Source organism: Panthera leo, chromosome F3 (assembly GCF_018350215.1).
Source record: "Panthera leo isolate Ple1 chromosome F3, P.leo_Ple1_pat1.1, whole genome shotgun sequence".
NCBI classification, from domain to species: domain Eukaryota; kingdom Metazoa; phylum Chordata; class Mammalia; order Carnivora; family Felidae; genus Panthera; species Panthera leo.
Window position 1 is genome coordinate 1,419,845 of NC_056696.1, and position 285,246 is coordinate 1,705,090.

Here is a 285,246-nt window from a genome sequence, read left to right on the forward strand (position 1 = left end):
GCCAGACCCGGCTTCGCGCTCCGGGCCTCACCCTCACCCCGTTATTCACCCCTGCACCCCGCCCTGGGCCTCACCCTCACCCTGTGACACGCCCTCCATGCTCATCTTAGACGAAACCCCGTGTGGGCCGCAGGGGAGGCAGCTCGGATGCCTGAGGTCAGGAGTTCAGCTTGGCTTGAGGTCAACGGCCTCTCCAGGACCGCCTGGGGGCTCAGCCAGTTAAGTGTCTGACTTCCACTCAGGTCATGATCTCACGGGTTCGTGAGTTCGAGTCCTGCGTGGGGGTGGGGGGGACGCTGTCAGTGCAGAGCTCTCTTCGGATCCTCTGTCTCACTCTCTCTGCCCCTCCCCCCTCAAAAATAAAGAAACAAACAGACAGACAAAACAAAACCCGTCCAGCTCCTCGCAGGTGTGGGCAGAGAACTAGAGTCTGGAGGCAACTCCAGGAGAGTGGGGCGGGGCAGATGGCTCAGGAGTGACGTAGCGGGAGTGCACAGGGGAGGCGGGGGCCAGTGACACGGGCGTTGTCATGGGGTAGGAATCCTGAGGCGAGTGTCAGGGCAGACGGCGGGCAGGAGTCACAGACAAGGAGGGCAGCAACGCTCAGTGACATAGGACAGCACGCACAGATCCCGGAGACACGTGTTGTGCCGATACGTCGCTGGGTCCGATGAGTCCACTGCAATCACATCAGCCTGGGTCTCACCGGGGCAGCCACCGTCCCAAAGAAAGTTCGCTTCTTCCCACAGTGCTGGGTGCCTTCTCTGGATCGAGGTATGCAGATGTCACAGCGCAGCTGGGGCAGGAAGGTGATGTCACTCCCCTGCTGAGAGCGGGCATAAAAGGAGGAGCTTGTCCAGGGTGTGATGTGTGTGACCCATGGCTGGTGGGCGGATGTGCCTGTCCACCCCCAGGTCTGCAGAGGCACCTCTTGGTCAGTGAATGAGCCAGGAACCACATCCCTGCATGATGTCATTGGGAAAACCCCACTAATGATAAGTTCCGTGCCAGATCCTGAGAGGACAGCACGTTGCATCTTACTAAACCGTGCCAACACCCCTGTGAAATCGATGCAGTGATCGTCCCAGTTTGCAGACAGAGACACGGGGACTCAGAGACGCGAGTATCTCGTGCAGGTGAGAAGCTGTCCCCGCTGTGCACACTTTACCCGTTTAATCAGCGCCATTCAGGGCGTCGCACATCTTAAGCAGGAAGTTGTTTGGGTTTTGACAAATGCATAAACTCTCATAAACACCGGCAGGTCCACCACAGCCACATCCTACCCCTGCACACCGGTCAGCCCAGCATCTGCCAACCACCGATCCACTTCCTATACTAACAGGCTCTAGTGTCAGAGACATGAAACCCAACAGCATGAACGCTGCTGTGTCTTCCATGTCTGCAAACTTCTTTTGCTCAGCGTGATGTTGCTGAAATTCACGTTCCTGCTTCTATCGGTGACACTTTCTTGCTGCCGAGCACCACTCGTTGTCCAAACCTTCCCCTCACAGACATCTGGCTTGTTCCCTGGCCCCACTCCTACCAACGAGCCCACTGTGACCATTCACGCGGTGAAGTCTTTTTCCGAGTATGGATTTTCATTCTCTTTGGTAAATATCTAGAAACAGAACTGCTGGGTCATTTGGTTCATGTCTGTTTACGTTTCTAAAAAATTGCCAAACCATTCTCCAAAGTGGTTATACCGTTTCACGTTCCTGCCAGCCACGTACAGGAGCCCCAGGTGCTGCATACCTGGGAACGCCTGCATCGTCTCATGACTAATGAGGAGCTTCTTTTCGTGTGCTTTTGGGCCATTTGTATATTTTCTTTTGTGAAGCATCGAACCAAGTCTTCAGCCCATTTTAATTGTGTTGCTTGTCATATTACATTGGATTAAGAGGGAGCGTGAGCAGGGGCGGGGGGCGGCGCAGAGAGAGGGGGGACAGAGGACCTTAATGGTGTCTCTCAAAAAGTGAAATTCTAATGCAAAATTCAATTCATCACTTTTTTCTTTGTTTTGTGCTTTCTGTGCTTTTTGCTTAATGCAAGGTTTCAGAAGTTTTTCTTCCATATTTTTTATGTAAATTTTATGATTTTACCTTTTACATTTAAACCCGCAAGCTATTTTGGGTTACTTTGTGTGTGTATTATGAAATAAGGTCATAAGCTTTTTTTTTTCCCCGTATGGATCTCTGGTTTATTCTAGTGAAGTAGGCCATACTCTCCCCGTTTAATTATCTCTGCCCCTTTGTCAAAAATCAATTAACCACATACACGTGGGGTTACTTTTGAGCCGTCCATGCTGTCCCCTTGACCTCTATGTCCCACAGCATCCATGGCCCCCCACTGCCTCCTCTCCGGGCCCCTGCTCAGCCTTGGACTCAAGCCACACCAACAGCCTAAAACTCTGACCTCTGCCTCCCCAGCTCAGAGCCTGATGACACCAAGTCCAAAAGGAATCCCCAGACAGACTCAGGGCAAATGGGGCTGACCTCACGAGCTTCTTTTTCCTCAGGGACCACAGCCCTGGACTGTGCGTTGTTAAAGTGTCTGAAATAGAAATACTTGTTTCTGGCAGGAAGGCAGCTCGGGTCCCAATCACTCGGCCAGAAGTACAAGACGTGAAATTCATGCTTCTGGCCAGAAGTGAGTGGGTCTCTTGGAGCGAGGGGAGGCCTGGGGGTGGGGAACGCCTGAGCAGAGACAGCAACAACGGTAACTCTGTGGGTCCCCACAGGATCGCAATCACTTTTGCTGGTCGCTCGAGTGCACCCTTGGGGGGGGTTGATGCCCTAAAAACCCCCAAGAAGGGTTTCATCATCCCCTAGAAGCATGTGAGGACTGGAATCCGCTTATCTGGCTCTCTGTGTGGACACAAATGCACAGGTGTCCACTAACGAGCAGATTCTCCACCCCCGTTGAGGTCTACCAGAAGTCCCAGGCACCCACGAGAGGGTTATAAGCCACAGTGTCCCTCGGCAGGGCCTCAACAGTCCCGGCAGGGACACATGCGCATCCGGGGGGAGCCTCTCTGGGGGGGCTAACAGACTCGCTGAACCACATGACAGCCTGGCTGTTCCCCGGGGCGCAGGGGACCCAGAGCTGAGCCACACAGCTGCTCTCAGAAGCCACACGCACCGTGACTCCATCACCTCTAGGACGTGTGTCTTTGGAGAAGCAGCCTGTGATGCTGGGGACGTGGGCCGAATGTGACCAGTAGATGGGGCGGTCGGTCAGTCTGTGCCCCCAACACCGGCCGGGCCTCAGGACGGTGAGAGGCGTGCACAGATCCTGGTGGACGCGATCGGGTAACGCCAGCAACCTAAGTCAGGAATCTTCAGCCCGTCTGAGAATAAGTCTTTTTGAAAAGATACAGGGCAATAAAAAATCGAGGGAATTTTCAACAAGCCTGACTTCACCGGCCGAAGCCTGCCTCTAAAATAAAGCCTATTTGGAGTTTAAGAACTTCAGTCTTTGAGGGGCGCCTGGGTGGCCCTCAGTCAGTTGGGCGGCCGACTTCAGCTCGGGTCATGATCCCATGGTCCGTGGGTTTGAGCCCCGCGTCTGGCTCTGCGCTGACAGCTTGGAACCTGGAGCCTGCTTAGGATTCTGTGTCTCCCTCTCTCTCTGCCCCTCCCCTGCTTGCTCTCTGTCTCTCTGTCTCTCTCTGTCTCTCTCTCAAATAGTAAACATTAAACAAAAGGACTTCAGTCTCTGAAAAGTTATAAACCAGGGTGTCTAAAATCACAGACTCGGAGTCACACAGGACCCGGTGGGAAGCCGCACCGGCCACTTAAATAACCGTATGGCGTTGGACCGTTTGATTTCAGTCTCTGGAAACCTCAGTGTCCTCATCTGTAAAATGGCAAACGACACTTAGCTCTCAGGTTACGTACTGGTCATGACGCTACATGGACCTAATCCGGGCCCATGGGGCACCGCACCGGGACCCGGCAGCAAAGAGGCAGTTCAGGTGCGCCTCTTGGCGGTTTCTACGATGGCCCCAGGGACCAGCAGACTTCTGCTCACAGTCCGGGTGCCTCCAGGGGCTGAAGGGCCCAGGGAACGGCTTGCAGTTGTAAAAACGCTTTGCAAACGGTCTGATCGTACGAACAGTTCAGACTATAAGAAGTGGAATTAACAAGTTATAACTCAAAACGTTTGCAAAAATAAACTCTCATTGGATTAAAAATGACACATTCTCGTGTAATTGTGAACTCTGTACAGGGGCTGGATTTAAATTTTAACGTTGTTGTTGGGGTGAGTCTGAATAAAGTTTCTACCGTGGGTCAAAACACCTTCATCTGAGCCTCGTTCACAGTCACCGTACGTACAAGACGTGTCCCGTGGGCAACTTATGGCTATATTCCCGTCTTCTGAGTGTTTGAGTTTTTTTAAGTTTATTTATTTATTTTGAGAGAGAGAGTGTGAGAGCAGGGGGGGAAGAGAGGGAGGGAGAGAGAGAAAATCCCATGCAGGCTCCACGCTGTCAGCACAGAGTCTGACACGGGGCTCGATCCCACAAACTGTGAGTTCATGACCTGAGCCAAAACCAAGAGTCAGACGCTCAACCAACTGAGCCACCCAGGTGCCCCCTGGTGTGTGGTTTTTGTGGTGTGTTTTTTTTTTTTAATTTTTGAGACAGAGACAGAGCATGAGCAGGGGAGAGGCAGAGAGAGAGGGAGACACAGAATCAGAAGCAGGCTCCAGGCTCCGAGCTGTCAGCACAGAGCCAGATGCAGGGCTGGAACCCACGGACCATGAGATCACGACCTGAGCTAAAGTCAGAGGCCCAACCGACTGAGCCACCCAGGCGCCCCGCCCCTGGTGTTTTTTTTTAAAAAAAGGTCTTTCTACGGGAATCATTTCCCAGAAAAAAGGTCATATGCTCAACCAAACTGTCACTTAAGAGTAAGTGACTGGTCCCCTTCCCATACGGGCCTGAAGTGAACTCTGAAAATGGATTGCTGTCCCCTGGACCCAGAAACCCCCACAAAATCATGTAGATCTAGAGGTTCCAATCTTCATGTCCACTTTAGGAACACACGTGAAACTGCCCGGGTGTGTGCGAGTCTCCGAAGGACGGCGTCCTAGGGCGTAGCGCGTGCCCCTCGGTCGCCGTCCTGGAGTGTTGGCACTCACCTCCTCTCCCACGGGACTTCATTCCTGTCCTGGATCTGCGCTTTTTCTTTAACATTTTAAGATGTGCCCTTTATGAGCCTTTCCGTACTTAAATCTAGTACAAAACCAAAATACGTTGTGGCACAAAAGTACTCAGAGACGACGAGGAACCAGCACCGGGGAAGAGGAACGGTGGGTCAGTGAGGCCAGTGCCCTTATTCTCCGTGGGGAGGGGAGCATCACGGTGGCTCAGGGGGGGACACAGTGGCTTCACTATCGCGACGTCGAGGCTCAGAGGAAGGAGACAGCTCTCGCTGAGAGGGGCCGTAGAAGAACTCCTGGAGGACGGGTGCGGTGGCCGATTTCTAGGAGTGACCCCAGTGGCCCCCCACCCTTCGTAACCTCACGTCCTTTGAGCGTGGGTGGAACAGGACGGTCTTGCCTTCCTGCACAAGGGAGCTTGTCCCTGTGGCCCCGTCGAACCCCCGAGTCTTCTGTGGCAGAAGGAGGAGACGTGAGGTGTGGGGGCGTCTCAGCCGAGGGGCCCCTCTGTTTCTCTGTCTCAGCTCCCCCACTGAGAACAGGGACCTCCTTCCTACGACTGCAAGGAACTGAGGTCGGCCGGCCGCCTGGACGAGCTGGGGAGCAGAGTGGACCCCAGAGCCTCAGGGGGAAAGCCGGGAAAGGCCCCCAGAGGCCCCCCTGACCCCCGCCTGCTCAGCGGGCTCACTGCGGTGCGGTGCGTGAGGTCGGAAAGGGCTGTGGGGGGGGAGCGGCCAAGTGTATGGATTTGCACGCAGCAACGGAGGATTAATACAGGTGACCTGGGAGCTGTGCCCTGAGGGACAGGCAGGACTTTGGGTGGAGAGAAGAGAGGGGGGAGAGTGTGGCCACGCGTGGGCGTGGGAAGGTCTGGGCCACTCAGGGAGCCGTCGGGGCCCTGGCCGGGGCAGACTCCTTGCAAGGGGTTTGACATCAGCCCAAGCTGCTAGCCCCTTCTCCGGGATGTCGTGACCACATACCGGAGTCTTTCGAGCACAGGAGTCCCTGAGAAGAGCTGTTCCTTTATGTGGACGGTGGGCGGGAAGCAGAGGCGGGAGGACTGTTAGGAACCTGTCACAACCGCCCCGCTCACCAGACACCATGGCACCACGTCCTGTGCCCCGAGCCCCGCCCCCGAGATTGTGGGGGACAGGCCGTGGTCCTTCTGGGTCCGCCAGGCCCAGCAAGTGCCGGGTCCCCTCAGTGACAGGGACAGAAGCACTGGATAAATGTCTGCCTTCTGGAGGCATCTTTCCGCTCCCTCGGAGGTCCCCGTGGAGACCCATCTCTGTTGTTCAAAGCAACGTGGACCCTCGGTTATGATTTTCCTCCTTCCCTGTCCCTCTCCCCTCCCTGCACCTCAGATGAGGCTCTGCTGGGGGACAGTCCACGCTGAGGCAGCCGGGCCAAGAGCGTCCAGCCCAGGCTGGTCAAGAAGGAGACACGCACACCGCGTGGCGAGGCGGGCTGGAGACCCACCTCTGGGATGCGGGGGAGCCAGAGACCAGGCCGAGGCCTTACACCTGTGGCTCCGGGCAGGAAACGGCCCACGTGGGGCAGAAACGCACGCGGTGTGAGGTCCCGGAACCCACCTTTACACCAACGTCAACAACACGCACCCTCGTCGGTTTCACATTCTACATCCTTTGGCATAAACCGCTGAGTCAGAAATGCTGAATGTTATTTGTGTAAAGGGGTGGGGGGGCCGACGCAAGCCCCCGATGGGACCACCAGTCCTTAAAATAGCAAACACCCGCATGGGCCTGCTGGTGGCTTTGCCTGTGGCGGTCACGTCACCTCCCAGGCCCTGGCCCCTTGGGATCCTGCCCGACCGATGTTCCCAGCACCTGGCCGTTCACAACCTTCTAGAACCCACGAACAGCTTACCTCCCTGGGTGGAAAGATGCACGATTTTGTCTTCCTTTCACCTGCAAACAACGACAGAAAGTGTGTATTTTCTGAGCTTCCAGCAAAACCGTAGGTTTCTCCCATTTTTTAAAAAGTTCATTTATTTATTTTGAGAGAGGCAGAGAGAGCACAAGTGGAGGAGGGGCAGAGAGAGAGAGAGAGCTTCCCAAGCAGGGCTGCCCCACGGGGGGAGGGGGAGGGAGGTGGGGGGGTGGCTGAAGAGTGGCCTGCCACCCAGGATGGGACAGGCCGGGCACTACTTCCTCTGGGTCAACAACCCTTAACCTCATCCTTGTGATCACATGGGGTTTCCCATGTTTTTTTTCCCAGAAGAATAGAGGCCAGCGGTTTGCTAAGGCCCTGCGGATCAATACTGATAAGTCAGCCCCAAATGAGTGCTCGAGGTGTTACGTTTCCTGAGATGACTCACCCTGTGGCCCTCGCCCACACGTGGACCGGCCAACGACCCTGAAGACACTGGTTCTCTCTGAGCTGAGCCTCCCTCCACCCTCCAGGGTTTCCCCCTGGAGGTGGGGCTCCTCAGTACCCACCACTGCCGAGGAGGCATCCCCAGCAGGACAGAAATGGGATCCCCACCGTGTGATCGTCTAACATCCTCTTGGGGGGCGACAGTCACACATACCCAAGCCCACAACATCGCAGAGCGCCAGAAGCAGCCTCCAGAGCGGCGTCCCGGCTCACTCTTCCTACCAGAGCTACCTCCTCCCTCCGTGCACGAAGGGATTGCACATCAGTGCGGGGGGTACAGGATGTGTGGTAGGAGTTTGTGCAGCTTCTAGAATGTTCCATGTGTCCGGCTAACCCCCTCTTACCGGAGCTGTAGACGGGAATCGTCGACAACACAATTGCTTGTGTTGATCTCCCGACACAAATAACACGTTAGTCAACGTGCAGAAAATTCAGAGAAGCTGAACTCCTTCCCAAACTCTTATTAGATGAGATCGTAGTCCTTTCCTCAAATTCTGGGACGTCCGACCCGCGTCATCTGCCAGCAGAAATAGACCCTGATCGTGGCCTGAGTCAGCGAAACCAAAGCCCTCGAAAGACCCAAGTGTCAGAAAGGAGGTGAGTGCGGGAGAAAACATGGGTCCAGGGGGACAAAAGAGGCCAGAGGCATCTCTCTCTGTCCAAGACCCTGCGTGTCCCCCTGTCAGTGAAGAAGTATCCTCTGATGAGAAGAGGCTTGTCACCAGGAGAGTGGGTCAGGCACTCGCCACAGCTGTGTTTTCTCGTCTATGTTCTATGCTTCGGAAACCACCGTCTGACCCACGACGCAGCCACTGGGAGCCCTTCTACCACAGGTGAGGGCTGCTCTCCTCCTGCGGGCGTGGATCAGAGACCCAGGCGTTCTGGTCACTGGGCGGGGAAACCCCTCTTGCAAATCTTCTTGCTGGGATTATAATGATCATGAGCCTGTCGCTGGGTGGACGAAGAAAATCCAGGTGCTGGACCTAAAAATCCAAGGACTGAGCTGAGCCCTGAGCTCCGGGACCCCTCCAAGGTGTGTCTCAGGCCCCACTGGATTCCCATCGGTGAAACCCTCGCCCTCCCCTAAAAAACGCCCTTTACTCGTCAGGATGCTTAAAAGTCACACCGGAGTCATAAGGAACCATTTGTGGGGCGCAGTCAGTTAAGCGTCTGACTTTGGCTCATTTCATGATCTCACAGTTCATGAGTTCGAGCCCCGCATCGGGCTCTGTGCTGACAGCTTGGAGCTGCCTTCAGATCCTCTGTCTGTCTGTCTGTCTCTCTCTCTCTCCCTCTGGCCCTGCCCCACTAGCACGCATGCACACACACACTCTCTCTCAAAAAAAAAAAAAAAAGATTTTTTTTAATTAAAAAAATGAGGAATCATTTGTAAACATCTTGCTAGGAAATAATTTTTAGGTATTTGGTTGCCCGCAAAAGTATCTGATTGCTTCCCTTCCATCCACAAGGGACCGAGTACATGACACATGTTGGCACGTACGTACACGCCTATACGGCCCAGATCTGCCCTTAGAGGAATCTCACTGCCTTCAGAAAAAAGTGTCCAAAGCACCAGGCCTGGCGATCAAGGTCCTGCCACACCCATGCGCCACGCCTCTCGGTTCCCTCCGTGTCACTGTCACCCGGACAGAGCCACTGGCTGATCCCTAAATGGGTCCCGGGCAACCCCCGCTCACGTGACCCTTGCTTGGCTCACTCGTTCCCTCCCTCAAGCAGCCAGACAGCCTTTGGCACCTGAACCCCTTCTAGAATCTGCCTGCACCAAAGGGCAGCAGAGGACAGCAGCCACAAAAGCCCCAACAGCCCTGTTGTCCAGCATCTGGGGCCAGTGTGACCTCATCACCCTTCGACACACATACCGACTGTCTCCGGGCTCCTACCCATGAGCCCTCACGACACCGCTCTCCGAAAGCTTCGATTCTCACAGCTCGGGCCACCTCTGTCGTTTGCCTTCCCCTCGGCGCCTCTGCCTTTCGGCGACAGACCCTTTCAGCCGCCTCTGGAACCAGGAGCCGTGACAGGAGCCCCGTCCCCTCAATCCTGCGCGTGTGAGCCCTCCCCAGCCTTCCCGGGCCGGCCCAGACTTCCTCCATGAGTCCTTTCCGAGTCCTTCAGGCGGGAAGAAGCCGCCCCATCGGGACCCTGCACACCACATTCATCCCCCCACTGAGACACTCGTCACCGTAACTCTGCACGTTTCTGGGACTTGGCTGAACTCCTTTCTAGGGAGGAGAATCCAAGTTTGATAAACCTGGGTTTTATTTTTAATTTATCTGCGTTTCCCTCCCAGCCCGGAAGCCTAGGACACCGGCCACAACAAACGCTAAGTCTTTTGTTCCATCGAGGAATGATCTTCTCGCTCTGGAGCCGATTCTTGCCGGTCAGAGCCCGGCGTCCCAGCCTTTCAGGCTTTCGGCCAGTTGCTCAGCTCCAATTTTAGCCCCGAAACACAAGGCTATTTCTGTGAGGTGAGCACGTCAGAACGCGGTTAGCAGTCTTGCTTGGGATTTTGTGACCAGAATGGTAACGCAGACCCTCGCTTTTAACAGGTGTCAGTCGTCAGTAGCAAGACACGACCCACGTGAAATGCGTTGTTCGCATAAATACACACATTTTATACACCCCACAGGACAGACACGAAGTCAGGAGCCAGCGGCCGAGGGCCCGTCTCAGGGGTTTCCACCCCGGTCCGCAAAGAGCCACTACAGCTGATGTCTAAAATAAGGTTTGTGTGCAAAGGGCAAGGAATGGACGGGCAAACAGCATCTCCCAGCCGCCCGGCCGCCCAGAGGCCCCAGGCTGAGCCTGTCTTGCAGCCGTGCCGGGGTGGCAGGGATGGCTGGGCTGTCCCTCCCTCTGCTCGACGTGCTGGCTGCTTGTGACAGGCATCCTTTTAGTTGAAAATCGTTCATCGTTTTTTGTTTATGTGACAGCTTGATTGGAATTGCTACTTAGGCCTTCGCGGGACCCATAAACAGAAAAAGCGAATCCCTATGGCCTGGCGGGGGGCGGGGGGGTGGGTGGGTGCTGGGGAGACGAGATCTGATGTTAAACCCAGGGCAGAATTCCATAAAGCCGGGCCCGGAACCAGTCAGGAGGCTCCTCTGGTGGCCTAAATCAATTAACAAAAAGTGAGCAAGGAAGGCCCTAAGCTCTAAACCAGAGTAAAAAATGGTTTTGCCCCAGAACACTTAAAAAAAAAAAACTTTCCTGGGGCCCCTGGGGGGCTCAGTCGGTTAAGCCACCAACTCTTGGTTTCCGCTCAGGTCATGATCTCGCGGTTCGTGGGTTCGAGTCCCGTGTCGTGCTCTGTGCTCACAGCTCGGAGCCCGGAGCCTGCTTCGGATTCTGTGTCTCCCTCTCTCTCTGCCCCTCCCCTGCCCGCTCTCTCTCTCTCTCTCAAAAATAAACATTAAAAAAATTTTTAATTAAAAAAAAAGCAGGCAAGGTATTACAATGGTGTATATGTAGTTATTCTCAGTGCTTTAAAGCAAATATATAAATACAAAAACACGCACACGTTGTTTATACGATGAACAAATCCGGGGAATAATAAAAAACAACTAGTTGCTTCTGGGAAAGGAAGTTAGGAGACTTGATGGAGGCGGAGACTTCTTATGTTCTGTTGAGCTTTTTGGATTTTATTAACCTATTTAAGAGTATTTAATTTCAAAACAGCTTCTTCCCAAGAACAACGCAACGTAAAATTTTTAAGGGAAGATTAAAAATTGGGAACGTAAGTGTGAAAAACATAACCTAGCAACAAAACATTGAAAATGGATAAGGTTGGCGCTCATTTCCCCCTCCACGGGCGGTCACGGTTGCTGGTGAAGACGGACGGAGACACATAAACACAGACAGGTGATGGTTGTAGGGGAGACCGACCCGTCGCTAATGGAAGAAATGCAGGTTCAGGCAACACCAAAGATGAAAAACAGATAAAACAGGAGTTTATGAAATGGTTCTACGCGTTCAGATGCTGTCTGAGCCCTTTCCTGCAAACATCATCGATGTGCACCTGCTGAAAGGCACCGAGGGTCCCACCCCACCTGCCGTTTCAGAAGCAGCAAGGTCGCCTGCCAGCTGCCAACAAAGGAGGGAGTGAGGGGCACCTGGTGAGGGGAGAGCGGGGAGGAGGGACCGTTTGCAGCTCATCAGGGGCCAGCACCAGCAACTTATTTTTTGTTGGGAGTTGGAGCTTTAGGGAAAGTGGCAATTGGAAAAAAAAAATGTGGGTTTTTTTTCCCCCTGGAAAAAACTACCTGGTAAATAAAACTACCTGGTAAAACTACCTGGGAATATATAACGAGAATTTAAAACTGTTCTTTAATCCTTTATTTGTACTTTGGTGTCAAAAACCTCCATGTTCGTATCAATGCTATTCATAAAAATGGAAACATGAGAAATAGGTTGAAACTTTATTTTGCTTTCTCTAAAATATATGGAAACGGCTTCTAACGGGGTGTGCGCTAGGTTTGGGGCGAACGGCTGCTTCCGTCCTCAGAAACGAGCCTGTCCGTCCGGCAGGCGCTGTGTGACAGCACGAGGCAGAGCTGACGACACGGGAGCAGGTCGGCCCTGGCCGAGGAAGGAACGCAGAGGATAGGATCACCGGTGTCCCACCTTCGCACCCGGGCGGCCGGCCGGCCCACGGCGGGGACTGTGTGCCACACGCAGGAGGGTTGAAGGCCACCTGGTGGCTACATTAGAGAAGCACAGCCCTGAGTCCGGGGGTCAGGTGCACGCCCTGACCGCCACTTACCATGGGTCACGCACACGGAAGCATCTTAACGGGCTCCCGGTTCGTCATCACCAGTCCCCGCACGTCCTGTGACTTCCTCTCCGTCTTTGCCGAGGTTCTCGGTCATGCCTTCTCTCGGTCCCAGTCAAGAGAACCTCCTTCTTCCCCGTCTTTCCCCCGAATGCCACGTGCTGGGTATGTCCCCACTCCCCTCCCGGCAGGAAGACCATCGCTGTGCCTTAGCACACCCCTCCTCTTGTCCGGGAACACAGCCACGTATTTCATTGTTAAGCAATAAAAAAGTGGTGCTTGATTTACAAAGATAAATACATATTATGTTTCACTGTCTCTCTCTTTTTTTTAATGTCTTGTTCAGGGGCTCCTTGGGGGGCTCAGTCAGTTGAGCATCTGACTCTTGATTTTGGCTCAGGTTGTGATCCCGGGGTATGGGATCGAGCCCCAAAGAGATTGAGCCCCAACTTGGGCACCTCACTGAGCACGGAGCCTACTTGGGATTCTCTCTCTCTCTCTCTCTCTCTCTCTCTCTCAAAAAAAAAAAATAATAATAAATAGAGTTATTGGCTTTTTAAAAAAATAAAACACATAAATGTCTTGTTCATTCCATCATTCAGTCAACTCTTGGTTATCCTTTGGGACAGTTGGGGCAATTCACATAATTTAATCTCAGACAATTTTTGCTAGTTAAAAAAAAATTTTTTTAATGTTTTGAGAGAGAGAGAAACAGAGCACAACTGGGGGAGGGGCAGAGAGAGAGGGAGACACAGAATCCAAAGCAGGCTCCAGATTCTGAGCTGTCGGCACAGAGCCCGACGCGGGGCTCGAACCCGCAAATCACGAGATCGTGACCCGAGCCAAGATCAAGAGTCAGATACTTAACCGACTGAGTCCTCCAGGCACCCCTAAGTCATTTTTAAATACAAGGGCGTCAGGGAGGCTCAGTCGGTTAAGTGTCCGACTTTGGCTCAGGTCATGATCCCAAGGTTTGTAAGTTCGAGCCCTGCATCGGGCTCTGTGCTGACAGATCGGAGCCTGGAGCCTGCTTCGGAGTCTGTGTCTCCCTCTTCTTTCTTCCCATTCACACTCTGTCTCTCTCTCTCTCTCTCTCAAAAATAAACATTAAAAAATAAACATTAAAAACAAAAAGAATCAGGTCTCCCCCTTCTATGTTTTCACATGAGTGAGAGAGGAGGACGTTCACCTGCGTCTCGTGCGTGAGCCATGGTCGTGCGGCCATCTGGGTTCCATCATCTGTGTCCGTGGACCTGGTGAGGCCCGTCTCTTCTGAGAAAGAAGGCATCGGTTTGCCTTGGAGGGCATGGGGCAGGTCTGGGGGTCCCTCCTGGGAACCCGGCTCTCACAGCCCGAGGTGGAGAGGAGGGAGGGCCGTTCTCTGCTGTGTAGACAGAGGCCTTCTTTTTTTCAAACACTCTAATCCAAGGTGGTAGGTACATGACTCAAGAGACAAATTCGCTGACGTTCACCGGGAATCTAGTGCATCTAGTCAGTGCACTTACGTCCGCTAACTTTCATGGTCTGTTACGTAATTTTTTCCACAGCTCATATAGGTTTCTCCACTGTGAGCCATCTGGATTTCAATCTTTTGTTTTTGAAAAAGGCAGTTTTGCTTTTTAATCCAATTTCGTTTCGGCAAGAAGAATTATAGGGAATCATTCGGATGCTTGTACCAAGGGAAGAGAGTCCTGAAGGCTTTCGAAGCCAGCTCTGTTTTCCAGGAAGCTCGGAGGCAGGAGGCTTGGGAAGGACGAGACGCAGAGTGAGGCGGACTGGGGTTTAAACCTCATTCCAGCACAGAGCGTCTGATAGTCAATCTACCGAGACAACAAGAGCGGCTCCCGGGGCTTTCCGTCTGAAATGTGCGCTGAGCAGTGTCTTTGAACAGTGACTAGAAAGTCAACCTCGCGTTGTTATTCTTACTTTAAGGACAAGACTTTTTGATCATGATTTTTTTTTTTTTTTTTTTTTTTACCTCCAATAACGTGCTATGCAGAATGTGGACTAAGACACGAAGGAGAGAGACATTTCCGGACATCTGCTTTTCAAGGTTTTGACTCGTACAAAATTATACTGGTCAAGCAGAGACCCACGGGCTAAGATATAAAAAGGTAATGTGTGGCGACTACTTCAGATCTGAAAGGGAACCTGGGGGCCGTCCGTGAGAGGCTGCCACACAGACAGCGGGTACGTTCTCGCTCCCCAGAGAGCCCGCCGCCGTCTTTTCAGGAGGGCATTGAAGAGGTAGGCAGAGGAACGGGAGGTTATGGGCGAAGCAGTTCCCAAACCACCCAAACTCGGGCAGTTGGTATGGGACAACTCCACTGCTAGTCGATCCTTTTTTTTAATTGTTTCATTTCTTTGTTTATTAAGTAAACTCTCTACGCAACGTGGGCTCGAACTCACGTACCTGAGATCAAGAGCTGTCTGCTCTACTGACTGAGCCAGCCAGACGCCCCGCTACTTGATCATTTTTTAATATAATATGTACCTCATTTTATTTTATTTTAAATGTTTATTCGTTTATTTATTTTAAGAGAGAGTGAGTGTGTGTGAACAGGGGAGGAGCAGAGAGGGGGTGAGAGAGAGAGAGAGAGAGAGAGAGAGAGAGAGAGAATCCCAAGCAGGCTCTGCTCTGTCAGCAAAAGAGCCCAACGTGGGGTTTGATCTCACGAACCATGAGATCATGACCTGAGCTGAAATCAAGAGTCAGACACTTAACAGACTGAGCCCCCCCCACCTTTTTTTTTTTTTTTTACCTAATTTGTTCAAAATCAGTTACAAACCTTTCTCCTGAAAAACTCCCTGCAATGTACACGTTTTCCAGGCCACAGCACACGCCCAGCCTCCCTAGTCCCCACCAGCCCCACATCTTACCTTCTGACCCTGTGGACAGACGGGGGCTGAGGGCTGCCCTCGACTCATTTTCCACCTGCAAAAGCCACGACCTAGACGAATGGTCACCCAGGGAGGCCCCCATCCTTGGTGGTGAGCCGGAGTGCTCTGTGCCTTGGCTCCCTCGTCCGCACCCGCCATCCGGGCGGTGCAAATGTCCTGGAGCCAGTCTTGGAAGCGTCCCGCGAATATGCTGCGACCATATCCGAGTGAGAACTTGACTGGAGCTTGAGGGGCACAGCCCGCCCCTGCCCCCCCAGGAATGAACATCCCTGTGGATCATCTCCGACTGAAAGGGCTCCACGGGTCACCACTGGGCCTCACCCTTGACCCTGAGGGGTCCCAAAGCCCTTGTCTGAGTGTCTAACACGGTTTAACACGGTCACGAGACGTTCTTCCCCGGGGACTCTTCAAGACAAGAAGTCCGTTCCCGAAATAGGCTCTAAGTGAAGCTGTTACTCAGGAGTTAAATAACCTCTGAAAGGTTTTTCCAATTGCGTTTTGTTGGGGTTTTTTGGGTTTTTTTTGTTTTTTAATTCTCTTGGGCTTCCCTGCTCCCTGCTGCCTCCAAAGACAATAGGAGAGGCTCCCAGGGTAAGGTTATTACATTCAAGTCTTCCCAGAAAACGTAAGAAAAGGACTCCTGTTTGGTTGGATCAAAGGAGAAATCTTCCTAAAAATACACCGAGTCTGAGTGAAGAGAATAAGAAGGTTATTAGGGAGCACGGTCAGCAGTTCCTTTCTGTGTCCTTCGTCACCGAGCGATTTGCTTGAACAGCGGCGGCCCCGTGGCTCCGTGGCCTGGCTGTGGGCGACAGAGCATGTCATCTGCGGTCGCCCATCCTGCCCGAGCAGACGCTGACATGTGGTGGAGGCTCGCCATGCCCCGAGTATTACTCTCCCTGCGGCGTCCTGACCCTCGCCCGAGTGCGATGACTTCCCTACAGAGAAAGACCACCGAGAGCTGCCACAGGACCTCGCCAGGAGGCTGACGGCCGGTGGTCGGACGCGGGAAGCTGCCGGGAATCCTGCCCCATCAGTTCCTAAAAGCGTCGCCTAGGGATTGATAATCATAGCTGCCTCTTGGCTGTCCCCCGAGAACGAAATTGTCTCTGGTTGGATTTAAGGGAAGGAATGCATTGGTGTCCTCGGCCGCGTTCTCTGTAAAAGCAAAGTATTGTGTATCACCACACCGTGTTTCCCCCACACGGTCAGGTAGGAGGAAGCGCGATCTTCTGGAAGCTCTCCCTAGTTAGGTTAGCAGTACCCACCCCCCTCTCTGGAGTCCGATGCCCTCTCCGACCAGGTATAATCACAGGGACAAGTGGCTTTCAAGCTTACGCCCACCCCACGCGCTCTCAGATTGCTGATTCACCCCCCAAAGGAGGGTCACTAGACAGTGTTGTGAGTGCTGAGTTCTCTGTCTGCCTGGGGTTGGGGACTTGCCTGGCCCTTCGCCTCTGACGTGCCCCCTGGATTCCTGACCCATCCCCGACCTCTGGCATCACGTGCCCCCTCACACTGTACTACCACCCGATTAGCGATTCCGACTGCTGGGCTCCTGGGCCAGGCCAATCCTCGCCTGTGGAGGGTGGAGCCCTCTTGGATGGAAAGGCCCACGCCCGGGTTCAAGATCAAGGAGGATAGATCAGGCAAGGACTCAGGGTCCGTTCAAATGTCCAGACGTGACTTGCCGTAAGGCCTTAGATTTCACATATGACGTACACGGTTCATGCCCCTTCAGGACACTAACGAGGGACAGACTTGTCAAACCTAGGTCACAGCACAGCCAGCCTAGCCCTCAAAATGCTCACTGGAGCAAACGGCCAGAGATACGCGGGCCCAGAACAGCCTCTCCCGCCTGAGGACCACGAGCTGGGTGTCATCTCAGACCCTGTACCGAGAGGCCACACAGGGCGTGTTCATTCTGGGAAGGTCTTTGTCGTTTGCAAACACAAAGGCAGAGGATGTAAAATCCCTTCTGTTTCACAGAGAAGTTGTCATTTTAAATGTTCAAATCTGTCAGGGAACTTGAGGTGACAAGCGTGTGGATGAGAGGCTGGCGCGGAGGGCCAGGAGGACGCTCCCCCGCTCACACACTGTCTTTCAAAAGAAATAAATAAACCTTAAAAAAAAAAAAAAGTTACTTAATTCAAGCACTGACCCTTCAGGGGTTCAGAGGACAGTCTGTCCCAGACGGCCCACGCCTTCTCTGCGCAGCTCGTGTGGGAGAAGGGTCTTGATCTGAACTGCCAGCCTCCTCTCTACTTTCCACCATCGGTGCACATCCCAAGCTCCTGGACAACATGTCCAAATGACTCCGTCACCCACGTGGCTGCTCTTTCCTTCTCCCATGCCCCGTCCTCTGTCTCAGGCAGAACTTGGTTGGTTACTTCACATGTTCCTCAAATCTGGGGTCTCAGGGGCACCTGGGTGGCTCAGTCGGTTGAGCGTCTGACTTCGGCTCAGCCATGATCTCATGGCTGGTGAGTTCGAGCCCCGTGTCGGGCTCTGTGCTGAATGCTCAGAGCCTGGAGCCTGCTTCCGATTCTGTGTCTCCCTCTCTCTCTGCCCCTAACCCACTCACATTCTATCTCTGTCTGTCTCAAAAATAAATAAACGTTAAAAAAAAAAAATTTTTTTTTTAATTTTTTTTCAACGTTTTTTATTTATTTTTGGGACAGAGAGAGACAGAGCATGAACGGGGGAGGGGCAGAGAGAGAGGGAGACACAGAATCGGAAGCAGGCTCCAGGCTCCGAGCCATCAGCCCGGAGCCTGACGCGGGCTCGAACTCACAGACCGCGAGATCGTGACCTGGCTGAAGTCGGACGCTTAACCGACTGCGCCACCCAGGCGCCCAAAAAAAAAATTTTTTTTAAAACCTGGGGTCTCAAGTCCTGTCTGCTCCGTTCACTGTTGTCTGGTTCTGTTCTGTGCTGTCACCAGCCTTAAGGTGTAGGGGCAGGTGACAGGGCAGGGAGGGACATGGAGGAGAGAGGGAGCATCTGAAGGACAGTCACATCACATCGTCCAATTGCTTCGACCTCAGATCTCAGCCTTTCCACATACGTGGGCATTATTCAACACCTTTTACATTCTGTGTTGTTTAATTCGAATTTTCTTTTTTTCTTTTTTTAAGTAGGCTCCACACCCAGTGCAGAGCCCAACATGGGGCTTGAAATCATGACCCTGAGATGGAGACCTGAGCTGAGATCAAGAGTCAGACGCTCAACCAGCTGAGTCCCCTGGGCACCCCTGATTGGAGTTTTCATTTCAAGTATAGGACGTTAGCATTTGTCCCTGTTGGATTTCATCTTGCCGATGTTGGAAGAGCCCATAAGCAAAGCCCAAGGCAAAAGGGGATCGGGACTGGACCTTCAAGGAAGAGGGAATAAGAACTAGGCATGGAGAAGCAGAGACACACTCGGAAGCCTGGCTCGGGATGTGAAATGAAGAGGGCGGACCGAACTCTGCGTTTACTTTTGCTCTTCCTCAAGCCTCAGGAAATCAACATGATGGGGATTTTTTTTTTTTTTTTTTTTTTTTTAGTCATCAACTTACAAAGATCAAGAGGAAGGGGAGGCCATAGCAGCAATGAAATTTTGGAATCTGGAAAGCTGATGGACAAGTGGTTACGGACTTAGCCCATCTGAGAAAGCAGGTTTCTAACCAGCAGTGGGGAAAACCAAGGAACAGTTTGACGTGCGGCCCCGAGTCCTAAAAGGCTCAGAATTGACGGCTTGGGTTCTGTGGGCAGCGGAGAGCAGGGCAAAGATCAGATTGAGGGCATGAAGGTTGCTGTGAGGAGCCAGCAGATCCCCGAGCCCCACCCCCACCCCGCCAGGAGGAGGTACATCGTCCGGACAGCAGGGCTCTGTGGAGGCTTGGCATACTGTTCTCAGGGGACAGAAGGAAATATTTCCACTCAACCTCTTTCCTACTGGGAAAATATTACCGGATCCTTCTGTACAGACTCCAACCAGTGCAAAGAGGAAAGACCCAACACTCTAGACTGTATGGTTCCTCGGTGAAATGGCTCCACCTCCATCATCTGAGAAAGCCAACAAACGAGCCTTGTCCAGACCTCAGACTTTCCAGAGAGCCTGCAAGGGTGACCCTCTTTCAATATAAGTAGACATCGAAGGCTCACCAAGCAGCTGGGGAAAATCTCCAGCATGAAAAACAGATCACAACAAACACACAGAAAAAAGAAAGAAAGAAAGAAAAAAAACCCGACTTGGAGGACATGGAGACTGCAGAGATAGTAAGACATCACAAAACTACAATTAATAATCTCAGAAAGGTAAGAAGATACTGCATTCATGAAGAATATTTAGAGACCATTAGCAGAAATAAAACCCAGAAGTAAAAGGTTTGGAAGACAGAGTTGAAGAAATTTCCCAGGAAGTAGAGCAAAATGACAAAAGGTAGAAATAAGACTGTGGAGAAAAGAAAAGAAAAAGATCGTTCAAGAATGGCTAACATTGAACAGCACACAGGCAGGAACTTCTCTGACATTGGCCGGAGTAACTTCTTCCTAGATCTGTCTCCTGGGGCAAGAGAAACAAAAGTAAAAATGAACTACTGGGACCTCATCAAAACAAAAAGCTTCTGCACATTGAAGGAAACAATCAACAAAACTAAAAGACAACCTACAGAATTGGGAGAAGATATTTACAAATGACAAATCTGATAAAGGGATAGTATCCAAAATCTGCAAAGAACTTATACAGGGGCGCCTGGGTGGTTAAGTCGGTTGAGTGTCTGGCCTTGCTTTTGGGTCAGATCATGCTCCCAGGGTTGTGGAATCAAGCCCCACATTGGGCTGCACATTAAGCATGGAGTCTGCTTAAGATTCTCTCTCTCTCTCTCTCTGCCCCTCCCCTACTCATGCATTCATGCCCCCTCTCCCTCTAAAATTAAAATAAATAAATAAATAAATAAGAATAAAAAATAAAGAACATCTACAACTCAACACCCCCAAACCAAATAATCCAATTTAAAAATGGGCAGAAAACATGAACAGACATTTTCCCAAAGAAGACATCCAGATGGCCAACAGACACATGAAAAGATGCTCAACGTCACCATCATCAGGAAAATGCAAAACAAAACCACGATGAGACACCACCTCACACCTGTCAGAATGGCTCAAATCAAAAACACAAGAAACAATAGGTGTTGGAGAGGCTGCGGAGAAAAAGGAAACTCATGCACTGTTGGTGGGAACGCAAACTGGTACAGCCACTGTGGAAAACAGTATGGAGGTTCCTCAAAAAGTTAAAAATAGGAATACCCTACAATCCAGTAATTTCACTACTGGGTATTTACCCAAACCATATACAAAAACCGGTTCAAAGGGTTACCTGCCCCCGGTGTTTACCGCAGCACTATTTACAATGGACAAGATACGGAAACAGCCCAACTGTTCATCAACTACTGAATGGATAAAGAAGATGTGGTCTAGGGGCGCCTGGGTGGCTCAGTCGGTTGAGCGTCTGACTCTTGATTTCAGCTCAGGCCATGATCTCAGGGTGGTGAGATCGAGTCCCTCGTTGGGCTCTGGTCTGAGTGTGCAGCCCGCTTGAGATTCTCTCTCTCCCTCCGCCCCTCCCGCTGCTGACACTCTCTCTCATTCTCTCTCTCAAAAAATTAAAATAAAAAGAATTAAGGTCAGGATTTTATTTAAAAAATAAAAAATAAAAGCTGTCGCCTCTGAGGAAAGAAATAGAAAGCAGGGAAGAGCAAACATTTTCTAACAAGCCTTGCAGCATAATGACTCTTTAAACTAGGGGCATGAAAACTGCAATAAAAATGAAAACCGATGTGAAACACGGGCGAACAAAGGAGGTGAGAAAGCCATCCGGCTTTGCTAAGAAAATCTGCTGAGGGGCGCCTGGGTGGCTCAGGCAGTTGAGCACCCGACTTCGGCTCAGGTCATGATCTCACAGTTTGTGGGTTCGAGCCCGGTGTCGGACTCTGTGCCGACAGCTCAGAGCCTGGAGCCTGCTTCGGATTCTGTGTCTCCCTCTTTCTCTCTCTGCCCCTCCCCTGCTCACGCTCTGTCTCTCTCTCAAAAAAAAAAAAAAAAAAAAAAATCTGCTGATGGTGCGTGAAGAGAGGACAGAAGGCATCCGACATCTCAAAGCAGGTGGAAAGTTAGTAGAAATGGAGCAAAGGAACAAGGGTCTGTGGGAAAGAGGAGCCGTGGTCAGTGACCAGGGCCCCCAGACATGTGCTGACTTGGTGGCGGGGTCCCCGAGCACTCCCACTTCCCGGCTAGGGGCTGGCATTGTGCTCTGGGGCCACATCGGCCTCCCCGCCTCCAGCCTGGGCCCCTGCACCCCACACCCCACACCCCAGCCACCCGGCCCATTCTAGAACGAAGTCTGATCGTATCACCCCCCTGACAAAATGCTGTAATGGCTTTGGCTGCTCCCAGCACGAGACCAGGTACCATGACTGGACTCTGCGTGTTTGATCGGCCTCTCCACTCCCATTTGCGTCCACCTAACAGTATGGAAACAGGGCCTTCGTCCGGGCCGCCCCGCTCTCCTGCCGCTGAGCCCCTGCACTCCTGCCCTTGTCACCTGCCTCATTCCCGCACATCCTGGAGGGACACTGCCGGGCGTCCCCTGACCTCCTAAACCTGGATGGTTCCCTTCCGTGAGCCCCCATGACCACCCCCTCCCCGGGGCCCGCAGCTCATCCCTGTTTCTGGACTGCTCCCACCAGCCAGCGAGCTCTACCAGAGCTGAGCCGAGCTCTGTCTTGAGCCCCTCTTAGCCTTGATCCTCTGGTGACAATGACCGCCCTCCAGCTCCAACCAGCAAATGCAAATGGGAACTTATAGGCTGGCGTGTGTCTGCAGGGGAGACAGGTCGCAAACGTCGCTGGAGTCCTGGGCTCTGTTCCTTCCCCCTCTTACAGTCTGTCGGCCGGTCTTGCTCTCTCCCAGTGCAGACAGACTTTCCTACCAGCTCACTCCTTCCAACTTTGGGATCCAAATTAGGTAGGCGGTCTTGTCTGCGGGCTCCCGAGGAAAGTCCCGGAAACACTCTGGTTCTCCTTGCCTGGGTGAATGCCAGTCTTGAACGAAGACCAGAGCACCGTGGCCAGGCCCGAGGCCCCGTGGCCAAAGGGACTGGACGCTCCGCATGGCCATCCCCAAATATGGGGAGAATTAACAGTGTCCTCAGAACACCTGCCACGTCACCTCCGTGCTCAGCGCCCAGTAGACACATGGTCAATATTCAGCGAATGTTTGCAGAATGAACAGACTTTACGCGCTGAGTCCCGGATGCTGCGTCTGCTCTGTCTTCTGATAGCAGTTTAGTAAAAGCTTGTGATTTCTGCAGCCCTTTGATTGGAAGAAGTTGATGACGCAAGCACCTACAGAGCTCTTCGCATTCGAGGCATCGTTCTAAGAGCTTTGTGTACGTTCACTCTTTTAATCTTTAAATTTTTTAAATGTTTATTTATTTTTGAGAGACATAAATGTTTATTTATTTATTTATTTTGAGGGCGAGCAGGGGAGGGGCAGAGAGAGAGGGAGACACAGAACCCGAAGCAGGCTCCAGGCTCCGAGCTGGCAGCACAGAGCCCAATGCGGGGCTCGAACCCGCCGACCGTGAGATCATGACCTGAGCTGAAGTCGGACGCTTACCCGCGTGGGCCACCCAGGTGCCCCCCTTTTTTAAAAAAAAAATTTAATGTTTATTTTAACTTGTTTAATCTCTAAAAACAATTCTGTGAGGTAGATATTATTATTAACGGGATGAACCACGCCGTAAGAACAATTTCTTCCACCAACACCTTTGGCAGGGGAGCCCGTTCGACCCCAAATCGCGGTTTGAAGTTTGACTTTGCTCTGCAAGCTGTCTGCCGCCTTTGCCGAGAGCGGAACTCACCACCGCTTCCTGCCCGGCCGCCCGGCCCCACGACGCCCGTGGCTGTGGTTTCCTGGCCATCTGCTCAGAGGTCTCGACCGGAGATGTCCTGAAAACCCATCAGACGGGCGGCACATCGCGTCCTTACTGTGTCCTGAAAGCAGTTTCCCTGCTGACCTCACGTGCGGTCAGACCCCCGCAGCTCACGGTGCAGACTGCCAGCGTGTTCTGGGCTGCGTGACCCTCAGGACAGGTTCCAGGGCTCGGGCCACTGACCATGGTGCCGATCAAGAAGCTGAATCCACTTACTGCCAAAGGTCCGTAAACAATTAGTCTGAAGCTCCGTGCCCTTGCTTCCGTACTTTGTTTTCTAGCCTCTTGACATTCTGTGCTTCCTCCTTAATTTGATTTTCTAATAAAAAAAAAAAAAAACACAAAAAACAAAGCAGAAAAAACCAACGCATCACGTGTAGGAAATAAAGAGCTTTTACAATGTTCTGCCAGTTAAGATCTTTGCCTTCCAGAATTTTTGAGCCTACCGGACCCTTCCCATCCTCGGTGTTTTTCTGTCTCTGTGAAGGACCCCACGAGCTTCACGGACGCGCCTTGAGGGTCAGCTATTTATCGTAGCAACTACGGCTCACTCAGCGGCGAGGTCGGATCTTTCGAGAGCCTGGTGTCGGGAGAGACCAGCGCCTTCCCGGCCTGACCTTCGCAGGAGCTCGTTGCACGCCCTCAAACGGGACACCTACGCCCACGAAAGCTGACTGTCCTCGTCTGTAACATAAGTCGGTGAGACTAGATGACACAAAACCTGTCAAAACTCCACAGTCTATGATCTCGTGGGTACCTAATCAACGAGGATGTTCTTTTTTAAAAAATTGTTTTTAATGTTTATTTATTCTTGAGAGAGAGAGAAAGAGAGAGAGAGAGAGAGAGAGAGAGAGAGAGAGAGAACGAGCAGGGGAGGGAGGGAGCGGATCCCAAGCACAGGGCCGGACGTTGGGCTTGAACTGATGAACCGTGAGACCACAGCCTGAGCCCATATCCAGAGTCCGATGCTGAATGTACGGAGCCACGCAGGTGCCCCCAGTGAAGATGTTGGAAGACAAATCGCCATCCTCGTGAGCCGCCCCGACTGTGACCAAAAGCTTCCGACACGGCTGCGGCATTCTCTGCCTCCTGGCGCCCACGCCCTTGCGGTGTGGGCCAAGCCTTGGGACTCGCTTCTAACCCTGCACAGAGCATGGGTGGGAACGTCACTGCGGGTTGAGGCGTGATGCCACGCTGCCACCTGCCGTGGGCGCGGGCTGTGCACACCTAAGGCCACAACCCACCAGCACCCCCTCCCCCGCACCTCAGCTGCAGCCCCAGGTCTGGGGGCCCCGAGCCACCAGCTTGCACTTCATACCCAGGGGGCTCTCACTATGTCAGGGTCAGTGGTTCACTAGAGTGACTCACACAACTCAGAAGTACTGTACCTTTAATTACCGTTGTAAGGGTACATACACGTCGGGACAGGGCAAAGCTGGAGCAGGTCCCAGTGCGGACTCCCCGCGTCCTGTCCCCGTGGAGGAAGGACATGTTGCTGGGCTCCCCAGCCAGAGAGCTCACCTGAACTGTAGCGTCCAGAGATCTTGCCGGGGCTTCCTTCCATCAGTGTCTGGTGTGACTGGACTCCCTCTCCAGGCTGTTCTCACAGGAGTTCAAGTTCAAGCCAAAGTTGCCCCTCCCTGCCCCGGCCAGACTGTGTGCCCTGGGTCACCTCATCGGCAGAAACTCGAAGAAGTTTCGCTTCTACAGGGGTTTTGAAGGGGTTTCGAAGATTCAGAGGTCGTCTCCCAGGAGCAGGAGAAAGGACCGGAATCTCTACTGTGCCGCATCGGGCACGAGAGATCGCGGCCTTTGTGATGCTTGAGGAGCATCTCTCTTGCCAGTTTCAAGGGAGCAAACAGCACGGTGTGTCCAACAGCCCTTGCAGCACGGAATGGCATCAACCACACAAGGCTGGAGCCTGTCTTCCCCGGTGGAGCCTTCGGATGACACCGTTGCCGGCAGCCCGAACCAGACGACCCGGCGGGGCCCTTGCGGGTTCCTGACTTCCAGGGAATAGTCAACTATGAAATGATGTATGTGCACTCTTTGATTTGCTGGATTGGGGGATAATTGGTTACACAGCAATACGTGTAACAAACGCACGGACTCTCTCGGCACTAAAATTCAGGGTGGCGAAGGCAAATGCGTTTCCTGTAGTTACGTGAAGCAGGCGAAGAAATGGGATGGGTCATCGAGCAGCAAACGACCAGCAGGGAGATCAGGTGACGCGTCTTAGCTCAAATGGGAGGTGAGTGATAGACTGAAGACGTGACCCCCAGTGGCCAGAGTCCAGAGCCTACACGCTGCACGACGCGGCCGCTGGCGAAAACCGGGCCGCGAAGCCACAGGACACTTGCCCAAGGTCAGCCACTGCCAAAGACTTCGCCCCTGGAGTTTTTAACTGTTTATTCACGTGCCACTGTTTCCAAAGAGGATGTCAAGTGTCTCAACAATTCCAGAAAACACTGTAATGGAAATTAAAGGGAAATCAAGTGAGGCCATCGGCATGAAAAGAATACAGGTAAGAAGAACTGAAGGAAGCTGGGCGGGCTTATTCCCCGGGTAGAGACGGGAGCTACGGACCCTGAACTGAGAGTGGAAGGTTCCAGGGCAGAGGGAAGCGGGTTCGAGCCCAGGACGCACGGCGTGCTCTTGGGAGACTGACGAAGCTCTTCCTTGTTGAGACCAGAGAACGCCTTCGTCCACAGGCGCTCAGGAAGGAAATCCTGTGTCACGTAATCAGCGTAGTCAGCGACAGTCCCCAAAACATCTGCAGGGGCCCAAATGAGGGGGTTCAGCTTCCTGCTCGGGCCCAACGCACGCACGGATCCCAGACGAACCAGACAGATGGACCCAGCACCCAGCTGCTCTCTTTCTCTCTCAACGTGTTCCCTTCTCAGCATTTTAAAGATTTCTCCGGCCCTCTGACACCTGCTCTCTGGTGTTTTGAGCATTAGTGGAGAAGCTGTGGTGTCTTGGGCTGAAAATGAAGACCAAGTGTGACATCACTATGACCGTCCCCACTGTCACAAAGAGGGGGAGGGGCGAAAAGGAGGCTGTCACCCCCTGAGTATATCAACCGCTTCCTTCCCGTTGACAAACCGACCCTCCTCTGCAGACATGAGCCCACCTTCTGCCATCCCACTTGTCAAATGCAAACGCCGTCAGGACATGTCGATCCCAACACCGTTGTCTTCTCCTGCTGCAGCGACCAGGCGATGCGTTTCCATTTCTCCGCCATGCGATCTCAGCTCCACGACGCGGCCCTCAGTGGGCCCCCCGGGGATGTGCTGCCTCACGCGGCTCTTTCAAGTCTCTGCCCAACCCCTCTGGTGTCCTGGACCCCAATGACCTCATACATGACGCTATTACATGATTGTGGCAGAGCTATTAAAAATGTCAGGAAGCCAAGGGCTGTAAAACAAAGACATCAGTAATCGCCCGGGTCGTGACTGCTCCATGCTCGGGATCCGCGGTAGGCCAGGCTCCCAGGTGGGGGGGGGATGTGCCACTGTCCTGGGTCAGTGCCGATGGCTAGCATCCGAGGTCCTGCGATCGCTCCTGTAGGCAAGTGACTCTCAGGGGCAAGGACCATCCCCAGGACCTCTCGGACCCTGGAGACGTAAACAATATAAGCCAAAATCGCACTATAATGTGATGATGTGGTTGTACGTCGGGAAAAAGGAAATGACTATTTGTACTTTGTAATTTACATCCAAGTTAGTTAGCATCTAGTGCAATCATGACTTCAGGAGTAGATTCCAGGGATTCATCCCCTACCTACAACACCCAGTGCTCGTCCCAACAAGTGCCCTCTTTAACGCCCCATCACCCATTTAGCCCACCCCCCCACAACCGCTCCAGCAACCCTCAGTTTGTTCTCTGTATTTAAGAGGCTCTTCTGTCTTGTCCCCCTTGAAGTTTATTTATTGAAGTCATCTCTACACCCAACGTGAGGCTCAGACTCACAGCTCCCAGATCAAGGGCCACACGCTCCGCTGACCGAGCCAGCCGGGCGCCCCCATAAAGCCGGTTTTAAAAGGAAATCTAACACCTTCAAAGCGAAGCTCTTGGTCCCCTCCTTCAGACCTGCTCCTGTAAATCTTCCCCATCTCGGGAAATGTCTGCTCCCTTCCTCGTTTGCTCAGATCCTGCAGTCACGGACTCCTCTCCATATGGCATCTGTATTTTATTTTCATCTACGTGTGAAGGGTGCCCAAACTCTGGTCTCTCCCACCGCCTTCCACTCCTCTGGCCACCTTCCTCTCTTGCCTGACTCGGGAGCCTCCCGCTGGCCTCCCTGCTTCCGTCCTCGCTGCTCCTCTAACTGTTCCGTCCAGTGACCTGAGACATACATGTGATGTCTCTGCTCAAAACTCCCTACTGTTCCCTTTCTCACACAGTGTATACCCCAAAGTGCTTGTATGGCCTATAGGACCCCCCAGATCTGCCCCTACCCGCCCCCCCACACTCACATATTCTGCCTCAGGACATTTGACTTGTTGTTCCTTTGCTTTCAGTGACATGGGTTTTGCCCCAGATATCCCAGGGTCTCGCCAGAGGGGCCATCCTTATATAAACAGCATTCCCACCAAACAATTATGATACAAATAAAGGGAGATGGACTTTTAAATCTAAAGACTTGGAGAAAATACATTACAGGTTTGCAAGCATTTTTAAAATCTTTTTCTAATGTTTATTTTTGAGAGAGAGAGAGACAGACAGACAGACAGAGCACGAGCAGGGAAGGGGCAGAGAGAGAGGGAGACACAGAATCGGAAGCAGGCTCCAGGCCCTGAGCTGTCGGCACAGAGCCCGACGCGGAGCTCGAACCCACAAACTGTGAGATCACGGCCTGAGCTGAGGTCGGATGCTCAACCGACTGAGCCCCCCAGGTGCCCCACAGGTTTGCAAGCATTTTAAACGTGAAAGCAGTAAACCAGGGCACCGGGGTAGCTCAGCTGAGTGACTGTCCAACTTTTGATTTCGGCTCAAGTCATGATCTCAGGGCCGTGGAATCAAGCCCTGTGTCTGGCTCTGTGCTGACAGTGAGGACGCTGCTTGGGATTCTCTCTCTCTCCTCTCTCTGCCCCTCTCCCTGCTCTGTCTCTGTCTCTCGAAACAAATAAATACATAAACTTAAAAAAAAAAGTAGTTAACCAATTTCTACCAATGAGGAAATATTTTATGTTCCAATCTTACTCCCTTTGACTTCAAAATAGTCAAACTTGTTAATTCACTAATATCATTCCTGAAAAACTATTTTCAGAAATTTTAATTTTTTTAATGTTTAGTTTATTTTGAGAGAGAAAGAGACAGAGCGGGAGCAGGGGAGGGGCAGAGAGAGAGTGGGAGACACAGAATCCGAAGCAGGCTCCAGGCTCCGAGCTGTCGGCCCAGAGCCTGACACAGGGCTCGAACTCCCAAACTACCAGATTGTGACCTGAGCCAAAGCCGACGCTCAACCGACTGACCCACCCAGGCGCCCCACCATTTTCAAAAATTTTAAGGGTAAAACCTACACACACAAAGTGTTTATCATGTCGTGTGTACTGTAAACAAAAAACTAGCAACAACCAAAACATCCAATACTTTGTAAATAGGTAAATTACAGACATTTAACATTATAATCACCAACCTTATACAACATCAAGGAAAAGATGTTTCTGATAGGTTTTCTACACACAAAAGAAGCAGAATAAAACTTCCCGTGTTTTTACGCGTACAAGCACGTAACCCGTGCTTACAGCATCTGACAACCTGCAGCGAGGCGGACCCGCGGTATTCCAACAGCAGAAATAGAGTTCGGGTTTTCAAACTTCTCTTTAATGTTGATTCAGTACGGTTTTACAAGAACATTTTTATAAAAGCAGAATGAGGTACCCACGCTCGGGTCCCGCGAACGCCCGTGGCAGCACATTCCTGAAGACAGAGGATTCCAGACCGGGGGACCCGAGAAATCTGCCAAGTTCTTGTTCGTGAAGGTGCCCTGTGCCAGGTCCCCAGATCCGCACCTCCAGAGGACGTGCCCGGGGAGCCGTCTTTTTAACCAGCACCGATGACGAGGTAGCCACTAGAGCAGGGCAGAGACGGCATCCTCGTGACATACAAGATCCCAGGGTACTTTCCCGGCCACTAACTGCTTTCTTCCCATCTGTACGTATATGTGGCTCACTTTTCCTCAGCCCCTCTCGTTCAACAGCCTCAGAGAACCGTCTCAACAAGCCTCCCAAGCTACTTGTTCTTTTTTCTTTTTTTAATTTTTTTTTTAAACGTCTTATTTATTTTTGAGACAGGGAGAGACAGAGCATGAACGGGGGAGGGGCAGAGAGAGGGAGACACAGAATCCGAAACAGGCTCCAGGCTCTGAGCGGTCAGCCCAGAGCCCGACGCGGGGCTCGAAGTCACGGACCAAGAGATCGTGACCCGAGCCGAAGTCGGCCGCATAACTGACTGAGCCACCCAGGAGCCCCACTACTTGTTCTTTTTTTAAAATTTTTTAATGTTTGTTATTTTTGAGACAGAGAGAGAGCGCGCGCGTGAGCAAGTGGGGGAGGGGCAGAGAGAGAGGGGACGAGGGGTCCAAAGCGGGCTCCATGCTGACCGAGAACCGGACGCAGGGCTTGATCTCCCAAACCGCAAGATCATGACCCGAGCCGAAGTCAGACAACCCGCCGAGCCAGCCAGGCGCCCCTCCCCCCCCCCCCCCCCAAGCTACTCGTTCTATGAGCTCATGAGGCAGCAACTTTCTCAGGCAATAAGTGGTAACAGGAAAGAAAGGGAGCCTGACTTGGGTCACCCAGCAAATTATAGGTGGAGAGTAGACCAGACCTTGTTTATGCGATCTGGAGACAGAGAAAAGGAAGTTGTGTGTTTTGTGTTTTGAGGGGGTTTTCTTGCTTTATTCTGTTTTTCCATATGTGTGTTGTTTGTCAGTTTCTGTTTTAACTCGTTAGTTGGCCTACAGTGTATTATGAGTTTCAGATGCACAATCTGCAATTCAACGCTTCCTTCCATACATCACCCTGTGCTCCTCACAAGCCAGCGCCCTCCTTAATCCCCGTCCCCCACCACCTCCCCTCTGGGGCCCGACAGTGTGTCCTCTGCAGTTAAGAGTCTGTTTCTTGGTTCGTCTCCCTTTTATCCTTTGCTGCTTTCTCATGTCTTACATTCCGCACATCTGCGACATCATACGATATTTGTCTTTCTCTGGTTGACTTATTTCACTTAGCATCATACTCTTTATCTTTATCTTTATACACGTTGTTGCAAATGGCAAGATTTCATTCTGTCTGATGGCTGATCAGTGTTCCCCTGGGTATACATACGCTGCTTCTTTATCCGGTCATCGGTCCGAGGACACTTGGGCTGTTGCCGATGGTGCTACAGGAAACATCGGGGTGGGGAAGCTATGGTCTTCAGGAGCATTAAGGTGAGCGGGATGGCAGTGTAGGGGGAGGGGGAGGTGACGGAAGAAGGAACCGGATAGGAACACAGAGCCTCCTACGGTTGGAGGGGAAGGTACCCCGAGTCTTCGGTCCCTGCCCACCCTAAGCCCGGGGTAAGGGCAAGAGCCCCGCGTAGGCCCCTATCCAGGGACGCGGCCCAAGTTGTGCTAGGCTCGGTGCCGGGAGTAAGGTCCCAGGGGAGGTGGTGTTCGTGTATTCATGCCCGATGTGTGACCACAAGAGCCTGTCAGGTCAACAATGAGGATCTATACAGCAGGGGAGTCAAGAGAAAGAACAAAAGACAAACCAGGGGTGATGGCTCGAGGCCAGGTCCTCGAATGGAACGTACTCTCTTTTCCGGGCAACAGCCTCACCAGACGGTGAGGGCGGCAGGGTTCCTCAACGCCCCATCCGCACTGGACCCCACCTCGTCCTCCGCTCATCGTGTCCACCCAGCCCGTAAGAAAAGGTCCTTGCCTGCTTGCTTCGCCTTGAACTCTGCAAGTGCACACTGCGTCAGAGTCTGGCCCAGAAGGTTACTAGCTCAGCCACAGGGTCCAACACAGGACCGCCTCACACGAGCCCTCCCCGCCCGCCTCCTGTGCTGAGAGGATTTCTTAGAACCACCGTTCTGCCACATCCTGCCCCAACCCATGGGACAAAAACGTCCTCGGATAAGAATGTCACGGTTTGCCAAGCCCCTTTGGGATAACGGGCCGCTGGCGGCCCCATCCGAGGGGACGGTTTCTTTACCTCTGGTCCAACCTCGTGTCCTTCGTCCTAGCATCTCAGGACAGGGAATCCGAACGATGCTCAAGGACGGGAGCTACTACACTCACCTGGCATTTTGTAACACGGCCAAAGATCAAGGCACCTTCAAAGAGGTGACAGTTTCTGATTTCCTCCAGAGGCTCAGCACCTGAACAGGACAGGCATCTCGCTCTTCAGAAGCCCTTCTCTCTGCCCCCCATGTCCTGAGATGCATTTGAACCTAGTGGGGGGCGGGGGTCTGCATCGCAACTGCTAGTTCGGAAGGATCCCCGGGCACCCCGAGCCTGCAGCTCTCACCGCCTCGTCTTGGCCCCCACTCCGTGCCTCCGGTCCTGCGGTCCAGCCTCCGCTGCTGGGATCTTCTGTTTCGGCACGTGATCACTTGGCTTTGCGCCCTGACCCCCCTCGCTGCCTAACCTGACACCTGCTTCCACTACCAGTGCCCTAAAACATGCCCCCTTCTGTGGAGACGGGACCATGACCAGGGAACAACAAAGACATCCAAAACGCTGCGTGTCGTGCGTCTATACAAAGTTTGCGGGCGTTTCTTCTTTTGAAAGCTGCGGAACCATTCCGGCTCGTTGTTTGTGTATGGCTTAGGACTCCAAGCCAGGGTATCACATTAGATGAAGGCTAGAGAAACAGGAAGCGGTTATTAATGAGCCCCATCATCCGCAGAACCAGTATTTCCGCCAAAGACCCTAAGGCAGGAGTCTCTGGTTAGTCTGGAGTCAGAACCACTTTTGTCCCTAGAATATGGAGATCGGGATTGATTCGGGGGATGACCTCCCCCCCAGACCTGCCATGGCTCACGCTGCTGACGGCTCCACTAGGCACTGCTTGCTGCCTGCCCTGCGGACGGAGCGGTGATGCTGAGCCCTCCACAGTTGATGAGCTGCCCGCGCCCATCCAATGACTAATAAACAAACACCCCTCGCTCTGCATCATTATTACATAATCTAGTCCCTCGGACAGCTGTCAATGTGCCGTGCGAGGACTCAAGGCGTCCGGGGATCTAGGAGACAGGTTTTGTCTCGAAAAGAATCGCAGACGCAAATTTAGGAAGAAAATAAAAGTGGAAGTATTTATCCCCCAAAAGCTGGGTAACCCATTCCCCTCAAAGCTTTATGAGAATCACTAAAGTAGGGGCCAGCGCCCCAAAGTCAGGGGAAAATAAAGAAAAAGCGTTCTTGGTTAACCGACCAGAAAGTCCGAGTTCCAGAAGCACTATGAACTTGAGTCACGATCACGCAATCTGAAAGCCCAGCTCCTCACAAATTAGGGGGGTGGGAGAGTGGGATAAATACAGACGATCCAAACCCGTTCCCGAGAAATGGGTGTGGACACAAATAATAAGACGCCTAGGAATAAACCTACAAAGGGTTAGGGCTAGGGTTAGGGTTAATAAGGGTTGATAATAGGGTTAATAATAAGACACCTAGGGGTGGCGCCTGGGTGGCTCAGTCGGTTGGGCGTCTGACTTCGGCTCGGGTCATGATCTTGCGGTCCGTGAGTTCGAGCCTCGCGTTGGGCTCTGTGCTGACAGCTCAGAGCCTGTAGCCTGTATCAGATTCTGTGTTTCCCTCTCTCTCTGACCTTCCCCCATTCATGCTCTGTCTCTCTCTGTCTCAGAAATGAATAAACACTAAAAAAATTAAAAAAAAAAAAAAAAGACACCTAGGAATAAACCTACAAAGAGGTGAAAAGACCTGTATTCTGAGAACTGTAAAACACGGATGGAAGAAATTGAAGGCAACACAAAGAAATGGAAGACGTCTCATGCTCATGGACTGCAGGAGACACAATGCTGGTCCCCAGAGGGGAGGTGGTGGGGGGTGGGGATTGAGGAGGGCGCTTGCTGTGATGAGCACAGGGTGAGGCAGGGAAGTGCTGAATCACTAGACTGTGCACCTGAAACTAACATAGCGAACACTGTGTTCGCTATACTGGAATTAAAATAAAACACTCAAAAAAACAAAAACCCAAACAAACAAACAAAAAGAAATAGGTGTAGAACTTATTTACGATAAAGACCCTCAGAGCTTCCGATTTGGTGGCTCTCGGGTGGGAATCTTCGTTATTAACCAATGTTCCAGATGGTTCTGATCCAGGATCCTGACCAGCTTGGGGACGCGCTGAGCCAGGGCAACAGGCAGCAGGGCAGGCTGTGGGTAGCTTTGCCAGGACTCACTCGGAACCTTCAAATAGCAACCCGTCTTGCTGTCTTGCGCGTCAGCTCTCACCGCCCTGCACCGAAAGCTTCTGTCCAAGGGAGAGCAGCAAGCGGGGGACCCCGAGGCGCACGCTTCAGTTTGCTCTATGGTAGATCCGCCACGTGAGGAGGAGAACTATGGGAGCACCTATGGGGAAAACGACCGTGAGAGGGACAGGGTCGCAGGGGTACAAGAGGCCAGGGTGATGGCGTCCAGGAGTCAGGAGGAGACCGTCAACGGTGAGGTGACAGCTGTCCAGGGCCCACATTTGCCTTTGCAAGGACCTGGGTTTTCCCTGAGTGGGTGGACACAAGCGGAGGGCCGTGGTCGGCCTCAGGCTGGCGACGGCACTGTGGCTGCTGGTTAGGACACCCAGAAAGGACGCCGGGGAGCATGGGGGGACCCCCAGCTGAGAGGCTGTCTCAACAAGGCAGGAGGCGATGGGGCAGAGAGGCAGGATCTTCGGAACGGGCCTGCAGGTAGGGCCTATGGGGCTCGCTGACGGATTCGACGTGGGCCGTGAGAGAGAGGAGTCGGGAATGACTTCAACCAAGGGTGTGGGGTCTCTTTCTCGGGTGTCAGAAGTGCTCCGAGATTGACTGGTGACGGTTGCCCCACTCTGCGAATACCCTGAAAGCCACTTTATGTGGGGGAATCGTATGAAATTCAAACCGTATCGTAATAAAATTGTTTTTATTTTTTGAAAGGATGACTTCAAGTTCGGGGGCCTGAGTGACGGAAGGGTGAGACCACATTAATGCAGATGAGGACGTCTGTGGAAAGGTCTGGTGGGGCTCAGCGGGGGACACGGCAGTTTGGGGCTCAGGTGCCTGTTAGATGAGATGGAGACGTTCCTCAGGCTGTTGGATATTTGACTCTCAGATTCACAAGAGTGGACTGGGCTGGAGATACACTCGTTTTAAAGGCACTGGGTAAGATCAGCAAGCATAGACCATAAAGAGAGGAAGTCCAAGGACTGAGCCCAAGGAAGCCAATGTTAAGGGATCGGGGGACAAAGAGAGACTGGTGGGTCAGCGGAAACCCGGACGGCAGGTGACCTGAAGGCCGGTGCACAGAGTGTCCTCAAGAGAGCAGAACAATCAGCAGCCTCAAATGCTGCTGACGAGTCAGGTAAGACGAGGACTGAAAATTGGCGATTGGGTTCGGTGATGCGTAGGCCCCGAAGAACCTCAATAAGGCTGGAGTGAAATCCCGATTGGGGCAGGATCGAGAGAGAGCACGAGAAGCACAGCCACAGGCCCTTTGGAGACGTTTTGCCGGGAGGGGGTGGCGGGAGGGGGCAGTGGCTGGAAGGGTAGGTGAGGCCCAGAGTCGTCTTCTAGGGCGGGAAGAACGGTGCATGAGTGTGTCCGACACACCGGGCGAAGAGAGAAATTATGAACGTGAGACAGGACGCTTGCCAAGCGAGTGCTTGGGCACCGGAGACAAGGTGGGTGGAGCAGGTGCGAGGTCGGCCACGCTGGGAGCCCGCCACGCTCGGCCAAGGAGCAAAAGAGGGCAGGTGCTGGTCAGCACAGAGAGGACAGGAGCTGCTCAGAGGCCGGGGCACCACCAATTGGGGAGGGGCTAGGACAGGGCATTGAATGTCTGGGAACAGAAGGGAGGGTATGAAGTAATCACCCAGGAAGACGGAGGAGGGAGGAACCTGGGGACGCACGATGACTGCAGGTGCAGGGCATCGAGAACGAGATGTGGGAACGGTCAGGGGGCGCCCGGCCGGCTCAGCCAGTGGGGCGGGCGTGGGTTTGAGCCCCACGTTGGGGGTAGAGAGGACTTAAATAAATAAAACTTAAAAACAAAGCGAGACCAGTCAGCACAGTTGCTGGCAGCCAGGCTGGCCCTGTAATGCAGGGCGAGGGAAGCAGGGCGTTGGCGCTATGTGTTAACCACGTTTTAGCGAGAAGCTCCACAAAGCCTGAGAGTGGAGATGGGCTGCCGGGAGAAGCGGGGTGGGGGGGTGAGGCAGGAGGCTTCCAGAGCAGGACTTGGGGGGGGAGGGTCCTGGGGTCAGAAGATTGTCAGCATCCAGGTAAGAGACACAGCAAACCGCAAAGACGGAAAGAGGAGGCCAGAGACACGCTTGGGACATGTTTGAAGCACAAAGAGTTGCAGGCAGAGAAAGCGAGTGCCCGCGAGCAGCTAAGACCCAAGGGAGGCTCGTTGAGAGCGAAGCGACGTGAGGTCCTGTCCTTTGTTTCTGTGTCTTATGAAGCTTGGGGGGGGGGCTTCTCCAATCTGGGGGAGGGGCTTCCCCTCACAGGGTCAGCACAGTCCTAGAGAGGACTTTGGGACGCAGACCAGCCCATCCAGACTGCATCTGCACACTTTCGTCAGCACCCCCCCGCAGTTCGGAAGACTGTCCCCACGCCCCGAATCACCCCAGAGCCGGTCCTAGATGACTAGTCCGTCCTGTGACCCAGGGCCGCTGAGACTGTTCAAACTGTCCAATCCTACAACCAGCCCATCCTGCTTCACCTGTTCCTCCCCGTGAAGGCTCTGGGCCAGACTCTCTGCTCCCCTGCCCCCCACTCCCCCTGCCCCTCACTCCTCCTGCCCTGCCTCTACCTGGCGCACCCCTTCCTGCAGGTGTGGAGCCTTCCTCCCAGGGGTTGTCTCTGTGTCTGTTGTCCTACTCTACCTGATGAACACAAAATCCTGGGCACATTTAAAAACAGGATGCAGAGGGAATTAGGGCATCTGGAAAAGTCATCGGCCCGTGGTGACCATTCCATAAATTAGAGCTATTGTTACAATTCTCAGGATGCCTCAAATCAGACTCATTTTCTCTTCTCCCATCCCCAACCTGAGCCTCTCCCCGTAACCCTCGCCTCCCTCAATGACGTATCCGTCGTCCCGTTGCTGAGGGTGTGTGACAGTATTATCTTTAACTTCTCGGGTACCTTATTTCTAGCACCCAATCGTTAAGTACGGCCAGTTTGTTTCAGTCCGGTCAACTTGAACGATTTCTCTTTTCCACCTTGAAAATCATTGTTCTAATTCATATCCAAAATCTTATTTTTCCCTGACCACGATGCCGTCCTCCTAGCCGGCATCCTTTCCATACCAACCCTCTGCCTTCCAATCTGTCCCCAGAATTACTGCCCCAGACACACAACTGAGTGATTCCTCTACCTCTACGGGCTCCCGACGGCCCACAGCAATCACCCTCAAGTGTTTGCGGACTGGTGGTCAGAGACAGGCTGCTTCAGGGAACAAGAGGGGGCTGTGGGGGCCGTGGGGGGCTGTGGGAGCTGTGGGGGCAAGTCTTGGGCCTTCCCCCTGCTTTGCCGGGAAAGATCTGTTAGGCTGTATTGAGGTTCCCGAAAGATCTTCACTGTAAAAACAGGATTTCCCTACTGTATCAGTCTGAGTCCAACAAAGAGACAGAAGCCAACAGTAACTTGAACAGGGAGAGTCTAATACCCCTCCATGGAGGGAAGGTGTGTACAAAATGATCTCCAAAGGCAGGAGGAGCCATAAGACAGAATGAAAAGGCCGATCAATCCAGCTTGTGAACCTTTATTTATTTTTGAGAGAGAGACAGAGTGCAAGCAGGGGAAGGGCAGAGAGAGAGGGAGACACCGAATCCGAAGCAGGCTCCAGGCTCCAGGCTCCGAGCTGTCAGCACAGAGCCTGATGTGGGGCTCGAACCCACCAACCACGACCTCATGACTTGAGCTGAAGTCGGACGCTTAACCGGCGGAACCACCCAGGCGCCCCTGGAGAAATGGTTTATTAAGGGGACTTAAGTTTTGGGCAGTCACCAGTGAGTAGGTCTCCGTACCCCACCTCCCTCAGGACCTGCTTTTAGAGCTGGAGGCTGGGAGGACGCCGGGGGGCCACGGGAAGGGGTCGGGGGAGACGGTCACAGTCAGATCTCCAGGCCTCGAGGGTAGACGTAGGGGTGCGGGTGAACAAAAGGAAAGAGTGGGGGCAGGGGCCGGTGCTCTGGATGGTCGCGATCACCAGAGGGGATTTGTTCGAGGTGGCGTTAGTCCGGCTTACACAAACACCACGGCGGCAGATCGGAACAAGAAGAGACTGGCTAGCAAGCAGGAAAGAGAACTCTAAAGAATGCAGGAACACAAATGTAAGGAGCGGGCACAGCCCCTGAGCTAAGACACAGCCTCCGAGGAAGGGGCTCCCTCAGGGCTGCGCCCAGAGCTTGCTGGAGGGCACAGCTGTGGCTCAGGGGTCGCAGGGCATCGCCTGGGGGCTGTGCTGACAGGTGGACAGGACTTGCTAGAAATCTTCCTCGCTCTCCAGGATGCCAGGGAAGGCTGCTCTTGGGGAGCCCCCCGTCCCCAGCTACTTCCCTACAGACCATTCATGGGAGCAGGGGTGCAGGGGAGGCCGCTGACGGACCGGGCCCTGGAGTCGATATGGCTCCATTGCGTGTTCCAATGGCTCTCCAGAAAGGAAGGGTATTTAAAGGGCCTGAATCTGGGGCGCCTGGGTGGCTCAGTCAGTTGGGCGGCCGACTTCGGCTCAGGTCATGATCTCGCGGTCTGTGAGTTCGAGCCCCGCGTCGGGCTCTGTGCTGACAGCTCAGAGCCTGGAGCCTATTTCGGATTCCGTGTCTCCCTCTCTCTGACCCTCCCCTGTTCATGCTCTGTCTCTCTCTGTCTCAAAAATAAATAAACGTTAAAAAAAAAAAAAAAAAAAAAGGGCCTGAATCTGTCTTCACAAAGCAGGCGAAAAAAAAAAAAAAGTGATTTTGGAGCTCAGAGGCAATAAATTGAAAACTGGCACAAGGATTTTAAAAGAATTAAGAACTAAAGCAATCGCCACTGGTCTAGGGAATTAAAGCCCCAAATCCTGGGCACACGCGCAGGTACCTCCCTCATCTTCCAGCTGCTTACACAGTTCATGCCCTTTGCTCCTACTGTCCCTTTTTCTTGGAAACGTCCTCACATCCTCCTTCGCTTTTTCACTAACAAACCCCTGCGAGTTCCCCGACGCCGTCATCCTTCGAGGCCAGCTCAACCGCCACCGCTTCCGTGAAGCTCTCCCTGACGCTTCGGCTCAGAACTGACGACCGCTACTCACACGTTGTCGTCGGGTTTTGTCTGCACCCTTCACTAGTGGCTGGAGGGCGCAGCTAGCTGAATCACTGGGTCTCAAGAACAGAGAACAGTCTGGGAGACTCAACCTGTCTTTCCGAATGTGCGATGTTGGAAAGACGGTGTGTGAGGAGCCCCCTTCCGGCCTGCCGGGTCAGTGGGGCCGGTTCAGCGGATCCATGGGACCATCACCTCCGCAACCAGGTCACTTCCTCCTGAAGGCGGGCAGGGGGGACCCTATCTTGGTGTCTCCCCAGGGCCTTATCCATTTAGTAACCAATATCCACTTGCTGATTTGAACTTGGGTGGGCTATCTTTCCACAGCGGCAAAGCTTTAAATTAAAAAGAGTGCGTCTAATGACAGAATCCCGAGCGTTAGCCACGGCAGGAAACTTCCCACGTCATCACATAGTGGGTCTTAAAAAAGATACTTAAAGAAGAACAAAGTTGGAGGCTTCGCAATTCTTGATTTCAAAACGTATTACAAAACTATACTAACCGTGACACTGCAGGGTATGGTATTCACGTAAAGACAGACATACAGACCGAAGAAACAGAGACAGCCCAGAAATTAACCCTCACATATATGGTCAAATGATCTCTGCCAAGGGCACCAAGACTAACCACTGGACGGAGGGCAGGGTCTTCAGCAAATGGTTCTGGGAAAACCGGACAAACACGAGAACGACCCTGGACCCCCACCTCGCTTTGCTTACAAACATTAACTCAAAACAGATCAAACACCTAAATGAAAGATCTAAAACTATAACTCCTGAGAGAAAATCATGGAGGAAAGCTTCGTGACATTGGATGTGGCAATGATCTCTTGCGTACGACACCAAGAGCACAGGCAACAAAAGGAAAACTAGATAAATGGGACAACATCAAACTGTCAAACTTCTGTGCATCTAAGGACAGTCAACAGGGTGACAAGGTAACCCACAGAATGGGAGAAAAGATTCGCAAATCACATACCTGATGAGGGGCTAAGATCCAGAATATATAAAGAAGTCACACAACTCAACAACAACCGTGAAATACACAGACCAATTAAAAACTGGACAAAGTTCCGGAGATGATATACAAACGGCCAATAAACATCTGAGAAGACGCTCACCAACACAAACAGTTCAGGAAATGCACATCAAAACCACAAGGAGGTATTACCTCACGCTGACTAAAATGGCTACTGTCCAGAAAATTACAAGCGTTGGCAAGGATGGAGAGATACTGGAAACTTGTGCACTGCTGGTGGGAAAGTGAAATTAAAATAGTGTATCCGAGGGGTGTCTGGGTGGCTCAGTCGAGCTCTGCGCTGACCTTGCGGAGCCTGCTTGGGATCCTCTCTCTCTATGCCCCTCCCCCACGCGTGCTGTCCCTGTCTCTCTCAAAATAAATAAATATACTTTAGAAAATTATAAAAAGATAAATGGTAACGATGGTAAATTGTGTTATGTGACCTTTTACTATAATTAAAAAGGAGAGGGGCGCCTGGGTGGCTCAGTCCGGTAAGCATCGGACTTCGGCTCAGGTCATGATCTCGTGGTTGGTGATTTCGAGCCCCGCATCGGGTTCTGTGCTGACAGATCGGAGCCTGGGGCCTGCTTCGGATTCCAGATTCCGTGTCTCCCCATCTCTCTCTTTGCCCCTCCCCCACTCACGCTCTGTCACTCTCAAAAAATGAATAAACATTAAAAAAACGTTTTTAAAAGGAGAAAAAATAGTTAATTACAATCTACAGAAACACTCAAACCTCTTTCAAGTTAGTCTATGGGCTCACCCTTCTTTCTCCACATTATAAACCTGCTCAAACATAGGAAAAACAACATCTGGTTTTAGTTTCCTCTTTTTCACATATAAAGCCCTTCTCCCTGTGGAGGGGCCATCGTTTACCTCACCCGTCACCAAGACCCACTGCACCGGACCCAACACACCCTGACCAGGAAGGCAGACGGAAAAGGGAGGCCAAGAAAACGCCCGCTGTCTGCATTACAGTAAATTGACTCGACCATCTTTAATCTGAGGAATTCGAAACTCCACCCATTTGCTGTATCTGCTCATCCTCATACCTGAGACCACCGTCTTGCAAAGGTCCTCCAGTACTTTGCTGGCATAAAACCTCATTTAGAACCTCTAACTCCTACAAGTTCAAATATTTGTTTTAGTTACAAGTTATTTGTTTTGATTGGAGAGGATCTTCAAAGCGAGCATTGATTTCAATAATTGACACAAAAAAACCATATGTTTTGAAATTTTCTCTATTAAAAAAAATGTGGGTGGTTCAGTCTATCGAGCATCGGACTCTGTTTCCGCTCAGGTCACCATCTCAGGGTTCGTGAGTTTGAGCCCCGAGTCGGACTCCATGCCGACGGTGTGAAGCCTGCTTGGGATTCTGTCTCTGTCTCTCTCTGCCCCTTCCCCGTTCACACTCTCTCTCTCTCTCTCTCTCTAAAAATAAATTAACTTAAAAAAATGTATAGGGAATATAAGGCCACCAGATGCAATATACATAAACAGAGGACAGTTTGAATGAGCTTACTGGCAGAAAGTGTTAAATTGTTTGCAAAGTTTTATTGTGTTGTGCTCATCCGTGATCACCTGCCCCAGGTTAACCAGTTGGCCACAGGTGGAAAGGCAATAGAATGTTTTCGCACACCCCTTTCAAGCAAAACAAAACTGCATGCAGCTAGTGAATTTAAAAAACAGACAAATTAAATTAGGAAGTGATAATTCACTTTTTAAAGGATTTTCTATGCGTTTCCTTTATAATGAGAGTTCCCACAATGTATTTAAAGCATAATTCTATTTATAGGGGTCCAATTTCAATCCAATCTATTTTTTTAATGTTTACTTATTTTTGAGAGAGAGAGAGAGAGAGAGAGCACACACGCGAGCGAGCAGGGGAGTGGCAGAGAGAGACGGAGAGAGAGAATCCCAAGCAGACCCTGTGCTGTCAGTGCAGAGCCCGCCTCGGGGCCAATTCCATGAACTGGGAGATCATGACCCGAGCCAAGTCAGACACTTAACCCGGTGCCCCCCAAGCCAACCTATTAACAAAGTATCAAATTTTACTAAAACAGGGTAGAAAATAAATTTCAGACCAATTTGTAATTGGTTCTATGGAGAGCAATACGCTAGGCAGAAAGTGAAATTATAATCTATTAGGGGAGATGAAACAAACATCATAAATTTGTAAATGTATCAGAAACATTTTGGCATAAAGCATTCACTGACGCCACCGTGCCCTGGAGGTGGGGCGGGGTGGGGCAGAAAGAAAGAAAGAACTACAAAGGATTTCACAATCTGCAACAAGATAGGTGCCCAGAACGGGGAAAGTGCTTCAAGTCGGCCAGGCCAACCACCACCCCCTCCCGTTAATCTCCTTGCTTTAGTTGACCCCCTTTTCCAAAGCCTGTTTACTCACTTAGCTTTTCCTGCAGTTTCCGCATCTACTACGCAATAGTTAGATTCCAAACCAGAGCTGCAAAACAAAGAACATACTGGAGACTTTTGAGACCCAGAACTAAGATCAGAAAGCTTCAAAAATTCGTCATTTATGCACCCTTATCTTTGTTATAGGATGAGGATACAAAAGTATGGAAATATTAAGTGCTAACCTTAAAAATAGGAGTCAGTTACTTTACCAGTGAAAGTAACTGATTGTTACTACCAGTAAAGTAACTGACTGTTGTTATTTGGGAATAACAGAGAATTGCGGTTGGGGACAGGCCCGCTTTGGCAAAAACCATAGGCAAGTCCAACAAAGAGGAGAGGAACGTTATTTTATGGACAAGAAGGAGGAAGCTGGGAGGGGTTGTTTTGAACCAAAGTCCACTGGAGAAGCATCGGGGTTGAGGGTGGTGGTGGTTTCTCAGTGGCTGAGCTGTGTGTGTGTGGGGGGGGTGGGGGTCTCTTCTCCGAGATGCCCTCACATCTTCCCCGCACGTCTTCCCCCCACATCTTCCCCGTGGCGCCTGGAATTCAGGATGCTTTCCTGTTGGGTCTGTAATTGACAGTTCTTCCTGTGATTGACCTTGAGCGGTACAGCTCCCCCTTCCAGGCTCCCCTTCTGCATCCAGAATCCGCTTTAGGGACGTTTCCCTTTATTAATTTTCACACACACACACACACACACACACAACCTTTAAATTTTTTTTTTTATTTTGAAATAATTGCAAGGTAGTACAAGGAACTCTTGTAAACTCTTCATCCAGATTCGCCACTTGTTAACATTTATGGTATTTGCTTTGTTAATCTCCTCTATCTATTGAACCATTTGAGAGCAAGTTGAGATATGGCCCTCTACCCCTAAAACTTCAATGTGTATTTCCTAAGAAGAACATTTTCTTACGAGATCACAATTATCCAAATCAAAAAATGAAATATGATTACATTATCTAATACATAGCCCATATTCAAATTTTGCCAACTGTCACAATAATGTTCTTTAGAGCTATTTTTCCTAATCCAGGATCACCCGTTAATTTAGTTATTTTATCTCCTTAGTCCCTTTTAATCTGGCACAAATCCTTAGTCTTTGTCTTTCATGACAATACTGTTTTTACAGAGCACTGATCAATTATCCAGATTTGCCTACCTCAAATAAAGGTTATGCCTTTTTTTTCTTTTTTGCAGGAATGTTATGTTGTGTCACATCCTCAGGAGGTACATGCTGTCCATTCCTCCCATAACTCCTGATATTAATACTGATGATTTGGATACGATAGTGGCCACCGAATTTCTCTATTGTAAACTTCTTTTTTATCTTTGCGATGAACATGTAACTTGTGGGCAATTATTTTGAGACTACCTAAATATTAGATTCCACATCACACCTTTACTTTCTCAGCTTAGTATTTTTTTGATGATTCCTGCCTAAATCAACTTAAAATGTTTATTTATTTATTTTCAGAGACAGAGAGCAAGAGAATGCGTCCCAAGCAGCCTCCACCAACCCAGGGCTCCATCCCACCACCCTGAGACCATGACCTGAGTCAGAGGCTTAACGGATTGAGCCACTCAAGCCCCCCTAAATCAAGTTTTTAATTGAGATATAATTCATATATTCTAAAAATCACTTTAACATTTCAGGGTACTCACAAGGTTGTGCTCCCTCTATCTCAGACTCTGAAGCGCCTTCATCCCAGGCCCCACAGAACGCATCTTCCTCCCCTCTGCCCCCCAAGTCCCCGCTCCTCCGGCCCCGCTCCTTCTTCCTCACCCCAGCAGGACCCTGGCCGCAGCAGGAAGCAGCTCCCTCCCCCGCATCCCCCCCCCCCAGCCCTGCACACATCTCCCCCAGCCCATTACCCAGTAGGGCGGCCCCGCACCCCACCATCACCCAGCAGCACCCCGGCCTTGCACCCCGCCAGCAGCCAGCAGCACCCCGGCCTCGCACCCCGCCATCACCCAGCAGGACGGCCCCGCACTCCCCATCACCCAGCAGCACCCCGGCCCCGCACCCCGCCATCACCCAGCAGTAACCCGGCCCCACACCCCCAATCACCCAACAGGCCGGCCCTGCACCCGCCATCACCTAGCAGCAACCCGGCCCCACACCCCCCATCACCCAGCAGGACGGCCCCGTACCCGCCATCACCCAGCAGCACCTTGGCCCCGCACCCCCCCATCACCCAGCAGCACCCCGGCCCCGCACCCCGCCATCACTTAGCAGCAACCCGGCCCCACACCCCCCATCACCCAGCAGGACGGCCCCGTACCCGCCATCACCCAGCAGCACCTTGGCCCCGCACCCCCCCCATCACCCAGCAGCACCCCGGCCCCGCACCCTCCATCACCCAGCAGTACCCCGGCCCCATAGCCCCCATCACCCAACAGGACGGCCCCGCACCCGCCGTCACCCAGCAGCACCCCGGCCCCGCACCCCCCCCCCCCACATCACCCAGCAGCTCCCCAGCCCCACAGCAGGAAGCAGCTCCCTCTCCTGCATCCCCTCCCGCTTCCCCCTTCCCCGCCCCCTCCGCGCCACGGACTAGGCTGCAGACTTCCAGAAGAGTGTTGTCCCTTGGACCTGGTTTCTGTCATTTAGCTTGATGTCGTCAAGGTTCTTCCACTTGCTTATTGCAATCAGTACCTCACTCCTGTTACCTGCCTAAACGAATCACTCCTGGGTCCGCGGAAACCACGACTCTGAGCCGCGTCCCACCTGCACTCAGGCGACACTGTGGCCACCGTCCCGCGTCAGGGGGCGCGCCAAGAAACGCGCTCCGGCGGACAGCACTTCAACCGGCCGGGCTCCCTCGCGCTCCGGCCCTGGGCGTCTTCGGGTCGCCTTCCCGGGGCGGACACGGCCCGACCCCGCCTCCCCGCCGTGAAGACCTGCGACCTCCGCGGCGACCTCCGCGGCTCCCTCCGCGCGTCCCCGCGCAGGCTCCGCCCCTCCGGCGCCCCGCCCCGCCCCGCGCCCAGGCGGAAGTGACGCACCGGAAGCGCCCCTGGGCCCCTTGCAGTGGGGGGAAGGCATCAAACCCCCAAGATGGCGGCGGCGTCGGAGGAGCGGATGGCTGAGGAAGGAGGCGGCGGCCACGGCGACGGCGGCCCCTGTGCGGCCGCCGGCTCTGCCCAGCGCCTGCCGCCCCCGCCCCCGGCCCCGGCCCCGCAGCCGGGCTCCCAGGCGCCCCCGGCCCCGCCGCTGGCTCCCGACCAGCTGCCTCAGAACAACACGCTGGTGGCGCTGCCCATCGTAGCCATCGAGAACATCCTCAGCTTTATGTCCTACGACGAAATTAGCCAGCTCCGCCTGGTGAGGCCCCCGCGGGACCCCCGCCGCCCCCTCCGCCGGCCGCGGTCCGGGGAGGGGGCGGAGAGGCGAGCGCGTCCCCGGGGAGGGAGGCGCAGCCGGCTCCGGGACGCGGAGTCCGGGCGCCGGTCAGCGGGGTCGCCCCCCCTTCCCGCCGCGGGGTCGGGACGGCGGGGCCCGGGAAGCGGGGCGGGAGTTGGGCGTCCCGCCGCCGCCGCGCCCGAGCGCCGACCTCGCGGCTCCGGTCGCCGCCTTTTGTGCCCCACCTTCCAGCCCCCCGGCCGGGCCGGGCCGCGCCAGGTTCGGCTCGTCCGTGGGGATCACGCACTGTGCCCCCCTCCGCCCCCTAGGTTTCCCTGCTGGTCAGGCCTCCCCCACCCCGGTGGGCGCCCGGAGGGGCGGGAACGCGACCCGGCTGGCCGGTGACGGAGCCCGGCTGGGCCTCGCCCCGACCCTCCCCACCCCCGGGCCGCGCCGGGTCTCCCGGCCGTTTCCTAACTAGTGACCCCGGGCCCCCGGCCGCCGGCTCTGGGGGACGCCGTGCCCCCACCCCCCCCCGGAGCCGCGGAGGTTCCGCGATCTGTGCCGTCAGGACACTACCGCGCGCCGAGCTTCGGCCGAGGGCTTGACGAACGGCTCAGCTGAGGGAGAGGTTGTGCTTCCTGTCGGTGGGTTTGTCTCCAAGTGGGAAGGAGGTTGAAGGGGGTGGACATTTTGAAGGGACTGCAGGCCGGTTCTGTGTCGAAGCGAAATCCGGGCTCGGGGTGGCTTCTGAGAGGACAAAGACGGACTTCTGGATGCGCTGTGCGCGGCAGCTTCCCGTCGACCGGCCGCGTTCACACCTGCAGCTCCGGCTTGGCCATGACCGCGCTGTGGGAGGGAGACCAGGCTTCCGAAAGGAAAGTGGACGAATTGTGATTCAGACCGACGGCCGCTGTTCTTTCTCGCCATCCCGGGCTGCAGGGCGGGGAATTCTTCCGCCGGAAAGTGCCGTTTCAAAACTGGGTGTCCCCGAGTTCCCAGAGCATGGCACCCTGGAAGTCCCTGTGGAATCTCCAGCGTTCCGTCGGGTTGGTAAAGCACGGTGTCCGATCGGGCTTCCTGCCGTCCTGTCTTGCGTCTGCGGGTCGAGCCTCTGAGCCAGACAATGGCTCTGGAGAGCTTGGCGCGGTCACACTTCTGTAGGTGTGGAGGACACGGTTCCTTTCTCAGTCGTTCGCTTTTTCAGAAATTAAAAGCATTTTTAAAGGGGGGGAGCTGGCTTTTTTCGGGACAGAGTTAAAATGCACCCCAGTTTATTGATAAATGACATCCTTCCAGGGAAATACTGAGCTGCATTCTTAAGCGGTCACCTGTCCCAAGCTTTTAAGGATACGATTTGTGGTCTCAAACAAGGATTTTTCATGGGGAGTCCCTTACCATCCCCTGCCCCACCATCACCCCCCACCCCCAGCCCAAAAGGTTCTGCAGCCAATTGTATGTCTCAAAGAGGGGTGCTTTTTCCCTCTGGTTTAGGAATGAGGAAATTCCTCTGCTTACTTAAGATCGGTAGATGATTCTTAGATTAAGTGGGTAATCTTTTGTGGGGATTTGGAAACGTCTTTGGTTTCAGAGTCATTGGTTTGGTGTCCTAGGGCACAATTCAGGTAGCATTATGAAAGAAAGATGTTCTTTCTTGCCACTAGATGTCAGCATTAATTTAGTTGTGGTCTTTATGAAACTGGCAGTCTAGAAGCTGTGTGGCGGGTGCAGGGGGTGCCTGCCGTGCCCTTTCCGGCCAAGTGGCCGTTTGTACCTAAAGAACTGTTGGCCAGAAACTCCAGGAACTTCAGTGTGGGTGCTGCTATCTGGAGCATCAGTTTCTTAGCTCCTTTCATTTCTAAGTGTGTGGGGCTTGTTTGTTTGTTTGTTTGTTTGGTGGAATTAAGGCTGGATATCCTTTGAAGAGAGCGATATTAATTAAGAACAGAATTAGCTTCCGTAAAGCTAAATGTCAACTACCCAGCAGTTGATGTTGGGATATTTGGGGTTTTTCTTCCTTCCCAGGTTACTTGCCTTACTAGGACCTCAACTGTAACTGTTAGCACCTAAACTAGGTGCCCAACAGGCACAAAAGATTTGCTCTCAAAACGTTGAAATTGCTAAAATAACATTCTCTAATTCTCTGTGCACTTTGGTTGGTGTAGTCTTTGCTTCCTGTGACCACGAATAATTTAAATTTGACTCCGCAGTCTGGCTACTTCCAAGGGATTGTGCAAATAGCCTGTTGAATTGTTGGGGTTTCCCTGCCATTGACTGTTACTCCAAAAATATGCCCAGAGCCTGGAAATCCTGGTTACACAGAAATAGTTCTTTAAATATTTAACTCTTCCAACATACTTAAAATTATTTGGCCAAATAGAACTTTTGAAATGACAAAACTTGTACTTTGAGTTGTTTTTCCAGTAGATCAGACAGATTTGTGCTGATGCAGCTTTAGACCGTCACCTAGGCCCCCTTGACAAGTTTGAGAGTTTTTGAAACAAGTAGCAAAGGTTAAGAAGTGAGTTCCTGCCCTGTTAGGGAGCATGTCTAAGCCAGGCTTGAGCGCAGAGCTCCGACTGGTGAGCACGGTGTTCTCACTCACTGAATCATGAATGCGGCAGGCATTTTCAAAGATGTTTTAGCGAGATCCTAGGAGTTTCTTCCTGTGCGGTTTGAGCGTAGCTCCTGTAAATTTAATGGAACCCTATTAGCGGTTCAGGTCATAAGTACGACTAAAGGTTAAATTCAGAAGGCTTGCTCGTTATCTAGAAGGAAATCTTTCGGTAGGTAACCAAATGCAGACATACTTTATCCCAAGGTATTGCCTTAGACACTCTAGCTACTTAAATCTGTTCCCCGTTTATAGTTCCTTTTCCAGCTTGTGTTCAAATATGCTAGAAAACTGTAGTCACAGAGAAGGTTGATTGGTAGAAAATACAAAGGATAATGAGAAACAGTTATTCTTTATTTTTTAATAGCCAAGCTGTTTTCCTCATCTCTGTTGTTCTGTAACTTTTTTTTTTTTTTTTAAATCCGGGACATCTTTACACTCTTAAAAGTTATTGAGAACCTAAGAGCTTACCTTAGAAAATTCTAGAAGACACAGGAACACAGGAATAGACAGTACATACTTCATCAGCTGTCAAAAAATGTTATCACGTGTCCTGTTGCCTCTGGAAAAGTCCACTATATGTTATAAAAGAACGAGAGTAAAAGTGGCAAGTTACATCTTGGTATTAGGAAGATAGTTTGTCCTCACAGACTCTCAAAAGGATCTTGGGGATCCCAGGGGTCCCTAGAGCACACTTGGAGAAGCACTGCTCTTTGTTGCGGTGTTACAGAGAATATATTCTTTGTATTGCTGATTTGTGGCTCCCCCCTCCCCATCTCATCATTAGGTTATTTTTATTGCCAGGTACTTAAGTACAGGTACATGATTATAACGTGGGGGACACTTCATTATTCCTGAAGATTCTAGTCTGAAAGAGGGTTTCAGTCAGTAAGCCTGCCCGCAGGATCATGAAAACAGAAGGAGCATACTTACAAGGCGGCAGATAACAAGTGCAAAGATGATAAATACAAGAATGTTGACGTTATTCAGGAGAGGCTCCCTCAAGATGAGTTTTTGTCCAGTTAGTAACAGTGAAAGAACGTTCCTGGCGGAAACAAAAATGACATACGGTGTGACGAAGTGCTTGGAGCAGGGTGACTAATCAGAGCAGCGAGAGGATTGTGTGGCGTGTCATATGACCTACGGCAGTGGTCAGGCTCCCCCTCCCTTTGCCCTTTTTCATGTCACAGACCGGCCAGATTTAAGAAGCTGTTTTGAGAAGCTCCAGCGTGGACAACTTTTGGGAGGGGGGGTGGTCAGGTGAAGACATCAGGAAACAACCCGCACCCCTTCGTGTCATCATTTCCTGACCGGGGCCAGAGGCACCTGCGCGCCCCGCATGCAGGGTGTGCGGGTTCTCGCGGGGTGGGAGAAGGTGCTAGCTTCAAAGGATGGCCTGTGCGTACGGTCCAATCTCTTGACGTTTGAGACTAGGAGCAAAAGATCACCTTTGCAAGAGGTTTCTCCCGGGCACCTCCTTCCAGCGTCTGGCACGAAGGTTGATTGAAACCAGCATCGTCGAGCTGTTGGGTTTCCCAGATACCCCGGTCCTGCAAGCACGCCTCTTCTGTCCGCAGCCGCTCCTGCCTGTCTTCGGGGTACACCATCCTGTTAGCACCTCGGGAAAGCCTCTGGGATTCTTGCCTGAACTTGACCCCCTCCTGTTCCTCGGAGTTCCCCTACAACACTGCTGCTCTTGCGTGTTGTGTTGGAATTGTCTCCGGAAGGGCCGGTCGGGCACTGAATTTAGGCTCCTTATACCCTTTCATCGGGGATCCTTCATAGTCTGTGATTCTGTATCAGTATTCAGTATTTGTTGAATAAATGAAATCGTTTTCTCTCTCTCTCTCTCTTTGAAGTTTTTTACTTACTTTGAGAGAGAGGGAGGGAGAGAATCCCAAGCAGGCTCTGCACTGTCAGCAAAGGGCCCAATGCAGGGCTCGGCCTCACAAACTGTGAGATCATGACCTGGGCCAAAACCAAGAGTCAGACGCTTAACCAGCTGAGCCACGCAGGCGCCCCTGAATCGTTCTAAAAAGCGCTTCGCTGCCCTGTGTGATGAACACAACATAAATGTTGTTGTGAGGAGAATGTATTTTCTGTACAAATTATAGCAGAGCTGAAACGTGAGCTGCTTCGTATTTACCTCCAACAGACAAGATGAGAAAATGTTTTAATTTAGGAGCATTTTAAGAAGCTTGAGTGAAAATTGTCTTTTTTTTTTTTTTTTTTTTTAACATTTATTTATTTTTTAAAGAGAGAGAGTGCGTAAGCAGGGGAGGGCAGAGAGGGAGGGAGACGCAGAATCTGAAGCAGGCTCCAGGCTCCGAGCTGTCCACACAGAGCCCGATGCGGGGCTCGAACCCACAAACTGTGAGATCATGACCTGAGCAAAAGCCAGACACTTAACCCGCTGAGCCCCCCAGGCGCCCAGAAAAATACTCTTAATGATAACAAACATTGATAAGATGATATGAAGCTAGTGTATAGTTAGTGAGTAGCTGTCTGCAGGAGAACAAGAGAGCAAGACAGAGACAGAGTGAGCGGCAGAAGGGCAGAGAGGGAGGGAGAGACAGAATCCCAAGCAGGCTCTGCACTGTCAGCACAAACCCGACTCGGGGCTCGATCCCACAGACCTCGAGGTCATGACCTGAGCCAAAATCAACAATTGATTGCTGAACTGACTGAGCCACCCAGGCGCCCCAGAAGAGCTTTTCTCTTTGGCTTTTAGGAGGCATTATAGAAATCCTGGGAACAGGCTTTTCTTCCTGATTGTTTTGCTCAGTCTAATAGTAAATTTATATTTTCTTTCCAAGTGAACATCTACGGGGGATACCCAAAAAATGTAAAAGTTGTGATTCTAGTACATAATTAACTCTGTGTCTCTTTATATGGTATTGTATATTAGATAATCCATACCATGGAAGCACAATTTTTAAGTGATTTGTTACCCATCATTAACTTTTTGCCACATTTGCTTTATCTCTTTCAGTTGTCTGATCATTCTCTCCCTCTCTAAATCTACACACAGATTATTTATTTCACTAAACCATTTGAAAGTAAAATGCAAATAAAATGACATTTTTGTCCTTTTTGTGATCACACTATTATCACTTTCCAGGGATTTAAAATTACATTTTACATTTTAATTTCTCAATTGTCCCCAAAATGTCCCTATAGTGTTTTTTTGGTTTTTTGTTTTTTTTGGTGGATGATAAGTGCTTTGAATCTAATAAAACATTTGTCTCTTTAGAACATTCTCCCTACTTTTTTCATTCTTCCACGCAGTTGGCATTTTGAAGAATCAGGACAGATGGCTTATAAAATGTTTTACAGTGCAGATTTGTCTCATTGTTTTCTGGTTTTTGAACTTTGGAAGAATTCTAGAAAGATTTTGGTCTAGCGCCATCTCTCTAACTTCAGCACTGTGGGGAGAACGCCCACCGATGTCCTTGAGACCTCATGTTGCCTGCTCAAGAAGTCCTACTTGAGGCCGCTGCTGACAGTCCCTGCCGCAGGACAGTGTTAGTGAGACCGCAATCAGTTGAGAGTAATTAGGGTGATTATTTCCATCTCTATGCTGCCGATTGCTAAATTTAAGAAGATACTAATTAGAAGCCTGAATTCTTAATTTTCCTTTTGCCACTGAATGGTGTGGTGACTTTGTGCAAATTACATAATTTCTTAATGTCTCCATGTCCTCACTGAAGGTTCTGGTGTCTTAAGTTCCTTCCAGTTTGAGGGTTATTAGTAAGCAGCCTAATCTTTGGTAATAGCTTCTGGATTCATTGGAGAAAAACATCAAGTATTCAGTTCACTTGAGAATGTAGACCATGAAATAAGTACATGAAAAATGTGGTTCCATTACAATATTTCCTTGATTCTAAGATACAGCTTCAGATTTTAACATTTTTGAAATCAGAATGTGTCTTGATCAACTTATATGTAGATTTGTGTAGCAGTGCTTATGTCCCCCCCCCCCCCAGAAGAGCTTTTGTTAAATTGGTAGCATCTTAAAGTCTCTATAACATCTTAAACAAAATCAAAGTCCACCATTTTGTATTCCAAGGCATTCTAAGACATCTGAAGAAGAAATGCTGCCAGTTATAATTCTAGGACCATTTCCAATGTCAAATGTTAAAATATGCAAAAATGTGCATCTTAGAATCAGCCAAGATTTTGATATTAAGATCAGGTTTAACAGGGAAATTGTGGGTCGCACACATTGACGGCATACGTGTCTTGCATCGTCAAGGACCGTGGTGGCACAACATGTCAGAAAAGATTTCTAAACAGAGTGAAGAAAAATTTTCATTACTACTTATGTTAGAAAATGATGAAAAAGATACACACGGCATTTTAAATCTTGAAGTACTTAACAAGGAAAAACCACATCTGTTCTCTCAAAGCGGGACAGCAAGAGGGATCCAAGCCAAATGTCCCCATTAGAGGCTGATATTCCATCAGCTCCCTTCTATATTGATAGTGTAGGTTTTGGCTGACCTATAAATGTCATGGTAGTTTTTGACAGAGTCATCATCTTTGTATATTAGACTTCAGAATTGTATTTTACTGTCTTGGGCAAATGGCTGAATTGCTAGGATTTTTGTTTTCTTTTAATAAACCAGGGAAATAAATACTCTTCCCTTTAGCTTTGGGAAATTCTTAAACTACCCATATGTATAAAGCTATATTTTAAATGAGATAATTTTGCATTGCAAGCTAGCATACGTAATCAGGTATCGCAGGGGAAATTAGCATACAGTTGACCTTTGAACAACACAAGGGTTAGGGGCACCAACCACGATGGATTTGAAAATCCACATAGAACTTTTGACCCCCCCCCCACCCCCCCCCCCCCCCCCCCCCCCCCCCCCCCCCCCCCCCCCCCCCCGCAAAAGCTCAACTACTAAAAGCTTACTGCTGATCAGGAGCCTCACCGGTGACATAAGCAGTCCATTAACACATGTTTCAGGTGTTGCACATATCATATGCCTTATTCTTATGATAAAGTAAGCTAGAGAAAAGAAATTATTTACAGTTAAATAATCTTTAAAAAAAATCATAAGGAAGAGAACATACATTTACAGAGCTGTACTGAATTTATCCACAAAAAGAAAAAAGAAAAACGCATGTATAGGTGGCCCCGTGCACTTCAAATCTGTGTTGTTCGGGGCCCAACTGTTCAGAGGCCACTTTGCTTCTTTCTGAATTCTCCACAAAGATATATGATCCGTTGTATCTTTGTTTTTGTGCTACTGGTCAGTCCATGCTTATCAAACATCCAGGAAAGAAAGAATACCACTTTAAAGGCTGATCTTTTCCTACAGTATTGACTAATGCTTAAAATATTTTTGACTTCAGCTTTTTCGGTGCTGTTCCAATTTGTCTGTCTTTGTGACCTCCTGTTTTCTCTTTTTACCAGCTTTTTTTTTTTTCAAGTTTATTTATTTTGATAGGAACACCCTGGAGGGGAAGAGGGAGGAACGGAGAGAGAGAGAGAGAGAGAGAGAGAGAGAGAGAGAGAGAGAGAGAGAGAATGAATCCCAAGCAGGCTCCACACTGTCGGCATGGAGCCCAATGCGGGGCTCAAACTCACAAAGCATGAGATCATGACCTGAGCCGAAACCAAGAGGCAAGACGCTCAACCGATTGAGCTACCCAGATGCCCCATCTTTTTACCAGCTTTTAACATTAAATATTACTTGAGGGGCACCTGGGTGGCTCAGTCCGTTAAGCATCTGACTTCTGCCCAGGTCATGATCTCCCGGTTTGTGAGTTCATGCCCTGTGTTGGGATCTCTGCTGTTAGAGCAGAGCCCACTTCGTATCCTCTGTCCCCTTCTCTCTCTCTGCCCCTCCCCTGCTCATGCTCTCTCTCTCTCAAAAATAAACACTTTTTTAAAATGTTGAGACTCTGTATATAAGCCTTTATTTTCTTATCTTCCATTTCTTCCTTTGGGGGTTCATCTTCATGGATTTTCTGGACCCACATCTTTGGTCCTAATAGATTTTCTGCTTACAGAAAATGACCATTCTCCATACAAGATCTTTCCCAAAATGGGCAGTCTTTTTAAAGTTCTTTCTCATTACTGATTTCTCTGCTCCAAGTATTTCACTCAGCTTTGCCTGCACATCTGCTCTGTCGTCACTATTTGCTCAGTGGCGTATTCACTCCAGACCCTGTGCCTTCGCACGGGCCACACCTCTATCTTAGGCCCTTTGTCCTCTTGAATGGAGCACTGGTTCTTCAGGTTTAGTCCTGGGATCCCAAAGCGGTTCCCAAGACCCTTTGAAGGAGTCTGTAAGATCTAAAATATTTTCATTATACTACTAAGCTGTTCTTGCCCATTTTTCACTCGCCTTCTTTCACAAGTGGACAGAGCTTTCCAGTAGCTGTTGCGACATTAGATGATGTCAGCAAACCGAGAGTTCATGAAATGTATCCTTGTATATTATGATTTCTTTTTTTTTTTTTTTTTTTTTAAATTTTTTTTTTTTTTTTTTCAACATTTTTTTATTTATTTTTGGGACAGAGAGAGACAGAGCATGAACGGGGGAGGGGCAGAGAGAGAGGGAGACACAGAATCGGAAACAGGCTCCAGGCTCCGAGCCATCAGCTCAGAGCCTGACGCGGGGCTCGAACTCACGGACCGCGAGATCGTGACCTGGCTGAAGTCGGACGCTTAACCGACTGCGCCACCCAGGCGCCCCTGTATATTATGATTTCTAGAATTTTCCAAGGTAATATCTCAGTAGATTGAATACAGAAGCAGATATGATATTTTACTTCCTCTAAAGCCACATATCAAAGAGATTTGCAAAAATGGAACTCACTAGATACTTTTAGAAGAGTTATTTTTCCTTTAAAAGTTATTTATGTTGGGGCACCTGGCTCGCTCAGTCGGGGGAGCATGGGACTCTTGATCTCGGGATTGTGGGTTCAAGCCCCACGTTGGGTGTAGAGATTACAAAAAATAAACGTTAAAAGTTATCTTGATACATATTGTTTTTATTACTGTCATTTTCTTTAATAGACATTGAAGGTATGTTGACAGTTGGTTTATTTTAGTTAGAAACAGATCCCTCCAGGGCAGCTGGGTGGCTCAGTGGGTCAAGCATTAGACTTCAGCTCAGGTCATGATCTTGTGGTTTGTGAGTTCGAGCCCCACATCAGGTGAGCATGAGCCCCGCTTCTCTCTTCCTTCTCTCTATGCCCTTCGCTCACTTGTGCCCTCTTTCTACCAAAAAGGAAGGGGGGGGGGGTAGAATCCCACCATATTTTAAAATCCCATTTATTAAGAATTACTCAGTACTTAAAATTTGCTGTTCTTGTTTTCAAATTGAAAAGCAGTGTTTCTTAACACATTTCATCTGGCGTGTTGTGAATTAGGAAGCCCATAGTATTTAGTACTAGAGCAGTAAAGCCTTCATTGTCCAGGTTGCCAGAATTTGTGTGTCTGTGTTCTCAGGGGAAAACAGACACCAAGGATTTCATCAGCATTTCCGTTTCAACAAGGGTTTGTCCAGCGTTTGTGCTTGGGCACCACGAGAGATGGGAAGAAGCACATGACAAGCCCACCTGCTTGACTTGGCCTTGGTACAGATTTACCTGTGTCGTGCACTCTCAGTGTCCACACTATGCGGTGAGAGCTGGTGTTCAAGTTGATGGCGCTGAGTCACTGCCAAATTCTCAGGGATCAAAGAAGAAATGGATTTTGTGTAGCAGGTTGTGTTAGGATAACAAAGGTGCCGGGATGTCGCAGAAATCTAGCATCTATGGAACAAAGTTTTCAAATTAGTACTAAGTTCAACAAAGTTTATTTAATGCAATCTTTACATAGTACTTTAGAGTTTACCAAGTGATTTTAGCGTCTATTGTTTCATTTAATCCTAATGATCTCCCTGGGAGTTAGATGCTGCCCACCTTTTACACACGGTAGCTGACTTGCTCAAGAATGTGTAGAAGTCAGGGTCCACTTTAGATGTTCTGACTATGATTTTGTGCTTTTACTCTATAAAAAGCACAGTATTCCTCAAAGATTCAAACTATTCAGGATTCTGCTACATATGTTAAAATATGTCATGGAGACTATGGTAGTCTAGCAGAGACTAACTCTCTGTAGTTAACCCTGACTGGTAGAAATAAATAAGAATTCTCATTCTGATTATAGGTGATATAAACTTTATGAGAGGTTGGACTTAAGTTTGAATACACATTTTTAGCTAAAGGAGAATTTTCTTTTTTCAAACTTGGAAAAACCTTTTGAGAGGCGCCTGGGTGGCTCGGTCAGTTCAGTATCCAGCCTCGGCTCAAGTCACGATCTCACAGCTTGTGGGTTCGAGCCCCTCGTCGGGCTCTGTGCTGACAGCTCGGAGCCTGGAGCCTGCTTCGGATTCTGTGTCTCCCTCTCTCTCTCTCCCCCTTGCCCCTCTTGCGCGCTCTCTCAAAAACTTAAAAAAAAAAAAAGTTTAAAAACCTTTTGAATACGTTGATCTTCATGACTATAGTTCTGACCATAGTGGTGGGGATACATTCAGAACATTCAACAAATAGCTAAAGGTGAAATATTCCTTGTCTACACTAATATTAATTTCTTAACGTAATGTTGCAAGAGTTAGAAACTATGAGGCATTCGCCCGTATATACTGATTCAAAGATTCAGACGGCAAACGAGGGGGCAGCATCGGCACAGAGCACTTGCAGCTGACAGGAGTCTAGGTTAATTGTTATTTATTTGGTTTTTACTTTTTAAAATTCTTTCTCCTTCTTCCTTCCTGTAGGTTTGTAAAAGAATGGACTTGGTCTGCCAGAGAATGTTGAATCAGGGATTTCTAAAAGTGGAGAGATACCACAATCTATGTCAGAAACAAGTTAAAGCACAACTTCCAAGGTACGCTGTGGCTAGTGACGGCAGTAATTTACAAGTGGGGATTTTTGTTCGTTTCTTAGTTGTTTATGTTTTTGGAATTTATGTCATCTCTACACCCAACATGGGGCTCAAACGCATGATCCTGTGATCGGGAGTCACAGCCAGGCACTCCTGTTTATTTGGGGTTTTGTTTTTTAATCTGGGTAAGTTGACGTGTTACACGGTTTCCAGATTTTTGTAGGGAAGGGTACCCAGGTCACAGTAAGTGATTTTGACCCTCATTTGTCCACCATTTCTGTTCAACATTTTATTGGGGGTTGTAGCCAGGGCCGTCAGGCCAGAAGATGAAATAAGAGGCGTCCAGGTTGGAAGGGAAGAATTGATATTCTCTTTTCATAGGTGACATGATCTGACACGTATGTGATCGCGTACATAAGGAGTCCACTGATGGTTAGAGCTAATAAACACGTTCAGCAGGGCCACAAGATGTGAGATTGATACACAAAAAGGAGTTGTGTAATTGTATGTACTAGCAATAGATGATCCAAAAACCAAAGTAAAACCGTTCCAGGGTGCAGGGATGGACAGAGTGGATGAACAGGAATGGGGGATACAGACTTCTGGTTACGGAATGAGTAAGTCATGGGGATGAAAAGCACAGCACAGGGACTCTAGTCAAGGGTACTGTCACGGCGCTGTGTGGTGCCAGACGGCAGCTCCACTTGCCGCGAGTGTGGCATAAGGTACAGAGACATTGAATCACTACACTGTGCGCCTGAAGCGAATGTAGCACTGTGTGTCAGCTAGACTCAGAAAGGGGGGTGGCTCCCGGTGGGCTCAGTTGGTAGAACATGTGACTCTTGGTCTTGGGGTTGAGTTCCAGCCCCACATCGGGCGAGAGCTCACTTTAAAGAAAGGACCAATCCCAGGGGCACCTGGGTGACTCAGTCGGTTAAGCATCCAACTCTGGCTCACGTCATGATCTCGCGGTTTGTGGGTTTGAGCCCCCCCGTTGGGCTCTGTGCTGACAGCTCGGAGCCTGGGTCCTGCTTCGGATTCTGCGTCTCCCTCTCTCTTTCTCCGCCCCTCCCCCTCTCGTGCTCTGTCTCTGTCTCTCTCAGAAATAAATATATTTTTAAAAAGGCAGTTCCATTTACAGTACCATCAAAAAGCATAAGATGTATGTAATGCCTGTAACAAAAGATGACTTGTCCCCTGAAAACGAGAAGACATTGGTAAAGGGGATTCGAAGAGACTTGAAAGAGACATTTCACGGTCACAGACGGGAAGACTTCATACCGTGAAGACAGCAGTTCTCCCCAAGCTGGTCTGCACATTCACTGCAAATCCCGTCAAAATCCAAGTTGTCTTGTTTTGCAGAAAATGACCGGTTCGTCTTGCAATTCTTACTCCGAATAACCAAAGCAATCTTGAAAAGGAGGAACAAAGTTGGTAGAGTGCTACCTCTTCCCAGTATCAAAACTGACTGCAAAGCCACAGTAATCGAACCAGTGTGTTGCCGACACAAAGACAGACATATGGACCAACGGAGCAGAACTGAGAGTATGGAAAATAGATCCTGATACGTTTAGTCCGTTGATTTTCAACAAGGACGCAAGACCACTCAGTGGGGAAAGTGATGTTTTCCACAGATGACACCGGGACACTTGGGTGTCTGTGCGCCAAGGAATGAACTTGGACCCCTTCCCCACACCGTCTACGAAAATGAACTCCAAATAGATTACAGATCTAAGTGTGAGCGTCAGGGCTGGACGATAAACCCTTAGATGGAAACAGAGTCCTGACCTCCATAAACTTAGATTAGGCAGTGGTTTCTTTGCTAGGACACCAAAAGCACAAGTAACAGAAGAAAAAAGTCTGGACTTCATCAAAATTTTAAACTGTGCTGCAAAGGACAACATCAAAAAGTGAAAAAACTACCCACACGAGGGGAGAAAATATTTGCAGCTCATACATCTGATGAGGGACTTGTGTCCAGATTGCGCGAGGAACTCTTAGAGCTCAACAAGAAACATAATTGAGTTAATCCACTGACAAATAACCCAATTTAAATGTGGGCGAAGGGCTTTAGTAGGTATTTCTCCGGAGACGATAAACTGAAGGCCGGCACACACGTACGGGGGCTCAGCATCATCGGTCAGCAGGGCATTGCCCAGCGGAGCGCTGACATACCGCTGAACACCCACTGGGACGGCTGAGACAAAAAAGACAAAACGTCTTGGGAAGGATGTGGACAAACCGGAACCTTCACAAATTGCTGGTGAGATCATACACTGGTTCTGCCACTTGCGAAAACACTTCGTTCCTCAAAAGGTTAAACATAGAATTACCATGTGACCCAACGATTTCACTCCTAGGTATATAGTTAAAAGAAATGGAAGCATAACCACACAAAAAAATTGGGACACGAGCATTCAGTGCAGCATCATTCATAGTAGTCAGAAAGTGGAAACAACCCAAAAGTCATCAGCCGATGACCGGATAATCAAAGTGGTGGCGTGTCTATATGATAGAATATTAGTCGGCCACAGAAAGGAACGAAGCCCGGGTACACGCTACAACGCGGCCGAGCTGGGGGAAGCGTGCTGCGAGAAGGAAGATGCACACAAGATGCTGCAGGCGCTACCCCTCCGGATACCTGAAGTGTCCAGAATAGGCGGATCCAGAGAGACAGAAAGGAGACCAGCGGTTGCCAAGGGCTGGGGAGTAGGAGAGACTGATGACGGTTATGGGCCCTCTTTCTGTGGTGTGAGAACGTGGAGAAGTTAAATCGTGCTAATGGGGGCACAGCTCTGTGAATAGACTAAAAGGCATTAAATTATACACATTAAAAGCGAATTTTACATGTGAATTACTTCCCAGTGAAACTGTTTAAAAATTCAAGTGAGCTGATTTTACGGGTAAAAACATACAGTTCACTTGTCTCTGTGTCCCTTTGTAATTCTTTCCTTTATCTGATTTTTCTGATTCAAATGGCCATTCGGCTCGATATAGCCAAAACACAAAGAAACTAACATTTTTTTTCAAGTATTTCACCAGTGCGTACCGGTCTTCGGCAGGGATTTCTGGATATAGCGATTCATTGATCGTTGGTTACAGTTAAATGGTGACCCGACTGTAGAGATCTGAAGTAACATGTAAATGTTCAGACTATTTCAGTAAGGCTCTTTTTTTTTTTTTTTTTTTTTTTTTTTAACTCGAGTGAGAGAATCCTAAGCAGGCTCCACACTCAGTGCAGAGCCGAGCACAGGGCTCAGTCCCACAACCCTGGGATCAGGACCTGAACCGAAATCAAGAGTCTGATGCTCAACCGACTGAGCCCCCCAGGCGCCCCAAGGCATTTTCATTGCTTAACATTTTGGTCCACAGTACTTCGTTCATGGTGCTTTCCTTTATTACAGGAGGGAGTCAGAAAGAAGAAACCACTCGTTAGCTCGCCACGCAGACATTCTTGCCGCCGTCGAAACAAGGCTCTCACTGTTAAATATGACTTTCATGAAGTATGTGGATTCCAATCTCTGTTGCTTCATCCCAGGAAAGGTAAACTAGGATTGCTTACGTAGGACAGCTGGTCGCTCTGCTTAAGCTGAAATTACTAGAAAGCGATTGTTGAAGCGTCCGAGTTGTTCCTGCCTCTCTGGACTGAGTTTCTGTGAATGGATTTGTTTAGCTTCGGTGCCGTAACTGATATAAATACGTCCCGTATGTGATCTTCATGTTCAAGATTCACGTTAGGAAGCGAACAGCAGAAGCCCTGCTGTGCTCTCGAAGCTTGTTAGGAAGTTTATACTGCACCCCAGTTAATACACTGTTTCCGTAAATATGAAGGAAAAAAAGAGTTCGTGCTGAAGAACACATCTGTGAGCTTTGTACTCCTTGTTAAGAACAGCAGAGAACAAGATAGGTGTCTTCCCCGCCTTCAACTGTTCTAGTTTGGGGGTCGGGGGAGGGGGAGGGACAGGCTGATGTGGTCGTGTTTGAGAAGTGCTTCCTGAAGACGACTCAGAAACTTGCAGGTTTGGTAAGAATAGATGGTCACTGGATAGCGGCACACACAGGGCTGAGGAAGAGAGTTGTTTAACAGGTATAAGTCTCCTCTGGCATATTTACTGTCCCCAAGGTAGCTGCGACTCCAGCCCTCCATGTGCCACTCCTGCTGCTGCGGACAAGTACTGCAGCATATATAACTCCGGCGTAGCCTCTCGTTGCTGGAGTGGAGAGTAAATTCAGGCGCGGTCTGTATCTGTCGTGTGTGGAAGGCGTGGAGAGTGAATGATAGTAGCAAAAGATGCCCTTACTGTGGTTGGAACCTAGTAAAATTTAAAAAAAAAAAATTTTTTTTCTGTCATCTCCATGGGTCATGAACACTGGTAATATTTTCTGTATACTTTCTTCAGTTTCAATTTTCTGTGAGTTTATGGGAGGGATTCCATTTCTTATTTTATTTGAAATAGTCTTTTTTTTAATGTTTATTTATTTTGAGAGAGAGACTGAGTAAGTGGGGGGGGAGCAGCAGAGAGAGAGAATCCCAGGCAGGTTCCACGCCACCTGCACAGAGCCTGACGTGGGGCTCAATCTCACGAACCATGAGGTGACCTGAGCCAAACTCGAGAGTCGGATGCTTCACCGACTGAACCATCCAGGCACCCCTGGAATATTCTTCAGTATATCTCACTTCCCACATACTAGCTACAGATTCTTTTGTGGGGTACTTAACTGTAGAAGGTGACCAGTCGGAAACATCAGATTCTGATTCTTACGCCAGATTTTGTCCAGATCTGCTTTATAGGCCTTAACACTGAAGTGTTCTGGGAAGTCCATTGAACTAGCATAGGTTGTCCCCTACAGTCTCCTGGGTTTTTTTGCATGTCTCAATGTTAAGAATATGGATATTTAAGAAACATCTTACAGTTTTCATAACCTCAAAACCGATTCAGCCAATCGTCACCAGGCAGAGGGGAGTAGTTTGTGCTAAGTGCATGTGGCCTGCAGAGCCGAAGCTGGTCGGTGTCTGGCCTTTACCGATGTCTCCAGTCTTGGTTCTGAGTGACCAGGATCACAGAATTGGAGTGCTGGTCTTCGCTATCTGAATGAATAAGGTCAGATCCAGATGAGTCCTGCTGGTTTTGGCAAGTTTTTGTTGACTTTTCGCTCCGTTTCTGTAGCAGAACAGCAGCCGAGGCAGCCACGGCCGAGAAAGTGTGCGGTTTTCAGGTGCAGTAGGCCCTGGGCGCCTTTCTGCGCCCCCCGCGGGAGAGCAGGTGCGAAGGAGCCCGGTGCCCGGCTTCCCCTGGGGTCCAGCTGTCCGCCCGGCCCTGTCCCCAGCCGTTGCCCTCCTCTTACATTCGCGAACCACTTGGGATTCGCAGAGCGCTCGTCTGTGCCCGGACTCGTGTTCCGGTGGGAAGAGAACCACGGCCTGGCGAGCGTGCAGGGAGTGTGCAGGGTTTGACAAAAGCTACACTCGAGCCTTCTGATTTCCCGGTTGTGTTCTTTACCATTTTCTCCCATTTTTTCTTAGTAGTGCCCGTGTCCTCACAGAAACTCACCCTGACTACTACTCCTCCTGTAAACCTGACAGACAACCCCACCAGAAAACAGAAACGAGTTTTGTTATTATCGCGCTTAACTCATCTCGGGTTATTTTGTTTCTTAAAAGTGCCATCTTGGGGCGCCTGGGTGACTCTGTCGGTTCAGCGTCCGACTCTTGACCTCAGCTCAGGTCATGATCTCACGGTTTGTGGGTTTGATCCCCCCTGCTTGGGATTCTCTCCCTCTCTGCCCTTCCCCCACTTGCACTTTCTCTCTCAAAAATTAAAAATTTTAAAAAAAGTTCAGGAGTTTTCATACTCTATAAGGGAACTCATTTCTCTGGTTTGTATAGAACATATGCACTTTGTTAGAATTCAGGTCTGTAGTAAGCAGTTCATTCGCAAATTACTCTTTCATGAGCTACTTAAGTGAATCTGGGTCATATCAACGTTGTAGTTTAAATGAGAACACTTGATTTATATCAGAATTTTGGGATTTTACACTAACGGCTGGAAAAAAAGCTTTGTTAAAATTATTCTCGAAAGAGCAAATTTACTCTTTACGTCAGATGGTAGGTTCAGGATGGCAGACTGAATACATGTTTACCTCTGACCCGTCCCAAAGCTTGCTCAGATAGCGAAGGAGCTAATTTTAAAGAGGAAAAAAAGACCGAGACCCGTGAGAGCGAGGTCAGGAGAGCGGAGCACCAGAAGTCTGGGAGCTGGAAAGTACACGAACCAGTGGCAGCAGGCCTGGCAGAGCGGAGGAGTTTAAACCCTAGCTGGGCAGTGGGGAGCTGGGAGGCAGTGCCGTCTGCACAGCCAGCCTCTGGAAAGCTCCAGGCACCGGCGACAGTGGGGCTGACACAGGAGGCTGAGTTGCAAGTCTATATTTAAAAATGATTTAGGGGCTGCTGGGGGGCCTCAGTCGGTTAAGTGTCTGACTCTTGATCTCGGCTCAGGTCACGAGCTCAAATTAAGCCCCAGTCGGTCTCTGAGCTGACAGCATGGAACCAGCTTGGGATTCTCTCTCTCCCTCTCTGCCCCTCCCCCGCTCGCACACTCTTGCTCTCTCTCTCTAAAAAATAGAAGATAAAAATAAAAATGATTTCAGCCTACAGGTCCCTTCTCCAACTCCTCACAGCTAGGTCATTGCCTTTCTACTGAGCGAAAAACCAGGTCTGACGGAAGGGGGTTAAGATGGCGTCTCTGGACGGGGGCGATACTGGTAACGGCGTTAGGAGAAAATCTCTAAAGAGTTCAGAGCAGTTGGGAGTTTGCCACTGTCCTCCCTGGGGAGAGATCCCCAAAGTTTTCCTGTAAAAGGCCAGGCGGTACGTGTTTCTGGCTTTGCAGGCCACATGGTCTGTCACAGCTCCTCCTGTCTGGGGAACAGCCGTGTACGACACTCGGGGAGGACACGTGTGTGCTTGTGTTCCCGTGAGACCGCTGCGGGTCCACCAGGGCCGCAGCTGCCGACCCCAACCGCTCTGTTGGTTCTCCGTTCATCGTCTCTCAGAACTGAGAGCTTGCAGATACCGGGCTTACCCCCGCGTACGGTTTTCAAGCCTTCTGACCTGGAGGTCCCACTTCTTACAGTAAGTTCATGGTCCGTGTTGGCAGTTCACACATGCTGAGGCACACAAGTGAGCAGAGGCCAGCTAACCGTTCTGGGACATGGAAGGAGAAAGACAGGGACAAGTCCCTGTTCTTAAGCATTACTAGGGGCCCCGAAAACACTTCTGCTGAAACATGCTGGTTCCCCAAAGTCAGGATTTTCAGTGTAAGTGATGATGTGAGGTCATGAGTCTAGATTTCCCTCGAACAAACTTCAAATCTATGTATTAGGTTTTGTTGGTTTGTTTTTAGTGTTTTGGCCGGAGAGGCGGCGGGGGACTGGTGGGGTAGCATTTTTTAATCTCTTCTCATTTTGGCAACTTCTTGTCTCGATGCAGTTTCACATTCACACAGAAATTGCAGGAATCGCACACTGAGCTCTGTGTGTCTCTTTTCCACATCCAGCAATTGTTTACTGTTTGTCCGTCCCGTTTGTTTCACTCTCTCTCTGAATCTGGCTTTTTTTTCTGAAAATAGTGGAGATATTGTGATCCTTTATTCTGAAATATTTCCATGTATTTCCTGAGAAAGCACATCTCTCTTACTGAGCAGCACAGTCATCAAAATCAGGAAATGTAACTTTGATAAGGTAACACTTCCCCGACAGCCCACGTTCAGATTTCATCCCTGATCCAGCGATAACCCTCCCTGCTGCTTTTTCTCCATCCAGAACCCAGCCTGGGGTCACGCGTAGACTTTACCTCCTTAATGTCCCCCCTGGGACAGTAGTGTCCGCCCCCCCATGGGAGTAGTCCCCTGTGCTGCTTTTGTGTTGTCTCGATCTTCACCTTTTTTAAGAACACGGGTCCCTTATTTTGAGAAATAGCCTTTAATTTGAGTTTATCGAATGTTTCCAGAATGTTGTTTTTTTGTTTCTTTTATAATTGATTTTAACATGAAGACACTCTTAAAAATCAGTGTTATTTAGGAGCATTTCTTCCCTTTACTGTACTTGTCCCAAAATAAATATAAACAGTCCCCGAGCCTTTACATTGAAAAAAGAAGAGGGGGTGCCTGGTGGGCTCAGTCGGTTAAGGTCTGACTCTTGATTTTGGCTCAGGTCACGATCTCCCGGTTCGTGAGTTCAAGCCCTGTGTCAGGCTTTACGCTGTCAGTGCGGAGCCTATTTGGGATTCTGTCTCTCCCTCTCTCTCTGCCCCTCCCCTGCTCATGCTCTCTCAAAATAAATAAACTTTAAAAAAGAAAGAAAGAAAAAAAGAAGAATCAGTCTGTTCTCACGTTGACTTTTGTGGCCGCCCCACCCGCTGTCTTCGCTAACCAAGGGGTTCCTATGAGCCGTCTGTGTGCTCCGGTCTTAAATGGGAACAGAGAGTAAAGAATCACCAAACTGATACAAAACACAATAAAACAGGGAAAACACCTTTGAGGAAACCATACAAGAATATAAAACTTAAAGAAATTGTGACTAATACTTTTTTTTAATGTTTATTTTTGAGAGAGAGGGACAGAGCACAAGTGAGGAACGGGCAGAGAGAGAGAGGGAGACACAGAATCCGAAGCAGGCTCCAGGCTCTGAGCTGTCACCACAGATCCTGATGCGGGGCTCAAACCCACGACCTGAGCCAAAGTCGGACGCTTAACCGACTGAGCCCCCCAGGTGCCTCTGAAACTGACTAGTATTCTAAGAGAAATTTTAAAAGGATACAGTCAAACACATGCCACGTACAAATCTTCAGAAAATTTTAAATGCACTTCAGATTTTAAACTATGAACAAAAATGTTTGATTAAAGGGGTAGAAGGGAAAAAGATCTCAAGTACAAAAAGATGGAAAGTGAGAAAAAATGAGGACACAGGAGGTTCAGTTTTCTGATAGGAACTTTGCTGAACAGTGGATTAAACAAGATAGAAATTCTCCCTCCCTCACAAGAGTCTGAAGACTTAAATCGTATCCATAATATGTCATTTACTGCTGTGCCGGTGTAAACATGAGCATGACTGGATTCTCCCCAAACCAGTATTACGCTATATGTTAACTAGAATTTAAATAAAAATTTGAAAACAAATGAAATGAAGTAAACAGCACGACACAGTGAGCTGCATGTTCTAAAGATATGGTGGTCCCTCACCATATCTGGTATGTATCCTACTTTTAAAACATTTTCATTATTTTTATCATCTCACGCTCAGGTAGGACTCAGCGTGTGGCACATCTGAAAGCTGTAGAAACAGCCAGTAAGAGTTTAAGCGACCAGGGGCGCCTGGCTGGCTCAGTCAGTGGAGCACATGACTCTTAACTTCAGGGTCGTGAATTTGAGCCCCGCGTTGGGTGTAGAGATTACTAAAAAAAGAAAAAGAAGATTGAAGGAATGATCTGCTGAGAAGTAGAAAATCAAAAGTTACTAAAATAAGAGAGTTTAAGTGACCAACCTGTGGCCTGTGATCTCTCCAGGAGACCTCAAGACTCATTCCGCCATTACATTCTTGCTGCTAAAGTAATTAAACCCAATTAGAAAGTGAAATATTGTGAAAATTGGGTAAATACCGTGTTTTCTTAATAAGTGCCATTGCAGCCACTGGTAACCGAATGGGAGAAGCGTTGTGGGGCCAGCGTGCCATGGTCATTCCTCCTTCATCTTGTCCTTTGCATATAATTTTTGGAAAGAGAATGTTCTTAATTTTACTGAAAACATGAATTATCCCACTCGACTAAAATAATCTGTATGTAGTAAAAGTTAGAAATGTTACCTTTTTTAATGTATCTTTATTCACTTATTTTTTTTAATTTTTTAATATTTATTTTTGAGAGAGAACGAGTGGGGGAGGGGCAGGGAGAAAGAAAGAGAATCCGAAGCAGGCTCCACACTGTCGGCACAGAGCCTGACGTAGGGCTCGAGCTCACTTGTGAGATCATGACCTGAGCCGAAGTCAGATGCTTAACCGACTGAGCCCCTCAGGCACCCCCAGAGTTTACTTTCCCTAATGGAAGACTTGAGCAAATTGAAAGAGATAGCTCGTGTTCACAATATATTTAAAAGCCCACATACACTAAAGAGAATATGGTACGAATGAGTTGACAGGTGTGATTTATCAGTTCATTCTAGGGATGAAAGCTGAGGGTGGAAATGCAGGTTCAGCTACGGTTCCAGTAAGAGAATTGGGAGCCAGGGTGGTCGGAACGGTTTCTCCTCCGTGTTTGCCAGGCCTGTGTTTCCCCCACTGGCAATTCCCCGTGAAGGGAGGAGTCTCTTGCTACCCTTTGGGATGGCGGGAAAGTGGGGTCTGGGGACACCTCATTCCGGTCCACAGCCGGTCTTACAGAAACAGAACCCAGAGGATCGAGCCCCTGCCGACAGCGAGAGGAAAGGACTATGGGAGGCACTGGGGCCGGGGTGGGGGGTGGTCTGGGGCTGGAGCGAAGCGGCTCGGGGGAAATGCCTCCACCCTGGTCACGCATGGGACGCGCCGTCCCTCTCCGGTCCTCCGGTGGGTCCCGAGGCTCGTGCCCCACCCGTGTGTCGCCCGGTTTCACTGCGGTCTCCTTCAGAACAGGAACTGTATTTTATTCATGCTCGCTCGGCCCCAGCGCCTGATACGGAGGATCTGTAGAAACGTGTGCGAATGAAACGCGGGGAGCGTTAGAGCAAGCCCAGCCCTCTGGTCTCTGTGGGGACCGGAGGAGGGGCCGGCCCTTCTCTCCTTACTCGGCCATTGCCTTTTAAAAGCAAACTTGAAAGTGCTAAGGAGAACTCTTTACTTTAGGTGATCGACGAGATTTATCGTGTGTTGAGATACGTCAATTCTACCAGAGCCCCTCAGCGAGCCCACGAAGTGCTTCAAGAGTTAAGGGATATTTCCTCCATGGCAATGGAGTACTTCGATGAAAAGATCGTCCCAATTCTAAAGAGGAAATTACCAGGATCAGACGTCTCTGGAAGACTCATGGGCTCTCCTCCAGGTATCCTTGTTTATTATATGTTCGGTTTAAAGTAACACGCGGAGTTTTGTAACTCACTTTTTCCCCCCATTTAATCATATGTCTTGACCTTTTCTGTGTGTAAATGTGTATCTGTAACACGATCATTAATGATAGATTGATTAGAGACCGTAACTTGTATAACTGATCCACTACCGTTAAGTACATTTGTCTCTAGTTTTTCAGTATTTAAACTACACTTTGAAGAACAGTCTCGTGGCTAAATCTTTGTACATATCCATAGCTACTGACTCACAATACATTTGTTAGAATTTCTGGGTGAAGAGCTATAGATATAGGGAGTTTTTTGTTTTTTTGTTTGTTTCTGACTAGTTAATATCCATTATGCTAAAACAGAATTAAACATACGAGGAAAAAAAACCCAAATTCTTCATGGAATATTCAGGTAATTATTTCAGTCCCCAGGCTGTCTGGCTGCTACTTTAAAAGACAAGGTGCATAAAGCTATTTTAAACACTGTCACTTCTTCTGTGGTAGCTATTTTGCAAAAGTACATCATAGCCTAGAGATTTGTGCCTTTACTGAAAGACCAAATTGTTCAGAATATCTTCAACCCTTGCAAATACTTCAAATCAAGAAAAAACTTTCAGTAAGACATTTTGTTTTGTTTGGATTAGTTAGCTCCCTGGAGTACTCAGTGGGGTAATCGAGTGGCTCTCTGTAATTTAATAATAAAGCCTACAGCATCTCAGCGTTAATACGTCAGTTATTTATTGAGTACCTGTTATGCGCACAGCACTGTACTGTGTCCTGTGGAGACTAAAAGGAAGTGTAATACGTGGTGTCTGCTCTCGAGGATCTTACTATGTCCCCAGGTAAGATATATGCAGACTCAAAATGAAATTATCGCCGGCAAGAGAAATATTTTAAAGAAGTGTCCATTTAAATGCCAAACAATTAGGACAGACAGAATCTTAAGGAAGATAGAGTCGTTGTTGACTGGTCTGATTGAGAGTTCACAAGAGGTGAGGATTGATCGAAGCCTCGATGTGGTTCGTGGAAATCAGATAAAGGTAAGCAGAGAGAGGAGGAGGGATGTGTCAGTCGAGGAAAATATCCTGCTTATGTGTGTATACAGGAGAAAGTGAGATGAATGCAGGGTATGAATAGATCCACCATTCTTGTAGAAAACAAGAGGTAACTTTTTTTAAAGGTAGATTATAATAGTGGGTTGTTGTTTTTTTTTTAAGTTTATTTGTTTATTTTGAGAGAGAGGGACAGAGAGTGTGAGCAGGGATGGGGCCAAGAGAGAGGGAGAAAGAGACAGAAGGAGAGCCAGAGAGAGGGGAGAGAATCCTAGGCAGGCTCCTGTCAGTGTAGAACCCTATCTATGCTGGGCTCAAACTACTGAACTGAGATCATGACCTGAGCGGAAACCAAGAGTCACATGGTTAACAACTGAGCCATCCAGGTGCCCCGAGGATAGTGCTTTTTATGCCGATGTTACATTCTATTCCTAAAACAGAGTGATTCCAGATCCTTCCTGCATGTCAGAAATTCTTCATGATCATCACGTGTGATGTAGCGCCCCTTTTTTAATGGCATCTCTGTTTGGCTAAAGTTGAAGCTTTTACATCTAAGTGCACAGAGGACTTACGAACATGATAGGCCTTGGGGCGGGTGCCTGGGTGGTTCAGTCGGTTACGTGTCCGACTTCAGCTCAGGTCACGGTCTCATGACTCATGAGTTCGAGCCCCGCGTCAGGCTCTGTGCTGACAGCTCAGAGCCTGGAGCTTGCATCAGATTCTGTGTCTCCCTCTCTCTCTGTTCCTCCCCTGCTCATACTGTCTCTCTCAAAAATAAAGATTTTTAAAAAATGTTTTTAAAGAACATGATAGGCCTGTACTTCGAAGTCTAACGTTTGTATTTGCACGTGAGAAATAAGACAGAAAATAATCGTATTCTAATTTTACTACTTTTGTTTTCTTAGTAGGTCTTAAAACGTTTTATAATACTTAGGACAGGTTTATGTCAGTAAGTGCCCTTCTCCACGTGCTGGCGGTGTGCATCGTGTGGCAGGAACAGGAGGATCAGAAGTCAGATTCCGGTATTGTTAAGTTAACGCAGTAAACCGAGTGGGCTTTCAAGAGGCAATGGCGGGAGCCCTGCTACGATGATACCCCGCTTCAAAATAAGCCTCGTTACTGAAGTGTTGCCAGGAGTGAGACGTTTGAAGTGATTGACTGACCGCTTGAAACTCTCCCTCCACAGTTCCGGGACCTTCTGCGGCCCTCACGACCATGCAGCTCTTCTCCAAGCAAAACCCGTCGCGACAGGAGGTCACCAAGCTCCAGCAGCAGGTGAAGACCAACGGCGCGGGGGTGACTGTGCTCAGGCGGGAGGTGTCGGAGCTGCGCACTAAAGTGCAGGAGCAGCAGAAGCAGCTTCAGGACCAGGACCAGAAGCTGCTGGAACAGACGCAGATCATCGGCGAGCAGAGCGCGCGGCTGGCCGAGCTGGAGCACAAGCTGCGGGAGGTCATGGAGAGCGCCGTCGGGGACGCTGCGGCGTCGGGGCACGGCGAGGAGGCCCCCCGGAAGCGGAAAAAGGCTGCGGAGGCCACGGACTCTCTTAGGAAATCTAAGCGGCTCCGGAACCGGAAGTGAGGCGGGGCGTGCCTGGAGCTACAGAGGGGGACCAGGCCCGGCAGCGTTGGCGGTGACGACGGTGGCGGGAACGGTGACGCGGACCCAGACGCCCAGTTGGCTTCTCGGGCTTTCGGGACACCTTCCGCCGGAACCCTCCGGGCTGGGACGCCGCGTCCCCGCCTCCCGGTGGGACCGACGCACAGATTCTTTTTACTTTGCAATAGATTTGTACTAACCAGACCTGCTCTATCATGTTGAGGAGTTCACTTTTTTCTGTGCGGATGGTGTTTAAAGTCGGTTTATTTGTCCTGCGTATATGCACATTACAGAAGGACCTGAAACAAAGTCTGGACAGACTAGAAGTTAAGTCAAATACAGAAAACGTCCTGTTTCACTTGAAAGAAGAGACCTACTTTTTAAATGGACAGTATCTTGTTTAAAAAAAAAAAAAAAGCTGACCTTTTGTTATAAGTGACCTTTGTCTGGAATGTCTGAAAAGTAGTAAATGCTTTTTGGTATTGAAGTAATGGGTAACTAAGACGGACTTCCATAGCGTTGACTGTAGAAGGGGCCTCTACAGTATTGACTATCTATTTTTATAAACTACTGGCAAGGGACTTCTCCAGTTGTTAGATACATGTTTTCAGTTCTCTTTGGGGGCCATGTCCTACATTTGCATGGATGGATGCATGCATCGCCTAGTCAGCTCACTTAAACAGCTCTTGCACTGGTATTGATCTGGAACCTCTGTACTTCTCCACTTTTTAGAGCAGCAGCGGTTTCTTTCAGCGCTTCACGCCCTCCACCCCGGCAGCTCGCCTCTAGGGAGGAATCTGTTAGTCCATTTGCCCTCCGGTCTTACAGGAACGAGAGGGCTCTGAAGCCCATCGCTTTGTCTGTTCTCTGTAGGGTTCAGGTACACTGGCCAAGGCAGAAGCCCAAACTCCAAGACTCTATTGATGTCGGACTCTGGTGACTACAGGTATCCCTTACTCACCACCGTGTGTGCTCACGGAGCCGTGTGGCGATCACCACGGCGGTGAGTAGGGGACCTAGCTGTGGGATGCAGTTTTGCCATTGAAAGGAAGCTCATTGAAGAAAATCGTACAGCGAGAAAGCATTTTGATCATTTCGTTTCTGGGGGATGACCCGAGGGAAGCTTCTAAATATTAATTTCAAGCTTTCCTTATCCTACAACTTTAAACAAAAGCTTTAATTTTCGTTTGCACTCCTGTTTTGAGCGTGTAACTGGAAAAGCATGTCTTGCACTGTTCACCCTTCTAAGCGGTCACTTTAACAACCTCCAGATTGTGTGCGGTGGTTATTTCCCCCAGTTGTATATTTTTGAGACATTCACCTCTTACTGTCCTAGATTTATTTTAATGTACTAAATTATGTAGTTATTATTTGACTGGTGAGTTCTTTTAAACAACTGTTGCCGTGGGCTTCAGTTATTTAAAATAAGTTTAGGTGTAATATAGAAAACTGTCCCTTTCCAGGTGGGAGTCTGACACCTGCATAAAACCTAAGGATTTGGTAAGTCCCTTAGTTGAATAAAAGCACAAGGTTACCACCCCTTTTATCCGTCCAACACGACATGGTTATGCATCCTTTAACCTCACCAAATGGAACTTTTTCTTATCCATTTTTAATATTGTCCTTACATAATACTGTCCTTAGATTTTGGTCCATTCTATGTCTGACTTGGAAACTCCATTGACAATGTTGTGTGTTTGCAATGAAACACCATAACATCCAAGTGTTACATGGTTTGTTGGGAAGGTAATTTTAAAATAAAACAATTTCCAAAAAACATTTGTCAGCCAAGGTCATCCATAAAAGTCCCCGTCTGGAACTCATTTTCTCAGCAGGTCTCGTTTTTGTAATCCTAGGATTTAGCCATATTGTCCTAACTTTGGAGCAGGCCCACCGGAATACTCATGGCCTTTACTAGTCTGCTTTCCTGGTAATAGGAAGACTCTTTAAAGTAACATGTTTACAGGTTTACAAAGTCGGACCCTGATGCATCAAAGGATAGAACCTCAGATGATCAACAGTTGTTAATTGTTTCAACTTTTCCAGGTTCCTTTGTAAACCACATCTAGATCCCCTAAATGTATGTGTGGTCTTCCATTAGTTAACATGAGTGTGTGGCTTCCATAACAGGCATTCACACTATCAGAAGGTAGATTTTTCTGTTTCAAAATCCACATTTCCAGAGGACACGCTTATAATCACGTGTCACGAGGTCAGTGCCCGTAGCGGTCGGGGATGAAGCACAACACATTCATCAGCGGTTTGTTTAAGGCTTAAATCTGGCCGAAGATCTCTCGCTGAAAAGCACGTTAGGATAGCGCCTTGACCAATTTGGTGGCTGTTGTACTTGCTTTTGGATAGCGGTATTTAAGGTTCAGCAGATGACAAATTATTGGCATCAGCTAAAACTGGCACGTGGCGGCAGGAAAGGTGTAGATGATCCTCCCGCGCTGGAGCTGCCTCGCCCCGTGTCAGACGGCAGGCGCTTCGGTGCTGCGTGTGAGTTGTGTTGTCCTGGGACCGCCCTTCACGAATCCCCCTCGGCTGCTTTTCAGGGGAGGCTTCTCTATCATAATGGGTCGCGCCCACTTGTAAACTGGGTAAGGTGAGCGCCATAGACATAGACACGTGTGGAAAGGCGTAAGAAGGAAATGACGGGGACTTGCCCCTGCCTCACCCTAACGGAGCCATAATCTGAAAGACGGATTATTTCAGAACCCGAGGTTACAGAACCTGCTGCTTTTCAGTTCCTCTTTTACGTTCAGAGCCTGGAAATAATGAGGCAAACACAGTTGTGGTCAGAGTAATTAATCACACTGTTTTAAAAACTATTGGGTGCCATCTGGTCTAAAGCCACTGGTTTTGGAAGCAGCTTTTTTTTTTTTTTTTTTTTTTTTTTTTGGGTAAAACGTGTTTTTTGGAGTACTGAACTTTACAGGGGCTTGCCTTAATCTCTAGTAGTTTCAAGATGTATGCGCTGTTATTCTACTTGTTAAAATGTTAAAATGTTCTATGTAGCCCCGAAGGTGGGTAAAACAGTATAAGTAATGCCTAAATAAATAAGCTAAAGGTGTCACTACAGCTGAATTTTTTTTAGAAGAAATGGACACATGAACATAGGTTATGTGTAATAAACAAAAATTATGGCACCTGAAGATTGCACTATTTTATGCATTATTTTATATGCCACGTCATAGCCCGCACTTTAATCTCCAAAGAAACGATGTATGATGTCCCAGTTGTTCCTTATTACTAATAACCTTTTTCCTAAGACAGGGCACTTAACTCTATTTTCCTGAAATAGTTTCTTGGAGGTGGATTCTTTTCTTGAGTTCTCTATTTCCTTAGCCATAATATTTTCTAGGATCTAGGAACTCCCTATCTCGTCTATTTCCAACAGTATATAATTTTAATTTAATGTGATGTAAAATCTCATACTTGGTGATCAGCACACTCTTACGTCCTGCCCTAGCAGTGAGTACCCATTTGTTAGTATGTACCAAACCCTCTAAAAATACCATGCAAGTACGATTTGAAGCCAAGAATAAAGGCATTCTGAAAGGAACGTCCTCTATGATGCAGTCTCTTGGGAATGACGATTTCTAATCTATAATATAAAGTCCCAATTCGATAATGCCATCCAAGTTCTTGAGATCAGAGTCCCTTTAGTCCATGAAAGGTTAATTAGTAGGTTAAAACTCCTCTGAAATAACAAACATCTGTAGCCTGCCGTCTGAGGTCGAATCTTTTCAAAAAATGCTAACATAAAAAATGAAACTAGCAATTAGTTGACTGCTGCTTACCGTTTTATTTTTAATAGCAGTCCATTGTATTCGTGGTAAGTATGATAGGCTTAAGTAATGCCGGCCTTTTCCAGCTTCCTAAGAATCTGTTAAATTCCTAAAATTCAAAAGTTAAATCCAAATTTTTCCTGCTGTGTCTGAAGAGAATGATGAGATTTACACGCTTACTGGTGATTAGGTCCACTGCCAAAGTATACGGTCCATATTCAAAGCTATTACCAAAAGTTGAGAAGTGTTTAAAATTCCTTTATGTGGTACCATGTCTGTTTACTTATGCTCATGAGCAACAATAAATTACTAGTTTACCTTCTGGAATTTTAATTGTTATAACCGAATTCAATTATTGGAAGTGAAAAGCACCCCCCCGGTCACACAACAGGGTACGTAAATAAATGTGTTGTAACCAGTGCTACTTGTTTTCTTTGTATTTCATGCACAAAAGGTCGTGGAGCTCTGCTTCCAACAAGCTATATTCCTAGCTGTCGCGTCCAGAAGGACTGCGGTGTGTATGTTTTCCGTATGTTCCTACAGGCTTCACAACTGCCTTTGAAAGCAGGGTTTACTCTAGCTGCAGAAGCTAAACACAGGGTAGGCAGCATGTCTCCGGGATTATACGAGCAAGTGCCTGAGTGGGATTTGAACACAGACCTGCCTGCCTCCAAAGCTCAGATACTTCCTGCTACACTATACTACATTCTGAAGCAGCTGGGAGCTCTGAGACCCTAGAGTATGTTAACTCTTAAGTTTAATAATAAGTATATATAGATGAACATTCTATACGGCTACTAGAAGCAGCCAGTGGCAAAGTCACTAATGTTAAGAGTAACCTACGGAACTTACTATCTCAAAACAGCTGGGCTTGGAGAAGACAACTTTTGTCCTAAAGTTTTTTGGTAATGGGTTCACCCTAGATATACAGGCGAAACATTTTTAAGGCTTCTAGAACCTCTAGTCCTAAGAGGCAGTCCTAACAGTAGATGGGGTCTGAGGCCACTAACACAAGTCCGCAGTTGCCTTACTACATGTTGCCAAACAATTCAAAAGAGTGATCACCACCAGTTCATTTGCCCTGCCAGGGAAGAATATTCGTCCTCTTTTCAAAACTCCCTCCAGCTCTAAAACTACTCAGAATTTCAATGAAATGAACATATACAAATCACTTTCACAAATTGGATTTCATGAAAATTTACAAGTTTTGTGCATCAAAAGACCCTATCGACAGAATTAAAAGACAATCCACAAAATGGGACAAAATACTTGCAAGTCATAAGTGGTTAATATCCACAATATATAAAGAACTCCTAAACCCCAGTGATAAAAAACAAAATTAAAACCCTGTAAGGACTTGAATAGGCAGGTCTCCAAAGAATATGTACAAATGGCCAAGAAGCACATGTAAAGATGCTTATCGCCACCCATTAGGAAAATACAAATCAAAACAATGAGATACCACCTCACATCCACTATGATGGTTACTATATTTAAAAAACAAAAATCTGGGGCACCTGGGGGGCTCAGTCGGTTGAGCGTCCGACTTGGCTCAGGTCATGATCTCATGGTTCATGGGTTTGAGCCCTGTGTTGGGCTCTGTGCTGACAGCTTGGAGCCTGGAGCCTGCTTGGGATTCTGTGTCTTCCTCCATCTCTGCCCCTCCCCCACTCATCCTCTCTGGCTCTCTCTCTCTCTCAAAAATAAACATAAAAAAAATAAAATAGGGGCGCCTGGGTGGCGCAGTCGGTTAAGCGTCCGACTTCAGCCAGGTCACGATCTCGCGGTCCGTGAGTTCGAGCCCCGCGTCAGGCTCTGGGCTGATGGCTCGGAGCCTGGAGCCTGTTTCCGATTCTGTGTCTCCCTCTCTCTCTGCCCTTCCCCCGTTCATGCTCTGTCTCTCTCTCTGTCCCAAAAATAAAAAAAAAAAAAATAAAAAAAAATAAAATAAAATAAATGAAGGATGTCTGGGTGGCTCAGTCAATTAAGTGTCTGACTTCAGCTCAGGACATGATCTCACTGCTGGTGGGTTCGAGCCCCACATCGGGCTCTGTGCTGGCAGCTCAGAGCCTGGAGCCAGCTTCGGATTCTTTGTTTCCCCCTTTCTCTGCCCCTCCCCCCCCATTTCTCTCAAAAACAAACATTTAAAAAAATTAAAAACAAAGTATTGGCAAGGATGTAGAGAAATTGGAACTATCCTGTTTTGTTGGCAGTAATGTAAAATGACACAGCTGCTGTGGAAAACAGTGTGGTGAACCTGCAAAAAAATAAAAAATAGGAACTTCTGGATTGGTGACCATGTGGAGATGTGGAGAGGGTCATGTGCCCGGAGGGGGCACAGAATTCCAAGCCCTTGACCCATACCTCACCCTGTGCATCAATTCCATCTGGCTCTCGGTTCATATCCTTCGTCGCATCCTTTAATAAGTTGGCAAACATTAAAAAATTAAAAATAGAATTACCACGGGATCCAGCGATTCCAATTCTGGGCATATAAAAAGAATCGGAAAGCAGGGGCTTGAAAAGAGATTAGCACACCATGTTCATGGAAGCAATTCACAATAGCAAAAATGTGGAAGCAACCCAAGTGGCCGCTGACGGATGCCTAAGCAAAACGTGGTGCATGCACACAATGGAATACTATTCAGCCTTCAAAAGGAAGGAGACTCTGACGCCGGCTGCAACACGGATGAACCTCGAGGGCATCGTGCTGAGTGAAATAGCCAGTGACATAGGACAAATACTGTGATTCCACTTACGCAAGGTACTTGGATGAGTCAAAATCAGACACAGAAAATAGAATGATGGCTGCCAGAAGCCGGGGAGGGAGTTTCAGTTTTGCAAGATGGAAAGAAACAGTCCTGAAGTTTGGCAGGTGGTGATGGTTGCACAACACGAATGGACTTAATATCACTGAACTGTACACATAAACCATGGTTAAGGTAGGAAATTTATGTTGTGTGTATTTTACCACAGTAAAAAAAAAAATGAAATGTTGGGAATAAAAAAAGCATTGACAGCTATAGATCTCCCTCTAAGTACTGAGTTGCTGCGCCTCATCACGTTTGGTGTTCTGTGTCTTAATTTTCATTCAGTTCAAAGTTTTTTTCTAATTCTCCTTGCGACTGTGTCTTTGACCCAAGGGTTATTTAGGACTGTGTTGTTTAATTCCCACATATATGTGAATTCCCCAAATTTCTTTCTATTTTGACTTTCATTCCATTGCTCAGAAACATTGTATCATTGCAATCCTTTTTACTTTCCAAAGCTTAGTTTATGACCTAAGATGTGGTGTATCCAAGAGGATGTTCCATGTGCATCTGAAAAGAATACATATTCTGCAATTTTTGTATAGAGTGCTCTACAGATACTTTTTAGGTCTAGTGGGTTCATGGAGTTTTCAGGTCTTCTATTCCCGTGTGGATCACGTCTAGTTGTTCTCTCCATTATTCAAGTCTCCAGCTATTACTATTGAACTACTTGTCCCCTCACTTCTATCAGTTTTGCTAGCATTATAAAATGTCCTTTATGTTTCAAGTCTGTTATGTCTGATATTTGCAAAACCACTCCAGCTTTCTTGTGGTTGCTGTTTGCATGATATATCTTTTCCCATTATTTTATTTTCAAGTTATTTGTATCTGTGAATCAGATAGGTGCGTCTCTTGTAGTCACTATATACAGATAGTCCCCAACTTAAGATGGTTCGGCTCACGATTTTTCAATGTTATGATGGTGTGAAAGCAATATGCATTCAGTAGTGCTTTGAATTTTGAATTTTTATTTTTTTATTTATTTTTTAAGTTTATTTTGAGAGATACAGAGACAGAGTGAGTGGGGGAGGGGTAGAAAGAGAGGGAGAGAGAGAATCCCATGCAGGCTCCCCACCGTCAGCACAATAGCTGTCAGCACAACTGGACGTGGTACTCAAATCCATGAAACTGTGAGATCGTGACCTGAGCCAAAACGGAGAGGCAGACGTTTAACCAACTCAGCCACCCAGGCGCCCCTTGAATTTTTATTTTTTCCTGTGTGAGGCAACACTGTTTGGTGACGCTTGGAGGCAGCAGTGAGCCACAGCATCCAGGCAGCCACGTGATCGTGAGGGTAAACGACTGATACACTTAACCATTCTGCTTTTCACTTTCAGTACAGTATATTCAATAAGTTATGTGAGATATTCAACACTTTATTATAAAATAGGTTTTGTGTTAGGTGGTTTTGCCCAACTGTAGGCCAGTGTAAGTGTTCCGAGCACCTTTAAAGTATGCAAAGCTAAGCTATGATGTTCTGTAGGTTAGGTGTAACCTACAAAAATGTATTTTGACTTAGAGTTCATATTTTTAACTTACCGTGGGTTTATCAGGACACAACCCTATTGAAAGTCAAGGAAGATCTGTGGCTGGAGCTTATTTTTTTATCTAGTCTGTCAATCTCTGCCTTTTGATTTGATTCTTTAATACATTCACACTTAATCTTGTTACTGAGATAGCTAGATTTATCTTTACTATTTTTACTTTTTGTTTCTTATATGTCTCATGTCTTTTCCGCCCTCTATTCCTCCTCACCACTTTCTTTTGTATGTAGTGAATATTTTCTTGTGTAAAGTTTTAATTCCTTTAATGATTTTTTTTCACTACATGTTTCGGTTATGTTCATGGTGGTTGTGCTGGGGCTTACCATATACAACTTACTTATCAGAATATTTCAAGTTTACTGTAACCTAATTCCAGTGACATATAAATGTTACTCCTATATAGTTCCATTGCTTTTTCCTCCACTTTGTGCTATTATCGTTAAACATATTACATCTGTGTATGTTACAGGTCCCAAATACACCATTACAGTTGTTAGTTTATATGATTTTATGCCTCAGAAAGAAACTGAGAGGGGAGAAACTGTATATAGAGTGTGTTATACTAGCCTTCTTACTTACCATTTTCATTTCTCTTCATTGGTTTCTGTGGATTTGAGTTACCATCTGGTGTCACTTCCTTGATCCCAGGGAGCTTTGCTCCCATCACATCTTTTGTGCTGTTATTGTTAAATATTTTATATTTCTATATGCTATAGGGCCAACAATACAATAATATACATATTGCTTTATAGGATTGCTTTTTAAAAAACATTTTTATTTTACTTTTTTAAAGTTTATTTATTTTGAGAGAGAGAGAAAGAGAGAGCAAGCATGCAAGCGGGGGAGGAGCAAAGAGAAGGAGAGAGAATTCCAAGTACACACCGTTAGTGTGGATCCTGATGTGGGGCTAGAACTCATGGACCGTGAGATCAAGACCTGAGCCAAAACCAAGGGCCAGACGCTTAACCAACTGAGCCACCCAGGTGCTCCTACACAACTGCTTTTTAAGTCAGTTAAGAGAAGAAAGTAGAAGAAAAAAAGTGTTTATGCCGTCTTTTATATTACTTAGCTTTTCTGATGGTCTTTATTTTTTCACGTGGACTCAAGTTACATTCTGGGGTCACTTACTCTCAGCCTGAAGAACTTCCTTTAGTATTTCTTATCAAATGACTCTTTGAGCAACAAATTCTCTCAGTTTGTGTTTATCTGGAAATGTATTTTACCTTCATATTGGAAAGATAGTTTCGCCAGATGTAAGATTCTTAGTTGCCAGGGTGTTTTCCCCCAGTACTTTGAATATGCCATCCCACTGCCTTCTGGTCTCCACTGTTTCCGATGAAGAGTCAGCTGTTAATGCTGTGGAGTCTCCCTGAATGTATTGAGCCACCTCTCTCTTGCTCTTTCCAGATTTTCTCCTTGTCCTTCGGCATTTACCACGATGTGTCTGGGTGTTGATCTCCTGTTTTGTCCATTGAGCTCGTGAGCTTGGAGTCCATTGTGCTTCTTGGATGTAATAATGTTTTTCATCAAATGTGTGTAGTTTTCAACTATTCTTTACTTGAAAAATTTTCCTACATTCCCATTACATGTGTATAGATTATCTTAATGTTGTTGTCTCACACTTCTCTTAAGTCTCTATTCTTTATGTATATGTGTGTGTTAAAATGTACATAATTTACCATTTAACCATCTTTAAGTGTATAATTAAGTGGCATTAAGTATATTCACAATGTGGTACAACCATCGCCACTATCCATTTCCAGAACTTTTTTTTTATCACCCCAAACAGAAACTCTGAATCCATTAAATGATAGCTCCCCTTTCCCTTCTTCCTCCAGCCTTTGTTAATGTCTATTATTTTTTCTTTGTCTATGTCTGGCCAACTTTTATACTCTAACCACAGCAGCTCCCTTTTTATCAGGCTTTCAAGAAGTTGTGGGGGGGTGGGGTTGGGAGCAACTATTTAGCTTAAATATATCATTTGAAGAAAATTACTGCCTGGGGAAAAAATAGAAAAATATAAGCCAGGTGGGGATGAGAATGGTGATGAATTTCATTCAAAAGGATTTTTTGAGTAACTCTGTGGTTGGAAACTGTCCAAATTGAAATTTGATATTCAGAACCTGATAGGACAAAGAAGACATACATTCATGCCGATAGGCACATGAAAAGATGTTCAACAGGGGCGCCTGGGTGGCTCAGTAGGTTAAGCGTCCAACTCTTGGTTTCAGCTCAGGTCACAGTTTGTGGGTTTGAGCCCCACATCGGGCTCTGTGCTGACAGTGTGGAGCCTGCTTGGGATTCTCTCTCTCCCTCTCTCCCTGCCCCACCCACACTGTCTCTGTGTCTCTCAAAATAAATAAATAAACAAAGAAAGAAAGAAATAAAACCAAACACACACACACACACAAAGATGCTCAACATCACTCACCATCAGCAAAATGCAAATCAAATCTACAATGGAATAACACCTTACACCTGTCAGAATGGCTATTATTTAAAAAGCTGTTTTCTTGTTTTATTTTGATACTTTTGCAAAAGCATTCCTGCAAAATGCTTCATCTCCAAAGAGATTCATGGAAAGGACTCTGAAAAGTACAAGTTTCTGATAACTTTAAAATCATAAAACTGGGGCGCCTGCGTGGCTCAGTCGGTTAAGCGTCCGACTTTGGCTCAGGTCATGATCTCACGGTCCGTGAGTTCGAGCCCCGCGTCGGACTCTGTGCTGACAGCTCAGAACCTGGAGCCTGCTTCGAATTCTGTGTCTTCTTCTCTCTCTGCCCCTTCCCTGCTCATGCTGTGTCTCTGTCTCAAAAATAAAACATTAAAAAAAAAATAAAAGCCTCTGAGGCCAGGAAGCCAAGCCGAGGATTTTCATCACATGTTACCTGCAATACTTACAGTTTGGGTGAATTCCTGTCTTCTTGAGACCCCACCCCCCCCCCCAAAATGCCGAGGTTCCTGGTTCTACCAGGAAGTGACATTCCTAACTTACCTGGTAAGGCCGCCAAGAACCCTATGGACAAGGCTCCAGACCGACTTATCCAAGCAGTTCCCGAAAGCTGTGTGGTCATATCTGAGTTTATGCACCTCTCGCTCAAATATGACATTCCAGTCAAACCCTTGGTAAATAGCCAGTGTTTCCAGTTGTTTCCTGTTACGAAGAGAACAGATTCTTACTGAGCGTATGCAACTAATGAACTATATGGCATATGAAATCAATACTCAAGGGTTTCTGAATTCTGGAGGCATCAGGTATGGAGAAAAGGTAAATATTTCATCTTTATTTACAAAGGTATACTTTACCAAATTGCTGTTAATTCACAAATAGTTTAAGAGAATACATTTCCCTTAAGTCTAGAAAAACAAAACATTAAGGAAGCAGCAGTGTTTAAAACAAAAAGTCACAGAAAAATTACAATTATCTCCATGAGTTTATTCAATCCAATATAATTAGTTCTTGTTCTGCTTGAATCTAGTTTTTCTCTTCTGGAAATCTGTACCCAGTTTAGTTTTATGATTTTATTTAAAAAAAATTTTTTTTAACGTTTATTTATTTTTGAGACAGAGAGAGACAGAGCATGAACGGGGGAGGGTCACAGAGAGAAGGAGACACAGAATCTGAAACAGGCTCCAGGCTCTGAGCTGTCAGCACAGAGCCCGACGCGGGGCTCGGGCCCACGGACCGTGAGATCATGACCTGAGCCAAAGTCGGACGCTTAACCGACTGAGCCACCCAGGCGCCCCCTCAGAGGCTTTTAAAAGTTCAGTCTGAGATCCCTTATGAGAAGTTCAAGCCTTAAAAAGAGTTTATATGGCTCAGCCTTAGCGCCATCTTCTTGGAAAACTCTGCGCCATGAAGGCTAAGTGGAGGAAGAAGCAAATGCGCAGGCTGAAGCGTAAGAGAAGAAAGATGAGGCAGAGGTCCACGTAGACCAGTAGCGTGTGCACCCGGAAAGAAGGAAAGCCAGAGGCCAGAGACACTGCTACCAGTGGTTGGACTGCAAGCCTACTTTCCAGAGCTTGATTCAATGGATCTAGAACATCCATCACCATCTGATCGCAACCACCACCTTTGAGAGACTCCCTGGGCCTGTGACTTAAAGCACTGAATCTGTTTTCATTTGTGGCTGAACGTAACACGTGTATGATAAACCATCTCTTCTGCTGCCTTAGCTGAAGGAGAATAAATAAAAGAGTTTATATGGTCAATTGCTATTCTTGCTGCACTAGGCAGATAATCAGACCAAATTTCATAAAAAAAAAAAACCAAACCATTTGTTTACTGTGGTTATCTTGGTAGGAAAAAAAAAAGCGGGGGTGATTCTAGACAGGAAAACTATGTTTGCACCTGTGTAGACATTAGATTCTAGTCTTGCTGTCGTAGAGGATGTGTTATATGCCCGTAAACTGGACCGGTTCCTGAATGTTTCTAGCTCAAATATCTGGCTGTGACTGTCCAAATTAATGTTTCCAATTCTCTCCCACCCTTCTGATTTGCGATCACTAGGGACAAAGACTGCGCTTGAACCTCCTTGTAAGGGACCGGTCCTCAGCCACACTGCAGGGACCTGAACCTTGGGCACACATCCCACCGCAAAAGAAGGCTCCACCTGCCATCTGGTCCTGTGCAGACACTGGAGACCTCTGAAACAAACCGGCAAGGAAGGGAAGCCGCTGACGTCATCGATGGAGACTGCTTCTTCCCCAGATGCCAGATCAAGACGTCATACTTAAACATAAAACCCTCTCTCGTGTCTCTTGTCCTTTATTCTGGCATGGCCCGGAAAGGTAACACCTACGTCTGTGTCTCCCAGGCCATTGCTCAGTGGGGCGACCTTTCAGACTGCTGGCTTTGCCATCAAAAACTCCAGTCTGTCCACGATGCTAGAGATGGCTGGTCCTCCCCGTGACCAATTTCTCTTCTATTTCCAACGCATTCCCCCTCCCTCTTAGAACTCACTCGTAGAGTCCGATCTTCATGGCCACAGCACCCAGTGCCTTGCTTTTACCTTTCTCCAATGATAACTGCACTTGCCCAGTTAGACACAAACACCTACGCAAGTTACAGCACGTTCGCACCCCCACGTTCTCATGATTATCTAAACCGGATCTTACCAGTGGCAGGCATCTCTGCAAGGACAGAGTTGTTTCCGATGGCAGGACAGGCCTTGATCGTGTCTTGGTCGCACAAGGAGGCGTCCGTGCTGCGGCCACCACCACAGTATTAACGTTTCTGCCGAAGCTGAAACAGCCTCCTGAAATCACCGAACGAGCCACTTCACGTAGAAAGGTCACTCCCTCAACACGGTCTTTCTCTGGCTCGATTTCGGTTGGTTCGGGTCTCGGGGGCCGTGGCTCTGAAGCGCACTCCAGACGCCGGGGCCACCCTGAGCGGGACCACCGCGGTCTCGCCGGCCGGCTGGACTCTCAGAAGCTGCGGAGGCCCGTGTGCAGCGCTGACCACCGGGCGAATCGGCCCCCCGCGACTGGAACGCCAGGAGAGGAGCGAAGACGAGGAGCCACTTAAAAGGCGTGAGCCTCAAGTCGCGACCGCGGGGCGTCAGCACACGCTGCCGGGCCTGCAGAGCGCAAGCGGGGAGTGGCGCCCAGGCCTCCCATTTCTGGCGTCCTGAGGCAGGCCGAGGGGCGGGTCAGAAGAGGGGGCAGTTGTTCGGAAGGAGACAAGGCCCCAAACGGACTCACTCGGGCCGAGTCCCAGTCGGCAAACCGAGACGTTAACACCCAACCCAACTGCGGTCTCGGCCTCTCCCAGAAGGTGACCTTCATCCCGTCGACCTGGGACCCCCATCCCCACCAGCCAGGGGACCTCCTGACACGGGGAGGGGACCTCCTGGCACAGGGAGGGGACCACCTGACACCGGGAGGGGACCATCTGACACGGAGAGGGGACCGTCAGCCGTCGGCTTGGAACCCCCGGTCCCCACCAGCCAGGGGACCTCCTGACACGGGGAGGGGACCTCCTGGCACAGGGAGGGGACCATCTGACACGGGGAGGGGACCGTCAGCCGTCGGCTTGGAACCCCCCATCCCCACCAGCCAGGGGACCATCTGACATGGGGAGGGGACCGTCAGCCGTCAGCTTGGAACCCCCGGTCCCCACCAGCCAGAGGACCATCTGACATGGGGAGGGGACTGTCAGCTGTCGGCTTGGAACCCCCCATCCCCACCAGCCAGGGGACCATCTGACATGGGGAGGGGACCGTCAGCCGTTGGCTTGGAACCCCCGGTCCCCACCAGCCAGAGGACCATCTGACATGGGGAGGGGACTGTCAGCTGTCGGCTTGGAACCCCCGGTCCCCACCAGCCAGGGGACCTCCTGACACAGGGAGGGGACCTCCTGGCACAGGGAGGGGACCATCTGACACAGGGAGGGGACCGTCAGCCGTCGGCTTGGAACCCCCGGTCCCCACCAGCCAGGGGACCTCCTGACACAGGGAGGGGACCACCTGGCACGGGGAGGGGACCCTCACCCCAAGCCCGCCCACTCCTCGACGAGGCTGCAGGCCGCGCAGCTCTGAGCTCCTCTCTGACAGACGGGACGCGGGGTTAAATCGTGGTTTTTTTTTTTTGAACGTCATCTTCCTTTCTGCAGTTTCAGCCCAAGTTTCTTCTCGACAGGAGAGGTGGGAACGGGCTGTGTGACCGCCGTCCCTCCCAGGACAGGCCGTGGCGGCGACCGGCCCCGACGGCGGAGGCTGGACGGCGGGGGCAGGCAGGTCCTCGTCCCTTCCCTCTCCTTGCCGGCGGCGGCTTCTCGTCTCGTCGGCCCCCAGCGGCCGCGCACCCGCGTTCTCCTGCGGGCCCCGCTTCCCGCAGGGGCCGACAGGCGCCGCCGAGCGCCCGCGCGGCACAGCTCACCCGAGGTCTCGCGCCGTGGCGCCACCGGGCGGCGGGAGAGCCCGCCTTCCGCGTAGGCAGCCGGGAGGCGGCGGGGCGGGGCCAACGGAGCAGGCGGGGCCGTTGGGGCGGAGCCAAAAGGGCGGGACCAATGGGGCCGACGGGGCGAGACCGACGGGGGCGGGGCCAGAGGGAGGACCGCGGGGCCCCGCCCCGGCCTCTGTCTCCGCCGCTCCGCCCGCCGCCGGCTGACAAGAGCCGGGAGCCGCCGCCGCAGCCGCCTCACGGGAGCCGGGCCGGAAGCGAGAGCCGGAGCGGGGCCCGCCAGCCGCCGCCATGGGGAACCGCGTCGCGCGAGAGGATTTCGAGTGGGTCTACACTGACCAGCCCCACGCCAGCCGGCGCCAGGAGATCCTGGGTGAGGCCCGGCCCGCGCCCCGTTATGTGCGCGCGGCCTCCCGCCGCCGGGGCGCGCTCTGCGCTCGGCCTGCGCTCCCCGGCGCCCGTGGCCCGTTAAGGGCCCGGAGGGAGGGGTCCCTGCGGGGGAGGGGGTTCCGATGTGGAGCGGCCCCGGCGGCGGGGGGCGGGGAGGGAGGGGTCCCGGCGGTCGGCGCGGGGAGGCCCGGCTGCGGCCCCGGTGGCGGCACGGGCGTGGAGCGGCCCCGGCGGGCGGTTCGGCGGCTCGGAGACCCTCCCCCACGGCCCCCGGGGCGCTGCCGCGGGCGTGCGCGGAGCAGGGCGTAGTCCGGAGCGGGGGCGCGGGGAGGACGGACGCTCGGAGGAGCGCCGGCTGGTCCCCGCCGCAGACTCGGGGCCCTTCCCCGCCGGCGAGCTAGGCCCCGCTCGGCCCCGCGGATGGAGGCTTCTCGCGGTCTGCAGGGCCCCCCTCCCCGGAGGCCCCAGATGCTGGGCCCGGGCAGCGTGCTGCGTGGGCCACAGACGTGCCCCGGGGTAGGGCCTCGCAGTAACGAGGTGGCTGTTACCCCATGTTAAAGATGAGGAGTAGGTAAAGGGCGAGTGAGCCGTTCCAGGGGGAGTTCTGATCGCGGTCACGTTGCCTCCAAGGCGGGTGCTTTTAACTTCTTGGAAAAAATCAGAAAACTGATGGGTGCTGAGTGCAATAGGAGTAGTACTTAACTGGTTTTTATTTTTTGTCTCAGCACCAATTTGCCCAGTGAAAAGGGAGAGCAAGCTTTTTTTGCTGGGGTGTCTAAAGTTAGAAGTTTCACGCTTGTTTGCAAACAAGAGTTAGTAGGTCCACTTAAAATGCATTTAAAAAAATCGAATCAGTAAAGTGGTAGCTTGAACCTATACGGTTGCGTGTTTTCTTTCTTTTTTTTTTAAGTTTATTTATTATGAAAGAGAGAGCGAGCACGAGTGGGGGAGGGGCAGAGAGGGAAGGAGAGACTCCCAAGTAGGATCCAGGCTGTCCAGGCAGAGCCCCGCTGGGGACTGGACTTGGGACTCCAGCTTAACGAACTGAGATCGTGACCTGAGCGGCAACCAAGAGTCTGATGCTTAGCCGACTGAGCCACCGGGTGCCCTTGGATGTGTGCTTTTTAATTAAAGCAAATATGATGCAAATCACTTAGACGAAGAGATAGCATAATGATACTTTTTACTGATGACTTATCAACGTGCTACACAAGAATAAGCTGGTATCCACCTTGTAAAAACCCAACGCCTCAATACTGGAAGTTAGCCATCTATTTAATATTCAGAAAATCAAGGAAGTGGAAAGGTGCTTACTGATGCTTATCTCGGCAACGAGCCTTTTCCCACATACTTAACATCACTGAACCATTTCACTTGGAGAGTGACAAATGTCATTGATAAGTGTCTCCATGAAAATATAATCTTCAGCATAGGTGCAAATACTGCTCAATGTCCCATTTCAGGAGCGGAGATGGGAATAACCTCAGGAAAGGTAATACTTAAATGACAAGACATGTGTGTGAAAGTGTTGTGTTTTGGGCGGAGAAAAGCAGCGCCTGTGTTCATCAGTCTCTCTCACTCCTCAGCTCTGGGCAACCCCTGATCTACTTTCTGTCTCTCCAGATTTACCTCTTCTGGACATTTCTTATAAGCGAATTCATGCAGTCCTTGGTCTCTTGTGGCTGGCCTCTTTCCCTTAGCCTAACGTTCATCCATATTGTAGCATGTCAGCATTTTATTCCTTTTAGCGGCCAAGTAGTACTCCATTGTATGGATGGATGGTCCACGTTTCGCTTGTGCGTTCGCCAGCTGGTAGACTGTGGGGCTGTTTTCACCTTTTGACACCGACGAATAATGCTGCGGTGAACACTCACAGGCAAGTTATCAGATGGATGTGTTTTCATTCCTCTTGGGTAGCTAGCCAGGAGTGGAATTGCGGGGTCATTGGTAGCTCTGTGTTTAGCATTTCGAGGGGAGGGCCAGACCCTTCCAAACCAGCTGTGCTATTTGACATGGTCCCCAGCAACGCGCGTGGGTTCCAGTTTCTTCACATCCTTGTCATTGCCTGACTTTCGACATAGCCCTTCTAGCACATGTGAAATGGTAGCTCATTTTGGCTTCATAGTGACTAATAATGTTCAGCACCTTTTGTGTGCTTGTTGGCCATTTGTATATCTGCTTTGGGGAAAACTCTGTTCGGACTCTCTGCCCATTTTAAATTGGGTAACGAATGGTAAGAGCTTTAAGAGTTCATCCTGCATTCTAGGTTCAAGTCACTTATGAGGTAGGTGATTTGCAAACATTTCCTCCCATTCTGTGGGTTCGCTTTCTTGATGGTATCCTTTGCAACACCAACGTTTTTGGATGCTAGTGCAGTTTATCAGTTTTTTACTTTTGTTGCTTATGTTTTTGGTTATAGTATCTAAGCCATCTAAGGTTATGAAGATTTCCTTCTGTGTTCTTGTAAGAATTTTATAGTTTTCCTATATTGAGGTCTGTGATCTGTTTTGAGGTAATTTTTGTGTATGGTGTGAGGAAGGGGTCCAACTCCATCCTTTTGCATGTGGATAATCAGCTGTCGCAGCACCATTTGTTGAGAAAGCTCTTTCCCTGTTTACTCATATTGGTACCATCATAGCATAGACTTTACAGACTAAAATAAGCTTTTCAAGAATTTGGTACAGAATCGCTTGGGACAACTTGATTTGTCCTGGAGAACAATGCATAGGAGTTTCATCATTTTATCTTTTATTTTAAATGTTCGGTTAGAGAGCGTGAGCAGGGGAGGAGCAGGAAGAGAGGGAGAATTCCAAGCAGGCTCTGCCCTGTCAGTGCAGAGCAGGGACATGGGACTGGGGACGTGGGGTGGGGTGGGTTGTTGTCAGGAGATCATGACCTGAGCTGAAATCAAGATTCAGAGGCCTAAATGACTGAGCCCCCCACGTGCCCCTCCTGATTTTAGAATACTATAAAATGCGTATCGCCTTCTATGCTGTGGCAGACGTGTCCATTGAATCCTTATATAAGGTGAAAATACTGGAGCTCTGTCTAGACAGAAGTACATATTTTAGTACCAGTGAGTTACTGCTTATCCACCAATTAACTGAACAGTTGTTCTCCTGTGGTGGAAATTGCTCCCCAAATGCTCCTATTTTAACGAATGACTGAACAACTCTTCATTCATATGAGGAAAATTGGTTTTAAACTAATTCACGTCTAGGCCTGTAGGGTTACTTTTTTTGGTCTCTTGCCTACAACCTGATTAACATTTGATGAAATGAACTAAATCAACAAAGATTAGAGGGAGTGGAGAGAGAGAAGTGGGAGTTACTCACCGGGGGTTAGCGCCACCCCCATGTCTCATATATAAAACTGGCTGAAATTGCTTCCTGCCTTGTAGTTTAAGCTTTGGTTGAGTTCGTCATGTCACATGTAGGGAAAAGAGGGTGAAGCTGCACTTTTCCCTTCCGTATCTTTTCAAAAATATTCTGAGTGACCCGTCTCCAGAGAAAGGGCCTTTGGGGCGCCTGGAGGGCTCTGTCGGTTAAGCGTCCCGACTTCGGCTCAGGTCACAATCTTATGGTTCGTGGGTTCGAGCCCCACGTCTGGCTCTGTGCTGACAGCTCGGAGCCTGGAGCCTGCTTCAGATTCTGTGTCTCCCTCTCTCTCTCTCTCTGCACCTCCCCCACTCATGCTCCGTCTCTCTCTCTCTCTCTCTCAAAAATAAATATTAAGAAAAAAAAAAAATTAAAAGGTCTTTTGTTCTTATGCCGTCCTGGGTCAAACCTACTCAGCAGCACATAAAACCAAAGGTTCATCATGCCTGGGCTTCCCTCCACAGGCAGGCCGTGAGACCAGAGAAGAGTCAGCATTTGCCCTTGGGGGACACGTGCTGAGATGCAGAGTTTTTGCTATTGGTCTTTTTCCTCCTGCTTGGATATTTGTGCATGTGCTCAACAGAGAGAATAAGAACCCAACAAATTAGCAGTTATAACACAGAAATGAGCCCTTAGGAAAGTGGCATTGTAAATCAGCAGAATCCTTTCTGTATTATCCTGATGACTGTAAGAAGCCTACGCTGGCAAAAATATTAGAAATCTAAATGTCTACAAATAGGGAAGTGGGTAGAAGTTAAAACTGGCAACCAGAAGTGATTTAGTCACTGTAAAGGAAATTATGAAATCTCAGTACATACTGTCTGTAATATAGTATTTATATGTGCAAATAGATTGCATATGCATTATATATAAGTATATACATGTATTGTCATAAGTATATAATACATTCTGTCAGACACTAGGATAGATTTCTCAGACTATGATCACAACTTTGTAAAACTTATAAATTTTATATACAAAGAATTACTAGAGGTGAAAAGGGAATCGGATACCATGAAATCTTTACTCGTGTGACTTTCTTTCTGTTAGTATGGAGACTCTAGATTTTGAGGCTAATTTTTACTGCATACATTCTCAATTTGTGGCGACATGGTACTTTGTACCTTTACTATGAGAACATACCCCTCCCTCTAATAGAGGGCATTTAATGATTTGGAGAAAAAAATTAATTCATGGGTTAATTTAACGGTGTTGGCTTAATTAGAATCACAGAACTATTATGTACTCTGCTCAGTTCCTGATTGTTTGTTTTTTCTTCACAGCGAAGTATCCAGAGATAAAGTCCTTGATGAAACCCGATCCCAACTTGATCTGGATTATAGTGCTGATGGTTCTCACTCAGCTGGTTGCGTTTTACTTGGTGAAGGACCTGGATTGGAAGTGGGTCCTGTTCTGGGCGTACGCCTTCGGCAGCTGCATTAACCACTCCATGACCCTGGCCATCCATGAGGTCTCCCACAATAGCGCCTTCGGCAACAACCGAGCTCTGTGGAATCGTTGGTTCGGAATATTTGCTAATCTTCCCATTGGTGTTCCATACTCAGTTTCCTTCAAGAGGTATCACATGGACCATCATCGCTACCTTGGGGGTGACGGCATTGATGTGGACATTCCCACCGATTTCGAAGGCTGGTTTTTCTGTACCACTTTCAGAAAGTTCGTGTGGGTCATCCTTCAGCCTCTCTTTTATGCTTTTCGACCTCTGTTCATCAACCCCAAACCGATTTCTTACCTGGAAGTGATTAATACTGTGATCCAGATCACTTTCGACATTATAGTTTACTACGTTTTTGGAATTAGATCTTTAGTCTACATGTTGGCAGCATCCTTACTCGGTCTAGGTTTGCATCCGATTTCTGGACATTTTATAGCCGAACATTACATGTTCTTAAAGGGACACGAAACTTACTCGTATTATGGGCCTCTGAATCTACTCACCTTCAACGTGGGTTACCACAACGAACACCATGACTTCCCCAACGTTCCCGGGAAAAACCTCCCACTGGTAAGTAAAGGATTTGAAACATTCTAATTTCTGATGGTCATATGACCAAAATCAGTTGTACCTTGCCCATTTTATTTTTTTTAATTATTATTATTATTTTTTAATGTTTATAAGAAAGAGAGAGAGAATGAGCAGGGGAGGGGCAGAGAGAGAGGGAGACACGGAACCCCAAGCAGGCTCCAGGCTCCGAACTGTCAGCACAGAGCCCAACGCAGGGCTCAAACTCAAATGGTGAGATTGTGACTTGAGGCGAAATCAGACACTTAACTGACTGAGCCACGCAGGTGCCTGTAACTTGCCCGTTTTAAAAGGAATCTAATGTATTTTGTCCACCTGAGTTGCTCATCAAAGCAGACGACAAGTAGAGATCCCGAGTCCGCCCCCCCAGTGTTACAGGGTTTACTCTCCGAATCCCTAAGTCTGGGGGTGGCCCTTGGGGGTTAGGAGCTAAGGGTCTGCCAGCTTGCAAAGTATATCCGAGATCGAGCATTGCCTATGTAAAAGGAGCCGAAGCTGACGTTGCTTTATCACTGTCAGATCGATGGGCTCGGCTAAGATTTATGTGCTGGCTTGTTGGGAAATACACACGTCCTATGGAATTGGCCTGCACGGTCTGTGAACGATCCATTCCAGAGCTGCAAACGTCCCGCGGGCAGGGACTGTCTGTCTCCCTGCCCGTCAGACTTGCGTGTGTTGTTTGTGGAGCACATGAAGGAACACGCTTGGATTTCCCTGTAGGTTTTTAAATGCTGACTGATGACAGACACACATCACATGAACACTAAATGGGGACAAATCATTGTGGACTGGATTTGTGCTTGAGGAAGGAAAAATCGAGACAGAGGACTTTGGGTCCGTGGGGAGGCTTTCAACCTATACCGTGTAATAGCTAATACCGTGCGGATACTCACTTTCTTGAGTGTGAACATGGCTCCCATGGCTTTGTGGGAGAAGGTCTTTGTTCTTGGGGAATACTGAGGTGGAACGTGAGCGTAGGTTGTCACAGAATGTCTGCAACTTACTCTCAAAAGGCTCAGCAAAGAAAGCAAATCACGTGGTATGAATCTGTGCAGAGAGAGAGACTCACGGTTTCCCTTGGGGGGCCTGGGGAAAGGGCATGTGTCTGTTTTACTCTTCTCTCAACTTTTCTCTAAGCTTCACGTTTTTCAAAATAAAATGGAAACCACACAGCTGAAGACAACTTTGAAAGCATCTTAATGTGACACTGGCACAGCTACTTTGTGTCTTTCTGGCCGAGTACAGGCCTGAAGACAGTGTGCGGCCTGTGTTCACTTCTGCCCTGAGGAAGGGGACTTTTTACTTACTTTAAAAAATTTTTTTTAATGTTTATTTATTTTTGAGAGAGAAAGAGAGCGTGAGCAGTGGTGAAACAGAGAGAGAGGGAGACACAGAATCCGAAGCAGGCTCCAGGCTCTGAGCTGTCAGCACAGAGCCCGAGGTGGGGCTCGAACTCAGGAACTGTGAGATCATGACCTGAGCCGAAGTCGGACGCTTAACCGACGGAGCCACCCAGGCGCCCCTTTACTTACTTTTTAAAGAGGCTATAAAGGTGGTTGCCCTTTGGACAAAGTCATTTTTTCAACATTAACCATAGAGTTGATCCTTGAACAACACCGGGGTTGGGGTGCCAACTCCCCGCATGGCTGAAAATCCACATGTGACTTTTGACTCCTCCCAGATGTAACTGCGAATAGCCCTCCTGTTGACCCGAAGCCTTACGGATGACGTAAACAGTCGTAAACAGTCGGTCAACACATGTTTTGTATGTTACAGTGTTGCGTACTGTGTCCTTGCAGTAAGGTAAGCTGGAGAGAGGAAAATGTTAAGAAAATCATAAGGAAGAGAAGACACACTTACAGGACTGCACCGTGTATCTGGAAAACACGTCTGTGTGTTAAGTGGACCTGCGCGGTTCACACCGTGTTGTTCGAGGGTCAGTGGTACTTGAACTCACAAGTTTCCTGAATAGCCCCCAGCACACTGGGCTCGGTTCAGGTTCACTTGACGTAAGGCCCAGGGCTCTGTAGTGTCCTCTTGGTTCCCGCTCGGTGCGTGCGGTCTTAGTCCTTAGCTCCTTACACATGTCCGCGTCCTCAGTGCTGTGGTCGCCTTCCCTCTCCTGCCCTTCCTGTCCAGTGCGTATCAGGGAGCATTCTGCTTCCTCTGCGAATAGCTGGTACTTACCAAGTAGTGACAATGCATGTAACTAGCACGTTGTTAACCAGTGTGCGTGACGAGGTTTCTTTTGAACATTTTATTGAGCTGTAACTCACGTACGCAGCTCACCTATTGAAAATACACAGTTCAGAGCGTGATGGGAAAGAGTCCATAGTCCTCGAGGGTCAAGTATATTTTGGTGTTGAAATGCAAACTGCCTTGTGTTAGAATTCCCGAAGCTGCTGCCTTTCCCGAAGTGTTGGCTTTCCGGAGGGCGGAAGATCTGGTGGTTTCTCCGTGTCTGTGTCGGGCCTCCGTCTGTCCCGTTCGATCGCACTCGTAGCGCTCACTACCCCCGTTGCTGTGTGTTTGCTCTCGTAGGTGAGGAAGATAGCGGCTGAGTACTACGACAGCCTCCCTCACTACACCTCCTGGGTCAAAGTCCTGTACGACTTTGTGATGGATGATACAGTGAGTCCCTACTCGAGAATGAAGAGGCACCAGAAAGGCCAGGCAGCACTGGAGTAAGTGTCGCTACGGCCGAAGGAAGGTCCTCTGTGAAACTTCACCACAGCTGAAAAGTGGCGTTTCTGCATTATTCATCCAGGACCGCGATGTTGAGAAGCCCCTCTTACGGTGTCTGCACGTGACCCCCGCGCCACCAGGAGCTTACCTGGCTGTCAACAGCCGGCCCGCCTGGCCGCCTTCAGCTGCGCTCACAGGAGACGTGTGTGCTGCGTCATCGTGGGGGAAGTTTTCCCTGGTGTCTGAGGTTTTGTAAGCATATCATAAAAAAGCTTTAAAAAAAGCTCTTTCTAGTATGTTATTTTCACTATCAAGTTGTACTTTATTAAAACAGCTAATAAACTGAGCTATTAATCACGGTAGCGTTTGTGACATTTTCATACTTAACTGTCCTCATCTAATACGGTGCTGGGGTGAGTCTACTTCAAAATGTCACTGCCCTCCAAAAAGAACGATCCGGACACCTCTTTCCCTGTAAGCTGAATTTTTAATTTCTCCTATTGTACACGGAACTTACATCACACTGCTGAAACTCGTAGCCTGTTCCCAAAGAAGTTGCTGCATTTAATCACATCCAACATTTCACTTCCTTTTTCAGACGCACAGACTCAAATTAGGAGCAGCTGAGCTGAGGTTTCGTGTCGTCTCACTGCAGCGGAAGCGGGCTGCGATCTGGTGGCAGGGAGCGGCTTCCGGCAGCCGGCATCCCGGGTGTCAGGCTCGCAGCCCTGCGTCCCCGGACGGTCACGTGGGTGAATTTAGTGTAATGCGGTACAGTATTTAAAGATGATACGTGGGATCAAAAAGTCAAGGAGGTCTCCAACACAGCCCTCAGGTAGCCGTGCTGTGAGATGTGACAAAATTCCTCTAACGTCATGACCGCCCCGCTCAGGGTGAAAACAGAAGCCTTGGCCTCCAAAGGGCCAGCAAACCTGCTTGACAGACCTCGTCTCACCCCCACAGGACTTTGCTTTCCCCTCCTGGCCCTCCCGCCTGGGAAAATCCCCGGTCCCCGAACTACTGCTTACAGAACCATCGCGTGAACAGTGAGCAGCGTTCAGAGCACTGACGCGATGACAGACGACACCATCTGTGCAGCGCGCCCCGGACTCGATGCGTTGAGTCTGCTGTGTCCTCTCCTGCTGTCCTTGCCTGCGGGACGCAGCCACGCAGGCTGATGGCCCCCGAATCCCCCCCGTCAGGCGGCTCTGCCTTCTCCGAGCCCCGTCACTGCACAAGTACACGCCCAGTTGGTTACCCTCAATATACTTGGTGCACACGCTTAACCCTTCCCCAGGCCTGCGGCTGGCGGTCCCGTCACCTGTCCTCACCTGGGTGGTGGGTCTCCTAACCCAGCAGCCCCTTTTCTGTCCCCAGCAGTGACTTTTCCCAAGAGAGGCCTCTGGCCCGGCGCCCGGGGAGCTCCAGGGCGGGGCGTGTGAAATCCTCCCGTGGCTTTGCACAACTCCCTTCTGCCCACATTTCCTTTCCCCTTCCGGTCTGCTTGGCTCACCTCAGAACTCATGCCAGCCCTCGCGGCCTGTCCCCACTCCCCAGCAGTCCAGCGCCGCTCTTGGACTCCCCGAATGATTCACGGCCCCGCGTTCTGCTTATACATGTGTGGTTTGTGTCCCCGTGAGGCGGTAGCTCCCGGGGGCAGGAAAGATCTTTACTGTCATCTGCCAGACCTAGCAGGGTCCACGCTTGGCTCTGAGGTGGGCTCGTAGTAGATGGAGAGCAACTTACGGAGATGGTCCTCGAACAAAGCCAAAGGTGGAGGGCGTGTGGGGTTCCGAAGACAGCGACCCTACCGCTCGCGGAGCCTGCATCCGGCCTCCTTGGGTTCATCCTTCCGCGACGCACACAGAAGACGGCTTGGCAGCGCCGAAACTGGCCCGAGGCCGCCCTGGGCGAGTGGCAGGGGCGGCTTATCTGCTGAGCCCGGCTCAGGAACACGCAAGAACGAGTTCCTTCCAGGGCCTGGGCGAGCACTTCCTACGTGCTTGTGGTCAGGCTGTATCTCTGGGGTTAAACTTCTAACCATCCAAACTCTGGCGTTTTAGAGTTTGGCTTTTTATCGAACGTGTCGCAGCAGGGGTTAGCCAAAAAGCCCAAAGCCCAAGCTGCCGCCGGACTCCTCAGATTCTTCCTCTTGCGTCCACTTTCTCCTGGGGGGAGGGTGGCGCTGGGTGGGAGGTGGCACCGGGGGGAGGGCAGGGCAGCTCCCCCAGCCCCTCCGCTGCCCGTGAGGCCCCCGATGTGGATGCCGGCCGACGCCTCTGCAGACGAGCCTGCCGGAGAGGTTCAGTATTTACGCCAGCATCGCTCTCCCCTAAGTGACGTGCCCGTCGTGCACAGGAAGGGGACCAAGGAGACGCGGGCGGCGTGCACACGGCTGCCGGGCGTGGTGAGCGCCAGGTGAGGCGAGGGCCTCACCCCGACGCCCCCGAGCACCTAAGCAGAAGCTGAGGAAAGGGCTGGCCTAAAATGCCACTCTGGAACATCCGCGTGTAAACTCAGAGCAAAAATGCGTTTCCTTATTCAGTCTACAGGCACTGCGTCAGGCAGTGAGGACGCGGCCAGAACCCGGTCCCAAATTAAAGAGCTGATGCTCTGGGGCGAGGACTGCGTGTGCAATCAGAGATCCCCCCCAAAACAGGGGGGTCCCGTGCGGCTACGGCCGAGGGGGGGCACACAGCCGCCTGCAGGCCACTGCGTAACTCGTACTGGGCTAGCACGGAGGGAGCCCACACTTTCTCGGGAAGAAACGTGGGGCCCGAGAGACTGGCCCGAGGGTGTGTGCGGAGCGGCCGGGCCACGGCCGCGGCGCCTGTTGCACTCGCCCTGCCGGCTGGGAGGCTGCGCGTCGGATGAGGCAATGTGTTCTCTCTTGTCTTGCCGGAGCGTCTTCCAGGAGCCTTAGTCATGTGGAATGAAGAAGGATGGGCCGGCGGGCCCGGAAACGCCACCCCAGAAGCCTGAGACCCTGGAGCGGCAGCAGCTGGTGGGGAGGCCGGGGGGAGGAGACAGAGGGCGGGAGCCACGCGGGGCGGAGGCGAGTGCCACCCCCCGGGCAGCCCCAAGTGGGAGAAGGGCAGGCCGTGCAGGTTGCATCGGGCGGGTGCACTTTGGCTGGAAAGTCGTCGACGCGGTTGAGAACACAGAATGGGGAGCAGGGGGGAAGAGGGCGGCTTCGTGGCTTTGTGGTCGCCGGGTCCGGCCCGCCGTGGCCGACGGCCCAGGAGGGCCCAGCGGAGGGAAGCTCTCCCCACACCGACACACGCAAGCCTCGGGGCGGTTGGGAAGGCAGCTCAGGCGGGCGTGGCTCAGCAAGGGGTGGGGACCCTGTCCGAGACGTGTCGTCTGTCACGGGGCTGCGTGGGGGTGCGACACACCCCTTCTTGGCCTGGGACACACACCTGGCATTTTCTCCCAAAAGGCAGGATGCGCAGACACACAAAGAGCGTGTTCACAGCCCACGTCCTTTTATCGGTGCCCCGGCGAAAGGAAGAGAATGGGGGCTTTGTGGGAAAGGCCTGGAGGAATTGCAGTGCCCTCCACGTGGGGCCCTGGATCCTTGCAGACCAGCAGTTTGCTGATCCAGGACGGCCTCTAATCTACCCCCCCAAGGCCGCTGGACGGGCCGTCGGGGGCGGGGGGGGGGGGCCGGGAGCGACCCTGCGTGAACAGCCACTTGTCAAAACGGGAACAGGGCCGGCAGGAGCCCGGGGTGGGGGGGGGTGGTTTAGGCCCCGAGTTTCCCTCCCACTTAGCGGAGGTGTCCCAGCCCCAAGCGCACACCCACCGTCCGCCTTCCTCTGCGGTGGCTGTTGTCTTGACCGGCACGTCATGTCCCCTCGCCAGCCGGGGCTGTCAGAGCGCTGACGGGAAAAGGGCCCCCAGCCCCGTGCCCCTTGCGGCCCCCCCGGCGCCCTGGCGCTCCAGGGGCATCGGCTCTGGGCCGCCCACGGCCAGGCTCCCCGGTCGGGAGCCCGGTGCTTCTCCTCAGCCGAGGGGGGAGGGCAACACGCGGAGGGGCTCCCCGCTGCGCCCCACTTGCAGACTCCAGTTCACACGCTGCCTCCTCAGTTTTGTAAAAGCGACTCTTAATCTCCGGCTACCGTCTCAAAAACAGACAAATACAAGCGAGGGGGCTCAGCGACAATCAAGACGGAGTGACAAACTCCACACACTCTTGACAGTTTCTTTCTCCCCCTCGAGCGCATGTGACCCGCGGACCCCAGGCCGCGCTCTGGGCTTCCCCCGCCACCCTCCGGGGGCCCGGACCGCAGGACGGACCCAAGCAAAACCCAAACTCCCGTGGCCCCTCGGGAGCGGGGGCGGTGCCCGGCTAACGGCTCCCGAGCCCCGGGCCCCACGCGGTCCACCCATCCCTGTGTTGGCTCCTTTCTCCGCGGACCAGAGACGCGTGACGACGCCCTAGGAAGATCTCCGCCCTACGAGAATGTAGCCACGTTCTCTCCTTTCAAATCGGACGACTCGGTTAAAGGAGCAGGACAGAGACAAGGTCAGGCGGGCCGCCCGCTCTCCGAGGAGCCGCAGAACCACAAGCTTCAACTAGATCCTTCTGAGCAGGAGCCCGTGGCGCCAGGCCACCTGCCTCCCAGCACCCGCCCCTCTCGGTTCCCCATGTGGACCGAGGGCGCCGGGCCACGTGCGAGGGGCCCTGGGTCTGACTGGGGGGGATGTTCTTCTGCGCTGAGGGCTGGGCCCCAACATCTCCCCGCCTCCCAGGGAGAAGGACCAGCCGTCTCTGTCTCTGCACCTCTAGGGGCCACCTGGCACGGCTCCGGGCCCCGGGGGACCCGGCCGCTCTGACGCTGCCCTAGCTCTGCACAGGTTTGCACGGGGCCATCTCTGCCGCTTTGCAGAGTTACATGTTACGAGGGCAAACGAATTTTCTGAGGAGGAGAAGCCAGCGGATGCACGTGGGCTACATGTGCACAGAGTCCTTCCCCGGGGGTGGGGGGTGGGGGGCTCGCGGTGCCGCGGGGGCTCCTGGGGGCGGGGTCTGCCCGTGTGCCGTCAGTCCCATCATCCTCATGGTGCAGCTAAGGAAACAAATTCAGAGTCTGTGACATTGTTCTTGAATCCAGGGCCCACTTCCTAATTAGTGTGAAAACTGAAGTGTCAAAGACGGGATCAGGTCTGTCACTCCCAGGAATGTGGCCCTCCTCCCCCACCTCCTGGCCATGTGGCCGGGCGGGTGTGACTGCTGCTCTTCAAGCTGTCTCCTCCAAGTGCTCCCGAGGCCCGGAGCGCACATCTAACCTAGCATTTTTTTTTTTTTTAATGTTTATTTTTGAGAGAAAGAGAGAGTGTGTGAGCAGGGGAGGAGCAGAGAGAGAGGGAGACACAAAATCGGAAGCAGGCTCCGGGCTCCCAGCTGTCAGCACAGAGCCCGACGCGGGGCTCGAACCCACGAACCGCGAGATCATGCCCTGAGCCCAAGTCGGATGCTCAGCTGCCTGAGCCACCCAGGCGCCCCAAACCGAACGCTTTTAAGAGCTGGCTCAGGGGGCACCTGGGTGGCTCAGTCAGTTAAGCATCCGACTTCGGCTCAGGGCACGATCTCACGGTAGGTCGGTGAGTTCGAGCCCCGCGTCGGGCTCTGTGCTGACAGCATGGAGCCCGGGAACCTGCTTCGGATTCTGTCTCCCTCTCTCTCTGCCCCTCCCCCGCTCACACTCTGTCTCTCTCAAAAGTAAATAAACATTAAAAAAAATAATAAAACAAAAAACAGTTCAAAAAAAAAAAAAAAAAAAAAAGAGCTGGCTCAGAATCATACGGTTTGCAAAGGACGCAGCTCTGTAGAGACCATCCCGCCCCTGTTCTTGGAAAAGCAGGCAGGACCTGGGCCCAGTCAGCCAGCAAGAAAGGAGGTGGGCACGGGACGCAGTGAGCGCCCCTGCCTGGGAGGACGGGAGTCGGGGGGGTGGGGGCAGCCGCTGCAGACCCAGCTCCAGGGCCCAGGGCCCAGCCCCGGCCTGTGAGTGGGGCTCTGGGAAGGGGGCCCGGCCGGGCCACCGCTGTTCCGTGGCGCTTGGAGGACACCGCGTCACCTCTCGACACCTTGGAGACAACAGGGAAGAGAAACCGCAGCAAAGCCCTCTGTGCCGCTTCCCTGTCCTTCCGTCCACCTCCCAGGGCGGGGGAGGGGGGGACGCGCTGGGGGACCCTGTGTTGAAAGCACGGTCACTGCCTGGCCTTAGCTCCTCCTGCCCCTGGGAACGCCGCGGTGTTGAAACTGGTCACCAGCCGTCTGCCGCACGGCTAGCTCCGGAACGGGCCCCCCCTACGGAACGGGCGCGTCTACACCCACGGAACGACTGGCCAGACGCTCCTCCTGCCCCCGAGGCCACCACTCCGCCTTCCGTGCCTGTGATCGCGACGCGGGTGTTCCTGTTTGAAAAGAAGCGCAAGTCTTAACCACGCACAGGCACCCACAGCAGTCACTCCGCGGGAGGCCTGTGTAGGGGCAGCCGCGCCCACACCGCTCGGGTCGGGGCGGCGGCCGGCCCCTGGTCCAGCCGGCGGCTGGGGTCCACTGGCACGACCCCGGCCCGCGGAAAGTCTGCCTGCCACCGGGGCCTCTGGGCCTGGGGACCCGCACGTCCCGCGTTACCGACATGACCTGCTTTTCTAACCGCCTGATTTGAGTAGATTCTTGTCCCGGGACTGGAATGGCCGCGTGACGTCGGCTTTTCAAAACTCAGTTCGCCGTGAACGTGCGCCTGAATGTGGACGCGCGGGTGCAGCTGGGCGGGGTGGGCGGCGAAACGGGAGGAGCGGGCGGGCCTCGCGCCTTCTTCCCGCCTCCCCCGGGACTCACACACGTGTGAGCGAGCACACGCGCACACACGCGTGTGCCCGCGGGACCTGGAGGCCCCGTGTGACGCGGCCTCGGCTCCCCGACTCGCTGGCGGCCCCCCCCCACCCCCCCACCCCACCTTGTCCAAGGTCCCAGGAGGAGCCTGGCCGTGTGCTGTGCGTTGAACTGTCTCCCCCGAAAGACGTGCTGAAGCCGAGCCCCCAGACCTCAGAATGGGGCCTTATCAGACGTGGGGCCACGGTGGATGCAATCACTTCCCACGTGGTCATGCCGGTGTCCTTGTGATGGCCACCCTGGGCAGCGAACTCCCCGTGTTTGCACGTGCTCACACGTGTCCCATGCAACTCGGGTCTGATTCATCTGCTGCAGGCGCACAGCGTCGTGCTCAGGGGCCTGCTCCCTGCAGGTACCAGCCCATCGCTTGGCCGCGGGGGCCGCCTCCCCTGCCCGGGGCACTCGCTCCCCAGGGAGCCCGGCGGGGCTCGCCACCCTTCTGCCGAAAAACCAGCCGGGTCAAGCCTCTGCCCCCGTCCCTCGAACTGGCTTCCGAGGGGCTCTGGGTGCAGGGAGTGAGGTGTGATGTGGTGGCCGCCTCCAGCCTCGACGTGAAGCCCACCGTGCCTGCTCCTTGGCCTTGGGCTTTCGGGTGGTCGGCACCGCGGCCAGCGGTTTCTGCCGTCCAGTCGTCTGGTGCGCGTGTCTCTGTCACGGCTGGATGGACAGTGCGTGTGGGAAAGTCCTGCGTGTTTTCACCGACAGCAGAGGAGGGGAATTAAACACGGAGACGAAAAAGAAAGCGCGACTCGGGCGCCGGCCCGGCGCGCCCTGTGAAGCACCAGGCGGGCGTCAGGGAAACGTCCCGATGGTGGGGAGGCCCGCAGAGCTGCGGGATCTGTCCCCCAAGGGCCCCGCGTCCCGGAGGGAGCGTAGGGACAGAGGCAGGTGACCGGTCAGGGACGCGAGACCTATTTGATGGAAGTGTTGATCAGGGACAAAACCACCTGGCACGTCTGACGGGAGGAAAACTTAGGCACAACGTTTGAAACACGTGAACAGTGCTGGTCTCGGAGAAGTGGGATTCGGCCACCTTTCTGTAAGTTTCTAGGGATTCCTGTAGCGGCAGGAAGGTCAGCATCAGCATCGCGAGCGAATCACGAGCTGGTCAGCGGACCCGGCGCCGGGCGCCCCCTCATCGTGTGGACCTGAGGCCAGGCTTCCAGGACTCGAGTCTTCTCTCCCCGGATGAGTCACCGCTCTGCCTTGGGACGGCTCGCGGAGCAGCGGCCCAACCCCCGACCAACTGCCCCCGACCGTCCTTTGTGTCTGTAAAGGAAGGGATTTTCAGCCGCGAGGCCGGCCGGCTGCTCCTCTGGCTGTGGCCGGCTCCTCGCGCCGTCGGGGGTCACTTTCCTCACCTGCTGACCCGGCGGGCTGCCAGGACTGTCCCGGAGCGTCTTCGCGGAGGGGGCAGGACAGACGCACGGACACAGGACTGCCCGGCTGCAAGGCTGCGGCCGCGAGGGGCCCACAGGGCCCACACCATGATCCCACGCAGGGGAGCCCCGCGGGCCTTGCCGGCCGTCTGTCTGCTATTCCCGACGCGTCGGCACACAACGGCATGCTCAGCCCCTGAGCCCCGTGTGCCCCATGTGCACGTGAGCACCCGTGTGTCCGGCTCACTGACCAGACCCCCACCCCCAGGAGAGCCCCGCGGGGACTCTGGGTGTGCTCAGAGCGGAGCGGCCAGGGACCATTTTTTGTTGAACCAATTCACGAAATCTTTGTCTGCCCTTGGGCCCTTGGTGGCCCGGGCCACCCCGCAGACTCTCAAGCAGAGGCGCCCTTTCACCTCAGCAAACACCTGCCGGCTTGGCGCCCGGGGAGGGCAAGGGCAGGAGCAGGTGCCGAGGCACAAGTCTGCTGGGTCGGAAGGTGCTCCTACGGGCTTCACCCCGCGGACAGGCAGGCCGCCTGCAGCCCCGGAGGCGGGCACATCTGGGTGGTGAGTCAGGGCTGGAGGGAGGCTGAGGGTTCCCGGCCCGTGTAACTGTCCCTGTGACCTTGAACCTGAGATCGCGTCTCCCTCAGCGACTCTCTCAGTCGTGCCGTGTTTCCCGAAAGCAGCCCCGACTCTAAAAATGCTTCCTTTGTGAAAGATGCCACAGATACAGGAAGGAGCGTAAAATGTCCGCCTGGCACTTGAAGGGTCACAACAGAGCAAGGATGGGGTCACCAGTCAAGGGTACAAAGCGTGTCGCAGGAGATGAACCGTGTGTGTGTCGTGCCCTGAGCCGTGCTTAACAACGCCGCGCCGTCTGCCTACAAACTCAGAAAGCGGGTAGATCTAAGGTCACATGTTCTTATCACGAGCAGGAAAATTAATGAGGGCGGGAGGAGGTGACAGGTTTATGCCACGGAATGTCATAACGACTTCACAGGTGGCCGCTTATCTCCAGTCTCCTCCAGCCGTATTCAGTGGGCACGGCGTTTTGTACACAGTTGTATTTCAATAATGTGGGTCAACAGGAACGAAGCAGGACACGCGCACCAGAGAGGACCCCGGGCGCCCGCCCCACCCCACCCCGTCCCCCCAGAGGAGACCATTACGTGCCTTTTGTGCCAATCCCTTCCTTGTATTTCTTCTTTTTTTGTGAAGTTCTCCACGAAAAAGTGTTCTTGAGCTTTTCGAGGAAGCGGAGATCAAAAGCATTGTGAACACACTACCTTCTAAATTGCTGCAAAACGTTTCTCATCTATTCGTTCATGGAATTTCTTCAAATTACTGCCACAAATTTTTTTTTTTTAACGAGAAAACATTTAAAAAAAAATTTTTTTTTAACGTTTTTTTATTTTTGAGACAGAGAGAGACAGAGCACGAACGGGGGAGGGGCAGAGAGAGAGGGAGACACAGAATCCGAAGCAGGCTCCAGGCTCCGAGCCATCAGCCCAGAGCCCGACACGGGGCTCGAACTCACGGACCGTGAGATCGTGACCTGAGCTGAAGTCGGACGCTCAACCGACTGAGCCACCCAGGCGCCCCCGAGAAAACATTTTTTCATTAAAGCATAATCGGCGTGCGATGTTCTATCCATATTTCAGGCGCACGACAGTGTGGTCACCCTCTGCCATCACACGATGCCGTGACAGGAGTATCGACGGCATTCCCCATGTCGCACGTCACATCCCCGTGACTTACTTCTTTGTAGCTGGAAGGTTCCGCTCTGGATCCCCCTCGCCCTCCCTGGGGCTCCCTGGGGACGCCGAGGCAGGCAGCAGGCGCGGTGTGAACGAGGTGCCACCTGTCCGGCAGGAACCTGATCAGAAGCTCGCAGGGAGTGCGCCGCTCTGGGCCTCCCGCCTCCAGACTCGCTGGCTGCCGGTCGGCGGAATCCGCGCGCTCGGGTGCTCGGGAAGCGAGGTGACCAGCTCTCCGGGGAAGGGACAGAAGAGCACGTGCTGAGGGAAGTGGGCCAGGCAGTCTTCATGTTCAAAGGACCGTGGGAGGCGGGCGTTCGCGCCGTGGTCACGCCCCGTGGCGGCTCCGTGTTGTCAGCGGCTGCAGGCTGGGCAGGCGGCCTCCCCGAGGGCCCCCGGCCCCCTCCCTCTGTCCCCCGTCTTCTGTTCTTGGGGTTCCTCCTCATTCTGGTGGGGCGCATCCAGACACCCTCCTGAAGGGTGGAAGGGGCGGAAGTAGACAAGACACCCCCTGCTTCCCGGGACCCACCTCGCCTCCCTGGAGGTTGGGGGGGGGGGGGTCCCGGAAGAGGGCTTGCCACTGGGCTCAGGAGAAACTATCAGAGCCTTCGGGGTCGATGGGGTCGCAGAAGACCTAGGAGGGGCAAGTCCCAGCCCGGAAGAACTTCCGTGAGACCTGACCCGCCGGTGGGAACCCTTCAGGAAGCGGTGAATGGAAACCCCGGGCCCTCCGTGTAGGCTCAGATGGGGGTGCGTCCCACGCTGGTGTAGCCGCTCTTACTGCCCGGAGCCTGGACGCGAGGCCTGGGCGCCGCCGGGCACCCTCCATGGGGCACGTGGGGTCTGAAGGGTTGGGGTTCAGACCCGGCCGCCAAGAAAGAATTCTTGAGAGGTCTTCAGTGCAAAAAGGTGGTTTCATTAAAGGACGGGGACAGGATCCGGGGGCAGAAAGGGCCGCCCTGGGGTCGTGGGGAATGACTGGTTATAGAGTTGGGGGAGGTAAGGACAGAGGTTTCCAAAAGGACTTTCTTTTTTTTTTTTTTTTTAAATTTTTTTTTCAACGTTTTTTATTTATTTTTGGGACAGAGAGAGACAGAGCATGAACGGGGGAGGGGCAGAGAGAGAGGGAGACACAGAATCGGAAGCAGGCGCCAGGCTCCGAGCCATCAGCCCAGAGCCCGACGCAGGGCTCGAACTCACGGACCGCGAGATCGTGACCTGAGCTGAAGTCGGCCGCTTAACCGACTGAGCCACCCAGGCGCCCCAACCAAAAGGACTTTCCTATGTGAAACTCCCAGGATCCTGGAGGCCTGGCTATTGTCAAGCTAAGGTTGTTTTTCTCTAACAAAGCATTAACGTTAAGACGTTAAGGCGTTAAGGTAGGGAGTTCCTGGAGAAATGTTTTCCTCTGCCAGCTTCAGATGTCCCTCAATGGGCTGCAGGTCATAAGGAAACTTAATTTTTTCTGCCATTTCCTTCTGCCTTTGTTCCCATTATCAGAGGATAGGCCAGCCGGCTCTGCCCAGGAGGAGGGGCCCCGCCCGCGGTCTGCTCTGCCCCTGCCCATGTGCTGCAGGGGTGGGGGGGGGGGGGGAAGGCGGTCTCAGATCAGTCCATGCCATCATCTCCCCATCTCAAGGCTGGCTAGCGTTTGCGGTCGTAGGACAAGCACCTGGGCCCCACCCCTGGGCCCCACTGACGGTGTTTTTGGGCAGTTCGTTCCTGGGTTCCCCACCTTTAACTGCAAGGTGGGGTTTTACGGGTCCTCCCCGGGGAGACCGAGTGAGCGGGGCCCCCCACGCCCCACCCGGGGACCCCGAGTCAACACGTATCACGGAGGGGACACACCGACAGGCGACTCACAACCCAGAAGTTCTGAAAACCAACTGCAGGTAGTATTTTCCCAAACGAAATCCAAATGGTGCAAACGGCAGCGTGCCGCGTGAGCTCAGCCCCTCGGTGGGCAGCCCCAAAAGACACGTCCACTGTTCTCCGGAATCTAGAAACCACTTCTGCTTCTGCGGAGGATAGGTGGGCACATTCCTGACTGTCCCTGGGGTTAAACATTCACCCATTTCCTTAAATCTTTGACTCGTGAGGCTGGACAACAGGGTAGCTATTTCTTCGCCCCCACGGTATCCATTTAAAAATCACTGAACTGAAATACATATGGATTAAATGATACATCGTCTCAGGTTCATTTCCCAGTAATCCGTGGCGGGCAGTCTTGAGGGACGGACAGATGGAATGAGACTGGCCACGAGCTCATCGGCGGAGAAGCTGGGTGGGGGTGTGTGGGGAGTCACCCTGTCTGGACCAGGTGACATTGCTGTGTTTGGACCAGGTGACGGGACGTTGCTGTGTTTGATCTGCAAAACAGCAGCTGCTTATGGTTTAACCAAGTACTGTTCTTCCATATGTATTCAAAAGTTTCCATAGGAAATCGCTAAATCACGCATTTGTTTTTACCTCTGTGGCTACATCTTGCTCCACAGACCTTGACCTGCAACCCGACAGTCATTTCAACAGGCGGTTGTTTTTCACAACTGGAGAGTTCACAAGTGGCTAGCGCCTAGAGGCTTCTGATGCTAGTTGCTTGAATTCGAAGAAACGTTGTCCATTATTTTAAAAAGATTATCGTTGTTTCGAGTCAGACTAGCTAACGGAGGCAGAACCTCTTACAGACCCAGGAGACACGACACAGAATTCCACTTCCTAACAAAGCAGCCGGTAGGATGTAGGAGGACAGAGGCTTTAGACTTAAGCCAGTCTTGGTTCGAATCCCCAGATGTCACTTGTTAGCTGTGTGACCAAGGGCAAGTTGCTTAACCTCTCTGGGCCTCAGTTTTCTCAAATATAAAAGGAAGATACTCTATTCCTCAGTTTCGATGTTTTAGTAAGATAATGTCTATAGTTCACCTTCCTCTGCATGCCCAACCCAGGCCACCGGGCAGAATGGCAAAGCCGTGACGTTTTGTGTTAAAGCACAGATACTCCAAACCTGTGCCCTGCAGAGTGTATGATGGTAGTGGAAGCAAGTGAGTCCATGTTTAAGAAGCAAATCTAAGCTGGAAGCAAGGGTTGAAAGGTCTGCTCGTTACTTCGGCATCGAAGTTCTTCGTGAGCTAAGAATCAAGGAGGCACCCGAAAGCCAGCAGACGTGAGGCAGGCCTCACGAAGCGTGTGTTGAATTAACACGAGAACTCGCATCCGGCACCTAGGGCTGATCTGGTGTGGGCGCCACAGTCCAGGTGGGCACAAAGCAGTTTGTGCAGAACCCAGAGGGAGGGATTGGGCGGGGCTGCTCGGGAAGAGGCACTTTCGGCCCTGGGGGGGGGGGGCAGGGGGCTGTTCCAGGGAGCAGGGACATCCCAGCAGTGGTTCCATGTGAAAGAACAATGCTCCTCACTGGAGTGACAATAAACGTGGTCAGGGGAGGGGGCGGGACAGGGGCCAAAGCTGGTGTCGTATCACAAAGGTCCCTGTGTTAACCTGAGAAGTGACTCTGTGACCCAACAGTGCAGAAGTGACGAGAGGCTGATGGCTGTTCCAGGCAGGGATTTACTGGGGCCCCGAGGAGTCAGGGGGGTTTGGGGGGCGGGGGGAAGGCAGGGACAGGTCAGCATGTCCCCGAGGAGAGGTCAGGGAGGGTCAAGAGGGAAGGCAGGGACAGGTAAGCACGTAGAGATGGGACTTTAAAGGTCCTGCTTCTTCTTGGGCTGTGAGTCTGCTGACACGTTAAACCTCCGCCCCGGGCATGGGTTTTAGGGTGGTGATGAGGGAGCGCGGGGGAGAGGTCGGCGCCGGGGTCCATCGAGGCACAGATGGGGTCGCCAGTCCCTGCTCGGCTTCCTTCCTGCCACATGGGCTTCGCAGGCACCGGGTTTTTACGTTTTTCCCTCTTCCTCACGGAGGATCCAGGTCATGCACTGGATCTGGCGGCTGGGGCTGAGGGGACCCAGGGGCTGGCCCTGCTCTGTGTCAACAGGAAGAATTAGAGATCTGGAAGGGCGACCCTGTGTGACAGTGTGCGGGGCTGGAACGGGACAAGGCACCACCGCCGGGGCCGCGTCTGGGGAACTCTCAGAAACGCTCCTACGGGAGCAGGGCCTCACCGCCACCCGGAGACCAGAAGCCGCCTTCAAGACTCGGAGCGCGGGAGGGCAGGACGGCAGGTGTCCCAGCAGGTGCTGCTGGGACGGAGGGACCGACCCACGTTCCAGTTGCTCTGTCTGGCCGTGGTCTTGGGAGACGGAATATTCGGGGCCGTGACAGAACGTGCACTACTGGCCTCCGTGGCCGAGAGCCCCAACCTGACAAGCCTCCCTCCTGCCCCGGGCAAGACTCACTCGGCTGCACGGTCATATCAACACCCAAGAGGGGAAACGGTCCAGGAGGCAACTTCCGTCCACCCGCCCTCAACGGCTCACCCTCTGCTCCTGGGAGCAAAGAACAGCACTGGCGTCAGGCCAACTGAAATAACGCTCCCTCCCTCTTTACCTCAGTTTCTCACCAGCCATGGGATGGGGGGACAGAGTGCGCAAAGCACCAGGGGTCTCAAGGAAAACGGAGGAAAGGAAGGTCAACTCAGCCTTGGGCCCATGTGGCTGTTCACGGCTAAGTAACCCCCACTTTCAGTACTGATGCTCTGTTCTTAATCTTCAATGTTTTCTACTATTGAAAGTTTTAATTAAGAAAAAAATTTTTAAATGTTTTTATTTTGAGAGACAGAGCATGAGTGGGGGGAGGGGCAGAGAGAGAAGGAGACAGAATCCGAAGCAGGCTCCAGGCTCTGGGCTGTCAGCACAGAGCCCGATGTGGGGCTCGAACTCACAAACCGTGAGATCATGACCTGAGTCGAAGTCGGACGCTCAACCGACTGAGCCACCCAGGTGCCCTCAAAATGTTTACTGTGAATCACATCAGATAAAGGATTGTGAATTATAGGGAAAATTGGGAAGTTGGTTTAAATTCTTTGACTGAGGTGAAGACACAGGAAAGAGCCCAGCACAGGGAGTGAGGACTTGCCACAGAGACCATGCGCCCGTGTGCTGGGCACTGGGTCCAGACCCCTTCCAGGCACCACCAGCCCAGGAGTAACCATCAGCCCGACTGCTAATGGCATCCGTGGCCGTGGCCTATTTGAACTTGATACGTTCCCGAGCAGGATGCACGAGGTCTGGGATCCGAGAGCATCGCCTGTGCGGTTGCAGGGTCACATCCCAGTGACTGGGACACCTCGAGCGGCCGCTCCACTGCTGACAGATGTTGGGGCTGTCCCTGGTTCTGGTCTGGGATGGACTCTGCCGCTGTTTGGTGAACACGTGCACACGTTTCCGTCGGGTAGATGTGCAGGAGTGAGTTGCCGGGTTATAGGCTCTTCACGTGTCCCGGCCTCGGTTTCCGGACGACAAAGTCAGATTTCTATGACCCGATGAATCCACGTCACGTCCGCACGTGGAAGGGCCACGTGCCAGGCAGCAGTCTCCTCGCGATGGCCTTGTAAGACCGGAGAATTCACTTTCATTGGACGCGCCCCGGCACCAGGCCCTGGCTGGGTGAGGAGACCCTGCTTCGGCAGGGAGCGAAGCGGCCGAGCCGGGGTGGGCGTCAGACGACTGCAAGGCTTGAATGTTTAGCTGCGTGTTTTGACCTTTTATACAAGTAAGTTGAAGATAACAGGCAAATGCCGATCCTAGTGATTGGCACGGTTCTTACACATCTAGAGCAATGGGACCACGGACAGCGTCTGAGTGAGGAGGGCGCCAACTTAAGCTGGATCCGTGGCTTCTCAGCTTTGGAACACGAACAGGACAGTTTCCAAGTGAGGATCTCGTCCACTGTGTCCAAATGTGTTCAGTCCCCGAGTTCAGGCAGCAGAGCCTGGGCGGCGAGACATGTGCCATGCGGACGCGTGTGTCAAAAACGCACAGGGTGATTAGGTAACTAATCGGGTAATTAGGTTACTCTGAGCTTTTGGAAATAAGACCCTCCTGCGGACACGACTTCGCGCGGTTGTGGCGATAACCTGCGAAAGAAAGGGAACGCCCACCTGCTCCCCAGGGACACCGGCCCCAGGTCTGTTCTCAGCTCAAGTTGCTCCTTCCCTTCCGGCATTTCCATCCTGGCCTCCAGGGCTCAGCTGAGACCTCACTTTCTCAGAACTTCCCTGGCCCCGGTGTGGCCTGGCTGCCCGGCCCCAGCCCTCCTCTTACCGCGTCAGAGCTCTGCTCGCGCTCGTTCACAACTGCCTTTCCTGGTCTGAACACCGTGTTAACTAGGCCATTATTAGCCTGGCTGCTTTAACGGAGACCAAAATATAAATGGCTTAAGCCAGACAAAGGTCCAGTTCATCTGAGTCTGAGAAAACTGCTCACAGGTGCCCAGAGGCCTTGGCTTCTTACCCCTTGTGGCCCCACTGCCTCCCAGAGTGTCACCAGGTACCTGGCGGAAGGGGTTTGTGATCCCAGAGCACAGCCCCGCAAAGGGCAAGGGTGGCGTTAAAAAGCCACACAGAATTTTCTTCTTCCAACACCAGTTGTGGTCTTTGGGGACGATCCCAGAGGTTCTGCTTACGGCCTCAGATCCAAGGTTTCCACGCAGGCTGCCCCAGGTGGGACAGGCCACGCAGGCCAGGCCGGGTCAGGTCAGGTCACTGTTCTCAGCACACCCTGTCACCAGAGGAAGAAGGGTGAACAGATCGTGGGGGGCCATCGCTGTTTGTGCCACACACACCAGCCTGGGCGAGGAGTTGAGGTCGTCAGCACCAAGTGTTCAGGGAGACCACGGAGCGTTTCCACATATGGACAGAATTCCAGGTGTTTCTGAACACAGGACTGGGTCTTTCTCACAAGTGGACTAAAAGCTGGGCAGGTTTAACTAGAGAGCCATATTCGTGAACCAGCTCTGGACCTCACTTCTGTCTGATGAAATGGGGGCGGCATCTGCCCCCCGGCGCGAGCTGGGGACCAAGAACTCATGACCATGTGCAGCCTGCACATCGTGCTTACGTGGTGGCACCTCTCCTTCCTTCCGGAGAAGCACTGGCAACACGCACTGTGACCCTAGAGGGTTGGTCTCCCGCCTAGTAAGCGCCTGCCGTCCAGCCAGGCCCAGCTGTCGGTGAGGCTCAAGGACACGCGGCCTGTCCGGTCGCTCACGCTCAGGCTGAGCTCAACTACTGAAAGGAAGGGTGCTCAGACCTAACGTTCAAGTGCCACGAAAACCTTAGCCTTTTCTCATGATTTGCCACGTGATTTGCCAGTTGGCTTTCTCCTTCTATTTGGCTGCAAAAACAGTCGAACCTACTACTCAAATTTAGGGCCCCAAACCTTCCGGCCTCTAATAACTGCCCTTCATCCTTTGCCATCTCTAGCACAGGATGCCGTTCCATTGCCCCCGTGTCCCGTCCCCTAGGGTCCCAGAGTGCTGTCCTCCCAGCGCCCTGCCCCACGCAACAGCACCTGCGGCAACTGTGGGAGGGGTCACGTCAGAGGTCGCTGTGCTTCTGCGGGCTCCTCAGTAAAAAGGACGGTGTTTTATCTGCCTGGGGTGCTTTCATCTATTCGTATTTCCTCCACTTCGTCAAGTCCATTCTTAAAAGTAGCATAAACACTTCTGGAGCATGAAGGAGAGACTCTGGGAGGGGCTACAGCCGCGGACCCCACCGTGGGGAGCGCGGTAAACGAGGTGTAGCAGAAACACAGCACAAAGTGGGGCTTTCAGGACGGAGCAGTGACCGGTGGAAGCCTCAGAGGGGCTGTGGAAGGAGGACAATCTGGACACCACAGGGACACAGCGGAGTCTGATGAGGAAGGAGACACTTACCTGGTTTCCAGCACCTTCCACGGGAGGGCACAGCTGGGGCAGCTGGAGATCTGGAAGGGGCCTGAGGCCACAGGACAGCGGGTCCCACGGCTGCTTTCTCGGTTGTGGGGGTGTCCTGGCGGCAGGAAACAAAGTATCTGGGGGTGACGCGGCCTCAGGTTGGCAACGTACCTCAGACGGCTCAGGGGAGAAAAGCTCTTTTTGCTGTGATTGCAACTTCTCTGCAGCACAGTTGAGAACGGTTCAAAATAAACGTTTTATTTAAAAAAAGTTATCAGTGATTTTATTTCAACAGTTAAACGTGATTTACTTAAAGAGAGGGGAGGGTGTTCCCACGCGCGGCTGGTGGATGGGAAGCGTCTTCAGCTCGGAACGGGCCGCGTCGCTCTGAGAAGAACACGCGTACACGGGCCGCCATCCGCGGCCCGTCGGAAGGGGGGTCACCGGCCGAGGGACCGCTGCAGGGCTTCGTACATCACCTGGTCCTAAGAACAGGGGACAAGACACAGAGCTGGTGAGTGTGCGGTGGGCCGAACCGTGCCCCCGAAACGCGTATGCGGATATCCCAGCCCCCCAGGACCTCACGTGACTGTGACTGGAGAAAAGATCTTTAGGGAGGCGATTACGTTCAATCGAAGCCCCCGGAACGGGCTCTAAGCCAGCACGACCGGTGTCGCTGCAAGAAGAGGGGCGAAGCCCAGACAGGTGCGGGGACACCGTGTGAGGACGCCCAGTCTCTGGGCCGAGGAAGGAGCCGCCTGCTCGGTGCGCGGCCCGCCCCACGTGCCCCCCCTTCCACGGGGACTGAGGTTTGCCGTAAAAGTCGGGTGACGAGCTGCTTACGGCTCTATCCACGCAGCAAAGAAAGCAGGATTTTAAGTGTTCTGAGCGTGGATGGGAAGGGGACAGAAGCACCTGCAGGAAGCTGCCGGGGTAGCTCCAGCGCAGGTGGGGGGGGGGGGGAGGCTGCCTTCAGGGGGATGCCCCGTGGGGTCTCGCCGGGGCCACACACGCATCTAAGGTCTGGGGAAGCGGCTCGACTGCTGCTTGTTTAGGCCGAGGGAGGACGTGCTTGTGTTTCGAGCCCTCGAACACCTGTTTTAAAATCCAATGTCGTTCTTCTTTCGGATGCGCGAGGTGCTCGCAAGGTTCGAGGACCCGACGCAGTCGCAGAGTGAACGAAGCCCCTCCCGTCGACGCTGTCAGGTCTTCCTCCTGTGGCACGAGCACTGACGCCGCTGCGTTTCCCTCGTGTTTGACTGAAACAGGACCCCTGCTTCCCGACGGCACGTTTAGAAGACACTCCTCTCTTCCGAGTTGATCTGTCAGAGCCTCACAGCGGAGCCACCGTCGGGTCCGCTCCGCTGTCGTGAGCGCTTCCGGGGGAAGTTCCCGGAGCCGCCCGGCCAGCCGCGGCGGGAATCCGGTTCAGTCCCGGGAAAGGGCTGTGCGCCCCCACCTCCTCGTATCCCGGCCAACAGGCATCATCAAGTCCGGAGATCTTTGCCTACTGCCAGGCAAAGAGTAGTATCTTAGTTGCTTTTCTTCCGTTATCAGTAAGATGAGGAGTTTTCCGTTTAACGAGCCCGTTGGCTTTTCCGTGAAGGGTCTGTCCCTGTCCTTCACCTAGCGCCTCTTTTCCAACATTTTCTGTGTCGGTCTCTTCCTCATCAGTTTCTGGTCGTTCTGATTCACTCTTTGTGACATTAACTGCAAACATTTTCCTTATTTGGTCACTTGTCTTTTGACGAGTTTTTTAGCGCAGAAATTTTTATCCTCGTGTGTCAGATTCTGAGTCTTTCATTTATGTTGCCGGGTTTTGCGCTGAGAGGAAACAAGGCACGCCCCACTTGAACTTCCAGACAAATCTCTGGTCTCCTCCTACTTTGATGGTTTCAGATTTTCCTTTTAAACTCTCCCGCCGCCCCCCACCCCCGTCCCCCACCTGCAGTGTGACATGCGAGTCCGACTTGAACTTCTGGAGACGGCTTCCCAGCTGCCCCGACATCGATCACCATGTTTCCATCACTGGTGTGGGGGACACTATTATGTACTGTATATTACGACCAGTTCCTGTGCCATTATCACAATGTTCTAATCACTGAGGCTTGTGTTTTTTAGGCCCCGCCCCCAGCTGGTCCGTTCTGCAGTTTCCCCAACTGTTCCAGTTTGCTTGGTTTTCCACATGCTCTTTGAATCGTTCTGGTTTGGTCCCCAAAACAAAACGAGCAAAAATGAAAACAAAGACCAAAGAGTAGGGCCACTGAAATGGTTTCAAACGGTAACAAATGGCCTTAGCGCTGACGTGTTTGCCGGCCTGCTTGGGGAACTTCTGCCAAAGGGACATGGACGTCCCGGCTTCGGGCAGGCACGAGGACAGGGCCGTTGAGAGGTGCGCAGAAATGCAGCTACGCTCACAGAAGCGGCCACGCACGGCAGGCTCTTCAGCACGTACGAGGTTTCTGACCTTTTACGAGTGAGTTTACAACCATTATCTTTTTCTGAGGACAGCCCTGAGTCAGATAAAGGCAGAACGGATGTTCTCTCTAGGCAACGACTCAGAGCCCTGAAACAGAGGGCAGGGCAGATTTTCCACTCAAGAAGGAAACCCATTTCCTGGACTGTACTCAGTGTTTACCCCGGTTTGAGAGACGGATTTGGAAAAAAAAAGTCTATGTACTTATTTCACTCATTTTTCCAAGTACCTCTCAAACGGTTTCAAAGGTAAACATAGAGTAGGTATTAGTGAAATGCCCAATTAACTTTGAAATAGGATAAAGAAAGGGTCCTTGTATACCAATATCACTGCTAAATCATAAACAGTAAAGATATTTTAAGCATGCTTTGTTTATAACCAGGTTAAAACAATTCCTTTCTCTGCAGTAAAATAACTTTTTAAAATTCTAAAACATGATTTATTGGAGAAATATTAGAAAATATAGATCAGCAAAAAAAAAAAAAAAAAAAAAAAAAATTCTCATTTCCAGAGATAACTATTATTATTTTGGTCTTCCAGAACTTTTAAATTACTATTTTGCCAATTTTGAATTCTTTTGAATAGGTGATGCATTCTCAAGGTTCAAAGTTCAAAGAGGAGAAAAGGTGAACTTTTACACCCCTTGTCCCCCTCCCCCACCCCTGCCAGTCTCTCCCTACCAGGAGCCATCACCCGTTTCCTAAGTAACTGTCTCATGAGGGCCAGTCAATCTGCCAAACAAGGAGGGGGCTGCCTTCACCCTGATGGTATGCCTCATTTTTAAAAGATCAAACAAATTAAAAATCAGTTTGGTCATCTGCTTTATTTAGTATTTATTCAAAATTCATACTATGCCTACCTCCAAAAGAGAAGCTGTAGCTTCTTATTCACCAAGTTTTCCAGAAATCAAATATTTAAAGTTTAAAGATTTATGACTACCACAAATATTAAACAGAATAAAACGGTACGGAGTCTCACCAGCCCATACATGTAGCCTTCCACGGATGTTCCTAAGAGAATAAAAAAATTCTACAAGGTCTGGAATGATAGGTTCAGAAGTGTTTTTAATAAAATCAGTCACACCGCCTTTGTCATGCGGCCGAGACCCTTTAAGCAAACGCTGCACGCGAAGCACCTGCGACATGGATGGAACTAAGGGGCCAGGTTAGCCCGTGTTCTGTGCACAGGGGCCCCGTCTCCTGCAACTTCTGCATCTGCGAGCCCCGCACAGGGCCTGCGCACGTGCAGAGCTTCGCGATCAAGGTTGAAATCTGGATCTCAGGCAAGCTGTTAAAACACAGCTAGGGGAGAAGGGACTCTGACTTGAAACGTTTTTCTCTCAAGTGTCAGTGGGGTAGAAATAATCGGGGAAATGAGTGACCCATGTACTCCTGAGTGTGAAGAGGAGAATCAAAGAGCCACGGCCACGACTTCGATGAGCTAATAAACAGTTTCGTGGTGTGGCTTTCATAGAGGAAAGAAAAAAAATCAGACCGTATGTTTGAGTGAGGTTTCCTTCCTGATAGCGGAACAGCGCCAGAGTAAGCAGAGTAAAAAGACTATCATCTGAGGTAATAAATATCTGGGGAAATAACCTCAAGGCCTCAACATTTATCAATGGCTAACTGGGTCTCAGGTCTCTGGTGAGCAGTGAAACCGGCACAGTGGTTGTGCTGTGCTGGCCCATGAAGCGACACAGCCTAGACACAGGACTCTGAATTCTGAGACGCGGCTGGCGGACGGCCGTCTTATTTGTCGGGTGTCTGTCCTAATAGGGTGACGACCCATTCGGTCCTCTCAGCACCAAACAGGACCTGGTAGCCCGGGCAGGGATCTTTGGAGGAGGGAGCGAGGACAAGCAGGGATGGAGAAAAGGAAGGTCTGCTCACTGCCGTCACCACTCACCCTCAACCAGTTACCGAGGGTTTCCTGGGTCGGGTGACACATTGCTACATTTGGCCTCTGAACTATGTCCGCCAATTAAGTGCGGACACGGAGTCCACCTGACGTGCTGCCGCTGCCCAACTCCAAATGAAGAATCATGTGGTGCCAGGGAGGAAAGCGCTCTAAGGTAAGAAACGGCGCCAGCTGGCAGGCAGGTGCACCTGGCTTAAGAACGTGCTGGATATTTCAGGACTAGAATGACCGGCCCTGCAGATTTGGGGACAGTACGGGCACACCTTTCTTCCTGGATGTCTCCTGACCATTTATGCAGTGTTAACGCGTCTCGAAGCAATTGCCACTTCTGTAAGTACGTCTTCAGGCTAAAACGTGATGTGTTCCTTTTGCATTTAACAAAATCTAGTGATTCTTTTTCAGCATGAAAAGATGACTCAAAATCCCAACCCGGCCACTAACAAGTCAATTAACTTGAGTACCAGAATCCTATCTAGAGATTTTCATTCTAGGTCTTGAAGTCATGACCTTTATAAAAACTCTGTGGCCCTCACAACCCAGCCTGGCCAGAGTATCTAATTTCCTAACTGGCCACACTGGCTGGTTCTGGCGTGGGGTCCTAAACTGGGCTGGGCCGACCGCAGACTCCCCTGACACTCTCCCACCAGGGCCGGCAGGGAATTCTCTTGCTGGGGGGTGTCTGGGGTTGCAGGCAACCAGCTTCCCCCAGGAAACCCGTGACGAGGTTCCACAGCCAGCGTGCCCAATGCCAACCGTGTTCTCACGACCCTTGCTATGTGGACGAGTTCTGTTTCCCCCACTTATCTTAGCTGGATTGGGTTTCCATCATTTACAACCAAAAGAGCCCTAATATTAAAAGCAGAAAGAGGTGGCTTATAAACGGGCCACTCAGTTTCACATCCAGAAAAGCATCACCACAAATGCCAAACCTTTCTTTTGGTTTGATTTTATTTCCTTTCGGTTTGGCTTCTGAAATGGATTGTTTGACTCTGCCTATGCCTCGAATTTCAATGGAACTGTCCTTAACCAGAAGGAAGACGTTCTTTGCCACCACCCAGAACTGAGAAGACCAAGAAAAAAGAAGGAACGGAGACCCCTCCAATAAACATAATATACACTGGTTTCAAATTCACCAGCAAAAGTATTATACAAAGGTGGTAAAGCAGACTTAATCCTTAATTATCACAAAAAACATGGGCAAATTTAGGAATCAGGTCAAGCAACTATCGAGCTTTGGATCACACATTTGTGGCTATTAGTGATAAAATCGCTTGAGCAACAAACATGGAAACTTCAAAATTACAGCAGAAATTTAATCTAGAAAATTGATCTTTTTGGAGGCAAAACAAGTAAGAGAATGACAAATGAACCAGCCAAGGTCAATATATAAAAACGATTAGAAAACAAAATGAAAACCATTGACAAACAACATAAAAAAGTATAAATTATTTGGGAATGCAGTTGATGAAAGATGTGTAAGATATTTACACCAAAACTCACAACATTACTGAATAAATCAGGTGGATCTAATAAGTGAAATGAATTAAAAAATGAATAAACTCTGAGAAATTAAATGCATCTAAACAAATGGACAGATGTACTAAGTTTATGAATTTTTAACTTCTGCTCTCACAGCTGATATACAGATTCAGTCTCATTCAAAATCCCAACAAGCTTCTTTTTCAGGAAGCGATCAGCTGATTATAAACTTTATATGGAAACGCAAAGGGCCTAAAATAAACAAAACAATTTTGGGGGGGAAAAGGGACAGATTTGGAGAACTTATACTACCCGATTTTGAGACTTATATATCTATAATAGTCAAGACTGTGGTAAGAAAGATACAGCAGCATAAAGTCAGATGTAAAGACCAATGGAACAGCACAGAAAGAGATTCTTGCATTTACGGTCAATCGGTTTTCAAACAGATGGTGCGGTAATTCAGTAGGAAAGTTTTTTCCACAGTCGGGTCAGAGTCAGTAGGCAGCTGCATGGAAAAACATAACCGTGACCCCTAAGTCGCATCAAACTAAAACAGTAATTTGAAATGGATCACAGGCCTAAACGTAAAGGCTAAAACTATTATGCGTCTAGAAAAAAACAAAGGAGAGAATCTTTGCAAACTTGAAATAGCCCAGACTTCTTATGACAGAACACGTAATACATCAAAAGGCTCCTGCACGATTTCGGCTCAGGTCACGATCTCCCATTCCATGCTTCAAGCCCCGCGTCGGGCTCTGTGCTGACAGCTCAGAGCCCGGAGCCTGCTTCGGATTCTGTGTCTCCTTCTCTCTGCCCCTTCCCTGCTCCTGCTCTGTCTTCCAAAAATAAATAAATGTTAAACAAAATTTTATATAAAAAAATAATAGGGGCGCCTGGGTGGCTCAGTCGGTTGAGCGTCCGACTTCAGCTCAGGAGGTCACGATCTCACGGTCCGTGAGTTCGAGCCCCGCGTCGGGCTCTGGGCTGACGGCTCGGAGCCTGGAGCCTGCTTCCGATTCTGTGTCTCCCTCTCTCTCTGCCCCTCCCCCGTTCATGCTCTGTCTCTCTCTGTCTCAAAAATAAATAAATGTAAAAAAAAAAAAAAAAAAAAAAAAAAAAAAATAATAAAAGCTCCTGCTCTTTAGAAAGTTATCCTCTGTGTGCACATCTGATAAAAGCCTTCAATCCAGACTACGCTAAGAATTTGTACAAACATTTATAATAAGGAGAGAAACAACTTGAGTTTTTAGGGGCAAAGCACAAGGCCAGGAAACAAGAAATCCAACTGACCGGCAAGCATGTGAAAATATGCTCACCTTCCCGGTTGTTCGGGAAACGCCCCCTTAAACTACATGGGACACTGGTTCACATCCCTCGGACGGCTGACATTAAAGGACAGTGACACTCTGGTGTTCGTGAGCCCGTGGAGAAGCAGAAGCCCTCACCAAACCCGGGCGGAGCAGCCCGCGTGCGAGACCCAGCCAGGCCCGTCTGGGTGCTGACCACGAGAAGTGAAGACACGTCCCCCCTCTCTCCCTTGCTCTATCTCACACACGTTCAAGGGACCTTTATTCACAAAAGCCAGGCCCCGGAAACGGCCGAGCGTCCCCCAGCAGGAGCAAGGACGAGACGCTGTGGTACGTTCTTACCCTGGGAAACCGCTCTGCAGCAGGAAGGACCAAACTCCAGACGCACAACACCGTGCACCTCAGAGACATCACGCCGAGCAAAGAAGCCGGACGCGCCGAGTGCGCCACACAGCTCCACGTGTGCCAAGTCGTCAGACGGAAGAAGTCAGAGCGGGAAGACGGGTCAGGCCTGGGGTCGCCCGGAACACCGGCCTCCACGGACGCCCCAGGACCTCCTGCGGGAACGGAGGGTCCTGGCGCTGGCCACAGCTGTCGCATGTGGCAGGACTGTGCTCTGCTCCACTGCGCGTCAACTACGTTTCAACTGCAAACAGGGAGGCTAGAAGGAACGGCAAACGCGGGGCCGCGTCCACATCTAACTGCTGGAAAGGCCCCAGACTCCCGCCGCAGGTGAGAAATCATTTCAGCCGAAACAATCTTTTGCTGACGGAATCTTCGGGGGCTTACATCACCAGTCTCTTGTTGATTAGCAGGAAGAGCCCCAGGACTATGAACTGTCAGACTGTCCCCAGTTTTAATCGAGAAGACCGTGTTTTACAAGAAGATGCTCAGGGGAACGAGCACACATCCCTGTGGTCGACAATATGCCCGGGAGGGGAAGGCAGACGGTTGTTTCTCCACAGACGGGGAGGACTCCGTCCCGGTGCAGCGGACTCTCGCTCGACTGCAGCCAGAAAAGCAGTCGGTCACATGCCTAAAAGATCCCACCGGCCCACACCAATGAACCGGGTGTTGAAGTTAACAGTGGTAAGGCTGGGGCTCCCGGCGGGCTCAGTCGTTAGGACGTGTGACTCTCGGTCTCGGGGTTGTGAGTCTGAGCTCCACGATGGGTACAGCCATCACTTAACAATGAAATCTTTACAGAATAACTACACGTGGGAAGGTGGCCACCTCACCGAGAATGTTCAGAACAAGCCCGGAGGCTCTGCGACAGGGCAGCCCATCACCTGTCACCGCTAGGACTTTGACTCCCCATTTTCGATCAGTAGTTACAGTGGGAAACACCAGGCCTAAGGTAATAAATGGCTAATGATTTAAAGGAAGTTTGAGTCCAGCAATAAGCAGGTCTCATGGCTAAGGCATACAGCACTCCTAGGACATAAAAGACATGAAAGTGAATCAGACCAATGATGACGGAACCCGAGATAGAGGCTTCCTAGGGTTGGACACGTCCCCCAGTGGCCCTGTGTCACCGCAGCCACCCGAGTTACTACAGACGGGTCACCTTGGCACAGTAAGAGGCAAACACACAACATCTGGTGTTTTATGTAAAGAAATGTCAGCCATTTCCTTTAGCCCTTCGCCAACCTTCCGCAAGGACATTTGCACTGGCCTGGACACCAGGGCGAGTCTGGCTCCAGGCAGATAAAAGGCTGCCTGCAAGGGTGGAGAAGCTCAGATAACTGGTGAACCAGACGGATCAGAAATCCCAAGAGGGTGGAGACAGACACGAGGGATCATTCCCTTCTGGCTTCAGTCTTCCAAGAAATACAAAAAACTACAATCTCTCAAGAATGTTCTCACAAAGGCAATTATTCTCCTTGTTGTCATGAGCTACCGGTCTTGATTCCAGTCTCTTTTCTGTGCACATTTTGAGAGCATTTCTTACCTTTTTTGATATAGATGGTTTCACTTTCTTGAAAGCTTCTTCAAAGTGCTTCTGATGGACCTTGAGCTCACCTGTGGGGCAGACGCACAGACACACGGGTGGGTACAGTGTGCTCACTTCCCATCGGTCAAGGGAATGTGGGGAAATGAGTGATCACATTGCTTCTGCTTTTTTTCAGAATGATTCAAGCCTCAAACAGTCTGCTTATCACATTTTCTGGACATTTTCTCATTTTCATTTAATTTACACACACCTGACCATATTTAATCTTACACACAAGTGCTTAAGTTTTATATCGGTGTCTATCGAGGCAATCAAAACAGTTTATTTTGGGACAAATTATATAAAAAAGTACTTTGTTCATCTTTAGAGATTCTTACACTTTGAAAAAAACAAAACAAGTCCATGTTTTCATTACCCGCCCCCCACTGTTGACCGAGCTATTATTAACATCTAACGTACGTAAGTCTAAGGTGTGCCGTGTGATGGTCCGATACACGCGCCTGCATGTGGTAAAGTGACCGCCACCACAAGGTTACTTAACACCTCCCTCCCCTCACATAATCACTTTTCGTATGTGTGGTAATAACTTCGAAGATCTACTGTCTTAACATCTTTCAAATACATAATCCATATTGCTAATTGTAGTCATCACGCAATACATCTGCTCCCCAGAGCCTGCTCATCTTCCAGCAGGAAGTCTGTACCCTTTGGCCAACGTCTCGCCATTTCTCCTACCTTGTGCTCATCGGATTTTACTGCAGGATACCCCAAAGAGACATCACATACCCTCTGGGGGGCCCTCCTTTAACATTGTTTACCCTTTAATGGTGATATTTAATGAAGAACAACTAGAACTGTTCTTTAAAAAAATTTTTTTTCTTGGTGTTTATTCATTTTTTGAGAGAGACAGCGTGCGAGTGGGGGAGGGGCAGAGAGTGAGGGAGACACAGAATCTGAAACAGGCTCCAGGCTCTGAGCTGTCAGCACAGAACCTGATGTGGGGCTTGAACTCATGAACCGTGAGATCATGACCTGAGCCGAAGTCGGATGCTTAACCAACTGAGCCACCCAGGCACCCCCGGAACTGTTCTTTTTTAAGATAAATTCCAATAATTTAACTAGGAACAGACAGTATTATTCCGTAGTAGTTACAAGTCCATGGAGCACCTGGGTGTCTCAGTCAGTTAAGCATCTGACTCTGGCTTAGGTCATGATCTCATAGTTTGTGAATTCAAGCCCTGCACTGGGTTCTGCACTCATAGTGCAGAGTCTATTTGGGATTCTCTCTCTCTCTCCCCGTCCCCAACTCCAGCTCTCTATCTCAAAACAAACAAAAAGAGTCCATACATGTAATTAGATGTTATGGAATCATAACATATATATATATAATGTACAAAGATAATAACACAACAATGGATTACAAGGAGCTCCAATTCTTTTTAAAAATTTTTTTACAATTTTATTTTAGGGGGCGCCTGGGTGGCTCAGGCAATTGAATGTCCAACTCTTGGTTTTGGCTCACGTCATGGTCTCAAGGTTTCATGAGTTTGAGCCCCATGTTTGGTTCTGCGCTGGCAATGTGGAGTCTGCTTGGGATTCTTTCTCTCTCCCCTTCTGCCTCTCCCCTGCTCACACCGTCTCTCTCTCTCTCTCAAAATAAACAAACTTAAAAAAAAAATAATTAAAAAAATTTTATTTTAGAGAGAGATGAGTAAGCGGGGGAGAGGGGCAGAGGCAGACAGAAAATCCCAAGCAGGTTCCATGTCCAGTGCAGAGCCCAATGCAGGGCTCAATCCCACGACCACGAGATTGTGACCTGAGCCGAAAACAAAATGTGTAGTCGAAGGCATCGGTCGGCAAGAGACCCGTTCAGAGTCCCTGGAGGACAGGGAACTAGAAAGGCTAAGTGCAGCAGGGCAGGGGCATCAGAATGTGCTGAACAATCACCAAGTCACGTCCAAACAGCATTATTAGTAGTAGCGGCCAATATGTGAAGGGAGGCCTGTAAGTTTCCAGCGAGAAATCCTTAAACGCGGTCAGACTCGGCTCTCAGGCAGCACGCTCACATGTCGTTCCTCTCAAGATACCCTAATTTTGCAAGTTACATCACCTACTTCCGAGAGGAATCTGAAACAGCTTATGATAAAAGAAGTTCAGGTGCCTGAATCCGACAATTAAACAACAAAAATTATGGCGTGGGTGGTGGGTGCTGATGAACGTAACCCACACAGATGCTGGGTGACGAGGAACAAAAGTTAGTTCGGAGACTCTCGGTAGCCAGAGGAAAGAAGGGAGGAGAAGAAAGAGAAAATCAGTAGGAATAAAAAAAGACAAGTTTTGGAAATGCACGGAACAGAAGATCAACATGGACTTGACCTGCAGATGAAGTGCAGGCTGAGAGGACAGGGAGGTGCGTGTGAGGGTCCGTGGGACTCGGGAGAGCGCGGCCACGAATTGCAGGCGACCAGGCAAATGTGGCAGAAACCAGGCGAGGTGCGGGCTCCTGGACAGGCCCCAGCAGAACATCAGTGCTAACATCACAGATAAGAGCTGCTATGACAGGGTCACTTTCCGGGTCAGTAGTGGCCTTAGCGATACGGAGTGCTAAGTAAGTGGAACCGAGAAATTCTGGGAAGAACGGTACCTTTCTTGCTCCCGCTCTTTGGTTCCGCCATTTCCTGTCTCAGAGCACAGACAGAAGCTTCTCGTACCAAAGCAGAGAGGTCCGCACCCCTGCAAAAACATAACCATCCTCACTGATTTATTCTTAGACACTGCAAAGAACAGAAAGAAGTCTGACAGCAATTTTCAGTCACATATTACACAATTAGGAAAGAAACCAACCGATAAAGGTGGGGTAAACAGATGACGGTCAGTAGGAAAGAGCTTCTCACTTTTACTTAAAATATTTCTAATTTTTAGAAGAAGGGTAATTACGATGCAAATAAAGCAATGAATCGTAACTACTCCAATGCTAATAGCAATAGATACTGTTAATGCAAAAAGTGAATCGCCAAGTCAAGAGAAAGAAACTGACACATTTGTCGTAAAATCTTCATTCACAAGGCCTAGGCTGCCGACAAGCTGACCGCCCACACGCTACCTGACATCTCGAGTAAGCTCAGATAAGAAGTCATTTATGGCACCTAGTTCAAAACAGGGAAACACAAAGGCTAGAAAGTCTTTAATACCCTTGATTCAAGCCTGAGCTGAGTGGACCTACCATAAATGAGCTAAAACAGGAAAACCAGCAAGCCTTCACATAATTACTCTGGGCAATAATATGCCGTGTCAACATGGTTCCTGAGTTCAGCGGAAAATGCTGGTGCTGACTGGTGCTTCACCACATTACATCTTAAACAGAATTCCTGCAGCCCTTCGGGAAAGAGTTTGAATCTGGGGGAAACACCTCATTTCTAGCCATTAAACCTATTTAATGTCTGAAGTTGATAACCCCGATAATATATAAAATTTAAATGCCCACAGAGCTTACATTGTGAAGTGAATCCAATGTTTCTGCGGTTAGGTGCTGGTTTACAATGCTATTTAATAATTACACACACGCTTGGGTGTTCACTGCTCTCCTTAACACTGAAACCCCTTACACAGGTGTGGAGGCGTCTTTATCACAAACGAGTAGCTGAAGCCTACAATTATCGGTCTCTCAAAGTGATTACAGGAGCATAAACCCTAAGCACACACCGTTCAACGTTAACCCTGACCCTTTATAATGCACACCCTACGCCGTGTAACCCAAGGATGTGGCCCGGGCTTAGCTCTGCCGTGACACGGCCTTTGTTGTGAACGGAACATCTTTTCAGATTTTAGCGCCTGAAGCTGTAAACTACTCACTTAAGCCTTTGCCCCGTTAACAGTAACTTCCCAAGAGGGCCGGGGTGAGGTGGAGACACTCTCCTTACAGGGCGGGAGGGGCGTTCACACGCTGTCACCACAGTGCTCTGATCACGTCCTGTCGTCCGGACAACCCCTGCACCTCGGGGTTCCTCGGGGCCTCAAAATGGGTGGTCCCTTCACTAAGAAGGAAGAGGCCGACAGAGGGGTTTCACCCCTGACTCAGTGCTCCCCGCAAGACCACTCTGCCTCATTGCGCCCCTGAGGAAATGGAGCCTGAGAGACATAACGGGCCCGAGACCCGGGTACTCACGAATAGCAGTCACAGCGAAGGTCCCCAGCAAGGGCTTCCAAACTGACATCTGCGGCCAGTGGGGGTTTGGTGCCGTTCTAAGAGAGAAAACACCAGCTTCCAGTGAGGCTTTCAAGAGCAGTACTTTTCCACATTCTAGGCTCTTAGTAAATAGTAACGGCCGCTTGACTAAATGAGTATCACTGACCAGTATGGGAAGAACTTTAAAAATTTCAGTTTCGAGAAGAAGGTTAAGAAGCAGATGCCAACACTGACGAAGCGAAAGCAAACGACTGATGCCTGTGATGTCCAAAGAAAGCGTGCAGCCACAGCAGGGACAAAACCCGCCCCCCGAAGCTGTCCAGAGGGGAGGAACACCTCCCCTTGGCAGGTTACACGTGGCGGACACTTGGGCAGTGCTCTGCTGTGACGTGGGACCGGCCGGGAAGGCGGAGCGGCTCAGAACTTGACCAGGGACGACGACACAGCCCTTTGGGCTCCGTGTGTGCTTTCGGAGGCCTTATCTGAACCTCGATCCAGACTTTGGTGCCAAGGCCCCTCTGGCTCACACACCGAGGGAAGCCGGAGAGGACGAGCGTCAGAATACGCCCCACGGCACCTTGCGTGCGCACACTGCGGATTTAGTGACATTTCAGTGACTGAAACCGCAGAGGCAAACGAAACAGTTTCTAGTGAGTTAAGATGTATGACCTGGTCAGAGGGTAGATATCTGCTTTACTATTCTGATTCACAACTTACATACACTGCAGGCGGTCTTCCCGTTGTAGCAAACGCTATGTTAGAACGCACAGGAAATAAGTGAGTAAACACGCTACTCAGCCTCAAGGTGAGTATTAGGTATCGACGCGGCAGGCGCCCAGAGCAGAGGTTGCCGCCAGACGGCCGGGCTCTGCACGCAGACGTCCGGTGTCTTATCACTTCTTCCCAGCTCGGCCTGCGTAAGGATTTCACAAACTATACAACTGCGAGCTGCTATTATTTGATAAAACACAGATGCTCATCTAACATAGGTTCAAGAAACAGTTGTGTTTCCCGCTCGATGCACTCTGATCCGGGAAGTCCTCACGGGGAATAAACTCCAGGGGACCTCAGGCAAACAATCTTGGTGCTTTTTTCTGTTTTCCCTCCAGTTGTGTGTAAACTAGACGGCCAGACGGCATGATCTCTTCTATTGCACAGGTTTTCCATTTAGTCGGTTAACCGTGGGCACAGGTGGTGGCAGCAGGGGGAGCACAGCTTCTGTGGCTCTGGTGGTCACCTCTTCTCTCACTGTGGTAAAATGTACTTAATAAAATTGATCATTTTAACCATTTTTAGTGTAGGGAGTACGTCTGTGGTGCTGTGCAGCCATCCGTGCCTACAGCTTTCTTCATCGTCCCCAAATGAAACGTCGGACGCACTAACCACTGACCCTCCTGAACCCCCTCTCCGGCCCCGGCAACACCACTCTATGGATGTAACTGCTAATGTTCATGTACTTTTAAAAAAAGATTGTATTTAATTTTTAAAAAATTCTCTGAGCAGACAAAACCAGTCTCATCATACAAATGTTAATTTGCAAGGCTAACTTGACCTGGGTAATGTCTTGCTTATACCTCCGAAAATAAGATTATTTTTTTCTAAAAAAAAATTTTTTTTAATGTTTATTTATTTTGAGAGGCAGGGGGAGGGAGAGAAAGCGCACAAGCAGGGCAGGAGCAGAGAGAGAGGGGGAGAGAGAATCCCAAGTAGGCTTTGCACTGTCAGCACAGAGCCCAATGTGGCGATCGATCGCATGAACCTTGAGACCATGACCTGAGCTAAAATCAAGGCAGATTATGAACAGATGGAGCCACCCAGGTGCCCCAAGACTTCACTTTTAAGAAGTCCCTACACCCGTGGGAGGTGAACCCACAACCTTGAGATCAAGTGCCACATGTTCCACTGACTGAACCGGCCAGGTGTCCCTAAATGTTCTCTTTCTTGATCTGGAGGTTTTGTTTGCAAAGACTCTTACGGCGGGCATATAACGATACGTCCACTTTTCTGTACGTGTACTGTACTTCATTAAAAAGGTCTAAGAAGAAGAAATAACTTTGGACCAGGAATTAAGAAATCTGAGTTCTGCAGGTCAAGTCTGCAACTGAATGAAGCTTTGGAAGTTCCTAAATCTTTGTTATTTATTTTGGTAATAAAAAAACTAGTATCTATGTATTCTAAAAACCAGAAAAGGATGGAAAACTTCCAAATTCATTCTATGAGGCCAGCATTATCCTGATACCAAAGCCAGATAAAGATAAAGTTCTCAAAAGTTCTCAAAAGCCAGATAAAGATAAAGTTCTCAAAAGAGAACTACAGGCCAATATCCTGATGAATATAGACGCAAAAATTCTCAATAAAACACTCGCAAACCGGGGTGCCTGGGTGGCTCAGTGGGTGAAGCATCCGACTCTCGATTTCGCTTCAGGTCATGATCTCGTGGTTCCTGAGTCTGAGCCCCGTGACAGGCTCTGTGCTGATAGTGCAGAGCCTGCTTGGGATTCTGTGTCTCCCCCTCTCTCTTCCCCTCCCCTGCTCGCTCTCTCTCTCTCTCTCTCAAAATAAACACACAAACTTTAAAAAGGTTTTGTAGATCAATATGATACATTACATCAGCAATGGATAAAAAGGATAAAACCATACGATCCTTTCAATAGATACCGAAAAAGCATTTGACGAAGCACAACATCCGTTCACGATAAGAACCCTCAACAACTAGGGACAGAGGGAACATACCTCAATATCATAAATGCTGTATATAAAACACTCACAGCCAACATCATCCTCGATGGGTCAGGAACAAGACAAGGGGTGTCCACTCTCACCATTGTTATTTACCAGAGTACTGGAAGTCTCAGCTTCAGAATCAGACAAGAAACAAATCAAAGGCATCCAAACCAGCAAGGAAGAAATCAAACTTTCACTATTTGTAGACCACATTATAGTCTATAGAAAATCTGAAAGACTCCACCAAAGAATTGCTAAAACTGATACCTGGATTCAGTAAAAGTCACAGGATACAAAATTAATGTACGGAAATCTGTTGCATTTCTATACACCAATAATGAGGTAGCAGAAACAGAAATTAGGAAAACACCACTATTTATAATTGCACCCAAAACAATAAAATACCCAGGAATAAACCTCACCGAAGAGATGAGAGACGAGTACTCTGAAAACTGTAAAACGCCGATGGAAGAAACTGGAGATGGGGCGCCTGGGTGGCTCAGTTGGTTAAGCGTCCAACCCTCAGGTGTAGGCCCACCTCCATCCAGCACACTTGCTTTTACTTTACGTCTAAGAACTACAGTCCCAGAAGCTGCACATATCTGCAAAAATGGCAAAATCTTACTAGGCCTTTTTATGTCCTGAGAACTGAGTCTGGAATTGTCAGGTTGGAGGCTCAAAACCACGGCCAGACAGAAATGTGGGTTAAACTCCACTTGCAGCTTGGATCCCACCAACTGCTGCCAGCCCTTTGGGAAATTACAGTGGCCACCATGAGGAGTCTTACAAGTAGATACGATTACTTTTTTTTTTTAAAGGTAGGCTCTATGCCCAATGTGGGGCTTGAACTCATGACCTCAAGATCAAGAGTCGCCTGCTCCACTGACTGAGCCAGCCAAGCGCCCCTGATAGATCATTTAAAAAAAAAAAAAAATTTTTTTTTAATGTTTATTTATTTTTGAGAAAGAAAGAGAAACAGAGTGTGAACAGGGGAGGGGCAGAGAGAGAGGGAGAGACAGAATCCGAAGCAGGCTCCAGTCCCCGAGCTGTCAGCACAGAGGCCGACAAGGGGCTGGAACTCAGGAACCGTGAGATCATGACGTGAGCCGAAGTCGGCCACTTAACCGAGTGAGCCACCCAGGTGCCCCGTCCCTGATAATTTTAAAAATACACTTAAAAACAAGGGTTCCAGGGGCGCCTGGGTGGCTCAGTCGGTTAAGCGTCCGGCTTCGGCTCAGGTCATGATCTCACGGTTCGTGAGTTCCAGCCCCATGTCGGGCTCTGTGCTGACAGCTCGGAGCCTGCAGCCTGCTTCGGATTCTGTGTCTCCCTCTCTCTCTGCCCCTCCCCTGTTCACACTCTGTGTTTCTCTCTCTCAAAAATAAATAAACGTTAAAAAAATAATACTAAAAGAAAAAAAGGGTTCCGAAACCAAAGAGAATGGGATACTTATCTAAATTGGCATGAAGACGCCTCCAAAATGCTCCAAAACTCCAAAACTGCTACAAAGAAAGATCTATGGCAAATGCTAAAGCGAAATGAGAAATGAGAGGCTGTGAGACATCACTGGCTCCCCGCCTCCTTCTAGTTCTCCTCAGCCTCAACCCCTTTCACTCTGAGGAGACTATCAAATAGGTGCCTTTCCAAATAAGACTACCCAAGGCCACAGCCACGGCAATCCTCTTGGGGCAGCTTTCAATCCTTGGCCAACTGCCAAATTCAAGGTCCCAGCTAAATAATTTCCTAAACCCAAGGAGGATCCTTGAAGGTTTCTACACTTGCGTTCACTCCAAAGACTAATGGGTTGATAGAAGGCAGGAAACAGGATGACAGGCCACGGATCCGATTCTGAAGGACGAACTCTGGAACAAGAGTGAACAAAATCGGCCTAAGTGGCTCCAGCAGAGACACCCCATCTCCCCAGTAAGGAGGGCCCCACGGGCCATCCCCGAGCTGGTTGAGGCTGTGGGGGACCCGCTGGCTGGCGCGGCCTCACCCCCAGAACAGCCGGGGCAAACGGAGATGATACTTAGCGGGAAACCTTGTCAAAGTCTGGCAGGTGCAGGGCCTCTCCCTGTCCTCACACCTGCGTGGAAACTACACGTGGGATCCTGGAAACAAACAAGAGCCACCCGGGGGTGAACGTGCTCCCCCCAAATCAGCCCTCCCAGACCTCTGTGTATCCAGCAGAAAAAGAAAGAGAAAAATTTTTCTGCACCCTATTTGGTGACGACTCTTTAAGTCCAACGACTGGTTCGATATTGCCAGAAACATTTGCTGTTTGTCCCAGCTAAAACAGACAGCATATTTAAAAAGATTTTTTTAGTACTTGGCTAAAGTAGAAGCTGATATTCAGAGCCTGCTTAGGAACTTTTTCCCGGCCTTGTCCCCTAAACTATGTACCCAGACGGAAAGAAAAGCCTTCCATAGGCTTTGTGGAAGGATTCCTAAGACTCTTAAAAATACAAAACCCAACCCAGGTGTTTGGAGCTTTCTTTCCCCCAAGTTCACATGATCTAGGATAATCTTTGGTGACTAAACGCTACTTTCGGTTTGTTGGTGTAATTAGAATAGACATGTCTTTGAACTAACATTGAATATAAGGCAACTGTTATTCTACCTGGTTTGCTAATCAGATACATTCCTGTTACCAGTTACAAAACTGGCTGGTCAGAAAACTATGTGTCCCAGGTCAATGAAGTTTTCGTAAGTAATCCAGAGGCACTGGGGTGGCTCAGTTCACTGAGTACCCGACTCGATTTCAGGCCATCATCTCACGGTTTGAGAGTTCAAGACTTGAGTGCGGTTCTGGGCTAACACTGCAGAGCCCGCTTGGGATTCTCTCTCTCACTCTGCCCCTCCCCTGCTCGTTCTCTGTCTTCCAAAAAAAAAAAAAAAAAAAAAAAAAGTAATCTAAACATACCTGTTAAGAACAAATGATTTACACAGATGTAAATGGGAACAATTTCTAGGTGGAATTTTCAGCAAATAGTTTCCAAAATCTTTTGGTTACTCAAAACCTTAAAGCTAAGGTTTGCTAAATGATGAGTTAAATGAAATTCACTGCATACCTAGGTCATCCCCAAATGAAATACCCAAACACTACTAAAACCAGGTTCTTCTACATTTGGCTTTGCAGAGGAACACGAGATCCTTGGGTCTGGGAGGAAACATGTTTTGTGTTTCACAGCATTTACTGTGAGGAAAGCATACAGTTCTAGCAATTATAAGTATTTACAGGGGCGCCTGGTGGCTTAGTCGGTGAAGCATCTGACTCTTGATCTCAGCTCAGGTCATGATCTCACGATTGTGAGTTCAAGCCCTACGCTGGGCTCCATGCTGGGCATAAAAAAAAAAAAATTAAAAAAAAGAAGTATTTATAAATTTGCAAAGGCACAGAAGGCTAGTGAAGGGACAGTTCACGATTGTTCACTTCTTAATTTTCATTATAAATTAAGGTTTTTAAAAGTTGAGAAATAATTTTATGCATGGTCAAGGTAAGATTGAATTTTAAGGGTTAAAAAAAAAAAAGCTTTAATGCCAAGTGTGCTTATGCACAACTGAATCTGAACTTGATCTCATCTGCAGCAAGGACAAGTTTCCTTGGATTACTTCCCAATTTCAAATCCTAAATGTTTTGTTTTGTTTTTTTATCTTAGAATTAATCTTGAAATTGACCAGAGGGCCCCTAAAACATCTCAAAAGATTTTTTTCTCTCCTTCTAGAGGGACATGTTGAAGCAAGGCTCACTTGATATGTAAAACCAGCATATCAAGTAAGAAGTACAACCAGGGTGGTGTTTGTGCAGTTACAGAACTATTGCAGAGAGAGTCTGACACGTCCTGGAATAAGGTTATCATCATAAAACCAGTTTTCATTTAAAAATGCTGCGTCACAGAACCAATCAAATCTCCCATCAACTCTATCACAATGAACTCTAATCAGATCTTTAACAATGGGCCTTGTTTGAAGGTGTTTGTCATTTATAGAGAGTTACTGTTTTACTCAGATGCTTTTGCAATAATGTTCCTGCCAAAGTGGGTCATCAAGGAGGTTCACAGCAATGCCCTGGCAAACACAGGTTTCTGGTGACTTCAAGATCATAAAAACGAACTGGGTAAGAATTTCCAGAACTCATGGCAAAACCTGATTCGAACAGAACAAGAATTAGTAACGTGGGACTGAACGAACTGAGGTTACAGATTTTACCACTCTTGCTTGAGGCACTGGTTCTTTACGTTTTATTTTTCCAGATTTGAGGAACCAGACGTGACCTACAACAGTCGGGTAAAGTATACCTTCGGAAACAAAGATGAAACATGTACTATCTCCCTACCTGATCCCCTAACATCCGAAAAATGAAGGTAACTGTGGAGACAAACTTCTCTGCACCTCCGTCATCCTCCCTTCTAATCCTGTTAGGTGCCTCTGAGGCTTTGTTACCCACCTGTCACGAGACCGGTCCTGAATTCCAGTTTCCTCAAACATCTGGCTACAACTCTCCAAAATAACATTCCACTTCCTCGGCCCCCTTCGTGGATGAGGATCTCTGAAGGGGCCACGCCCGGTGGTCCTCACTGCCCAGAGGGCAGCAAACTTCGGGCTTCACCTCTGAGTACACGTCACACGGCACAAGAGGTTCCGCCTGCGCCAGCGGGACCCGAGTTGGGGGGAGAAGCGATCACCATCGAGGTGGCCTGCTTCCTCCCAGCACGCCAGACGAGGCCTCCGCACGGTCACTAAACACAAACCCCTCCCCCTGGCATCGGCCTGAAAAGATAATGTCATCATCCGTATCGCCCAGGCCAAGACCAAGGGGGTAATCCAACCTCCACGTGACCGCTGTACTTGCCACGAGCCTCCTGCCTCGGTTTCTCTCGAACAAACTCAGCCCCTCTCCATCACCCCTGTCTCTCTGCGCCTACGGTCCATTTCCCTGTCTCTAACAAACCCAAACCCAGGGAACCTCGCGTCCAGGCTCTATACAAAGAAGACACAAGGCACAGGTAACCAGAATAAAACCATCCGCGTGGTCCTCAGACCCTTAAACTTTGCTGGACTCCCTGGCTGTACCAGAAGGCCCTCGTGATTCAAAATTAGCTCCTTCTGGCAGGTCCCAGCTTCCGTGAATTTGGTTAGGAATAAATGTAAATGAAGCCAAGATGAGGAACCTCTCCTTAACTCTTGAAAATCTGCCACTAAAGCAGAGTCATCTAATGAAAATCCTTAAGACTCTGGCCCAACTTGTTTCCGATGGCAGGACAGGCCTTGATCGTGTCTTGGTCGCACAAGGGGGCGTCCGTGCTGCGGCCACCACCACCGTATTAACGTTTCTGCCGAAGCTGAAACTCAGCCTCCTGAAATCACCGAACGAGCCACTTCACGTACAAAGGTCACTCCCTCAACACGGTCTTTCTCTGGCTCGATTTCGGTTGGTTCGGGTCTCGGGGGCCGTGGCTCTGAAGCGCACTCCCGACGCCGGGGCCACCCTGAGCGGGACCACCGTGGTCTCGCGGGCCGGCTGGACTCTCTCAGAAGCTGCGGAGGCCTGTGCGCAGCGCTGACCACCGGGCGAATCGGCCCCCCGCGACTGGAACGCCAGGAGAGGAGCGAAGAAGAGGAGCCACTTAAAAGGCGTGAGCCTCAAGTCGCGACCGCGGGGCGTCAGCACACGCTGCCGGGCCTGCAGAGCGCAAGCGGGGAGTGGCGCCCAGGCCTCCCATTTCTGGCGTCCTGAGGCAGGCCGAGGGGCGGGTCAGAAGAGGGGGCAGTTGTTCGGAAGGAGACAAGGCCCCAAACGGACTCACTCGGGCCGAGTCCCAGTCGGCAAACCGAGACGTTAACACCCAACCCAACTGCGGTCTTGGCCTCTCCCAGAAGGTGACCTTCAGCCCGTCGACCTGGGACCCCCATCCCCACCAGCCAAGGGACCACCTGGCACGGGGAGGGGACCATCTGACACGGGGAGGGGACCTCCTGGCATAGGGAGGGGACCATCTGACACGGAGAGGGGACCGTCAGCCGTCGGCTTGGAACCCCCGGTCCGCACAAGCCAGGGGACCTCCTGACACGGGGAGGGGACCGTCAGCCGTCAGCTTGGAACCCCTGGTCCACACCAGCCAGGGGACCTCCTGACACCAGGGAGAGTGGTCAGCACTAGTGAGACAATCCCCGCAAAAGGCCCTTCCAACCCCTCAGGAAGGTGTCCTGGTCTGAAACGACACACTTCTTGCTAACACACTTCCTTGTCCCACCTCCTTTCTGCCTTTAAAAGCCTTTCTTTTTCTACAGCTCTTCGGAGTTCCTTCTACCTGCTGGACGAAATGAAATGTTCCCACATTCATGAATTGTTGAATAAAGCCAATTTGATCTTTAAATTACTCAATTCAAGTGTGTTGTCTGACAACGTCAATGTACCAATGCCAAAGAATGGTACACTTAACAATGGTTAAAATGTAGGCAGTGATTTTCCCTGACCTTGGCCATAGAAACATTTTTCCAGATAGGTCCCCTCGGGCAAGGGAAAACCAAAGTGAAATTAAACTGTTTGGACTACGTCAAAATAAAAATCTTCTGCAGAGTGGAGGAAATAATCAGCAAAACTAAAAGGCAGCCTATGGAACAGGAGAAGATATTCGCAGACGACATATCCAATAAAGGGTTAGTATCCAAAATCTATAAAGAACTCAACATCAACCCCCCCCCCCGCCCCAAATAACCCTATTAAAATGGACAGAGAACCTGAATAGACATTATTCTGAGGAAGACAAACAAAAGGCTAATAGACACATGAAAAGATGCTCAACATCGCCAAATATCAGGGAAATACAAATCAAAACCACAGTGAGGGATCACCTCACACCTGTCGGAATGGCTCAAATCAAAAAGACAAGAAACAACAGATGTTGGCAAGGACGCGGAGAAAGGGGACCCTCTTGCGCTGCTGATGGGAATGCAAACTGGTGAGGCCACTCTGGAAAACAGGGTGGAGGTTCCTCAAAAAGTTAAAAATAGAACTTACCCTACGACCCAGCAATTGCACTACTAGGTATTTACCCAAAGAATACAAAAACACTAATCCAAAGGGGCACATGTACCCCAATGTTTATAGCAGCACTATCGGCGATAGTCGATGGAAAGAACCTAAGTGTCCACCGACTGATGAATGGATAAAGAAGATGTGGTATATATACATAATGGAGTAGTACTTAGCCATAAAATAGAATGAAATCTTGCATTTGCAACATCGTGGATGGAACTGGAGAGCATTATGCTAAGTGAAGTCAGAGAAAGACAAATATCACATGATTTCACTCATATGTGCAACTTGAGAAAACTAATGAACAAAGAGGAAGAGAGAAACCAAGAAACGGACTCTTAACTCTAGACAACATACGGCTGATCACCAGAGGGGAGGTGGGGGGGCGGGGATGGGGATTAAGGGGCGCACTTGTGACGAGCATGTTGTATGAGGCGTTGGATCACTGTATTGTACACCCGAAACTAATAAAAATGAAAAAATGACGGTTAAAATGATAAATTTAAGTTAAACATATTACCACGATTAAGAGAAAGGAAGTTATGTGCTCCTTTCGGCAGCACATATACTAAAATTGGAACAGCAGAGAAAAAAAAGGAAGTTATGACCCATTTACACTACTTTTCCTAGAATTCTGATTAAATACTAGATGTATGGAAAGCTCAGGTTCAAAAATATCTCATGACGTACTATTACTTTTATTTCAATAACTAAATCTATCTTTAGTCAGAGAAATCTATTCTTTGTCATATAACAGCGTCTGGAATCAGAATGACATCTATTTATATAGTTGATTGAAAAAAATAAAGAAAATTAACATCATCTTAGCACCATTAATTTACAATTTCTTGCCAGTCTCTAAACATATACATATAGAAATATACATGTCTATACCCCACTTTTGTGAGCTACGGTTTGCTCATCACTAAAATGGAAACGATAGTTGAATATTTAAATATCTCATTTCAAACAGTTCAAAAAGCAGTTGGAAGGATTAAGCATATCCATACATGCACAGTTATGACCTTCAAAAATATTACCTGTTATTATATCTGATATTCTTGGCTCATGAAAACTGGACAGATAACATTTCCAGGTGAGATATTAACATATATTTTAGTCTCATGGGACACAATTTAAAAAATGAATGGGGAATTTGGGGTCTTTTAGTGGGATTTTTATTGTAACTTTAAAAACCACACATTATCTGGGGTGCCTAGGTGGCTCAGTCGGTTAAGCAGGGCCTCTTGATTTCGGCTCAGGTCATGATCTCATGGTTGGTGAGTCTGAGCCCTACGTTGGGCTCTAGGCTGACAGTGTGGAGCCTGCTTGGTATTCTCTCCCCTTCTCTCTCTGCCCCTCCCCTGCCCACTCTCTAACTCTCTCTCTCAAAATAAATAAACATTTTTAAAGAAGCATTATATAAGAAAAGACTATTATCTCAAAGCCCTTGGCAGTTATCAAATGATCATTTTGGCTTTTTGATAGAGGGCAAGTTCTAATGATGTTTATTTAAGGAAGAAATGGAAGTTAAAAGAAGAAATCCCCCTTGCCCAAGGGGGTTTTTACTGATAAGCCTCTAGTTACCACATCATTACCAGAAACACCAAAGAAAAGTAGTTTGTCATCACTAATTTTTCTCTTAAAGAGAAAACTCTAAAAGACTCTAAAAGATACGGAGAAGTTGCTCTGACCTACAGATCTTTTCAGACTTTTAGGACCAAGATGAAAGAATTTTATTGTAATCTCTCCATATTATTTCATGCATTAATAAGAAGAAACAGCATATATAACAATCTGGGGGATTCAAGTAAGATGCCAGCAAACTTTGAAACCGGAAGGGTAAACATTGAAAATGCCACTTTTTCTCAGGTGGGACTGATTTATACAGTGTGTGCAGCCAGGGTGTCTGACTGGACTCTCCCCTGAAATCAGAGGCCTGAGTCCTATCCCTCTGCCCACTCTGGCTCTTTATGAACAAGAACATTCCAGGAGGGAGATGGGGGGGTCGGGGGAGAAGGGGGAGTAGAGAGGGGAAAGGGGAGAAGAGGGAGAAGGGGAAGGGGAGGAGGGGAACGGAGGGGGGAGGAGGGACAGGGGAGGAGGAGGGGAAGGGGAGCAGGAAGGGAGGAAGGGGCCAGGAGGGAAGGAGGGGGTGGGAACAGGAGAGGAGGGGAGGGGAGGGGAGGGGAGGGGGGAAGAGGAGGGGGAGGCGGAGGGGGACAGGAGGGGTGGAGCACACTGCAGTGTGGGCACCTCTCTGCAGGGTGGGCGCCCGGGCTCCCGAGGGAGAGCAGAGCACCCCCTTAACTCGAGCGGAACTACCCACTGAGGTCAGAGAGGAAGTCACGGAACGAACGCCTCCTCTGCCTGCACCGCTGACACAGGCTGAGGACCGAGCACGTAACAGTTCAAACCACAATGCTACAAAACGCTGCTTTTTAAAGTCAAACTGATTTTTCTATCCAAATGTCTTTTTGTTTTTTTCCTTTCCACATTCACAACCTTGTGCGTGAAAGTTGCCCAAAGGACGACGTCTGCCTGATTCTCCGCTCTTCCTCCTAAACCTCTACATTTATGCCAGAAAACCATTCTTTAAACCACCCCCCCCCCCCCTCCGCCACAAATATACTACACGCTCACGACAGAACATGTGGAAACACAAGGCGGAGGAGAGAAGCAGTCCTGGACGCCGGGCGGCTCCCAACACCGTCAGGCGGGCCTCACTGCTGCCCGGCAATGTCCACACTCACGGCCAGCCGGTGCTGTTCTCCTGCTGGACAGAACGTCACAGAACGTGGACATCACACAAGGCCGCCCCGTGACCAGGACGGACCAAGACAAAAATGACACAAACAAGCCCTGACATCACCGTGTCTGAACGCAGACACGCGCACACAGGGTCCAAGCCACAAAATGGTCAGACTCCCCCATCCTGGCTAACACGTGACGGTGGCTCTGTTACCGACCTCAGTGTCCCCGCGGTCTACCCTCCCTTGCAGGGACATCTGAAGACAACCCCTCACATGTCACCTTTTCAAGGTGACTCGGGGCAAAGCCCCTTCCCATCTCCGCAAACCTACCGCCGAGGCAGAGTGCTGACCTCACTGAGGTGAGCCGCTCACAGCCCTCCCGGCGGCTGGCGGTCAAAGTACGTGGCTGGTCCAGCGACAGCGGGCGGCTGGCGGTCACGGTGTGCAGGTGGCGGGCAGTGTGCGTGCGACCGGAGGTCACACTGGGAGACGCCGACAAAGCCCCCTGGGGGTGCGCCCTCTGCATTCATACGCGGACGCGGCCGGGCTATCTTCCCTTCGTTTTCCTCCCTCCTCGGGAATGAATGAATATGCTTGTTGTTTTATAAACATCATATTATCCTTTGGTCTGGAAGACAAGCCCCTCAGCGGTGAGGCCTACGTCTTAGGTTTTAGGGTCCTCAGAGTTCACACGCCATCGGGAATATAGGTAGTTTACGATAACGCAGGCTAATCCTCTACTGTCTTACTTTCTTAGTAATTTTACCTTTAAAGTGGGGGGCTTTGAGCATGCGCTCCTCAGTCTGAGGACTAATTATTTTGGCAAACAGCACTGAAAATTCTAGATGAAGAAGTGTCCAGTTGTCCCCCGGTGCCAAGCGCCACACAGAGGACGAAACACACCTGAAACAACCGTCGATCGAGGCCCTGAACGCCACCTGCGTCTTGTCTGGCACACGCACTCCGGTCTCCGCCCTTAATGAGTGATATCCCAGGGGCCAGTGTGAGTTATCACATCATGGCCACTGCAGGGACCTGTGGGCACAAACAGCGAGCGCACGCACATGCTCGGGGGTGCTTACATCCGTACACAGAGGCTTTGACCAAAGCAAACAAAACCTCGGGAACGCGGCTCCCAGACAGAGCCGGGGGCGGGAGAGAAAGGCCACACGCTCGTCACCATACTCACTGGACACACAACCGCGGCAGGGTCCCCTGGTGTCACTGACGCTTTGGGTCGGATAACTCGTGTCGTGCCCCGTAGGTGGTCCGGCAGCACCATCACCCCTGGCCTCCGCCCTACATAAATGTCCCCAGACGCTGCCCAGGGGTGGCCGGGTAGACGGAGAGCCCCCGGGACGAAGCGGCACATCTTCATGTCTCTGACCTGCAGCCACGTGCTGGTGGCAGCCAGAGGGCTGCCGAGAACTCGCAAGCTCCGAGCCGACTCCAGCCTGGAAAACCCCCGGGGAACCAGAACCTCCAGCAGCATCGCCTCCTCGTCCCCGGACCCTCATCTATTCAGCGGTCTGAGCAGAGAGTTCACCCTCCTCGGTGTCTGCCCCTCGACTCTACGGTCAGTCCAGCATCCTACGAAAACCGGACACGGTGCTCACACCCACGTCCTCTTTGCTGCGCCCGACACGGCCCGGGTTCCGGTGAGCCTCACCGCACCACCTCTGCCTCCGTTTCCTCCGAGCGGTCTTCCAGACTGCTGTCAGTGGGGGCCTCGGCCCACAAAGCGGGCCCTCGCTCCTCTGTCGGGAGGCGGCCGCACACGCTGCTCCCTGCAGTTGGAAGCAACGGCCCAGAGTCTCCCTCTGCCAGTACAGAAGGGGGGCGTCCTTCCCCCAGGCGGCCCTGCGGCACCGGGGGCACGGCCGTGGGGACGGGCCGCGCTCTGGGTGGATAGGGCAGGTCCAGGTCACCACACGGGGCGTCCTCCAGGACGGAGCCCACTCGGGCGTCCCCGTGAGGGTGAACCTGTGCCAGCTGGGCTCCCTCTCCCACGCCAGGCATCAAGGACACGACTGCAAGGCAGCAGCAGCACCTGGCTCCCGGCAGAGCGGGAAGGGACGGAGGCGGGAGCGGGCCTCCCCACTGGGACAAGGAGGCAGCAGGGCTGGGGGTGGCGGGCGGAGAGAGGGAGGGAAGCACGGCGGGGAGAAGGGACGGGAGAAGGGACGACGGAGAGAGTTCGGGAGCACGGGCGCAGTGTTCCTAGTGCTCCCAGTGTCCACCCGGCACAGTGACCACGGAGAAAAAGGCAGAAGCCAAAGCGCGGGACCAACGGTAAGAGAGACAGAGCAGAAATCAGGCGCCTGAGAGAAGGAAAGCCCAGCGCAGGAATCAGAGGTATCCAGACGTCCGACACACAGCCCCCTGCCTGCAGCAGCTTTGGCACCCCACACCCAGAATGTGCGCCCACAGCCGGCAGACCACCAGCGGCAGTGAGGCACCCGCCGCCCTTACTCAGCTTCCCAAATGCAGACCAGGCAGAAAAAGCAGATCATCCCCCAGGGGGGAAGAGAAAGCGCACAGCGGCCTCAGACATCTTTACAGATTCAACGTCCCAAAGGCATTTTGCAGAAACGGACGCGCCTGGTGGCTCAGTCGGTCGAGTGTCCGACTCTGGATTTCTGGTCAGGTCCTCATCTCAGCGTTCGTGGGTTCCGGCCCTGCATCAGGCTCTGTGCTGACGGTGCGGAGCCTGCTTGGGATTCTCTCCCTCCTCTCTGCCCCTCCCCTGCTCACACGTTTCTCTCTCTCTCTCAAAATAAATAAACATTTAAAATGTCAAATCACTATGCTACACACCTGAAACTAAAATAATATTGCGTGTCAACTATAACTCCGTTAAAAATAGATAAATAACACGGGCGCCCCACTGGCCCAGTCGGTGGAGCATGTGACTCTCAATCTTGGGTCATAAATTTGAGTCCCACGTTGGGCATGGAGATTACATAAAAAATATATATGCGTATAAATAAAAGTCAAAAAATAATTTTGCAATTTCTACAAAGACCAGGAAGAAAGACTGTGTGACCAAGAAAAACTCAATTCCGGCTACTATGTCATAAGTATAGTAACAACCAGCAGACATTCTTTAAAAGACTTAAAAAAACTTTTTTAATGTCTATTTATTTTTGAGAGAGAGACACAGAGTGTGACCAGGGAAGAGGCAGAGACAGAGGGAGACACAGAATCCGAAGCAGGCTCCAGGTTCTGAGCTGTCAGCACAGAGCCCGATGTGGGGCTTGAACTCGTGAACCATGAGATCATGACCTGAGCCGAAGTCGGCCACTTAACCGACTGAGCCACCCAGGTGCCCCAACAACCAGCAGGCATTCTTAATCAAAGAAAGAACTCAAGGAACATAGCAGAATGAATAAACTATTAAAAAATTTTTTTTTAATGTTTATTTTTGAGAGAGAGAGAGACAGAGATCGCGTGAGTGAGGAGGGGCACAGAGAGAGGAAGACAAAGATTCAGAAGCAGGGTCCAGGCTCTGAGCCCCAGCACATGCGGGGCTCGAACTCATGAACTGAGAGATCATGACCTGAGCTGATGTCGGTCGCTTAACTGTAGATGTAGAGTTTACTTAAAAAGAAGAAAAGAGGGACACCTGGGTGGCTCAGTCAGTTAAGCGTCCAAATTCGGCTCATGTCATGATCTCATGGTTTGTGAGTTTGAGCCTTGAGTCAGGCTCTGTGCTGACAGCTCGGATTCTGTGTCTCCCTCTCCCTTTGCCCCTCTCCCGCTCACACTCTATCTCTCTCTCAAAAATAAATAAACGTTAAAAAAAAAAAAAAGAAGAAAAAAAAGACGGTACACATCAGCATGGAGGACAGACTCAACACTGTGGTTTCAAAACTCAGTTTTTCTCTGGATATTTATAATGAGCCTGTATTTATTGTCCAAAAGTTTCTATTCCATTTCAAATCCCTCTAAAGAAAATTTCTGTAAAGTAACAATCAAAGATCTCAAAGAACAAAACAAAACACCAAAAAAAAAAGGGGGGGCGCCTGGGTGGTTCAGTCAGTTAAGCATCTGACCTCGGCTCAGGTCATGATCTCACAGTTTGTGAGTTCGAGCCCTGCGTCGGGCTCTATGCCGACAGCTCTGAGCCTGGAGCCTGCTTTGGATTCTGGGTCTCCCTCTCTCTCTGACGCTCCCCCACTCACACTCTGTCTTTGTCTCTCTCTCAAGAATAAACATTTAAAAAAAATTTAAAAAAAAAACATTAAAAACAATTTTATATAAAAAAATTAAAAAAATAAAAGAACAAAACAATATGATCAGAGTAAAATCTCAATTATATCAGTTGAGCATTTCACTCAAAACTTAACAAATATCCCTGTCATTTTAAGCAAATAACAAAGAATGCACAGTCTCTTCAACGATCAAAATCTGTCTTTGGGAGACACAGCCGAGCAAATATTGAAAGCGACAGATGCTAGTCTGTATCTGCAACGAGACAAACACACCCAAAATACGCCATTTCCTGTACTCACTTGGGTGATGGTTTTCAGGATGGCCAGGCGATCCGCTGGGGGCGGCAAACCCACAAAAAGTGTTTTGTCCAGGCGTCCTGGGCGCAGGATTGCAGGGTCAATGATATCTGGAGAAGAACGGAGAATCAAGACTTCATAAAACAGAATCTTTTTAAATAATACAATTAACGTGAGAGGTGGAAAGAGCACTTTTTTTGAAAAGAAAAAACTGATAAACTAGACTTATTAAAAACTCCTGCTCATCAAAGTATATCCTTAAGAAAAGCCCACCCACCTTCCTGGCCGAACCCGCTTGGCTCCAGGCCTCTCTCTCCCCTCTGAATGGGCGCCTTCTCCTGACCCTGCCCTCAGTCAGGGCTGAGGGGGGCTCCTCACTGGTCCCGTGTGTCCACTTCCCCGCTCTGGGACCCTGTGTGGTGCCTGCAGAACTAGCCCACATCTGTCACCACGGCAGGCAGGCCCTCAAGACCTGACCGCGCCCTTTCTGGTGCCCTCTCTCATATTCTCCTTGACTCCCACACCCCACTGACCAGACCTCTTGCTGTTCCTGAGACAACCTGAAGCCTCAAGCCTCCTCCTCTTTGCTCTCAGTGGTTCCTTCCTCTGAAACACTTTCTTCCTCATTTACACTACTGGAATTTTCAAACAAGGTCTCCTCCAGGAAGCCTTCCCTGAGTCCCCCAGAAGAAAGTTCCACCCTCCTTTGTGGCCACCATATTCTTGGTAACGGTAGCAAAGAGCAAACCCCAAACTGCCTGACACTGAAGTTCATTAGGAACAAAGAGCCCATTTCTTAAGCCTAATCGCTTCTAATGGTCCCTTCACAATAAGAAGACCTTTGTTCGTGTACAGACACACCTAGAAATGATGGGACTCGTGTTTTCTAATGCACGTATTGAGACCTAACCATTAATTTATTCTTCCATAAAGAAGCAGAGTTCTTTAGAGCCGAAATTCTGATTTTGTTTAGTTTTGTTCTTCAGTTACCTTGGGGAAGCTAAATACTTCATTCAGTGATTTTTCAATGTTCAACAAGCTACTGGACTTTCAAGATGCGAGGATAAACTACTCGGAAATGGGGAAAGAACGATTACTGCACAACACTCGCGGCATCGTGATGCAGCGCTGCCCCGCGCGCCTGGGCGCCATCTTACTCTACAGGGCAAAGGGCCCCACACATTCAGGGGCCAGGAGACCTCTGCAGTTTAAAAACTTACACGGGACCCCACTGTGACCTTTCTCTCCTGCTCTTCCCTGACCCCAAGAAAGTGCAAGCACGTTCTGTGTGCTCTGCTTTCTTCTACTTAACACAATTATCCACATTCACCTAAGTTCCTGTGTGTGTACTTATCCTGTGTTGCGGGCAGTATCCCACTGTATGGATACGCCTCGATTTCAGGACAGAAAGAAGTATTCATTCTTCAGCTGATGAACATGTGGTTTCCAGTTCTGGCCCACCAGAAGCACACGTGGACATGTGTTTGCGTGAGTTTCTCGTTCTCTCCGGTGAGTCCCTCCGTGTGTGGCAACATCACACTGTAGGATGTGCTGGTCTTAAAGAATCCGACAGAGCGTTTTCCAAATTAGCTGTGCCATGTTACATCCCCTACAGTTGCTTGTACAATCTTTCTAATTTTAGTTCTTTTTTTTATTTCAGAGAGCGAGCACGAGTGGGGCAGGGACAGAGGAAGATATTCCCGAGCAGGCTCCTGCCCAGCACAGAGCCCGATGTGGGGCTCAGTCCCATGACCGTGAGATCACGACTTGAGCCAAAATGAAGAGTCAGATGCTCAACACACCGAGCACCCTCCCACCCCCCCGCCCCGGTGCCCTGGTTAATGTAGGGTTTGTAGTAGTCTCTCACGGCGGCCTTCACCTGCATCTCCCTGACGACCAGATGCCGAGCACATTCCCATATTTATCTGCCACCGGGATCCCTACTGCAGTGAACGTCTGTGCGGTCCTTAGCCAATTTTTCATGTTTTTCTTTTGCTAAGTTTTGAGAATCCATCGCATGCTGCAGATACAGATCCTTCATCAGAGACACATTCTGTAAATGTTGCCTCCATGTCTGCGCGGCTTGTCCTTGTGAAGAGCAGCTCAATTTATCCTTTTGCTCTAAAACACTGTGCTTCTGATGTCATACCTAAAAGATCTTTGCTTAGTCCAAGGTAGAAAACACTTCTCCTCTGCCTCCTTCCAGGAGTTTTACAGATGTGACTTTTCATTGGTCTTTGATTCATTTTGGGTTAATTTTTCATGTGGCTTCTAACAGGTTAAAGGTTATTTTTCCCACATATCTCACTGTCCCAGCACTATTTGTTTAAAACGTTATTCTTTCTCTACTGCATGGCCTTCGTGTTCTATAAAAACCCAATTAGCCAGACCTTCTGCCTCCGGGACCGGACGACACCCTATTCTGAACTCAGCTCCTCATTACCGATCAACCATGAGCTCCCAGGTTCGTCAGAATTATCCCACCGAGGTGGAGGCCGCCGTCAACGTCCTGGTCCACGAGCACCCGTGGGCCTCCTACCCCTCCCTCTCTCTGGGCTCCTATTTCCACCGGGAGGATGTGGCTCTGGAGGGTGTGGACCGCTTCTCCCACGAGTTGGCTAAGGAGAAGCGGGAGGGTGCTGAGCGTCTCTTGAAGGTGCAAAACCAGCACAGCAGCCGCGCCCTCTTCCGAGACGTGCAGAAGAGGTGCCAGGATGGGGGGGTGAGAGCCTGGATGCCACGGAAGCCGCCCTGGTCTGGACCAGGCCCGTTTGGATCTACACGCCCTGGGTCTGGCCCGCGCAGACCCCCAGCGCCGTGACTTCCAGGAGAAGCACTTCCTAGACGGAGGTGAAACTCATCAGGAAGATGGGCGACCCCCCGACTCACCTCCGCAGGCCGGCTGCCCCCCTCCCCAGGCTGGGCGAGGCCGGCATCTCTTGGAAAGGCTCACCCCCCAGCATGACTCGGGGTCTCTGGAGCCCAGCAGCCCGTGAGGGGCCCCTCCGGCAGCCCCCGGATGCCAGGGCTGGTGCCCGAGCCTCTCTCTGTGGCCACCAGGCAGCTTTGCAACACCCTGGAGCCTGCTCCCGAGCCACGGACCAAATGGAAACAGGAAAGCTTTTTGCAGCAGGAAACAACAACAACAACAACAACAACAACAAACCCCAAAAAACTAATCATCCAGATACGTGGGGGAATATTTTTATAGGTATTTTATAGGTAGGTCCTATCATGTTTCAATGATCTGTAAGTCTGTGTCTATGCCAATACCAAATGGTGGAAACATCTTTTAACTTGAATATACAAGTAGATATTAAAAGTCAGAGCTGCATGCTCAAAAATGAAGCCTGATGTAAACAATCCCAATCATAATTAGGAGGCACTTAGTTTAGGAATTTTATAATCATTTAATATCTCTAACTGACAAGCACCATATTTAGTTTATTACAAATTTATTTATTAGTTTATTTTAAGGAATTACTTACTTCATTTCGAGTAAAAAGCACCCTGAGCACTTTATTATTTTTTTAAAGATTTTATTATTTTTTAAGTAATCTCTATACCCAATATGGGGCTTGAACTCATGACCTCGAGATCGAGTCGCAGGCCCTCAGACTGAGCCAGCCAGGACCCCCACCAAGCACTTTATACAGATCTTACTATGGGATGGCAAACTACGCTCTATCAAAAACTTTTCCAAAATTCGATGCATTACACCATCTCTCAAAGAAAATCCAGTGCTGTGTGTCTAGAGCTCGTAGGTACCAATCAGCTTCTTACACTTTAGAGGACGATAAAGGGAAAAGCACTCTTAGCGTCCTCTAGAGGGAAAGAGGGCAAGGAATGGGCGTTGTAGAAAGTGAGAAGCAGGCGCACACCGGCACCTCCCTGTGACAGAGAGCCATCTGGGACGTGACGCACTTCACAGACGCCCCGATCTTCTCCCATGTCCTCCCCGAACGGGGCAACCATGCTCTCTCCTGCCTTGGTTGAGGCCAGCTCATCCTTCCAGTCTTTCCGGCCGAGACCTGGAGGCGCGGCCGGGCTCCACTCACTCACGTCCACAGCCAATCCATTAACAGGTCCCGCCAACTGATGACGCTTCCACACCCCAGCCACCAGCTGCTGAGAACACTAACTTCTTGCCCTGGGAGTACTGCTACAGCTTGCTAAGTGGCTCCCCACCTCGATGTGGCACAGATGGGAGTCTTCAGAGTCAAGATAATTCTCACGTCCGCAGCGAAGAAGTCAGCCCAAATCCCACCGCTGCAAAGACAAAATCCGCTCACTCGCAAACAAGGAGGATGCGTGAAGAGCCCTCCCTTCCATCCGCCGGTGAGGAAGCACCGCTCTCCCACCGAGTACCAAAAAAAGCTGACGTTTAAGAGCTAAAGGTAGTGACTTCCAACTTCAGGAAAAACTCCACCTTGCTGCAGACGGACCCCCGATTTTCAAGAGGTGCCCCAACAATTCAACGGGGAGAAGATGCCACAAATGTGCCGAGGCCGGTGGACGTCCACGTGCGAAAGGGTGAATCGGGACCCCTTCCTCAGAGCACACAAACATTAACTCAAAATGAGTCTAAGATCGAAGTGTGAGCACTGGAAGCGTAAAACCGTCACCACACACGGGGGTTAATCTTTGTGACCCTGAATCAGGCAATGAGTTTTTGAGACAGGACACAAATTGCATGTGATTAAAAATCTATAAATTGGACTTCACCAAAATTTCAAACTTTTGTTCTTCAAATTACACCATCGAGAAAGTGAAAAGACAGCCACAGGCTGGGAGAAAATACACGCAAATCATACACCTGGCTGTGGATTTGTATCTGGAATTAGTCATTCTTTAAAAAAAAATTTTTTTTTTAGTATTTGTTTATTGTTGAGGGAGAGAGAGACCGAGCACGAGTGGGGAAGGGGCAGAGAGAGAGACACACACACACAGAATCGGAAGCAGGCTCCAGGCTCTGAGCTGTCAGCGCAGAGCCCAACTCGGGGCTGGAACTCACAAACCGTGAGATCATGACCTGAGCCGGAGTCGGCCACTTAACCGACCGAGCCACCCTGGCGCCCCTAGAATTAATCATTCTTACTGCTCAACGACAAGGCATGACCCAACTAAAAAAAATGGGTGAAGGATTCAAACAGGTATTTCTCGAAAGAAGACACTACAGTAAGATACTACCTCACACCCACTGGAATGGCTGTAATCAACTAGAAAGGTTGTAACAAGCGTTGAGGGTGTGGAGACATCCGAACTCCCACACTTGGCTTTGTTATAATTATCGGCAGGAACAGAAAACGCTGGGCCTCTCTGGAAGTCTGGCTGCTTCCTGAAATGTTAAACACAGAGTCGCCATGTGGCCCACAGGCCCCACTCTTAGGTATCTACCTCCTGACAAATTATGATATACGGCCACACGAAACCTTGTATGCGGAGGTTCACAACAGCCCTAAAGTGGACACGACCCAAATGTCCACCGGCTGGAGAATGGGTGGAACGTTTACGTCCACACGACAGAACGTCATCCGGCAGTACGAGGAACGGAGTACTGACACCGCCACACGGATGTGCCTTGAACACAGGACGTCGAGCGGGAGAGGGCACACCCCACAGCCCACATGTGTGACTCCACTTACACACGGAAGCGGAGGCCTAGGGAGACAGTGCTGCAGGTGGGGACGGATGGGGAGGGGCAGCTAACACGCACAGATCCTCTTGAGGGTGACAGAAATGTTCTCAGATCAGGCTGTCGGGATGGCTGTACAAGTCTGTTAATATCCTCAAAACCACTGAATCGTGTACTTAAAATGGGTAAAATTTATGGCATATTATAGATCTCAATAAAGCCATTTTCTTCGAGACTTAGAAACTAGACTAACAAGACCATCAATACTATGTCTATGAAAATTACCGCAAGATCAGACGACCTTCACGGAACAGGAGCAGGTCTCTTCTTACAATCCACAAAACAAATACTGAGTTTTATTATTTGCGGGTTCCTGAGAATCAGCAGAAATGATGCCAGGGCCTAGGTTACTTTTACAAGGGAAGCCTTGTGCCAAAGGGCGAGATACACAGGTCGGAACACGGCACCAACTCAAGGAGAATTTAACAACGATCCGGGGCCATTCAGACTGGACACAAAAGGGAAGGTTTTACTTGGAACTTTAAGTGGCTGAATATCTTACTGTGTGTAATGGAATAAATCTCTTCTTTGTTGCCAGCCATCGAGTCGCCTGACAAAAAACTACTAAGGGCTTATCACGATGGATAGAGACTCTGAACTAGGAACTTTCTCTCAAACATAAAACCGCAGACCTAATCCTTGTCCAGAAGTTTACACTTCTTTGTGTCATAATTTACAGATTTAATTTTTCAACAGAGCTGCGCGGACAGCAGAAACCCTTTCTGAATACCGTGTTGCTACTGTAGGAAACAGACCCCCGCTGAGCAGTAGAGACCCTACCCGGTTGGTGTGGCTATCTGGGTACACCTGTCTGCAGGAGTGTTTTTAACCAGCGGCACAGAGGATTCAGTGGGGACAGACAGTTCCTCTCTGAGAATGTCCTTTACAGGAGATGACAATCAGGGCATCGGTGGTCTTAGTGGACTTTGTCCAGGGACCTTCATCTCCTGGGGCTGAGCACAGGGAAGCGGAGTATTTCCGGGACAGGGGGTGGACTCTGGTGTGCCACACATCACACAAGGGACATCACAGGTCTTGAGAGCAGCGAGGTGGGGGGGATGGGGACAGAACAATTCTTTCCCTTGTTTTGTAGAAAGCAGCACCTCACAAGTTAGGGGAAAAAGAGATGACAGAAATGGAAAATAGGAGAGGGGCGTCTGGGGGGGCTCAGCTGGCTTAGCCATCCAACTCTTCATTTCGGCTCAGGTCATGATCCCACCATCTGTGTGATCGAGCCCCTCGTCAGGTTCCGTGCTGACAGGCATGAAGCCTGCTTGGGATTCTCTCCGCCCCTTGCCCGCTCATGCTTTCCCTCTCTAAATGAATAACCTTAAAAAAAGAGAGAAAAAGTCTTCCAAGCAGAGGGAACTGACGCCCTACCTGTACTGTTAGGGCATTCACACGAAAGCAGGTTTGTGTCCAGAAACCATGAGGGTGGGGGTGCCTGGGTGGCTCAATCAGTTAAGCGTCTGACTTTGGCTTAAGTCTTGATCTCACGGTTTGTCAGTTCGAGCCCTGCGTCTGGCTCTGTCCTGACAGCTCGGAGCCTGGAGCCTGCTTTGGATTCTGTGTCTCCCACTCTCTCTCAAAAATAAACATTAAAAAAAGAAATAAGAAAGAAAGAGAGAGAGAGAGAGAGAGAAAGAAAGAAGAAAGGAAGGAGGGAAGGAAGGAAGGAAGGGAGAAACCACGAGGGCTGGCATGAAGTGGCCCAATTTACAGGTATTGAAAGAAAAGAGTTCTGTCAACCCAGAACTCCATATAGGCTTCAAGAAAGAAAGAACCGGAAATCAAGGCATTCTTGGATAAATGAAAACCAAGAAAATTCGCCGCAAGCTAAACACACCTAAAAGAACAACTAAAGGGAGTTTCTGAAACAAAAAGGAATGTCGGAAAAAAATTAGGAACATCAGAAAAGAAAAATCGATGGGAAGAGCAAAAATTTGGAAATACAACAAAGCCTCCTTTTCCACTTAAGTTTTAAAATTTTATTTGACAGGGGGCGCCTGGGGGGCTCAGTCAGTTAAGCGTCTGACTTTGGTTTCGGCTCAGGTCACGACCTCACGGGTCATCAATTCCAGCCCTACATCGGGCTCTGCATTAACAGCTCGGAGCCTGCTTGGGATTCTCTCTCTCCTGCTCTCTCTGCCCCTCCCCCCACTCACACTGTCTCTCTCTCAAAATAAACAAACAAACAAACTTCAAAAAAATTTCATTCCACAGCTGAGGCAAAAATAAGAACGCTGTCTGAGGAGGTTCTGAGACAGTGGAGAAGGGACACGGAGGACAGTCCCGAATGGGGCTGGCGCAGGAACTCCAAGGCAGGCCGTGCATGCACTCCTTGCTGGAACTGGCAAAAGAAATGCTGACATCAGTAAACAGTGAGAAGCTACGTGTATGCAGTTCTACAACCGCCTCATCCACAAAAAACACTCTACAAAGAGATACACTCAAAAATAACAGGTAAATCAAAATGAAATTCTAAGAAATGTTCAAGTGACCCACAGGAAGGCAGAGAGAGAGAGAGAGAGAGAGAGAGAGAGAGAGACAGAGACAGAGAGGAAAAGCACGTGCATGTCAGCAGAGGAGGGGCAAAGAGAGAGAGAATCCCAAGCGGGCTCCTCGATCCCATGACTCCAGGATCATGACGCGAGCCAAAATCAAGAGTCGGACCCTCAACTGACTGAGCCACCCAGACGCCCCTCAGTCTGTACTTTCTGATTAAGTACTTATTTCCAAATTTCTGAATTCAGGGAAACACCCAGCAGGCAAAGCATCCCCAGAGGGAACCGAAACTACCCCTTGAAGCAACGGGGACTGTCCTGTCCCAGCAAGACCCCACCCACGACTGACCCCAAGACGATGACCAACCTTTCAGTGCCCACCAACTTTGTCCCACACTTTCCTTTCTGAACCTAGACCTTTGCTCAGCACTTTGGAGACAGTCTTTTGGGATGCCAGCCTCCCATCTCCCTGATGGGGTTTTGGAGTGGTGGTGGGGGTTCCGAGCTGATGGCCAAGTAAGAATTCTTGAAGACGTCTTTGGTACCAAAAGGGTGATTTTAGGAAAGCATGGGGACAGGACCCATGGGGAGGAAGAGCTGCACTGGGGTAGTGCAGGTGACAGCTTCTCTACTGTGGAGTTGGGGGCAGCCCAGGGGAAGTTTCCAGTGGGACTTCCATATGCTAAGGAAGACTCAAGGATACTGGAGACCTAGCTCTTGTCAAGCTAAGATTGTTTTTCCCTCCAGCAGAGTATTATCACTAAGACAGTAGGGAGTCCCTGGAGATTAGGCTATTGATAAAATTGCCTTTTCCTTGTAATGTTACTGAGATATTTATAAACTGATGGAGACTCCATCAGTCAACCGTGTGTCTTCTATCCTGTCCCCAGTCCTTGGGCAGCCAGGAGGGCCTGAGGAACGTCACACACATCCCACCCGGGCGGGCGGCTTGGGGGAGTCGGCCTGCCCCGTGCTCCCTCCTCATCCCTGGCGTTGGCCTCGCGGAAATAAATTCCTTTCCTCTGTCAGCAGGACTCCCTTCTCTGCCTTCGATTTTGTGCGTTGCCAGCGGCAGCAGCTGGTGTGTCTGGGCCCCAGCAGCCAGGTGCTCTCGCCCCTTACGCCCTGGGTACATGTGCTCACGTAGCACCTCTGCAACAGCCTTCCTGGACCATCATCTCTAAGTCAGCCCGCACCCCCCCCCCCCCCGCCCTCGCCCCCGCCAAGTCATTCTCTACCCTCTTAGCCAGTCTGTCTCTTACGTACCCAAGTTCCCCAGCCCCAAATCACAGTACACACAAAGCATTTTTCCAAACTCTTAGCCTTTGAATTCCCAAAGCCAAGCAGGACCAGGCACACGGTAAAAACTCCATAAATACTTGATGAGAAGAGAAGACGTGCTGAGAAATTAAAGAGTCTTACGCTGACCGGTGGGTCTTCAACACAAACGGAAAGGTGGAGCTACACCTTGTGCGATCACAGAGCGCGTCAGGAAAGAAGCCTGTGTGCGAAGAGTCAGAGCGGCCGCAGGTGTTCGTGCCCTGCGTCCCTGCCCCGGAACCTCAGCCTCCCCGCTGCTGTCCCCCGGGCGCCGCCTCTAGCAGGAATGGCAGCCTCCACCCTCGGCTCCTGGAACCCTGCGGTCACGTGAGAACGAGGATGCGGGATCCCGCCAGCGGGAGCCCACGCCACCAGGAGAGGCGACGCTCCGTGAGGAGGGGACGGAGATGCCGAAGCGTCACCACGGAGACGGTCCTCTGGCCCCGCCACTCCAGCTGATGGCACCGGGATCGGAGAGGAACCTCTGGACAAGCCCTTCCGGAGTCCCCGACCCACAAAATTGTGGGTCAGAGCAAAAATGGTGATTTGAAGCCGCTGAGTATGGTGGTAGTTTGTCATGTGGCCAAAGCCATCAGGTGGGAAGAGATTTCTGGAAGCGGGGAGAAAACAAGTCACAAACAGAATGTTGCAGGACAGCGCACTAGGGAAGAGAACCGCCACAGGCACGCGCACGGGTGACACGGATGACCCACGGGGCCGTTCTTGGATTTCTGTAGGCAGCAAGGCAGCGGGATCTCTTCCGCGGATAAGGGGACGGGGGAGGGGCAGAGCGGAGGAAACAGGTTCAGGGACACCGGAAGGGACAAGACACAGGTGCCCACCGTGTTCCTGTCTCCCTCACCATGGCTGAAGTCAGCACAGGCTACTGTACTCAGCCCGGGCTTTCACAGCTAAGAATCCGGAGAGCTGTCGAGAATTCAGAGAATTCAGAGGTGAACAGAGACCGGGAAAGGACACGCACCTGCACTGTTTGAGGCGAGGATTCACGTAAAACCCAGGGACACGGAGGGACCTGTTACGTTCTAGTCCACAGAGACTAAGCTAAAGATATGTGTTTACGATCACCAAACACGAAAACGGCGAGTGCCAGGTGAAGACAGGATGGCTTATCGCAGACTACGGTGTCTTCTCGAAATCTCTCAGAAAAACTCTGCGTCTACCAGAAAACGCAGGGTGTGATTCTGCACAGAGATCTGTGAGGTTTTCCAGATTCCCCCGGGGACAGCTGTGAGTGTAGGACCGCGGGACCGCCACCCTGGCTGTCACCAAACGTGCTCTTGGCAAGAGGCAGTCGTTACTGAACAGCTCCTTGCCACACGCCGTGGGAGACACACTGCCCTTTACGACCATCCTGCCAACTGGCGTCATTATCCTGGAAGTAACGTGTGCCCAGAGCGGAGGTGGTGTAACCAAGAAGGCTTCTGCTCTTTGTCCTCGGTTCCTGTCAGAAAGCTTCAAATAGCCTCGCCATTCCCCAGGGATGGGAGTCTTTGCTACGCTAATGACCAACTCAAGGTCGGCCCAAGATAGTAACTTCAGGATGGGCCAGTTGTCAGAAAGACCAAGCCCGTGGTTAGAGGGTAGAAGTGGGAGTCACATCTCTGGGGAGACGGTTCAATCGCGCGGCCATCGACCAACAGTGACTAAGGCATAAAACCCCAAGGGAAGCTCTGGGCGGCAGAGTTTGGGAGCGTCCTGCTGACGAGCACACCGGTCTCCCAGGCTGGCGTGTGCCCTGGCTCCAAGGGGAGAGGGCCCCCGACGTCTGCACTGCCCCCCACACCTGGCCTTGTGTGCATCCTTCACAACAAACAGCAACTAACTCAAGTACAGTGAGCCTTGAACAGCATGGGCGTTAGGGGCACCGACTGCTCCCTCTCCCCAGGCCCGCACGCTCAAAAGTCTTGTGTAACTTCTGATTCCCCAAAACACTACTAGTGGCTACTGTTGACTGGAAGCCTTACCGGTAACGTAAAAATTAACACACGGTGTGCACGTTCTCTGTGTTATATGCTGTATTCTTACCATAAAGTACAGCAGAGAACAAAAACATTACGGAGGCCATAAGGAAAATACGTTTATAGGACTGCACCGTGTTCACGAGAAAAAGCCGCGTGTAAGTGGACCCACGTAATTCAAACCTGTGTTGTTTAAGGGTCAACTGTACGGTGCTTTCCTGCATTCCTTTAACTGTCGTGGCGAATTACTGAACCTGAGGGTTCACCTGTAGCTGGCCGGTCAGCAGCGCGAGGGTCCTGGTGGCAGCCTCGCCGGCTCTGACACCAGCTCCGTGTGATCAGTGTCACACGGGTGACACAGGTGCTCGGCCGGTGTCACACGGGTGGGGGTGGAAACAGAACCGGTAAGAGAACAAGAGTTGTAGCCAGGACTCAAACCCAGGTCCGCCGGATTCCAGAGACGGTACTTTACTGCCGTCAAAGTACAAACCTTCATATATTTCCGTTTTCCATTTTAAAATGAAATCGTATATATTTCACGGAGGTTTTACCTTTCAAAGTAACTTACAAGACCCGAAAGACAAATTCTGTGAGCTTGACGGTGGCAGACAGTTAACACCAGTGTCCACGCGGGGTGGCTACGACACAGCGGCTCACGAGGACGGCAGAGTAGTTAGCAACAGGAAGAGACTCTGGGACCCTCAGTAAGAGCCGGGTGCTGACATTATGGGCCTTTTCTAAGCCCCTCGGCTCCGCTGAAGCTCGTAACAACTTTAAGTAACAGTTACTGCAGGGATGGTGACGTGGTCCCGGTATAAAACCTCGTGACTCTATCTTCAACCTTCACATGAAGTGAAGAGCCTGGTCCTTGTTTCCTATAAGCTTGGGAGAAACCGCAGGACACAAATTCTGATAACATCTGTGTGGTCAAAAGCGGACACTGGGTTTTCTGACAAGACAACCTTCCGAGGACCAACACAGAAAAATCCCCCAAATCTAAGCAATAAAACTTTTTTTTACTATCACTTGCATAAAAGCTTCCTAAGGTTTTATTTCAACTTACGAGCCAACAAGGGATTTCCTAAACTTAACCCTCCTCTAGTGGCATGAATGTAAATCCCGGTGTCGTGGAGCGCTGACAGTCATGGGGAGCACCCCCTACCTGGCCGGTTGGTGGCCGCCATGATAAAAACCTGCTGCCGCGCTTCCAGCCCGTCCATCTCGGTGAGCAGCTGGTTCACCACGCGCACGCTCGCCCCCGTCTGAAAGGGAATGAACACACCTCCATCAGTTTCCGATAAAAAGAAAACCGCATCGTCATTCTTTTCCATACAAAGTAACGTACCAGCTAACTTCAAGAAAGCTTCTGTCGAGAGGTAACGGCCATTATTTTCTGAGTGGTCGCTACATCCTGGCACTGTGCAACGCAGGGGCAGGAAGTCCCCGGAATCGTGTTATCCACGAGGAAGCTGAGGCTCGGAGAGGCCACGTGTCCAGGCCTCACAGCCAGACAAGGGCAGGCCTGGCTGATCTAAATCTGGTGCCTCCAAGTTATTCAAAGATCCAATGGCTACGGGGCACCTGGGGGGCTCAGTCAGTTGAGCGTCTGTTGGTTTCGGCTCAAGTCATGATCTCATGGTTGTGGGATGGAGCCCTACATTGGGCTCTGCACTGACAGCATAGAGGTTGCTTGGGATTCTCTCTCCCTCCCTCTCTGCCCCCCTCCTCGAGCACACATGCATTCTCTCTCAAAATAAATAAACTTAAAAAAAAAAAAAAAGAAAAGATCTAATGGCTGTGGGGAATAAGTTTAGGAATTCCCTGAGCTTGCACCATGGGTTAACAAGGAATAAAGAATTAGAAAGTCACAGGGTGAACACACCCAAGTTTGGGTAAACGAGATTAGGTAAACGGGGCAAAGGCCCCCAGTATAGGACAAAGGTATAGGAATAGGAAATCTCAAGATGAAAACATCCAAGATGAGGTAAACAAGATTAGGTATTCAGGGCGGAAATGCCCCCCAACTTAGTACAATAGCAGAAAGCTGCTTTCACAGGAAGGAGGAACCAAAATAGGTAAACAGGTAAACAGGACTTAAGACCACCGCAGGGTGAAGTTGCCCAGAGCGGATCTAATTAGCAAAACAAAGGTGCCTTGCTGACCCTGAGGTAGCATGCTCCTTTCTCCTTTCAGTCCCCTAGGCCAGTTTAGGTAAACAGAGGTGGGGCCTCCTGTCTGCTGTAAACAACCTTCCACACAGCCAGGATTTTGTTTTGTATTGACACGAACCCTAACACAGCATATCTCCAAAACCCCTTTCCCCCACGCCCATGAGTTAATGTTCAAGACTCCACTGTCTCTTTGTGCACGTCCAGTCCATCACGCTTGTAAGCCTTCTGATCCAAACAAAGACGGAGCAAGGACCCTTACTCGGGGCTCTCCTCTCTTCCAGGACATTAGCCTCTCTCGCATTTTCAATCCTGTGTCCCCGTCTCTTGCTGGACAAGAGAGAACTCTACATCCAGAGTCGCAACAGATTTCCTACTGGGCAAATGCAGACTCAGCCTCACGAGAGCCCCTGGGATGTGAGATGTTCCAGATCTTTGGACTGGGCCACGAGGCTTCTTCCCAGAGGCACACAAGCAGATCTACGGCAATACCTAAGGGAAAGGTCCAGGGCGGTGGTGGACACAGGGGAACTCACTCTGACACAGAAAGGTTTTAAGTGCCCAATGGAAGAAATGAGAAAAGTAGTGCTGTGTATGTGTGGCGGGGGGAGGGGGGGCGGTGGGATTACTGCGTTTCTTCAACACAGAGGCGGTAACAATTTCTCCAGAAAAGAAACGGTGCATGTCACCACTCCTTGAGGACACAAAGCTAATATGTCAGGAGATGCACATAGTGACAATCCTGACTCAGAACAGTAAAGCAGCCCCAGACACCAACCAAACACGGTCCTACCTAAACCAGACAAAATCCTCAGAATCAGCACAGGAATGTGAAAGGCACGTTTTACTATAACAAAATTATAACATTGTACGTAATAAAAAAAATTAAAGGTAAGTGAGAAGACTGGGAAAAACGTGCCAACACACACAATCAGACAATGGATTAATTTCTAGCACACGTAAAAGCTCCTATAGATAAAAAAGAAGTTTTAATAGCAAAAGGATCAAAGTAGCCGATCAGGCAATTTCTAGAAGATGAAATACAAATTCACTGAAGACAATCAACCTCACTGATAATCAGGGACGTGAATACTAAGATTTAATGTCACGTTTGACAATAAAACTGACGAAAGATTAAAAGATGGGTATTAGCCATTGCTGACAATACTGTTGGCAGGCATATGTATCCGGTATTTTTTTGTGAAGGATGATTTAATGTCAGCTCCAAAACATAGTATGTATAGGTCCACATACGTGTGCACAAAAGCATGTGATTAGAGTGTTATTTCAGTTCTGTTTGTAAGAAAAACAATTAGAAACAATGTGAATGTCTAAAACAGAATTATTAAAGAAATCCTTCTGTTTCCAGAATGTAGAACATTTATGCAATCGTTTAAAAATTAAGTCATTAAGCACATGGGAAAATCATCAAGATGCATGACCACATTCATATAAAACTCTAAACCATACATGTTTTTAAGTTTATGGAGAAAGTTGTAGAATAACAAATACTACATACGAAACTGAGTGAAAACCTCCAAGGAGAGTAAAAGAGGGAAATGGGAAGAAGGACCCTTGATCTACTAACACGTGTACTAAATTTGAGTTTTGTCACAAGCGTGTGTCCATGCATAACTCACGCGCTAAAAAAAGAAATATGTATTCCCATTTTTCTCCCTATTTCTCTCCTTCAGAATCCCCTTCAGGTGAAAACGTCCAAAGAGAAGAACACAGGTACTGGAAAATGGAAACACGTGTTAGTAAACATCCAAGAACGAGCGAGAACCCAGACGTCAGAGCACGGTTCGTGTGGCCACAGACCTCTCTGTGGCAATGGCCGACCAGCCGCGACCCACTCACTGCACCTGTCCAAAGTCAAAATCACCAGCCGTTAACAGGCGGCTGCAAACCAACACAGGGGCTGTTGACAAATGAAGGGTTTATTCGGAACCAAAGACAAGGAGATAAATAGGAGTCAACTCCAGAGCACAACATGCCTTGACCAGCCGGACAGAAAGGGCAGTGCTTTGCTCTGGATCCCCCACCAGATTCCAGGATCTGCCAGCCGGCGGGGTGACCTGGGAAGGACCTCTGCGTGGCCACTGACCTCACCCCCAGAGATAAGACCAGAAGGATTTTCTGGGATGCTACTGATGACTACTGGATGAGGAAACAGAATCACTGCGACATGAATCACACTCACATTAGTCAAGTTTTGTTCTTGAGACTTTGGAATGTTTCTGGAGATTCTAAGTGAAATGAATTTAATAAATGTTTTACAGCCTAAGGGCACACACAAGATAACTATCTGAAGATGAATCACAAGAGAAACATAATCACTTCCTTAGTCATCGTGTCACAAATGTACCCACTAGACAGTCTTCATACTGGTTTCCAGAAGGCCACGTGCTCTTTACAGCAGTGGACTCTGGGACAAGGTCCTTCTGATAACGACTGCTTCCAGGCCCCGGCTGTGCTGACGTTCCCGTGACCAGCGACGCTGCAGACTCGTGCAGGCGGAATGCGGTGCAGGCCCACTTCCCGTCCTCCCCAGGCACGAACTGTACCGCGTCAGAAAGCGCACCGCCTGACCCCATCCTGGGTGCGTGGAACCGCGAGGCACATTTTCTTGGGCCTCAAGAGCCCATTCACCTGATGAGGATCAAGATTACGAGGCGGGCTATTCACAGCCACCATCACTGCAACCCCCAGCTGCTCACCCCTGTGAGTCACAAGCGTGCCACAAAAATGACACAGACAAACGGATACGAGGGCTGATAACAACACAATTGTTACGCCTAGGCCCTCACTCCAAATTACCAGGTTTCTTCACTTAAAGAACCTCAGTGTTCCCAGGAAATGACTTCATAAGAACTTACAAAAGGCTTACGGTGCATACGCCTACCTCTCGGTCTGACCTTCGAGGGCACAGGGCGTCCACTTCGTCGAAGAATATGACACAGGGCGCGGAGTTCTTGGCTCGCTGGAACACCTGTCGTACTGCACGCTCACTCTCACCAACGTACTGAACACGCACAGAAATAAAATGCAGAGACTGTTCAACTTTGGGGCTTTGGGCCAAATTACAGTAAAACTAGTTTTAAAAGACATTTAAATATCAGAGTCCACAAAGTACTAGGCTGATCCGCATGGAGCTGCTGATATATAACCATTTTTGATGCAGAAACACAGCCAAGTGTGTATGGTTCAACTTAATAAAATCAGCTATTATTGAAGCCTATAGATTACCTCGTTTCTAAAACAAAGACAAAGTAAATGTGAGGTCTTCTCTAGGTCAGACACAATCCCATAATTCTACACTGTGATTTTGGAACTAATCTCCTGAGGGGCACCTGGGTGGCTCAGGAGGCTTGAGTGACCAACTGTTGATCTCGGCTCAGGTCATGATCTCAAGGTCTGTGAGGTCGAGATCCATGTCAGGCTCTGTGCTGACAGCACGGAGTCTGCTTGGGATTCTCTCTCTCTCTCTCTCTCTCTCTCTCTTTCTCTCTCTTCCCCTCCCCTGCTTGCTCTCTTTCAAAATAAATCAATAAACATTAAAAAAAAAAAAAGAACTGATCTCCTACTCTGTATGCATATAAAACACCCAGCAGTAATTGTCATTAATCCAACACTACTTTACTGCCATTTCCTGCTCGACCATCATTTCCATGTGGGTCAAGTTGCTAATGAAAGATCTACTTTGTCACTTGGCATCAGAGAAGGCGAAGTGAGCCAGTGAGGCCTTCAACAGGTTTCACTGGACATACCATACCGTAAAATCTAAGTCAAAACATGAAACAGTAAGATCAGTCAAGAAACACAGTAATTTATAACGTCCTATAACATTAGGACAAGTTAATGCAGAGAGCTACGTGTAAGAATATGGTCTCACTGTTCATGAGGCCTAAGAGACTGTTCTCGTAAAATTCCAAACTAGTGAACCAAGCATGTTTTCTCCTAATAAAACTGCTAAATAGGACAGAGTCTGCAAACTGTTTCCAGTGCCGACCCCACCGCCAGTGTTTGTTACGCTCTCGTGACCACACGGCCGTGATAAAGTAATGCAGGCAGAAAGCACACGCCATGGACGACAGTGACGGGAGGGTTTTCTGTCTTCTCATCTGTCCTGTCTTTTCTTGGTACTTTTGCTCAAGGTGCTTCCCTTACTTGATCTGTCTTCCAACCTGCCTCCACTTCTCCCAGTATTCGAGAAGGTCCCCGACTTTCTTCCTATTGCTCTCCCCACTCTGCCCTCACAGAGTCTCCTGCTACTGAGACTCCCGGCTGGTCTAGATAGTCCTTGGGAAGCAGAAGTCGTGGCCTTGATCATAACATCTTGTGTGGTATATAAATACAGTAGACTGGCTCAATTTCCTAAAGAATCCAAGTCAGCAAAAATTATATTTGAAATGCTGGACCAAAATAGTAGATATTTTAAAAGAAAAAGTAACAGTGAGCTGGGAGAGGTCAAGTATCAGACAGGGGTCGACGGAACGATCAACACAGCTGGCAAATGCACTGTGGCTAGAGCAAACCAAATGGCCAAAGGGAAACTTAATTTGGGGGAAGATAAACCTACAATTTCAAAAGGACAGATTAAAAATCAATCTTAACAAAGGTGACAGTGATTAAAAATAAGCAAACAGAAGAAAATCCCACTATCTTGGCCTTTATGAAATATTTCAAATAAGGATCCTATAGCTATCATTTCTAACTTCTTATTTGCCTTTCAGTTTTCAACCGTGATAACCTGGCTTTTGCAAACACCCTTATTGAAAACACCCTCCCTGAAGTCACCAATGACCTTCTAATTGCCAAACCCAAAGCCCTACTTTCGGTTTCTCGTACGCTGCGGTTACTGACAAGGTTGAAGAAACAGCCTCCTGGATGTTCAGGCTCAGAAAGTCTTGGGCGTCCTCCACCCTTACAAGACCAGTCTCCTCCTTCCCTATCCCCAGCAGTGTTTTACTGGGGTCAGGGACCCCACTGTTTGTCCCCAGGGTTTCCAGTGCCACCCCGAATCTCCTGAACTCCGGGCTCATATCCCTGTGTCTGCTGGAAGTCTCTGGACTCCTTGATTCTGAATCGTCCTACAGCAAACTCATTATCTAATCCCAAGAAGTTTATCTTCCTCATTAGATCACCTCATCTCTCCCGGTCATTCCAGACTCTGCCACAGACCTCCTCCCCACCTTTCCCTAGGAAACAAGTCAGAACACAATGAGAACAAGGCTCAGCCCTCGGATTGGCAGGAATGGTGCAGATGTGGGACAGCGGGAACCCCCACTCACCGCTGGTGGAGACGTAACAGCAACAACCATCTTGGGGAAAAGCTGGCAAAACTTTCTCTTTCAGGAGTGAAGATACAGCAATTCTCCTTCGGAGAACATACCCTCACGGGAAATAGCTCACTGATGAAAGTAAGGATGTATGTATGTAATGTTCGATCTGAACATCAAGAAAGAAAGAAACTGATTTTTTTTAGAAGTGTGGTTCTGTTCATTCAGCGGCATGCCACACGGAAAACTGATGAACTAGAGGTAAACACATCAACAGAGATAAGTATTACTGCGATCTAATGATTTACAAGAAATATACATTTGATCACTCAGATGACTAAATGTACTTCTCAGACATATCTGGTTTTCCCCAAAAGTTTCTGCAAACTGTCAGAGCCACAAAAGCGCATGGAGGTCCACTAGAGGGTGGGGCTGGCTGCCAGGAGGGCCAACCCCATGGTTACAGGGTGGAACTTTCAGTGTCCCCCCCCCCACCCCCCACACCTCCAGGCAGGGGAGGGGGCCGGAGACTGAATAGACAAAGGTCAATGACTCAGCCAATCATGGCTCCACAGAAACTCAAGGGCAGTTTTTGGTCCTTCCAGACCTGGGGAACCATGGAGCCAGGCCCCAAGGCCCATGAGACTCCAGGTTGGGACTGTGCCCTATGTACCTCTTCATTTTGCTCTTGATTCTTCTTCTTTATCATGTCCTTCAACAACCTGGTAAACACAAGTGTTTCTCGGAGTTCTGCCAGCTGCTCTGGCAAATTAATCAAAACTGAGGAGGAGTTGGTTGGAGCCTCTGATCTGTAGTCGGTGTGTCAGAAGCACAGGTGACAGCCTGGGGCCTGTGACTGGTGTCTGCCATGGGGGGTGGGGGACACTCCTGTAGGACCGAGTCCTCAGCCTGCGGAATCGGATGTCGTGTCCTGGTAGCATCAGAACTGAGCTGAACTGAGTCAGTTCTCAGACACCCTGCTGGTGTCCAGACTGCTCGAGGTCTGGTGACCACGTACTTCCACAAGTTAGTCTGTGCTCCTCCAGGTAAGTGTGCTCCCATCCCCGTCACCTGTTTCACCGGTCCCTTAAAAATTACTGTCTTGGGGCGCCTGGGTGGCTCAGTCGGTTAAGCGTCCGACTTCGGCTCAGGTCATGATCTCACGGTCTGTGAGTTCGAGCCCCGCGTCGGGCTCTGTGCTGACAGCTCAGAGCCTGGAGCCTGTTTCAGATTCTGTGTCTCCCTCTCTCTCTGCCCCTCCCCTGTTCACGCTCTGTCTCTCTCTATCTCAAAAATAAATAAACGTTAAAAAAAAAAAAATTAAAAAAAAAAATTACTGTCTTAACATCGAGTATCCAGGGAGTGTTCAAATTTCCAACTGCCTCATTAAACATTTTTGAAACACGGACAGTAATGCTACATGTCGTTTAGGGATACATATACATATGTAATAAAAGCAGAAAGTATACAGAACAAAGACCAAATTCAGGATCACGGTAAATTCTGTGGGAGAGAGAACAGGGGACGTGGTTAGGGAAGATCTGCAGGGGCTTCGCTGGGTGACAGATACGTTACTCTTCCTAATTTCTCACGTGCCTGGAACAGATCCTCAGAATGTGAAGCAAGGTTGTGCCCTTGCTTACAGCCTCTGTCGGCTCTGGTATTCCGGAGACAACACCCAGCTCTGGCTGGGGATGAGAGCCCCTCACTGTCAGGCAGAACTGTCCTTCCCGGCTTCCAACTGCAACAATCCTCTCCCTTCAAGGTTCCTTTCTAACACCTCCTCTGCCAGGAAGGCAAAAGGAGCACAAGGAAAGTAAAGACATACGTAGAAAACCCGCAGGAAATGCTTAAATATAAATCCTTATTTTAGGAGGAAAGTAACACATACAATAGGAACATATACAAACTGGTAAGGGGGATACATTTAAAAAGCCTTTTGAAACAAACAATACTTTTTTTTTTTTTAAGTATGTTCCGCACTCAATGTGGGGCTCGAACTCACAACCTTGAGATGAGTCACATTTTCTGCTGACTGAATCAGCCAGGAGCCCCCAAACGATACTACTTTTACTTCTTTGAACGCATTACAGAACGGAACGGTGTTTTTACTTCTCATAAGGACGAAGGGATAATACAATATTCAAAATCTCTGAAGTCTGAGATATCACATAAACTGAAGGCAGAGAGGAGTTACTGTATAGTATTGTAGCATCTCCCCCCAGAGCACTTTTACTTTTTGAGACAAGTCGTGTGAGCTGCCCGACATCAGGATGAGGCAAGCACGCTGGGAGTCACGTAGCCCAGGCTCAAACCTCAGCTCTCCTCCCCCAGGGCCACTGGACTTTGGCCAAGGTGTGTGACACCTCCAGACTTGAGTTTCCTCGTTTGCAAATCAGGAATCAGAGGAAACAATAACCCGCATCTCACGGGACTGTCACCGTGAACGAGGCAGGGGTTGGGGGCTGACCACCCACCCTGCTGTTGAAGATCCACCTGTAACTTTTTACTCCCCTGAAACTCGACTTGTGATAGCCTGCTGTTGACCTTGGGAAGCCTTACGACACGAAGTCAACTGACTTTTGTCGGCTGTGTGTTCTATGTATCAAACTGTGAATTCTTACCGCGTCAGGTCAGCTAAAGAGAAGAAAATATCAGTAGGAAAATCATAAGGAAAATACACTTACAGGACTGTACTTATTGAGAAGTCTCCGTACATAGGTGGGCCTGCGCAGCTCAAGCCCGTGTCGTTCAAGGGTCGGCTGTATATGTAGAGTGCTTGACGAATACACGGCACAGAGTATACGCTTTATTTATTTATTTATTTATTTATTTTTTCAGAGTACACACTTTAAAATGTCACCTGGGTGGCTGAGTCAGTTAAGCAACTGACTCGATTTTGGCTCAGGTCATGATCTTGTGGTTCATGAGTTCAAGGCCCACGCTGTGATAGTGCGAATCCTGTCAGGATTCTCTCTCTGCCCCTCCCTGTGCTCTCTCTCAAAATAAATAAATAAATGATCTTTAAAAAATTTTTAAAAATAAAATAAAATGCCAACTTTTAAAAAAAGTTTATTTGGGGGGTTGGAGGGCGGGCAGGCAGGGCAGAGAGAGAAGCAGGCTCCACGCTGTCAGCACAGAGCCTGACTCGGGGCTCAAACCCACAAACCGTGAGATCATAACCTGAGCCGAAGTCAGATGCTTGACTGAATGAGCCATCCAGGAGCCCCTAAAATGTCGACTTTTTGATTATTTCTATTTTGCAGGAGGGAAAATGGAGGCTCAGAGCTGAAGAGACTTAGTTAAGAGAGCACTTAACACACTTCGTACAACAGAGCAAAGCAACGTCTTCACTCCTGCGGTGGAGACTTCACCAAAACGTCCCGTGTCTCCAGGACGCAGGGACGCTCTGCTCGTAACTGGAGCAGCCGTTACTTCTCATCTACGACCAAGGCTAACGCCACAACTTACCATATTTAGCAATTCGGGGCCCTTGACAGATATAAAGTTCAGTCCGGACTCATTTGCAACCGCCTAGTGAGAAAAAAACCAAGATACAAATCAGAAAAATTTACAGTAAACAGTAATTTGTGACAACACAGGACTTTTTGCAGTTTATACTGTTTCTCTCATCGGAGGAAGGAGATGAAAAGGAAAAGGAGAAATGGGTTAAAAAAAATCAAAGAAACATCTACAACTTTCTAAGAATCACTCAGACGAGAAACCAGACAGGGTGATGTGGACCATCTGTGTGAAGGTCTTGCTTACACAAACACGCTTACACACACACGTGTCTGTAGCCCGGCTTGCAGTGCCAGTGAAATCCCAGTCTGTGCAGCAAAGCGTGCCTTGCCCAATGAAAGCAATCGTTCACTCATAAACCAAAACTCAAAAACCTCAGTATTAGTCTTGGCCACGGGTCAGCGCTTACAGATTACTTTTAGTAACGATTAAACTGCACGGCTCAAAGCCAACACGGTCGTACGTGTAAAAGAACCCGAGAGAGGTCACCTGAGTGCCGAGAAGAAATGTGAATAAGTCACCAAGGATCAGGGAACAGAGTCCCTTCTCTCCCCGGAGCCTGGCCTCGGAGCTCCAGAGCCACACCCGACAGGAAGCTCGGCATCTCCTTCCGGACCTGGTGTCTCAAATCCGTCATTTCCAAAGCAGGACGCCTGGATCTGTCCCAGCTCCCTCCGCACCCCACGTCCCCAACTCCGACAGCTTTTAGCCCCAGACCCTGGTGGCCCCCTTGACCCTTGTCACATCATCCAATCCGTCTCCAAGGCCCGTCAGCCTGAGGCCAAAATGTCCGCGTCCGACGCTTTCTGCTCCTCTGCCACCCACCCCTCACGCAGACCACCTGGATGTGCGAAGAAACCAAACCGAGACTGGACGAGACGACCCTCACGGGTCCCCTTCCACTCTCGCTCTCCTCTACCACTCACCAGAGTCCCCTTGTAAGAACGCCAATCACATCGTCTCCCTAGGACTCGCCTTTATCCCTGAGTACAACTTGAAATATTCACCACAGCTCACCAGCCTGTAGTCTGGGACATGACAGTTCCCCTAGTCCAGCCACTGGCTTTCTCGGGGTCCCTCCCCGCTTCAGGGACAAACAGGCGGTCAAGGCCGCTACGCGGCTGGCGCCAAGCACCGCGGCCACCGCTGGCAGAGGGACGCGCGTGGGCTGCCCGCACCGCTCAGCTTCCTCCTCCCGGCCACCCGACACCGCGCGTGACGGAGAGTCAGGGCACATCGACTCAAGTCTGACTCCTCCGCATCAGCTTCCAGGCTTCCACGTGCCACGTAAGTGAGATTTAACCCACCGTGACCGTCGGCATTTCCTGAAATTGCCGGAGATCTTCCCCGTCTCCTACGTGGGACACGGTGACCCTACCGTACGTTTTCTTCCCGGATGTCACCATGAGCCTCACCTGCGGCGTCAGCAGCTGCCTGCGTCCGCGCCAGCGTCCCAGGTGACAGATGACGTTTATTAGTCATCAACCCACAGCGTGCTGGCTCCGGGAATCACACACCTGCACTTTCTGCTGGTCACGGACGTCCTATGTCCTCGCGCTTAGGAAACTCACTGCGATGGTGAGTGAACCAAAGCAGGAAGACCAGCCCAAACCCTCATCTTCTAACCAGGTTCTGTCCAGCACACGGATCCACAACTTTCCCAAGGTAACATCTCGCTTCTGCCATTCGAGGGCATTTTCTACTATTTCTACTATTCTATTCTTCCGGGCATGAACCTCTTGGAGCATCTGAAGAAAGTGGTGAGCCCTCTCCCTGGAAAAAACACCGCCCGCATCCAGTGGGCTTGAGGCCCACCCCTGGAGTCCCGGGTAAGACTCCCTGCTCCGGACGAGCAAGGTGCCAGAAAGCTGACTGCACAGACAGGTGCCAAATTGCTGACAGTGAGGGGAGGCAGGAGCAGGGGCAGGAGGATAATCTGCTCTGGGATCTAACGATATCCATGGATTTCAAATAACCCGTCTCCTTTCTGCCAGGAGCAGGGCTACTCAAAGGCAAATGTAACTCATTAAAAAGCAAACGATACAAGGCACCGGGGCCAGGGAACTGCGTCCACCTGGTGAACTGACATGTTCACGTGCAGGACCTTCTTTTGGGCTACATTCTTCCCAAACTGCTGTCAAGAAAACAGAGAACTACCTCTGCTGGTGTTCCCACCCCCCTCACAGCAATGCCTCGCAAGAGTACTGGAAGCGTTAAGCAAGGAAACTCAGTAATATCAGTACAAATAAGTTAGCAAAACTTCATGTATGTATTACACATGTCCACATGAATACATATGTGAGCAAATGGCACTGTGGGTATCTGATTATTTACGGAGCACTCACAAATTATTTGGCTGTTGTAGTACTTCCTAAAAAGTCTTTACTTTTAATTTCCTAATTTAAGAGTAATTCAAATAATTTAAAAAGTTGACAAAGGCTAAGTAAGTTATAGGTGGAACATCATACAGATGTTAAAAACGACAGCTAACACAGGGCGCCTGGGGGGCTCAGTCGGTTGAGCGCTGACTCTTGATTTTGGCTCAGGTCGTGATCTCACAATTCGTGGGATCGAGCCCCATGACGGGCTCAGCATTGGTGGCATGGAGCCTGCTTGGGATTCTCTCTCTCCCCCTCTCTTTCTGCCCCTCCCCCATTCACGCTCTCTCTCAAAACAAACTTTTAGAAAATTGTTGAAGCAAAAGGGAGACACATTAAATCCTCTCCCCTCCACCTACTACGAGCCACTGCTTCATTTTGTTGTCAGCTCTTCTCGATGTTCTTCTGTAACGCGGATATCAAGATAACGTGTACCATAACTTTTACATGAATTCTGACAAATACGAGCTTTTTAAAAGTGCTTTTCTCACACAGCAATATTAAACATCTTCCCATATCAATATATGTACACGTCTGTATTTTCAATGTCTGTGTAGAATTCTATCGTAAAGGTATTCTGTACTTTACGGAAATGACCCCCACTGAAACAACACTACATTGAATAGTCCTGTACTTAAATTTTTGTATCTCAACCATTTTATTAGAATGCACTTCTAAGTAATTTTTCAATAAAAGGAATGTTTTTAAAGCTTTCGACCTGTTCCACTGGATCAAAATGACCCCTTACCAGATCACATCTGCTTCCTTACCAAAGTGCCTTCTAGACCGTCTGTGCGGATTCTACCCTGTCGCCTCAGTGTCTATCTTGTACACACTGAAGGAGTGACAGCCATTAACATTGCTTTTAACCTTTGACGGTCTGGGAGGCAAAAATGGTTTCTTACGCTTCTTAAGTGGCATTTTAAAAATTACCAGTGGGCTTTAAAAACTATACTTATTGGCTTTCACTTTCTTTCTTTTAAAGTTTATGTATTTTGAGAGACAACCCAGGAAGGGGAGAAGCAGAGACAGGGAGAGACAGAATCCCAAGCAGGCTCTGCATTGACAGTGCAGAGCCTGATGTGGGGCTCGATCTCACAAAGCTGTGAGATCATGACCCGAGCTAAACCCAAGAATCAGACACTCAACCAACTGAGCCACCCAGGTGACCCGAAAAAAAACAATTTTTTAAAATAACAATTGTAGGGAACAGCGAAGAAAATACTTAGGTTATAAATAACTACAGCAAAGCAGGAAACAAGGTCAGCTACTACAACTATGCGATAGTACTCATTAAAAAGCCAGAGTTACAGGGAATATGATACTTGTTATATTAAAATTGATGGGGCCATGGCTCATGTAAAAAATTTTTTCTTTCATGGGGGTGTCTGGGTGGTTCAGTCGGTTAAGCGTCTGACTTCGGTTCAGGTCATGATCAAGCGGTTTGTGGGTTTGAGCCCCAAGTCGGGCTCTGTGCCGATAGCTCAGAGCCTGGATCCTGCTTGGGATTCTGTGTCTCCCTCCCTCTCAGCCCCTCCCCCGTTTGCACTCTCTCTCTCTCTCTCTCATAAATAAACATTAAATAAAAATTAAAAAATTTTTTCATTTCACAAATGTCCAATGATGTACCTTCTGTAATTAAAAGCGGGACACATTCCTGAAAACTGTCAGTCTTACTAAAATGACCTTGTGAGAAAAATTATGTAAAACTAGCCCACTCTAACACGTAGGCTAAATTCCCAGGACCCGACGAGACAGCAGGGGAGAAAACCCGCAGCTGCACTCAGCGCACCTTGGCCAGCAGCGTTTTCCCGCAGCCGGGCGGGCCCGCCAGGAGGACTCCAGCTGGGGTCACCAATCCGAGGGCTCTGAACTGATCGGGGTTACGTACCGGTGCCTGTAAAGAACAACGCCAAAGTTGATCCATTACGAATGTCCATTCACACCGCGCGTCCACGTTCTCTCCAGATGCAAGCTGCCACCGTGACCACGGGGTCCAGAGGTAAGAACAGTGCCGGCAGGGCGCTTACCTCCGCGCCAAGCACGGGGTACGTGGTGATAAATCAAGTCCCTGCTCATGAGGAAATCACACCTAAACGTAAGTTCTGAAAGCACTTCAGACATAAAGACACAACACCTTCAGCATCTTAAAATCAATGTTTTTAAAAAAACTACCTAAACTTCCAGGCTATGAAGCTTTCAGAAGGTGTCCTAGAGATGGAGGAGAGGCCGTGCTGTCCGTGGTCAGGAGCCAGGCACGCCCAGCCCCTGCACCTGCTCCTCTCCCAGCAGCTACACATCTCTACGTAGATCGTTCCTCATTAAAGATCAGTAAAGTGGAAAAGTAAGAGTGAACGAAAATCGATCCAGACTTTTATGAAACTTCTCTGACCCACAGGAGTGGGAGCGAGTTGAGAGAATATTTCTCAAATGGTCGGCTCTTGGTTGAAACCCAACTTTTTTTTTTTTTAATTCACTGCCACAGAATTCAAGCACAACCATAGAATGAGCCTAAAACAGACTTCGAAAGAACAAAACAGGTTGCCGGAGGCTGAACGATAGTACAGCAGAACACATGAGAGAAAACGTACAGTCCAGCCCACCTGCACCTGTCACACGGGCCAGCGCCGTTCCACGGCGGACACACCTACCAGGATGGCCATGGTGAGCTCCTCTCGGACATCTTCCAGGGCACCGATGTCTGCCCAAGTCACATTGGGGACAGTGACAAAGCCCTCCCTTTTGGCCGAGGGCTGGACGGAGGACAGAGCAACAATGAAGTCATTCAGTTCAATGCGCAGCCCTTGCAGCCGCTCCTCTGAGAGGGGGTCCTGGTTTCGCAGCAACACCAGCAGCCTTTGCAATTCATCCTTAAAGGGAGCGATCGAAGGGAAAAGTGAAAAACTGCATATATATTGGAAAACTTATTTTTGTGCTTTTAAAAATTATTACCGCAATATTTCTTTAAGCTATAATGAACTACTGTGGATTTTAATAATTTTCTCCACTGACAGAAGCCATTTCTTTTACTCTGTGTGGATGAAGATTTGGCCGAGGAAAGGTCCACCGACTAGAACCAAATGCAGGACAAGGACGTCCGTGTGCTAACGGGGGCCAGCTGTGGCAAACATGGGCAGCTGGTAACAGTCATTTCTGCAACTATTTCTTCCAGTTTTCATTTACAAATAATCACGAAGCAGCTGAATCTTGATGAAATTCAAACAAAGTTACTCTGGTGGCAGTAGAATTCAAAACAAGGTTCCTCGAAGGGCACTACGTGGTGCCTTGAGCTTCGGAGGCAAACAGACTCCTTGTTCTGAGGAGACTATAAAGGTGGGAGAAAAGTAACCCGGAGTCAGTCTGTCAAGTCCTAACTTCTGTGTGTCTCATATCAGGAATATGCTTACTATTCTTTTTAACAGATGGACTGTGGCTCCAAGTGAGTGAGGAGGAAAAAGACATCTGACAACCACGGACCGGGACCTGCTCTGGGAAGCAGCTGTGTGGCCCCGGCAGGCCATGGTCGCTTACGCTTCGTTCCTTCGATGACAGGGCCGTATGAAGCCCGCGCACGAAGTATGAACTCCTAGAGCTCACAGCTGCAGCGTTGACCTTGGACACACGAGTCCCCTCACGCACGTACTGTCCTCCAGAGCCGCGCGGCGCCGGCTCACGGACACAGGGCGCCAGAGGATCGTCCCGGCGCACCTGACCAGAAGGTGACCAGGAAATACAACCGAGTGCCCGGCGCTCCTACGGCAGCCGACCAGCTCTCTCTGGCCAGGTCTGGAGGGTGTGCACGGCAGGCCTGTGGGCCGCACAGTCTCACGCCAGGGACCCCTGTGGGGGCACCGCTATGAAGTGTGGTGGCAGGGAGGCCACATGTAAATACAGGAGTGCGGCTATGACTTCAGTTTACAAGATAGGCAGGCGGCGGGGAGGCCACAGCTTGCCAACCCCTGGTCCAGAGCCTCATAATATTGTAAAAGGAATTTATTCGGGATCAGCTAAAAAAGTAAAACAACTTGTACTTTTCAAGCTACAGACATTCTGGGTGTAACTGATAATTATTCTGTGGATAAAATGCCAATAAAACATAAATCATAAACCTCAACCATACCGACGCTTGCTGGGCGGCCGACACGAAGGACAGGTTCGGCACCTGCGGGGAAAGCTCCTGTGCTTCGGAAGCGGGCTTCGTTCCGATCCCGTCTCCCCGGCCTCCTCTGGAGAGCAAAGCTTCCATCTCAGGGTCGGCCCGCGGCTCGGGCAGCTTCATCAGGACCCTACTGACCGCACACATGGCTGCCTCTCGGCAGAGCGCCATCAGGTCAGCGCCAACAAAGCCTGGAGTGAGGTGTGCCAAGTGGTGGAAATGAAAAGTTTCCGGAAGTCTTAGTTTTCTGCACAAAGTTCGAAGTATTCTGTAGGAAAGACAGGGAAGAACTTCAGCCTCCTTACCCACCAGGAAAAACAAGTCACCGAACACATCTGAGGTCAAGTCTGCTTTTAGAAAAGATGAAATGGACACCTGCCGGAAATAAAAGCCACCAGACTCCGAGTAAACCATGAATTCCATCCATCACAAAAAGCTGTGGTGATACACCCCTTGCATCCAATTTTATATGAGGACGGTTACTTCTCCAACTTCACGGGATCGTGCGTATGCAGAGTCCACTCGCCTGAACCACAACGTGGCACGGGCCAGTGACCCGTGGGCCTCCAGGTCATTATCATGAAGGAGTCCCTTAACAATCTGTGTAAGACCCGGTGAAGAAAGTGTGAAAGCGGGAACAATGGTTAGGGCGGAGGCTCTGAAGCCAGCTCTACCACACAGTGACTGTCCTTGCGCGCCTCAGTTTCCTCACGCGCGAGCTATAGGAGCGCTCCGCAGGCAGGGTGAACACGCACACACACACACACGGCCTTCAGAACAGTGGCCGACCTACGGCGAGGGCCCAAGTGTTCATTATTATTACCATTCACACACTGTGATATTCCAAATTAGACAAGGAAATACGTTTTGCAATTTTCAAATTTGTAGCAGAGAGGAGTATTTTCAAGTGCCAAGCCAATGGACAGTGAGTTACAGAAAAGGCATCTGAGATCATGTCAGTGAACCAGAGGGAAGCAGGTGAACATTACCGACCAATGAAAAATTACTCAGGTACTTTACACACCAGCAACCCACAAAAGGCTCCATGACAGAACCATTTCCTGAAGACTCAGACCTTATTCACCGCATTGTACAAGGATACTAAGCAACTTCCAATGTTATGAAAAATAGCTCACACAAAGTAAGTGTCACCCGTTTCCCAGTTACAACTTGTATTTCTGAAAAAGTGTGGACACTTCCATTCATCGTACTCTGGGAACTCCAGAGGAGGAGAAAATAACCAGTAAGAGAGCTCCAGTTTCAAGATGGTAGATGTTTCAGCAATGTTTCCTCTGCCGGAAAAAAAAAAAAACACCAAGAGGCACAAACTCCACAGTGAACGTAACTAGGAGGCTGCCTGGACACCCCCACCCCTGCCCCCGTTCTGGGAGGGAACTGCAGGGAACTTGCAATACAAGGATCTGCCTTTTTTTTTTTTTTTTTAATTTTTTTCAATGTTTATTTATTTTTGAGAGAGAGAGAGACAGAGCGTGAGTGGGGGAGGAGCAGAGAGACAGGGAGACAGAATCTGAAGCAGGCTCCAGGCTCTGAACTGTCAGCACAGAGCCCGACGTGGGGCTCGAACCCACAAACCGCGAGATCAGGACCTGAGCTGAAGTCAGACGCTTACCGACTGAGCCACCCAGGCGCCCCCATGATCCGCCTGTATTCTTACAAGGACTTTAACCAGCTGTCAGCACTGGGCTTAGGCTACAGGCTTGAGTGCTGCTCTATACAGAGAGGTAGGGGCGCCTGGGTGGCTCGGTCGGTTGAGCGTCCGACTTGCGCTCAGGTCATGATCTCACGGTCTGTGGGTTTGAGCCCCACGTCGGGCTCTGTGCTGACAGCTCGGTGCCTGGAGCCTGCTTCGGATTCTGTGTCTCCCTCTCTCTCTGCCCCTCCCCTGCTCATGCTCTGTCTCTGTCTCAAAAATAAATAAATGTTAAAAAAAAAATTACACAGGGAGAGGTACTTATGCTGCTCGGATACTGAAAGAACAGGTGTTTGGGGGGTTCTGAGGTTTACACGTCTTCCTAGCAAAGAAGAGAAAGGCCTCTCAACACGGGGCTCTGTGTCAGCTCTAGCTGATGCTCTAAGGTCGGTAAATCCTTAAAAAGATTCTGTTAAGGGTTCCCAGAATAAATGATCCAGATTAATGCTATATTTGGCTATAAATAGGATGAGTTTTAACAAATTCTTTAAAAAATACACCTTTTATTTTGGAAGTTTAAGATTTACAGACTTACTGCAAAGACAGTACAGGGAGTTCTATGTACCACACACCCCTCTCCTATTAGGACAGTTTTGAGAATTAGTGACCCAGAACTTTGTAGATTACCCCTCAATGGGGGACTAGTCTGATATTTTTATGGTGATTAGACTAAGTCAATGTATCTGGGGGAAGAAGACGACAGAGGTGAAGCATTGGCCCCACTGGTCCCATCAAGGGTACACACTGTCGGCCCCCTTACCACCGGGATGCGAACACCGACCACCAGGCCTTACGCCGTGTCTGGAAGGGTTTCCACCGTGGGGTTTTAATCCTTCGCCCTTTTCCGTACCGCACTCTGCAAAGAAGTCAACGTGCCCAGCTCGCATTTTAGGGGTAGGCAGTGGGAGTCCACCTCCTTCAGGGCGGTGCGTCCACACACATATTATTTGGAATTCTTCTGCACCAGAGACTTGCCTCTTCTCACCCGTTTAGTCAATCATTTATCCATACCAGCACAGGCCAAGAGATATCTGACTGCCTGTACTCTCCAACCACGTTTATCAAGGACAGAAGTAGAGAATGGTAAATGTCCAGGAGAGGGCACAGCGTCAGAATCAACCTTTTTCAGAGAGGCGCGCTAACGGGAAGGAAGCGGATCTGTCTGGCGAACTCCAAAGACCAGGAACGGGAGGCCTCAAAGTGCTGGACCATGGAAACTGGGCCACAGCAGAGCCCAAAACCCAAGTGCTGGGAGTCGTGCGTGAGACGTGCTAAGACCCCACATCCTCCCCATGCCGCCTGCCAGCAGGAGAGGGAAGATCCGGGCACGCGCTCCACCAGGAAAACAGGGTATACGGTTCCTCAGCATCCTTCCGACCTGCCTGTGTTGGAAGACCGGCAGCTAGACCCACAGCCCATGGTACGGTCTCAACACCTTCTCCTGAAAGATCTGAATCGACTCAACAAGACGCGTCTTCAGCAATTGCCCCTTGGAGGTTCCTGAGTAAAAAGTTAGCTGGTCATCTGCTTTACAGGGGGGCCGAGCTTCAACAAAACAGCTTACATTGCAGATGTCCTATCAGCCGTGCTGTTAGAACAGAACCTCAGAGAGGACTCCCATTTGAGGACAGCAGCAACAGGACACAACAGAATTCACACCAGACACTGCTGTTCTGACTTCACATCCGCTATCTCCTACTGCCTCTCACCGTCACATAAGGTAAGGGACAGACCCACACCCGCGCGCAGACCATTGGAGGAAACACAGAATGTGAAAAAAGTTGCAAGAAGGTTAGTAAATGACAAAAACGTGGCAATCGTGGATTCCAGAAAAGTTACAAAGGTAAAGAAAGGTAAAGATGTGTGATCCTAACAGGTGACTTGGGCTGGCAGCGAACAATCCCTGTGCAGATGAGACAGGAAAACGCTACATACTGAAATGGTTTTATACCGCAAACCTATGGATGTGGTTCGGACATCGGATGTATCAAAGAATTATTAGTGAGCACGTAGGTTAAATAAAAAGTCTTCACCCGTTAGATTCTTAAGTATTATTGTGGAAACAATATGGTGCCCGAATTTTGCTTTAGACACTCCAGGAAAAAGCATGGGGGACAGACAGAACAGGACTGAAACGGTGAGGACTGTTTGTGGCTGGGTCATAAGACCCGGGCTTCACCATCGTGAGGGTTTGAAAGGCATGTCTGTACGCTCTCGGCTCTCCTCTTCCGGAGTCTGGGCTGACCTCAGCGGCTGGTCAACAGCACAGAGCAGTGGGACAGACGCTATGAGACCGCCCAGCCCTGAGAAGCCCAAACTGTCCCGTGAAGGGAGCCACAGGGAGAGGGGAGGAGGGGGACAGACATGCGGAGACGCAGCCGAGCCAGGTGAGACAGGCAGGTGTGCAGACGTGCACGGCCTGGCTGCCCCAAGCTGCAGCCGCCACCTCTACAACCACACGGGAGCCGGGCCGGGCACAGAACCGACCAGCTGAGGCCTTTCGAAATTCTCTACCCACAGGGCTTGTGAGAGACAATAAAATGACTGTTGCTGAAAGCCACTACATTTTGCAGTGGCTTGTTCTGCAGTAACAGAAACTAGAAGAATTATATCAGACTGCTTTTGTGTACGTTGGAACGTTCTGTAACAAGATACTTTCGAAGTCCAGGAAAACACCAAGAGCAACCTTAAAATTTCTACGAGTCAGAAGCTGTGCTGGGTGTATTGATGCGATCCTTACGAGGAGCCTTTTAAAGCGGGGGTACTGTTCCCATCGTAAAGATAAAACGAGGCACGTTACTATTATTTCTTTGTTACGAGCAACCAAACAAAAGCTAGGATGAGTTAGGAATCTGGGAAAAGGCAGAGGGACGTGGGGCACCCGCCGCTACTTCCTCCGTCCCTCCCCAGGTCCCCTCAGAGAAAACCAGCAGCACAGAGGCTCAAATCAGAAACCTGAAGGGCGCCCAGGTGGCTCAGTTGGTTAAGCTTTGGACTTCGGCTCAGATCATGATCTCACGGTTCGTGAGCACAGGCCCCTGCCCTGGGTGAGCCCTGCTTCTCTCTCTCTCTCTGCCCCTTGTGAGATTCCCTCTCTCCTGGCCCCTCGCTCATTTGCACCCTCTCTCTCTCAAAAAACAAAAACAGATAGAAATGGGACTATTCCTTCCTGCTCAATCACAGCTCCCACTTTCCACATGTACCTTCTGCCAAGAAACGCAACCCACTGGGTCTACTGGCTAAACGACTGATCACTCCAGATGCGCCCTACCTGTGTGCTCCCACCGGGCACCGCTCTGCTTATCTCCACCTATTGCCCATCTCCTTAAGCCCATCACCATCTCGTCCAGACATCGTAACAGCCCCATCGCGGGTTCACCAGAACCTACTCTTGCTCTTTTTCCCTTCATTCTTCATGCTGCAGCTACAATGATCTCTTTCCAAATAAAAAGTCTGTTTCCATCACTGTCTTGCTTACAGTAATTGCTTTCATTCCTTCCCACCACTCACAAAGAGGTCCAGAATCTACCAACTGTGTGTGAACTGCCTTCTGCATCCCTTGCCAGCCTTTCCACGCTTTCTCTCTTCTACAGCCATAGTGTTCTTCTTCTAGGTTCCTGGACTCACTGAGCTCAGTCACCTCAGGGCCTCCCTGCACATGCTACTCCTACCAGGGACACTCTCAGTGTCACGTGATCAGTTAATTGCTATTATTCTTAAAGTCTCAGCTTCCTCAGAGAATCCTTTAAGAACCCCCCAGACCAGGTCTGCTTTGCCTGACATATCCTCCCTAAGACCCCGTTTCTTTTTGTATTCATCGTTCTTCTGATCACTCACAAGTGACTGAAATGCCAACCGCTGTGCCAAATGTTAATTTTGCAGGATTCAATCGCAAAATGGAAAAGTACTAGAAATTTGTTCCAAAGTAAATAAAAATTAATATTCCTAAACCATACTGTTAAAAATGGTCAGCGTGGTAAATTTTATGTGTTTATTTTTACCAGAATAAAAATTTTTTAAAAATATACTCACTTAAAAAATTCTCACTCATGATTATATTCAAGAGCTATCATCTTTCAGGCTTTGACCCCATTCTACCCACCTGGCCTTAAACACAGCGAACACTTAACAGCCCCTTCGTTCTGAGACACAATCCCCACGCTGGCCGCCGTGACCGAGCCAGGCCACCCAGCCTGCACGAAACACCGACGTGAACGCCAACAGACCTCACGCGGAGTCTCACGTGGAATTTGGACAAACTGACAACAGGCGGCCATAAACACCCTTTCGTGCCAGAAATGTCTGGATTGCGTTAAGAATAAAGGAAAAAGGTACCTTTAGAGGAGAAAACTCTTGACAAACTTCCCAACTGAGTGACCGGACTTAACAGGACCGATAATGACACAAAGGAACACTCGGAGCCTCCCGAGAGGACGCTGAGGACACCTCACCACCCAGGCGCTATTTTGCCCAAAATGCCGACGCTGAGTCCCATCAGGAAGAGACGGTCAGGCAAGTTTAAACTATGAGGCACCTGGGAAATGTCAATGTCATGAAAGCACTTCCTCCCTGAAGAGGCAGGTTAAGGTTAAAGGGTCACATTGACTAAACAGCAGGTTTGATCCCAGAATGGATGCCACACGAAACACAAAACTACACAAGATCAAGAAGAAAGCAATTAAAATGGACATTTTAGGGGCAACCGGGAAAATCAGAACAGACCGTATGTCAGTATCATCGCATCAGTGTTAAATTTCCTGAAATGGTGTGAAATGGAGTGACAGTCACCCGGGGAAGTACTTATGGCTGAAGCGTCATCCTGTTGTCCTCCGTCTTCAAATGGCTTGGAAAAAAAAAAAAGGTACACACACACACACGCACGCACACAAACATATGTAGGTTTTCTGCAGAGACTGGAAGGGAGTGTGGATGTGCGAGTGAGTGGTGCCCCCAGCTGAAGGGTGTGCACATACTCATCGTACTATTCTTTTAACTTTTCTATAGGCTTGTATTTTTCAAACCGTGGCCCTCAGCAGAAGCCCTTTGACGCTGTCGATGAGGGAATGCTGGGTGGATGAACGAAGGGTCCTGTCTAGCAGCGAAGACGGGCCCCACGTGTCCCTCTCTCTACGGAAGGTGGGCACAGGATGAAAAAGGCTCGATAAAGGACACAGGCCTCTGCAAAGCAAGGACTCGTCACTCTTCGTATTCCTCACAACGCCTTCCAGAACGTACCAGCACACCCCATACACTCAATACATGTTTGTGGCGTAAATAGGAACAACTGAGACATTAACTATAATTTTGCGGCAGGTTAAACACACTAAACAAGCCTGAGTAGCTGCGTGACTGTTTAAACATCATACGTGTGGCAGTACGAGGAGCACATGAGCCGGACCGAATACGGTAACCGAGGAAGGAACTGCCAAACAATCAGAAGCTGAAGCACATCACATACGGGGAAGAAGGAAGGTCTATGCGCTCCTGTCTCACTCTCTCTAACCTTCTCTCCCACCACGTGCCTTACAACCACGTTTACTTCCGCGAAGCCTCCTGCCTGTCACCCCTTCCCTCCGTCACCGTCCTGTGACTGTTTCTTCTCACTACATGCCACCTACTCCTCGAACCACATACACCAATTTTAGTGTCACAAACTTAAGCCCAAAGCCACGACAGACACGGCGTCACAGAAAAACCCTTTATCAGACATCTATGCGCTGCCTCAACGGTGCCTCCCACACCTTCCTTGCTTATTGAGACACTGGCAGCGATTTCTTTGCTCTCCGGACATTCAACCCCCATTACTAGGAAAGGATGGTCCTGCAAAATACAGAGACAGCTTTCACTTACAACTCTCCAGCTGCCTTGTCAGGAAACCTGTGGTCTTAGGCAGGTTAGTGGTCAATGCAACTGACAAGTGGGCCAGTGAGCACGCTCTGTTCCCCAGCTGCCCACACTGTCCCTACGTTGATCTGCAGACTCCATGACACCAGCCACCGTCAGGAGGACCAGACCAAGGGGTATACACACATACATCCACCATCACTACTGGGAAAACAGCCTGAAACAATGGCCCTGTTATTGACGAGCATGTCAGTTTCTTAAGTACTAATTTAAAGAGGGCCTTTTCCTGTCCAGGTCAAGGTTACTGGGACAAGAACAAAGAGAAAAAAAAAGGCTACGTGGTTTTTGTCACCTCTTGTTTTCAAAACATTCAGTTCAGATGACCCGTGACATACGAAGAGTGTACCTTTCCCTGGATGCTTCATCTGGGATACCCAGGCATATTTCTCGGTCGAACCTTCCTGCACGTCTCAAAGCAGGGTCTAATGAGTCCGGGCGGTTAGTGGCTCCAATGACTAGGACCTGAGCGGTGGCAGCCATGGTATTCAGATCTAGTAAGAAGCAGACACAGGATGAATGGTGGATAAGGCCCCAGGGACGGAGGACGATCACGTTTACAGAAGTGGTTTAAGTGGCTACAGAGTAGTTCACATTTTGCCAGCAGTATGGACATAAAGCTATCATTTACTAATTGTCTAATACGCGAAAGCTGTAAAGAAAACAGACACACTTTGTCCTCAAGAAGTTCACAACCTACGGAGAAAGCCACGGGACAAATTCCGTGACACAGTAACAGGTATAAACAAAGCAACGCAGGAATCCGACGGAAGAGAGCACGGATTCTGATGGAGGACCGAGGGAGATTCACAGAGGAGGTAATGTTTGGGGAAAGCCTTGAAGGATGAGGAAGGACGCTAATAAGCGGACACACGTTGACGAAATCCACGTGACGACACGGTGTGAGCGACAGCACGGAGGCACGAACACGTGTGGCGTGCTCAGCCTGGGGAGCAGCCCAGCAGCCGGGTCTGGCAGGAATGAGGGGTGGCGGTCTCACAGCAGACGTGTGGCGTGGAGACGGGGTGTGCTACCGTCTGCGCTGCTCTGGCCCAATCTAGACAGTTCTAGGAATGACGGACCACGCGGCCCCACGTGTACCCTTCCTTCGGATTACTGCCTTCAACTGAACCCAGGTGGGCCGGCAGGGAGTCTGAGGTCACACTCCTCATGGGTAACAAGGGAGTAAGACGCGAAGTAAGTACTCTGACATCCAAGACACGAGAAACTTGTAGAATATCCCTTAGCCAACAGGAAGCCAGGAAAGGGTTTTTCTGATAAGGTTTGTGTTTCAGGAAGACAATTCTAATGGTAATTTGAACAGAGTAAAGAGGAATACAGGGAAGAGCTTATTGCGGTCTGATCACGGCCATCAGGCGAGAGGAGAGAGGTTGGGAAGAAACAGGAAACACCCAATTGCAGGGCAGCTGCAGACACAGTGGAGGGCACAGAGAAGGGAGAGACACGAGGGCCTCCTCTGGACCATAAGGAGGGAGGGGGTACTGCTGGGTGAGGACAGAAAGGGGAGGGAAAGGCAGAGGGGCGATGGGGGGAGAGGGTCCGGCCTGGGACACACAAACTGTGACGGATCTCGCAGGCAGCCGGGAACAGGTGTTGGAGGCTTCTTAGATATCGAGGTTACAGATGAAATCTGTGTCTCATGAAGAGACACAGGAGACGGCTGGGAGATGGGCAGAAGGCAAGGAGAAGACCGAGTGGGAAACCTTACAGAGCACCTCTGTATAGAGGATGGGGGGAAGCAGGCAGGCATGGAAGAGGACCGGTGAGGACGGGCCGGAGAGCCAGGGGGCCGCCAGAAAGACAACGGTCATGCTCCAGCCACCTGTGCCTACGACAACCAGGACGAGGGGGTTGGCCACATCGAACACTGTTGAGAACTACCGAGCTGACCTGGCACTCACTGCCTGCCAGGCACCAGGGCACAGTGGCCCTTGGCCAGGCCCCACCACACCTGCAAGAGGTAGGTCTGTAGACGAGGAAACTAAAGAACAAAGGTTTGGAGAGGTCAGCGCTGGGATGCCCCACGATCATTCCATGATGCGCCTCAGTACGATGGCAGAGGCGGACGTGGAGTCATGGGTGAGGTGCAGGGTAGAACAGAATACAAACGTGTTTACTTGACAGCAACTACGCCTTTGGCAAACCTCAGGGTGAGAAGAGAGACACAAGGTGGGAGGTTTCAGTGACACAGGAAGGCTCTTACATACTTGATGAAAACTGCATAAAAGCTCAAGGAAGAGGTTCCTGCTACGGGGTCACTACTGCACAAGCAAAAGAAAGTACAGGAAGGGAGGTGGCACCTAATACTTCAGGCAGCATCATGAGCTGCACACGCATGTTCACGTGATGACGCTCTGCGCGCGCTGAACGCCCCTGGGCTGCGACCGGGATGGGAGCAAAGCTGATCCACTGCTGAGGCATGTGGGTTTTAACTCCCGCAGCCAAGAGGACGAGCAGCAGGAGAACTCTGTCCTGAAGAGAACCCTGCAGCAGTCAAGCAGCAAACACAAAGGCATTGAAACAGCAACATTTCCCACATGTACTGTTAACATACAGACAACCAGGGGCGCCTGGGGGGCTCAGTCGGCTGAGTGTCCAACTCTTGATTTCAGCTCAGGTCATGATCTCAGGGCTCGTGAACCTGCTGGGGATTCTCTCTCTCTCTCTCTCTCTCTCCCCACCCCCCGTCTGCCCCTCCCCCACTCATGCGCCTGCATGCTCTCTCTCTCTCAAAATAAACAAATAAACAAAAAAGATGCAAACAACAGGTTATATATAACAAGGTGTATGGTGCAATCTCAGCATTGTAAGAAGCAAAACAATGTCAGTATGTTTCTGTCTGTGTATAAATGCATTAAAATAACCGTCAGATGCACTCCAAAAAATTAATGATCTAATTCTTTATGAAAAGGATTTTTTACTCTCAGCTTTACTCTACCTGAATGGCTCATGTCCTCACACGTTACTTACACTGGTAAAAGAAACACAATTTATCATCTTAAAATGAACGTAATTTTTTAAACTGACCATCCATGCAGGTTAGGAGCTGGGCCACAATCCTTCGTTCCATATCTTTTGAAGCAACGTCTCTTTTGGGGGTAATGGCATCAATTTCATCAATAAAGAGGACACAGGGTGCATTTGACTGGAAATAAAAATACCACAAAAGGCCATCATAAACTGGAATTTAAATAAAAACTTAGAAAGAAAAAAATATTTTCTCAATTATTGCTAAAATACAAGTTCTCTTCTAATTTCTTACCAGCTTCTACACTGGCCACGTTCAACAACCCTTACATATTCTGGGTGCAAATAATGACATAAAATTGATCTTTTCACTTAGTTTTAACTACAGTGACAACTAGTGACTCTCAAGTGTGCACAATGTCACAGCATCTACCAGGCATCTGCCATGAGCTGGGCAGGCCACTGAGGGTTTGTAAGGATCCTCCCATTTAATACGCCCCAAACTGCCATGAGATTTGAGCATTATTATTTTCTTTAAAGCGTATTTATTTTGAGAAAGAGAGAGGAGTGCAAGTGCAAGCAGGAGAGGGGCTAAGAGAGACAGAACCTCAAGGAGTCACTGCAGAGCCCGAGGAGGAGCTCGGTCCCAAGACCATGAGTCTATGACTTCATGACCTGAGCCAAAATCAAGAGTTGGATGCTTAGCTGACTGTGCCAGCCAGGCATCCCTTGAGTAATGTTATTAACCCAGCTTCCCGGCAAGGAAACTAAGGGTTACAGTGGTTAAACCTCTTCTGTCCATGACCAGGCGGTCAGTGCATGGAGGCACGAGGACTGGAGACCATGACTCCGACTGGCAAGCACAGGCCTGTAACTATCACGTATCCTCAGGATAAAGTTCTAATAGAATGTAAACGTCTTCCCCAGATGTTCCTAAACACCCACATTTTAATAGTGCATTAAATAGTAATTTAATAGTAATTAATAGTAATTTAATAGTAATTAAATAGTGAATTTAATAGTAATTCAGAAATGAATTACAATTAGGATAAAATCCAGGCTCGTAATTTCTCTGGTTAACAAGATTTTCTTTGTACAAGTTCAATTAGGCAAAAGGAGAAGAGTTTATCCTGGCATTTCTATGGTTGTTTTTAGAATGTGATAATCCTAAATGTTAAAAATTTTCATACTACTTACAAGTTGTTCGGTAACTTAATTTGTGCAAAGTAAAGTGACAGAAAATCTCATAAGGATAATGTATTTTCTTTTTTTTTTAAATGTTTGTTTATTTTTGTGGGGTGTCTGGGTGGCTCAGTTGGTTAAGTGTCTGACTCTTGATTTCAGCTCAGGTCTTGAACTCAAGATTCATGAGTTTGAGCCCCACATCAGGTTCTGTGCTGACAGTGCAGAGCCTGCTTGGGATTCTCTTTCTATCTCTCTCTGCCCATTCTCCGCTCACATTCTCTGTTTCTCTCAAAAGTAAATAACATAAAAGAATTTTTTAAAAAATATTTCTTTTTGAGAGAGAGAGAGAGATCGCATGCACACACGCTAGTGGGGGAGGGGCAGAGGATCCAAGCAGGCTCTGAGCTGATAGCAGAGATCCTGACGTAGGGCTGGAACCCATGAACTGGGAGATGGTGACCTGAGCCGAAGTCAGAAGCTTAACCGACTGAAGCTTAACCTAGTGAGCCACCCAGGTGCCCCAGGGTATCTATTTTCAGCAAACACCCACTGGGTGTGACAGCCCAGAACTTCTCACCAATTACAGTTACGCTTGATTTCAGACTGAACAGACGATGTTATCCAACAGTCTGTATCAGTGGATCTATTTTAAATATTTAGTCATCACGGATAACAAATCACCAAGTTTACAAGAGGATGGCAGGCGACCAGGCTGACAGACACTGGCCCTGGATGGACAGGCTCTCCGTGGTAACGCCGCACGAGCAGACGGCCCGACGTGGGTCACCAGCTGACTCACCACTGCCTGCTCAAACAATTCTCTCAGCTTCTGCTCAGACTCCCCAGACACTCCGGATACAATCTCCGTGGCAGCTACTTTCAGAATTGGGAGGTCCAGTTCCTGGGGACAAACACAGGAAAGAATGACCACATTTTGAAAATTTATCTTCCCCCTCCTTTTTCCTTATTCAGTCCCTCTCTCAAAAGTGAATTTTTTTTTAAAGTTTATTTATTTTTGAGAGAGAGAGAAAGAGCATGGGGGAGGGGGACAGAGAAAGGGAGAAAGAGAGAGAGAGAATCCCAAACAGTCTCTGCACCATCAGCACAGAGCCCGACGGGGGGTTCGAACTCGAACTGTGAGATCATGACCTGAGCTGAAGTCGGATGCTCAACTGACTGAGCCCTACCCAGGCGCCCCTCAAAATTTAATTTTTAAAATGACCTCTTTTCTGAGGAACTTCATCTTTTGTGTTGGTCCGATGAAAACCATTATTTAAAATCTACAGTTTAATTCAAACACAGCGACTAGATACTTCCACCTGTTTTTACTTCATAGGAGTCACCATGAAATTGTCGTTACGTCTTCTGAATAAAGGGTCTTGAATCTGCAGAGACATGTTTACCCCCGACTTATAGCTGAGCCAGAACAATTTTTTTTCCTTAAAAAACTTTTTTTTAATGTTTATTTTTGAGAGAGAGACAGAGTGTGAGCAGGGGAGGTGCAGAGAGAGAAGGACACACAGAATCCAGGCTCCAGGCTCTGAGCTGTCAGCACAGAGACCGATGCATGACCTGAGCTGAAGTTGGACGCTCAACTGACCGAGTCACCCAGACACCCCGAGCCAGAACAATTTAATAGGAAAGGGCAGGGGTTGTGACAGTCCTTCCTGCTCACGCTACAGGCACTTCTCACCCCTGCATCCAGAGGAGGAGCCAGTTAGTCGGCAGAGGACAGGTTCCTGTCATAAAGGAGGAGCAGCCGCTGCGGCCCACCAGCACGGAGGGCAACAAGCCTGCCTAAGCCCTACTCATCCTCAGGCTATTCTGAAAATCACTTCCTCAACCACGGGCAACCTGGGACCAGCTAGCATCCCACACTTCCTGTCTCCCACTCATTTCCGCTGTGACCGTGCACAGCGTTTACTTGTATGATAGCTGCTTAATGTCGGCCTCTCCTATTAGACTGAAAAGCTCCTTGAACGTAAACCTGGATTTTCTGTACTTATCGCTGTTTTCCAGCATCTGGCACGCACCTGTCACAGGACACTTTGTTCAACAGAGGAGCAAGTGAGGTAAACCTGTTGTCCCGTAAGAGCACCGATCCCGCAGATCCTAACCTATTAGTAGCTACTATGACACGGTATTCTTCAAACTGAAGTCACTGGGACATTTTGCATTTACCACCCAACAGTTTCCAAAAACAACTCATGGGATGAAAATAAGATTGCTAACTTTATTTTGCCAACTAAGTATTATTACCATTTCAGAAACGTTATTTTAACACTAAAAAGTATAAGAACGTGACTCTGAATGGAGATTTTCAGTATATTTAGCTGTGAAAAACAATATAGTCCTTGGTTTCCTTATTTACTGCTTTTGAGAATCACTGGCTTAAAGGGGAAAAGGGAACTAAAATATACACTGTGTTAAAAAAAGGTTATTTACAGCCATATTATTTTGCTTCCCACCCAACCTTTGCCATATAAATAATTGGATGTATTAAAAAAATAGCATCTCACAAAGAGCTGCGTGAAAGAGGTGAAAAATGAAGAGAGGATCAGTCCTCCTGGGAATACGTCAAGTCTGGCTCAAGTTGACCAAAGAGGAAAATAAAGACAAACAGAACAAAAGCAACAGAAGCAAATGCGTGTCAGCAAAGCTCACCCCTGCAATGGCGTGCGCGAGCAAGGTCTTCCCGCAGCCCGGCGGCCCGTGAAGGAGAACCCCACGCAGCGGGGTGGCACCCAGGTGGCGGTACACCTCCGGGTGACGCATGTGGATGAGCATCTTGCAGACTTCCTAGCAGGGAATAAACAGGAAAGAGGTCTTTCGCGGCCCGAGAGAGAAGGAATCCAAGTGGAAGGAAACCTGTTCTGCAAAGCAGCAGACTCATGAGTTTGAGCCCTGGCTCTGGGACCCACGGTGGGACTCCACAGGAACCTGCCTAAGCCTCCGTGTCCTCAGCTGTGGTAACAGCTACCTCGCACTGATGATGGAAAGTAACCACCACGGTAACTGGCAGAGTAGACACTGGACAATAACTAACAGGGTTACTTACAGTTTGGGTAGTGCATTTGAGTTTCTAGGAATCTCCATTTCTTCCAGATTGCCCAGTTTGTTGGCATATAATTTTGCACAGTATTCTCTTAGAATTTTTCACGTACAACAATATTACTTACAAAGCACGAACCTTACGTACACCAAAATTAGTGGTGGAAAAGCGGAAGGTACTGTTTCTTTTATCCCTCAGCACCCTGCGGGGTACAGGCCAAGTTTCACCACCACCCCCCACTTCCAGGCTGCTTTCCGTGAATAACTGATTGGCAATATACCATCTGAGTAAAATTCTGAATGTGAACTAACTTTTAATGTCGTATCGCTGCCTCCAACATCTTCAAATTTCACCTTGGAGATCTGTAATTCCAGCCCCTTGGCTTTAGCTGGCAATCAAACGAGGAGACAAAAAGATTAGTGATTCAGTAGTAACTCAGCGCTGCATTTAATAATGTTTAAGTAAACGGAGACCACGAGACACCGAAGTGTTTTCTCATGAACCGCACACAGCAGGCCCCCCAGAACGACAGCTGGGACTAGCGAAGCCTCTTTCACGCATGCTCAGCCCCCCAGACCCGTGGCTCACCTTTCCTCTGCAGGACGGCTTGTATTTCTCCGTCTACTTCCTGAAGGTCTTTCTTCCTCTTGTTTCCCTTGCGCTTCAGCCTGCCTTTCCTTTTTTCATTACTCTCCAGCAGAGAAGCGTCTTTGGAATCCTGGAAAGAAAACAAATTTAAATATGCCATGCTTGAAATCACAATGGCAAGGTTTTCTTAAAGAGGGCTGTTATTTAGGCGCACCTGGCTGGCTCATTCGGAAGAACATTCAACTCTTGATCTAAGGGTCATGAGTTTGGGTGGAGAAATTACTTAAGTAAATAAAAGTAAATAAAAAAACAAAAACCAGGGACGCCTGGGTTTTTTTTTTTTTTAAACAAAAACAAAAAGATGGTCATTATTTAAAATACCCCATTTCTTTTAAGTGTATTCTTATTTATTTTGAGAGAGAGAGAGAGAGAGAGAGAGAGAGAGAATGTGTGTATAAGTAAGGGAGGGGCAGAGGGAAAGGGAGACAGAGAATCCCAAGCAGGCTCCGCGATGTCAGCACAGAGCTTGACGCAGGGCTTGAACTCATGAACAGAGAGATCATGATGTGAGCTGAAATCAACGGTTGGATGCTTAACCGACTGAGCCACCCAGGTGGCCCTAAAATACCCCATTTCTGCCCTGGCACTTGCACCTACCTTGGCTATTCCCAACCTCTCCTCCAGGATGGTAGCTGCTGGACAGCATCCTTCTCTTCCACAGCTGTAAAGCTCAGTTTATGCCCTGACACACGATTCTTCTCGTTAGAGTTAATCTCATGCCCATATTCCCAGAACGCTGAATTTGCAACTGTATTATAGCCTGCCATAATCTGCCCTGTGTTTGAGCAACTCTCCTTGTTGCTTTCACGGGAGGTGAGATGCTCATGTTCACCTTTAATTTCTCACTGAGCTTTTCACCAGTTGGTCTTCATGTGATGCCTGATGAACAGCTAAATTAAATATGACTACAGAGCTGCTTCGAAAGCTATAAAAAAGTATAATTCAACTTAAGACTCAAGCTATTTCCTTAACCTTGCAATAACGTCCTCTAAAAACATGATTAACACAAAGAGGTTTGAAAAAGGTCTAGTGAAAATTCAAAAGGAGAACGGTTTTGCCACATCAAGTAAGTGGTTCTCGAAAACCACTTACAGTGGTGTCGTCCAAGAGAAACACAATGCCACATACAAAATTTTAAATATGTTCTAGTAGCCACGTTTAAAAAAGAGGGAAATCAACAAGTGAAATTTAGTACCTGACTTAAGAAAATATACTCAAAATATTATCGTTTCAACATACAGTCAGTATAAAAAATTGAGAGGTCTTACATTATCTTTCATAGTAAGTCTCCAAAGTCTAACATGTATTTTATGCTAATAGCACATCTCAACTCGTACACTAAATTTTAGTGGGAAATATTTAATTTGCATTTAGACTTCATAAAACTTACAGCTGAAAGAGTACATTCACATGCCCAAGTTGTTCCAAACATACTTAGAAGTTTTTTTGTTTTTTAATTTTTTAAAAATGTTTATTTACCTGTGAGAGACAGAGATAGAGCATGAGGGGGGGAGGGGCAGAGAGAGAGAGGGAGACAAGAATCTGAAGCAGGCTCCAGGCTCCGAGCTGTCAACACAGAGCCCGATGTGGGGCTCGAACTCACGAACTGTGAGATCATGACCTGAGCTGAAGTCGGACACTTAACTGACTGAGCCACCTAGGCGCCCCGTATTAGAAGTTTTCTAATAACTGAAGTATTATTTTACAAATTTAAATGAACAATTCAGTTCCTCATTTTCACTAGCCACATTTCAAGTGCTCAAGAGCCATGGGTGGCTAGCACTTACCACACTGGACAGTGAGCCCCGGGGGCATACTCAGGGCCTATCGTGGGACGGATCACCGTAAATCCCCTCTCCTAGGGGATCTCCTAGGGGATCTCCTAGGGGATCTAATGCCAGGCATTAGAATCAGTTAAGGGGGCACCTGGATGGCTCAGTGGGTTAAATGTCCCACCCTTGATCTTGGTTCAGGACATGATCTCACAGTTCGTGAGATGGGAGCCCCACGTTGGGCTCCGTGCTGACAATGGAAACCTGCATGGGATTCTGTCTCTCTGTCTCTCTCTGCCCCTCTTGCACTCGTTCGCGTGCCTCTCTCGCTCTCTCTCTCAAAAAAAAAAAAAAAAAAAAAATCAGTTAAGGATGGTGCCCAGTGTGTTCACTTTGTGATAATTCATCCAGCTTCACTTTTATGTACAGTATACTGCAACTTACAAAGGTTAAAAAAAAAGGGTGTCCCTTATTCAGTACATTTTCACGGTGTGCCCGTTTGTACAGGCTCCCTGAAGGCATTACCCGAGGCTCCACACGAACCACACAGCTGTTTCACGAGCTGACTTCCCTTCCTCTGACAACAACCAGCCTTCCAAACATAACACGCACACGAGGTACCTATTCTTTAACTCGCGCTGGTAAATGCACCTCGGAAAGCTCATCAGGCACGAATTCGACCAACCGCCTGACAACGACGTGCTGGGTGCATTTTAGCCAGGGAGACACCATGAAGCAAAACAAAGGTCCTGCTCTCCGAAGCTGAAGACAGAAGACAAAGAAGAAACCCAACTAAACAATTCTACAGTGAGTTCTAAGTGGTCACAAGGGCTTGACCAAAAGGAGAGGAGGCAGGAAAGAGCATCCCACGACGTGCTATTGAACACGTCAGTATGTGACTCTGCGAAGATTACAGGGAAGCAAGATGGTGTGAGTCACAGGAATCTGGGGGAGTTTCAGACAGAAGCATGAGTGCAAACGCCCCAGGTGACAGCGAGTGGGTGTTCTGCAAACAGCGCCAGGCCACGGTGGCTGAGGCGGGCAGCAGATGACTGAAGTGCCAGCAGGACAGCCACGCACACAGGGCTTTCCCGGCCATTACTTGTTGAGGACTCTGATTCTAGACTGAATGGAGTCGTTCTTAATACGCGAAAGAACCACCCGACTTAACTCGTAAAAAGACATCTGCGTGTGGAGACTGATCTGGAGGAAGGTCACCTCCGTCAGAAGGCCGGCACTTGGAAAGAAGCGGTGGCGGTAATGGGGCCGTGAACACATCACTACAAAAATACCTCTCTCTCGGATCCTGGCTTCTTGTGATTGCTCTTCTCGTCTGCCAGGTCCATCCTTCCACCGGGAGTTCTATCAATAAACCACCCTCCCTCTGAACCCCTGGCAGGGGTCTTCGAAGGAATGGAGTCTGTTCCGGAAGGTGTCCGTGGGGCCGAGACGGTGGCTTCTCTGTGATCCATCTCGGGAGTCCGTGAAGCAGAGTCAGGATGTCCTTTCCGATATAAGGAGAGCAGGGAGCTGTTCATGTGATTTGCCGCCTGGCAGAAACACGACATCGCCTACGTCACCGCGCTGGCGCTCACGGACACGGGCTACCCGCACGAGCAGCCACCAGCAGCTTCCCTCACAGCACTTCCAGTCAAAAAACACGGGTGCTGACAGATGCTTCACCAACATTTCCTGTTCAAACAGATGTGCCCCCGCTTCACCGCCACTTAATAAATGAAAGTTAAAGAAAACCGAGGAAGCGTGCTCGCTTTTTAAAAATATAACATAGGGGCGCCTGGGTGGCTTGGTCGGTTGAGCGTCCGACTTCGGCTCAGGTCACGATCTCACGGTCCGTGAGTTCAGGCCCTGCGTCGGGCTCTGTGCTGAGAGCTCTCCAGCTCAGAGCCTGGAGCCTGTTGCAGATTCTGCGTCTCCCTCTCTCTCTGCCCCTCCCCTGCTCATGCTCTGTCTCTGTCTCAAAAATAAATAAACGTTAAAAAAAAAAAATTAAAAATATAACAGAATTGGGGGCCCCTGGGTGGTTCAGTCGATTCAGCCTCTGACACATGATATTGGCTCAAGTCATGATCTCGCGGTTGTGAGCTTGTGCCCTGCATCTGGCTCCTCGCTGAGCGTGGAACCTGCTTGGGATTTTCTTTCTCCACCCCTGCCCTGCTCACTCTCTCTCTCTCAAAATAAATAATGAACTATTAAAATATATAACAGAACTGGGCTTGACAATGAGCTGGCCAAGAAGAGCCACTATTATCTCATCAACTCAAAACCAGATCACATGTCATTATCATCCTGATTTTGTCAATATATCAAAAAAATGGAATTACCAATGGGAACAAAAGAGAGTAAGTTATAAATTATCTGGCATCACTTAAATATGTCTCTTAAATGCAACCTTACTTATTGGCAACCGCAGCCCTTTAGCAGAAAATGTACCCTTTTCTCAATTTTTACTATTAATTCCCCTTTCTATTCCTGTGTACCCTTATTTCAGGCCATTCTCTTCCCTTCTTCTTCCTATAAAACAGGCCATAAACACAAATACTGAAAGGATGGCCTTCCCAAGGATTCCTCAACACTGTCCACAGAAGTATTGATGAAGATGTTTAAAATTTTTTTTTAAATGTTTTATTTATTTTTGAGAGAGAGAGAGAGAGACAGAGGGTGAGCAGGGGAGGAGCAGAGAGGGAGACACAGAATCTAAAGCAGGCTCCAGGCTCCGAGCTGTCAGCACAGAGCCCGATACGGGGCTCAAACTCACAAACCGCAAGATCATGACCTGAGCCGAATTAGGGACGCTTAACGGACTGATCTACCAGGCGCCCCTTGATGATGATGTTTAAATCTCTTATTCTATTCCACACTTTTTTTTTTTTTTTTTTTTTAAGGAGGGTTCATAATGACTAAAAAAAAAATAAAAGTGGGTCCATTAAATGTTTGGCTTACCTGTGGATCTGGGTAATCTTCCATATCTGAATCATGATCTGAAGAGCTTTCAGTATACCTCAGTAAGAAGAGGAAAAGAAACATTTTAAAGGCTTTGCTCCCACATCCTAAAAAAAATTACTACCCCAAACAAAAAATTTACTAAGGCAAAGTATTATGGTGCTTAAGAGCCCAGGCTTTGCGATCTGAGAATTCTGGTTACTGGTTACTAGCTTCTACTTAACCTCTCTGAGCATCAGCTTCCTTATCTATAAAGAGAAGATAACATGTAACGTTCATGTCTGAGTCATTAGAGGATTAAACAAGCTGACAAAGTCCTTAGAATACACATAAATGCTTAAAAACTGTGGTTATTTTAATGCACGCAATAAATAAAAGTGAAGTGCAGAGTCCTATCAGACCCAAAGGTCTCATTAGGAACATCAGATGCCAACAAAAGGAAATATTCCAGCAAGCCATCAGTAAGTAATCGAGTAACAAATTCACAAATTCAACATGACCCATCTGTGTGACCAGGGTAGCTTTCCCAAGTCTGCCCATGAGAAATGAAGGTAGGAGAGATTTTCATATGATGCATGAGAAACAGGGATAAATCCTATTAACTACAAACTGTAGTGCAGGCTCAGCTCATTATAACCCAGAGTTGATGGACCCTGCTACTGTTCAATGGTGTTTCTTTAGAAAATAATTAATAAAAAAAGGACTCTTCCTAAGTAAAAAGGTTTACATGCATGACATGAACCATCTTTATAATTAAGACATGAATTCTTTTGCCATTCATTAAATTCTATTAATATACTTTTGGGCGTTTCTAATCAACGTAAAGAAGGTGGATTATTCAACTATTTGGAAAAGAAAATTTTGCCTTACAATTTATACCCTACAAAGTGGATTAAAGAGTTAAATGGAATGCTGTAAAGAAACAAGGATTCCACATATTGTTGTGAGACGTCTTTCTGAGTATTTCAGCACAAACCATACAGGAAAAGACTGACATATCTGACTAGGTAAAGATCTAGAACTTCTCTAACCAAAAGACACTTTTTTATTTTTTAAAGTTTGTTTATTTATTTTTGAGACATACACACGCACACACACACACAGAATCCCAAGTACCAGAGCAGAGTCCAAAGCGGGACTCGAACTCACAGAACCGCAAGATCATGACCTGAGCCCAAACCAAGAGTCGGCTCTCATATGACAGACAAAACCCATAAGCAAGCAACTAACAAAGGAAACATGAAACAGTCAAATAGTTTTAATCTCACTAGTTATCAAAAAACTACAAATAAAAACATCAATTTTTGCCTAGGAAGCCGGCAAAGATTACATAACAGTGTAACTAGGATTGCAAAGGTGCAGAGAAACGCACTCCATTTTTTTTTAAAGTTTATTTATTTATTTATTTAGAGAGAAAGACAGCAAAGGGAAGTGCAGACAGGGAGGAAGAGAAAATCCCAAGCAGGCTCCACACTGTCAGCAGGACTTGAACCCACAAACCGCGAGATCATGATCTGAGCCTAAATCAAGAGTCAGACGCTCAACCAACAGAGTCACCCAGGCACCCTGAAGTCTTTATACAAAGTTGCTGGGAATATAAACTCTTTACACTCTTTATACAAAGTTGCTGGGAATATAAACTGAGGCAACTTTTTTGGGAAAAGAACTCCAAATGTACTAGAAATCTGAAAAAGACATCTTTGACCCCAGCAATACCACTTCAAGAATTTAACATTAAAAAAAAAATATATATATATATACAAAGATATATGTGCTGCAGGATTATTTGCTGTGTGTACGATAGTGCAAAACTGGAAACAACCAACTGTCCACGAGTGTGGAACTAGTTAAGAAAATAATGGTAAATCCAAACGAAAAGGCAGCAATGCGGCTATAAGATGAAAAGGAGCGATCACCACAGATCCTATAAACATTAAAAGAAAAACGAGGGGCGCCTGGGTGGCTCAGTCGGTTAAGAGTCTGACTTCGGCTCAGGTTATGATCTCATGGTTCGCGGGTTCGAGCCCCGCATCGGGCTCTGCGCTGACAGCTCAGAGCCTGGAGTCTGCTTCAGATTCTGTGTCTCCCTCTCTCTGTCCCTTCCATACTCACGCTCTGTCTCTCAAAAATAAATAAACATTGAAAAAAAATTTAAAAAAAAGGAAAAACGAGAGGATATCTTGAAAACTTTAAGCCAACAAATTCCACACTTCAGACGAAATGGGCAACTTTCTTTAAAAGTACAACTTACCAATGCTGATAGAAGAAGAAAAATAGGAAGAGTTCTTTGTCTAACAAAACTGTTATCTAAATCCTTTCCAAAAAGAAGCCTCCAGGCTGAGATGAATTCTAACAAACTATTTAAGAAAAAAGTAACAGTAACATTATACTAATTTTTTTGTCAAATAGAGACAAAAAACATTTTCCAAACAATATGAAGCCAGCATAACCCTAACACCAAAACCTGACAAAGACACTGCAAAAAAGAAAAAAAATTCAGATCATTATGAATACAAACATAACCATCTCCAAAAATGATTAGCAAAATGATTTAATAATATATAAAAAAGGATAATATACCTGGACCAAGTTGGGTGTATCCCAGGATACAAGACTGGCTTAGCACTCAAAAATTAATGTAATTCACCAACAGAACAAAGGGAGACAACCATAACAGAATCTTTCATTAAGTGCATAAAAAGTATTTAACAAATGTAAAATCGATCCATGATAAAAACTCTCAATACAAACAACCTCAAGCCGTATGATAAGCATCATAACAAACATCTGTAACCAGGAGCTAAGGAAATACTCAGGAAGCCAAGGCCCCACAAAGGCACTAATGTGGCCTCTTGAAAGCTGAGTGGTAGTTCCTAATGGGAATGAACCCTCCAGCTACAGAAAACCACTCATACAAAGGCACAAAGAAAGAATCCAACCTCTCTGGGCAATAGTGAGCACTCAGTGTGCCCAAAGCAAAGGTCTGGAGAGATCAGGTATTCTGCACAGCCTCGCTGGCAAGGAAAAGCCACGGAAAATTTCACAACTGGCAATGTATGTGATCAGGTTCATGGTTTTCAAGTCACCCCCTTTTCTGTAATCCTTACTCGTTTTCCTCTTCACCTTGTCTTGCTCTTTTGGCCAGATGCTCATCTTCTAATTCTGTTAGATCCTTAGGTTCTTTCTCACTAGTAATTACGCTAAATACTGAAACAAAAAGAAATAGTCATGAGCTAAAACAATTCTTTAACTTCATTAATAATTCAGCTCTAACACTAAAAGACTCACCTTTTTCTACCTGAATCCTAAAAGCATTTCTTTTTCTTCGACCATAGTCTATACTGAAAAACAGAACAAGAAGCTTAGTACAATGGTCTCCACCAACATTTTCCCATTAAAACCAATCTAAATGATCCCATTAATTTGCATGAATATATAACTGTCACTGAATTCACACCGACCATAAGCTTATTTTTGAGTAACTTCTGAGTTTACATTTTCCCTACTGTAATTTTTTTTGGTTAGAGACGGGGTTACAGCATCAGAAACCCCGGTAGCTTGTACTGGAGGAGACAGGGAGGATGAAATGAAGGAAGGTGGCTGGACTTCTGGGATTCTACAGGAGAGGGGCCATCCAGCTGTAGACATGTGTTATCCTTCAAGAGAAGGGATGAACGCCTCAGAAGGAAGCTCAGAGGTTGGCAGGGTTTCCACCACCACCATCGGCCCAGGGGGCACGGGCCCGGGGAGCTGCACGGTCTCCTCGGTTCCAAAGGGCAGGGCAGGGCAGCCATCCTAGTGGGCCCACAGGACAGAGCACTGAAGCAAATTAATCCAATACGACTGGTATTGTAATCAGGATAAGAGGGGTACATGACTTTTATCTTATTCTATCCTATTCTATTCTATTTTTAGAGAGTAAGTGCAAGCTGGAGAGGGGAAGAGAGAGAAGAGGAGAAAGAATCCCGAGTAGGCCCCAAAATACCAGCACAGAGACTGACGCGGGGCTCAATCCCATGAACCAGGAGATCATGATCTGAGCCAAAATCAAGAGTTGGACACTTAACTGACTGAGCCACCCAGGCACCCCAGAATAAGAGGGGCGCCTGACTCTGGATCTCAGGGTTGTGAGTCTGAGCCCCACTTTGGGTATGGAGATTACTTAAAAATAAAATATTTTTTTTCCTTTTGTTTTTAAAATTTTTATTTTTTTAAGTTTATTTATTTTTGACAGAGACAAACTGTGAGCATGAGCTGGGGAGGGACAGAGAGAGAGGGAGACACAGAATCCGAAGCAGGCTCCAGGCTTCTAGCTGGCAGTGCAGAGCCCGACGCGGGGCTCGAACTCACAAAGTGTGAGATCATGACCTGGGCCGAAGTCGGACATTTAACCGACTGAGCCACCCAGGCGCCCCTAAAAATAAAATCTTAAAAAAATAATAACACGAGAAGAGATTAGAATACAGACAGACACACAAAGGAAAGACCATGTTAGGACACAGGGAGAAGATAGCCATCTGCAATGCAAGGAGAGACAGTGACCATTAACTTCTAGCATTCACAACTGTGAGGACTTAAACTTCTGTTGTTTAAGCTCCCCAGCCTCTGATACTTTTTTATAGCAATCCTAGCAAACTAATACACTGAGAAGAAAAAACAGGAGACTTTGAAATATACAAAGTGGTAATAATTAACGGAGTGACCTATCAGGAAGGGTGGGATTAGAGACACGAGAGAAAAACTGAATCTTTAGTAGGAAGCCTAGAGATGTTTCAAAGTAGCCAGGAAGCTCAGGCAGACCATGCCTACTGGTTTTAATCCTTTAATGAGATATGAGAAGAGGCCATACTGCTGACCAGTCTGGAAGGTACTGAAAGAGAAGCAGCAGCCATTGCCCTTAGTAACGAGGACAGCGCGTTGCACATAACAGGTACCTGATAAATCTTTGTATAATTGAATTCTGAACCTATGGACTGGTGAACTAATGCCAGCAGCGATAATATCAACTGAAAATTTGGGCGAGACGGAAACTCAAAATGGTAGGAAAGAAAGGCAAGAATCTGGAGACGACATCTCTTTACCTGTACATTCTTTGTAAATCAGATGCTAAAACTCCAGTGTCCACATATTTGCCACATCTGTTACTGGTGAGGTACTGAAACAGAAAATACAACAAATATTCAACACTCAATCTTTCAAACTCAGATTTTAATCAGAGATTGAGCTACTCAAACATGTTATGCTATAATGTAAATTCATTATTAAGCATATCAAAAACATAAATAAAAATTACTAAATAATTGTCAAGTCTGGAACCAGAGAATTTAATTAACATTATTAATCTCTATGATGACACAATAGCAACAATTAGAATAGCTGTAAGGCAGTGAGTGCCTACTGTATCCTAAATTCCCAAATACCACAGAACAAAGCACTAAACTCACAAGGGCATCAAAGGCTATTTTGAATTTAAGGGAACATATAACATTTGCCACCTGTCCAATACTGCAGGGACTTCCAGCCCGAGAAAATTCATGGTTTCAATATTAAATCACTTTTTGATGGTGTCATATTTTTACAAAACTGGGTTTTTAGCCGTTGCTGTAAGAAAATCCCATGCAAAAATGAATGTGGAACAGGAAATGAGAATGGCAGGGTCAATCTGATCCAATAGGCATACAAATCCCATTCGTGTGATCAGTTAAGAATGAAACACAACTATGTTAATTTTCCTTCCATTTTTACATGTTATTTTTTCAAAAAGCTACTAACTTATTTGGACTATATAGTCACTAAGTGGCTTGAATGTAACTACCTAATAAACAGACCTAGCAGGTGTTACTTTTGGCCTGGAGGCACCACGAAAAACTCCCAAGAAACTTGGTGCGCCGTGCACCTGCTGCATCACATAGTCTTTCGGCAGCACTCACAATCCTATGAGGTGGATGTTCGTCTTCCCAGTTTATAGATGGGAAAGTTTAAGAGACTTTAAAAGGCTAATTACTTGGGAGCGCGTAAATTACAGGGCCAGATTTCAAACCAGAATGTGTGTCAGCTTCCTCGTGTCCAGGCTTGCTGGTTATCCCGTCAAGGGATGCCTGCCTTCATACCGCAGCTTCTTCCCAAGAACCCCTAATGGTCTTGGCACAAATGCCTCCAGTGACGAGAGACTAGACACACAAAGCAGGACCGTTCCCGCGAACCTTCCCCTTCTCTGGACTCCTATCGCGTGTAGTCACTTGCTACAATTAATGTTGGATACACATATTTGTGTACATCTCATCTCCACAAGCAAACGGTTCCTTGACGGCAACAGAAATAACAGCTAACTTTGGGGGTGGTTATGCAGCAACATGTAACTAACACCCTTGTTAATAGGAGACAAACGTACTACGTGTGGGGAGAGGACTACAGTCTACCGCTAAGTGAACAGAGCAAGCAGAACCAACGCGGATGAGCCCGTCCGTGTGAATAAAATCTAGGCGTATGTATAAACTCTCCATGCTGACCTCTACACACATGAAGATGAAAGCAAGTCATTTTCTTTTACACCCTCTGTCCCTTCTATTTTAAACCGCAAGAACCTAGTGTTGTTTTTTTTTTTTAATTTTTTTTAACGTTTATTTATTTTTGAGACACAGAGAGACAGAGCATGAACAGGGGAGGGGCAGAGAGAGAGGGAGACACAGAATCTGAAGCAGGCTCCAGGCTCTGAGCTGTCAGCACAGAGCCCGATGCAGGGCTCGAACTCACGGACCGTGAGATCATGACCTGAGCCGAAGTCGGACGCTTAACTGACCGAGCCACCCAGGCGCCCCAAGAACCTAGTGTTTTTATAACGAACCCAAGTAATAACAATAGGCGAAAACTGAGAATGTGAAGTGGTGAAGACTGAGAAGGGCCACTGGATCCAGCCATCAGGAGTCACTGCTGAGACACCTTCTGAATAAAGTGATGCAGCAGGTGGTGGAACATCCAAAGCCAGCTGAGAGCTCCCAGAGCGAAGGTCAGTGTGGTCAGGACAGTGGAAGCAGGCAGGACAGCAAGCGACACAAGGGCAAGGAGGAGACAGGGGCCAGAACGTGGCAGGCTCTGTAGGAGGGGTTTTCTTCAGCCACTCTGGGAGCCCACCGGAGCTCTGTGAGTGCGGCCCTGCAAGCTCTCTTTAAAGGGACCTCCCTGGCGACCCTAATGAAGGACAGACCTTATATAAAACCAGAATCACAGAGCTCACCTACGGGGCTACTGTCATAGTCTAATGAAGAGATGGCAGTTTTGGGGCACCTGGGTGGCTCAGTTGGCCAAGCCTCTGACTCCTGATCTCGGCTCACGTCGTGATCTCATGGAACTGTGAGCTCGAGCCCCACGTCAGGCTCTGTGTGGACGGTGGAACCTGCACGGGATTCTCTCTCTCTCCCTCTCTCTGCCCCTCTTCTGCTCTCTCCCTCTCAGACTAAATAAAATAAACGCTAAAAAAAGAAGAGAGACAGAAAGAGAGATGGTGGTTTGGGCACAGATGGTTGGAGGTGGAGATGGAAAGGAGTGGCTGGGTTTGGAGTATACAAATAAATTGCTAATTAATTGGTTATAGAAGCTAAACAGGGACACCTGAGTGGCTCAGTCTGTTGACTGTCCAACTCTTGATTTCGGCTCAGGTCATGATCCCAGGGTCATGGGATGGAGTCCCAGGTCAGGCTGGGGCTGAGCACGGAGCCTGCTTAATATTCTCTCTCTCTCCTTCTTTGCATCCTGCCCCCTGCTCACGCACTCTTTTCTCTCCTTCTAAAATTAAAAAAATTAAAAAAAAAAAAAAAAAAAAAAAGAACGTGAAACAAAGGAGTAATAATGGTTGTTAAGATTTTTGGCCCCGACAATGTGTCATTTACTGATATAGAGAACATTAAGAAAGGACAGGTTTGGAGAGCACACAAAAAAATTCAGTGTGGATATGTTGGTGGAGGCACTGCTCAGACAGGAGGAAATGTTTAGTGGGCAGCTGGGTGTTCAAGATAAAATCCACACTGGAGACATAACTCTAGGAATATATAGATAGTATTTTCTAAAAAAAAAAAAAAAAATTTAATGGTTATTTATCTTTGACAGAGAGCGAGAGAGTGCACATACGCGGGAGGGGCAGCAAGAGAGGGAGACACAGATCCCAAGCTGAGCTGTGAGCACAGAGCCCCACGCAGGGCTCGAACTCACGAACCGTGAGATCATGCTCTGAGCTGAAGTCGAGGCTCAACCGACTGAGCCCCCCAGGCACCTCTATAGGTAGTATTTAAAGTGAATGTCTTGGGGCGCCTGGGGGGCTCAGTCGGTTGAGCCTCGACTTCAGCTCAGATCATGATCTCACGGTTCGTGAGTTCGAGCCCTGCGTGGGGCTCTGTGCTCACAGCTCAGAACCTGGAGCTGCTTCGGATTCTGTGTCTCCCTCTCTGCCCCTCCCATGCTCGTGCTGTCTCTCAATAATAAATAAAATAATGAAGTGAATATGTCTTCATTTAATTTATAACTGCGTTTGTATTGGACTTCGTGTTTATAGTATTTTTAGTGAATAGGTAGTGTTTTTGGGTTTTAGATTGGATGAAATCCCCCAGGAAGTAGGTTCTTAAGAGGACAGAGAAACAGCACAGGGACTCAAGCCACTTCCAACATTTAGAATTTAGTGGAAGAAACTGATCCGCAAAGGAGGAGGCAGCGCTCAGAAATTAAAGAAAAACAAAGTATACATCCCCCCTCCCCCCCAAGTGCAAAGTGAAGGAACGGGCCCTCTCCTCCTAAAAAAGTGTCTGCAGACTGTGCGTCTGCAAGGCATTCAGCACACAGACTGTCTACCCAGGGCTACAAAAGTGACAAACCCTAGGCAGGGCACCTGGGGGGCTCAGGCCGCTAAGCGACTGACTTTGGCTGGGGTCACGATCTCACGGTTCGTGGGATCCAGCCTCGCATTAGGCTCTGCGCTGACAGTGCAGAGCCTGGTGGGATTCTCTCCCTCTCCCGCTCTCTCTCAAAATAGGTGAATTCAAACTTAAAACAAGAAAACCAGATGCAAACCCACTCCAAACACCCGCCCCTGTCCTGGCTCCTCAGGGTCCGCACCCGCCTGGTCCCCGGCTCCTCAGGGTCTACACCCGTCCGGTCCCCGGCTCCTCGGGGTCTACACCCGCCCGGTCCCCGGCTCCTCAGGGTCTGCCCCGTCCCCGTTCCCCTGCAGCCCCGCCGCGGCGGGAGGGCTGCCCGCACCCCGTCCAGGACCCGGGCCGCGGCGGACGGCTGGCCCAGGCTGGCCCGGGAGCCGCCGAGAAGGGGCCGCGCACGATACCCACCTGCACGACTCGCTGCTTCAGCCTGTTGTCCACGAACCTCGCGGGCCGGGGCTTCATCGCGGGTCCGGGAGGCCGCAGCCAGGACGCTGGGCTCCACGGGCACCGGGATCCTCACCGGGCTGCCCTCGGCGATCGCCGGGCAGGCCGCTCCGCCTTCTCCCGCCCGCCCGCCGCCCCGGCCGTGTCCCCGGCGCTGTACCTTCGCTGTCCCACCGCGAGTGAGGAGAACGCCACCGAGGAGAGGAGACCTGCCCACACCCGGGACTTTCCGGGCGGCCTATCCTGCAGGCTTGTCCGGCGGGCCCTGGATGCCAAGGACCCCTTTTGAACACGCTCAACTTTATTGTTCCCCGCTGCGCGGACACGGGCGCGTGGCGGCTGCTGGGGCTTCCGGCGAGCGTCTTGCGTCTTCCCGCTCGCTCGTCGGGGTCGGACCGCAGCTTGCGCGAGGCCGCCGTGGTCCTGGCTGCAACCTTAGCAAACCCCGAACCTGGGGCGCCTGGGACGGTGAAGGCGGGATGAACCCGCAGGGAGGCCCCTGCGGGCCCGGCGGGTGTGCGCGGCGGGGGGGGGGGGGCGGCGTCCGCCGCCTTCGGAAACCTGGCTGCCTTGCCCGATTTTCCGCCTCCGGTTTGTCCAGCACGTCCAGTGCAGGACTACGGCTTGACCTAGAAGCTGCCCAGAATTTTGGTAAACGTCCGTATTTGCCCGTAAAGTTTTAAGGAGACACAAACGGACAGTTAGCGTTCACACACACGCACGCGCAGTTACCGGCTTTCGTTTCCGTTTGCTCGCTTGCTTAATCGCGTGTTGAGGCTGGGGTCGGGGGGAGATGGAATCAGAAGGCTGTGAGATGTGAACACATGACTCTTCTTACTCAAGGTACCGCAGGGTAATTTTTCCCTCGGAAGTGCAGATCACGTGGCTGCCCTTTTCGGTGGTCCTTATCCATATAGATGCTCACGCCGGTATTCAAAACTTTGGTTGACTTGGCTCCGCCTTCATTCCTCACTTCTTCACTGTGTGTGCACCCTGCTTGCAGCTAAGCAGCATTGCCTGCGTTTACGCGTCGGTACTGAGCACCTGCTATGTCCCAGGCACTGGGTTCAGCTACGAAGAAACAAGAGATTCCTGCTGCTCCGAGGCTTCCGGTTGTCCTGGAAGGTAATGCTAACAGACACGTTGATCGCACGCAGCTCTTTGCTCTCACCGACATTTCCGCTGGTCTATCATGCCATTCCTGGCCAGTCTATGACTTGTAGATTCCTAACTAACCATCTCCCTTTCAGCCTTTCCAGATACTTCCCTTCGTTACAATCTCCACCCAGGGAACCCTCCTCTCACTGAACAAAAATTTAGAGTGTCTCCCAGTTCCGGTCCCTGCCCTGCCCTTGAGTCTTGTGGGGAAAAGCAAAAGAATTACGATTATACCTTTTTACAATATCTTTTTTTATGATTAGGTTACTTATGTACTTGATTATATTAAGCTTTAAGGAAGATTTCATACAGTAAATAACACAAATACAGTCAACACCCAGTAACTTTTTAAACGTGATTTAATTCTGTGCATGTGAAATGTATCACACAGAAAAAAGCAGGCTAAAGGGCCCAGCAGCATCACACTGCATACAAAGCAGCGTGGTTTGTAGTCTGTAATTTGTCATAGAATACTATTCTACATTTAGGGCTGGCTTCATGGGTGCATGACCTGTGCATGCACAGGTGCTCCTATATGTGTGTGTGTTTTTTTTAAATGTTTTGCTTAGGGGTGCCTGGGTGGCCCAGTCGGTTAAGTGTCCGACTTCGGCTCAGGTTATGATCTCACAGCTCATGGGTTCGAGCCCTGCATCTAGCTCTGTGCTGATAAGTCAGAGCCTGGAGCCTGCTTCGGGGTCTGTGTCTCCTTCTCTCTCCGCCCCTTCCCTCCTCGTGCTCTGTCTCTCTCAAAAATAAATAAACATTTAAAAAAAATATTTTGCTTAGGGGTGCCTGGGTGGCTCTGTCGGTTAAGTGTCTGCCTCTTGATTTCAGTTTAGGTCATGATCTCACAGTTCAGGCTCTGAGTTGACAGTGTGGAGCCTGCTTAGAATTCTCTTTCCCTCCCTGCCCTCCCTCACTCTCTCGTGCTCACACACTCTCTCTCTCAAATACATACACTTAAATATTTTGCTGGGGCACCTGGGTGGCTCTGTCGGTTAAGCGTCTGACTCTTCATTTTGGCTCATGTCATGATCTCATGGTTCGTGGGTCAAGCCCTGTATTGGGCTCCACCCTCCCAGTGTGGAGCCTGCTTGGGATTCTCTCTCTCCCCCTCTCTCTGCCCCTTCCCCGCTCGCTCTCTCTCTCTCTCTCAAAATAAATAAACTGTGTGGAAACCAATTTGACAATAAAGTTCATATTAAAAAAAATAATAAAAATAAATGAACTTTAAAAATGTATTTTGCTTAATGTAATAGTATTCACAGTATTTCATTGTTAAAAGCATTAAACATTTAAAATATATGATATGAAATGCACCATCTTTGATAATTATTTTTTTGACTGTCTTTTTGTCAATCCTAATTTAATTAAGAAATTTAATACCCTAAACACTAGAATTTTAGGCTTTTTAAAAATTTTTGTATGGCTGTCAAAGGAAGGTATTACTTTTAAGAAATATAGTATTTCTCATTGTTCCTAATCAAAGGATTTCTTTCTTCTTTTCTTGGAAATACAATTGACACACAGTGTTTCCACCTTGGAATTCTTAAAACTTTTTGAACAAGTAGCCCCTTATTTTAATATTGCACTGGGAAAGGGGTGCCTGGGTGGCTCAGTCGGCTAAGAATCCAACGGCTCAGGTCATGATCTAACAGTTTGTGAGTTTGAACCCCGCATCGGGCTCTGTGCTGACAGCTCAGTGCCTGGGGCCTGCTTCGGATTCTGTGTCTCCCTTTCTCTGTGCCCTTCCCCCACTCATGCTCTGTCTCTCTCAAATATAAATAAACATTTAAAACATTTAAAAAAATATATTGCACTGGGAAAATTTGCAAATTATGTGACCCCTACAGACCTGAAGTACTTTTCCACAATGCCTACTTCTTAAGGGCAAGCATTATGTTTTTCACCATTTTACTACATCAGGCGCAGCAGGCAGTAATTGAAAATAAGTTAATACTAGGTATTGATAACGGTATGCTTGAACATTTTCCAGTGGATTTCCTGCTAGTAATTATTTCTCTGAAGACAACTTCCATCAATTCTAGTGTTCAGATTAAATAGTATCATACATCTAAACCAAAAAGATGACTGACTAGTAACCTGAGTGCATAAGATCTCAAGAACTTCCTGCAGTAATTGGAATGTCCTCCAACCCCACCTAGTGGTACTGGCACATTTCACCTTCTGTGCTTCACGCCTTGGCCCTCCCAAACTTTGTATCTCACTGGCAGCCTAATTGTGCTTTATAATTTGGGTGATCTATATCCTGACTTAGGATAGTCCCGATTTTTACCTCTTGATCCAGCATGGTTATTAATAGTGTAGCAATTGGTGGAAATACATGAAAATCTCCCAAATGAGAACAGGCAAAGACTATTCAGAACTTGGCAATAGCAGGGGAGGCCACCACCATCACTTGCATTCTGGCAGAGACTCAAAGGGACGCGGAGGAGTGGGGAAGCTTTGTGGCTGAAACAGGGACGGCTTCCGGGGTGCCCTGGTTGGAGGCTGTTGGCCTGGGGAAGCTGTAGGAGGGTGTATAGAAGCAGGGCATCCTATGTGATTAGGGGAGTGGACTCGGCTTTTTCTGGTTGGTCCTAAAGTTGGGAGTGGGGACGAAAACCAGGGAAACTGTCAGTTATTAATGGAGTCCTGGCCATTTGGGGCCAGTTGTTAATAGGATTTATTGTTTGGCCTCCTGGATTATTTGTTAGATTAATGGGCTGGCATTCTATCAGCCAGACTACTGGCTTCCTGGGTTGGATGCTGCAGGTTGTAAGGCAGAGTTCTGTTTGATTGATTCATTGATTGATTAATTTATATTTATTTAGAGATGATTTATATTTATTTAGAGAGTGCAAGTGAGAGAAGGGCAGACAGAGAAGAAGAGAGTCCCAAGAAGGGTCCACGCTGTCAGCACAGAGCTTTATGTGGGGCTCAAACTCACAAACCGTGAGATCATGACCAAGAGGTGGATGCTTAACTGTCTGAGCCACCCAGGTGCCCCCAGAGTTTTGCTTTTATGTATAGCCTGGCTATTGTTCATTTGTATATTGGGTTGCTCACCTTATATCTCAGAAAGTTCCAGCTTGTACAGAAAATTACGTGGTCACCCCATGTATGATAGGAACAAGGAGAAAAGGCAAGAGTATGCATGGCATTGGATTCTCACCCAGGTTCCCAAGGGATGTTGCCTGCTTGCTGGAAGCTAGAGACTGAGTCTGTATCCTTGCTTTCTCAGGTTAAGGAAAAAACTTTGGAGGTCCCTGGGGGGCTCAGTCTGCTGAGCGTCACGTCTTCAGCTCAGGTCATGATCTCATGGTTCATGAGTTGGAGCCCTGCATCAGGCTCTGAGCTGACAGCACAGAGCCTGCTTGGGATTCTCAATCTCTCCCTCTCCCTCTGTTCTCTCCTGCTCGTGTGCTTTGTTTCTCAAAATAAATAGACTTAAAAAAATAAAAACGAAAGGAAAAAAACCTTGATTTCTTTTATCTGATAAAAGCTAGTAATTCTTTTAACTTATAAAATTTTCCCTCCTTTGAGATGATTGCCTCACTCTAATTTTAAAAGTTTTTTAAAATTAATTTTTTTAACACTTATTTATTTTTGAGAGACAGAGCATGAGAGGGAGACACAGAATCCGAAGCAGGCTCCAGGCTCTGAGCTGTCAGCACAGAGCCCGATGTGGGGCTTGAAACCACGAACTGAGATATCATGCCTTGAGCTAAAGTTGGGCACTCAACCGACTGAGCCACCCACGCACCCTTCATGTCCCTAATTTTAAGTAAAATGAAAATAATTTGAGCTGACATTTTATGTATTAAATCCACAAATGTTTGTCATCTACTCTCTGCTGGGTCTGTGCTATAGTGAGGCTACAGTGACTGTCAAACAGATTATGGTCCTGAAGCTTAATGTTCCAGGGAGAGGGGCAGGCCCCAGACTGGCAAACAATAAATGTATAGTTAGAACGATAAGAAATAGGGGCGCCTGGGTGGCTCAGCCAGTTAAGTGTCTAATTCTTGATTTTGGCTCAGGTCATGATCTCACGGTTCGTGGGATCGAGCCCCACGTCGGGCTCTGTGCTGACAGCGTGGAGCCTGCTTGGGATTCTCTCTCTGTCTCTCTGCCCTTTCCCTGCTCACACTCACGCAAAAGCTCGCTCTCTCTCTCTCTCAAGAAATAAACATTAAAAAAAAAAAATAATGAGAACTAGCAAGGCTTTCACAGCCCCTGGAATGGTCCCTTTGGAAGAAGGTGTTGGATGGATGATTGTCGGGAAAGTGAATGAACAGGCTGAAGTAATTAACAGTGTACTCGGGTGTCCACAGTAAGAGGGAACCTGCTTCTGTCCAAGCGGCCAGGGGAAAACTGTGAGAACGTTACAGTTAAGGACCTCTGGGAGGGCAGAGACTGGTTGTGTTGGAAGTTTCTGGTCGAGAGAGTGAGCGTAGGTCCTAACGCCTCTGCCTGTTCCAGGAACGGAGAGAAAAAGTAGACTGACTTCTTGCTTAAAGCACCGTTACTTGAAGTTTCTGTCAGTCAGAATCAACATGAATTTGAGCCAATGTAGGTTATTCGGAGGAGTTTCCGAAGTTGAGTCCAAGATGAATATGGAGGGACAAATGGCCAGGAAGAGCCCATTTCCTGAAGGAGAACTCAGCACCTGCTCTCTCTTTTTTTTTTAAATTTTTAAAAACATGTTTATTCATTTTTGAGAGAGAGACAGAGAGCATGAGCGGGGGAGGGGCACAGAGAGGGGGAGACACAGAATCCCAAGCAGGCTCCGGGCTCCGAGCTGTCAGCACCGAGCCCCATGCGGGGCTCAAACCCACAAACCGTGAGATCATGACCTGAGCCGAAGTCGGGCACTCAACCGACTGAGCCCCCCCAGGCGCCCCCGCCTGCTGTTTTTTAAAAAACTCTATTGAGGGGTCACGTATGATGAATGCATCTGTTTTAAGTGCATAATTCCGTTATTTTCAAAATGGAGGTAAAATTTATATAACCTAAAATTCTCCGTTGTAACTATCTTACACTGTGAGATTCAGTGGCTTTAGGGCGTTTGCAGTGATGTGCAACATTACCACTACGTAGCTCAAGAACGGTTTCCTCGACCCCAAGAGAAGCCCCGCGCCGTGTCCCTCCCAATTCCTCCCTTTCCCCTCCCTGGAAAGCACCGAGCTTCTCTCTGTCTCTATGGATTTCCCTGTCCTGGACGTTCATTTCAACGGAGCCGCACGATACGTGACCTTTTGTGTCTGGCTTCTTCCACTTTCCAAGGCTTATCCGGGTTGCAGTGAATGTTGGTCCTTCGCTCCTTACGGTTGAATAATATCCCACCGAGTGGACAGATCACGTTTGATTTAGCAGTTCATCAGTTGATTGACATTAGGTTTAGTTCCTCTCTTTAGCTCTTAAGAATAATGTGCTGGATCGTTTCTGTACAGGTTTTTCTGTGAATACCTCGTTTTAGTGCTTTCGGGTACATACCTGATGGGGATTGGTGGGTCATTGTTGATTCGATGTGTACCTTTTTGAACAGTGACACAACCGTTCTCCACGGTAGCTGCACTGTTTTACATTCCCACCAGCACTGCATGAGGTTCTGGTTTCTCTGAATCCTCCCCAAAACTTGTTTTCTGTCTTTTTTGTTTTTTAGTGAGAGCCATTTATGAAACGATATTTCATTGTGATTAAAAAAATTATTTTTTAATGTTTATTTATTTTTGAGAGAGACAGAGCACAAGCAGGGGAGGGGCAGAGAGAGAGGGAGACACAGAATCCGAAGCAGGCTCCAGGCTCCGAGCTGTCAGCACAGAGCCCGACGCGGGGCTTGAACTACGAACCGTGAGATCGTGACTGGAGCCAAAGTCAGATGCCTAACCAACTGAGCCACCCAGACGCCCCATACCACGTTGTAAATCCATTAATCCACCAGTGGACATTTGGATTGTTTCCTCTTCTCTGCTATCGTGAACAACACTGCAGTGAACATGGGTGTGCAAATATTTCTTTAAGATCTTGCTTTCAGTTCTTTTGAATATATACCCAGAAGTGGGATTGCTGGATCACATGGTAATTCTACTTTTAGGTTTTTGAGGAACCTCCATACTGTTCTTCATAGAGGCTGCACCAATTTAAATTCCTATCAACAGCACACAAGGGTTCCAATTTCTTCACATTGTCACCAACAGTTGTTATTTTCTGGGTTTTGGTGGGGTGTTTTTTTTGTTTTTGTTTTTGTTTCTGTTTTTTTGATAGTGGCCAACCTTAGGGGTATGAGGTGATATCTCATTATGGTTTTGATTTCCTGAGTCTGATAATTAATGATGTTGAGCACACTTTTCATCTGTTTGTTAGCTGTTTGTATATATTTGGAAAAATATGTTTGTATCCTTGCCAATTTTGTAATGGGGTTATTTTTGTTGTTGTTGAGTTGTAGGAATTCTTTATTCTTGTTAACTCCTTATCAGATACATGATTTCAAATATTCTCCCACTCTGTAGATTGCCTTTTTGCTCTCTCAGCAGTTTCTATGGATGCACAGTTTTTGTGTTTTTTTTTTTTTAATTTATGATGCACAGAAGTTTTTTAAGTTTGATGTAGTTCTATCCATTTTTGCTTTTGTTGTCTGTGCTTTTGGTGTTATATACAAGAAGTCATTGTCAAATCCAATGTCATGAAGCTTCCCTGTGTGTTTTCTTCTGGGAGTTTTACATTTTACTTTTTTTCTTTTTTTTAACATAATTTATTTTTACTTAAAAAAATTTTTTTTTAATGTTTATTTATTTTTGAGAGAGAGACAGACAGAGTGTGAGTAGGGTGGGGCAGAGAGAGAGGGAGCCACAGAATCTGAAGCAGGCTCCAGGCTCTGAGCTGTCAGCACAGAGCCCAATGCCGTGCTCAGACCCATGAACCATGAGATCGTGACCTGAGCTGAAGTCAGACGCTCAACCAACTGAACCACCCAGGTGCCCCTGTTTTACTTTTTTAAAAAAATGTTTATTTTGAGAGAGTGCGTTCATGAGTGGGGGAGGAGCAGAGCCAGAGAGAGAGAGAGAAAGTGCAGGTGGGGGAGGTACGGGGGAGGAGAAAAGAGAGAATCCCATGCAGGCACCTTGCTGTCAGCATAGGGCCCAAGGAGGGGCTCCTTCCCAGGAACCATGAGATCATGACCTGAGCTGAAATCAAGAGTCAGATGCTTAACCGACTGAACCACTAGGTGCCCCTACATTTTCCTTTAATTTTAAGGACAATTTTCTGCATATAGAATTCTTGGTTTAGAATTTTTATTTGTTTTCTTTTTTCAGCACTTCGATTATGTTATCTCAGTGTTTTCTGTTCTCCAGGATTTCTGATAAGAAATCAGCTTTAATCTTACCAAGATATGTGAGTAATCTCTCTTGCCGCTTTCAGAATTCCATCTTTGACTTTAGATAGTTTGATTATAATGTGTCTTGGTGTGGACCTCTTTGAGTTTATCATACTCAGGATTCATTGAACTCCTTGGATGTGTAGGTTCATGTACATATTGGTCATTATGTTTTCAAATGTTCTTCCTATTCCTTTCTCTCTGTCCTTTTCTGGCACTCTCATTGCACACATACTGGTACTTTGATAGTGTCCTGCAGATTTCATGTGGTCTGACGATTGTTCTTTATTTTTCCTTTCTTCCTCTTAGGCTATGTAATTTCAGTTAATATATCTTTAAGTTTGCTGATTGTTTTTCTGCCTGATCACACCTTCTAGTGAATTTTTCATTCTAACTCCTTACTTAAATTCTATTGGGTTCCTTCTGTTGAAATCAGTGTGTGTCCTTCAACTTTGATTTTTTTCTTTCAGAATTGTCTTAGCTATTATAAGTTCTTTGTCTTACCATATAATTTTTATAATAAGCTTGACATTTCCTTTGAAGAAATCCTACTGTGATCTTGATTGGTTTTGTATCGAATCTGTAGATCCATTTTGGAAGAACTGACATTTTAACAACTTCGACTCTTCTAAGCCATGAACATGGTATATCTATTTTAGGTCTTCTTTGATATATTTCATCAGTGTTTAATAGTTATCACGTACAGATACTGGAGATATTTGATCAGATTTATCCCTAAATATTTCATGCCTTTTGGTGATACTGTAAGTAGTACTATTTTAAAATTTTGATTTCTGTTAAGTAGATAATAGAAAAATGCAGTTGATTTTTGTGTATTGATTTTGTGTCCTCCAACCTGGTTATAAAGACAATCTATATGGACTGAATTGATTTCCTCTTTTCTAGTCCATATGTATTTTTTTCTTCTTTTGTGCTAAGCAGACAGCAGAGATGTACAACTGAACACAGCAAGATTAGGCGAGTGTCCTCACATGAAACCCCAGCTCCATTTCCCCATTTTTCCTTCTCAGAAATCTGGCAAGTTTGGCTTATACTCTTCCAAGCAAGAGTTTGGATTCTTTTCTGGACTAACTAAAGGGCTCTAGGGAACAGACACACATTTGAGGAGGCGAGGGTCAACCACTGACCGAGTAGCTGACCACTGATCGACACACAGTGAAACCTACTAGTCAACCAGCCCTGCCCATCCACACTGAGCTCCCAACCACCTTTTTTGCATTTTTATTTTTTATCTTATTTTTAAAAATTTTTTAATGTTTATTTATTTTTGAGAGAGAGAGCACAAGTTGGGGAGGGACAGAGAGAGAGGAAGACACAGAATCTGAAACAGTCTCCGGGCTCCAAGCTGTCAGCACAGAGCCCAGCGTGGGGCTCGAACTCACGAACTGGGAGATCATGACCTGAGCCTAAGTCAGAGGCTTAACCTACTGAGCCGCCCAGGTGCCCCTTGTTTGCATTGTTAAATTTAACATATGAACAGACAGACCATCAAGGATTAAAGTTAATCTCCAACATTGAAACACAGACCAAAATAAATTAGTGGAAACAGAAATTAGAGGTAACAGAGGTAATGCTCAGAGCAGAATATGTCCGATACACCAAAATTTATATCCTCATGGAAATGAGAAGATACTGTATCACTGAAACAAGAAGAGGATAGTATAAAAAAAAAAAGACAAAAGGGATCTCTTATAAATTAAAGAGAAAACAGTAAATAAGCTTCATCAGAAGGTTTGTCAGGTAGAGTTGAGGAATTCCCACAGAAAGTATAACAAACAAAATATACAGGGATGGAAATAGAGGAACAATCCTGTGTCTAGGAAGTCCCAGTGTATTAATAAAAGTTGTTTTATGAAGCAACAAGGTACAAAACAGAAGTTTTACAAAACCTTAGCAACCCTGCAAACGTATGAGAACTGGAAGGCATGTGTTTCACATCCACAAGTCCACTGAGTGCCTAACACAGTGAAGAAGACATGTCGTCATGACACTTCAGAACATCAGAGAAAAGGGAAGGTCCTAAGTCTTCCCGGAAGAACGGACAGAATACATCCGTAGGATCAGGAACTTTAGAACGCACAAAAATTTCAACTTAGGCATTAATACAAGCTAGAAGACAAGGGAGCAATGCTGCGAAAATTATTCCAGAAAATTTCCAACCTGTAATTCTACACTAATTCAAACTATCGATCAAGATAGGACTAGAACAAAGCTAACCCCAGACATGCTAGGTGTCAAAGATTTATATCCATGTATCTTTTATCTGGAATCCTCACCCAGCAAGTGAGGAATCCATTCAGTTTGAGAAGAGTATGTATTCTGTTGGGTGGAGTCATCCATTGATTCATCCATAGATGTGAATTACATCCTGTTGATTGATGGTGTTGCTGCACTTGATCTCAGCCAAAAGGCCGAGAAGCGATGATTGATGGTGTTGTTGAGTTCAGCTGTGTCCTTACTGATCTTCCATCTGCTGTGTGTGTCCATTTCTGTCACAGAGTTGTTGAGGTCACCAAGTCTAATGGCGGATTCATTTATTTCTCCTCGTAGTTCTGCCAATTTCTGCCTCACATATTTTGATGCTCTGCTGTTAGGCGCATACACACTAAGGATCGTTGTGTCTTCTCGGAGGCTTGGCCTTTTATCATTATGCAGTGCTCCTCCTATCCCTGATAATCTCTCACTTTGAAGTGTGCTTGGTCTGAAATTAATATAACTTCTCCTACTTTCTATTTTTAATGTTTATTATTTTGAGAGAGAGTGTGCCAGCAGGGGAAGGGCAGAGAGTGAGGAAGAGACCGAGAATCCCGAGCAGACTCTGCAATGTCAGCATGGAGCCCTATGCTGAGCTCGGACTCAAAAACGGTGAGATCGTGACCTGAGCTGAAATTGAGAGTCAGATGCCTAGCCGACTGAGCCCCCCAGGTGCCCCTATCCCACCTTCTTTTGATTAGTGTTAGCATGGGATATCTTTCTGCATCCCTTTACTTTTTTTTCCCTCCAGCTTTATTGAGATCTAATTGCGTATAACATTGCCTAAGTTGAAGGTGTACAGCATAATTATTCGCTGCATGTAAGTAAGATTAATGAATACTTCCTTTGCCTCACGTAATTACCATTTTGTTGTTCTGGCGAGAATATTAAAGTTTTACTCTCATAGCAACCGTCCCTTTACATTTAATTTATACGTGTCTTTATATTTAAAGTTTCTTCTAGACAGCATGTAGTTGGGTCTTGTTTTTTGATTCACTATGATAATCTCTGTCACATAATTTGTACGTTTAGACCATTAACATTTAGAGTGATTATTGGTACAGTTGTATTCACATCTACCATTATTTGTTACTGTTTTCTATTCATTGCCTTGGCGTTTCTGTCTTCTATTCCTTTTCTGCCGTTTGGGATTTTAATAGAGCATGTTATATGATGCCTTTTTCTCTTCTTTCTTAGCATATCAATATCACTTTTTTGTGTGTGTGTGTGTGTGTGTGGTTGCCCTAGAGTTTGCAATACGTATTTATGATGACTCCACGTCTGCGTTTAAATAATATGATCCCGCTCTGGCATTTACAAATGGCCACTTTTGCCTTCCCCTGTTGGAAGATTTTTCTTCAGTCTTCACTAGGAAAACCTGAGAGAACTCCGGGATGTAAGATTCACGCTAGTGTGGCTGCTCGAGTTTTCTATTCAGCCTTGTCCCACTGAGCCTCCGACTTTGTGTCACTGTTGAGGGTTTCCTGCCCCAGTGGAGATTTCTGCCCCGACAAGTCATGATTGCGACAGCCTGTCTCTCTCTCGTGTATTTGAAGCAGTGACCTCACTCCTCTGATAGATGTAAGAAATGTTGATTTTTCAGTTTATTTGGCTTTTTATTTGTTAGGACCTAGGGGTAATTTGCTAGCTCCTTACAAGCCAGACTGGAAACTTTAACAGTTCAGTTTATCCTTTTAACTTTTTTTAAGGTCATTTATTTATTTTGTAAGAGACAGAGCATGAGTGCTCAAGCAGGAGAGGGACAGAGAGAGAGAGAGAGAGAGAGAGAGAGAGAATCCCAAGCAGGCTGATGGTGTGGAGCCCGACACAGGGCTCGAACTAACTGTGTTATCATGACCTGAGCCGAAATCAAGGGTCAGACGCTTAATCAATTAAGCCACCCAGGGGCCCCTCAATTTGTACTTTTAAAAGCATAACCCATATTTTATTTAAAAAAGTTTTTTTAAGTTTATTTCGAGTGAGAGAGAGAGCAGGAGCAGGGGAGGGACAGAGAGAGAGGTTGAGAGAGAGAATCCCAAGCAGGCTTGGCACTGTCCGTGCAGAACCCACTGTGAGGCTTGGACCCATGAACGCTGAAGTCATGACCTGAGATCGACTGAGCCACCCAGGTGCCCCAAGCTATATTTTAAACCCAAAGTCTTGATCTCTCTGTTTCTCTCTCTCTCTCTCTTTCTCTCTCTATGTCGCACACATACACACTGTTTCTAATCCTGATCAACATTGTTCTCTCAAATTTTGCCATTGCAACCATGTTTTGAATTTTCAAGTAGAATGAGGCAGAGACTGTCTTGATTAGAACTTGCAACTCTCACTCTTGATTCTGGTCCCGGATTTTTTTTTTTTTTTTTTTACTCAGAATTAAACAGCACATAAAGAATGTGGGATAGCCTGTTGTTTTCTGCTCCAACTTGAGAGGAAAGTGAGATTAGGTTTACGTTTTTAATAAAATCTGGAATAATTTTAATGAAATTTCTCCTTAGAGTCCGTATAGGTCATTCATTTAGCAAACATTTATTAAACGCCAGCTATTCACAGGATGGAAGCTATGGGGGTGTACAAAAACTAATAACATCTGTTACTTTCAGTGTAATCTAGGGCATGGCTGGCTGGGCACGTGGAGCAGTTGATGTGATGAACGCTCTGACAGTGGTGTGTGCAAGGTGTGGGGGAGTATAGTCTTAGCTGGTCTGTCATCTGTTCCCTGTCTGGCATTAACCTACGAACCATTGGTGATCTTGTGGCTTTATGCCCCGTCCAGGAAATCCTGTTGGTTTGCGGTCACATGGGTTCCCTTATTCATCCTCTCCTACGTGGTTTCCTTGCAGACAAACCTGACCCCTTCCATACCTATAGTGCACCACACAGAAGGATGTTTTTATTTATTTTTTTTTTTTTATTAAAAAAAATTTTTTTTTTGATTTTTTTTATTTTTGAGAGAGACAGAGACAGAATGTGAGTGGGTTGGGGCAGAGAGAGAGGGAGGCACAGAATCTGAAGCGGGCTGCAGGCTCCGAGCTGTCAGCACAGAGCCCGAGTCAGGATTCGAACCCACAGACCGTGAGATCATGACCTGAGCTGAAGTCGGACACGCTCAACCGACTGAGCAACCCAGGCACCCGTGGAGGGATGTTTTTAGAATGTAAATCAGACCAAGATACTTTTATACTTAAAACTGTCCTGTGGTTTATCATCATATGAGAATAAAGGTGAAACTTGTTGGGGGGAGGGGTGGGTCCACAAGGCCTGTGTGACCTTTCCATGCCACCTCTGGCGGCAGGTCAAAATTCTACCCCCTTGTTCATTGTAGTACGGCCACATGGTCCTTTTTTCCTGTTCCTTAAAGACGTCAAGTTTCTATGAGCCATGGGGCCTTTGCAATCCTGATTCCCATCTTCTGAAACACGCTTTTGTTGAGTTCAAATTAGATGTTAGCTGGTCAGCCTGGCTTTGTTCAGTCTGCAACGTTTCACCTCCCTGTCTTCTTCCAGTTACTTACAACTGCCTGTCAGTAATAGATTTTTGTTGTTGCCCTCGGTCTCCCCCATTGTAATGGAAGCTACCGGAACGTAAGGACCTTCCCCGTCATTCTTCATGTATCCGTAGGGCCCAGGAGCTGGCACATATTAGCTGGCACCAGAAAATACTGGTGGGGGGATACCTGGCTGGGAGTTGCTTGGGCTTGTGACTCTTGATCCCAAGATCGTGAGTTTAAGCCCCAGGTTGCGTGTGCAGCCTACTTAAAAATGAAATAAAAATAAAGTATTGGTTGAACAGATGTGTGAGTTTGATGGACTTTGCCTTTGAAATAAATGGCCTTTTCCCTGTGACTCCCGGCCTGCCTGGCTGGTTTTTGTGCCTGGGGTCAGAGCAGGTCTCGGCCTGCAGTGGGGGCGGGTGCGTGAATACTTGCTTAAGTGAACAAGACAACACACTGCGTCTTCAAAAATCCTAACGTCTGCAGCGGAGCGAGTGGGCGCTGCAACAGCTGAGGCAGGGAACGGTGAGGCCCGCTGACAACGCGGCCTCAGGAGGGTGAGTCTCCAGCAGGGTTGTCGCTGTCGGACTTGCGCTTTGCGGGGAGAACCCCTTCCCGTGGCCAAGTCGGGTGCCCGGGGGACGCAAGCGTTCTGTGAATGCTCGCTGATTACTTCTGGTCACCGTTTCCGGACCGGTCAGGATGAAGGTGGAACCCCGCCCTCGCCTCGCGTCCACGTCGGGGCTCGCGAACTACACTTCCCAGCCTGCGTCGGGACGGCGGCGGCGGACTACAAGTCCCGGCATGCCGCGGCGCCGGGACTACGCGCCCCAGCGGCCCCGGCGAGGGCCTATCAGGGGCGGGCGGGCGCGCCGGGCGCCGGGGCCGGTTTGACGGAAGGAGCGGCGGCGGAGGAGGATGGAGGCGGTGGTGTTCGTCTTCTCTCTCCTCGACTGTTGCGCGCTCATCTTCCTCTCGGTGTACTTCGTATCCTTGGCTGAGGCGGGCGCAGGCCGGCCGGGCCCGGCGCCCGAGGGACGGGGCTGAGGCGGGGCCGGGCAGGTGCGCGGGAGTGGGGGGCCCGGGCCCCGAGCGCGGAGCCGGGCGGGAGGCCGGCCCCGCTGCCGCTCGCGCACTCCCTCCTTCCCCCCCGCCGTCCCCCTCGCCGCTGCCGCTGAGCCCTTCCCCTCTCCACCCGCCCTTGCCGGGGGCGCGCGGGCCGGCGGGCGTCCCCTCGGGTCGCCGCGGAGCCCTGCGGGGGCCGTGGCGGCAAGCGGGCGTCGTGCGGACCGGGCTTGCGGGGCCCCTGCGGCGGCCGCCTTGGCGTCGGTGCCCGGCCGCGCCCGCACTTTGTGGTCGTGTGCTGTCGTCACGCGGTTTTCGGGGCCCCTGCGTGGATGGGGGACCCGCACCCGCCCGCAGGGAGCGTCCAGCCCCGGGCCAGTCAGAGGTCCTTAAACAGCGGGGAAGAATCCGTGCCAGGCTGCCCCTTGTCCTTCCTCGGGGATCACGGGGGCTGCTTCCTTTGTCATGTTTTCCTTTTGCTTTTTGTTTTAATGTTTATTTCTTGAGAGAGCGAGCGGGGGGAGGGGCAGAGAGGGAGAGAGAGGACCCCAAGCAGGCTCCTTGCTGTCAGCGCAGAGCCCTACGGGGCCTCCACCCCACACAACCCGTGAGATCGTGGCCTGAGCCACCATCGAGAGTCGGAAGCCCCCTCGGGTTGCTTTCTGAGCGAATCAAACTTTCTTTTCTCCAGAGCACCCTGGCTTGGGGATAGGCGTGGCGTGGGTTTTCGGTGTGACCTCGAACTTTGTTAGGGACAGGCAGCCTGATCTGCAGGGAATGGGCACAGTTTGCAGTGAGGACCCCAGTGCTCAGCCAGAGGCTCGCTGTGCGCAGTGTTGCACCTGCCTCTGTTCTGGGTGAAATGGGAAGTGTTTACTTCCCAGGAAGGGGCGCGCGCGCGCGTGTGTGTGTGTGTGTGTGTGTGTGTGTGTGTGTGTGTAGTGAGAACACACGTTCGGCACCCAGCACAGTGCCCGCCCCGTGGCCCCTGGGCTCTGCCCCACCCCAGCCCAGTTCAGCTGCAGTTTTTTCTTTAACAGATGAATTCTAACGAGAACTTCAGGTGGTTTTGTTTTTTGCTTTAAAGATTTTTATTTTTTATTAAAAAAAATTTTTTTTTAATGTTTATTCAGACAACATAAGTGGTGCGGAGGGGGGTGGGCAGGGAGAGGGAGACACAGAATCCAAAGCAGGCTCCAGTCTCAAGCTGTCAGCACAGAGCCTGACACGAGGCTCGAACACACAAACTGAGCCGGAGTCAGGTGCTTAACGGACTGAGCCACCCCAGCAGCCCTCAAGATTTTATTTTTAAGTAATCTCTACACCCAACAGAGGGCTCAAATTCATGACCCTGGGATCGAGAGTCGCAGGCTCCACCGACTGAGCCAGCCAGGCACCCAAGAACCTTCAGTTTTATTAGGCTTGGTGAAGTGACTGAAAAAGCAGAATTACTGGCCTAAATTTTGGTGACCTATGTCCCTCTTGTGACATAAAGAACTGGGACTTAACAGAGAAATAAAACCTGGGTTTCTGGTTTTGATGTTTGGAAAGCTAGGCTCGATTTAAAATAGCCTTGGCTTATAGCAAATTGTGTACAAAGGAAAGTGTTAGGTAGACATTAAGGTGCGTGTAGGGTGTGTTTCGCTGGGATTCAGCACGTTACTGTCATTTTGGATAGTTGCCTGAGCTTCCTTCTGGAGGTAGAAGCGGTCAGGGTAGAAGTGCTGTAGGGATGGGAGTTTTCCTGGACTTCGAACCCCGAAGAAAGCCTGTGCCGAAGGGGAGGGGTGGGTGTTCAGAATCAGACAAGAGCAAAGGTGCAGAGACAGGCATGTTTATGGCATTCCTGGGTGATGGGGTCAAGGCATAGAGCATCTGGAGCACACGGTTGATTTTGGCCGGAGAAGGTCAAGGTTGGAAAGGCTGGATGAGATCAGACTTTGAAAGGTTTGCCTGTGAAGGTGGGGACAACTTGAGCTTTCACTTCTATCCTCGAGGCAGTAGGGAGCCATGGAATGTTCTTGACATTAACAAATGGTGTGTTAGGAAGATGAGTCTGTAGAGTGAGTTGGAAAGAGGAAAGACTGGAAGGTAAGAAACCATTGGGGAATGGGCCTGTGTGGGTTTGAAATAGGGTTCGAACCGTGGGCCGGCGGAAGGCAGGATTCTTGGGCAGAGCAGGCCGGTGAAGGCTGCTTGTGGGGTGTGAACACGAAGGCAGCGATGACCCCCCCCGGGGTTTGAGCCTGGACAGGTGATGCTTGTGTTGGCGACAGAAATGAAACCCGCGTGGACGTGGAACAATTTGTGGAGACGGTGACGAGTTTGACTTTCATTGTGTTGAGGTGATAGGGGAATATCCGTACAGAAATTTAGAATTTGGGTGAGAACACCTACTTTCACTTGTGCTATTGGACATTTCCAAACATTACAGTAGAGAGTGTCGTGTAATAAACCCCGTGTTTCTGTTGCCTGCCGACAGTGATCTTCAGCATTTTGCTGTTTCCTTTCTGCTTTGTCCCAGCTATTGGGGGGCAGGGGGCGGGGGGTGGAGAATTTATTTGACAGTAGTTTTCAGGCCTTGTATCATTCAGTTGAGGCCGTTTCCTTCTGTGTCTGTCCTCACATTTTTGTGAGTTTATATTCTATGCTAAAACTCGTTTTTTGCTTAATTCTACTAGAATGTGTGCTTACTGTGCAAAGTTTGGGAAAGAGAGAAAAATACTAGGAAAACAAATCCTCTATGAGGAGCCATAACCACTGCTCACCTGTGACCCCACTGTATCGATAGTGGGGTCTATTCAGGTTTTTCACATTTAAGTTGTCTTTATAGGTCTTATTTTCCGATTCTTATGGTCATTTTCACTTTTGAGGAACTCAGATTGGATGTTCTGGTATGGGTCACTTGAGAATTGAGCATACTAAGATTCTTTTGTGAAAATAATTTGTTGAAGGAACATAAATGAGAAAATTGAGTTGTCTAATGAGTGAACTTTAAGGAAATAACTAAAATTTTTTCAAGGCAAATCTAATTCTGCACTACAGTTGGGTTTTTTTTCCGAAACTTGAAAACATTTAGCTCTAACAAAGAAAAAAGTCTTGTAGGGGCACCGGGGTGGCTCAGGTCATGATCTCACGGTTCACGAGTTCGAGCCCCACATCGGGCTCTGTGCTGACAGCTCGGAGCCTGGAGCCTGCTAAGGAGTCTGTGTCTCCCTCTCTGTCTCTGTCCCTCCCCTGCCTATGCTCTCACGTGCACGCTCTCTCTCAAAAACAATAAATAAAACAAAAAGTTAAAAAAAAAAAGTCTTGTAATTCCTTATCTTGATCCTCAGATAATTACATTGTCCGATTTAGAATGTGATTACATTAATGCTAGATCATGTTGCTCCAAATTAAACAAGGTAAGACATTTCCTTACTCGTTTTTTGTGTTTGAGGTTATTATAGATAACCAACATATGTATATTTGGTTTTGAAGTGTATGTTGTTTCCTACTCGTTGGAATGTTTGTAGAGCTACTGTGTTTCTGCAGTATTTTAGATCGTGAAACTGTACTGGGAGACCCCACCTGAAATTTGTTGCTTTACTCGTCTTCTACCTTGTCCCTGTGTCCGTAGGTACTTTGGGACGAAAAGGCTTGTTATGAAGATAATCGTTTTTGTCTTCTGTGTCGAAACCCATCCTCCCTGCTCGTGACTAAAAAGCCCAGTCTGTTTTGTTGCATAAAAGATGACCTTCTTTTCGTGGTTTGCTGAGAAATGGAATAAATTAGTTGATTTGTCTCGAGACCATTTTACCTTTAGTGCATGGTCAGAACTCTGTGTTGGCAAGGATGCTCTGAACCGCAGGGTTCGTCTGGATGTAGGGAAACCAGTTAGTCCTGATTCATTTTACGAGCTGAGCAGACAGAAGACTTTCTGGATAAAAGTTCACGCCACAGCTCACTAAATCCTGCGAGGTGCTCTCGGCTTCACCCGGAAGTCATTCCCGTGTGTTTTTTCTCTTCTGCATCTGCTTCTATTTCTTTGGTCCATGGGGGAGAAACGTGACATTCGGACAATTAAAATTTCTGGCAAACTATATTCCTCCTCTTCTTTTTTCTTTATTTTGAATTTTCCAGAATGTGGTTTCATACAGTGATAGACCTAGTCTTCGAAATAAAAGATTTTGTGTGTATTTATCTGCCAAACTGCAAGACTTTTTAAAAAAATCGAGGCGTAATCAGCATTATATTACTTTCAGCCTTCTCATCTGTAGGAGAATGGTTATTTATTTTACCAGCTGGGTTGTATTTTTTTTAAATGATTATTTATTTTGAGGGAAAGAGCCTGTGCATGTGCACATGGGGGAGGGGCAGGGAGAGAGAGAATCCCAGGCAGGTCCATGCTCAGCACAGAGCCCGACACGGGGGTCCATCTCACAAGCTGTGAGATCGTGACCTGAGCCGAAATCAAGAGTGGGGCGCCCAACGGACTGAGCCACCCGGGCGCCCCTCCCCTCTTTTTCTCTCTTCTCTTTCACCAGCTTTCACGCACTGGATAATTCATCTGCTGGATTCTCTGCCCGTTCTTTTTTAAAATTTTTGTCCCTTTGGGTTTTTTTCTGCCTTTTGGTCTTAAGATTCCTTCTGCTTCATCTTCTGATTTCCTACAGACACGCCATTTACGGCAAGGTTTGCATTTCTGAGACCTTGTTCCCTTGCTCAGGTGTGAGTGTCCTGGCTCTCTGAGAATCTCGATTAGAATAGTTTTGAAATTGCCGTCTGCTTCCTACATTATATCTGCTTCCTCCAAGCTCCTTTCCCTTTGTTTTCCCCTCGGGGGGGCTTCCTCAATTTCTGGTACACGGCCGTCTATCCGTGCTTAGGGCAAGGCACGCACTCACGGAGGCGCCAGGCCGTGGGCCAGGCTGTGGGCCGACGCGTAGACAGGCCGCCTCACCGCGGGGTCATCGGCGTCCCCCTGGACTCTTGCTGGGGCACCCGAAAGGGCAGCTGTTCGCACGTGTTCTGTCGCGTGCTGTTCAGTTACTCCACGGGAGGACTTTCAGAGAGCAAGTTAGGGGGAGGACACCTCGCTGAGGAGGGACGACCACGAAAACACAGGGCTTGGCTGAAAGGAAGGAAAGCGAACAGAGGAAAGCGAAGTGTCGCTTCCTAAGACTCTTGCCTCTCGTTTGTGGCTGTAAAACAAAGTGACTGCCGCCCAAGGTAAGAAATCCAGTTTGGAAGCTACGCTGGGGGCTGGGGGCCGAGGGTGCGGCCGGTGGTAGCAGTAAAAGCGTTTCCAGCTCTGCGGGGCCACGCCTGGTCTCCTTCCGGGCAGCGGCGTCCTGAGGTGCGAGGTGCAGGTGCGGGCATCCTCAGCCACGGTTTACAGATGCGAAAACCGTGGCTCCGAGAGGGAGAGCGACCTTTCCTGAGCCTGTGGTGCCAATCAGTAGGGGAGAGCAGGGATCCAGCTCCAGGTTTGTTTGACTTCTGCAGCTTACCCTTGTAAGCGTTGTGCTCAATTGGTTACACTTCAGAAACTCCTTTTTGCGTCTTTAAAAGTTTGTTGATTGCCAATTAGGTTTAAGGCCTAGCAAATCCCTTCTTTGTTTCCAAAAATAAAGTATCTAAAATGGAAATGCGAGAGACCTGGGCCCAGTGTGTTTGGACTTAGACTATTTTATTCTGCCAACTAAGTAGCTTTGTGACCTTGGGCAAATTACTTAACCTCTCTGAGTTTTGCCTTTCTCCTTTCTGCAAGAGGCAGTTTGTGTCTGCCTGTTACTGTTAACTTCACGGAAAGGAAAGTCTCTGTTCGCAGGGGAGGAGGATTACTGGTGGAAGGAGGGCCTGCTGCCACAGCTGTTGGCGCATGAGCAGTAGAGTACCCTGCGGTTGGCAGCACGCGTAGGTAAGGGCCCGGGTGCCGTGGGGCCAGCAGGCTGGGATTCCCGGATCCGGGTCCGTTGTCATATTTGGTCAGCTCCTCGCTGTTACTGTGAGCTGTTAAAGTACGTGTGTGTGTGTGTGTGTGTGTGTGTGTGTGTGTGTGTGTGTGTGGGAGAGAGAGAGAGAGAGAGAGAGAGAGAGAGAGAGAGAGAGAGAGGGAGAGAAAGGATTTCCCTCATGGTTCGGGAGATTGGAGAATGTTTAAGATTGATATTCTGATTTGCAAGGCAGTGTATATTTGGATATAAACCACCCCGGTTAGAGCGAGGGGCTTTGGCACAGACCTCGGAATAGCAGGTAAACGATGCTCCGTTTCTTCCCCAGTTGTCACTCATACCCGCTTAGTGAATGAATCTGAACCTTTGCTGAGGATAAAACTTAATTGCAATTTAAGTGCATTATGTTTAAGCTGTGTGTGACGTGTTTGCACGGCGTGAGCATTGGCAGCGTATGCACATCTGGGTCATCCGAGTGTAAAAATAAATCTTGGAACACTAGCTTGTAAACGCTGCGTATCCACTGACTTAGCTTCAGATAACACGGACGTCCGGGAAGAACACAGCAGGGCGACGTAACGCCGTGTTCTTCCCTTGCAGTGGGTCATTCCCGAACTGATCGGCCACACCGTCGTCACCGTGTTAATGCTCATCTCATTGCACTGGTTCATCTTCCTTCTCAACCTGCCCGTTGCCACTTGGAATATATATCGGTGAGTATAGTTTAGTTTGTTTACTGATGCTTCGTGTCCTGGCATTTAAAGGAAAATTTAAAAAAATGTTTTAATGCTTTTTTTCTGCAATAAAATACGTGCCAGTCACGAAATAACTGACAGCCGAATGCCACGTGGAGTCAGCATAAATTCCTGTTTACTTTGGCAATAGCAGTTTGCATCGTCCAGCCTTAGAGTCAGAACACGAATTTACACGCATAAATTTTAACAATTTGTAATGTTCGGTTGCGATGTCTAGGGACATGTGTGTTTTCCATAAGAGTGGTCACTAGTCTAAGAATATAAGATTCTTGTTACTTATATTGTAGGTTTTAATTAGAATATACTGGGAATGCTTCAGAGAGAATTTCACTTTAGTTTTTAATTTATCTTTGTACTCTAATTTTGTTTTAAGTTTATTTGAGAGAGAGAGGGGGAGGGAGAGAGAGAGGGAGAGAGAGAGAGAGAGAGAGAGAGAGAGAGAGAAAATACCAAGCAGGCTCCACTCTGTCAGTGCAGAGCCCCACATGGGGCTCGATCTCACCAACTGTGAGATCAGGACCTGAGCTGAAATCAAGAGTCAGACGCGCTCAGCTGAGCTGCTCAGGTGCCCCGAGGATTTCACTTTAAAGCCTGCAGAGTAGATCACGTCAGAACTCTAACTTAACGCATTCGGGAAGTGTTTCAGGCCCCGCTCAGCGGACACACGCTGGATGTGCTGTTACTGCAGTGGGGCAGTTATACGGGACGCATTTTCTTGTGAAGGTCTGTGGGGGGATGGGATTGCTTTCATTGTGCCTTGCTGCTCTGCTAAATTTTTAGGTTTTGGTTTTATTTTTATCTAGTTTTTTGAGGTGTAATCATTCATCATATTTTTACATGTGAGTTTTTATTTTTATTTTATAACGTTGATTAATTTTTTAAAAGTTTATTTATTTTTAGTAATCTCCATACCCAATGTGAGGCTCGAACTCAGGACCTCGAGATCATGAGTCACGTGCTTTTCTGATAGAGGCAGCCAGGAGTCCCATAAATGTGATTTTAAAGTGCAGTTAGAGAGGCGCTTGGGTGGCTCAGTGGGTTGGGCGTCTGACTTCAGCTCAGGTCATGATCTCGAGGTTTATGGGTTCGAGCCCCACACTGGGCTCTGTCCTGACAGCTTGGAGCCTGGAGCCTGCTTTGGATTCTGTGTCTCCTGTCTCTCTCTGCTCTTCTCCTGCTCACATTCTGTCTCTCCCTCTCTCTCTCTCAAAAATAAACATTAAAAACAGTAAATAAATAAATATGAAAAATTGTAGTTAGAATCAGAAGGATGGGGATGCGCTCAGAAGCGCATGTGACTCTTAAGGTCCTTAGTTCGGGTCCTGTGTTGGGTATAGAGATTACTTAAATAAATAAGACCTAAGAAAAAGAAGAAGGATAAAAAAAAGAATAAGGGAGGGTGGGAGGAGGTGATAGCACACAGAAGGCTGTGAGGAGGAGGAAGTGAGCAGATTTGGGGGATGAATTTAAAAAGATCGTGAGACTACGACCTGAGCCACGGAAGGGATTTTAAATCTCTGGACCCCTTTTCCAGAGGGAAACCATTACTTTTTAAGTTTCTCAGTGTCCTTGCATGGTCATCCCGGAGACCAGCACCCTGACCTGAGCTCAGCCAGAGCACGGGCCCCTGCCCCAGTTGGCAAGGTGCCGTCCCACGCAGACTTTGAGCATGGCTCAGTATCCCTGTGATCAGGAACGGGAATTTGGGAGGGAGAGCGGGAATCCTGAGACTGTATCTCAGTGACTCCCCGAGCCCGTACCGTCATTCGTCTGTGACAGCAGAGTGTGCCAGAGGAAGGGAGGCTAGCTCCATGCGGCTTCTTCGTGCGTGGTACCAAGTATGATGGATGGTTCTAGCGGGTTTACTGGGGGGGACAGAAAAGTTCTATAGATTCTGTTTCCCGCCATCACAAAGATCACGTGGGTTTATTGCCCTGATAATTTATTCCCCCAGTGACAGATTGGCTGGCTGTTCCCAGATTTACCTGCTACTTAAAAAGGTTTAAAAAAAAAGTCAACAGACGGACCCTTTCCTCTTTTCAGACATCTGCACTTCCTGCTTTTGGGGGCGCGGACCTGTGTGAGACGGGCTCTGCCCGCAGGCCAAGAGGCAAACGCTGAGTGACAAAATAGGCAGCTGGCTTCAGTACGAGGCTGGCTGGGCCACCCAGCGGGTGGCGGGGAGGCCTCGGCGCTGGGACCTTCCCAGGAGGGGTGTCTGCGCAGAGCCTACGCGGGGAAGGGGAAGGTCTGACAGACGGGAGGGGGAAGGACTTCTCCAGGGTGTGCGGACAAGGGAGCGCTGGGGGGCTGGAGGCAGACGCACCAGGCGTGAGGGCCGGCAGGCTGCAGGCGCGGACGAGGGAGCTGGAACAGCTGCTGATGCGGTCAGGACACGCCACCCAGAACCGTGCGCACCGGCCCACGGAGCCCGTGTGTCGGCACGCGCCCTGGTGGCAGGACGTTCACCCACTGCGGGTTCTCTGTTCAGGATCTTTCTAGTATGTTCATACGTGTAAGCAGCCGGCACCAGTCTGTTCTAGAACATGCTCCTCACCCCAGAAGGAAGCCCTATACCCATTAGCAGTCTCTCCTCCCCTCCCCTCCGCTACCCTTCCCCTCCCCCTCCCCTCTCCTCCTCTCCTCCTCTCCTCTCCCCTCCCCTCCCCTCCACTTTCCTCCCCCTTGCCTCTCCTTTCCCTTCCCTCTTCTCACCTCCACTCCCCTCCCCTCCTCTCCCCTCCCCTCCTCTCCCCTCCCCTCCTCTCCCCTCCCCTCCCCTCCCCTCCCCTCCCCTCCCCTCCCCTCCCCTCCCCTGGCCCCGAGCAATCAGTTTACCTTCTGTCTCTCATAAGATAACCTATTCTGTGCAGACCTGTCAGACAGGAGCGATGAATATGTGCTCTTTCGTGACTGGTTTTGTCAGTCGGCACGTTTTCCAGGCTCATCCGTGTGGCGGGTACCGTGTTCATTCCCTTTAGTTGCCGAATCCTGTTCCACCGTGTGGACGGCCTGCGTTTTGTTTATGCAGCGGATGGGCATTTCCGTTGTTTGTACTTTCCGGCCGTTACGAACAATTGCGCTGTGAACATTCACGTGCGTGTTTTTGTGCGGACACACGTTTTCTTTTCCTAGGAGTGGATTTGCTGGCTCATGCGGTAACTTTACGCTGAACTTTTTGAGGAGCCGCCTGGGCTTCGAAAGCAGCCGCACCATTTTGTGTTCCCATCAGCTGTGTGTGTGGGTTCCCGTTTCTCCACATCCTCGCCAACACCTCTTGTTGTGTGTCTTTCTTTTTTTTAATTTAAGTAGCGTCTCCCCCCGCGGTCGTGACCAGCGGATCATGAACCGCACGCCCTTCCGACTGAGCCCACCCGGCGCCCCTGTGACCTTTCGTTTGAGCCATCCCATTGGGCGTCGTGTTTCGCTGTGGTTCTGACCCCATTTCTCTGGGGACTAACGACCTGGGTGCCTTCGAATGTGCTTCGCAGCCATTTGTGCATCTTGTTCGCTCTGTATGCTTTTGAGCAGCTGAGCTGATGAAGGAAGCGGTTTTTGGGAAGATTTCCTGGGAACATCGGGTGGTAAGGACCGGCTGGTGGGGAAGAGCCAGGAGGCAGGGGTGGGACCGGAGGGCCGGGGCAGGGCTGTGACGCGGGCGTGCAGAGGACACCCCCCGTGTGAGCGGGACTCGGAGGGGAGGGCGGACGGAGCTGGAGTCTGACCGCCTGTCGGTGACAGATGAGGGCCGGGGCGGTCAGGACCCGCGGGAGAGGGCTCTGAGACGGAGCGGAGTCGCTCGGCTCTCGGTTACTCGGGGGCGGCAGGATTGGGGGAGCGGGGGGGGGGGGGGTTAAGTTTGTGGAACTCGGGGGCATTTGCATCTCACAGACGTCCATGTGAGAACTGCGCATGGTAGGAAGGGACCGGCCCGTGCGAGGTTAGGGCACGTCCTTGCGCATGTAGTCCCGAGAGGTGTCGAAGCGGGTGGACGCTCCCCGAGTGAGCCGGCTCCTCGGCCGTAAAGGGGGTCGTGTGGGGGAGCACCTGGTGCACGTGCAGCGATGGGAAGGAAGCGGGAAAGCCTGAGGGCTTCCCCGGCGTGTTAAACCGGGGTCTTCAGACTTTTTTAAAAAGTTGGGAGTCCCTCCCGAGTCTGGGAACATTGGGTCGAACTGGTCTGGCGTCAGAACGCGGCGCGGGCCCGCTGTGCCCTCCCTTGCTTTGCCTTGTGGCCCTTGCTCCCGTCCCCACGACTGCTGCGCCTCCGCCGCTCCGCAGGGGGCATCTCGGACTCGTAGGGGTATGATCGCCTAATAATACCGTGCACTCAGCCTGCGTTTTTACCAGTCCCGTAAAGTTAGACGTTACGTGCCGTGTCTGAACTGTCTACTGTCTGAACCGAAGAGGGGTTTTGTTTTATCGGGGTAGCGCTTACTCTAGATCATTTCCCTTCTGTCTCCTCCAAATTGGGTCTGTAAACCGGCACCATTCACAGACCGTGCGGATGGAGGAGTGTCATCCTCGGGTCAGGAGCCTCCCTCCTTTGTGACATGGGAATAACTGAGACTGCTCCTCCCCGTAAAGGTGTTGTGGGACGAATTGTATTAATTATTTCAGAACTTTCTAGATAAAGAAGTTTCTAAGAACTTGATAAAATTGGTTTGGTTTTGGAGTCCCCTTGGCTGTGTCTGCTGGAAAACGGCCGTAGGTATGACCGATTTAGAAGTTTTCTACAGGTGGGTAAAAGGGTCTCAAAGCATAAAATACCCTTCTCTAGAGTGTTACCAGATTTGTTTAGAGGGCAGAAAATTAACAAGCGTTGTATCTTTCAGAGGAAAACCACATGGTGGCCAATGACGACATCAGACTCAGTCCGTCCGTGTCTGGTCTGAATTGTAGGTTGCTGTGATTGGTCACTTTTATTTTTTTATGTTTTTGAGAGAGAGCGCGAGAGAGAGCGAGCACGCACGAGCACGGGAGAGGCAGGGAGAGAGAGGGAGACACAGAATTCAAAGCAGGTTCCGGGCTCTGAGCTGTCAGCACAGGGCCTGACGTGGGGCTTGAACTCATGAACTGCGAGATCATGGCCTGAGCTGAAGCTTAACCGAGTGAGCCACCCAGGCGCCCCTGTGATTGGTCACTTTTAAAGGCTGGTTGTTGGGGCGCCTGGGTGGCGCAGTCGGTTAAGCGTCCGACTTCAGCCAGGTCACGATCTCGCGGTCCGTGAGTTCGAGCCCCGCGTCGGGCTCTGGGCTGATGGCTCGGAGCCTGGAGCCTGTTTCCGATTCTGTGTCTCCCTCTCTCTCTGCCCCTCCCCCGTTCATGCTCTGTCTCTCTCTGTCCCAAAAATAAATAAAAAACGTTGAAAAAAAAAATTAATAAAAATAAAGGCTGGTTGTTGTTGGGTGCTTACTTTGAATGTTTGTGCTGATGATTGGATTTCCTTTTATCGCGTGTGCCTCAGGTTCATTATGGTGCCGAGTGGTAACATGGGAGTGTTCGACCCGACAGAGATCCACAATCGGGGTCAGCTGAAGTCGCACATGAAGGAAGCCATGATCAAGCTTGGTTTCCACTTGCTCTGTTTCTTCATGTATCTTTACAGGTGAGTTCACAGCCCCCTGGCGTTGTCCTGCACGGACGCCTGCTCGCGGTGGGGGGCTGTGGGTTCCGCGGCAACGCTGCGGAGCCTTGGGGGACCCTGTGGAATTCTCCCGGCCTAGACTTCTGTGTCATCGGATCGGCGATCTGCGTGACCTGCCGTAGGTACTTGGGATGTTAGTTGCTCCGTGGCTGCGGAGGCTGTCCCCGGCTCCCAGGGACCAGCCGCCTCGGGTCTCCGGGGGATGTGGTGAGGACGTAGGTGTGCGCCGCCTCGCCACGTGCCGGGCAGCCCGTCCCCGTAAAACCGCGTCTGCCTTCCAGTCGTAGCGGATGGGGAGTGAGGGCTACCAGGAAGGACTGGCCCCCAGACGCGGGAAGCCTCGTGCGGTCCTGTCTGAACCTTAAATTGTGTTTTAGGGAGAAACATGCCACCTTTTCCCTTATCTGTCCCCAGGCCAAGGAGTCGAGCAAAGAAGAGAAAAAAATTGTGTGTATGATTCGATTAAACCTTTAGGAGACTAGAAGTCAGGCTTAACCTTTTTTATGCAGCCTTAACGAGATCATTCCTATTTCTCTTCCCAGGTAAATTTTAATTTTTCACACAGGCATGAGGACTGTTACAAAGAACTTGTGTTGGCCTAAATTTTCGCCACTCAAAGGGTTCCGATATTTAGAAACTGCATAGAGATGGCAGGTTTTTTCTTTAAGTTTATTTTCAGAGACTGAGGGTGAGCAGGGGAGGGGTAGAGAGAATCCCAAGCAGGGTCCATGCTGCCGGCACAGAGCCCAACGTGGGGCTCGAACCCGTGAACCAGGAGATCATGACATGAGCCAAAATTAAGACTCAGATGCTTAATAGACTGAGCCACCCAGGCGCCCCTTTAATAATTTATTTTTAATGTTTACTTATTTTTGAGAGAGAGAGCGAGCGTGTGAGCAAGGGAGGGGCAGAGAGGGGGGACGGAGGCCGACAGCACAGAGCCCGACGTGCCCCTTGTCAGGTTTCTAATGCGGGGATTTCACGCGGCTTCTGTCTGGAATCGCCTGCCGCGTGGCGGACACTCACATCCGTCCGTGTTTCTTACACAGAGTGAAAGGGAGAAATGCCTGTATTCTTCAGATAGTGATGGGGTCGATGCTCTTGGTGTTCTGCTTGGGTGCTGGGCTCGTGCGGTCTGGGGGCGACCGCTTACCGTGTGACCCAGGGCTGCTTCTTAACCTCTCTATGCCTCAGTTTCTTTGTCTGAAAATGGGACGGTATCTAATGCCTGCCTCGTTGGATTGTGATCTGGACTAAATGAGATGATGCATGTAAAGCATGTAGGTTTGTGCTGACTGGCGGTAAACTCTCAGAATCTTTCACGGGGATCAGCCGCTCCCGTGAATCTGTGCTGCACGTGGGCTACACCTGGTTTGGTTAAATTTGGGCAACGAATCACTGCATTAGTAACGTGTAAGAGGGTTTCTGTGAAGTTTGGTCATCTAAGCAGGGAAAGAAAATGATGGTAGTTTCGTTGCTGCTGTTAACTGTGGTGGTTTTAGCAGAGTGTTTACTGAGCGACCGCTGAGTGTCAGACGCCGTCGGGCCGCGCGGGCAGCACCCAGGAACAGCCCGGAATCCCGCGTGGAAGCGAGGGTCCTGCCCGGTGCACTGCCGGGCTGCAGTTTGCATGTGCAGAGAATTAAAGTCTTGTTTGGTTTTCCGTGTTTGCTCCAAACTGTAGCCCAATGTTGGTTTTAGGTTGTACTCCCACCCCCACCCCAGTTATTTATTGTTTTTCTAAGTGAAAAAAATTAAGGCTTTGAGAGGCCCTAATTACACATTTTTTAAAAGTTTATTTAGAGAGAGAGCAAGCACGGGCAGGGGAGGGGAGAGAGGGAGAGAGAGAATCCTAAGCAGGCTCGCACTGTCGGCACAGAGCCCCACTCGGGGCTCGATCTCACGACCGTGACCTCACGACCTGAGCAGAAATCAAGAGTCAGACGCTCGGCTGACTGAGCTCCCCAGGCGCCCCCGGACATTCTTTCTTTTACGTGTAAACGATGGTCTGTTCCTTGCTGAGCCCCAGACAGCAGCGTGGCCGGGCCGGGCTGTGCAGGAACACCGCTGAGGAGACGTCGGTAACACCGATCTCTTCTCCCCGCAGTATGATCTTGGCTCTGATAAACGACTGAGGCTGCGGGCGCCGCGTCCGGAGCCGGCCCACGCCACCGCGCGTCGTCGGGGAGCCAGAGACCACGTGGATCATCCTGAGAACCGTGACCATAGCAGTATATTTTTTCCTCTTTGAACAAAATAAAATATTTTTGCTGTATTTTTACCATATAAAGTATTTAAAAAACACGAATTGAGTTTTTGTAGATTTCTGGTTCTCCACGTCAGCCTGAACCCCGACGTGTGGTTTTCAACGTCTGTATGTCGAGGACTGGCATTTGTACGTAGTGACGGCACGGCCGCCCCAGCCTTGCCCGCTGCAGAAACACAGGGAAGCCTGTGGACAGCAGAAAAGGCAGAGTGCAGAGCGCCGCTGGCCACCCAGGCAGAGGAGGAAAGCGTTGCCCTTTGGCCTCTGTCGAGGCAGCTTCGCTACGTTCAGTATGGTTTAAAGGTTTATGGGACTGTTGGCTGAGTTTTCTCACAAGAACGTTAACAGAAAGTGACATTTCAAAAAATACGTATTTCTTTGCAGAATCTGTGAAACCTTATAAGCCATTTGCCCAGGTACGGTGTAATTCCCGCTTCTAGAAAGGAAAATAAATCAAAAAAGCAAAATATTATCAAGCATTTTCATTTAAAGCCATGGCCTCCAAACTCCGCCTCAAACCCATTCGACCGCACTGGCTCCAGCCGGGTCTTGCTTTCGTGTTCTAGCCGATCCCGCTGCATTTGGTTCTTGGGGTTAATGGGTTTGGGGCAGTGATTTGGTACAAGATGCTCGTCAGATTAGAGCAGGAACGGCGGGTCGTCGAGGGACCTTGGAGCCCGTCACCGCTCTGCCTGGGGCCCCGCTACCGCGCCGATGACCAGTGCGGGATGTGGGAGATCTGGACGAGCCGCCCCTGCGGTTGGTGGGAGCCCCGGGGAGCGCTCACCTCTCCGGCTCCGCTGGGTGAAGTGAGCCAGGCCGTTTCTGTCGCTCCTGTCTGGCACCCTAACGCCACTCTCTGAAGCTCTGGCCGTGGCAGAGCCCGAGGGGTAAACCCTCTATGTGGCGTCCGCAGTGACGGGTGAGGAGAGGTGCTCTGCCGGCCTCCCGGGCCCCGACAGGCCCTCCCTGTGAGTATTTGTGGCTGTGCCGGCAAAGAGCCGAGAACCTGTGACCGAAAAGGTACTTTTCTTACCTTTTCCTCTGGAGGCACCTGGCTGTTTGAGAAGAAACCTGGTTCTCTGCCTTCCTCTCTCATCTCCCGTGGCTCCTGGTGTCCCCTTGAGCTCTGAAAGCGGCGAAGCTGCGGGAGAGCACGGGCCCTCAGAGCCCAGAGATGACGGGACGCCCTGGGAAGGCAGGTGCTGGGGGCTGTGGCCAGAGTGGTTTCCTCTCTCCCACAAGCCTTCGGAGCCAGGCAGGAGCCCGTGCGCCCTTCCTCCTGACACGCTCGCCGTGGTTACGACTGCACAGCCGCCCGTCTTGTGTGGCTTGCGTGCGGCAGGGCCGGCGGTGACCAGTGTGGGCGTGTATTTTTAGGGGGGTCTTCCCCAGGTGATGGCGAGGGGCAAGCACCGGCTCTCAAAGCTGGGCGATGTGCTCAGGTCCGTGTCCTGTGTTCCCTGGAGGGGACCCACGTCGCTGCTGCTAGAGGTGACCTCGGAGCCCCGAGGTTGGCCGAGGCCGCTCCTTCCCCGTCCGTTGGCGAAGGCAAGACCCGGGGCCCCCGCTGTTTGCCGAGGAAGCCAGACCGGATGTAGCTGGGGGCCCTGGGGACAGAACACACGTGCACCCCTGTGCCTCCTCGCTCTCCAGGTGCTCTTCCAGCAGGAAGGCCCGATGGAGCGGTGCCACCCGGCCCCACTGGGTTCGAGGCCGGATTGGAGGCCGTGAAACCCGAAGCCGGGGTGGCGGAGTGTGCCGGGCCAGGTGTGACCGTCCCCAAACGTGAGTAACGCTGTCCTGGTTGTGCAGGAACTGGCAACGAGCTGGAGGAGGGGGTCTGAAGCCCTGTGGGTTCCGCCTAGGCACCCACCACCGGCCACGTGTACTTTGGACCAAGAGTTTGCTGTGTGGCTAACAGACACATTCTGGCGAGGTGATGCTCATTCAGCTAGGCCATTCTGGCTTCCGGGGCAAAGCCTTGTGGTTTTTGGCTATAATTCCTGTGAAAATTCTGAAGGTGGCGAGTAATCAACTTGTTTTTAATTAAATCTGTATTCTCTTTGGTTGGCCCTGACTGATCTGAATTCCCAGATGAGGGTCCCCCAAAGCTGAAGGGCAGTGGGAACTGCGGCCGTCCCGTCCAGACTGCGGGGGTCTCAGAGGTAACTCGGTTCTGAGTCAGCTGCTCTTTCAATTCCTTGACAAAGGCTGCTTCCCCAGGCACCTTTCCCAGGAGGGTCACTTTGACAACTACTCCAGGTCCTACTCCCCGAGGGCCCTGGCGGGACCTGACCTTGGCTCCCCGGTGAGCCCCTCCACGTTCACTGAAATCGATAATCTGTCAGTGACAGTGTGACAGAGTTGGGGCGGAGGAGGAACGGATCTCCTTTGACAGCTGGTCCCACGTTTATTTCGCAGACTGGATGCACGTGGGGGGAGCGCCGTGCTCGACGGGCCCATTAAAAGGGACGTGTCCGGCTGTCCATCCATCCTCCCTGTCAGGATTCGTGTGGCCACACGGGCACATACTGACTTTTGAAGACAGTGAAGGGACTGGTTAATGGTATTTGGTAATTTTGTATTGTATCAGCTACAGTAATTGGTCATGGGTATTCTTGTTTTATGCGTAATCTGCTCCCTCCCCCTACTGTTCTGAAGCCAGATGGTTTTGAATAAGAGACATCATTACATCTGTGCTATTTTGGCCACATCTCTGTAGGATAAGGGTCCTGAAAACACACGACCACGGTACCGATATCCTACATAAATGCGATCTCTTGGTCCGAAGTATCTGGTTGGTGCTCACATGTCCCCCATTGGCTCACAAGCGTTTCCGTTGGTTTGTTCACGCTTGCATGGATCCAAACCAGATTTACACATCTCCTCCAGTTAATGTCTCCTCCTCCGCTAGGTTCCCTCTTGTTTTCCGGCAATCTGTTGGAAGAAGCTGGGTCATCTGACCCAGGTCAGGTCAGCTCAGGTCGTGTGTTGTGCAGAAGCTCCATCTTCCGGATTTTGCTGACTGCATCGTCTGTGCTGACTTTTCAGCCTGTCTTCAAGCACAGTTTGCCGAGCGACTCCGCACACGCCCCGTGTTACGGAGCCGAGCGCCCAACACGGTTAGCTGCGCCTGCAGGTCAGGGGACGTGAAGTAACTTGTGTAAATCACCACACGTCCAGTGATCGGATTTAGAGTCAGGTCTGAAGATTCCAGGACCCGTGATTTTAACCGCTACGCTATAAATTTATGCACTCTGAAGATGCGCAAACTTACTGTGGGGGCTCTCCTCTATGAAACTTCCCGCGTCTGTTCTATGGACCACTTTACTTATGCGGAGAGAAGTCTCTTGGTAGACTTTTGAGACTGTCATTTTCTTCTCTGAGCTGCGCAGTCAGCCAGAGCCAGCGGGCCCTTCCAATCTTCGCCGACCTTTGCCAAGTTTGAATGGTTTTGAGTCCAAGGTAAGCGGCTACCTACGGACCAAGGGAGTTTGTTCTTGGCGGTGCTTAAGCGCGTGCGCTCGGAGGCACCCAGCTCAGAGGCCCTGTGCCTGCAGACCGGTTCGTTTGAGCCCAGTTGTCTCGTCTGTAAACCAGGCACTGGAGTCCGTGCCCCGTGAAGCCACCGGAGAACGGAAGAAAAGCACGGGAAGCAGCTGGACGGCGGCCTGAGTGCCCACCGCGTGGGGACCTCCCTCCTCGGCCAGACAGATGCGTGGTGCCGCGGCTGGTCGCTGTCCATCCCCTCCCCGCTCGGGCTCCTGCTTCCTGGCCTCACTGCCAAGGTCACAAGCGCGGGCTCTGCACCAGCATGGAGCGCCAGCTGAACAAATGTGTTCCCAAATGGGACTCGCAGTCTGGAAGCTGAACCGCTTACATGGTCCCGGGTTTAGAAGAGCAGACTGTGGAATCACAGGGGGATTTGAACCCCAGGCCCGCCACCCCTTGGTCACGTTCGCCTCCTGAGGCCGGGCTACATAACCGGCACAAAGGGACTCTCTTGCTCATAGGGACTACATGACACGCACACTGAACACACCTGGCACCTGACAGACGTCCCGAGGCCCCGCACGTGTGCCAGGAGGGAGAGCAGGGACAGAAGTGAAAGCAGGCATACTTGCTCGGGGAGGGGGGCGGTCTCTGTGGATAAGGAGACTGAGGCTTGCTGGAACGTTCTTTGCATGCAAGCCCACGAATGGGGACAGAGCTCACCGAAACACACCTGCCTGCCTGAGAAAGGCTCGGGCACCTTCACTTAAAGCCTGTTTTCCTTTGCAAACTGTAGCTTTAAGAGCCAGAAGACAGGGTGCCTGGGGGGCTCGGTCGGGACTCTTAGGCTCAGGTCATGATCTCACGGTTTGTGGGTTCGAGCCCCGTGTCAGGCTCTGTGGTGACGGTGCGGAGTCTGCTTGGGGTTCTTTCTCTCCCCCTCTCTCGCTGCCACTCCTCCACTCATGCGTGCTCTCTTTCAAAATAAATACACTTAAAAAAAAAAAAATACAACTTCCACACTTAGATTCGTGAAGGCTGGAAAATTCTCCATGCCGGATATCGAGCTCTGACACAAGAGCTGACGTGTAAATGAACAGTTGGGAGTTTCCAAATCCGCGAAGGAGCACCTTACTTAAAGAAAACACGTAGATCCCCCTAGCCCAGCTCTGGCGGCCGCCAGCCCCCCATTAGCTGCCTGCCTGGTGCTGGCCTGTCACAGGTGAACGTCCTTCTGTGCAGGATGCTGCCGCTGGCCGGAAGCACCTTACAGCTCTTTCCCTTTCTCTGTAAGCACAGCTGTGCGGTGGGTTTGCACACACTGAATGCTTTCTCCATGGAAATGTTTAAATCCTCCAAATTATTCGTGAGGAAATACATTTTTCAATTTTTAAAAAATGTTTATTTTTGAAAAAAGAGACACAGCATGAGCGGGGGAGGGTGAGAGAGAGAGAGGGAGACACAGAGGCCGAAGCAGCTCCAGGCTCCGAGCTGTCGGCACAGAGCCCGACGTGAGGCTCGAACCCACGAACCACGAGATCGTGGCCTGAGCCGAAGTCAGACTGTTAACCGACTGAGCCACCCAGGTGCCCCAGGAAATAAATTTTAATCTCAAACTGGAAGCATATTTTCTCCACTAATCAACATATCCAACTCCTAATGACGAATTTCAGATGCAGTGACATTTTTGAACAAAATGGAGCAGGCATGTGATTCCTTTAAAATGCAAGTATCCCTTAAATTTTTTTCTAAACTAATCCCTCCACGACTACACAATTGCGCTTTACAAAAGACGTCCCAGGGACGCCTGGGTGGCTCAGTCGGTCGAGTGTCCAACTTCAGCAACTTCGGTCCAGGTCACCGTCTCGTCCGTGGTTCGTGAGTTCGAGCCCCACCTCAGCGCAGAGCTTGCTTTGGATTCGGTTTCCCCGCTCCCTGCCCCTCCCCCGCTTGCGCTCTCTCAAAAGTAAACATTAAAAACAACCTCCAGGGAAACAGAGGAAAGTCAAATTCAGCAAATCCATTGTTTTAGGTTAAAAGTCCTACTATGTAAGCATTCAGATGAGTGGATATTAGGAGATTTAACACAGCAACAATTTCTTATTCATTCTGTTTATTGGATTGAAAGGGAATACAAACAATTGGGTAAGTGCTACGCACTGACATGGAAAAGGTGTATTAAAAAAAAAAAAAAAATCCCAGTAAAGCAAATCAAAGTTAATGTAGTTTCAATTGAACAAAATTTTAAAGACGCTTAATATACTACACATTTATAAAATAAAAGTTAACAAAGAATGTTTTGTAAATAATTAGTAGAACAAGTGAAAATAAATACCGGAGACCTGAAGTTTTTTATGCTTTAATGAAATAATAAAGCCAAGAAATTTAAACTACTAAATATAATCTGAGAGGCAGTTAAAAAAAAAAAACAAAAACCAGAAACAAAAAACCAGAACTCCCCCAAATTTGAGAACACAATCCTTTGAAACACTGAATCAGTCCATAGCAATAGTTATTACATACCGAAAGCTCTAAGCGTTAACTAGTTCCACCACAATGCCATGTAAATCTTGACAATTTAGGTATCTTGAGATCAACACTGAAGTTCTTTCCCTGATCTCTACAGCTTGGTTTGTTACAGTACATACATGCTTTTGTGGATCTCTTCCCCTCGCCACACACACACGTTTTTCAAGGAGCCAATGACATTTTTTCCATCCGTGCCTAAAAATGTTACGATTCCGTTTTAGCACATTGACCCCGATAACGCAAATGTTTGAGTCATGCGTGGGGACGCATCTGAGTCTTACAAAAATATACCAGTATTAACCAGACCTTGAGTTCAGAGAGGGCGCTTCACATGTGCACGAGACTTCCTAAAATTGACACGAAGAGCCCAGGAAGCTGTTTCTAGGGCTTTTTATGAGTTCGGTACGCTCTCTTGCACACACACAACACGCACACGTTTTTATACTAGTAGTTTCATTCAATCCAGCCTACCTGGACTAAGTAGACGGGGATGGGCTTTTACAGATTTGTTTCTGCAACTAGAGGGCAGCTACTGTGACAACAGCTCAACAGCACTGAGGATTTCAATGAAGTTCACCCTGTTTTTAGAAAGTGTCTAAGTGTAAATAAACTCAAATTCACCTCTTCTCTTAAAGTGAGCAGTTTCGATGGAATCAGGGATGGTTTTGAAAACCCAAGTACTCTTTTGGAGAGGAACGCCGAAAGAGTTGCTGAAGTCTAAATGAGAAATTAAACATTAAAGCGAGGTACGTGTACGTTTTAGAGATGGGACCAAAAGGATATTAAGAAAAATGTCTTCTTTCCTCCCCCTTCAAAAGCTGCCATTCTTCTGCTGTGAAAGAACCTGACAGATATTTCCCTTTCAAGAGATGTACGATATATTTACCACCGTGAGCAGAGTGCTAGGTCAGTTCTTGTGTGCAGGAAACAACATCCTAAAAAAGAAAATTCCAAGGTGGGGAGGGGTGGGGAAGAAGGGTTTTCTATTAATGTCACGGAACGCCACTCTAGAGGGAGAACACGCCTAAGAACGAAAAAATCGTATTTCTGCGAGCGGGATTTCAGACTAAAATACTGACAAGGAGTTAGGAATTTTTTTTTTCCCCCTTACAACTAGGCAGGTGACTTGAATCACTTAGTTTGTATTTAAAGTTAGGTAATCCCTTTTGCTCTCCCACCCACGAACACCGAACACCGGCCAATCCGTGGGGATGCTCGCCAGCACAATCTCCTGTTTAAGCGACTTACCTGGTTTAAACACAACATGTCTGCCTGACCTAGAAGGGCAGCGGGAACGTGGAGGGTAGGGACGCGAGCTGTCACCCCTCCCCGCCCCCCCACCCCCCAACTTCTCCGTCGCCACCCCCACCCGCCTCACATCCAACACTGTACTGTCGATAACCGATTGTTTGGAGGCAAAAGGCATTCCATTTTAGACTTGCCCTAGCCCTTAATCAACCAACAACAAGAACAAAAACATTTTTAAGCACATGGAAATGAGCCTACTAACCTGATTTTTGGAGCCCAAATTCTCCACTCTAGTTTTGATCTACGTGCAAAAAGTATTGGTACTTTTCAGTTTCTACGTTAGTACGTTGTACCGGCTTGGCCGTCCCCTTGCTCTCGAGCCTACGCAGAGACTAGAGCCCTGGCGGAGCTGGTCACTTCATAGCTACGGGCCACCCCCGGCCTGCCCTACGGGACCCCGCGCGGCAGGTGCAGGAGCGGGCACGGCGAGGCACCCGCGTGTGCGGGACGCCGCGGGGTCACGGCCCCGGGAACGCCCCGGAGGCCTCGGCATCATCGTTACTCCGCCTTAGTGGAGTTCTGTTCCCTGGCCGGCGTGTCTCCCTTTCATTCCGCTTTTTTAGAGGTCCTCAACTACCCACGGAGCACTGGGCTCCTGCGTGGGGGCGGCCGGGTGAAGCGGGAGGAGCGGAGGCCGAAGCCCACGGACGGGCGCGGACCTCAGGGAGCGCGCTGGACCTAATCTGTCAGCAGCCGTGGCGTTTCTGGGCCCACAGTTCGTCAGAGATGCTACTGTGGAGACGGGGTGCATTGCCTAACGGCTTCGGGGCGGAAAACGTGCCTGGACTTAACTGTACTGCGGGAAAGAGAAGTTGCCACTGAATTATATACAGTTACCAATGAAGACTTTTATTCAAGCTTAAAGTAAGAAGTAATTTTAGTTAAGAAAAATGAAGTACCAGATAAACTGTAACAGATCGTTATCGTAACTTAGAAGTATCAAAACAGGAATTCTTGATTCTCTAAGTGGGGGTCTCTGCAAAATGGAGCTTAAAGAAATCTTTTACATACCAATTTGATAAAATCATCTGCTGACACGGTCTGTCGCTTCCTCTTACTATGAGCTTTTGGGAGAATCCGTGCTATTTTAAGGCCAATTGTGTTTTTCTTTCGTCTCCCCTCCCTGACGTCCCCGCCCCCACAGGAGAGTCCCTGACACCCAAGCCCTTCTCGCTCTGCTCTGAGGGTCCCGGGCCCCAGAAGGGACTTGGCACGGGCCCTTTTCCTCGCCAGAACCTCATCTCGGGGGCACCTCCACTCCTCTCCCCACCGTAACAGCCGCGGTCCCCTCGGACCCTCTGCCGGAACGGGGAGGTGGTTCCAAAGGAGACGAAGTACGCCGCGTCCAGCTGTTACGGGGTTTAAAAGCACAATGCGAACGGGAGGCTTTTGGCTTCTTTCAGATGTGAACTTGTCAGGATTAAAAGTGCTTTCCCACGGAGGAAACCTTTCCTTGAACTACCAGGGGAGGGGGAGGCAAAGACTACCCACAGCACCAGTTTGGAATGAGGTTCAGTATGGCAAGATCTGAAAAACTGAGAAGGAGCGTTCTGTACGTGTACGTCCCTCGACAGGTCAAAACGTTACGGGCAGTTCAGACACAGGACTATGAGGTGTGAAACCCAGTTTCGGTCTGTGGCCTGTGGAGTCTTCTAACACGCTGGGTCATGCTATGAACTTCCCCGGTGGTCACACCTGCTTTCCACTCGTGCCGGACCCCACCAGAGCAGACCTCCAAGCCGGGAACAGCTCGGAACGTGCTTCGCGGAAAGCCTACACTGACTCACTACCGAGCTCTCCTGTTGGTACAGGCTTAAAATTCTCTTTTGGAATCTTGAATTTCTTCGACATCAGGTACTGATGTTCCTTCGGGGAAAAAAAAAACAAAAGGGGGGAAACCTCCAAGGGGTTACTCTGGATTTCCTGTGTAATGTCCTTCCAAGCTCTGTTTCTGACCAAGTCTCATGTGGGATTCCGGAAGAGCGTCAGTTTTACTGCGTATCTTAAGTCATAGAGGAAACTTTTTTTTTAAGCTGGTTTAGATTCCAAATGTATACAAATGAAGTCACTTTAATCCTATAAATACTTCTTAATTTATTTTTAAAAAATTGTGCTGTTAACCCTTTTACGGGGCAACAAGCTATGTGAAAAGTACAAAACTTTTTGTCAAATGTAATATCGAGAGTGCTTTTGACATAGTTCACTGGTTTGTCATCTGGACCGGTATCTACTGCGCAACGGGCAAAGGCTAGGATCCATGAACCAAGCTGCAAAGATCTCAAGCTAAATAAGGCGGAAAGATTTGGAGAAACAAAAGAAGGAAATTCTTTCCTATCCAATGTGTACTCTTCAGACTAATGCACTCCTTCTATCAAGCCTTCTAAACTGTTAAATAAAGTTTTCCAAACAAGCATTTAAACTTCATTACACAGAAGAGCAACAAGAGTGGTGTCCCACCAGACAAAAGGCAGGAGGGAAAACAATATATATACGGAGTTCGGTGGGTAAGCCTGAATGTAGCACAGTCCTTCACAACCGATGGGGGCGATTCAACATGGCGTCCAACAACGTTCTAACGACGTGCTTCATCTCAACTGGTTACTATGAAGCAAGGTGTAAATGTTTGGCCCCAATCGGGCTTCAGAAATGGTTCTTTTTTTCATGACGAGCATGTCTGTCCAGCTATCAATCATGTTTGTTTGCACCAAATCCCAAGCCATTAAAATACGACTAATTTTAAGTTAAACAGAAGCCGTCTGCTCCACACTCGCCATCAACTATCCATGCTACTGCATTCCTCTGAATGAAGACAAGACGAAATGTGTTTGGAGGGCGGGGAGGAGGTGGGGGGGGGGGGGGGAGGGGGGAGGGGGAGGGGAGAGGGGAGGGGAAGAAAAAAGTTACCAGTTAGTAAGTTTTAATATCAGCATCATGACATGACAACCCGTACTCCCACTGAAAAATAATCACGCCAAGGCACACACTTGACATTTCCACCATAATCATTAAAACCAAGTGTTTGTATCACGTCTTAACTTAGGACAGTCTACATCCGTTACTCTGTTCCCCAAGTGAACGATCACACTAGACTCTCACGGCCCTGCGACCGTGGCCTTGCTTTGCCCGTCTCAAGGTCTGCAGTCATCAGCCTCCCCTCTCTGGCTGTGGGTCAGCCACACACAACACACACAACACACCCACTTAGAGCGCACAACTCAACAGTTACTACCGGTACGTCCACAGGACTGTACAACCATCACCTCCACCAACCGCGGAATGTTTTCGTCGCCTGCTGGCACTCATCCGCAAACACCGGCCCCCAGCCCGTCTACTTTCAGTGTCTGGGGGTATGCCTGCTCAGGACGTTTCATACAAACGGAATCACACTCAGCGGTCTTTCGTGCCATCCAGGCTGTAGCAGCGTCACCGCCTGTGAACTCGACCGTTATCATAAAAGGATCTTACTTAGGGTGTCATGGTTTTTGGAGGTTGTTTTCTTCAGCCTCACCTATACTTTTCAAAATTTCTATTCCAAACAGGTGTTCATTTAAAAAAAAAAAAAAAAAAAAAGTTTCTTCGAGTGGGGGATAAAGAACCAGAAGAGTGCTACATAGAAGGCCTAACAGCCACATACCCAGTTACACAGAAGCATTTTTCCTGTTTTAGGGCTATCTGTCTCTGGCTCTATCGATGTTGCCAAAACCCAAGGCAGAGTTGTTGACCCGGACCAGAGCTCAGAGCCACACCACATCTGGTGCATCCGCATCAACTAAGCACCCCCCCCCCCGCCCCTCCCCGCCGGCAGCACAGTGGCTCTTCACTGTCATGGAGAGAGAAGCTCAAGGGTGTGTCTAAAATAAATCCACTTAGAAGGTCAATCTGTTACTACAGACCGAAGATTCTTCTTCACCTTCAAATCTTACTTGAAGAGACAAATTCCAAATGACTGATAAGGTTAGAAACGCACGTACGACCAGTGACGGACGTATGCAACGTCTCTATCAGAGCCCCGGCCCAGAAACTGAAACACGACAACGAATGGAGCGGAGGCTGAGTCCTCATGGCTTTCCCTGAGGAAGCGGGTCTGCCGTGCGGTGACGCACAGGCCAACGGCCCTTCGGGCCCTGAACCACTCAGCAGTGGTTCACAAACTTCACCCCTGTCGTCCTTCAGGCTCCCGCTCTCATCTGACAGCAGCTGGTTGCCTTTCTGGCTCATTTATGTGGGACAAAATGAACGCAAATCTCCTCTCGGTTTTCTAGGTCAGGGACTTCCTTCTAAGCAAACAAAACACTTCACCTGCTCTGTGTGAAAGCGGAGTTAAGTCCTTTCCATAAACCTTCTCATCACGTCTTCCCTCCAGCCACAATGTCTTGCTCAACGGAGCCTTGTCCTTCACTGTTCACTTCCTCGCTCTGGGCCTGCTTCGTTACCAAGCGTTCCAAGGTCGTGAGAAAACCCTCTTGGATTCGGGACTCGAAGGCCGGCAGCGCTCGAGTGAGGCCTGGCCCAACTCCGTCTGGAACCCTCCAGAACTGAGGGTAAACATGTCTCTCGGAGGGCCAGGAGGATTTGTGCAAGACCGCACACGAACGACCAGGCCGGCATGCTGCCTGGCCCCAAGGTACGGGGGAAGTTCAGTTTCCTTCCCTCTCCTCTGCACAGGGGCTGGGGTGCCACGTGGTGCCATACGGGTTTATTTTTAAGAGTAAAATCCATAATCAAGATCGTTCTAAAGTGGTTCACATTTTGGATAATGGCTAGTTCTTGTGGGTATAAAAATATAAAATGCTTCCTGCATCATGAAGCAAGACGATTTTCCATATGCTGTTGAACTGACCACAGCCAGAGGATATGAAGGAGGTGGCACATTCCAGTTTATTCTCCCCACTGTCACCGCGCACACACATGCACACACGTGCACACCCCCCACCCCCCCCACCCCCCGCCTCTCACATTGCTTACACTCCTGTGAAGGGAGAGCGTATACAGCCTCTAAATGAGGGAGAACATAAATTCTGTCCCACGCTTAAAAGTCCTGCAACTTTCCAACGAGTGGGGCCCTGTTCCACCGGGAGGGAGCCTGGCTGCCGTGCAGTGGGGTTACCTTCAATATTCTGGTGGTCTATAAAAGGTGCTGGTCCCCATATTCTAACAGTGCCGTCGTCGGAGGCGCTGGCCATCAGGGATGGGATCTGTGGGTTCCAGCTCACGCAGTTGACTGTGCGCGTGTGCCCTGTCAGCTCCGCGATGGGCAGTTCACTACGTTTGTGCCAGATGTAAACCTTGTGATCTGAACAAACGGCAATTCAAAGAAAAGTTAGGGAGTTGTCCTACTGACCTTCAATTTATTATTCGTTACACACAGAACATGTGATGTGATTATCAAGATGTGCCACGAGCAGCTCAATAAATTACCTTCCGAAAAAAGCCATTTTAATAAAATACACATTTTCCCTGTTAAAGGTGATTGATTAGCCCTCAAGTCATCACAGAATCTGCAACGTTCTGTAAGACCTGAGCAACAGTCTAGATCTTCCGACGTGAACAAACCTAGGACAGAGACAATAAATGCTAGGGAAACCGGACGGGACAGAAAAACTATGTGTCCAAATTCAGCAACAGCAATGACGCAGGTGACAGCGGACCCCTCGCAGGGTGTTCAGCGCACACTAGGTCCCGGACACCGTGTCCTGGGCCTACACGGTGCTGCCCACGCCCTTTCCGGGCTCGGGGACAGCGGAGGCTCCGGAGCCGCGGCTACTCAATGCCTGGCCACCCCCCACCACCGACCAGCCCCGTTGCTGTGGACACATAACCCGCTCCTGGCGACACTGCAGCCGTAAAGGAGGGACTGGACTTACCTCATCACGCACGAGGGTAAAATTAGTTTGTGTATGGAACAGAGTTTTGAAAAGAGCCTGGCACAGAGGAGACACCACGTGTTACCATGAAGTGATGGTCCTTAAACAGAGGGCAGAATCCTGGCTGAGTCAGAAAAGCATTCAACCTCAAGACGGGCCACTAGTGGCCAGCGTGGGAGCTCCTGGTGGGGGGCGGTCAGTCCTTTATGGAAAAGGACGACGTCCTGGCTTCAGAACGTCTAACGGGACGACGTGAGGCTGGGGCTGCCTCTGAGCATCCTGCGTGCGTGTGTGAAGCGAAAGCGGAGACCCCCGCAGGAGAACTAGCGGAGCTCGCCTAGAAGGCGTATGCTGCTGCATCGTTTCTCCTGGCGTAAGAAGAAAAAACACGGACAAAGACCGGCAGATTAGCCACGCTTCCCCCCGAACTGGAGGAGCTCCCAAGAAGGACACCACAGGTCCGAGGAGCGTGAAGGTGCCTGCCTCCTGTGGGGAGCGCTCTGTGAGCACACACCCACGGAGTGTGCGGCTGAGGCAGGGCTCAGGGTCAGAGCCACCGGCTTGCTGACCGAGCCCTGCCGGCTGCCACCGTCCAGGGCACCCACAGCTCATGCAAGGGCAAAAAAATAAAGCAAGTTTTTTTTATATCACCAGCACAATGAACACGCTTGAGCGACAGCAGAACTCTTCTGGGAAAAGGTTTCCTCATCGCTCTATTTTATACTGCTGTTCACGTGTTTGGGGATTTGGAAGGTTCTTGAAATATTTTCCTTGCACACGAACGACAGGTGGATTAATGTGACCGTCTCGGGACAGGAGACATTCACTACCTCCGCTCGGTGCTCAGGACGTTTTCAGAACCGCTCTACCACCCGGACTTGAGAACGCGCGTCTCGCTGTTTCAGGTGTGTGTCACTTGTAGCCCCGAATAGAACATACTGTGCTGTGCTCACAGTGTTCATCATTAGTTCAAAGTCTGTTCGGGGCCTAGAATGAAGGACCGTGTCACTGGCGACAGAGGCGGCCAGACGGCTCTCCGGGCATTTCTAGGGCACGTGTGCCATTCGGAAGGGCTGTGAGGCTGAAGAGGGGGAGCAGGGCTGCGAGAGACCCGGGGGGAAGTGGACAGGCAGGCAGAAGGCTTCCCAAGGGTGGACCGTGTCAAAGTAGGAGCCAAGGCGGAATCCGGGCGAAAACAAATGATTAAACTACCAGGAAAAAAAAAGGATTTCTAACTGCAAAGACATAAACTTTTCAAAAGTGTCACCTACAAACCACTCTTCTCAATCTGATCGGATTTTTTTTTTTTTTTTTTTTTTTTTTTTAGTGGAAGAAACAACAGATAAATTCGTACGCTTCATATGAATCCCTAAAGGTCTTTGTCCCGATTCTTTTTTTTTTTTAAAGTTTACTTTTGAGAGAGTGAGTGAAAGTGGGGGAAGGGGAGAGAGAGAGGGAGAGAGAATCCCAAGCAGGCTCCATGCTGTCAGTGCAGAGCCCAATGCGCGGCTCGAACTCATGAACCGTGAGAACATGACCTGAGCGGAAATCAAGGGTCCGACACTTGACCGACAGCGCCACCTGGGGCGGCCCTGTTCTGGTTCGTAAGTACATCTCATACTCAGAGGAAAAACTCCTGTGTTACTCTGTGATCCTCTGTGTACTGACAAGACAGGGGTAGCAAACATGGAACATTAGCAACATAATCCAGTACCTTGGTCTAGGTTGTAAAACTAGATTCAGTATTTTTAAAAGTGACTTAAATAACTTGCTGCCCTAGTACTTAAAACAGCAGAGTGGGTACTCAATGTGGCCAATGAAAATTTTCAGTAATTTCCCACGACTTGTATTTCTATTACCTTAAAAGGTACACTAACTTTCAGTACTTACTCACCTATCTATGTTGCATATTTTAAACAATTTCTCTCTTAAACCGGACTACTTTGGGAACAAGCCTGCCTGAAACACTGATGTTAGCCAACTGGAGAGCACATTTACTCTGAAAGGCAGTAGAGACTCTTCTAGAACTTCAGCTTTTCTGAGACTGTAAGAATTATCAAACTCTATTGTTCTCTTTGGCCATTACAAAACCACTAAAGATTTAGCGATCATCAATTTTGTCTAAGTTCAGCTAAATCATCATAATCAACCAGACTTTTTAGATCCTACTAACCTCTGAATGCCACCAGCCTCATGAAAAGAGCAGGCCGGCATTTGAAAGAGTTTGGATTTAAGTAAACCTTGATGTGACGCACGCACCAAGCGTGACCAGCGCTCTCTTACGATTTTTACCCGTGTTAACACCCTGAATCTGCCCGGCAACACGGCCACCTTCACACACGGAGACGGTCACCGAGCTCCCACCCCATCCGTACACACGCTCCAACAGTGCACACAACTTACCTTCGCTGCCACTAGCGATGAAGTCTTCGTTATGGCCTCCAAAACATGAATGAATTGTATAAAACCCTTGCGTGACACCTTGATACTTTCTTACTAAAACTCTGTCTTGCAAGTCCCATAAATGAACTCCCTGTAGGCAAAAGAAAATGGGACATATTTATTCTCCCTCAATTCAAAAGAATTTTAAAAAGTCATCTGTGAATTTCCCTTTGCTCGATGGAACAGTTTTAGTTTCTCGTTACGCAAAATGCCAACATTCTGATAAATTTATGGTTGACTCTACACCTTTAAAGGTCAAACATATGAGGTAAAATTTAAGAATCTGTAAAAACAGCAGTCTTGAAGAAAAAGTATTTGTAGAAACATTCGTTTACACACACACACCCCAAAAATCGCAATTAAAATCTGAACTACACTAACTCTTTGAGAGAAGGATAAGCTTACCTGAGTTGCTACATTTAACAAAGCTAACCGGCCATTCTTGGAAATAGTAAAAGACATAATGGGGTGATCTTCTTGTACTCTGTAACCAGAAAATAATCTGTCAGAAGCAACATACTGAAAATCAAGACATTCAAATTATCAAAATGTAACCTGTTCTACTAGCTTAAAGACCACAGTTCTGTCTGTAGTCCCCGCTACGCACTATTTTAATCAAGGAAGAAAATCTGAGTTTCTGGTTACTCGGCACCACCAGACCCGCCAATCCAAACAGTCAAACCAAATCCACAACATAAAAACTCTTCTTCTACAATAGCAAGTTCCACCACATGTTTTAACATAAATCAATGAATATTTAACGGATACAAAAAATAGTTACATGTTCCTATCTGTAAGGTCCTCGAAGTTGTACCCCCGGATTCGCTGGTGTGTATCTGATGCCAGAACCGTCTTGCCGTCGCTCAAGCACCAGAGGCATTGCACTCTGACCCCTTCCCAGGAGTCAAGGAGGTTACCATCTAAATCCTGAGGAGAAAAGCACCATTTAGCCCCAAAGCTGACCAGCACGTGGAAAGCAAACAGAAAGAATCTCTTGGCAATGTCTTTCTGCAGCAACGTTTGTTTTTTCCTGATCTCAACTTAATTGTTCCACGACTGGTTTTAATCACAAAAATTTGAATACAGGGCAAATTTCATTACAACAATAAAACTGTTGGGAGGGGGAGAGAACCTCTGTAAAATCCATCTTTCCTTCAATAACCAGCCAGGCACAGGCAAATACAATAAATAGAAAGAAAGAATCCCTAAATTCCAAGTAAGGGCCTTGCTACTATTGGAAAAGAATTCAAATGCTCCTTTAAAATGCATTATACTGAGGTTTATCCTAATCACTCAGATGCTGTGATCTGGAAAAGGTTGCTGACACGGTAATTGCGGCTTTACGGAAGCCAGAACGTGCTACAACACTTTAAAAACTTGTAACGTGCTCCAATGGGTAATGTGTTCTACAGATCAGAGCTCCCAGGATTATCACCTTGTTGAATGTTCCAAGGTCAGAGAGGCACCCTGTTCCCGTTCCCCAGGGGGCCGGGCTGCCAAGTCCTTGTCCCGAAGGGGTCAATACCGTAGGGGACGGCGGGGTCGGCAGAGACGTTGTGGTCATCTTGCAGCCAGGGACTTAAGAACAAACGGCTTAAATGCTGCCATGTACAGCGTGGTGACTAACTTGCAGATTGAGAGTTGCTAAGAGGGTATATCTTAACAGTCCTCACGACAACTTTGGATGCTAGTGGACAATTACCGTGGTCGTAATTTTCAACGCACACGAACATCAAGTCATTACGCTGTAACCCTGAAACTAATATAATGTTACGTGTCAGTTATCCCTCCGTTAAAACAAAGCAAAACGGAGGGAGTAAGAAATAAAAGTAGGACAGTGCATTAACCCACGAATAGAAACTCCACTTAAAAAATGGGAAGATCACACGTAGATCAATACACTGTGCTGAGACGACTGGGAACAAAAAAAGCACTGGGGGCTTGTAAGCAAGCACGTGTCCCACGGCCAGCATAACGGAAGGCCCCCCAGTCTGTAACGACCACGTAAGTCTTCACGATACGCATCTCTGGCGACATTTAGCGATTTACGGGATTCAGGATCTTGTTTAATTCTGGTCTTAAAAACATGTCTCGAAGTGCCCCTGGCACTGAGCCTCGAGAAGACAGGGCCTGATGACATCACACCCCTGGCAGAGCTGGCCTCGTGACAGGACTCGTCACAGGATTGTCACCTAGTACTTCTGCTCGTCAGACAGCCAATCCAAGATCAGCAGGGCAGATGCTAATCAAAAGACATTTCAAATAACGACTGGAAGGCTCTCTGGTAGCTCTCCTCACCACTTTTAGTCCTCAAATACTTAAGACCACCTGCTCATGAAACTCAGCATATTTTTGATACAAAAAACCTAAAACCTCAAAAGAATAGTAAAATATTTTTCAATCCTATACATTAGAAACTTGTTTATGAGAACAAAATGCTCAGTAGAATAATTTTTTACGTCTTACTAAACTCAAAGTCCATAGTTTGTATAAAAAGGAGAACAGACAGTTCTGCACACTCTGCTCATTCAGAACGAGCGCAAGGCAGGTCTTCATGGAACGTATCTTATACGAGATACCAAGGCAAGCGACTATTTTAAACTTTTTTTTTTTTAACGTTTATTCATTTTTGAGAGAGAGAGAGAGAGAGAGAGAGAGAGAGAGAGAGACAGACAGAGCATGAGTGTAGGAGGGGCAGAGAGAGAGGGAGACAAAGAATCGGAAGCAGGCTCCAGGCTCCGAGCTGTCAGCACAGAGCCTGACGTGGGGCTCAAACCCGTGAACTGTGAGATCACGACCTGAGCCGAAGTCGGACGCTTACCCAACTGGGCCCCCCAGGCGCCCCGGCAAACGAACTATTTAAACACAACGAAGAGCAGAGGCGTGGAGAGGCGCACGACATACTCACACACTGATAGAACTGGCCGCGCTGGCCTCCGGTCACAAAGCGTTTCCCGTCTGGATTCCAAGCCACACTTGTTAAACTGTCCTCGTGAGACTGGCTCATTTTTGTCCTTAGCTCTCCCGTCTACAGAGGAATAAAACTGTGGATAAGACCTTCAGATATTCTTCTAAAGGGAATGTATAAAGAAAAGCCAACAGTGACTGGGCTATCTGGTTAGTTTAGTCCTCCTAACTGGAAAAATGAACTATTTTCACCAGCCTCATAAAAAGCAAACGAACAAACAAAAACACCGCAGCCTCAAAGAGAAATTAATTAAGAATATGGTGAAAAGCTCAGCGCTGCAGGCCTGTTCCTTCTGAGTTCCCACTTCTCCTCACTCCATAGTCCTTTACAGATTTATTCTAAAATTGCAGTTAATGCCATTAGCAATTCCTCACGAACACGATTAATAGATTGAAAAACTGTGCCCTTGAACTAGGGCAGGGGTGTTCTAAATTATGTCAAATTTTATACTCAAGATGCTCAAAATGTAGTAGGGAAGATGGGAAGAGAGAAAGGAAAATTATTTCTCTGATATCTAATTTGTTTAAGTTTATTTATTTAGAGAGACAGCATGTGTGCGTGAATCCCAAGCAGGCTCTACGCTGTCAGTGCAGAGCCCGACACGGGGCTCAAACCCACAAACCGTGAGATCATGACCTGAGCCAAAATCAAGAGTCAAACGCTTAACTGACTGAGCCACGCAGGCACTCCGATATCTCATTTTATCTCAACTAAAAGTCCCAGAAAAGAAGAACTTTTGTACTGTTTGGCGTAGCCACTTTAAAGTATTCCCAACTACGAAAGACTGTTTAGTGGTTACAAAACTGAAACATCCTCCTCTTATTTTTTCTAGGTTATTCAACTTAGAAGGTAGACACATACCATTTAATCTAGTCTCGATTCCATTTTGTTCATGGATTAGAAAGGCTCTGAGAGAGATTAGCTGCCCTTGATGTAATAAAAAGTACATGGGCATAATTTTCCTGTGAGAAATGGGTAATCAAAAGTAAAAAGAAAACAGTGAAAACAAAGTGTAGGATCAGGAAATGGGGCCAAGTAATAAAAGCAAAGGGGACACTAAACTAGAAAACCAGAAGTCTCCCTGATTTTCCCTGGTCCAGCAACGTTAAAACCTTCCCCCGTATCGTTAATTGCTCTCACCTACTTATCTTTTTGGGTTGCTAGAGAGAAACAGTTTAGAACCACAAGTACACACGCAACAGCTAAATCCTCCACACTTCCTGTCACAAACACGTTAGTACACATTTCTGTAGGCAGAAATGGTCTTTTCTTCTGTTACGCTCAGGACAGCACGTATGTGAGTATGTAATTACGAAACAACCTAAAAATATAAAGGAATAAGGTGAAAATGGACTACGTAACAGGTCCGCTGAGTAACACACAAGCAAACAGGCGAGCTAGAACATCGTGTAACCGTCTAGAAACTCAAAACTGACCCACAGGAAGACTGTGGCCACCATAAATCCTGAGTCTACCACTGTAGAGTTATGACGACATGTCTTCCTTTGAATGGGGAAAAACAGCTTTGACGGAAAAAACCCCTTTGGTCTTTGAGGGGAGATTCACTTCAGGCCCGTTTTGCTGAGAAAGCCACGGACTCTCCTGTGCCTTGCCGCTCCCCGAACCGGATCCCGAACACACGCTGCGCGCACACTGCTTTGATAAAAATGGCACTAGCAGGGCGCTGGGCGTGTCTGATCATGAAACGAATGTTAGATATTAGAGGATTAATTATAGCTAATGTCAGGTTAAGACGGGAGCGCGTGTTATACGGGGGAACGTTATTTTGTAGCAGGTACGTGCTTAAATATTTGGGATAAAACATCCTATGTGTTATTTCCTTCCAAACGTTTTGGATGTGGGGGTCTATGTGAGTGTGTATGCACGTCCTCATGCGTGAGCACACACGTGTCCACACAGAATGTACGGAATGCTAACTGCCGAATCCAGGGTGCTGGGCCCAGGTCACCGCTGTATTCCTCCACTTTTGAACGTTTTCCTTAAGAAAGCGGGGTCTCACACATGAACAGCAAGTGAGCAGTGACAGAACCGCCCGGGGCAGCAGCAGAGCGAGAGTGTGGCCGGTCACCTTCAGGGGTACCCCCTGTGCACACTTCTGCAGAGTTTGAGCTCCACTCTCTCAGTAAAAACCAACTCACTTCCAGGCCCCCGGACTCCCAGGCCTAGCTCATCAACTCGCATTTTTACATTCAAACCACAGCCCGGACCACGCTCTGGTCTCGCGTCAGAAAAGCGAAAAGAACGGCATCGAACCAGCCATCTTGCAGAAGGAAGTTAAAAAAACCAAAACAACCCTCAAATTGTAACTATAAGGTTTCCCAAACATAGTACAAAATTAATGGCGGGAACTTAATGCTAATTTTTAAAAAATGGGACCCTAGATAAAAGCCAAGTTTTCATTTAGAGACAGCAACAGAGCGCTTACTACTGAGAGCTGAAACTTCCTTTGTTTCCCAGATTAGATGAGAACACCAAACACAGGCCAGGGGACAATGGTGTGGCCGCCAGGTGAGAAGTCTGACCCCGCAGGGAGGCGGTCACATGGCAGTTCCGCGTACATCAAACGACGAAACCACAGGGCGTCCTCTGGGGAGGGTGGGCGTGGGGTGGGTGGGGAGAGTCCCACAGTCAACAGCGTCAAGTCCACCATTCCTGAAAATACTCATTCCTCTTTCTTTTCAAAACTCTATCATGCTCAGCATGATGTTTAGCTTTACACATTCGGACACCTGGGCTCCATCCGACGGATTCTCTTTGCTAAGGGGGCCGAATGGCTCTGCTCTACGGGAGAGTCGAGTTTCGAGTGTGTGGATGTGCGGAACGGCTTTCCTCAAGGGCCGAAGCAGGGACGGAACGCGCTCACCTGTACGTTCCAGAGCCAGAGTTCGGAGCAGTCGTCTGGGCCACACGCAACAAGATAGTTGTCATCCGGACTCCACGCGATGTAAGAAACGCCGTACGCGTGTCCTTCTAAAGTCTTAAGCAGTTTTAGCAGGTGTGTGTCCTGAGGGGGAAAGAGGCCACTTGGTTAGAGTCCATGTCCTACTTCAATGAGCTGCGAGGTATACTCTGAGAACGTCATTCACTCTGAGGGAGTTTTCACAGATTCCACCAATCTCCCAGCCGAAGCCCAAACAGCTCGCTTCACAAAGACACGTCCGCACGGCAACATCCAGTCAGCATCCACCACGCACCGGGCCCCGTGTGCCAGAGGCCAACACAAGGACACAGGCCGTTACCTGGTGATGCTCTCAGGGACACTGAAAGCAGGTGTAGTCACAGCTACGTTTTCATTTTTGAAAACTGCTTTCTTGAGACACAACTCAGGTACCACCCTCTCAAAGTATATGACCTAGTGAATCTAGAACATTCCGTGGCCTCACAAAGAAGGCCCGTACTCACTGGCAGTTACTGCCCCCACCTGCCTCCCCTGGCAGCCACTCCTGTCTCTCTGGATCTGCCTATTCTGGACGTTTCGTACAAGTGGAGCCATCCAATATGGCGTCCTCTGCGATCGGCCTCTTTCGCTCTGTGCGTCTGCGTGGTGTTTCCAGAGCCCATCTGTGTCGCAGCCGGGGTCAGCATTCCGTTCCTTCTCCCTGATAGATCCTCCATTTGTGGACACGTCAGACCCCGTGTACCCACTTGTCAGCTGACCAACACGGGACCGTTTCCACGTTTCTGGCTACTGTATCTAATGCCGTCATGACCGTGGACAAGTCTCCTCTGAGTCCACGCGCGTGAGTGGAGCCGCCAGCTCTCTGTGTCTTCTGAGCTTCTGGCCGTGGCTGGGCAGGACGAGCACGGTTTGGCAACAGCGCCTCGTGTAACCCTCCTCAGTCTCCAAGGTTACCACCCCCCTTGCCCCCACGGTACAGGGAAGGGCGCAAAGTCTGTGAACGTGGAAGGCCTGCCCCTGCCCGGGCCCTAGCGTGAGCCGTGTGGAAGGGACCGCGCCGTGAGAGGGGAGGTGGCGAGTGACAGGGCTGAAGAGTGGGCACCTTCACTTCGGGCTAAGGGGGAGAGGAGAGCCGCCGACAAGTTTTAAACCGGGGCTATGGGACGTGACATCTGGCTTAGGACGGGGACTACGGGATGTAACATCCGGCTCTAGGAGGACGTGGAAGGTGAATCTGAACGAACGGACACAGGAAACGTACACTCATAAAGAGCTGACACCACAGCCATTAACAGTTAAGACAGGCCATCCAAACAAAAGTCTGGACCGAAAGAGGTCACACACAACAGAATGGGACGACCTGTACATTTTGGTTGTGGGAACAGGAAACGGGGGCGGGAAGCAAGGAGTTCAGTTTTAGGTTTGGTCAAAGATAGAGACCAGTATCAAGCCTGCAGGATTCCAACGGCGAGGACCCAAAAGTAGTTAGGGATGGGTCTGATAAACTACTCCGATAAAAATAGGTTGGGAGATTTTTCCAGAAATGTAACTGACCAATGGATGTGTTTAATGTACTTTGTTTCTTCACTGGACCCTAAGTCTAGCATTTATTCAATCGCCTTGTCCAAACCGCCGTTGTTTGACAAAACTAACTAGGTAACGCTACGACTGCCTGTGATTCCTCTCTGGGAGAAGGCTAACAGGCGTGGGGATCCGTACAAAAACAGAGAGTCTCCGGCATAATTTAACAGGGAAGTCTAGGCTTTTGGACCGGCTCAGGATCTTCCAGCAAGAAACTCTCATTCGTGGCGGTCCTTCGTATCTACCCAAAGATTCACTTCTAAACTGATGACAAACTACTTTAGAAGTATGTAACTAAAAAACGAATTGTTTCATGCACATTAATTAATCCTGAAAAAAAAAGCGCAAAACATCAATGGGGATATTAATACTAGGTCATTACGAGCACAGCGTCTCTATACTAACCTGTTCCAAGTGGAAATATCATGTTCATGGAATCCACTGAACTCTGCTTTAGATTTTGGGTGGGGAAATGAGTAAAATGTTTTTTTGGGGGGGGCAAACGTAAGAAAACCTGTCAAAAGAAATTAGGCACTGGAATCACACCAACTCAAACCTCAAAGGTCCCTACGTATTCTTTTTTCTATCTATTAAAACACACACACACACACACACACACACACACACACACTCAAGAAGATCACCAACTTTCTTACAAGTTTTTCAGACAGTACTTGACATAAAATACCATCGTGCTAAACTCTAAAATCCACTGCATTTCAAATTGGAACAAAAGCATGAATTCTGCATGTCCCAAGCTACTCTGGCTACAAAAGCCCTTCACGTGGAACTCCTGTCCCGGCAACAGCACCCTGGGTGATACCAGCATGAAGGCCCAAAGTCCCCAGCAAAGTGTACAAGATCCTCCTCGACTGGCTGCTCCGTACATCATGAGCCTCGTCTCCTAGTCCGCAGCGTAGCCTCTTCCCGGAACTGCCCGGATGCCAGCCATGTCCTCCTGTACCTGGGGGCCAGTAGTAACTAGCTTGTCTAAGTAACCGTTTACTCCGTCTTCTCCGAAGACTTACTCGTCTTACTCTGCCCTTGCTCTCCAGCTCCGGTGGCGTTTCTTCTTTGAGGCCCTGTAGCACCCAGTATAGAACAATCACACTGTATGACCATGAGCTGGCAAGAAGGCCTCGCATAGAGCACGTGCTCAGAAAATACGTGCCAAACGGTGGGAACTGCTACACGTCGTTGCCAAAAGAAAACGTAATAAAGCACAGTCTGATGTGCTTTCTTTCCAGACACGTTGCAGATAACTGCTGAAATGCGACTCCTTGGAATGGCACTCAAAGGCCGAGACTAGACCCCACGCTATTTTCCTAATCTGGTTTCCCACTCTTTGCCTGACTCACCCTATTCTCTTATTTGAAGGTGGGGGAGGGCAAGGTAAGGTCCCTCTCGCCCCCAAATGCCCCTTCCTGTCTCCCTTGATGTCGTGCACATCAAGGTCAGACTAGGTGCGCTCACCTGAGCGGCAGGCCTGCGCTTTTGTGACCCTTTGTACATACTGCATGAAACTTCCTTCGCCTGTGGTCTGCAAGGAGTCATTCAGGAACAGAAACGGGGGTCTCTGAACTTGAATGGGACAAGTGCACATCTTTATTTTCACTAACCGCAGGCCGAAATTCAGTATTTCCTTCAATCTTGAATGAAGGCAATTAACAAGGCGGCATCAGGTGATACACGAGGGACATTCACATACTGAGTATTAGGAAGGATAAGGTGGCGGTTGACAGAAATCTCAAATATTTTCACAGCACGTTACTTGTTGCAGGTATCTTGAAACACTGACGCCCATCACTACTTCAAATCTGATACTTGTTAGCTCTCTTGCTAGAACTTGTTATTTAATGCGTTAATAAAAAAGCACCACGTTATTATACTGTATCTGTTTCTATACTATCTTGACAACTCTATTTCAGCATACTTGGGCTTCCTATATGTTCTGGCTTATGCATTTAAAAATGTTATGGGGGGGGGTCCCTCCAGAGTAGTACATGGTACAAAACGAGAACGCCTGCTTTATCGCAAAGGGTAGGCCTTGTTTACCTTTCATCATTCACAGCACATAGTAGGTACACAAATCTCGAGGTGTGTTCTCCAATTTGATTTTGTTTTAAAGTAATAAACTCCAAGCCCAACGCAGGGCTTGAACTCACAACCCTGAGATCAAGAGTTGCACATGCTACAGACTGAGCCAGTCAGGCACGCCTGATTCTTTTTTTTAAAGATATTTCCTTCTAGAGGCACCCGGGTGGCCCCGTCAGTTAAGCATCCAACTCTGGATTTCGGCTCAGGTGCTGATCTCACGGTTTATGAGTTTGAGTCCCGTGTCAGACTGCACTGACAGCGCAGAGCCTGCCTGGGATTCTCTCTCCCTCTCTCTCTGCCCCTCCCTCACTTGTGGTCTTTCTCTCTCAAAAATAATTAAATTAAAAAAAGAGATTTGGAAGGCAAAAGGGTAACAAGTCTTCTCCTAACTTGTGACACAGTGGATGCCGTACCAATCCGGAAATCAAATATTAGCACACAAACCAGCAGGGGGCATTGAGAGCAGTGGGTCTGGAGTGAAACTCTTCCTGGATCTGAGCCTAACTCCGCCACTTACGAGCTCTGAGAGCCTGGGCACTTAACTTCCGCCTCAGTTTCCTCACACGGAAGCAAGAGGTGTGGGCAGAGGATGAAGCCAGATCTCGCGTGCACGGACTCCGTGCCGGCACGTAACGTGCACAAACTGTTGGTATACGCGCATCATCTAGACAGCACAGCAAGAGGGAAGACACGACAAGAACGGGAGGAGAATGCTCAGAACTCATTTACGTGTGTACACTTCATTCACTAACAAGCGGTCGATTCCATCACTGATTACCTTTTTGTCATCTAAACCCCCCCGCAGTAAAGTACATACCAGATCAACGTGCCATATGATAACGGTCGTATCTTTTGATCCTGTTGCTAGTTTAGTGCCATCGTTCGAGAATTTACAGAACCACACTTCATTACAATGCTCCGTAAGGATCTGCTGAGTGTAACACGGGAACTGTCTCCTAAAACAGAGAGGTCCACAAGTAATTCTTCGTTCAAAGCAGAGTAGAATAAGAACAACGAAAAAGTGATAGAACCGCGTGGAGATCAGAAACTTTACAAACGAGATATCAATGTCCTTATAAATCTGGAGAATCAAGTTTCCATAGTACGTAGAAAAAGATTATAATGACATCAGCCAAGGCCATCTCAGGGGAAATCAGTAATCCAGAGTCTCCTTCGATGCCCAAGTTTTTCTTTTTACCCCCGTTCTCAAGATTGAAAAAAGAGTAAAAGTATGCATCCATCAGAGAATTTTTTGGTCTGATTAAGTCAACTCCTATGAATAAAAATTAACAATCAGGTGTTCAAGTTTGTGTGAGCGGGCCGGCATCGGGAAGGATGTATGCTGACAAACAGAAGGACGACAGGCATCAGAGAGTCTGGGTCACAAGCTGTCGTGTCTGGCAGGTCACTGACCTCCTCTAGGCCTCCATTCCCTCATCTATAAAATGGGATTCATCTATACTTAACAGGGTTCTGCCGAAGATGAGAAAAACATCTCAAGATCCTGGAACACAACAGATACTCACGAGTGATCGCTAATTCTAATACCCCGCTGCGGGGAGCAGGAAGTGCGGTGTCCAGGAAGGGCTGCGGCGGCTGGCCACGTATCAGGTAGCTTCCCAGAAAGTGGGCAACCCCTTTAATGCGAGTCTCAATTTTTCCAACCATAAGCTTAGAGGGAAGGGGACATGCCTCCTGAAACTCCGTATGCAAGGGTGGAGTCCAAGAACGAGGCCGTGAAGGCAGGGTGGGGAGATGGCGCCTGACGCTCTGGCGGGCACCTCAGGGGCGGCAGTGATTGTTCTAGACTAAGGGCAGAGACTTCTACAATCACCAACCTAAAGAGGAGGCAGTTACCACAAGGATGACTGTTCTAAGCACCTTTTGAACCATTTTTAAACTCTCTTGACGTTTTCCAACCTCCGCAGCAGCACCTCGGACAGCTTCCTGAGCTAACCTGGCAAGGCTCTGGACCCAGCCCACCAGTCGCGGAGCCTGGCCACTTGGGGCTCCCGGCCACGTGACATGCGGCTGGCATAGCTGAGGAACTTGAGTTTTAATTTTAGTTTCTTTACGTTTAAGTGGTCACGTATAAATTAGTGACTACTTTGGGGACACTACGGCCCTGTAACGGTCTCTGTAAGATTATAAAAAAGGTACACATTAGTGGAGAAACTTTTCTTAACTCAAGTACACCTGACATTATGATAGAAACTGTCTTTCAGGCGTGTGGCGGTGCCTCAACCATTATGTTATCACCGCAACAGGTGTGTTCTACACGGACTGTGTTACCTGTGCTGTACTGTTCATCCCTGTGACTTGACGACCTTCTAAGTCTGTCTGGAAAAATGGTTTTCCCTATTTTTTTTACCCAACGAATCTAGAATCTAAAAATATATTTTTATCAATTCACCAGCCTGATAAGTAATCTAGATTTAAAACCAAGTTAACATTCTTTATCTGCACACAATGACCATCTACCGTAGCACTTGACTATCGGCAGGCTGCTTTAAACTTTCGGGTTGTCTATAAGTTGCTTTAATATTAAACGGTTATTCTATATCTAAAACACAATCGATACCAGCTGCCATTTAGTAGGCACTTTCTAGATGCCCTGCACTGCTGCGTACTTTACATATAGTACTGCTAATTCTCAAGACCAGCTTGCAAGGCAAGTAAACATCTCCGTCTTCGTAAGGCTCAGAGGACAAATACTGAATCTCACAGACCGATAACTGAATCGGGATTTAAACCTATGGCTCACTCTCCAAGACCAGTTTTCTTTCAATTATCATTTTTTAAGTTGCATTTTTCAAGACACTGTTGGATACAATTCCAGTCAAGTGGGTACTTTCAATATCAACAGTGCTTCCCCCCACTTTATGGGTAGTAATTGAGAGTGATGTCTTTTACTCAGTGAGAAACACCTTATATTTAGGCATAAGATACACAATAATTCAAATGGGTTAGATTGATCCCATGATCAGTGAAATGACAGATCTAAAACCAGAGCAATAAAATGTTCTTGAAAAGGACCAATTCATAGTAAGAATTTAGGGCACAGATCATCCGGTCTACTACCGACAGTCATTACAGTAGTATTTAAATTGTCATTATTTTTATCGTTAAATAATTTCTGAAAAACAGCCCTCAGTTTATTAACAGCCTAATTTTAGATGTACACAAGTGAAAGCTGAGGACTTAGTTTTCAAGTAAATTTAAAATTTAAGATGGTGTTGGGGCACCTGGCTCAGTGGGTTGAGCGTACAACTTCAGCTCAGGTCATAATCTCACAGTTCGTGGGTTCGACCCCCAGATAGGGCTCTGTGCTGACAGCTCGGAGCCTGGAGCCTGCTTGGGATTCGGTGTCGCTCTCTCTCTGCCCCCACCCTGCTCACTCTGTCTCTCAAAAAAAAAATAAATGTTAAAAAAACTTAAAAAAGAAATGTAAGACGGTGTTAAAAATTGCACCTTCCCAATTAAAAGAGAATAGTATAGCATTTTAATCAAACTGAATCTTCACATTTTAAGTTTCTATAAATATTTCATAATAATCTTTTACTAAAAACTCAACACTTACAAAGTTATCTATGGAAACATCCTTCCACTGGATGCTGGTGAAAAACCCCACCAATTTAACCAAAAATATGCATTCACTGTCACAGATACAAATACACGATCTAAAGAAAACTCTTCAGTGCTGATTAAGACTTCCACAAGTTCCCGTTCACTTATTCATAATCAATTCTCTGTCCTCCAGAGAGAAGAAAGAAAAGCTGGTATTTAGATTTCAATGCTAAGATTTAATTTATGAGAATACAGTTTTCTAGTTCCAATGCTAATCTTATTTCCCCAAGGGAGTAGAGTAGGTAAAAAAGACAGCAAAATTTCATTTGAAGACCTCTAGATGAAAGGGGAATAGTAGGAATTAAATCAAATCCAGGTTTTCCTCTCCTAGTTCAGCAACAGAGGAACAGCTCACCGTAAAGACGTGTATCCCAACGTTATGCCTGACGCATCCCTCCCCGGTGCCGTTCAGACGCACCCCTAAATGTCCCTCTAGGCTGACTCCCAGTGTTCTGGCTGGGAGAATCTGGGCAGACGGGAGCCCTTCACTGAGACAGGGAAGTTAAGAGGAAGAGTAGACTCTTCAGGGACAGGAAGAGGAGAGGGAAGTCCACTTTGGACGTGCTGCATTTAAGATACTCGAGCAACACGCACAATTGTATTAAGGTCCAAGGCTTAGGAGATGAATTCTGCAGCCCTTGCCTGGACCCGGGCACCGTTAGAACCCAGAAGAGGAAGGCGGGATGACAAAAGAAACTGTCTGGAACACAGTTAATAAAGCACAGGTAACGAGCGGCAGCCAGCAGTGAAACCAAAGAGTCTGCAAAGCAGTCATTGGGTTTAAAAAACAAACTGTTCGTCACCAACATCTGCAACACTTACGGGGCTGTGCTGGCTGCAGAAATCTGAAGAGCGAAGGACACAGACAGTGTGACTGCACAGCAGGGAATTATCTTAAGCAGCAGACTCTGAGGCAGGTGTGTGTGCGTGTGGCGTGCACACTGGTAAGTAGCAGAAGCACAGAGTCAAAGTTTTATTTTGATTTTAAAAGACTACAGGGGAGACCTTCCAATCGACGGTGAGTTCTGAAAAGCATGGACTTTCACTCCCACGTAAAACTTCAGGAGTGCTTTCTACGCAGGTTCTAAGAGCCTGATCCCTGATCTGAGGGCAAGACAAAGTCAGACTAAACATTTTCCATCATTTACTTTCACAGGTCCTACTACAGACATTAAGAAAAACGCAGGTCCCGTGCTCATAGATTTGAGTTTCCGCACAGGAAGGCAAGCCCTTCACCCACCGACACCTCTTAAACCATAAAGGCCACTGCAAATAGCATTCTGCCAGCAACAAATTCATGCAATATTCAGCAATAAATTAAATCTTAGAAAGGCCTGGCTTCACAACTGCCTTAGTTTTAACACTGGTCTCACATTCCCCACAGGAGCTGCGAAGGATGAAACCATGTCGCTTTTTAACTATAATCTCCTACCTCTTTTCAATTGAAAGATTTAGAAATTCGAAGTTAAAGAACAACATTAAACAGGAAAACAGGAAAAAAGAAAAGGACTCTAACCCATCGCTTTCAGCAAGTTTAAGACACACACCAAGTCATTATCCGCTAGGTGAAGGCCAACCGTCAGCCTCCTGTTTCCACTGCATCTGGGGAGGGGAGGCAACACCGAGCCACACACAGAGCGTTCTGTGCATGCCTGGACCACGCGCGCCAACGTTCGGGTTCCTGGACCCAAAGCCCGTCGCCATCCGCACCCTGGCCCCACCTGCCCGCACCGGGGCTTCTGCAGGGGCCTTTGGCAAAACAAACTGGGCACGCACAGCACAGCTGTTCGTGTTTGGTTCACCAGACCCAGACCGTCTCCCTCCTGAAGCCTGAAATATTTCCAGATTCGTTCTTTAGCACCTTATTTACTGAGAGAGAGAAAGAGAGAGAGAATACACGTGTGCGAGTGGGGGAGGGGCAGAGAGGGAGAGAGAGTCCCAAGCAGGATCTGCATGGTCAGCAACAGAGCCCAATGCGGGGCTTAAACCCACGAACCGGGAGATCATGACCTGAGCCGAGATCAGGAGGTGGATGCCTTACACAACTGAGCCCCCAGACGCCCCTGTTCTTCAGTGTCTTAAAAATTAGAGCTTAGCTTTAAAAAAAAAAAAAAAAAAAAAAAAAAAAAAAAAGTTTTTTTTTTTTTTAACATTCATTTATTATTGAGAGACAGAGAGAGACAGAGCATGAGCATGGGAAGGGCAGAGAGAGGGGGAGACACAGAATCTGAAGCAGGCTCCAGGCTCTGAGCTGTCAGCACAGAGCCCGATGCAGGGCTCAAACTCACAAACCGCGAGATCATGACCTGAGCCGAAGTCGGACGCTTAACCGACCTAGCCACCCACGCGCCCCGAGCTCTGCTTTAACTTGGAGATCATCATTAAAATAGTAGGGACATGGGGCGCCTGGGTGGCGCAGTCGGTTAAGCGTCCGACTTCAGCCAGGTCACGATCTCGCGGTCCGTGAGTTCGAGCCCCGCGTCAGGCTCTGGGCTGATGGCTCGGAGCCTGGAGCCTGTTTCCGATTCTGTGTCTCCCTCTCTCTCTGCCCCTCCCCCGTTCATGCTCTGTCTCTCTCTGTCCCAAAAATAAATAAAAAAAAACGTTGAAAAAAAAAAAAATTAAAAAAAAAAAAAAAAAAATAGTAGGGACAGTTTCAGTCAAAATACTCCTAATATCAAAAGTGGAGGCTCAATCCCTACAGGTTAAATTACGTATTTGGACAGGTACAGCAACAAACCCAAACCAGAAAGTTAACACCTGTTACTCCAACCATGTTTAGTTCAGGGGCCAGGTTCTACTAAAAAGCAGACCTACCGTTAGGAACAAAGTATTTCCATGATCTTTATGGGCAGGAAATAATTGGGGCCACTGTTAAAACAGCGACAGCGTCCAGAAAGAGAGTCCTGGCCTCCAAGGATGGCCAACACTTGGGTCAGTGGCCTCCCCACCCGACAACACTCACAAGCCCTCACCGGGAGGGCCGGACACCGAAGATCAGCGACCCGCCCACAGACAAGAGGAGGAAAGCACGCTCTCCAGCTGAGGGTCACTACATAAACACCTGCACGTCTCTCCGGAAACATCAGCTTCGGTAATCCCAGCTCCACTCGTGAACGTGAACGCGGTACCAGAGACAAACGGTTTCACCGCGACAGGACAAAACTCCAAAAGAGAAAACATTTTCACAAAGTCCGTACTGAGTCTGTAAGACGTTCGCCTACTTCAGAACGTAAGAGCATAAGAAGTTGTTCTCTTACCTACTACAAACGTGGTCTATGAGCAGAGACACAGAATCTAGGTTATTATCGAGTTTGGTGTTGTGATACAGGCACCGATCCCTTTGTAGCTCCACCGCCTGCCGCAGGAGAGTCTGTAAACGCCGAGGGGGAAGCATCACCGATGGCGGCAAGTAGGCTTCGGGAGAAGATAGTTTTAAAACAAGAAACGAAAGTAAATGTTAAAACACCAAGACAGTATAACCTTTTACTGAAGACACTTGCTCGCTCTCTGCTGCACTGGCCCTGACCCGATAATTCAGGCCCCCTGAACGGAGCAGTGGCGGGCAGTGCGACAGAACGTGGGCTTCATCAGGATTTGTCAGCAGCTACGGGGGCGCCGCCGCAAAACGGGACAGACGGGAAGGCTTTAACTTGTATTTTTTTTTAAACAATTTTTAAAAACTTTATTCATTTATTAAGTTAGGCTCCACGCCCAAAGGAGGGCTCAAACCCGTGATCCCGAGGTCGAGGTCACATGCTCCCTGACTGAGCCAGGTGCCCCAGGAGGGCTTTCACTTGCATGTGAATTTCCAAAACTAAACAAAAGCAAAAGCAAAACAACAACAAAAAACAAACCCACCACCAACAACCCCCCTCCCCCTAAAAGGCAGTGATGGAAAGAAAATGTACAGACGACCACGCGCCCGAGGGAACTAAGCATCACTGCACGTGCAGGGAAATCTAGAAATCTAGAGACGGAGGGGGACTGGTGTTTTGATGCAGACACCAATCTATTCCAATCCTTCCGTGCCTCACCCCTCCCGGACCACACGGTTTCCCGATTCCTAGGATGTTTACTCCTGCACCTCAACGTGCAACACACAGAGTAAAGTGATTTAAAATCCAAGAGGGCAAAAAGATCGTTTATGTATAAAACTGTGGCAAAAATAAAACCCTTCTGCTAATTTGGAAGTTACCTATAACATTGAGGAAAACAATTAAATATGGCCCTTCCTATTGAAATCAACAAAATATTTAAAACACTTGTAGTTTGGTGGCTCCTGGCTGGCTTAGTCGGTGGAGCGCGTGACCCCTGATCTTGGGGTCGTGAGTTCAAGCCCTACGTTGGGTGTAGAACTTACTTAAAAAAAAAAAAAAAAAAAAAAAAAGTACAATAAAGTCTTTAAAAAGGAAAAACAGTTATTTAAAGGTCTGGTTTATGTCCTTTTTCTCGAACCACAGCACTTCCCCCACAAAGAAAATCTCAACGGGAACGTGACTGCGCAACACAGGTGCGAGGAGAGCTGCTCTGGGACCCGCACCCCACACCCCCCACGGCTCCTGAGGATGTGAGCTACCTCCCAGACTCCAGGGCCCCGTCTGGAAACCTCTGGTTTAAAGGGCTTCGTGATGGATTTTCCCTTCTTGCCTACATTACCGCTCACTGCTCACTAAGAGTATGTCTAGACACAAGGCTACCTAATCAATTCTCAGTATCTATTTCTAACATAAGCGAAAACACAGAAACCAAAAATGAAGACTCTTCTTACTCTGAAGTTTGTCCAACAGTTTGGATCGGGAAGCCGTTCCTTTGCCCTCCCATTCTGCTTTTGCCCGGAGGTCTTCCGCATGGCTGCACATCAGATAGCTAAAAATGCGACAGAGGGAAAGCAGTGAGTACCAAACCCTTTGCTTCGGATTAAACATAATTGGAAAATATTGATTATATTTTCACTAAGAAAAACTCATCAAGAAGAAATCTCTACAGTGGACCCAATTCACTAATACAACTCGGCACCTGGACAGAATTACTACAACGTAATACAGTGTGACAGCGGCATGCGCGGTAACTGTTACGATGGTGTCATCCACTAGCAGATTATTACAATCCACCAGGGCACACGTGCAGCTCTCCCTGTGCGCCCGGCTCTGCTCCAGGCGCTCCACGCACTACTTGACTTAACGCCCGCCGCGATCCCGCCGCAGTCCGCACGAAGCAAGCGCTAGCGTTCTCTTTGTACAGACGAAGCACGGAAGGCACAGAAAAGCTTCAGGAACTGGCTTAGGTAAGAGGCAAAAACGAAGGGGCTATGAACCCAGGCATTTTTAGCCGCAAATGCTGCTCTTAAATACTACGCTAACTCAGCTGCTCCTCAGTTGTAAAACAAAACTCCGAAAAACCCCTTCAATTTACACGATGTTAATTAAACAACACCACACTTTCAAGAGCTGATCACAGACGTCACTCAAGAAACGGAACGACTGGATAATCACCCCTGTGTCATCCCGTGAAAGGTATCGTGAGCCCCCAAAGCAGGAAACCTGGGAACCGTTTCCCGGCTCACTATGTGTGCCAAAGGAGGTGTGAACGCTCAAGTCACGGATTCTGGAGAACACAGGAGGGCCCCGCGGAAGTGGGACCCTGACCTGCCTCTGGCTCCTCTCACGAGAACGGGCTTTGAAAGTCAGGGAAGCGAAGGCACGGTTCGGACACGGTGACCAGACCTAGCAAGGGACCCTCCTCCTGCTTTTACTCTGGGACGATGCTCTCAGACCTGTTCCTCTCACTTGGAAAACGGGCACTAAATAAGGAAGTCAGGATTAAATAAGAGGGAGTACTTGAAGTACTCAGTCCACTACTTGGTATGGAGGTAGAGCTTCCTAAATGATGAGAGAAACACCCGACACCTCCCAGTTAACAGGAGTGCCGCCCCCTCTCCTTCTGAACTGTACTTAGCAGCCAGTAACGTAGGCCCTTCTTCCTCAGGAGCAGACCTACTCGCTCTCTTGCCATTTAGCATACAGTGTCTTAGCTACTTTAATAGCATGAGTAGTTTGACTCAAAATACCCTATAAAAAAAAGCCAGATATCATAAAAATTTTGGTTTCTAAAATAAATTTTTGGGAGTAAAATTTATCATCGATAATTTTATGGAAAAATTGTTTACTTTGCTGGGAGCCTCAGTCGGTTAAGTGTCCGACTTGATTTCGACTCAGGTCATGATCTGACAGTTCCTGAGTTCGAGCCTTGCATCGGGCTCTGTGCTGACAGTGTGGAGCCCCCTCGGGAGTCTCTCTCTGCCCCTCCCCGACTTGCTCTCTAAAATAAAAAAATTAAAAGAAAATACACATTATACTTTAAGATTTCAAATGAACCTGGCTATGGGAAACCACAGAGTGTAACTGAAAGGAAGGAGAGGGTGAGAGGAAGAAACCATGGGTCTGAACGCCAAGTCCACACCTGGCCATCTCTGGGCCATTTCCTTATGTGGAACACTCAAGGGACACACTGGGTTAAGATCATTCTGGAATAAAGGCTATGTGATAAAGTTACGTGTTCTGTGACCAGACAAGACAAACCTCGTCATGGGAATGTTCTTTAGCTGACACAGAAACCAGACCCCCTATCGGAGAGGTAAACAGAAGGAAGGAAGCGGTCAGCTACTGTAGGACATCCAGCAGCAGCACCATTTCAAGAGGCAGCGGGTGTGGACCGGTGACTCTAGAATCAGTCAAGCCAGACTCTGGGGCTCGGCTCTTGGTGGTGTGTTAGCTGTATCCTGGACCGGCTACGTCGCTTCTCTGACGTTGTTTCCTTTCCCTCAAAAACCCTAAAATGAACCCTATACCTCTCTGGGTCCATCGTTTTACCCACCATTTTGTATCTGGAACCTCATCATGTGTCAATGCTGTCCTGGATGCTGGGGCCCTGTCCTATAATAAAAACTGCTATGAAGAAAAACATGAAGCACAGTGATGTGACAGAGAACACCTGGTGGGTGGTTTTAGGAGAGGATATTTGGGCTGGGACCCTAGCAACTAGTAGCTCCTCCGAAAAGATCAGGGGAAGAGCATCTAAGATAAAGGGAACAGGCAGTGTAAGTGGCCTGGCAAGTTAAGGAACAGAAAAAACATTCGTGTCACTGGAGCGAATGGATCGAGGAAAAGACGGCAGGGAAGGATCAGCAAGCGTGTGGGCTTAAGCAGAGATTCTGCATTTTAAGAAAGGGAGAGAAATGACTTAATGTACGGTTTTACTTCTGTATCTAGCCAGCTGCTGTGTGAACCGTGTGCCATTAGAGGAGCAAGAACACATACGGTGGGACTCATGAGGAGGGTACGGGAACATTCTAGGAGAGCTGGTGTGGACTAACTAGGGTAGAAATGGTGGAGACGGAGAGAACTGGACAGATCTGGTATGTTCTAGAGTTAGGCCGACACACAGCGGAGTGAAAGGGTTAAACAGCTGCAAGGATGAACCTTGGGCTTTGTTTGGACGAGTGGGTAGAAGGTCTTACCGTTTACAGAGGCAAGAAGGTGAGAGCGGGGGTGGGGGGGAGGGGGCAAGCGGATTGGAGAACTCTGCTGTGGCATTCGCCCGACACACCCTGGAGACACCCCGAAGACGTCAGGCAGGCCAGAGACACGCGCGGGGAAGCGGGAGCCTCGTGCCCAGAAGGCACCTGAAGGTGCGGCCCGGAGCGTGCGCGCGAACAGAAGGGGGGCCAGATCCAAGCCCCACGGCCCCCCGACACGTACACGACTGACGCGAGGCTCAAGTGGGGCGCTTGGCGAGGGCCTGGGACGCGACGGGTACACGGTAACAGAAACGTCTGATGCCTCGCGCCGGAAGCCTCGCTGCCTACTGTCTTCACAGACAGTCGCGCCACGGGGCTTTCCTGCGAGACCACGAAATGGCGACACGCGCTGCTTCTTTCACCCCCTTGCGTGGCTGATCCCAGAGCCTCCCGTGAGGACGACAAGAGCCTGGACACGTGAGTGAGTTTATCCAGACGAACACGGTCCAAGAGTTCGGCCATCTCCAGAGGCGGGCACGCCGTTAAGAAGGGGGACTCGGGAGCGGCCCCCCGCTAGCCCTAGCGGCCCCTTCACCGGCCTGGCTCAGGCCGGGCCTCCTTACCCGCTGAGAACGTGGATGCGCTCCGTGTTGTATTTCAGTGGCGTCAACTCGCAGCGCAGAACTTGAAGTGCCTCCAGGACCTTGCCGTCCTCCAGGTACTCCAGGTACTTCTGCTGCAGCAGCAAAAACTTCATCCTCTGACATGACAGAAAGCAGCAGTCAGGGGAAAAAAGTTGACGGAAGTTTCAGAAAACGTTTGTGCCTAAACAGAACAGTAGAAACCATTCTACTATGCCCTCTGAGAATAACTTTTCATAAAGCTTTACGATGACTCAAACATTTCGGGTTAACAGAGTCACAGCAGGTGAAATGTGACTGCGCGATTCCATGTCTTAACAAAACTCTGCTTTCAACGCACGATCGCAGATTAGGTGAGGCCATTAGTGACCATCGCATCAACACGGGGAAACACGAACTCTGCCCTTAAAACATTCACCTAGAGTTTTATTTCTTTTGTGAAAACTCAGAACTATTCCAAGTATTCTAAATTTGTTTTGAACACCTGACTTTTATAATTGCATTAGGGGGTTTTATGCAACAAGTTTGGAAAAGACAGAAAAACTGGTTCTCAGAGGAAATCATTTAAAAACTACAATGCAGGGGCGCCCGGGTGGCTCAGTCGGTTAAGCACACGACTCTTGCTTTCAGCTCAGGTCATGAGCTCGCAGTTCGTGAGTTCGAACCCCGAGTTGGGCTCTGCACTGACACTGCGGAGCCTGCTTAGGATTCCTTCTCCGTCTCTTTCTGCCCCTCACGTGTTCTCTTTCTCTCAAATAAACTTAAAAAAAAAAAAAAAAAAAAAAAAAGCTAACCTGAAAAGTCTACAGAAGGATTCCAGTTTTGTATTTGGGGACTGTAACAACCAGAGCTCTTGAAGCCCTGAACTGGGAGGCAGACAATTATCAGCTCTTTGCCCCCAAAATGACAAACCGCTTCCAGCTTACTATGAAGCACTTTCACATTTAGTTTTTTCTGGAATGAGTTTGGTTCTAATTCTTTTTAATGTCCCTTTACTCTATTATTAGCTGGAAAAGAGATACTTATGAGCAGCCAGGTGAGAATCTTCTACAGTCGAAGACCCCTGCTTACAGGGGCTCTCTTGTCACCTCTACCTGTGGCGCCTGAGCATGCCACAGGTGCAGAAAACGTCAGTCATATTCGAGACCCCAAGGGACTCGGTGGCAAAGATTTTAAATCTACTTAAAAGAAAAAACCAAACGATAGTTTCTTCTTCTTCAGTAAGAGGCTTACTGTGAAAACATTATTTATATATTGCTATCCAAAAATGGTGTAGTGAAATTATTTCTTCACAGAGTTAAGGGTACCATGAGCCTCCCTACATTAAAAAAAAATTTTTTTTAACGTTTATTTATTTTTTTGAGACACAAAGCAGGGGAGGGGCAGAAAGACAGGGAGACGCAGAATCCAAGCAGGCTCCAGGCTCCAAGCTGTCAGCACAGAGCCTGACACAGGGCTCCAACCCACGAACCGTGAGATCGTGACCTGAGCCCAAGTCGGACGCTTAACCGACTGACCCATAGGCGCCCCTACACGGTTTTCTATTAGGCAGTATTCAGAAAAAAGGCATACGTACACACTTAGAAAAATGGTTTCTAGCGAAAGTAAACGAAACAAACCCTGTCATTTAGTCAGGCCTACATTTAGACACATCGTTTATAAGACATACTGCATATATTTGGTGATCATCTAAAACTTCAACCTGTAACTGAAGAACGATGAAAAAAATTTCAAACTGTAACATGAGCTCCTACGACTCTAGAATTTACCCTTACCCAATTTTACACTTAAAAGTCAGACTGGCTAGTGAATGCTTCAGAGACAGACCAGTACCAAGATGCCCTGCAAAGCGTGTTGTTCATGGAGCCAAAAGCTAACCTCTGTGTGTCAAATAAAAAAATACTTTGAAGTCCATCAGGTGACAAAAACCAAAAGAACAACTTAAAAGACTTTTATATTTGAAGTTATCCTGGATATTCTCACCATTTTATCTTCTGGAAAGAAAAAAAAAAAAAAAAACCTCTATGAAATGTAGATTTCCATTTATCGATCTGCTGTTACAAGTTTCATTTCACGTAGTGTTTCTAATTAAACTTGAGAATCCTGTTTAGCTGCAAAATTTTTCATTTAAATGCCACATGGAACTGGCCAATAGTATGTGTACTTGATTTCTTCAATAAATTTTCTCAGCAATTGGAAATCTGGAGAAAATTACTTTTTAGCACTCAGAGCGAATCTTTATTTTTTGGGTATCCATCATTAGGTTCCAGGCACACCCCTGCTCGGTGTAGGTAGGGACAGTGCCCCAAGTGGGGTTTCCCCTTTATCTTGCCACCAAGAGCCTGTGATACGATGTTACTCTCTTCCTAAGGGGCAGAGGCAGCACAGGACACAGGCAGAGGACGTGGTCGGAGAAGCCGGTGTGAACACGCATTCCCTGTACATACGGGGCACGCCAGACAGGCAGTGCACAGACTACCCGAGGAGGCCTTCTATCCGGATTGAGACAAAGAATACCCTCGAAGGGGCACCAAACCCTGGTGGCGGGCGTGGTGAGTGACACACCGCTGGCCAAGCACAGCGAGCGATTTGGTGGGAAGAGAAAATATTTATTCTCCTAAAAATCAGTTTGATTTGTATTTGACATGTATGAGAAGGATGAAGAGTACAACTGCAATTTACTTCCCAAAACTATAAACACAAGTTCAAGAAAATTAACATCGTTCACCAATGATGTTAATTATTTACCAGAAAAGTTTAAAAAAATTCGGCAAAACTAAAGTTTGCTGAGCTGGAGACAGCGTTATTAACTTTTTTTTGCTTTAAGAGCACAAGCTTCTCAAATGAAGAAAGAAAGAGACTGAGAAAACAGGCTCCCCTTTCTGTCTTCTCCCAGCTCCTGGGGGGACCTCTGTGAGAGATTATTTCTGTCCTCTGATCATCTCTCAGAGCCCTTCCGCCCAGGGAGTCTCTGTCCCTTCCACCATCTAACGAAAGAAATGGATAAGGGACAGCTCCACGTGGTAAACCCTGTCTCCCCCCCGCCCCCCTCGGCCCACCCAGTATCGGGGCTGCTTCACTCTTTCCTCCCACCATTCAACGGGAAGGAAAACCCTGAAGTTGCACAGGAAGTCTGGTTATCCCGGGCAGCCTCCTAGCTAACTCAGGAGTGCTTCTCACTAACTCTGGAATAAGGTTATAACCAAGTCGTAGCAATTAAACCATGACTCAGAGGAAAGGGGAAATGAATTCTATTTAAACCATGGCTTTCAAAACCCCTCCCTATTTAACTTTAAAATACACTAGTTAATCTCTGTCCCTCCAATTAGCATTTGAACACTTTTCTTAAGCACATTTCTATACAATAAAAAATACATAAAACTTTTAGACCGAGTTTCCTATTCTACTGGCCTCTACTACCAACCCAAACTCCCCAAACGTATCAAACCATATTTGAACCCAAAATGAAAAATGTTGATTCATGAGCTCACTTTCCAGAAAGTCCAGAGCAAATTCTGCTATTTCTGGTATCATCTGACTGGAAAGCATTCAGAAATATGGTATTGGGGGGGGCAGGCGGGCAGGGAGTAGATTGGGTGAATAAAAGTATTTGAGCTTAAAAAATAAAATACAGGGGCGCCTGGGTGGCTCAGCTGGGTTAAGCGCCGGACTCTTGATTTCGGCTCAGGTCACGATTCTCATGGTTTTGTGGGTTTGAGCCCCAAGTCGGGCTCTGCACGGAGCCTGCTTGGGATTCTCTCTCCCCCTCTCTTTCTGCCCCTCCCACATGCTCTTACTCTCTCTCTCGCAAAATAAATAAATTTGAAAGAAAAGTTTCAAAAGTAAAATACAATTTTAGCCTAGACTAAGTCATCAAACGTGTCTGGGCATACGGTAAGAATAATGACACTAAAAGAAAGCTCCATGTCGTGTTCCATGGCATTATTACAACTACGCTTGGATTAGACGATCTTTCTGGAGATCGAGTGGGGAGAGGAGCAAATCTGAACACAGACTCGAAGGGTGGTAAAATGCTGAACTGGATCTTAAACCTGGAACCTTTCTCTTCGTATAAATACCTAAAAAGTTTGATGGCGTGAGGCTCAGCCAGAGATCTAAGCTTCATGTTTTATTAGATCCCAGAACGTTCTACAGACTGAACAGGCTGTAAAAAGAAAGGATTCCTCCTCATTATCTACAACTACCTTTCCTGAGTTTGCATGTTGCTTCTAATGAAGATTTCAAATGAGACAGTCATACCCTAAATCCAAGACACAAGCCCCACATTTCTATAAGAAAAAAATAGGAAGTGAGCCTATAAAAATTTCACTACTAAATTACAAATGGAATTTGAAGCAAAGCTTACAAAAGGCAAACAATCTCCCCAAAACTCACACACTTATATTTCTTGTCTTTATTTCAGGGTTATCTTCCATTCTGCCAGAGCTAATCACTTATGAGAAACTGCTCCATTAAAATATACTTGGTTGTTTTTTTTTTTTTTTTTTTTTTTTGATAAAACCCAAACATAATGACTGGGGAAAACTTATAACTGCTGGAAAATTTATAACCCTCTTAAATATAGATGCTTAACTTCTGTTTTCATTTTTAATATTTGACAGGGAACTGATTATTCCATGAGTTATTTTATTATCATCTGATTCAAAAGTAAAAATTTTAATATTTAAGTATTTACTGAAAGCAAAAACACGTATACTAGATCATCAATTTAAACTAATCCACATTTGTTCATACTTTGTACCTTTAATTCGCCTTAAGTCTATTCCCTAGGATTATATATTATTGTATAAAATCATATCATGAACTTGAAAACTCTTTTGTAATTAAGATTCACACACACACGCCAAAAACAAAAATAAGAGACCCTGTTAGGTTTACAGACAAAAGCAGAAAGATTAATGTTTGGCCTAATTAAAAAAAAAACAACAACCAAAAAACAACAACCAAAAGGTAACAGTAGTCACTTACTAATATTTAACAAACAGCTGGTTTCCCTACTTCACTTCCTATTGGTGCTCCTTCCCTCCCCCACCAGACAGGAAACTGCTTTTGACAACAAATGAATCAGCTAGAAGTTAAAAGGCCAGGAGCCTGCAGCTGATTCTCCATGGTTTCCAATCACAGCCACTCAGAACATCTTATCCCCTCCTCTCCCTCACCGACATCTACAGAAGAATTAAGGTCCTCTCAGCATAAAAGATTCCTGAAGACTGAGCAGAGAGGCTAACCAGTTTAACTACTAAGGTGACCTCGTCAGGGAAAGAAGGCCTGTGAGCCGAGCTCCGTGGTCAGATCTGCTCACAAACCCCCTACCAGACCGATATACATACACTGACCAACTCAGACACTGTCAGTTCACACGACTGCAAGAATGGAAAATGGTGAGCACACCGAAGGAGCTGGCTTGAATGGACTGTTATTCCCAAAGATTAAAGAAAAAAAAGGACAATGTACCAGCTACTTAGGATAGATCTCCTTTGCATCCTTAGGATACATCTCCTTTGCTGGTACGTTCGGTACAGATAATAGAAAAGTAGAACTTATGTTTGATTCCACATAAAACTGTTCTTAATGGCACCGAGAGCACAAACACCTCTCGATCGATTCTGTAGAAGCTTAATTTATAAACTAGGTTCAAACGACACATTTATTAAACATGACTTTAAAGACATTAAACACGATTTTCAAGACATAAAACTCAAAACTTTAAATCATTAACACTCATCGCAGTTTACAAACTTAACTATGCAAAATTTAACAATTTTTAGGCTTTATCTTTTATAGGTAGCAGAAGCCTACAATTATCAATAACCTACTAAAATAAGCATGAATGTGAAACTAAGAACAAAAGTGTATTTACCACAATTATTCCCAACAACGTTTGAGAGATTTCAAGTGCGCCTCTTACCACAATAGCATGAGGAGAATGCACTAAGGGCTTTAGTTCATTCAGGTCATTTTCTGCCTGCAAAAATTGGTATAAAAGAAAAACAGAGATGTCACCGGATGAACATTCAAATATATAATTTTAGCAGCAGTCACACAGCTCTATATGCCCTACTTTACCTTATCCCAGTCTCCTTCCATGACATGATTTCGGAATTTGGTGGCAGAAGGATGTTCTAAACGACATCCTGACTCTTGCATGAGGAGATCAACAGTCTGGCTGCAGGAGAGATACAGTGTAAACAGACCTGGCCAACTTTAGGGTTTACCCTTCTAAATACACTAACGTCCATAACAACAGTTGCGGAAGTTTTCAAGCTAAGTTCATGATGAAGAGAAAGAAAGAAAGAAAGAGCTTTTCAATGTGCTTGGCTCACCAAACTTGCATTTTTAAACTGCCACCTTCCTGTGCTTATGTCAAGTTAAAGGCCTTCTTGAAACCAGAATTAGAGTTAAGTTCTTCCGATTTTTACCACGTAATTCCTCAGCAGTTTAGCAAAGTATGAAATCTCCAAAGACGTGCCGTAACAGACGGGTCAAATAAACGAAGACCCAGGAGGGGCAGACTAACCACCTTACAACGAACGTTTCAGGAGACAGAAACTGTCAGCTCCAGATAAGGTGATCGGGACGACCTGGGTTAGGGAAGGAAGGGCCTTACATCCAGATATTACGTTCGCACGGAAATTCTACTAGGTCGCTCTTTAAAATTAAAATAAATCCAGCATCAAAAATCACTCTCTTTCTCGCTCTACTAAAAATAGCAAATTTACTATGGTGTAGGTTCCAAACAGTCACGAGTTATTTCCTCCTGCTGCTGTCAGCTTGCTTCTGGTCTCAGTAATATGCTCTGTTCACATTTACAAAATCTGTTTTCATACTAATCCTTTTCCTCAGGGAACAAAGTGAAATCTTTCGAAGACGTGTTTGTCTTTGTGAGCTGAAAAGACTGATCAAATGTAGTTTCTTTCATCAGATAGTTCGATACCTGAGACTCTCTCCTTTACATGTTTGTGTTTATGATTCGATGCTTTCTTGCTCAGCTCCGTGCGTTTTGCCAGAGAATCAGAACACTGAAGTCACTTCTAGAAAGTGTCCCCCCACCCCCCAACAAATCTATGAATCCAGAACCACAGCTGGGCTGGCCCAGAGCTCACTGGGGCCCCTGCTTCCAAGCGGAACTGGCCGGCCGTCCGGGGCACCCCCACCCACCCCACCTTCCACCCGGGCAGGGTTTCTTTGTGCACACGGCCCGGTGGGTTGTGGCCCAGGTCGCTGTCCACCTTCACCCAGCTTTAGGCACTGCAAGGCCACCCGCATCGAATCTGCACATCAGCTGTCCCTTTTTCACAGGCAATGGCTTTCTGGGCCCGAAACCGGGGCCTGGGGCAGTTGGTGGCAGGCCTCCTGCTCGTACACAAGGGCCTTCAAATGACAACAGGGTTCCACTCGTCCACTCCCACCAGGCTTCCTGCGCGGCCTCCCTCCCAAGCGTCCCGGCCCCTCCGCTCCCACGAACATTTGTAGGGGACTGTCCTCCCGGGCTGGTGCTCTGCCCGGGGGTGTCCGTCAGGGCGGGGGGGGGGGGCCGGGGGGCTGTCCCACAAAGACGCCTCTCACATACACTCGAAAAACAAACCCTCCGAGGTCCATTATTTCCGTCCGCCCCTCCCCCCGCACCCGGACACACTCCGCATCTGTCTGGACCGACAGACGAGTCCCCGGCCCCCCTCCCGTTCGCGCAGCCCCCCTGCCCTTCCCTCTCCCCACCCCCCCCCACCCCCCACTGGCCCGTCCGCACCGGCCGCCCGGAGAGGACACTTACTTGAGCCCCAGGCCGTTCAGGTGCTGTCCTATTAGCCGAATGACATCCTCGTCCGACTGCGAGAGCCGCTTCTTCTTCTTGAGGCTGCTGCCCAGCTCCGGGGTGGCCGAGGACGCGGCGGCGGCCGAGGCGGCGGCGGTGGCGGCGGCCGCCCCGCCGGGGACCCCGTTATTGACGTTGAGGCTGTTGCTATTGTTGCTGGCGGCGGAGGGGGCGGAAGGCAGCAGCCCGTTGGCGTGGGCCAGGTCCCCCGCGGACGACGACGACGACGGGGACGACTCCCCGTTCTGGGCCGACAGGCAGGCCAGCTCCTGGGTCTGTCCCTGGCCCCCGCCGCCCCCTCCGCCGCCGCCGCCGCCGCCGCCTCCTCCTCCTCCTGCCCCGTTGGCCTGCATGATGCCGCCGCTGACCAGGCTGTGGCCGCTACTTCGGTGGGGGGCGGCGGCGGGGGCCGCGGCCGGGGGCAGGCCCACCACCACCACCACGGAGGAGGAGGAGGAGGACGACGACGACGAGGACGAGGACGAGGACGACGAGGACGGAGGGGAGAGGCCTGCTCTGCCTGCCGAAGCCCCGGGCTCTCCTGCTCCCTCCGCCGCCGAGGCTCGGGGTTTCTTCCGCGGGGGCGGGGAGGCTCCGCCGGCGTCCGAGTCGGAGGAGGAGGAAGCGGAGGCCAGAGTTTCCTCGCCGAGAGAGGCCGTGGTGGGAAGCCGGCGGGGCGAGGCGGGGGCCGGGGGAGGGTCGGGGCGAGGGGGCCGGGGGCGGGGAGGGGGGGGGGGTCGGGGCCGGGGCGGGAGGAGGGGCGGGAGGAGGGAGAGGAGGAGGAGGAGGGGGAGCAGGAGGGTCCGGGCCTTCCCCCCCTCCCCCCCGGCGGCTCGGAGCGCGGCGGGGGCGCGCCGGGGGTCGGCGGGCGGCGGCGGGGGGCGCGGGGCCCGCCGCGGGGCTGAGCCCCGGCGCTGGCGGGCGGCGGCGGCGGGCGGCGGCGGAGGCAGCGGCCGCCTCGGCGCTCGGTGGCTGCGCTCCGCTCCCTGGTGTGTTGATTCTTCCCCCAGCTGCTGCCTAATGGAGTCCAGGCGCTCGCGTCACAGGAAATGCCTATACTGCCCTCCTCACTCACTTCCGGTGGCAGGTATGGAGCCTATGGGGGGCCTGTCAGGCGGCACGTGCGCGGGGTGGCGGGGCGGGCGGACCGCGGACGCGACCCCGACCCCGGCCCCGCCGCCCCCGACCCGGCCCCGGGCCCCGCGCGGACGCGACCCCGACACCGGTCTCGCCGTCCCCGACCCCGGCCCCGCGCGGACGCGGCCCCGACCCCGCGCGGACGCGGCCTCGACCCGGACCTCGGCCCCGCTGCCCCCAACCCCGGCCCCGCGCGGACGCGGCCTCGATCCCGGCCCCGACACCCCCGACCCCGGCCCTGCCCGGACGTGACCCCGACCCCGGCTCCGGCCCCGGTCCGCGCCGACCCCGACCCCAGCCCTGCCGGGACGCGACACCAGCCCCGACCCCGGCCCCGCGCGGACGCGGGCCCGACCCCGACGGCCGCCTTAGCAGCAGTAAGTGCGGCAGCCCCAGGTCTGGCGCGGGCCGGGGTCAGGAGGGTCGAGGTCGGCGCGGGTAGGCATCGGGGCTGGGGTTAGGGGGTGAAACAGGGCCGGCGCGGGCCGGGGTCTGGTGGGGGTTGGTGCCGGCGCACGCCGGGTCGAGTTCGGGGTCAAGGGGGGTCGGGGTCTCGGCGGGCTTCGGGCGGGGCGGCGGGATCTGGACGAGGAGGCGCAGGGTGGGAGGCCCCGGCGGCTCAGCCAGCGGTAACCCCGGGCGGACAACCTCCTGGTCCTAGTGTGGAGCAGCTGGAATTATCGCGTGCCGCCCGAGGGTCTGGGGCGGCGGGCGGACGAGAGCCCTGCACCCCCTGGGGAGGTGGGCTGCTGCGGGGAAACCGGCGGTGCTCGGGCACCTGCCTAGGGGCGGCCCCTCTGCCTTCCATCCGCCTCCTCCAAAAGTGCATCTCTTCCCAGCGGGATTTGAACTCCGCTTGGGATCCAGGCATGACATTTTTTGGTGAAACGTAAGGCTTCCGTGTCACCGTGATGTACGTGTTTGTGTTGCTGCAGAAATGCAGCAGCAAAGACTGGGCTGAACCTTGACCACTGGTGAGTGGTCTGCCCTACCCCAAACGAGTTTTATTTACGTGTGGGGTGATCGCTCACATACCTAGTGTGTGCATTTTCTCAGAAATTAAAAAAAAAAAAAAAAATCTTTCTCCTAAGTCGTTTCCTCTGGAAAAAACATGGATTCAACTAAGCATTTTCTGTCTCTGAAATTTACCGTAATAACAAGGCATGGTAGCTTTAACCAGGCCTTGGGAGACTGTCCTTTTCCACTTTGGAAAAATGGTAAAGAATGATGCCGAGGAGAAATTGGTAAAGGAATCCTGAGCTCTGTTGATCCTCAGACTGGAAGAAGGGAGAGGAAGTCTCATGCAGGGTCCTACAGAGACCTAGCTTTGTAGTTGTCATCACTTAAGTATGCTTCCAGGTGGCGGTGTAATCGCAAGGTGACTCACATTGGATGTTTTTATTCTCCTGAGACAGACCCGAGTGCCAGCTAAGGATCGTAGGGCACCGTCCCTGTAGCCAGCAGAGCCTGAATTACTGGATGGTTAACACCTTCAGAGAGCCCTGTTTGTATGTTCACTTTAGACAACCTTATTATTATTAAGAGTCGTTCATGATAATTTGTCAGGCTCCTAACAGTATTGAGGATAGGTTCTCGGTGAAGTGTATAGCTTTCCTAAGGAAATGGTTACTTAGTGCAGATAAGGCTCACGCTTCATTAACAAAAGTAGAGAATGAAAAGACAGAAACTGGGCTCAGTTGCTGTCTAAACTTAATACGTATATCCTAGCTTTTCTATTTTTTTTATGTGATCCCGACTGCTCTCACTAGAATTCTGAATTTATGAAGTCTACGTGCACACGCATTTTTCTCTGTGCTACATTATAGCTGGAGAAGCTGGTGTCTGAACTCTGAGTGGCTTTAGAGCTGCGTTTGCAGTCCGTGTGCGGAAGAACAATGCTGGAATAGCTCTGTGTACGCTCACCTTCAGTAATGCCATTATCACCTCCAGGATGAAACCCACCGTCCGTCTTGCTCTCTGCAGACTGACCGCAGGCTTTCTCTTAGACCTTATCCCTTACCACTCCCTTTATGAACCCTTCGTGACTGTCCCCTAGACGTGCTGGGCTCATTTCATCTTTTGAAGTTCTACCCTTCTGATTCCAGTTCGTCTTTCGAGATTCAGTTCATTTTGGGCCCGGTCAGGGAGGCTTTCCTGACTTCCAGCATCCTAGAGTAGCACCTATGTGGGCCTTCGGTTTTGAAGGCTGTTTGTAATGTTTTCTAATTTACTAAGACCCCTTCTTCGAGTCCACAGAGAGGAGCCTTTCTAGACCTCTGTCCCCAAGAGAATGAAAACAGATAATATCCAAGGAAAACACTCATAGAAAGGGCAATTAGGATTTTGTGAAAGTTTTGTTTCAATGACAGATATGTATCTAGGCCTTACAAAGTAAAATATGTTTTTTCCGTAGGACATTCTCAAAAAAAGACTTAGGAAAAAAGACAACTCAAGAAATAGGCATTGGATATTGAAATGACAACTTATTAGTACCATCCAAGGCAGTGTCTAACCGTAAAAATTAAGAGCTCCTGGATTTTTTAAAAAGCTGAGAGGGGCGCCTGGGTGGCTCAGTCGGTTAAGCGTCCGACTTCGGCTCAGGTCATGATCTCACGGTCCGTGGGTTCGAGCCCCGCGTCGGGCTCTGTGCTGACAGCTCAGAGCCTGGAGCCTGTTTCAGATTCTGTGTCTCCCTCTCTCTGTGACCCTCCCCCGTTCATGCTCTGTCTCTGTCTCAAAAATAAATAAACGTTAAAAAAAAAAAAAAAGCTGAGATAGTATGTGTGTTTATAATAAGATATAAAAGCACATTTCCACAATTTTTTACTTTGTAATATTTAATAATTAATATTAATTATTAATAATTATTTTATTTTTTAAATGTTTATTTTTGAGAGAGCCTAAGTGGGGGAGGGACAGAAGAAAAGAGGGAGGAAGACACAGATACTGAAGCAGGCTCCAGGCTCTGAGCTGTCAGCACAGAGCCCGACGCGGGGCTTGAATCCACGAACGGTGAGATCATGACCTGAACTGAAGTTGAATGCTTAACCGACTGAGCCACCCAGGTGCCCCTAAGTTTTTATTATTTTTAAGTAATCTCTGCACCCATTGGGGCTCAGACTTAATAACCCAGACATCAGGAGTCCCACGCTCCACCGACCGAGCCAGCCCTATCATAGAAGTCTTTGTAAAATGAGTCAAGACTATTATTCTGTCACGATGTGGCTTTGGTATCTCAACCTGGTACTTAGCAACATCAATATTATTCAATTCATTAAATTTTTGTTAGGAAGAGGTAGTTTTCGTGATCTCAGGTATCCCTGGGGAGGGTGTGTTTCTATCCCTGGCTCCTTTCCTAGCTCTTCTTCAGCGTTCTGACAGTCGCAAGCTGGCCTGGGACTTGGGTGGGTGAGGGAGACATCAGGAAAGAGCACTGTGCTTGGAGTCAGAACACTTAGCTGATCAACCTCGGGTGAGTTGTGTAACTTTGCCGCCCTGTAGTCATTCCGTCTTGTAAGTACATACAGAAAATGACCTCAGCCTACCTGTTGAGTTGATGTGGTAGTCAAACAAGGTAACAAATATACCAAACGTTTGGGAAAATGCTGTCAAAAGATTTCAAAATGGATTTTTAAAAATTTTATTTATCTTTATTTTTTTTTTTTAATTTTTTTTTTTTAACGTTTATTTATTTTTGAGACAGAGAGAGACAGAGCATGAACGGGGGAGGGTCAGAGAGAGGGAGACACAGAATCTGAAACAGGTTCCAGGCTCTGAGCTGTCAGCACAGAGCCCGACGCGGGGCTCAAACTCACGGACTGTGAGATCATGACCTGAGCCGAAGTCGGACGCTCAACCGACCAAGCCACCCAGGCGCCCCTATCTTTATTTATTTTTGAGAGAGACAAAGCATGAGTGGGGGAGGGGTAAAGAGAGAGGGAGACACAGAATCCGAAGCAGGCTCCGGGCTCTGAGCTGTCAGCACAGAGCCGACCGGGGACTCAAACCCGCAAACCACGAGATCGTGACCTGAGCCGAAGTCAGATGCTTAACTGATGAGCCACCCATGCACCCCTCAAAATAGATCTTAAGCCCGCCATCATTTCAAAAAGGATTTGAGGCAACTAAGTGCCAAGATGTAAGATGGCTTTCCTGTTCTTACCAGTCCTGAGCCGTAGACCCTGTGGTCGCTCTCCCATGTGACTGTGTTCCCGTGCCCCCGGCCCCCAGGCAGGCAGCTCCTTATCGTCGGTCCTCAGTGAGGGGGAGTTTCTGACACCTGCTCGCTAGCGAAGGCAAGCTAACTTGGCAGTCCTACCCGCTGTTCGCTCCCGGTTCCGGGCTCCCCTGTTTCCTCCTCCCGCAAACATCTCCCCCTGCCATGAGCCTGCAGGGCGCACCTGTAAGCGGCAGGGGGTGGGCGCGTTGAGCGGACCTGAGCGCAAAGGACCTAAGAGCAAAGACAGGCTCCTGCATTGCCACGGGAACCCTCACGCTCAAAAGCGAACAGGCGGAAGCATTCATGTCCCTCAGCCGGAAACAGGCCTTTCCCGTGCTGTTCCCGAGACCCATGGGGTGTAAATCAGGGCGTCCCAGGAAAGTTTCCGAAGCACCCAAATCCACCCAGGAAACTAGACGTGTTCTTTTCCAACCACACAAGTGGGATAGACCGCTTGGAGCCGCCTGCATGGACTTTGGCAGCAGGTCGCATTGAAAAACCACTTACAACACCAAGCCTTGTGTGCAAAGCTATTCCCTGAAGCGCCGTGTGCAAAAGCAAAAAGAATGTGGTAATAGCTGTGCTGATCTGAAAGTATCAGGATACATACGCTATTCAGGAAAAAATGCATGTAGCAAACTGCGTAATCTGCTTCCTTTTAGGGCGCCTGGGGGCTCCATCGGTTGAGCATCCGACTCAGGTCTTGAGATTGAGCCCTGCGACAGGCCCCGCGCCGAGCGTGAGTCTGCTTGAGCTTCTCTCTCCCTCTCTCTCTGCCCCTCCCCCACGCACACTTGCAATCTCTCTCTCTCTCACAAAAAAAGAAAAAAAATATGATTCTTTTAGTAAACAAGTCAACATATGTGCCTACATCATTTTTCCAGTAGGATAGAAAAGCCTAACCTTTTGTTCTGTTTTTTTTAAATTTATTTGTTAGCAATATGCATTTATTATATTAATAACATATTTATTTACCAATAAACTAATAACACTTAATAAATATAATAATACTCATTAATAAATATTGCCAGCGCGGAGCCCAATGTGGGGCTCGAACTCACAAATGGCGAGATCATAACCAAGAGTCGGACGCTTTACTGACTGAGCCACACAGGCTCCCCCAGAAAAGCCTAAACCTTTGGGTGGAAGGACTCCAGCGGTGGGAAGGCACTATTTTTTAAGTGTCATTTGGATTTTGCTTTCTTTTTTGTGTGTGTGTTAATGTATGTTTTTAAGGTACTCATGTGTTTTAAAATACCCTCAAAAACCATCAAAATATTCACAACAATTTAGTCATAATGAAAACATGCCGGATAAAGCAGTGTTGTGCATATTTAATTGACATGAAATCTATACATTCTTTACGTCTCCTTTTCATCACCTGTGTCTTCTGTGTGCCCAGACTGCTAACTGAATGTACACACCCCTTTCTCTCATTTGGTTAAATTCATCTGGGGAATAAAGGGCAAAAAGACACTCCTATTTATTAACTTTGAAAAGTAGCTAAATAATTCACGGCCCCTGGAGTCTGCATGGTAGACAGCAAGCCCTTTGGGCAGCATTCCTCATTCTCAGTGTCATATATGCTGTTTGTTCGCTTCTCTGGCATTATCATCATTAAAGAACAGTCCATGGTAAAACACAATTAATGATTGTTAACAAGAGACAAGTTCTAATTAAGAGACAGTATGTTTTCAGAATGTACACACAGGGTCTAATGGCTAGACTTTTGTTAACACTTTTTAACGTTTATGTATTGTTGAGAGAGACAGAGACAGCAGGAGCAGGGCAGGGGCAGAGAGAGAGGGAGAGAGGGAATCCTAAACAGGCTCCATATGGCCAGCCAGCACAGAGCCCAATGCAAGACTTGAACTCACAAAGCCGTGAGATCATGACCCGGCTGGAAACCAAGAGTCAGACCTTAATCGACTGAGCCCCCCAGTCGCCCCTAATGGCTACACTTTTAAAAATTAAAAATTTTAATGTTTTAATTCCCAGGACCTCTTCGGTTAATTATTCTTATTTTGAAATTATTCTCTTTACTAATACTAAGCGTGTAGACAGATGTGAAACGTTAAAATAGCGTCAATAATTTTAGAAAGTTGTTTGAAGGAGCCCAGGGATGCCAGTCATTAACGACGAGAGAGTGCAAGCAGCTCTCAGCTCCGATTTGGGGCGAGTGGAGTGGCAGTGTCCGAGTCCAGACTGGCAGTGCACGGACTTGCAGCCTCCTTATTTAGCGCGAGTAGGGTTTGCATTGTCGCCCGAAGGAGCAGCCTTTCTGTATACGTTTCTGAAACCTAAGGCTGTCCACTTTCCTGCTAGACCTCTGACCTCTTACCTCGGAATATCTTTCTCTCTCCCCAAATTATTGACAAATATTGTTTGGTGACAGATGGAAATAGCTAGAAATAGATGGGTTCGTAAAGTTTAGCCACAGAGTTTCAGCAACACTGTTTTATTTATTTATTTATTTATTTATTTATTTATTTATTTATTTATTGTTTATTTTTGAGAGACACGGAGAGACAGAGCATGAGCAGGGGAGGGACAGAGAGAGAGACACACAGAATCGGAAGCAGGCTCCAGGCTCTGAGCTGGCAGCACAGATTCCGATACGGGACTCGAACCCATGAACCGTAAATAATAACCTGAGCCAAAGTTGGACGGTCAACCGACAGAGCCACCCAGGCGCCCCTTAACAACACTGTTCTTTTCCTTCGGTTTCCGAGGAGCCTCCCTTCTCGTTCTCTCTGTCCATGGCTTCTGTAGCGATAGGATAACACGAGGAGCCAACACCAAGCATTGTTTTGAGCGCTCTACACAAACTGTACTATTTTAATCTCATCGGCCTTGGGAGGCGTGTACATTACCTGCATGTACAGGTGATAGACCAAAGCACTTGGCAATTTGGGGCCATGTAGCTGGTGTTGGGGAGAGCTGGGCGCACAGGCTTCAGAGCTGTGTGCTCCCCCCCTACGCTCTTCAGAGATGCCTGGTATTAGTCAGAAAAGCATCCACTGTTGAGGTCTCTGGGGGTCAAGAGAAAAATGGAACAGTCCCATACATTCATTTTTTAACCTTGCCCTTTTTGTGTATATGAAACCTTGGCCTCTTCCCTTTGAAGCCGTCACTGTTTCATTAGCCTGATTAATAGATAAGTGAGCCTCTTGGGGCGGGCGGTAGAAGGTGGTCCTTCCTCCGGGAGCCACCACAGGGAGAGCTCATTTCTCCGAGAAGGCCTTGTCGACATGGCCTGTTGCCCAGAAGGGGAGCAAACTAAGCTAGGTGCAACCTGGAGATTTGCTTATCAAGTCAGTGGCCTTCACTGCCAAGTGGTGAGTGAGGGCCGGAAGGAAGGACTAGACCCGGAGGGCTTCCTGGGAGACACGCTGGGTCAGGAGGCCTCAGTCATCTTATTTTTGTAACCACTTGAGTCTTCTCTCGTGAAGCGTTTGTTTCCCGACTGTGAAAGCCCACACCACTCCAGGATCCCAGACTTGTTTTATACAAGAATTCCCAGTTGATGACTTCACAGCGAGAGAGGCCGGACAGCACAGGCTTACTGTCTGGGCATAAGAGAGAAAGAGTTAGCTCAGGGAGGCTGTGGGAGCCTCCGTTAAGAGTCTTCTGTTCCAGGGAGGGCACCCGGGCTGCTAAGAGACCTTCCGACGACGGCATATCCCTCAGAGCGTACAGATCAATGACTACTCTTCTGTAAATATTTTCTATTTAACTGCTTCTCTGAGAGTAGACGTTTCCTGTGCTGCTCAGTGTGCAGATGTGGCATGGGCCCCTCTGTTTCAGATACCCCGCTCGATAAGGAGGGAATGGCCAAGTTGACTTCCTGCGGTCCCTGTAGCCTGAGGGTTCAGTGTTCATGGTTTCCATTGTCACTGCACGATATGATTTGATTATGTCCGGGCCGGGTGGAAGAGAGGAGTCATGGATAGCCCCAAAG

At 49.1% G+C, this 285,246-nt stretch overlaps 5 protein-coding genes and 2 long non-coding RNA genes across 18 annotated transcripts; 4 read left to right on the forward strand and 3 right to left on the reverse strand.

Moving 5' to 3' along the window:
• Window positions 1-25,668: 25,668 nt before the first annotated feature.
• LOC122211957 lies at window positions 25,669-26,664 on the forward strand. Its single transcript, XR_006198911.1, has 2 exons — window positions 25,669-25,757; window positions 26,355-26,664. It is a non-coding gene; the product is annotated as an uncharacterized LOC122211957 (long non-coding RNA).
• Window positions 26,665-45,245: 18,581 nt separating this feature from the next.
• On the forward strand, window positions 45,246-83,658 carry FBXO28 (F-box protein 28). Of its 5 annotated transcripts, XM_042924819.1 has the most exons (7): window positions 45,246-45,515; window positions 56,931-57,040; window positions 60,442-60,580; window positions 67,910-68,105; window positions 68,881-68,959; window positions 70,356-70,444; window positions 83,424-83,658. In XM_042924819.1, the coding sequence occupies exons 1-7, from the start codon at window positions 45,249-45,251 to the stop codon at window positions 83,486-83,488; spliced, it is 945 nt and encodes a 314-aa protein (XP_042780753.1). In that variant the 5' UTR covers window positions 45,246-45,248; the 3' UTR covers window positions 83,489-83,658. The 5 variants fall into 5 exon arrangements, with proteins under 5 accessions (XP_042780753.1, XP_042780754.1, XP_042780757.1 ...); XM_042924820.1 differs by lacking the exon at window positions 68,881-68,959; XM_042924823.1 differs by lacking the exons at window positions 68,881-68,959; window positions 70,356-70,444.
• Window positions 81,688-84,271, reverse strand: LOC122211589. Its single transcript, XR_006198722.1, has 3 exons — window positions 84,032-84,271; window positions 81,909-82,067; window positions 81,688-81,718 (listed from the first exon to the last, which is right to left on the reverse strand). It is a non-coding gene; the product is annotated as an uncharacterized LOC122211589 (long non-coding RNA).
• A 1,731-nt stretch (window positions 84,272-86,002) lies between these two features.
• DEGS1 (delta 4-desaturase, sphingolipid 1) lies at window positions 86,003-94,677 on the forward strand. Its single transcript, XM_042925473.1, has 4 exons — window positions 86,003-86,192; window positions 90,870-91,612; window positions 94,172-94,314; window positions 94,398-94,677. Exons 1-4 carry the CDS (start codon window positions 86,111-86,113, stop codon window positions 94,438-94,440), a joined length of 1,011 nt encoding a protein of 336 aa, XP_042781407.1. The 5' UTR covers window positions 86,003-86,110; the 3' UTR covers window positions 94,441-94,677.
• Window positions 94,678-112,426: 17,749 nt separating this feature from the next.
• Window positions 112,427-201,591, reverse strand: NVL (nuclear VCP like). Of its 3 annotated transcripts, none has more exons than XM_042924501.1 (23): window positions 201,091-201,591; window positions 196,843-196,916; window positions 195,050-195,102; window positions 194,869-194,968; window positions 191,762-191,819; window positions 190,093-190,350; window positions 186,969-187,098; window positions 186,692-186,768; window positions 185,993-186,127; window positions 184,128-184,229; window positions 182,204-182,321; window positions 179,505-179,649; window positions 171,508-171,811; window positions 170,039-170,257; window positions 169,180-169,284; window positions 164,959-165,021; window positions 159,111-159,230; window positions 155,200-155,299; window positions 142,543-142,649; window positions 125,492-125,568; window positions 123,971-124,059; window positions 121,324-121,394; window positions 112,427-112,675 (listed from the first exon to the last, which is right to left on the reverse strand). In XM_042924501.1, the coding sequence occupies exons 1-23, from the start codon at window positions 201,145-201,147 to the stop codon at window positions 112,631-112,633; spliced, it is 2,607 nt and encodes an 868-aa protein (XP_042780435.1). In that variant the 5' UTR covers window positions 201,148-201,591; the 3' UTR covers window positions 112,427-112,630. The 3 variants fall into 3 exon arrangements, with proteins under 3 accessions (XP_042780435.1, XP_042780436.1, XP_042780438.1); XM_042924502.1 differs by having other exon boundaries at window positions 201,290-201,582; XM_042924504.1 differs by lacking the exon at window positions 190,093-190,350 and having other exon boundaries at window positions 201,091-201,585.
• Window positions 201,592-201,872: 281 nt separating this feature from the next.
• On the forward strand, window positions 201,873-231,142 carry CNIH4 (cornichon family AMPA receptor auxiliary protein 4). 4 transcript variants are annotated; one of them, XM_042924505.1, is made up of 5 exons: window positions 201,873-201,972; window positions 202,133-202,254; window positions 223,037-223,149; window positions 228,659-228,799; window positions 230,946-231,142. In XM_042924505.1, exons 1-5 carry the CDS (start codon window positions 201,954-201,956, stop codon window positions 230,971-230,973), a joined length of 423 nt encoding a protein of 140 aa, XP_042780439.1. In that variant the 5' UTR covers window positions 201,873-201,953; the 3' UTR covers window positions 230,974-231,142. The 4 variants fall into 4 exon arrangements, with proteins under 4 accessions (XP_042780439.1, XP_042780441.1, XP_042780440.1 ...); XM_042924507.1 differs by lacking the exon at window positions 201,873-201,972 and adding an exon at window positions 209,604-209,682 and having other exon boundaries at window positions 202,165-202,254; XM_042924506.1 differs by lacking the exons at window positions 201,873-201,972; window positions 202,133-202,254 and adding exons at window positions 216,301-216,422; window positions 219,836-219,904.
• A 9,368-nt stretch (window positions 231,143-240,510) lies between these two features.
• Window positions 240,511-276,630, reverse strand: WDR26 (WD repeat domain 26). 3 transcript variants are annotated; one of them, XM_042924562.1, is made up of 14 exons: window positions 275,888-276,630; window positions 274,183-274,282; window positions 273,977-274,081; window positions 268,078-268,214; window positions 264,707-264,804; window positions 263,196-263,352; window positions 257,126-257,264; window positions 252,595-252,735; window positions 249,651-249,770; window positions 247,524-247,669; window positions 247,148-247,226; window positions 246,704-246,833; window positions 243,544-243,729; window positions 240,511-241,235 (listed from the first exon to the last, which is right to left on the reverse strand). In XM_042924562.1, exons 1-14 carry the CDS (start codon window positions 276,280-276,282, stop codon window positions 241,210-241,212), a joined length of 1,959 nt encoding a protein of 652 aa, XP_042780496.1. In that variant the 5' UTR covers window positions 276,283-276,630; the 3' UTR covers window positions 240,511-241,209. The 3 variants fall into 3 exon arrangements, with proteins under 3 accessions (XP_042780496.1, XP_042780494.1, XP_042780495.1); XM_042924560.1 differs by having other exon boundaries at window positions 274,025-274,081; window positions 275,888-276,371; XM_042924561.1 differs by lacking the exon at window positions 252,595-252,735 and having other exon boundaries at window positions 275,888-276,371.
• Between the last annotated feature and the right edge of the window lie 8,616 nt (window positions 276,631-285,246).

What these genes read in the sequence shown, in the direction of transcription:
- FBXO28 (XM_042924818.1), top strand. Translation starts at nt 45,249, where the DNA reads ATGGCGGCGGCGTCGGAGGAGCGGATGGCTGAGGAAGGAGGCGGCGGC. An exon ending in GTTGCTTCATCCCAGGAAAG is followed by an intron (nt 60,581 to 67,909) that starts GTAAACTAGGAT and finishes TCTTTACTTTAG; the next exon opens with GTGATCGACGAGATTTATCG. An exon ending in ACTCATGGGCTCTCCTCCAG is followed by an intron (nt 68,106 to 70,355) that starts GTATCCTTGTTT and finishes CTCCCTCCACAG; the next exon opens with TTCCGGGACCTTCTGCGGCC.
- DEGS1 (XM_042925473.1), top strand. Translation starts at nt 86,111, where the DNA reads ATGGGGAACCGCGTCGCGCGAGAGGATTTCGAGTGGGTCTACACTGAC. An exon ending in CCGGCGCCAGGAGATCCTGG is followed by an intron (nt 86,193 to 90,869) that starts GTGAGGCCCGGC and finishes TTTTCTTCACAG; the next exon opens with CGAAGTATCCAGAGATAAAG. An exon ending in CCGGGAAAAACCTCCCACTG is followed by an intron (nt 91,613 to 94,171) that starts GTAAGTAAAGGA and finishes TTGCTCTCGTAG; the next exon opens with GTGAGGAAGATAGCGGCTGA.
- NVL (XM_042924501.1), bottom strand. Translation starts at nt 201,147, where the DNA reads ATGAAGCCCCGGCCCGCGAGGTTCGTGGACAACAGGCTGAAGCAGCGA. An exon ending in AGCCAGGATCCGAGAGAGAG is followed by an intron (nt 187,099 to 190,092) that starts GTATTTTTGTAG and finishes TTTTCTTTCCAG; the next exon opens with GATTCCAAAGACGCTTCTCT. An exon ending in AACCATCTATATCAAAAAAG is followed by an intron (nt 112,676 to 121,323) that starts GTAAGAAATGCT and finishes CCCTGTTCTTAG; the next exon opens with GACCAGGTGATGTACGAAGC.
- CNIH4 (XM_042924505.1), top strand. An exon ending in GCTTCCGGTTGTCCTGGAAG is followed by an intron (nt 202,255 to 223,036) that starts GTAATGCTAACA and finishes CTTCCCTTGCAG; the next exon opens with TGGGTCATTCCCGAACTGAT. An exon ending in TTCTTCATGTATCTTTACAG is followed by an intron (nt 228,800 to 230,945) that starts GTGAGTTCACAG and finishes TTCTCCCCGCAG; the next exon opens with TATGATCTTGGCTCTGATAA.
- WDR26 (XM_042924562.1), bottom strand. Translation starts at nt 276,282, where the DNA reads ATGCAGGCCAACGGGGCAGGAGGAGGAGGAGGCGGCGGCGGCGGCGGC. An exon ending in CGTTGTTGGGAATAATTGTG is followed by an intron (nt 268,215 to 273,976) that starts GTAAATACACTT and finishes CTGTCATGTCAG; the next exon opens with AGGATGAAGTTTTTGCTGCT. An exon ending in CATCGCTAGTGGCAGCGAAG is followed by an intron (nt 243,730 to 246,703) that starts GTAAGTTGTGTG and finishes CCGTTTGTTCAG; the next exon opens with ATCACAAGGTTTACATCTGG.